The sequence below is a fragment of the Artemia franciscana genome, unplaced genomic scaffold (assembly GCF_032884065.1).
Source record: "Artemia franciscana unplaced genomic scaffold, ASM3288406v1 PGA_scaffold_52, whole genome shotgun sequence".
Classification (NCBI taxonomy): Eukaryota; Metazoa; Arthropoda; class Branchiopoda; order Anostraca; family Artemiidae; genus Artemia; species Artemia franciscana.
The window spans coordinates 136,252-424,609 of record NW_027062693.1 but is presented as its reverse complement, the minus strand read 5'-3'; the positions used below and the strand labels follow the sequence as shown (position 1 = coordinate 424,609).

The 288,358-nt window shown below is 35.1% G+C and overlaps 3 protein-coding genes and 2 long non-coding RNA genes across 7 annotated transcripts in view; 1 reads left to right on the top strand and 4 right to left on the bottom strand.

Moving 5' to 3' along the window:
• The window catches only part of LOC136041950 (uncharacterized), a 12,720-nt gene extending 1,050 nt beyond the window's left edge, over positions 1-11,670 (bottom strand). The window contains exons 1-2 of the long non-coding RNA XR_010621138.1: positions 11,624-11,670; positions 3,737-3,940 (exon numbers count right to left, since the gene is read on the bottom strand). This is a non-coding gene — a long non-coding RNA (uncharacterized LOC136041950). The remainder of the gene's footprint in view (positions 1-3,736; positions 3,941-11,623) is intronic.
• A 16,927-nt stretch (positions 11,671-28,597) lies between these two features.
• LOC136041947 (AMP deaminase 2-like) lies at positions 28,598-34,092 on the bottom strand. The gene has a single exon (XM_065726760.1). It carries the CDS (start codon positions 34,086-34,088, stop codon positions 31,836-31,838), a length of 2,253 nt encoding a protein of 750 aa, XP_065582832.1. The 5' UTR covers positions 34,089-34,092; the 3' UTR covers positions 28,598-31,835.
• Positions 34,093-37,252: 3,160 nt separating this feature from the next.
• LOC136041948 (putative phosphatidate phosphatase) lies at positions 37,253-38,584 on the bottom strand. Its single transcript, XM_065726761.1, is given in 2 exon segments — positions 37,253-38,366; positions 38,369-38,584. Coding segments are annotated over 2 exon segments (909 nt in total). The 5' UTR covers positions 38,569-38,584; the 3' UTR covers positions 37,253-37,657.
• Positions 38,585-49,920: 11,336 nt separating this feature from the next.
• On the top strand, positions 49,921-205,261 carry LOC136041949 (uncharacterized). Of its 3 annotated transcripts, XR_010621136.1 has the most exons (7): positions 49,921-52,366; positions 80,606-80,708; positions 88,748-88,837; positions 99,945-124,244; positions 146,730-147,980; positions 200,307-200,412; positions 204,682-205,261. It is a non-coding gene; the product is annotated as an uncharacterized LOC136041949 (long non-coding RNA). The 3 variants fall into 3 exon arrangements; XR_010621135.1 differs by lacking the exons at positions 200,307-200,412; positions 204,682-205,261 and having other exon boundaries at positions 146,730-161,663; XR_010621137.1 differs by lacking the exons at positions 80,606-80,708; positions 200,307-200,412; positions 204,682-205,261 and having other exon boundaries at positions 146,730-161,663.
• A 46,399-nt stretch (positions 205,262-251,660) lies between these two features.
• Positions 251,661-254,138, bottom strand: LOC136041959 (trichohyalin-like). Its single transcript, XM_065726770.1, has one exon. The coding sequence runs from the start codon at positions 253,034-253,036 to the stop codon at positions 251,819-251,821; it is 1,218 nt and encodes a 405-aa protein (XP_065582842.1). The 5' UTR covers positions 253,037-254,138; the 3' UTR covers positions 251,661-251,818.
• Between the last annotated feature and the right edge of the window lie 34,220 nt (positions 254,139-288,358).

The window sequence follows — 288,358 nt, the reverse complement described above, 5'->3', positions numbered from 1 at the left end:
TATGCAGGCTATGATTCGCCAGAAAAAAAAACTAAAAAAACAGAGGTACGGTATATCTTCGGCATCAACAATATTTTAGTTTATAGCTTTTTACACAAATAAATGAAAAACAGATTTAAAGTCAATGTAACATTATCAGACATGAAGCAAGGTTAATTTCATGGGAATATTTCTAACAGTTTACTGTGGTTATCTTATTTTATTACTCCTATTTACGCGTAAAAGGTAGGGTGGGTGGGGGTGATATCAAAAGATTTTTCTGAAGGAACGACTGTTTGAAAACTTAATAATTCTAGCTTCTAGCTACAATGTTTAATGCTAGTCTTCTTTTGTCTCACGCTTAGGATGCATTCTTAAATTTCCCAATGATTTATTTTCAGCAAATCATAATCTCTTGATTTTAGCGACAAAAAGTCCCACGTTTATTTATGACACTATTTTTTTATATATATATTTACATATGTTATTTATTTACTTACTTATAGATTTCATTTATGTTTTTAAGTACACTATTTATCTAATAATAAATACTAATATATCGTACAATTGTATATAAATGCTTACAAAAATTGTTTTTAGCTGGTTAAGTTGTTTTGTTTCTTTTTTGAGAGGGGGATTCCTGGCAGTGTCTTTGTTTTGAGGTTCATATACTTTTTGTAGTTTGGATGTCTGAGGCTGTATAAGTGTAGCTCCTTTCTTCTTTTTTTCTGTCGCCTTCGTCTTCTCTTCTTATTTGATTTTCGACCTTATTCTAAATTCTTTGTATTATTTCCTGCCATTTACAATTATGTACGACTGTTGTTTGGATTAATCTTGCAGTATTTTGTTTGTTTTTCTCATTTATTTCATTAATTTTTGTCCTTACTTCAGCCTTTTGTGCATTTGCAGGCGGGCAAAGGCTAGACTGACAAAATGTTTTCTTTCAACAATTTAAGTGCATACATGAGTGATCTATAGACTTACTTTTCATAGAAAAGGCAGTATATCATTGGCAAATTGTTTAAAATATCTAAAATATGAATATTTGCTGTGCCAAGTCGTCAAGAAGCATATTAAAAGAGGTACTTAGTTACCCCTCAAGTCTTATATTGAAAAGATTTCAACATGTTGAAAAAATATCTCAAAATTAGATTTCAAAAAGATAATTATAAGAAAACTAGAAAGTAATCTCAGCTCGAAAGTCGGAATAAAATACACAATTTAGTAAATTCGGTGTTATTAGATTAAAAGATTCTGTATTGTATTATATAGATGTCGTTTTGAACTTGAATATGAGATATCCTGAACAAGACACCCGGCATGTGTAATTGCAAAGATGTAACTAAATTATTCGCATCAGGATCGATAATTCAAAGTAACCTTGGCATGTTACTATGTGCAGGTTACCATATAGGCTATATGAACAATTCTCCTGAGCTGTCAGACACCTTGCTTTGGCTAGAAACAGGTTTAACGTTTTTATGTTTTCATTTATTTTTTTCTGAATGCTTCGAAATTGTCTTATTTAAAGTACCAAGAATATTAAATGAAGACATTTTTTTACCCAGGGTCCGATCTCAGGTCTATTCTACGAAAGATTTTGTTTCGGTTATTTGAAAATTATGGTGTTTTATGGCAGTGGCCAGTGGCACATTTTGGTCAGTGTTGGCACCAAAGAGTATGTACAACTTTTAAAAGTGGATGCTTGGTGCTAGTGTCGAAAACTAACCAATGCCATCTATCATTAGATGTTTATTGGTAGTTTTTCCAAACTTGGCAATTGTGTTTCTTCGAAAAGTCAAAGTCCTGAGGTGACGCAATGAGTTTGACCTCAGCTTGGTAATAAGGGACCCATAGATCAAACCTGGCTGTAGCAAGACACTGCACAGCTGACGCAAAGACATTAGTAGTCACGAAACTTCGTTAATCCGATTATTGTATTATTATAACCCAGATAAGACGCTTTTAATTACATTAATTTTGCCAATTACACTAATTACACTAATAAGAAAAAAGCTGCAAAAAACGCTAAATAGTTGATAAAGTTTGTTTTTTTCTTCGATACCAGTGCTAGTTTCTCCTCTCAATAGTTGCCTATAAGTTAAACCGCCGTATAAGAAAGGTGATAAGAGCGAGTCTAGTAATTTTTGAGGCATTAGTATGGTCTCTGCTGGTAGCAAATTACTTAGTAATATAATACTTTTTAAACTGAGAGATGTTGTAGACTAAGTTTCAAGAGAAGAACAGTGCGGTTTTAGAAAAGGTAGAGGATGGGCCGACCAAATTTTCACTCTTGGGTTAATAATTGAGAAGTGCCTGACTTGTCAAACACCTTTGGTTCTCAGTTTTATAGATTATGAGGAAGCGTTTGATTCTGTTGATAGAAGAGCCTTAGCAAATGTCTTATCCTTGTATGGTATACCTGAAAAATACGTTAAAGGGATTAGTGCTATGTACTACAATAACACCGCTGCGGTTAAGGTAGGAAACGAGGCTAGCAGCTGGTCTTGTATTAAAACAGGAGTTAAGAGAGTTTGTGTTCTATCCCCCTTTGTATGGATAATTTTGAAGGACTTTGTCTTAGGGAGCTCAGGAAAGGTAATGGGAGACCATAAAATCCAATGGGGAAGATAACTCTCCTGGACTTAGATTATGCTGATGATTTAAGTATCCTTGATGACAGTGTGAGCAAAATGATTGCGAGTTCAGGGTGCTAGAATAGGTTTAAAATTAAATTTTTAGAAGACTAACTCAACAAGGCTAGGAATAAGCGAAGATGAAAAGGTGACGTTGGGTAACGAAAAGATTGATCAGATGAGCAGCTTCACTTACCTTGGAGGTATTATTAGTAAAGACGGTTGAAGCGGTGAAGATGGTAAAAGTAAAATAGTAAAGGGTCAGGGTGTTTTTTCACAGTCAAAAAAAGTCTAGAAGAATAGGAAGATAAGTCTGCAAACCAAGATTAGAATATTACAAGCTACAGTAACGAAAGCGGTCAGATATGGTTTGGAAGTATGGGCGCTCCAAAAAGCTGATGAAGATTTACTAGATGTTTTCCAGAGAAATTGCCAACGGATCGTTCTGGGTACAAGACTGACTGGCCGTATTTCAAACAGTAGATTGTACGAAAAATGTTGTTCAATCCCCCTTTCTAGGGCTATAATGAAAGAAAGGTTCAAAAGGCTAGGTCCCGTTGTACGGATGAAGGATAACAGATTGCCGAAGATTGTCTTTTTCATCCAACCTTCTAGGGGTAAATGGAAAGCAGGTCGTCCGCATCTTATGTGGTAGGATTCATAAAGACAGATTTAAAAGAAATGGGAACTTCCTGGGAGGGTGTAAGAAGGGAGGCTTTGAATAGATTGGAATGGAGGAGGAGCGTGCATAGCTGTGTTGGCCTGGGGTGGCTTGGTGATACGGTGAGTTGTTAGCAGTAGTAGTAGAAGTTGCTTAGAGAAAGCAGATGTCCATTCAATTGTATGACAAGGATGGGAGATATTTATATTTTGGCGAAAAAAACGGAGAGATGAAAAAAAAACAAACAATGGAAAGATGAAAAGAAAATAGTGATTAAAGTTGAATTTAAAAATGGAAAGAAAAATGGAAAATGTGTTTATTGATTTTTTTTATGCATTTGTTTTATTTTGATTATTTTTGTTTTGCTGTATTTAATTTTGTAATTTTTAGATATTTACGGAAGCGTATTCTGATAAGTGAGGAAATGTTAGTACAGAAATAAAGCAGTCAAGAGACATACCTGTAAATTGTTAATGTTAAAGTGAAAGAAGACAATAGTGGAAAAAGTTGCCCATCCTCTGTACGAAATCTTCTGTCAAACCGTTTGAAGGAAAGCATAGTGTGAAGAAGGGAATATAGGCCGTATGTGCTTAGAGAGTGTTATATCGGTCGAATTCACCCTCGTATCAACAGCAACATTTGCCTATGCTCATTGCTTGTCACGCTGAACCATGAAAAGAAGAAAGCGAAACCAATTAGTTAAATTTGATAAAAGTATTTCATCCGAAAAAACCCAAACATTAACAATCTACTGATCCCCAAAGACAACTACACCTACAGAGGAAAGCCAGGCTTTCTTCAGCAGTTCGGTTCCATTTGTCTTTAGCCTGCTGGTTTTTCAGCCATATATTTTTTTTTCTTTAACTAGACACCGCCAAAAAACTGCATATGGAGTTTTTTTTTTCACTAAAAGTCAAATCCCCTATTTCCCCTCATTTTGACAGTGTATTTTCACTGTCATGCCTAAAGGTCGTATCTGAAATTTAAAATTTTTTCTAATGATTGCCGAAAAATGTAAAAATTGGCAAATAATGCGAAAAATTGCCAATAATTGCCAAAAAATCTATTTCTCCTTATTCTGAAGATGTGTTTTCACTGCCTGGTTTTATCTGGTTTTATGGTTTTTATCTGAAATTTTTAAATCTTTAAAATAACTGTCACAAAACATCAAAATTGCCAAAGTAATTTGCCAAATAATGGAGCTCAGTAAGCTTGTTTGAAGGATGTACACAGTGAAAATCGTTCAACTTTAATTATATTGATTTTCATTTTGTTTTGGATTTGAGCAAATCTGTGGATACCCATGGGGACTAGATTATACCTACTTATCAAGACATGCCCATAAATTCGACATTTGCTCGAAGGTATTTATAGGTTTAGCTAGTAAAAATTAACTAACAAAATCTTGAGACATGTGAAATCCTTTATCAAAGAAGCCCTAAAGGACGCTATCAATACTTGCAAAAGTTAATTTAACATTGACCTACTTTATGGTCGTAAGGGGCAGCCATCCACCAGCCTCATTTCTAGGTGATATGTATGATTGACTCTGTTCTCGTTTGAGTGATGATCGGTCTATTCCATGTTTTGTAATAATTGAACCCAAAGAAGTTACTGATTTATCTAATGACGTTAATAATGCTATTGTGTCTAGATTATATGACTGCAAAAGTTTATTGGATTTTTTAGTTGAAAAAAGTGAATCCAAAACTGTCCAGCTTAGTCTATTGGTTTGGCCTTCAAAGCTAGAGAGAGAAACAACAATTCCAGTTATCTTATCTAATACCCCTCCCTCGAACTAAAAAATGTCAATGTAGGTAAAGAGAGTGCGTTAATTAAAAACCTAAAAAATGATGGTGTAGAGAGAATTATCCACAAGAAAGATAAGACAATCCTCCACATGAAGGATGAGTGTTCTGTAACTGCAGCTTTTAGAGCCATGCGTGAGAAAAAAAAAAACAAAAAAAATAAAGTGATCAAAAAGAGTTTTTATGGATTGTTTATATTGATGATGATTTGATGTGGGAACTATTCCAGATATCTGTTGTGATATCATGAGTGCTAAGCGTTTCGGTATCTCTAAGACCTTTTCTTTGTCTTTTGGACGAAGTGGGGACTTCGATTGTGCATTGAAATATGGGATTAAAATCGACTATATACAATTCAAAGTTTATAAGCCAATAGAGAGACCCCTTCAGTGTTATAACTGTCAATCTGTCACACAGCCTCTAAGTGTACTAAAACAGCTAAATGCTCAAGATGTGCGGTAGACCATTGCTCTTCAAAAAGGGAGTCGTGCCATAGCGTTCAGGTGAAATGCATCATTTGTGGTGGCTATGACACTAGTTTCATTTTTTGTTGTACCGTACTAAAGAAAGCAGCAATACTACAAGAAAGCAGCAATACTAAAGAAAGCAGAAAACAGCATAATACTATAAATATAGATGGTACTGTAGTTCCTGAAGAAAAGTCTTTGGTATATCTTGGCCTTCCTTATGGCAAACCTCTTCGTGGTACAAAACACCTCACAATCCACAACCTCAAGGAAAAAATTAAAGGGAGTCGTGCCATAGCGTTCAGGTGAAATGCATCATTTGTGGTGGCTATGACACTAGTTTCATTTTTTGTTGTACCGTACTAAAGAAAGCCGCAATACTACAAGAAAGCAGCAATACTAAAGAAAGCAGAAAACAGCATAATACTATAAATATAGATGGTACTGTAGTTCCTGAAGAAAAGCCTTTGGTATATCTTGGCCTTCCTTATGGCAAACCTCTTCGTGGTACAAAACACCTCACAATCCACAACCTCAAGGAGAAAATTAGATAGTCATATGTAGCACTTGCCAGAGTCAGAGGTCTGTTCGACCAACGTACGCTAGGCCCTTTCATAACGTTTTCGTTGGCCCATATATTTTCTTTTTGGCCCCAGTGTGCCCTTTTTCTCCAGTAGAGAAAAAAGATCCATTAATTCAGTGTCTTTTAAATTTGTAAAGTTTTTTTTTTTTTTTTACGGTTACCTCCGTGGTATAGGAACAGCAGAATGGCATTAGTAATTAGTATTTTTAACATACTTTATAAAATGGAAGGTGTTCACAATCTTTTCCTTCGTGGGAACAGTAAGAGTCCTAACTTTCCAATAGTATCGTTAATTAACTAGATCCATGAATTGTCATGTCATTCTAATAAAGATGTTTCATAGCGTCGAGTTGTTAGTATTTCTTACACTTCTTTATTATTGTGTTTGTTCCAATTTTTATTTGTTCATATTTCGTATTTTTCCAGTTTTGTATTTTCAAGTCTATGTGTTCTTTCTGTGTTTATTCCTCTTTCCTCTTTCCCCACATACAATGTACAAAATGTTAAAAAGGTCTAAATTTGTGCAAATATGTTTTTGAAACAAGTTACTAAAATGATTAGGTCAATTTTAAAAATTACTGCTAATGAAATTGCCATCCTTGGTTTCGAAATTTACTAATGCTTTCAGAGATAAGGAGTTGTGAACTAAATACTCAGACATAAAAAAAAAAAAACTCGGGTCATAATTATAATGTTTTGTATTACTGAAAAAAGGATTATTTTTCTTAACAGCCAATTTTTTATTTTGATTTAAGGATTTGGTTCAGTAAATTTTTCAAGTGCTTTAAATATGCGCAATCAGCATTTAATCATAGGAAAAGGTGAGGAAAGGGATTTTGTTTGTATATCATTATCTTATATTGATAGTGTTGCAACTATAAGCATATTTATCTAGACTGATTTGTATTTATATTGCTTTGCATCTTTTTATTTTTTGTTATTTTTTGCATTCTCTCTATGCCTCTTTTCTATCTGTGCCTCATTTTCTCTCTTTACTTCTGTTGTTGACTTAAAATACGGGAAATATATACAGAGATGCTAGTATAAAGTGTAAATGGAAGAAATAGTGAAAAAAACCTGAAAAATATTTAAATTACCCTTATCTGAACTTACTGCGCCATGTTTTATCATCTATATTATTGTTTGGTATGTTTTTAGTTCATCTTCGGTTACATTCTGCTTTGTCTGTATCTAAGTTTCCTATCTCTCTCTCGTATTCTCTCTCTCTCATTTGGAATCTGGGGATTAACAGCACGAAAACTTCTGCAGACCTGACAATGGAAAGAAGGAATGAAAGAAATAATCGAAGAAGAAAATTTGTTGAAAAAAATGGATAAAGTAGATCTACACCGTTCTTTCATAACAACTACATGTTTTTTTTTCGAATCTGTCTTTTCTGTCCTTATTCTTTGCTTGTACAAAAATTACGATTTGGCAAAAAAACTACTAGCTGAAAATTATCTTCTTTTGGTTTTACATATTTCTTATCTTAATTTTTTGTCTTTCTTTTGTTTATTCGTACGTCATGTATAGCTGGCGGTCTCAAGAGCGCCTTTATTCTCCCCTCTTTTTGTAATTGTTAGTTCTGCATTTCTTATCACTCATCTTTCTTTTTTTTTCTTCGTCTGTATTTTGCAGTCTTGTTTGTCAATTTATCAAATATATCCAAAACAAGAAACAACTTGCGCACATGAAGTAAAAGTTTCTCCTTCAGTTCGATTTGAGTCCTCTTCTTTATTGTGCTAACCCCCCCCCCCCACCCGTATAAACCAGAATAATGTTTAAGCTAGGGAATAGACTTGGAAATTATCCATTATGACGAGGAGAACCCACAAAATTTAGCTTTTGTTTTTCGTGTGTCTTTCCACAATTGCTCTAAATAAGTCATGCCCTACCAAAAAAACTTAACAATAAGAACTTGCTATTCAATTGTATTAACTGTCCAATAGCCGAGCAAAGTAAAAAGTAATGCCGACACAATGTATTATTTATTTATATATTTTTTTCATCAAGGCACTTTGCACAGAAGGAGTTATCGGAATGGGCCCATTCTCTTTAAAGTTGAAAGTTCTAGTGCTCTTCTAAGAGTCAAAAGTGATTGGAGGGCAAGAAGCCCCCTTGCATGTCCCTTCATTCCGCAAGCTTATCCAATCAGAATTTTGAGATAGCCATTTTGTTCACCATAAATGAAAGGCATGCTCTGCGACAACTGGAGAGGAATTAGTTTACTCTCTATTCCGGGAAAACTTCTTGCCCTCACAATTCTGCACCGTATCCAGCCAATGATCGCAAGCATTTAAGGGACGAACAACACAGTTTCCGCCCAAACCGTCCCTGTGCAGATCGCATTTTTGCTTTACGAATGATGTTAGGAGAGACGAACCAGTGGAGACAGAAGCTATACCTAATTTTCATAGACTTCGAGAAAGTATTGGATTCCGTCCATCGAGATACACTCTGGAAAATCCTCAAGTACTATGGTATCCCTTAAAAACTCGTAAGGCTATTTATGGCCCTATACGAGAGCATGGAGTGTTGCGTACAGATGAGTAAAGCCTAAAAGTATGGCTGTCACGAGATCCCCCCCTCAACATTAAGTGTGACAACGAGGATGTAGAACAGGCTCTTCTGTTTAAGTTTTCGGTAAAGAAGTTAGTGGCTTGTTCACCAGGCTTAAACAGATTTGGCACTCATAAAAGTTCTCAAACAAGCTAAAATCTCGAGTCTAACAGTAATATCCTCTCAGTTATGCTGTTTGGAAGCGAATGCTGAAAATTAAATCAGCAGCAAGAGAAAAGACTTCCAGCCTTTGAGAGGGATTGTCTGCGAAAAATCCTCAACATAAACTGGTCACAACATGTCTCAAACTAGACAATACGCCAAATTACTGGGCAACCTCTAGTCATCGACATGATCATGACCCGAAGATAGAAATGCTTGGGACAGGTTGTAAGAATGAAAGACGACAGAACACCAAAGTCCATCCTCCAATGGGAACCAACAAGAACGCGGCGAAGGGGAAAACCAAAGAACACACTACGCCAAACATACCAGAGGGACCTTCTCAACACGAATACATCCGTACAACCCTATTGGGTATACGTTATGGCAGCAGCCCATTTGAGGAATGACTGGCGTGTCTTTGTCGATACCCTGGGTGCCTCCGGAGGCAAAGGCGGATCTAAGTTCTATGGTAAGGTAACCTTAGTTTTGACAAAATTTTTGAAGAAACTAAATTTCAGCTTAGAGGGGCAAACTGGAATCTGGGAAGGAGACGGCGTTGCCCCTTCCCCTCCCCCATAGAAAACTACACTCCTGGATTGAGATATAAATTGTCTAATATCTAGGAGGGTAATCCAGAAGGACACCTCCCTCAAGTTTACCCAACTTATCTTAAAATCTCCTGTGTTGCCCAGTAGTCTTTCGAACTTCTAATATTTCTATCAGCATGTGGGAATAGTAACGTAAGCAGGATATTTCATAGGGGCAACAAATTTAGGATATCGGGCATAATTTTGTAAAACTAAATTAATTACGTCTAAGATCTTATAAGGAAAAATGTGTTGGGTGGGGATGAGAGGGAAAACCTAATCCCTTCCCTCATTGATTGCATAATAAAATTAGCGTATTTAATAAAATTAGTAAAATTAGTGTATTACTATGTAATTAAATTAGTGTATTTAATTAAATTAGTCAAATTAGTGTATTACTATATAATTAAATTAGTGTATTTAATTAAATTAGTAAAATTTGTGTATTACTATATAATTAAATTAGTGTATTTAGTTAAATTAGTAAAATTAGTGTATTACTATACAATTAAATTAGTGTATGCAGACAACTTTATCCCATAGAACATTTCTAGATTGATTCCTAGACCCAAGGCCGTATCCTGGGTGGAAAGAGTTATCATGTTTAAGCCCCTCCCCCCTGTTCTTGCCCAACCGTAAAGACGTAACTAAAAGCATTTAAATAAATTTTTGATATGTTAAAAATATTTCCATATCCCCATAAAAAAATACCTTCCACCCCACCCCCAAACAAAAATCCTGAATATACCATTACATGGAGCACTCTAAGGTTAACCCCTCCCCTAAAAAAGATCCCCCTCCCCAAAGTATAGAGCATTTATGAGTTAACGCTCATCTCTTCAAGAAACGCTCGTCACCCTCACCCCCCCCCAAAAAAAAATACAGGATACACCCTTACATAGAACATTTCTAGGTTAACTTCTACCAGATATGCGCTCAGGAATTATTCCAAGGGGTCTGATTTTGTGTCCTTAAGTACATTGTGCCTATTGCGACCTAGTGCATATCCCGTTAACCGAATCAATCCTTGTCCCCCACAACGCTTCCGATGTTTCTATCTATTAAAATCGTCATAGTTTTGTTGGCACATAAAAAGTTTCTGGATTCTCAACGTGGTATTTCTGCGTTCTGGGCGCATATTTCTAAGCTATACTTTTTTATAATTTTGTTAATTAACTATTATATTTTCATCATATTTTGTTTCATTTCATCAGCATTAACCAAACTTATCTTCTCGATAGAACTTGAATTTGGTGGCTATAACACACAGGTGCCTTTTTTTAATTTATAGTATTTCTGCTCTTTTTAAATTCTGGTTTTGCTCTTTGAAATTCATACAGACATTTCGTTTTTAAATTTTAATTAAAAAGTAATTTATCAGAAAAATTGTTGCAAGTATACCGGATCAATTATTAAAATTTTAAAATAAGTTTTAAGTTATGTATTAACATTATAATACCATATAGCATTCGATTTTATCATAAAATTACTTACTTGAAAATCCTATTCACTTACGGAGTAATTTTGTTCAATCTAATATTGCTCTTTACTTTTATTTCAACTTAATTTTATTTCTAGAAACAAAGAAAACTATTAACTTTTTAACTCTGTCTTTCAGATAGACTCCTTTGTTTAAACTAGTTAAAAAAATGAGAGAAAAGTTCTGAGGGTTCTGAGGGCCCTAATCGAATTTATGTTAATTTCTGTTTGTTTTAAATTTGGCTTCATTATACGCTGAATTGTCTATTTGTTTTAGGTTTCATCTTTTCATTCGTAGTAATTTCTGCTGTTTTTAAACTCTAAATTCACTCTTTAAAATTCACAAAGACCCTTAGTTTTTTCTTTATTTCAATAAAGGAGCTGTTACCAAGTTCAGCTTGTCAAATTCTAAAGCAATTTTATTGTTGTATATTAAAATTGGATTTTTATCATACAATTATTTAGCATAAAGAAAAGGCTCCTCTCATATACGGAATAATATTTGTTTGTTTTATGTTTTAGCGCTATTTTTTGCTTTCGTTACTAAAAATAAAAAAATAATTGATTCTTTCACTCTATCTTTCAGATAGATTCCTTTGTTAATAAGATTGTTCTTGAAAAAGACAGATAAGTTTGAGGGGGTATTTGTCGTAATTTCTTTTTGCTTTAATGCCGCTCTTTACTCTCATTTCTACTTACTTTGATTTTTAAAAATAAAGAAAATAATTGACTTTTAACTCTTTTTTATAGATAGACTCCTTTGTTACTAAGACGGTTTCAAAAAAGAGAGAAAAAAGCGATTATTTTAGGCATGCGCTGTTGAAGCGTTTTCCCGTCATAACAGGCATAGGATGCCGACTCGATTTTTATTATAGCTCAGTTTCTTGTCTGAATTTCAGTCTATTGTCTCTTGTTTGATCAATAAGGTTAAATATTATTTAAAATAATTTATTAATTGTTTGGTTGATATTTAATTTAGTAGCATTAATGATTGGAGTGAAGGAATGTAAAAAAATGGATATTCTAAGTTTTTTCTTATGATAAATGCGAGGTGAGCTTATTTTGCTTATACTTGTTTGTAGCCTACTGAAAATAATTTTGAGTCCGGTGATATATTTTTAGGAATTGTTAAAATATTCCTAGAAAAAAAAACAGGCATCGTTGCTTAGAGAAAAATTCCCTAAATTAACCCGTCGGAAAGCGCTGAGATCTCAAAATTCAAAACAGAATACGAATAAAGACTAGAGCCATTCGATTCCTCATTTAGGATTGTCCAAAATATAAATGTCGTTATTGTGACAATTCCATTCCCCCTTATCGGCTAGATGTAGTTCTAAGCTATAGGAAATATTCTGCTGATCAGCGGCACCAGTTTATGCAGTTTTTGGCAGGGGGGGGGGACAGAATCTGTTTTCCAAAATATAGGTGGGAGGTTAGTTTTGTCGTTTCTAATTTTTGAGTGAAAATACCAAAAATTTTAAAATCTTTTTTAATTGAAAGTAAGGAGCGACATTAAAACTGAAAACGAACAGAAATTATTCTGTATATGAAAGGAGCTTTTCCTCCTCAACGCCCCGCTCTTTACGGTAAAGTTTGACTCTTTCCCTTAACTCTACTTTTTAAAACAGTAGTAAAAGACTATTATAACCAAAAATTCTAGTGTCCTTTTTATGAGTCAAAATGATTAGAGGGCAACTAGCCCCTCCCCTACCTGACACCCTCTTTTACCCAGACTCATCCGATCAAAATTTGTTATATGCATTTTGTTCACAATAGTCCAAAGAGAACATAATGATGGCTTTGGGGTGGACACAACCATACAGAGCCGAGGCGCAAGGATTGTAACTTGTGCCCCGGGCATATAAGGTTTTTATGGAGCTGACGCTAGTATAAACTTCAGATCGGATGAGGCTCATTCGATGGTGAATCGGAAGATCTAGTGCCTTTTTAAGAGTCAAAAGTGAGTGGAAAGCAACTAGCCCCCCTTCCACAAGCCTACCATTCCCCAAAACACATCCAATCAATATTTTAAAAGAACCGTTTTGTTCTTTATTTGTTCTTTACTTTTTCTTTATTTATTTTTTGTTCTTTATTTTTGTTATTTATTTTATTTTCATTATTGAAAGGTCCATGAGTTAGGCCTCTGGAAATTTAAACCTCCCCACAGTCCTCAAATTAAGGCGTGTAAGCAAGGGCACCGGAAGAAAATTTTCCAGGGGTGGAGGCAGACGCCAAAATAGCAGTGGTGGTTGGGTGACAGTTCGGGTGGTTTAGGGCACAAAATTACGACTTTACCCCGAAGAGGACGAATTTGCAGTCAATTCAAAACCCCGAGAAGCTAATTGATTTAAAAGCATCAATAACTATATTTTAGGCTCCCCAGTTACAAAAGAAGTAATGTCACGCGGTGGCGGTACTGGATTCAACCAAGTTGATTCGCTCTATTTGTAATGAAATAAGGCTACATTATGGGGGGTGGGGTGGGAGTGAATCATTGTTTAGGTGGGGGTAGGGTAGACTCCTACAAAACACATTTTAATGGAAAAACTGCTTACATTTCATGAGGCTTCAGATAAATGTGGAAAGAGGTTGGGGGGGGGGGGGTCGAAATTAATTAAAATGTTTTTCTATACAGCTAATATGTTACATCCCATATCTAGAAGCACAGAGGTGGGAAAGGTAAGGCAAGTCATCATTAGCCCCGCCATGAAATTTCTTTGGGGTGGCAAATACTGCTAGGAACTTAATTTTCAGGAATTTTAAAAGGTAATATTTTTCTTATTCTATTTGCTTGAAGTACTTCAGTGTATCTAAAAAATTTTATGTTTATATTTATCGATAAGAAAATCCTATTGTCTCGCAGAATTTCCATCCATGCAAACAATAATACTCCTTTTCATCCAACTGAAATTGTTTATTAGTAATATTAACAAGGACTTTTTACCAATATTACTATTCATCGCCAATTTTTAAAGCATGTTGAAATATTATTCAGAATTGAAATTGCAAATTTAAACGTAGGACGGTACTAATCAACCTATTGGTTTACACATTTTAAAAGCAACTAACCAGGGATTTAAGGGACCTGTACCTCAGATTTTATCTTGGTTAGGACTGGATATGATTTGGTAAAGGGCATTACTAGGTATGAGTAAAGTGCAAATTATCTTATTTTATAAGTGAATATTATACTTTTATAAGTGAATATTAATATTATACTGAATATTAATATTTTATACTTATTTTCACTTATTTTATGCTGATTATTTGTGGTAGTTTTGCACTTGTTAAATTATTTAACTTTACTTCTGTCCCTTTTTTTGTTCAATGGAATTTTTTACTTTTCTTTGAATAAGTTATTTTGATGGAAAAAAGTTTTTAAAATGTCGAATAATATTCTATTTTTTATTTCTCTCTTGCTTTGAAATCACTTATAATGCAGACCTATATAATGCTTTCAGTAAAGCGTATATTGCAATCGCGTTATTATTGGAGTGCAAGGTGGAATATTTCCCACTTCATATATCTAGTAGTTTCTGTTCGTTTTGAATTTGGTTAAAATATCGATTTTATTTTTGGTACATTCTAAGTTCAAAGTCTAATATCTGTTTCTTTTAACTTAAAAATCTGTCTTATATACCTGTTTTTTTTTTTATTATTATGGGGTACAAGACAGAAGACTTCCTCGTTCATTTATTTAGTAATTTCTGTTCGTTTTGAGTTTGAGTTGAATATTAGTTTTATATTTTGTAAATTATAAGTTCATTTTTGGTTTCATTTTTATTAAGTTGTTTCTTTCAACTTTTATTTGATTATTCGTTATAATGTCTGTACTTTTATTTTACTCTGCTGAAGAAATATTTCTTCTCTTTACTTTTGTTATAAGAACTTGTTTCTTTTATTTATTTTAGTAATCGATTAAAATCAAAGGTTAAGGCTACTTAAAGGGGAGAAATAAGACGAAAAAAACAAACGATTTGATTTCCCATTCACTGCTCTTTCCCAATATAATAATCACTGACGTCGCAATGTCGCCTCCCCCCTAATAGAGCCAAATATAACCCCAGGCCATATCAACAAAACTTTTTGATTTTGTAGATTTGCCGTTATTTTTTTGTTCATATCTTTTCAACAGTTGGTTCATAATGCTAAATGAAGCCAATTAAAAAAAGGAACATTTTTGTATAGATCCGAGGACCATAATCTCGTCCCATTTATGGGGGGGGGGTTCAATTGTAACGGCGTTTATTATTATATTTAGAAAGAACATTTAAGGGGGTTTCGAACTGTAATTTTTTCTATTCAGTGTCTGCCCTTTAGTCCTAGCCTCAACCAAAGCGTGCATGGGACTTGGATTGAATTAAGGCTCCTATGAAATGACATATCATATGCAGAACAGAAGTGCTATGAAAGCCTACACGATATAGGCTATCATAGCCTGTGAAATAACATATTAAAAACAGATATGTCAGTTTAGTACTTTCACTCTCCATAAGGAAACACAATAAAATTACGGAAAATTTAATTTCTTAATGTGGGCCATTTAACTTTACTCCACCTCCTCCTAATGGAAAAATATGTAGCAATTATTATATACAGTCAAAGAATTTTCAATAGCGCGATTAGCTTATTCATATTGACATAACGGCAAATGGTAAACAATTGACGAGAAGCAAAGAGTCGCGCTACTGAAAATCCATTGAGTGTATATAATTTGGGCTATATATTTGTCCATTAGGGTTGGGTGAGGGGGGGGGGGGTAAAGTGTAATGGCTCGCATTTAGGAAGTTATTTATTCTTTTTCAAAATTTGTTTCCAAAATTGTTTAGTATTTCCTTCTCGAAAGTGGAGCTACTAAAACGATCCATTCTTTGTTATTAATACAAAATCTATTCGAGAGTTATGACCCCCCCCCGGAAACAGCAAAAATAGTCTTTTTCCTAAAATTCCAATGAAATATAATAAAATTCCTGTATTGAAACTATTTAGATTGTTTTTCAGTTAAGTATGTGTGGAAGTATAAATAGTTAAATTTACAACAGTAAAAATGAATTTTAAATTATATTAATTTTTTAATTTTAATCAATTTAGTTTAATTTTTTAAAAATTAAATTTTAAATGAATATTTATTTTAAACACAAAAGATAATCAGACGAATTATTATTATATTGAGAAGTGAGATGCGTTTTTAGACTTTTCTTTTCTCTAATATGAAATATAAAATAAAAGAATTATTTATAAATAGTGATAGAGACCTGTTTACAAAAAAAAGTTATACCAACAGAATTAATTTAAATGTTTTCACTTTTTGAACTTAATTAAAGAGACAATTATTAACACTTTAGGGAATAAATATTAGTTTGTGTATTAAGCTGACAGTCCATGGTCATTTTTCCCAGTAAATTCAAGATTATGTTCTGGTCTTGTATAGACATGGGGGTTGTCAGCCCTACTCATGTTAATTTTTGGTCGTTTTGAGTTTGACTTGGTTATTTATTGTAATTTCTGTTTTTTTTGGGTTTTATTTATTTGATGGTGATTTGTGGTAGTTTTGCACTTGGAAGTTTATTTGACTTTATTTCTCTTCATTTTTGGTTTAATGGAGTTCTTTACTTTCCTTTGAAAAACTTATTTTGTGGAAAAAGTTTTTTTTTTAGTTAATTACTGTTCATTTTATATTGACAGTCTTTTCAGGGGAAAAGAAAGTAATAGTTTAAATCTTTTCGCTTTTTAAGACTTTATAGTTTGGCCTGCTATTTGTATGCTGGAGAAAATTTATAAGCAATTTTTAACAACATACACCCTTTTGAAAATCTTGACAAAAATAATATCGTTTAATTTAGTTTCTTACCTCCTCCAGTTGCTGAAATAGAAAACTTGATACCATTCGCAAAAAATTCTGTCTACGCTCTTTGATTTCTTTTGAAACACTTGTTTTGTAAAAAAAATTAAATTAATCTCAAATAAATGGTCTTACTGGTGCTTTACGTTAACCTTGAATTACCTTGATAACCTTAAATTTTGTTTCTGTTTATGACCCTGTTTTGATTTTTTTTTTGTCTGAAGTTAGTTTCCTTTGAAGTTTTAATGCTGCTCCTTAGATTCAGTTGATTTTTTTAAATTTTATTTCTGATCTTTTTCAGATAATGCTGGTAAATCAGGTCCCCCTTCGCGAAAAGTTCCTCTCACTAGAAACTCCCCCGTGAAGTTCCAGTGACGAACTTCATGAAACTCCTCCCACGTAAAATACCCCCCCCCCCATTAAAATTCCTTCTAGACAATTCTATCTGCGCCAAAAAGTTTATACGTAAAAATGGGTAAATTTTATAGCTTGCACTTTTCCCCAGGGGCTGTGGGGGATAATATTATTCTCAAAGGCATAGTTATTAAACCTTTCAATTTTGCCTAACCAAATGGATATCTAAAAACTTTGATCAGACTACTTTTGAGAAAAAAATGGGCTTGGGAAGGGGGCTAGCTGCCCTCCAATCCTTTGGTCACTTAAAAAGAGCACTAGGGCTTATGATTTCGATCATTTGAGCCTATGTCTGGTATATTGGTTCGATACAATCATCCCTGGGGAAAACATACAAAAAAGCCAAATAAACACACATCCGTAATCTTTCTTCTGGCAATAAATGCAAAATCCCTCTGTTTTGTATGTAGGAGCTTGAAACCTTTTCAATATGGTTCTTTAATACACTGAATCTAATGATGTGATTTAAAATATGACTACTTATGTTTTGGGAGTGTTTACCGCCTTTTTGAAAAATGAGCAAATTTTCCTATGCTTTTAGCTTTTGATGAGTAACACTAAAACTAATGATTGCTATATGTTTCGAATCAGCATCAAAATTCAACTCTGTTTCTAAGACTTTCGGTTACTATTGAGCTGCGTCGCTCCTTACTTACAGTTCATTACCACGAACTGTTTGATCGGACGAACTATCTACTTTTTTCATTTTCTTTTACTGGGTAGGGCTAAGAACCAGTGACATTTTCAAATTATTTATGGTCTAACTCCTGGGAAACATGCTTTGCCCAAACACGTTAACACATCCTGCAACATGAAAATATTGTTTAAGCACAAAAAGTGCCACACTGGCACAGTGGCAAAATGAATAGAAGAAGCGATTGGAAGTAGAGAGAATTTTGGACTACTCGTTGTTTTAATCTGGAGTAAGATATTTTCCCCTGTCGCTACTCCTAAACCAGTCTTTGTCCCCAAAGGAAATATATAAACTACGTTATATCAACCTCTCCCTGGAGCGTAATTTGCTATGGGGCAGGGGGCAACTACCCTACCCCGATATAAGCTTCCCCCAAACCCCCAGCTGAAATTTAATTTCTTCAAAAATCTTTTCAGAACTGAGATAAGCCTTAATAATTCAAGTTTTCTTTAGTATATTTTTGCCTCTGTGGTACTATATGGCTTATTTTTCAGTTTTTGCTTTCATTTTCCCTTGATTTGGGAAAATTGGCTCCAACTTTGCCCCCCCCCTTCCCCACCCCAGGGTTTTCACGAAATTAATTCAATGGCCTCTCCCCGAAGGAAAAACTATGGAAGTGTTTTTGCTTAAAAATGTCATTTTTTGGTAGAATATATGTCAAAATTAAATTAAAATGCTTTTTAGGTACGAAAAGCGTCACGACGACGCCCCTGTTTTTACATAGTCTACAATTAAATAAATAGAATAAGAAGTAACAAAGGTGTGCTTTTTACTCCTTACTCCTATTTTTACGTTTGTAAATTATCTAATTCCTTTGCTTCTTGCCCTTACAATCCCGTGTCCGAATGGACAGGGGTTCGAGGAGTGTGGGGAATGGGAGTCCCTCGTGTGACTCACCCAGCTCTAAATGGTAACTTGGAGAAAACTACAGTGAAAACACGGGAGGCGCCCGATGTCCCCCCCCCCACACCACGTGTTGCACTGTCGGCCGATGGCAGAGAACCGGGAGATCGGTAGCTAGGCAATGCAGATTTGCATTTCCTGACTACCCAGGCCCACAAAGGTAATCTAATTTTTAAAAGAGGTATATTTGGGTATAATTTGGGCATAATAGGATGGAGCTTTATGACTGACAGTGTGTCACTTCTTGACATAGCGAAATTATACTTTTAAGAATCATATACTTGTGATGAGGGGGAATCAGCCAAAGGTTGTTTTTGCCATTGTCTAGGTAAAAAGCCCACATTACAAACTGATAACATATAGTATAAGTAACTATGTAAACGTCATTTATTTTAAACTAAAATTTTGCCGTTATAAAACAGAATCCTGTCCTATCTGAGAAAGTAGACGTGAATACTATGCAGAATCATCGATTATTTGGATTGATTAGACTCGTCTGCAAGATCCTTGGGCCAGGCACCTATACAAGAATTTATTTTGGGGGGCGGGACATAATAATAAAAGAAATCAGAAAAAATAGATTACAGTGCCTCGCCCTCCGCCAAGGCTGTATTCAAGGGGTTTAGGGGGCTTGACCCCCTTTCCGGAATGTTTGTCTGACTGGTAAAAACGTAACAAAAGCAAATATAAATCAATTTTTGATGGGTTTTTTAAAGTTCTTTTTTAAACTAAAAAAAACCCTCCCCTCGAAAAAATTCTTTTGTCAAGTCTGAAGAATGTTCGTCTAAATGCTAAGAATTTGGCGTGTATCTTTGTTTTAAGTTGGAGGTATTTTAACATTTATATTTACATTTCAAGTTTATTTCCAAGTGCATTCTAATTTGACTAAATATTACTCAGCTCAACGCCTCTGCCCTTCCTACACAATTTACGCCATTTGAACAACTCTAATCAGAATTCTGAGAAAAATATACAAATGAAAAACCATTTAGGTTAGCTGACCTTTTAGGAAGACCTGGGGGATTTCATTTGGGCATTCATTGGCCAATTTTATCGCAAGGCGTATACTATTAATCACGTATTTGCCATTTAGGGAAGGCGTCTCTGTCAACCAAGGTGATCGATTAATGAAAACCTGACAATGCTTAGGCCTGTATTATTAGGCCTTAGGCCTATAATTAGGCAGGGAAACCGAAGCATTATAAATCGAAGGGCCTGCTGTTAAAACAAAGTTAAAAAGAGGAAGACTTAGGCGCGTATGCTGAGCGGGTCTTTGGGTTCGGCCCTTTCAAAAATGTTAACTTTCGGAATTTAATGACAATTTCCTAAGATGCTTATGCCTACATGCCTGTAAATTTTAGGGATAGGGGTGTAAATTTCCTCCCTATTGGGTGCCTGAGAACTCCCCTGGGATTTTTTTTTATAATAAGATATACCTACAGTCCACAAAATATGGATATTTGATGCTAAATAAGCCCCTACTAAGGACAGGACTAGTCTTTCCCTCAAAATACGAATATTCTGGCCGGTTCCCGCAAAGTTTTCCCCATGCACATCTGCATACCTGATGTATGTGGCAGGATGCAAAGGGTATTTTCCCATGCCACTGGCCAAAAGGACCCACCCAAAGTAAATTTTGAAGAAAAACCGGTTACGAAAATGTGTGACAATCAGGATGTTTTTGCTCGAAAGTCTTTTTTTTTAAAGAATAAGAACCCCGTATAAGGAAAAACTTTCCTGATGCTTCCTTATCCATCGAAGATGCTCTTATAAGCCTACATATTATAGGCGTACACAGGAATAAAGCGTATTGAGCATCGGATGATTTTTTTTTTTCAAGGAGAGGAAGCTTAAGAAAAGGATAAAAAATTAGTTTTCCCAATTTTCCCCAAGGAAATTTCCCATTTTGTCTACCTTTGTGCATGTATCCATCTATGCATATGTAGCCACCGTAGTGTTACAATTGAAGGAGTAGGCCTGTGAAGGAACCTTCATTGATGTTTGTAGAAGATGATAACCAAAAAGGGATTTTTTCAGAAATTTGGGCTGCATGAAATATTAGATGGCTGATTGCGACATCCGGCAGACGAGAGGGTGCCCACTTTCCGTCACCTGATGTACATCTTAGAACGCCATTTGTGCCGTCCAGTTCCACAACGCTTGGCACTGCTTCCTTCGTGCTTTGCGCTGTTTCTGAAGTGCCACGCTTGACGCGCAACACCTGATGTATATGGTTTTCGAAAGCGGGTGCCCTCTTGGTGGTAGAGCAAGCTATCTTAGAAACCGTGTAGTGCCAGACGAAAAGCAAACATTAAAAAAAGCTTATTCTTAACGTCGATTCGTTAATGTCGCTATATTTCTATTTCCAAATATAATAAAATCTTTTAGTTTAATAATAAAAAAGTATACATCACAAAAAAATATCAGTTTTTTCCTCTTATTTTTTTAGTGTTAATCTGAATGTTTACGATAAATTGCTAGTCTGGTTCGGTCTATGTTCTTCTCATTTATGATTTTGACATAAATAATATTCGAAAGAATTTTTATGTTTAAAGTACTTAACGGAGGATCGTAATTAATGTATCTGGACAAGAAAGCATTAATTAAAATCTTTCTAGAAGACATTTGGCAGACCGTAAAAATGAAGTTCTATTGGTGTTCATCGAAAGGGAAAGCACAAAAAAGTAGAATGTGAAGAGGATATATAGGGGTTGCCCACTTTACGCCACCTTGTGTATATATTTGAGTGTTTTGATTGCCAGAGAGTTTCCCCACACTTAGTGCAGTCTCTGAACACTTCACTCCGTTTGCCACTCTTGGCAAGTCCGTCCAGGTGTACATGATTTCTGAAAGTTGGTGCACCCTCAGAGGATGCTGAAATCAGGCTGTTATAAAAAGCAAGAGTGAACGTTCCTGAACACAGAGGAGATAGGGGGGATTCCCAAACCCGTGACTACTTTTCTTAGGAATACTCAGACAATTTGAGGGTTGTACAACCCTTTTTTATGTTTTGATTTTCGTTTTTTTTTTCAGTTGATCAGTTTTTGTTGTTGTGTTTCGTTGTTTTTTAATTTTGAATTCATTCATCCGACATTGTCATAGCCAATATTTTGAAATAAATATCTTAACTTATCAAAGACTAGTCACCCCAAGGAAAATTTTAAAAGTGTGAGGATTTGTACAGGGGACGCCAATCTCGAAAAAGAGGGGGGAAAGGGTTAAAAGAAACAACATTTTTGAAACCTAAGGAGACAGGGGGAAATTCAGTGTTTACGATTTTTTTTCAGTCAAATACTAAAAAGCATTTCTCAATGTCTAGGATGGCAAATACCCTTCTATCCTTCCCATCAATTGGTGCCGTTTTGCTTATACTCTTTTGGAACATCCAACCCTTCCAAGAAAAAATAAAAAAACGTCATCCGTCCTCAAAAACTAAGTCTGTGTGGACGTTTGGGTGGTGAAGTTAAAATATAATTTTCAGTTTTATAGTTGCAATAATCAGTGGCGCCAGTTAACAAAAACTAGGGGGGGTGTATTTTTCAAAATATAGGTACCTAATTTTGTTTTTTTTAAATGTGGGTGGGGGATCTAGAGGAGACAAATGCGACCCCTCCCCGGTTGGTGCTACTGTTAATAGTTTTCAAATATTTCTTAAAATTTTTCTTAGGGCTGAGTTTTCGGGATTTCTAACAAGAAAAGCCTTTGCGATAAAAGTGCATGTAGTGAAAAAATTAAGATATCACTTTCGAATTAACATGGAAGTTTAATTAACATTAGTTACTTTAATTAACTAGTAGTTTAATTAATATTGTCAGGCTTATGAGATAATTCCCAAAAACCGTTTACTAAGCTTTTCTAAAAAATAGGATCAACAGGGTAATGTATGTTCAATCACGCCTTGATCCCCCTTATCTAGATGTCTCTGCTGATTTTCCCGTTGAAAACAGCTTGTCAAACTATATTTAGTGATTTTCTCAGAAATCTGAAATTGTTGGATATGACCTATGGGCCTTCCGGTGACGAATGTTTTGATGTTCTTGGGCAGCTTCCCCATGGATTATCCTTTATGTGCCCATGAATGTGTTGGCAACACTAAGGGGGGACAACTTTGTCCCCTGAAGATTTTTTCCCCTTAGATTAAAAAAACACCTTTTTAGTTGTTTTTACTGAAAAATGGTTTAATTTGGGGTGTTCTCATTAAAAAGAAAAACTTGTAAATGTTGTAAAATAGTTTTTAAAGTTTTTTGAAAAATGACCTTTATTGAAATATTCATTGAAATAAATTGTAAAAAATACAAAAAACGACAAGCAACAAACAGGTTCCCCCAGAATTATCCTAAGGGTGCCGTCAGAAATGTTGGCAACACTAAGGGGAGGGTAAATCTATTCTCTGAAGATTTTTGCCCCTCCTCTCTAGATCTCAAAGTTTTTTCGGATTTTCATTGGAAAATGGCTTCTTTTTAATATTTCCATTATAAAAGTTGAAAAACAACAACATTGTCTCCCCCTACCTATAGATTTTGAAATATACATTTTTTGTAAGCTTCGAAAAATGGCTTTATTTATATTTTAGTTTTTTACTGTTTTAAAAAGTAGAGTTGAGAGAAAGAGTCAAACTTTAGCGTAAAGAGCGGGGTGTTGAGGAGGCAACAGCCCCTTTCATATACGGAGTAATTTCTGTTCGTTTTAAGTTTTAATGTCGCTCCTTACAATCAGTTAAAAAAAAACACGTTTTTTATTTAATTGTTTTCAAAATTCTGTTTTTTAGAGTTTAGGTTAGTATTGAGCCGGATCGCTCCTTACTACAGTTCGTTACGATGAACTGTTTGATGACTTGAAGTTTTTTTTTTATTTTTTTTTTATTCTAATTGGTCTAGCTATATATGACACTTTTACAACCCTGTTTTGTTTCCCAGCAACAAAGCGGGAAAATAAGAATGGAACTTGAAAGCAGAAGGATAATAAATCTTTGAAAAATGGGGCAATGAAAAATAGATAAGAGGAACACTGCCAATTTCGTGTTGCCAAATAATTTACTGCCAACATAACTTGTAAAAGAAAAAAAAACCGCATAAAATTAAGATTAAGGGAAAAGGCAATATTTCATGGGTTACTTCGGAAAATAATTGATATTCAAGGTCTGTTCTGCAAAAATTTTCGCTGCAAAAGGAATTGATTTTGTATTTTAGCTTTTCATTTGGGAAATAGAAAACATAAGAATGTATAGTTTGGGGAGACTAGGTAATTCATAGATGGGGCCCCAGTTTCCATCAAATTCATTTTTCCTTAGAACACAGGGATTAACGAACTATGAAGTCCATTGAAGATTAACACCGGTTTTGAGGAAATACAAAGCATATGAAATTTTTTGTAAAAGTAAATATAAATGTTCAATGTGCCTCCGTTATCAACTAAGGAAAAAAAACTATAAAAATCCCCCTGAAGAGAGACGTTATTCTGGGCAGTGTAGGTACAACGAGGCTGCAATTTGACTTTATTTAATGTTGGTTAGGCAGAACTCCGGCCCTCAAGGGGATAAGGTAGTGTGTTTCTCCTATGGAGAAGGAATGATCGGAAAAACTGTATTTTTATTCCACTCCTTTTCAAATTTTTCAGTAGGTCTTCGGTCCAATTTTAAAGGGGAATCTCCTCCCATTCAATATCCTCCATATATTCAATTATTGTAATTTTTGAATACCTTACCCTAACATTTTCAGGCAGAGGAAATATTTTAACTTTTCTTGGGGGAAGGGGACTGTCGGAATCCAGTTCTGAAAAATAATAAAAAGTCTCCCTATTTTGTAATGTTAGTTGAAATTCACTGACCCTATTCGATATGGTATCCCTGGCTCCATAGGCCAGATCCTGACTCATAGGGCAGGATCTAATTTCAAGGGGCCTCTCCTCCCACTCAATATCACCATATGAATAGTGATATTGAAGCATCACGACATAATTATCGTGATGCTTGAAGGACTTACCCTAACATTGTAGGCAAAGGAATTATTCTAGTATTTCTTGGGGAGAAGGGGCGACAGGATTGACAGGAGAGATAGGTATTCTACTAAGAAGGGACTATTGAACCTCAAATTCTAGACAATAATAAGGGTTCTTAATTTTTTGAAAAGTTAGTTTAAAATTCACTAGCCTATTTCATATGGCATATTTCATCCAGGCTTCTAAGTCTGGCTTCTGGCTCCTAGGGCAGGATCACATTTAAGAGAGAATCACCTCCCCCTAAATATTACTTTTACATTCAATGATTGTAATCCTTTGAAAAACCTACCCTGGCTTTTTTTAGGGAGAAAAAACAGTCCAGTTTTCTTGGCAGAAAAAGGGCCAGAGTTAAGGCCTCTTCAAAAAGGGGAACTGTTGAAACCACCACTTTAGAAAATTGTGGGAGTTTTCCCTTTTTTGCCCACTTTGTTTAAAATTCTCTCTTGCCCTCTTCCGTATGACATATCCCTGGTTCCAGAGCCTGGTTCCTAGCTCTTAAGGTAGGATTCAATTTCAAGGGAGAAATCTCACTCACCCTCAATATTCCAGTATATTCAATGATTATAATTTTTCGAATGCCATGCCCTAAGATCTTTCAGGCAGATAAAATGTCAGTCTTTCTTGGCGGAGAGGGGCCTGAGACTAAGATTCTTCTAAGAGGGGAAATCCAAAATTCCCAAAATGTTCCTTCTCTATCCCTGGATTCCTTCTCTGCGAAGTTTTTCCACACTCTCATCTAGTTAGCATACCCAAAATGTTGAAACCCAAATTCTAGAAAATAATGGTAATTCTCCCTTTTTTGTTCATTTAGTTTATAATTCTCTGGCTGTTTTCCATGTGACATCCCTGGCTCTAGAGGCTTGCTCCTGGCTCCTAGGGTGAGATTTTCGAGGGGGCATCTCCTCCCCCATCAATATGTCACATAGCCCTACATTCAATGATTGTCATACTTTGAAAACGCCACCACAATTGGAGTAGGTTATAGGGCTGGAGTGAGGAGAGGGTTTAAGGGGTTGGGGTGGAGGGAGTTGTATTTGGATGAGGGTTGTTACCCTGGGAGTGTTTCAGAGAAGGTGATTGTCTTTATTCTTTTTTTCTTTTTCATCATTATTTTAATTAGTTTAGGATGCCTTTAGGAATGTTTATGTAGTTAATCGCTACGTGTTAGCAAAATTTTAATTTTTCCCTAGCTTAGTGATTTATATCTGTAATAGTTTATATTTTTCTTTATTATGTAAAAAAAAAGTCAAAAGATTATTGGAAAAGGGGACTCTTAAAACCCAATTTTAGGAAATAATGTGAGTTCTCTCTTTTTTACACATTTAGTTTAAAATTTTCTGGCCTTCTAGGGTGCTCCTGGCTCCTAGCCTTAGCCTGGCTCTTAGCCAGCCTTAGCCTGGCTCCTAGCCAGCCTTAGCCTGGCTCCTAGCCAGCCTTAGCCTGGCTCCTAGGAAATCTGATTCACCATAGCGCTCTAATGAACATAATTTGTTTTAATGACAAAGTTTGTAATCTAAATAGCCAAAATTGCAAGCCTCCTGCTAAAGCTGTGGGTCGTCTCTTTATGGCTTACGTTGATGGAGGAAATGTAACAGGCCATATGTTAAAAATTAAATCGATGGACAAATGGATAGGTTTTTGCTATGAAATAAAGTACGGGTTTTAATACCGGTAAAAAAAATTGATTCAAATTTGAATTGCAAATAATTTTTTTCTTTATCCATGAAATTTTTCCGAGAATAAACATAACAGCATTTGTCCCCTTAAGATGCAACACTGTATGTCTCTCATCATTTTTTTTTTTGTCAAATTTACATAGCTCTGAAAGGGCGCAGGCATGTCCCTGGATTCCTTCTCTACTCAGTTTTTCCACACTCTCATCTAGTTAGCATATCCACCCTTTTTTCAATTTCGACGAATCCCTCCCCCCCTCTTCTTTAAAAAGCATGATGCCTGCGTAGAGCCACTGGAAGCAAAATAATTGTATTATAAATTGGACAATTAGCTGAAATATATTTATCTGTACATACGGATATATGACCTATAAAAGTGGAGAGAAAGAAGCCCGTTAGTTCTTGCTACTAGAGGTGAATCGTACATTAATCTCTCTTATTATTTTTTGTCAAATTTAGAAGTAAAAACCTTAAAACCTTAAATAAACAATTTTGGCTTTAAATGGACTGGAGATGTCCTCAGGATTGGAGGTTCTCAAGCCTTTCTCTCTGTACACAAAGTGCATTGTATGCCCTTTTTTATTCTTCATGGGAGGCCTGGAAGATCCGTCCTGGAGATGGTCTCTGTGTGTGTCTTAAATATGGCGTATTTGTCTTCTTGCTAAAGTTTGACAAGTGCTTTTTTGAGAGCTTTTGACAATTAACAAATATAGACAGTTGTCAGTTTTATTTATCAGTTAGTCTTTGAAAATATGTAACCAAAACAATCTTAAAGTAAATACAACTAAATGATTTTTTTTTTCATTCCTTAAGCTGAAATAATGAATTCAAGCTTGTTGTTACATTGCTCTTATGTCAAAGCATTCATTACTAACGCATTCAAATGAACATAAGCTATTTTTTTTTTTTAGTTTTTTTAAAAACGTGGGTGTCCGTGGTCATAAAAAGTTGGAACGTAACTCTTAACTTTAATTTGCAAAATAACCTTTTTAGATTTGGTTTTTGTTCATGTTGAAGTAAAAATATCTAGAGTTACGTTAAATATGTAGAGAGCTTTTGCGTGCCTCAAGCCTGAGAGCATTTGAAAATCTAACGAATTAAGCCTTTGCCTCCCTTCCCAGATGTTTCGGATGATCCATCTAGATTTCGAAAATTGCTTCTTTTTTTTTCATTGATAAGTATCCCTTACATGTCATTTTCATTGACAAAATACATTGTCTGTTAATAACGTCATTTATAGTTGTGATGAGATAATGACAAAATACATTGTCTGTTAATAACGTCATTTATAGTCATAGTCTGCCATATATGGCGTCATTTAAAGAACGTACTTGACGACATTTCAGCAAATCAAGTAAAAGATCCAAATCAAAATCAAGATATGTATTCCTTACATGTCATTTTCATTGACAGAATACATAATAAAATTATCCCGCCTCATATTTTCAAAATGCATTTTGCCCTCTCCATATTTTCGTAGATTGGGACCATTTGATTCCATCTCGGCGAATCCAGTGGTGTAGTCAGAGTGTTTGTATTAATGATTTACCACATCCGAATCAATATGATACCACATCCAAATCATTAATGATTTACCACATCCAAAACTTGGTTCAGACAAGTCTAGAATGACGAAAGTGGAATTTTCACTGGAGAGAACTGTAGTTCCTTTTCTGGCAAAATTGTAATTTGTCCCATTTTGCCTTGGTATGATCTCCCTTGCTACTTAAAAATACTATAGTTCTATAATTTATGTTCTCGGAACGACCCTTCTATCTATATTTCATGACTAGCGTGGCTGGTTGGCCACACCATGACTGGTGGGGCAACCACTGGTTAGCAAAATTATTTGGGACTATTTCACCTTTTTTTCAAAATTACGCAAATTTCTTTTATAGAATAGATCTCAATAGGTAGCCTAAGTTAGAATGAATTTTGTTGTTCTCAAATTTGGGATCAGCATTAAAAGCAAATAATTTTTTTATAATGCTATCTAACTTCCACTCTTTAGAGTTCCATTTTCTATTGATAAGGGTAACTCTTTACTTACTGTTGGGTTGGATTATTATTTTGAAATCTAATCGAACAGTGTTTCAAATTTTTACTCAGGATTATGATACTTACTCAGGAGATTTAGGAACTAACTGGTGGAGTAAAGAGAATATGAAATCTGTGAGTTTCTAGTGACTTCATTAAGAAATCTAGTATTGTCTGTTAATAACGTCATTTATAGTCGTAATCTGCCATATATGACGTCATTTAAAGAGCATACGTGACGACATTTCAGCAAATCAAGTAAAAGAATCAATTATACTATGGTATTATACCCCTTCTTAAAAAAATACAGGTGCTTTATCATCTTGCTTATGAAGATGCAGTTTTTGTCAAATTTGCATTTTATTACAATATTGTCTTAAAAGACACTAGATACTTGAATTTCCTTTCAAATGAGCTCTTAAGCATCTCTCTATTTTGTTTCACTGACCCACTAGCCGTGAAAAAAAAAGAAAAGAAAGAGGGCACAAGAGGGCTACCACGCCAAAAAACTACATCATGAAAATGATTTCCCCTGATGTCCAAGCCATGAGACTGGAAGTCTCATTTACTGGGTATTTGACAATGGCGATTCCCGTGGTTCAGTTTCCATTTCGATCCGACACAACTTTTTAGGGTTTTCAGGCTATCCTTTGAAATTCCCATAAATTTGTAAGCTTGTACTACGAAGATTAATCGTAAAACTAGTCCCTCACTTGACTGTTGTTTTCAAAAAGTCTTAGTCACTATGGGCAGTGGTTCGTTCTTTACTAGGTTGCAGCTATTGCTGCAACAATGATAGAAAATGGATATTTGATATGACAGATGTACATAGCAAGAGGATTAAACCTGAAACTTCCTTGTAAGTCAAATTACGGATGATGTTACTCGTCGTTTTTTGTTTTCAGCATGTTTTTTCGTGTGTTATTTTAAAGTCTAAATCCAGTCTGCATAAATTAGGCCTACTTAGCTCAGTAAAGCCTTGACAGGTTAAGTTAATTTAAGCTGGCAGTTTTAATCAACTTAATTAAGGTGGTGATTTAAGTAATGGGCATAAAATTCAGCTTACCTGGTCCTCCCTGCATTCTAAAGTACCTATAAAGATAAATATGCAGCAGTTCTAGGTAAAAAAAAAAGTTGCCAAACACTAGATGACTTTGGTGGTTTAAAGGTTTGTCTCTATCTTTAAGTTGATTTTTAAGTTTATTCAGTTTCATCTGGTCCAATTTTTAAGCTTGTTGGTGTGGGCTGGTTAGATTTTCAAGCGCTGCTGAGTTTCAGCTATTTTAAGTTGACTTAAACTGGTAGGATTACCGAGGACAAGATTCAGATTTCTTTACTATCCCTGCATTTTAAAGTACCTATAAAGACAAGTATGCAGCGGTTCTGGGTCAAAGTCGCCATACACTAGATGGCATTGGTGTTATTTCGATACTAGTGCCAGTTTCTACTCTTATAAGTTTCCTATACTCTTTGAAAAAAAAGAGAAAGAGAGAAGAAGGAAGATGCGAAATCACCCACTCACAACAAAAGTCACGTAATTAAACGGGTCATTACTAAAGAATTTTCCAGATGTTTATTTCCATCTTCAAGTTTCTTACCTGTTTTTGCGGGCAATTTGCCGGATTTAGCAACTTCGAACATCTGATTTGGCAAAGTACCAATGTATCTCAGACATAAAGGCGTAAGCACCTACCTTTTTTCTGGCAAAAAGAAGACATCATTTAATGGAGATTTAGAACAGTAGACTGTGTCATCTGGCACATTTATGATAAACATTGTCTATGACTTAGAAAATAATCATCGGCAAAATTAGGAGCTTGGTTTCACCTTTGCGGCAGAGAAACTAGACACAGAGCGTCAAATAATCATTATAAATGGTTAGTGATATTTTGGTCTAACCGAGGGAGGGCCAACTTTCCATCACCTCTCGTACATCTCAGAACGCCACGTGTGGCACACAGTTCCGCCATGCTGGGTACACTTTCCGCAACGCTTGGTGTATGTGACGTTTGAAAGTCGGTATCCCCATCGGATCCGAAAAGTTTTCCGTCTTTTACGCAAAATCCTGAAATGGGAAATGATTTTTTTTTTTTTTTTTTTTTTTTTTTTGTCTCTCACCAATGGATAATAAGAATTATTAACCTATTCCTAACTATGAGTTATTAGCGAAATATGCGGGATTATTTTTGATGGGGGAGGGTTTTCAGTGGGCAAAGGAGATTTTTCGGGGGGTGAATTTTCCTTGGGAAGAATAATTTCCTTGGGAAATTTTGCAGGGGAAGAGATAATAGGATTTCCTGGGATGAGTTAAAAACGGTCAGAAATAATAAAAAAAGGTTTTTCCGTTTTAAAGTAAGGAGCAACATTAAATCTTAAAACGAACAAAAAAGTTCTGTGTATGAGAGTGGCTGCCCCTTCCTCAACCCCCGCTCTTTACGCTTAAGACTTCCAATTTTGTTCTTTAAAAATATTTCTCATTCGAATTCAGCGGCCTTAGTTTTGAGCAGTCTTTCTTCAAGAATTGTCACAAGAAGTCAAACTTTCCCGTAAAAAGTCAGGGTTGAGGAAGAGGTAGCCCCCCACAAATACGGGGTAATTTCTTTTTGTTTTAAGTATAAATCTTTCTTTTTACTTTCAGTTGAAAAAAACTTATTTGAAAAAGTTTATATAGCAGAGAGGACGCTTTTTTTCATATTTATGGCAAAGTGACGAACTAATTTTATAGTATTTGTTTTTACATGTAGGCTACAACCAATACAATTAGAACATTTCCTTTGGTAATAGAGAGGGGCGTTATTTTAGTAAGATACAGGGGTTGTGAACAGTGATGTGCGCTGGTGGTGATCTCGGGCCTCGCCCTCCCCCTAAAACCTTAAATTTCTCTGAATTTTGAACTTCTTATTCAAATTGTCAAATATTGTTCACTACCATTCTCCTTTCGAAACATTTTTGCGTACGTGCCTAGCTGTGGCAGCTCTTAAGGTCCAAAAATTCTCGAAAATGTGCCATAAACGGAATTTTTCTGGAAGATTGGAGTACAAATGTGTTCTCAACATTGTTGGTTTTATAGAAAAACTATTGACTTCTGAACCCTCTCTTCCCCCCTCTTTGAGATTAGTTGATCGCTTGCTTTGTAAGCAGACAGTCTAGAGGGGGCTTAAGCCTTCCCCCTAAGGGCTTTAATAGTTGGCTAATCCTCATATCTGTCTCCTGTTGGTAGGCATTCGTTCAAATATTTATTCTATACCTCATTGGCGTAGTTTTCCTAAATATTTCTTGGAAAATTACGGGATAATTATGATGCGATAATTTCCTCATGCACTCTTTGCGTGTAGACAAGACTTACATTAATCAAAATAAAGTTTCTTCGCCAATAAAAGCTATAAAGATATTAGTGAGTTCTTCAAACAACGTCTCATAACGATATGCAATACGGATATTCGGGACATTGGTTTTAGTTACGTCGTTCCCTTGGACCCCTTCTTCCCTATAATTAAACCCAAGCCAGTCTTTTTTTATTTGATGCGAGAAACCGCTCATCAAAACTGAATTTCTGGCGAGTTCTGCCAAGTCTGGCCCATTGAGTTGCCACATTTGAGTGGCAATTGAGTATTCTTCCATTAAAGGTTCATTCGTCAGATGAAATAGCAGGGGATCATCAGTAGAGAGACTTATCTTCAAACCTCTATTTAAAAACTCCTTTAGTGGATTTCTGGAATAGTTCAAAAAAAGTAGGTTGTTTGATATAGGCGACATAGCAATCCCAATTTCACTAAGATAATATAAATACGCAAGAATGGGGGCCTTTCTGAGCATAATGCCGTGGGAGATATTCTCTGCTAAAAGAAAACCGACCGCCAAGTGTTCAACTGGGCCAGCTTCTCCGCAATGAGGACGGAACGTAAAAGTATTAAGGCCACGGTCTTTCCTGGATTGATTTAGCGCACATAAGTTTGCATAAGTATAGTATGTGTAGTACCAGTAAGGTGGGTTTTCTGTTGAAGTCCACTCTTCTGGAATGATGATTTCACAGCCAAAACTATCTTGTTCTGGTTTCGATTCGTCGTCAACAGAATCGAAACCAACAACATGCTGTAAGAAATGATGTAGCTCTGGATGAGTTGAGGGATTGTTGGTGACTTCAAACAATGGTCTAAAAATATTATCAATAACTGATTGGAAGTTAGCAACATTCTCATATGATCTAAGAATATCATACACTCTTGGTATTTGCATCAACCAAATTACATTCTTTGAATAGACATCCCATTTGATCACCCAACGAGCAACCTTGTCCCATTCTTCGATTGATTTTCCAGCTATGGATATCCGCATCTCAGTGCTCTGATATTGAGATTCTTCTAAGTCATTCATCACTTCCTTTATAATGCTACCAAAATATTCGCCTTCTATGTAGTTGTCTACTTTTAAAAAAATTTCTCGTAGCCTGCTATTACCAGCCGGGTTATACTTTTTATTGAATATGTCAAAACGGTGGAAAGTATATTTATCACAGTGCATATCCAACGAATCGACAGTCAAATCTGAGTGAGTTATCTTCATCTCGTCAAACACTTCTTTCAGTGTTTTAGGATTGCCATCTTCTTCAACCTCCACCACCCGATCGCCTTCGTCATGTAATTTCTTTTGCATAAAACTAAGCAAATGCTTGTGATTCATGCATGCAGCTGCGTGAATATGTGTATCAACTTTTTGTATGTTATAGAAGTCTCTGTATGGGATAGATTTCTGCTCAGAAACTTCTTGCTGCTCGTTCAGCAATTCATGCATGTGATACTTGTGATTCAAGAATGCTAAACGGCGATAGCTGAAGGTCTTCAGAGGTCCATTAACAATCATGGCGCAAAGAAGCTGCAGATCCTTCCTAAATGTTTCAACGTCAACATAGTCATATTTTACTGCTTTGTTGCTAGTTACGTCATTTTCACCAGCGTAAACATGGAAAACACCATTTGAACATTTGTAATGTTCTCTAAAGTTTGAAGGGCCATGGGTAGGATAGTCCGTTTCTCCCGTGGGTTTTTGACGAGCTGCATCTTTTAATAAGTCAAGTTTTCTGGCCTTTTGTGGAGTTTCACTTATCTTCTTGACGAGTTTTTTGTCTTTAGTACAATCTAAGAACCTTCCAGCAAGTTTGGGAAAAGATTGATTTGCAATGTGCATGTAGCGACGCCGCAAGCCTAGTGCTTGCACCAAGAGACATGAAGATGCTCTGAACTCTTCGCCAAAAATTGATGTCTTGTCGTTAGGAACAATTTTAATTTTCCGAAATTCAATACTCTCTTCAAATGACTTATCTCCTTCGCCTTTTTTGGCACCAGGATGCTCAAAATCGATATTCTGATTATTGGTACAGTTTTTCCCTTTTTGTTTTGCTGATACTCTAAAAGATTCATTAGATTTGAGGGTGGTTGTTTCATTACGACTGATATGCTCGTCAATAGGATCATCAAATTCACGTTTGCACAAACATTCTTTAAGAATCTTGATAGAGGATGTAGATGTTGCTGGAAAATTCTGGAAAAAATTAAAGACATTGCTGGTGGTACCTACTGAATTTTCTTTCTCTGGGCCAATTTTCATCTTAGGTACAATAGATCAGAATAAGTTCTGATCTAATATGACAACCGGAGCCGGGTTTTGATCCTTCCCCCAAGAAACAGTCAATGGAGCTATATGTGAATATTAATGGTGACTTGGGAAAAATTACGAAACAATTATTTTTGCAATTAAGAAAAACCATGTTTTGTTCCAAACCAGGTTTAAAAAGGTCTTTCAACTCGTAAGAAAATAGCGTGATTGAGCTCTTAAATCTTTTGATTCTGATTTGTTTTTATTTAATTTACTTAATTTAATTTGATTTTGAACAAAATATCTGTTTAATCTGTTGAATTTGTTCGATTTAATTTGATTTTAATTGTTTTGTTTTTTCTTTCTTTTGAATTAGTAAAGAAAACAGTGTAATATCACTTTTTATTTCCTAAAATCGCTTTATGCCTAAAAATTTCAATTTTTCGAAGGGGCGTACTTCTGATCACTCGGACAAAAGCTATTTAACATCTTATGCAAAATTCTTCATATGTACGTAGGTGAAAACGGCCCAATTTTATAAAAATTTCAACCCGAAAAATCCTTACTAGGCTAGTCCTGTCGTGGCGCAGTGGATTTGACCTTAGCTTGGTAATACGGGACCCAGAGATCGAATCACGCTGCAGGAATGCAGTGCAGGGCCGACACAGGGACCATAGCAGTCAAGAAGCGTCGTTAATTCTTAAATAATAATAATAATTACTAGGCTATATATAGTGTATGGAAAACCCCATAATTTCTCATTCTTAGAACTGCTCGTTCCTTATGTTTCCTTGGAGTCTTTTGATCTGATTTGCCGTTCCACCAAATCCCTTTTTGGAAAAAGTATGTATCTTATCATATACGAACAGTAATACTATATATGTATTAAATAACAAAAAACAAGTTTTTTTTTAACTGAAAGTAAGGAGCGACATTAAAACTTAAAACGAACAGAAATTACTCCGTGTGTGAAAGGGGCTGCTCCCTCCTCAACGCCCCGCTCTTCCCGCTAAACTTTGACTTTTTCTCTCAACTCTACTTTTTAAAACAGCTAAAAGATTTAGCGTAAAGAGCGGGGCGTTGAGGAGGGAACAGCCTCTTTCATATACGGAGTAATTTCTGTTTGTTTTAAGTTTTAATGTCGCTCCTTGCTTCCAGTAAAAAAAAACTTGTTTTTTTTATTTAATTTCTGAACGCTTGAGAATTATTGCATGTTTTGGTTTTTGGGTTTCCGCACACGAATAATTATAACGACATTTGCATATTCAGTTTTTTTCATATTTATTTTTTCATTGTTTTTTGTTTTAAATATTGCTAGAAATTCCTGCGCCCCCTTCATGGAAATTCTCTTCCCCCATGACAAATTCCTCAATGAAAAGATCCTCCCAAGTGACCCTTTCCCCTCAACCCCCCTCCCAATCAAAAAATCTCCCTGAAAACGCCTGTACGCTTCCCAATGACCATTACTATATTATGATGAAAAGAGAAATCATCAATGTAACAGCACAAACACACAAAAAAAAGAAAAAAAGAAAAAAAAGAAAAAAAAGAAAAAAAAAGAAAAAAAAAGAAAAAAAAGAAAAAAAAAAGAAAAAAAAAAGAAAAAAAAAGAAAAAAAAAAAGAAAAAAAAAAAGAAAAAAAAAAGAAAAAAAAAGAAAAAAAAAAGAAAAAAGAAGAAAGAAAGTAGAAGGAGATACATGATGCATCAAACAATATCCCTTCAAAAACCCTACTGAAAAATATGATAAAAAGAGAAAAAATATTCGAATGAGCTTAGTTTATCATGTTTATATATATATGTATATCTATATATATAAAAATAAGTTGTCTGTGGGTCTGTCGAGTGACGTCATGTTTGTGTGTTGACTGACGTCATGTTTGTCAACTGATGAAATTACAGACCGGGACACCGGGACACAAATGACGACTGGGACACCGGGACACAGGGAATATAAATGACGACCGGGACACTCAAAGAGAAATTACAGACTGGGACACCGGGACACAAATCACAACCGGGACACAGGGAATATAAATGACGACCGGGACACAGGGACACAACTACAACGGGGACGCCGGGGGCACAGGGGGGATATATAAATGACGACCGGGACACAGGGATTGTTCGAAGAGAAATTACAGACCGGGACACCGGGACACAAATGACGACCGGGACACAGAGAATATAAATGACGACCGCGACACTCAAAGAGAAATTACAAACTGGGACACCGGGACACAAATGACGACCGGGACACAGGGAACATAAATGACGACCGGGACACAGGGACACAACTACAACGGGGACGCTGGAGGGCACAGGGGAATATATAAATGACGACGGGGACACAGGGAATGTTCGATTAGCAATCACCGTCAACAAAGCTCAAGGGCAATCATTAGAATAATGAGGTATAGATCTGAATACGGATTGTTTTTCCCATGGACAATTATATGTTGCATGTTCAAGAGTCAGTAAACCTGACAATCTATTTATATGCACAGACAATGGGACAGCTAAGAACGTTGTATATTCGCAAGTTTTACGTAGTTAAAAACATATATATATATATATATATATATATATATATATATATATATATATATATATATATATATATCTCTATTCACAGGTGGGACACAGGGACACAACTACAATGGCGCGTAACTAATATGGCGCATAACGACTTACGCGCGCGGGGGGGCTTTGGGGGGGGGGCGGGAAGCTCCCCCACCAACTAGGTGCTGGGGTGGAATATATATATACATATATATATATATATTTTGCTTTACTTTCTTTAAGAACTAGCTAAAAATCATCCTTGTTTGTTAGGTTTTTTGTTTTTTCTTAATTTGGATTTTTCTTGCGTCATGGATTGGCAGTGGTGTTACAAAAATTATTGAAAAGAATTTGAGGATAGCAAAACAACATATGTTTGTATGTTAACTGTAACTCTTTTAAATTTATCTGCTAATGGGCGGCCTTGTTTGCCTAACCTTGTCTACTGGTTTATCAATTAGTTCTGAAGAGCAACGCCAGATTACACGACATATTATTTTAGTACCATCGACATAATAATTACCAACTCATTAATTATGCTCTAATAAGAATATGTAAATTTCTAATTTAGAAAAAATAAGAAAAAAGAAGGATGGACTAAAAAATTACTTATTCTTTCCAAAAAAAAAAAAAAAAAATAACAAAGAAGAAAGCTTATACGTGGTAGTTACACAAAAATTCAAATAGATAATAAGGCACTTTCCTTTTTTGACCAGAAAAAATAAATTGTACGTTTATTTACCCACTGATGTTGACAAAAAAAGGAACAGATATATTTACCTACATTTCCAGCACAAATTATTTTTATAAGGAATCTATTCTAAAAGTACATTTTGCGACTGTATACGTTGAATTTCCCATCCATCCTTACCAAAACAAAACTTAAAAAGAAGCCCTGTTAAACTTCACGGATGGGCTAGTAAAGACAATAAAATACATATTATAATCAACAATAATCATTCCTCAGAACATAACTGGGCCATTCACCGGTTTTCTTGGGCGTACAATGAACGGCTGAAGTCACAAAATATTGTCTACAATCACTGACTTCACAGGGGAAAATTCGGAACTGGTGGCTGCTGACCTCATTCCGTTAAGCTGGTCTATTTTTGTGTCACCAGTTAATAGTCTATCTTCAGGCACGAATTTGAAAAGGTGAGATACGTATAAAGCAGTTAAAGTGGCAATGGTAATTCCCAGTGCAGCACCAGCCAAAACATCACTCCAATGGTGCTTATAATCTGACACTCTGGATAAAGCAGTGAACCAAAATAGAAACAAACCTGCAGCTTGAAATACAGGTCGCAGAAATTTTGAGCCCTTCCAAGTCATTCGAGCTTGCAAATAAATCGCTAAATACATCATTGTGTAGGCACTAAACGACGCATGACCCGATGGAAATGACAGCCTTGAGTTTTTGAGAAGGTATGCATCTCCCTCGACACATGTGAAATCTTCAATATATTTTGTTGGGGAAACACCTGGAGGACACAGCAATTCTAGGCTAAGTTTACAAACATCCATAAAATGCGGCCTGAGACGACCAATTGAATACTTCCCTATGTCTGTTGCCAACTGACTACAACCAGCGCCAAAAAGAAAAGCTCCTATAAGATGTCCAAGCTCAATCACAAGTGGGTGCATCGTAAATTTACCAATTTTCAACTTTTGAGGTAGATACCGGCCTCTTCTACCTTGTGAATATTTGATCCATTCAACAGTAATTATCGATAAAACAGGCAGGAAACACCAACCAAAAATAGGACAAGACTGGATATTGTTGAGTCTTTGAAGGGATAGTTAAGACTTTCATCAAAGCAGTAGAAACCACGCTTGTACGGATCTCCGATTAGGAAGAAAAGAAGAACCGGGAGCCACACAATGGCAAGCGCAACAAAATCCAAGATAAACTGTATTATTGGAGAGGCCATGTCAAAAGTTCGCAGCAGCTTTCTCCTCAAAGACATTGTCATTAGGTTTTTCGACTATTTTGAACAAAATGGCTATCTCAAAATTTTTATCCATTGACTTTGGTAAAATAATGAGCGTCGGAGGGGGCCTAGGTGCCCTCCAATTTTTTCGGTCACTTAAAAAGGGCACTAGAACTTTTAATATCCGTTATAATGAGCCCTCTCATAACATTCTAGGACCACTAGGTCGATACGATCACCCTGGGAAAAAATAATAAATAAATAAACACGCACCCGTGATCGGTCTTCTGGCAAAAAATACGAAATTCCACATTTTTGTAGATTGGAGCTTGGAACTTCTACAGCATGGTTATCTGATACGCTGAATGCGATGGTGTGATTTTCGTTAAGATTCTATGACTTTTAGGGGATGTTTCCTCCTATTTTCCAAAATAAGGCAAATTTTCTCGGGCTCGTAACTCTTGATGGGTAAGACTAAATTTGATGTAACTTATAAATTTAAAATCAGCATAAAAATTCAATTCTTTCGATGTGACTATTGGTATCAAAATTCCGTTTTCTAGAGTTTCGTTTTTTATTGAGCCGGGTCGCTCCTTACTACAGTTCGTTACCATGAACTGTTTGATATATTTATTTATCTATCTGCAAATTTCTTCTTGAAAATGGTAATATTTTTTTCTGAAAATTGGCATACTACCATTTTCCAGTGTTAAAAAACCACTAGATAGGTCACAACTTGGGGAAAATTCTTTAGGGTCTAAATCTTGTAAAGGAAAATATTTACATATTAATGACGTCACAAATATTTGGAATAGTTATAATAAGTTGCTGAACATGAGTTTCTGTGATAAATATTTCAAAAGAACATAACAATTTAATTTGATCGTTGACAGTGCAGAATAATTTATCGATATAAATATGTTAAAGGTAAAAAAAAGGGTAAATAATACGGCATAGTACTTTACAGTCCCAACCGGCGTTGCTGATTTCTGTTTCATCGCCTTTCAACCAGGAAGTGCAACGGGGGCTGGGGGTAGCCATCCTGTGGTTTTGCCCGCCTTTCCCGGTTTGCCTTCCCCAGATTTCTCCAAGCTGAGCTTACAGTCACGCCACTGATCCCCTTTCCAACCAAATAACCAGCAACACCAGGACCTGAACCCCTGTCCTCGCGGACAAAGGATTTCCAATCTAGCACGCCAACCACTTGGAATGTGTGCAAAAGGATTAGAGAGTTTTGCGAAAGAGAGTCTTTTTTTTTCACAGAGTGAAGCTCGTTCCCCTGGTACTTTAATTTAATTAAGGAATATGCTTACATCTGAGATATATGGAGTGCTTCAGACAAGAGTCGGTACCAGTGATAATTTCAGTGACATTCTTCTGTCAATATGACGACATTGACGTCACATAAGGAAATAAGGGCGTTATTCCCAAAATTGAACCCAAAGACAAGTTTCTTCTATATACGGTGAACATGGGTCTAGGCCTTGGGGGGGGGGGTTGAGGACTTCTCTTGAAGGGATTGGAAACGCGAGAAAAAATTATTCTTGGATACAAATTTGTGATCTTTATGGAAGGGAGAAAATTCCCTAAAGTCCATGTTGGAGGAGGAAAATTATTGGGGTGGACCTCACCTTTATAATCCAAGAAATGGGCTGGAATTAGTATACTTCCTTGAGGCACCCAAACAATCATTGAATACTCCTTTGATGTAACATTATAAGGGACGCCAATCAGGGGGATTTGGAAGGGCGAAAATTCCCTAAAATCCATGTTGGAAGAGGAAAATTATTGGAGTGGATCTCACCTTTATAATCCAAAAAATGGGCTGGGATTAGTATACTCCCTTGAGGCACCCAAGCAATCATTGAATACTCCTTTGATGTAACATTATAAGGGGTACCAATTAGGGGGATTTGGAAATGTATCTTTTTGATACTTTCATTGAAGAAACCAATTAATTGATCACCCCTCCAAGATTAGGAAAAGTATTTTCGTTAATTGGGGTCCTTGAGTACCATCAAGCACAACTTTTAGCGAACAACTACATACCGAGGTTTCAAATTGATATTATACAAGTGGTATAACTTTTCGCTTGCATAGAAGGCTCTTCAAAGGCTTTATAAACTTATAGACTGAGCCTCTCATCTCTCAGGGAAGTACTGCAGCCCTTCCTGGTATTGTACTATATGATAAATCCTACGTTAAGCGACTTTTTTACGCCATACGGTCTACCTTAAGGGAAATACTCCCAGAGCCTAAAGCTCAAGGGCCCTAAATTAACAATTTGCCTATTCCTCACAGATGCTTGTATGGGATTATTTATTGGATTAATCACACTTCTTGTGTGGGTTAATCCTTGCGTTGGTCCTGCAGTTTGTTGCTGCAGATGAGTTTGAACCCTGGGTCCCATGTTACCAAGCTGAGGTCAACCCACTGCACCATCACAGGACCTCGTAGACACATAGTAACAGGAAAATAGGACATAAATATTTCACTGAATTTAATTATGTATGATTGAAGGTAAACATTAGAGCTGCGACACCTCCTACAATCCTGTCTCACAACCGCCCACTTTTTTGCCGATAGATGGGCGTGTGTCACCTTATTCAAACTGGAATCATGCAAAGATTCTCAGTCTTAATGCAAGTAATTAATTTTTTCCACAAAATAAGTTTTTCAAAGAAAAGTAAAGAACTCCATTAAAACAAAAATGAGCAAAAATAAAATAATCTACCAAGCGTAAAACTACCACAAGTCAGCATCAATAAATAGATGAAACCCAAAACGAAAAGAAATTCCAATAAATAACGGAGTCAAACTCAAAACGAGCAGAGGTTAACTTAAGGAGGGCTCAAAATCTTTGAAGAGGGAACTTGGGAATGCATCGGAGTTTTGAGTCCTTCTCATGTTAATTTCTGCTCCGTAGAAGTGTCTTCGCAGAAGTGTCTGGTCATAGTGTCTTCTGGCTAGTTCGAAATATGTCACAACTTACCCTGAAATGTCTAGCTTAATAATGTAAACTGTTATTGTGATATTGCTTTGCAACCCTATCGACAATCTACATGATCACAGTTTTGATTCGTATCCACCTAAATATTCCTTGAAAGCTTCACCTTAATACCCTTAGCTTGTGCAGTAGGTTGTTGACAACCTATGTGGGCACAGTGTGTTTCGATTTATTTCAATATAGTTACAATATTGTCCAACATTTTCGCCATAATACCCTTAGATTTTTTAGTAGTATCAGTAGCACCAGTAGTTATAGTAGTAGGAGTAGAATTAATAGTAGTAGTCTTAGCTTTAGTAGTAGTAGTAGTAGTAGTAGTAGTAGTAGTAGTAGCAGTAATAATAATAATAGTAGTAGTAGTAGTAATAATAATAGTAGCAGTAGTAGTAGTTGTAGGAGTAGAAGCAGTAGTATTATGATGCAAATATTGTCTTTTGGTTTGTTCTACATCCCCCACAACAAGCGTTGTAAGGTTTAATTTCGCATACGAAACTGTTCCTAAGATATTGCTGATATGCTCTTTTGACAACCTGCTTACGGATGGCAGGTTGTCATCCGTACAAAAAAAAAATCCAGAAATATTCTCTGAAAATTCCACCTTCATACTCATTGGCATAGTTATAATAGTAGTTACAGCAGTAGTATAACTACTCAACTTAATACAATTAGCCATTGCTATGATTTGTCGATTAGCTACCTGTATAGTCGTATACTTTTTGAAATTTTCATCCTAATGCCCTTACCCTTACAAGCAGTTGCGATAGAAGAAGTAGTTGGAGCAATAGTAATAGCAGTAGCATAAATAGTAAATGGTGCAGTAGCAGTAGTATTAGTAGTAGTGTGCACAAATTGCCTTTTGGTCAATTCATCATCCTTTTTAAGTATTTTCGGAGAGTTCCAACTTAATACACAAACCAATTCTTAAGATACGCTATTTTGTAAATCTAAATGCACATAGTCTCTTTTGTTAGTTTGACTTTGCCATCAATATTCTCTCAAATTTTACCTTCATAGACTTAGCCTTAATAGTAATATTATCACAGTTGTTTCGGTGGTAGTAAAAGTAGTTACAGTGTTAGTGTTGTATTACGAAAAAAAAAAATGTATAATTGAAGAAAAACGGGTTTAATTTCTTATAAAGCAGTGACAACAAAATAAAATAAAAACTACACTTTAGCTAACCAAAAAATAAAAATACTCCTAATATTTCGGACCCACGTCCGGGAGCCTTTCTCAACGGAAAAAAAAAACAACAAAAAAGGAGAAAATTACAACAATTTAAGACTATTTTTAAGACATTATAAAAATTTATAACTTACAAATTTACAAATTAATTTATAGTAAATTTACCTTTCTCGTGTGATTAATCTCATTAAATGTATTTAAATGATACTTAAAACGAAATGATTTTGTTTATTTTGCACTTTTCTAAAAACTTTTGTTGTGTAATTATATTTGCATGTTTTTTTGCTAAATTCAAAAATACTAAAACTGAATTGGTCTTTTGCCACCCGTAGGCTTGACGTAAATAATTTCTTAGACCACACTGCTTTTCCATTTATGAAAAAAAAAAAAAAAAAAAAAAAAAAAAATGGAAATTTTTTTCGTAAATGGAAAAGCAGTGTGGTCTAAGAAATTATTTAGTGTTGTATTAGCAGTAGTAGCAGTAGCAGCAGTATTATTAATGATAGTAGCATGTGCATACTGCCTTTTGGTCAGTTGAACATCACTTTCATGATGCCCCAGAATTTTTACCTAGACACGTTAATCCTTTCCAAAAATATTGCTGATTTGGATGCGCTTTGGACACCCTTTTGACACCCTTTTCACCTTAATACTCTAAAATTTACAAGTTGTTGCAATTGAAGCAGTAGTTGGAGTAGTTTAGTAGCAGTTGTTGCATAAGGAAAAGTAGCAGTGACATTAATGTTAATAGTGACAAGCATATATTACCTTTTTGTCAATTGATCTTCCCCCTTAAGCATTCTCCAAAAGATTCAACTTAATACCCAAATCAATTCTTGGGATACACCCTTTTGACAATCTACATGCCTATAATGTGTTTTGATTTAGTTCAATTTCCCTCTCAATGTTCTGCCAATTTTTTACCTTCATACGTGTAGCCTTAATTGTACTAGTATCATAGTAGTAGTGGCATTAGTAGTAACAGCTGAAACAGCAGTAATAAACAGTAGTAACTGTTATATTTCGCCTTTTGGTCAACTGAGCATCCCACTCATGATGCCCCTGAAGTTTCCTCTTGGTATGATAAGCCGTTCCAAAAATATTGCTGATACGCCCGTATCAGCAATCTTTATAGGCTACAGATAGGAAGCAATCTGTATACACATAGTATGCTTTGATTAAGTTCAAATTTACCCTCAACGTTTCCTTAGATATTGTTTTCAATATCCTCAGCCTTAGTAGTACTCGCTACAGAATTATTAGTTTTAGTGATAGTAGTGGTAGTAGTAATAGTACTTTGGTAGCAGTTGAAGCAACAGCAGTTGTAGCAGTAGTAACTTTAGTAGCCTTAGTAAGTCAAACATGTATACCTCTTCTGAATAACATATACTATATGTAAACAATGAACAGGTTGCATAACTTGCCACTCCTGCCCTGAGGCCTCAAAGGGGGGTTTACATCCCCAATCACATAATTACTAAGCTCTTCAACAATGCTGAAAAAATGTTTGTCTCTTTGTTTGGATGTTTGATATGGAAAATGACGGGTGTGGGGGGGGGGGGTCTTAAATCACTTTGAATCTAAAAAGGACATTATAACTTCCCAATTTAAAATCCATATGAACTTAAAGCGACCACCCATTCCATAAGAACCTTATATGCCCCCAGGGCATAACTTAAAGCCCTTGTCCCAGGACTCCGGAGGATATTCCAATCTTGGAGGCATTGTTATATGTTCTTTGGACTATTTTAAACAAAATTATTATAGCACAATTTCAATCATGTACATTTGATGAAAAGAGGGGCAGTTGGGGGGGGGAGTTGACTTCCATCACTATTGACCCTTAAAAGGGAAGTAGAACTTCTAATTGTAGCCAAATGAGCCGCCTCAAAAGTTTATACAACTATTCTCTCTATAAGAACTTCAAATGCCCCAGGGGCATAACTTAAAACCCTTGCCCTTAGGCCCTGGTGGTTTATATTAACCTTAAAAGCCTTCTTATTTGATCTTTGGACTATTTTGAAGAAACGGCCTGTCTCAAAATATCTATTGGATGCATCTTGGGAAGAGACGACGTGCTTGTGTGTGTATGTGGGGGGGGGGAGGTTAGCTGCAGTCTGATAACTTTGATTCTTAAAAAAGCACTAGAACTTCTGATTAGTAATTCAAAGAGTCTCCTCGCGAGCATATACGACCACCCTTTCTATAAGAACTTTATATGCCTTTAGGGCATAACTTACAACCCTTGCCCTGAGAGCTGTAGCGGGGGGGGGTCTGCTTCACAGATATCATTTTCGGACCCTTCAACTACGATGAACAAAATTGTTACCTCCACATTTTGATTGGAAGTGTTAAGAGAAATGGTGAGCTGGGGGGGGACTAGTTGCTCTCAAATCACTTTGACTCATAATAAGGGTGCTATCACTTCCAATTTCAATCAAACGAGCCCCACCTGAAGCTTGTACGACCCCCCATTCCATAAAACCTTTATATGCAATCATGGTATAACTTACATACCATGATTGTTCTTTGGTATGTAATACGTTCTTTGGGCTAATTTGAACAAAATTGCTATGTCATAATTTCAATCAGACTTGTTTAGTGAAAAGAGGGGTTGTTAGAGGGGGAGCTAAATGCCCTCCGTCACTTTTTACGCTTAAAAAAGAACTAAAAGTTCAAACTTTCAACCAAATGAGCCTCTTCTAAAGTTAAAGAACCATCCCTTCCATAAAATCCTTAAATGCCCCGTGGCATAGCTTACAGCCCTCGCCCCCAGGCTTTGGTGGTTAGTATCAACCCCAAAAGCCTTGCTATATGATCTTTAGATCATATAGCATTTTATTCACATTTTGAATAAAATGGCTATCTCAAAACTTCTGTTAGATGCATTTCGGGACAATACAACGTTTGTGTGTGTTTCTACGACAACGCTTTCTATAAAAACCTTACATGCCCCAAAGGCATAACTTATAATCCTTGTCTTGAGGACTGTGGGGGTTTTCATTTTCAAAGACATAATTTCAAGATTTTTCAACCACGTTGAACAAAATGGATGTATCAAAATTTTGATCGAAAGTGATTGGAGAAAGTAAGGGTGTTGGGGGGGGGGTCACTCACCCTCCGATTACTTTCAAATATCAAAAGGGGCACTTGATCTCTCAATTTCCAATCGAATGAGCCTTTTTTGAAGTTTCTACGACAACGCTTTCTATAAAAACCTTATATGCCCCCAGGGTATACCTTACAACCTTCGCCCTGAGGACTGTGGGAGGATTGTCATCCTCAAAGACATAATTTTCGAACCTTTCAACTACTTAGAACAAAATAGCTATCTCAGAATTTCGATTGGATGTGTTTGGGGAAAGGGTTTAAGTGGGAGGGGGTTTAGTTGTCCTCCAATCACTTTCGACTAGCCTATTAAAAAGCTCACTAGCTGTTTTAAGATCCGATCGAATGAGCACTTTTTGACGTTTCTACGACATCGCTTTCTATAAAAACCTTATACGCCCCCAGGGCATAACTTACAACCCTTGCCCTGAGGGCTGGGAGATTTGTCATCCTCAAAGATATAATTTCCGGATCTTCTAACTGCGTCCCACAAAATGGCTATCTTAAAATTTTGATTGCATGTGTTTGAGGAAAGGGTGGGCGTGGGGGGTAGTCGCCTTCCAATCACTTTCGACTATTTAAAAGAAACTAGCCATTTCAGTTTCCAATCGAATGAGCCCTTTTTGAAGTCTCTACAACAACTCCATTGATACGAAGTACCCTGGTCTAAGACAATGTTCTTTACTTAGGTCTAAGACAAAATCACGGATTGTCCTGATACGAAAGTCCTGTATTACTACGCCGTGATTACTAAGATTTGATTTATTTGCTGGGTATTGTTTAGTTAGCTTTAGTTCCTGGATGAGGTAGGGAAAACTATTGTATGATTTTGATTGCGGGGTTCTCGTGACATGCCATGCGATCGTAATATTTGTTGGAACATTCAGTTGATTTTTGTTCCTCATTCATTTATTTTCAGGTGTAGTTTAGTATGGGTGTGTTTAGAATTATTTTTTATAAGCTAGTATAAGTTGCTCCCAAATAACGGGCAATCCAGCCTTTAGGAATCTTTTACTTGTGATTAAATAAAAAAACAAACAAGTTTTTCAACTGAAAGTAAGGAGCCACATTAAAACTTAAAACGAACAGAAATTACTCCGTGTATGAAAGGGGCTGTTTCCTCCTCAAGGTCCCGCTCTTTGCGCTTAAGTTTGACTTTTTCTCTCAATTCTACTTTATAAAACAGTAAATAACTCTAGCGTAAAGAGCGGGACGTTGAGGAGGGAACCCCTTTCATACACGGCGTAATTTCTGTTCGTTTTAAGTTTTAATGTCGCTCCTTACTTTCAACTAAAAAACTTGCTTTTTTATTTAATAACAGTAATGCTTCGTAAGAATATGAACTCAAAGGGGGCAAAAATTTTGATGCAAAAAAAATTTTGCATGTTTTATTTTGGCTCTCTGCAAATGAATAATTAAAACGGAATTTGCGTATTAATTTTTTTTTGCCAAATGGCTTTCTCTTAGTTTTGATCAGACGATTTTGAGAAAAAGGGTGGGGGAGGAGGCCTAGTTGACCTCCAATTTTTCGGTTACTTAAGAAGGCAACTAGAATTTTTAATTTTTAACGAAAATTTTTATTAGTAAAAAATATACGTAACTTACAAATTAACTAATAACGAGGGGGTTTGCCCCCTCGTTAATACATCGCTCTTTACACTAAAGCTTTAATTTTGTCCTAATTCCTTTGAGATTGACCCTGAATCACAAAGGCTGTAGAATAAATAGTTGAAATTACTAAAAATACTATAGCGTAAAGAGCGAGGTATTTAGGAAGAGATGAACCCCCCATATGCGTAATAATCTCTGTTCGTTTTAAGTTTTAATGCTGGTCCTTACTTTCAGTGAAAAATACTTTTTCATATTTATTTTTTCATTGTTTTTTTTTTAATAGTGCTAGAAAATCCTGCGCCCCATTCATGGAATTTTTCTTGTAGCATGGCAAACTCCTCCAAGGGAAGATCTTCCTACGTAGCCCCTCCCCTCAACCCCCTTTCCCAACCAAAAAATCCCCCTGAAAAGGTCTGTACACTTCCAAATAACCATTAGTGTATGTAAACACTGGTCAAAGTTTGTAACTTGCAGCCCCTCCCCCGGGGACTGTGGGGGAGTAAGTCAACCCCAAAGACATAATTATTATGTTTTTTCGACTATGCTGAACAAAATGGCTATCTCAAAATTTTGATCCGTTGACTTTGGGGAAAAATGAGCGTGGGAGGGGGCCTAGGTGCCCTCCACTTTTTGGTCATCTAAAAAGAGCATTATAACTTTTAATTTTCGTTAGAATGAGGCCTCCCGCGAAATTTTAGGATCACTTGGTCGATACGATCACCCCTGGAAAAAAAAACAACAAAAAAACAAACAAATAAACACGCACCCGTGATCAGTTTTCAGGCAAAAAATACTAAGTTCCACATTTTTGTAGATACGAGCTTGAAACTTCTACAGTAAGGTTCTCTGATATGCTCAATGCGTTGGTGTGATTTTCGTTAATCTATATATATAAAAATAAGTTGTCTGTGGATCTGTGGATCGTGGATCAGGTGACGTCATGTTTGTCCGCATATGACGTCTGAATTATTTCACACTAATACAAAAGAAGAAAAAAACCAAAAAAGGTAAAAACTACAAAAAAAAACTAAAAAGAAAAAAAACTAAAAAAGCTAAAAAACTAAAAAAAACTAAAAAAAGGTAAAAATCTAATAACTAAAAAAAAACTGAAAAAAATAAAAAAAGGCAAAAACTACAAAAAAATAAAAACTAATAAAAAAACTAAAAAAGCTAAAAAACTAAAAAAACTAAAAAAAAACTAAAAAAAGGTAAAAAACTAAAAAAAACTAAAAACTAAAAAAGAAAAAAACTAAAAAAAAGGAAAAAACTGAAAAATAAAAGAGAAAAAGAAAACTAAAAAAATATGAATAAATATATATAAAAATAAGTTGTTTGTGGGTTATGTCTGTCTGTCTGTCTGTCGAGTGACGTTGTGTTTGTCCGCATATGACGTCTGAATTATTTCACACTAATACAAAAGAAGAAAAAAAACTAAAAAAGGTAAAAACTACAAAAAAAACTAAAAAGAAAAAAACTAAAAAAGCTAAAAAACTAAAAAAAAACTAAAAAAAGGTAAAAAACTAAAAACTAAAAAAAACTGAAAAAACTAAAAAAAGGCAAAAACTAAAAAAAAAAACTAAAAACTAATAAAAAAAACTAAATAAGCTAAAAAACTAAAAAAACTAAAAAAACTAAAAAAAGGTAAAAAACAAAAAAAAACTAAAAACTAAAAAAGAAAAAACTAAAAAAAGGAAAAAACTGAAAAATAAGAGAAAAAGAAAACTAAAAAAATATTAATAAATATAAAAAATATAAATATAAATATAATATAAATTAGCAATCAACAAAGCACCGAGACACAAATGACGACCGGGACACAGGGAGTATAAATGACGACCAGGACATAAGTAAAAAAAAAAACTAAAAAAACTAAAAAAAGACCGGGACACCGGGACACAAGGAATATAAATGACGCCCGGGACACTCAAAGAGAAATCACAGACTGGAACACCGGGACACAAATGACCACCGGGACACAGGGAATATAAATGACGACCGGGACACAGGGACATAACTACAAAGGGGACGCCGGGGTGCACAGGGGGATATATAAATGACGATGGCGACTCAGGGAATGGTCGATTAGCAATCACCATCAACAAAGCTCAAGGGCAATCATTAGAATCATGAGGTATAGATCTGAATACGGATTGTTTTCCCATGGACCATTATATGTTGCATGTTCAAGAGTCGGTAAACCTGAAAATCTATTTATATGCACAGACAATGGGACAGCAAAGAATGTTGTATATTCGCAAGTTTTACGTAGTTAAAAACATATATATATATATATATATATATATATATATATATATATATATATATATATATATATATATATATATATATATATATATATATATATATATATATATATATATATATATATATATATATATATATATATATATATATATATATATTCACAGGTGGGACATAGGGACACAACTACAATGGCGCGTAACTAATATGGCGCGTAACGACTTACGCGCGCGGGGGGGCTTGGGGGGGGGGGGGCGCGAAGCGCCACCCCAACAGCTAGTATCTTATAACTTTAGGGAGTGTTTCACCCTATTTTCCAAAACAAGGCACATTTTCTCAGGCTCTTAACTTTTGATAAGTAAGACTAAATTTAATGAAATTTATATGCTTAAAATCAGCAGAAAAATCTGATTTTTTTTTATGTATCTATCAGTATCAAAATTCCGTCTTTTAGAGTTTCGTTTACTATTGAGCCGGGTCGCTCCTTACTACAGTTCGTTACCACGAACTGTTTGATTGTTTATTGATTGTAATAAATGGAACTTGAACTTAGACTGACTCGTTGCAAAAACGATTGAATTTTCATCTCTTCCAAAATTATGGAAAATATGGGATACGCCCTTTCGTTTTGAGCACGACTATATAATTTAAAGAGGTATATACTTGCATTTCCAAGTACTGTTGCTAATTACTAACTCATTCATGTTGTGGCTATTATTTTGTTGAATCCCATTTTTCTCGGATTTAATAAGATATTTCTTAGTCATTTACTGTATCAGAGGGATTGCCCACTTTAAAACCTTGTATACCAAGTAGAGCGTGACCTACGTGGTTTGAGGTGTGCTACATCTGTGCTAAAAACACGACATGGTTGAAGTGTGGAAATTGTGGAAGAAAAAAAAAATCTCATGATAGACAGGCACTTACACAGGTTTTTTATGGGGGGGGATAAAACGTGAAAATTGGAGGGAAGAGAATAATAAAAGAAAAATGAATATTATTTGATAATTTAGAGTGGAAGTTCTCAGAGTTTCAAGAATATCTAGGATTGTGGAGGCCAGACACCCTCCCTGTGTATATCTCTGCTCTGAAATGTCAAAGGGGGGGGGGGAGATTGAGCTTGTTTTCATCTTAATTACCCGAGGAGATGCTGACTTTCAATGTACACCAGGTGGACCTGCCAAGCATGGTGGAAACTGTGCTAAGCGTGGCAAGACTATGCGGCACAGGTGACGTTCTGAGGTATACATCAGATGACAGAAAGTGTGCGCTCCCTCGAAATGAGGGAGGTAATATTGGACTTGTTTATTGGTACCATATCAAATTGAAATTGCTTGAAAAGGTTAACGTTACCTCAACAAAAGCTCATTTGCTTGAAAAATGCGTTTTTACCATACACGGCTTATACACCATTTTTCGTATTTCAAATCTGAATAGACAGATATTCGTGACCATGAAAGTGATTAAGATTTCTTTATTTCATAGAAACATTAGAGCACTAATATAAATATGCACTTAAATTACATAATTACATAATATTTGAATACATAATTACATAATATAATTACATAATTACATATTATAATTATTATTACATAATTACATAATATTTTAAACATAATTATGTTATCCTGGAATTTGGTGACCCTATACTGGAAATTATCAAGGCAAGTTGTACAAAAATAGCTGTAAAACATTAAAAACTTGCCGTTTATGACATCTCTCTTTAGGTTTTCACATCCATTAATTGTATTTAGTAATTATTGAACTTCTATAATTTTGAAACTTGAATTTGAAATTTTTGAGTTTGTTTTACCAGGGGACTGAGCTTGGCTCACTAAAAAGAAAAATAGTTGTTTTTAATTCCTTCCGCAAAACAAATTTAATCTCGATTTGTTTTATTTGGCAAATCTTTTTACATGTTTATACCGACAAATTGTTCTGCAATATCAAAGATCAAATTAAATTATAATGTGTCTTTTAAAATACTTAGCACAAATATTCATCTTCAGTAACATATGTTTTAACTATTCTAAGCATTAGTGATTTCATTTTATATGAATCTTTTTTTTCGAAATTGAGGCCTGAAAGATTTTTGCCGAAGTCTTGACCTATCTAGATGGTTTTTTTTTTTTACACTGGAAAATGGCAGTATGCCAGTTTTCAGGAAAAGGTGTTGTGCCCTTTTTGAGAAAAATTTACAGATAAATGAACAAATATAGCCTGCAGATATACAATTAGTGTCCGGTGAGTAAAATTAGGTTTCGAAAGGACGTACTTTATTTTACCGAATTTTATTGAATAATCATCGATAAACTATTACCTATCCGAAGGTTCATATGCAGGGAATGGGAGAGGGGTCAAACCCTGAACCTGTAATGTTGACATTTATCAGTTTGTACCTATTGTTTTTTTAATCTTTCTATAAATTGCCAATTTCTCGCCAATTTTTGTGCTATTATTTTCTTATTATTGAAATGTATGGTGACAAAATTTCTAGGCATAACGAGATTCCAACGGCAAACACTAAGGAAACGGGTCAAAGACCATTAGAAATGAAGGAAAACATAGGTCGGATACCTCGTCAGTTTTATCAGTGAGGTAACAGACGAAGAAATAATGAAGGTAAAATACATAAAAAAAAAAATGTTCAAATTCTGTTTACTTCTTCTGTAAGGTCAGACTTCAATCCGGTAACGGCAGCGAACCATATTGTATGGAATATGATGCAAATTAGCTGTCATGTTCATGACAGCAAAAGTGTCAGGAACACTTTTATTTCTTGTTTGGTCGTGTCTATTCAATGGAGTCTATTTAATCTATTTAATTTATCTAATTTTTGTAATCTATTTGATTTCAACTCTTGTGTTCAATGTTATTTCTCTTTAAGTAAGTGACTCGTGTGTCACTTCACGTGAGGCTTTACAGGAGGTTGGGAATATAAACCCCCTAACCCCTCCCTTGAATACGGCCTTGAACAAAATATGTACTTTTTACCTCAATGCACAAGAAAAAGTGCAAAGAAATTTTCAGTTTCTCGAAAATGGGACCCATAAAAGAGCCGAAGATCTTCTTTTTATAAAGTTGGGGCTAGGGCTTCCCAAACATATAGCCCGAAGATGGTCTATAATCCCTTTTCTCTTATTAGCTTGGAACTTTCAAGAATTGTTGCCTGGGCTTAGCGGATCAGCCATTTTGTGGGGGGAGGAAGAAGGATTTGTGTGGGCCTAGAAATGGTCCAGAGAGTTTGTTGACCTTGAACCTGATTAGATTGAAACTTGTAGCCGTAAGTTTTTGAGCTAAGGGGAACTTAGTGAAAAAAAACTTTGGGCTACGCCACCCCCTTCAAAAAAGGGGGGTTGTCCAAAAAGGGCATTTTTTATCGGTTCAAAACATATCTTTTAAGTCCTTGATACAAATATATATATATATACTAGCTGTTGGGGTGGCGCTTCGCGCCACCCCAACAGACAACTTATTTATTTACACACACACACACACAGACAACTTATATATATATATATATATATATATATATATATATATATATATATATATATATATATATATATATATATATATATATATATTTATATTTATATATATTTATATGTATTGGCTTTCCAGAAAAATGGTCCAAAAGACTATTTTCGCAAGGCAGCTTTAAACTTACACCTGTAAGTTCTTTGACCAAGTGATCCTTAGACAAGAAGAAAACTTAGTTTAGGGGCATGGGCTCCCAAAAAGTGGGGCCGGATAATGTTGTTTTGATTGGCATAAAAACTTGTATATCAAAGTCATTGGGTCAAGGGGACCCCAATTCCTTTAAAAAAAATTGTTACTTTGTCTTAAACGCGGGTTTGAAAAGGGCCAATAAGCATTTATTTTTTCTTGAGCGGTTTATTGGCACTTAAAACTGTAAGTCTCTGGTCAAGCGGACCCTAATGTTCAAGACAAATTTTAATTTGAACGGGCGGGCCCCTTCAAATTTGCAGCCTTAAAAAAGGGCCAAATATAAATTGTTTTTTTTTTTTTGATTGGCTTGAAGCTTACAAGGATCATTGCCAGGGTTAAGGGGACTAAGTATTTTTGTTTGTAGGCGAGTGCGTGTTAACAGAACTGGGAATGTTTCATGAACCTTGTTTTCCCTTATCAGTTTGAAAAAGGGGAAGTACCTAACGATGTATGCTGTGGATAGATTTTTAAGAGAAGGGCAGTGTGGTTTTAGGAAGGGTAGAGGCTGTATCGACCTAAGTTTCACTTTTAGATTAATAATTGAGAAGTACCTGAGTCATTAAACGCCTTCGGTCCTCGCTTTTATAGATTATGAACAAGCGTTTGATTCAGCTGATAGAAGAGCCTTAGCGAAGGTCCTATCTTTGTATGGTATTAATTTAAAACTTTTTCCACAAGACAATTTTTTTAAAGAAAAGTAAAGAGCTCTACTAAGCCAAGAATGAGCAAAAATAAAGTCAAATAATCTTCCAAGCATAAAACTACCCCAAATCACTATCAATAAATAAAATAAACTCAAAACGAACAGAAATTACAATAAATAGCCTAGTCAAACTCAAAACGAGCAAAAATTAACACGAGAAGGGCTGATAACCCCTATGCCTTCTCAAGACTAGAACTCAATTTTTGCTTCACCGAAAAAAAAAAAAAATGACCTTGTATTGTCAGTTAAATTGAAATTTCTTCACTGAGGTTTTGATAATTTTATTTATGAAAGTAAGAAAGGTGAAAACATTTCAAACTTATTTTGTTTTCAGTTTCGGTTACACACTTACAGTTCGTTACCACGAACTGCTTGATTTAAGCAGTTTTTTTTTTCTGGAGCTCTCTCGACCTCCATGGCTTGAGTGATGGAGTCTTCGGGAATTCAAAAACATGATATGTCTCTCGGTTAAAGTAGCCTATCAGAAGTTACTAGCATAGGTAAATTTGCGCAATTTTAGAACGGGGATCATAGCCCTCCTTGATGCGCCATCAAACTAACCAAAGCAAATATCTCTGAAGAAGGCTTCAGTCGTTTTTCTGCATAAAATGTAAATTTTTCCATCTGGGTAACTCTCATTGTTATTACCACAGTCTTATCAAAGACGTGCAGTTACAAGTCCTGGAATATTTTAATGCCAAGTGGGATTTTCTGATCAGAGTAAAAAAAAGAAGAAACCAGAGAAAATAAGAAGACAATACGAGGAAAAAAGGAAGATAAAAAATAGACGAAAAAACGAAGAAAGATGACGCATCAGAGATACCCGAGCAAAAAGTGATTTTTCTTTTTGTTCAAGGTTAAGGGGCTTTATGTTTCCTGTGTGAGGTTTTTGACAATGGCGATCCCAACGATGTACTTTTAGTCTCGGTCCGGCATTATTTTCGAGTGGTTTCACCTTTTTTTTATGAATTTAAATTTGTTTTCACAATGATTTTTTTTTCAATCGCATTTTTAAATTCTTGGTTACTATGAGCTAAAGTTCTTTCCATACTAGGTTACAACTATAACTGCACCATGATTAACATAACAACATTGATATAATGTCTTTAAGGTGTTCTATTGATATAATGATATAAAATGATATAATACATTATTAAAATTATAATATTATTATATATAAATATTATATTTATTTATACATTATAATAAATTATATAAAATGATATAATATATAATACATTGATATAATGTCTTTAAGGCGTTCTATTGATATAATGATATAAAACGATATAATACATTATTAAATTATAATATTATTATATATAAATATTTTATTTATTTATACATTATAATAAATTATATAAAATGAAATAATATATAATACATTGATATAATGTCTTTATGGCGTTTTATTGATATAATGATATAAAATGATATCATATAATGGCTATAGTAACTATTGAAGTAGCTCAAACACACTAAAGCTCAAGCAGCGAAATCTGACAGGGCTACCATCTGGTCTTTGGGGCTACCTTCTGGTCTTTAGCTCTACCGTCGGCTCCAGAAAATTATCTATAATTAACAAAAAAATCGTAATGCCCTTGTCTACCCCCCTCCCCTTCCCCTTTGAATTTCGAATGATTATAAACAGAGGCATAAGTTTGGGAAAATGTGAAGGAGGAGTGGTAAATGTATTTTTCAAAATCTAGGCGAAAAATTTTGATAGTTTTAATTTTGTTCAATGATAAATACCAAACAAAAAGATATTCTTCAATTGTAAATTACTTGATCAAACAGTTTGTAATAGCGAACTGTGAATAAGGGGCACTGCAGCTCAATAGTAACCGAAACTCGAAATTAGTAGCCAAAGATAGATACACCAAAAGAAACGAATTTTGATGCTTATTCAAAATGTGCAAAATTAAAGAAGTTTATTGTTACCCATCAAAAAATTCGAGGGTGAAAAAATTTGCCCAGTTTTGGAAAAAGGAGACCCCCAATACATCAGGTGATCTTAATGGAAATCACACCATCAGCTTCGGCATTTAAGAGACCACTAATGTAGAGGTTTCTAGCTCTTATATACAAATATATGGAATTCTGTATTTTTTTTACCAGCACAAATGCGCGTTTATTTATTTCTTTATTTACTTTTCTCCCAGGGGTGATCGTATAGAACCAGCGATCCTAGAAGATCGGGAGAGAGCTCAGTTGACCGAAAATAAGAAGCTTTAATGCCCTTTATAAGTAACTAAAAATTTTGGAGGGCAGATACCCCCCTCCTGTGCCTAAATATATAAATGATCCCTTATAAATATATAAGGGAGCATTTACCCTCCTCAATTAATGCCGCTGAATATATTGCAATTTTTGATCATCAACAAAAAACGATTTAAACCAAATTAGGTTCAAATTCCTCTTGAAAGCTGAAATATTACATAAGGTATTTACTTAATGATTATAAAATGGGTGAAAACAACTCCCCGATAAAATTTAAATGACTTTAAATGAGCATGACTTGTCCCAAAATGAAATTCTATAAAGTTTTCTTTTCACCTCGCGGTAGCATAATTTTGGGAATAGCTCGGCCCTGGATTCCCCTGAAATTACCCCTCATGCCTTGTAATCACTCTAGAGGGTTCTTCTGAAGGTTTCAGATAAGCTTATCTGAACTATAGCTGTGGCTTTCTTTGGGTGATTAAGTTGGATCAGCTCACACCAAAACCCAAGTATTTCAAGCTTCATACAATTACATTTTGCCCCAAATTGGTATAAAGGAGGCTGGGTGCCTACCAATGCCATATCAAGGGGAGGCTACTGGGTTTGACCCCCACTCTAAAAAAAATATTCCGACTCGTAAAGCAGTTATAAAAATACATTTAAACACATTTTTGATACGTTTTGTAAATGTGGGCTAACACTCGAAAAATTATGTTTCTTTGCACAAATATCTTTAATCTTATAATATTCTTATGTTTTTTTTTTATTTACTAATTGTCTAAAATGCTCTCAGACGATTCCTAGCGGCGAATGCCCCTCTCGTGTTCGGAATTTTTAGGATGATATCAACTGTTTTGGAACTTTATTTCAAAAAGTTGAATATTTATTTACTAATTCTCTGAAATTCGCTCAGACGATTCCTAGCGACGAATGTCCCTCCCGTGTTCAGAATTTTTAGGGATGATATGAACCCTTTTTGAATCCCATCTAGGGTCTGCCACATGGATTAGAAAATTATCTGTGGGCTGACACTCGGTAAAATTATGTCTAGGCATAAATATCTGTCATTACATATTGTGCTAGTGTTTGATCCTTTAATACTTACTAAATTCTGTAACATACAACGTTTTGAAACCCCATACACTCATTCTGGGTCTGTCGCTTGTATCAGAAGTGGGATATCCGATTACTTCAATAGCAACAGGTTTCTAGACATGAATAACCGTAATTTTATCTTATTCTGGTGTTTGTTTTTTCTAATATATACTAGATTCTCTAAAATATTCTTAGATGATTCCTAGCAGTGGTTTTTCCCTCGTGTTTAGAACCCCATCCCATAATTAAAATTTGCAGTGGCATTAGGCTACTTTCAAACAAACTAGCATCAAATAATAAACTCACCGACTCCGTCACTTTTATCAAAAATAAAATTATTATTATTAAAAATGAATATGTTATTAGGCTATTATTAAAATATTAGGTTTAAAAAAATGATTATTAGTTACCAAAGTAATTAAAATAATAGTTATTATTAAGAATAATAAACCAAACAATAAAACAGATTAAAAACGTCATAAATTTGCTGTCTAGAGGAGAGATGGTTGTGACAGGTAGCCTAGTGATATTCTTGACTATATTCTGCAATTATTAACAATTTCAAAAAAAAAAAAATTCTGGGATTATCATCCCAGAAGCTTTAAGTTCTCACACCCTCTTCCAGGGTCCGTCACTTGTAACAGATGATTACCTAGAGTAGGGGTCTGACATTCGATAAAATCATGTTTGTAGGAACAAACATCTGTAATTTTGTATTATTCTGGTGTTTATTTTGTAATATTTTCGAAATTTTCTAAAAATCTCTCAAATAATTCATAGCAGAAAATTTCTCCTCGTGTTTAGTCTCCCTCTTAATGAAAATTTGTAATGGTATTACTTTCAAATAGCCTACGGCCGTATCCAGGATTTTTGCTCAGGAGGAGGACAAAAAAAAACAACAAAAAAAAACAGAGTACAAAAAAAATTAGGAAGCTACAAAAATTATTGCTTGTCTAAGTTTCTGTGTTCAAAAATTTGTTAACATGTATTTTTACACATTGTACAATATAGCCTAAGTTGTCATTTAAATAATAATAAATGTAATTTAAATGATGAATTGCAAATATTTTAACGTCTTAAATCCGCTGTCTGGAAGAGATAGTCGTTACTAGATTTTTCTCAAGACCCATTTTCTTTATATGGTTCGACTTGTCCGTTAGATATAAAAACAGTACAATTCTTTAGTGATGAATATATACATACTTTGCAAATTGTTTCTAGACTAATTATGCAGAACAAAATCAATGACGTCACAAAACGAGCCAATCATAATCTAGATTGAAAATTTGACTCCGCCCAATTGGCAAATTTTGGGGATTTGCAAGTCCCTTAGATCTAAGTCCACCAGTGTTTGTTGCTAAGAGGTGAATAGATGGATTAAAAGTTCTTGCATATTAGTATATGCCCGAGGTTGATTGTGCCTCTAAGGGTTTTACTAGATTATACCCTTAAGTTCAAGTGTCCTCGCTCTAGTTGTACTTACGTGTTACCGGCGCTAGTGTCTTACTTCTATTAATTTTGGGGCTGATTACTGCCCTGTTTTTTTTTCATATCTTGTTCTTGGAGGTTTATGGTGAGAATTTTACTTATCAATGATAGAAGGAGTGGATACAGAATTAATATTGGGGGAGGGTGCTAATAGAAATTTGGCTCCCGCATGGGTGTCTTCGCCCCTCTACCCTGTTGGGGGAGCCTACAGGGGATGGGGCTCGTGTTCCTAAAACCGCCCCATGGGTGATTGTCCCACTTTTGGAGGCATGATACAACTATAATCAGTTGAATCGTGGGGGGGGGGGGGGTGCGTGCACAAAATTGGAATTTGACACAAATTTATAAATATCAGTAAATTTTTGATCTACAGATTATTGAGATTGCTAGAAAATAGACTTCATTTTTGAATCAGAAATTCATCCTACTTCCAAATATAACGTTCATTTCCGTCGCAAATTATTTTTGCTACTCCCCCTCCCACTATAGTCGAGCGATAATTAGCGTATTCATTGTATATTTACAGTTTAGGGCATGTATTTGACCCTTGTTTTGGAGGGGTGCTTTAAAAAGAATTTGTGACAAAAATCAATGTTAAATTTGGATTCAGGATGAAATTTTGATAGGTAAGTCTATTTCTTAGCTATCTCAGTCAGAGCCGTATCCAGGATTTCTTTTTCGGGGGGTGTATTACAAAAGGACTTTTTTTTGGGGGGGGGGGCTACACAAAAAACGCATAAAACTTTGTTTATATCCATTTTCGTTACGTTTTCACGAGTCAGACAAACATTTCGTGTGGGGAGATTCAAACCTCCTAACCCTCCTGGATACGGCCTTGATCACAATAATCTGCAGAGAAAAAACCCTTGTAAGCTGGAAAATATACGCCTGTAAAAATATACGCGTGTAAATTTAAAAGTGGAAGGATGATAATTAGGTAATCTTTAATTTTTTCCTCTTTCCATAAGGAATTCCTATGAAATTTTGAAAACTGCTTTAAATCAATTCAAAAAATTTATGTATGCTTCACCTTCCCCCTCCTCCGTCTAACAGAGTAATATGTAGACCAGGCTGTATACAAATCTTTATTTTTAAAATTCACCATTTAGCTATAGCGTGTCTTTTGTCATTATTAAATAAGAAAACAAGTTCTTTTTTTAACTGAAAGTAAGGAGCGACATTAAAACTTAAATGAACAGAAACTATTCTGTATATGAAAGGGACTGTCCCCTCCTCAACGCCCTGCTCTTTACACTAAAGTTTTTTATGTTTTAAAAAGTGGAGTTGTGAGAAAGAGTCAAACATTAGCGTAAAGAGCGGGGCGTTGAGGAGGGGATGGCTCCTTTCATGTACAGAATAATTTCTGTTCGTTTTAAGTTTTAATGTCGTTCCTTACTTTCAGTTTAAAAAACTTGTTTTTTTTATTTAGCTTCTGAACGTTTTTGAATTAATGCAGGTTTTGATTTCAATTACATGAATAATTAAAGCGAAATTTGGATATTAATATTACTTTTTTTTGGCTAAATGGCTTTTTCAAAGTATTGATCCGACAATTTCGAGAAAAAAGAAAAGGGTCTGTTTGCCCTCCAATTATTTTGGTTACTTAAAACGGCCACTAGAACTTTTAATTTTATTTACGAACGTTTTTATTAGTAAGAAATACACATAACTTACAAAATAACTTATTTAACAAAATTCTAAATTCGTATATTTTTATTACGTAAATCAGGGGGTTCGCCCCCTCGTCAATACCTCGCTTTTTGCAATTAAAAATACTTTGGCGTAAAGAGATTGGTATTGAGGAGGGGACGTACCCCCCTCATATCCGTAATAATTTCTGTTCACTTTAAGTTTTAATGTTGTTCCTTAATTTCAGTTAGAAAAACTGTTTTTTATTTAATTTCTGAACGTTTTTGAATTAACACAAGTTTTGACTTTGGCTCACCGTACATGAATAATTTAAACGAAAATTGCATATTAATGTTTTTTTTTTTTTTTTGCTGAATAGTTTTCTCAAAGTTTTGATCGGATAATTTTGACAAAAAAGGGGTGGAGAGGGGGCATAGTTGCGCTCCAATATTTCTGTCAAACAGTTAGTAGTAACGAACTGTAGTAAGGAGCGACCCGGCTCAATAGTAACTAAAACTCTAAAAAACGGAATTTTTATAACAATAGTCATATCAAAAGAATTGCATTTTAATGTTGATTTTAAATGTAAAAGTTTCATTAAGTTTAGACTTACCCATCACAAGTTACGAGCCTGAGAAAATTTGTCTTATTGTACAAAATAGGGGCAAACACCCCTTTAAAGTCATAGAATCTTAAGGAAACTCACACCATCAGATTCAGCGTATCAGGAAACCTTACAGTAGAAGTTCAAATTCCTATCTACAAAAATGTAGAACTTCGTATTTTTTGCCACAAGACAGATCACGGATGCGTGTTTATTCGTTTTTTTTTGTTTTTTTTTTCAGGGGTGATCGCATTGACCCAGTGGTCCTAGAATGTCGTAATAGGGCTCATTTTAATGAAAATTCAAAGTTCTAGTGCCCTTTTTAAGTGACAAAAAAATTGGAGGGCACCTAGGCCCCCTCCCACGCCCATTTCTTCCCAAAGTCACCGGATCAAAATTCTGAAATAGCCATTTTATTCAACATAGTCGAAAAACCTAACAACTATTTCTTTGGGGACGATTCCGTGGGAGTGGCTGCAAGTTACAAACCTTGACCAGTGTTTACATATAGTAATGGTTATTGGGAAGTGTACAGACGCTTTCAGGGGGATTTTTTCGGCTGGGGAGGGGGTTATGTGGGAGGGGAACTTTCCATGGAGGAATTTTTCATGGGGAAAGAAAATTTCCATGAAGGGGCGCAGGATTCTTTAGCTTTTTTTAAAGAACAACCAAAAAATAAATGTGAAAAAGTTTTTTCAACTGAAATTAAGGAACAGCATTAAAACCTAAAACGAACATAAATTATTACGCATATGAGGGGTTCACCTCCTCCTAATACCTCGCTGTTTACGCTAAAGTGATTTTATTAATTTCAACTTTTTATTCTACGGCCTTTGTGATTCAGGGGTCATTCTTAAGGAATTGGGACAAAATTTAATCTTTTGTGTAAAGAGCGAGGTATTGACGAGGGGGAGGAACCCCCTCATAAACGTGATAAAAACATACGAATATAGAAGTTCGTTACGTAAGTTAATTCGTAAGTTACGTATATTTTTACTGATAAAACGTTCGTAAAAAATTAAAAGTTCTAGTTGCCTTTTAAATAACCAAAAATAGAATCGTCCGATCAAAACTATGTGAAAGCCATTTAGCCATAAAAATAAATTAATATGCAAATTTCGTTTTAATTATTCATGTGCAGAGCCAAAATCAAAACGTTTATTAATTCAAAAACGTTCAGAAATTAAATAAAAAAGCAAGTTTTTTTTAACTGAAAGTAAGGAGTGGTATTAAAACTTTAAACGAACAGAAATTACTCCGTATACGAAAGGGGCTGTTCCCTCCTCAACGCCCCGCTCTTTACGCTAAAGTTTTTTACTATTTTAAAAAGTAGAGTTGGGAGAAAGAGTCAAACTTTATCGTAAAGAGCGAGGCGTTGAGGAGGGAACAGCCCCTTTCATATACGGAGTAATTTCTGTTCTTTTTAAGTTTTAATATTGCTCCTTACTTTCAGTTAATAAAAAAACTTGTTTTTTTTTTAATTTAATTACTTAAAAAGGCCACTAGAACTATTATACATAACAAACTTCTAAATTTATATATTTTTATTACGTAAATGATGGGGTTCGCCCCCTCGTCAATACATCGGTCTTTACATTAAAAATCGAATTTTTTTTCCAATTCTTTAAGAATGATCTCTGAATCGCAATGGCCGTTTAATTGGAATAAATAGCTCTTTTGAACTTACAAAAATCACTTTAGCTTAAAGAGCGACATATTGAGGAGGGCACGGACCCCCTCATATGCGTAATAATTTCTGTTAGTGTTAAGTTTTAATGTTGCTCCTTATTTTTCGGATGAAGAAACTTGTTTTTTATTTAATTTCTTATTATTCTTTAAATAACGCTGGAAAATCCAGTGCCCTCTTCATGAAAATTCTGTTTTCCCACGATAAATTCCTCCATGGAAAGATCTTCTTACGTGACCCCCTTCCCCCACCACCAGAAAAATCCCCCCTGATAACGTTAGCGTGTTTCCCAATAACGAATACTATATGTCAACAATACAAAATTACACATTTTTGCAGATAGGAGCTTGAAACTTTTACAGTTGGGTTCTCTGGTATGCTGAATATGACGGTGTGATTTTCATTAAGATTCTATGACTTTAGAGGGTGTTTCCCCCTTTTTTCAAAAATAAGGCAAGTTTTGTTAGGCTCGTGAACTTGATGAAAGTTATATATTTAAAATCAGCATGAAAACCCGATTGTTTTGATGTATATATTGGTATCAAAATTCTGTTTTTTAGAGTTTCGGTTACTATTGTGCCAGGTCGCTTCTTACTACAGTTCGTTACCACGAATTGTTTGATAAAAGAAAATAACCTTATTGTGCAATGGAAAAATGTACTAAAAAATTATTATTTGTGGACAAACTCCAGGAAAAGTTCAATTTAAGAAGAGACACAATTTACGAGTGAAATAAGTAGGTTAAGTATTTTAGATTTTAAAGTAGTTTCCAGGGTTTTTAGGGTTTCTGTATGAAGAGGTGACACTTAAATATTCTCGATAATAAATTTAGCTTTCCAGTCCCCATTTATTTTATTTTGAATAAAAAGAAACAGCTTAGTTGGGATAGATATTACAAGTTATTAAAGAGCTCAATTCAATATTAGGGGGGGGGGAGGCAAGTTGCGCCGCCTAATATTGAAAACATAACATACATTGCACAAATCAAGTCTAAGAATACAAAAAATGTACTCTTTTCCTTTGCACGTTTTTGTAGAGGTTTGTTAACACTCCCTCCGCTGGAGGTGGAGAGTAGTTCGTTTTGATGTTACAGCTGCATTCCTACTCTCCAGAAAAAACAAGAGCTCATATGGCACTTGTGACGAGAGATCGGATCTGATCCGGTTATGTTAATCACGTATCTAGAACTTGTGCTCATTCTCAAACTCGCCAAAACACTAGAAATCCCCCCAACTCCCCCAAAGAGGTAGGATCTGGTCCGGTTATATCAATAATGTATCTATAACTTGTGCTTATGTTTTCCATCGAGTTTCATCCCGATCTCTCCACTCTTAGCGTTTTCCAAGATTTCCGGTTTCCAAGATTTCTGTTTCCCCCCTCCACCCTCCAATGTCCCCGGATCCGATGCAGTTTCAAATGGAGCATCTGAGGCATGACCTCTTTCTATATATCAAGTTTCATTAAGATCCGATCACCCATTCGTGATATAAACATACCTCATTTTTCACTATTCCCCCTCCCCAGATGGTCGAATCGGGGAAACGACTATTATCGTGTCATTTTGTGCTGGTCCCTGTCACATCTACCAATTTTCATCGTCCTAGCACTTCCAGAAGCACTGAACTCGCTAAAGCACTGGAAGTCCCCCCCCCCAAGTCCCCCAAAAAGAGTGTATATGATCCGGTTATGTCAATCACGTATCTAGTGCGTATTCTTCCCACCAAGTTTCATCCCGATCTCTCCACTCTAAGCGTTTTCCAAGATTTCTGGTTTTCCTCTTCAACTCCCCCCAATGTCACCGGATCCGGTTGGGATTTAAAAAATAAGAGCTCTGACACACGTGATCCTTCTAAATATTAAATTTAATTAAGATCCGATTACTTGTTCCTAAGTTAAAATACCTTATTTTTTCTAATTTTTACGAATTAACCGTCCTTCCACTCCCCCCCAGACGGTCGAATCGGGGAAGCGACTATTTCTAATTTAGTCTGGTCAGATCCCTGATGCTGCCAACTTTCAGCGATCGCTATATTGATCACGTATCTAGTTTCGAATCTTCTTCATGTGAAAACTAGGGTGGTCTAGGTTTTGTACCTGAGACCTCTCACACCCTAAGCGAGAATCATACCCGTACACCAGCAAGCCACACTTAACAAGAACAATCATTTGTTTTATCGGCAAATAAAATTCTTCTCAACTATCTCGTTCGCTTGCTCCCCCTTCCCCCATGTGGTTGAATCGGCAAAGAGAATATATTTCTAATTTAATTTGATCTGATCCTTGATGAGCCAGCTTTCATCGTCTTAGCTTATCTGGAAGTGTCCGAACTAGCAAAACCGGGACCGAAAGACAGACAGATAGACCGACGGACAGAAATTGCGATCGCTATATGTAAAAAACAAAAAAATCCTGAAAACTACTTTAGACATTCTAAAATACTTACTAATAGCATTTTTATAAGGCATGCCAATAAATGTTACCCCCCCCCCAATGGTCAAACACATACTTCGTAGTGTATACACGCTGCGAAATTTCCATACAATGAATTTGCCGTTGTATTGCTTGTTAATCGTTAAATCAATCTGAAGAAAAGAGTCACATATAATAAATGCATTGTGTATATGCAATTAGGGTATATATTTAACCATTAGGAGATAGGCTGGGGTTCAAAAGTTTATTGGTAAACCTTAAAATATTATCTTATTATGCATTTTTGAATTTTTTACAGCAGCAGTTTTCAGAAATTCACAATATTCCCATCTGGAGAGTGGGAATGTTCAAATAATATCACAGGAAAATTAAAATATCACGAAAAATAAAAATACCGCGGAAAATAAATTTTTCGATTCGTGACTTTTCTTAAAATTGATTTAACAGCAAAGAAGCCATTCAACGGCAAATTGAGCATATGGAAATTTCAATGCACACATACAATTAGTGGTAGGCCTATATATTTTACCACAAGGGTTGGGGGTGTTGAAGTTTATTGATATGCCTTAACGAACGATATAAGTAAGTGTTTTGTAAAGTTTTTTTTTTTTTTAAATCAACATTTTGTAGTGTTTTCTTCTAAAGAGTGGAAAAGCAGCACCAACACCTTCTGTTTCAACAATTTTTAGAAATAAGCATTTTCAAAAGTAGATAATTCAAAAAGTTTGTTTCTGTTTAAGATTTTACTTGGCTTTGCTAAATTTTAAAGCGCTTTGCGCACCCTAAATCCACTTTTTGGGATACTGAGAAACAGGACCGTATCCAGGATTTTTTTGCAGAGGTTTTACAAAAGATTTTTTGGGGTTGAGGGGGGGGGGTGTACAAAAGAATAAAAAACGCATAAATTTTTTATATTCATTTTGTTACGTTTTTTACGAGCCGGAAAAATCTTTTGTTTTGGGGAGGGGGCACCCCTCCTCCTGAATACGGCCTTGCTGAGAATTAGGCAGAAGAGACAATACTTGTTTGAGGGCTTATGAGTATTATCAGTTTTAAACTTAACAGATATAAAGGTTTATGAGAGGTCTAAAGGTTTGGGATATTCCCGGCTTTTTTTCTTTTTCTTGGAAATCAGAAATTAAAAAAAGCCAAAAGAAGTCATTATTAAGTATACAGGTGCAACTAGAATCTTATTTGAGGGTGGACCAAATCCTGCAACAAATTTCTTTATAAAGTCTTTATTTATATAGTTATATAGGGTAATCACCGGGGGTCTAGCTTGGGGGTGGATCAAGGGGTTTAATTTGCCACCTGACGCAACAACTGTTTGGGTGCTATTTTGATTACCCTGTATATTTTCCTAATCCTAAAGGTATATTTGGGTCAAAAGGACCGGGGAAAACTGGTATTGACCGTGGGTGTTGAATCTAAAAGTGACTAGAATTGAAATAAAAAAAAATCGGAACATGGGGTAGGGTGGAGGGACTATTATTGCCCCAGGCTCTGAAAATCAAAGTTTACTTTAATTTCTTATAGTTTCCATATATTTTGTATATTTTTGAACCTGTCCTTCCCTCTTAAATTGTTGACCCCCCCTCCGAAATATTTTACAAAGTCTGTGTTTGTTAACCACCGAATATAAGACATTTTACTAGAACCAATAGCTCCATTAAACCCATTTTTCTTCGACTAGTTTGCTTCAAGGTCTCTATTTTTTCCCTCACCGCACAGGAACCTCAGTTTAATGCATTCACATTTTATCCATATTACATTAGTATTTAATTTGAGTGTTTGATCAAATTTTATCTTTCAAATTTGTGTTGTATTTTTTGGCTTATCGTCCCCTCTAATTTACATTTAGCCTTATCTTCTTCCCCTTATTGTTCTAGCTTTTGACCGTTGCCTGCTCCTGATTTATGTTTATCGGTTTCACCTCGTTTTGTATTTGTTACATATTAATTTCGCCAAACTTTATTTTCTTCTTTTTATTTTTTTGCTTTTATTTTTCCCTGTTATTTTCCCCTGGGCATTCATTTCATATTCAGTTGTAGTATTTTTGACTCTGCATGTTATTATTCTTTTAAACTAGTTTCATTGATATATCCAATTTATTATTGATTGTCTTTTCTCTTATCTGAATTGATAAGGGGTTTGTTTACCTCGACATGTTTTTGCCTAGTTTGGGGGGCACGGGCACAAGCCAGAAGATCGCCTGGTTAAATGTTTTATAAATAAAAATCATTATATTTTTTACTTATTTTGTACTGTTTATGAACGTGAAATGAAAGCTTAGCAGCTTTGTTTGAGAACTGTTTTAAAAATAAAACAGTCTAATCTTATCTATTCCTCGCTACACTCACTGTAATAAATATTGTTTTGTTGAAATTTAATACTTTTGTTTCTCTTCAAGGCTGAATTAGTTTCTGATCTTGGCGCAACTGTTGTATCAGCTGTAACAGGGCTAGTTTTGACATGTTCCCTCTAGGCCAATTCACCTTTACAGGCACGTACAAAAGTATCCATTTTGATGGGATTGCTCATTAAAAAAGAATCAGAAATACGCGAATTACATAGAAAATATAAGAAATTATTAGAAAAAATTCAATTTTGTGTCTGTGTGTGTGGGGATGGGGGCACACGGGTCGGAATACTCCCACAATGAACATCCTATCCGGTTAAGTGGGATATGAATGAAAATTATTAATTTATGTCATTATTGCTGCTACAAACTCACCTTAACGATGATCCATCCGCGGTTATTTTGAAAAGTTGTAAACAGGGGCGTTATTTGACGCAAATGTATGGGAAATGGATTTTATATACATATATATATATATATATATATATATATATATATATATATATATATATATATATATATATATATATATATATATATATATATAATGTATATATATATATCTATGATGTATGTATATCATAGATATGTATCTATGATGATGTATATATATACATCATCCCGTATATATATATATATATATATATATATATCCCGTATATATATAAATATAAATATATATATATATATATATATATATATATATATATATATATATATATATATATATATATATATATATATATATATATATATATATATATATATATATATATATATCTATATATATAAAAATAAGTTGTCTGTCTGTGGATGTGTGGATGGATGTGTGGATGGATGTGTCAGGTGACGTCACCTGAAAAAACTGGATTAGGTGACGTCAAAACTGAAAAAACTAAAAAAAGGCAAAAACTACAAAAAAAACTAAAAACTAATAAAAAAAATAAAAAAGCTAAAAAACTAAAAAAACTATAAAGGTAAAAACCAATAAAAAACTAAAAAAAAAACTGAAAAAACTAAAAAAAGGCAAAAACTACAAAAAAAAACTAAAAACTAATAAAAAAAGTAAAAAAGCTAAAAAACTAAAAAAACTAAAAAAACTAAAAAAAGGTAAAAAACTAAAAAAAATAAAAAATAAAAAAAAACTAAAAAAAAGGAAAAAACTGAAAAATAAACTAAAATAAAGGTAAAAACCAATAAAAAACTAAAAAAAAAAAGGAAAAAACTAATAAATGACGACACTCAAAGAGAAAGCGACCAGGACAAAAAACTAAAAAAAAAGGCAAAAACTACAAAAAAACTAAAAACTAATAAAAAAAATAAAAAAGCTAAAAAACTAAAAAAACTAAAAAAAGGTAAAAAACTAAAAAAACTAAAAACTAAAAAAAAACTAAAAAAGGTAAAAACTAAAAGAACTAAAAAAGAAAAAAATAAATGACGACACTCAAAGAGAAAGCGACCAGGACAAAAGGAATGTTCGATTAGCAATCAACAAAGCACCGGGACACAGGGAGTATAAATGACGACCAGGACACAAGTAAAAAAAAAAATTAAAAAAACTAAAAAGAAGGTAAAAACTACAAAAAAACTAAAAAGAAAAAAAAACTAAAAACTAATAAAAAAACTAAAAAATCTAAAAATCTAAATAAACTAAAAAAGAAAAAAAAAGGAAAAAAATAAAGGAGAAAAACAAAACTAAAAAACGAATGTATATACAGACCGGTACACCGGGATACAAATGACGACCGGGACACAGGGAATATAAATAACGACCGGGACACAGGGACACAACTACAACGGGGACACCGGGGGAAACAGGGGGATATAAATGACGACCGGGACAAAAAAACTAAAAAGAAATAAAAACTAAAAACTAATAAAAAAAACTAAAAAATCTAAAAATCTAAATAAGCTAAAAAAGAAAAAAAAGGAAAAAAATAAAGGAGAAAAACAAAACTAAAAAACGAATGTATATACAGACCGGGACACCGGGATACAAATGATGACCGGGACCCGGGACACAGGGAATATAAATGACGACCGGGACACAGGGACACAACTACAACGGGGACACCGGGGGAAACAGGGGGATAACCTGACAATCTATTTATATGCAAAGACAATGGGACAGCAAAGAATGTTGTATATTCGCAAGTTTTACGTAGTTAAAACCATATATATATATATATATCTATATTCACAGGTGGGACATAGGGACACAACTACAATGGCGCGTAACTATTATGGCGCGTAACGACTTACGCGCGCGGGGGGGCTTGGGGGGGGCGCGAAGCGCCCCCACCAACTAGGTGTTGGGGTGGCGCGAAGCGCCACCCCAACAGCTAGTATATATTTATATATTGACGATATTGAAAAGACATCTTAAAAACTAAGAGAGGGACATTTTGTTTATTTATTTTTCAAATGAAAATACCAAAAGAAGGGATCTTTTTCAAAATCTATGGGGGAGGTTCTACTGGCAGAAAGATGAAGTAAAACTAGCTAAATTTGTTTAAAAAGGAAACGGGAATCCCATCCTATTAAAATTGGCAGATTATGGTGTTATGAACTTTTTTGTCATGTAGATGACACGAAAAAAACGGCATTTCTTAGTTTCTGAAAAGTTTTGAAGCGCAGGAGGGGGTTTCGTCTCAGATAGGGTTGGCTCTTGTTTTGTCTCCTCCCTAAGAGAGGAATAACATGCTTTCAGTATATGGCATTTTTTTCGGCCCGAACAATTTTGTTAGGCGTTAGGGTTAGGGTTTGATGGTTAGGTGTTTGAGATGAGGCGTTTGATAGGGTTTGAGGTTGGGCGTTAGGGTTTAGGGTCTAAGCGTTAGGGTTTTGTCCTGGCGTTAGGGTCTGAAACGCCAGAAAATTAAATTTTAGCTAATAATATTTTGAAGGGACTGAAGAGACAGTCCCTTGGGGTAGGGCTGCAAGTTACAAGCTTTGAAGATTGCTTACATATAGTAACGGTTACTGGGAAGTGTACATACGTTTCTAGGGGGACTTTTCACGTTGGGGGGTGGTGGTGGTGGTGGTGGAATTTGTCATAAGAGGGAGGATTTCCATGAAGGGGGTGCAGGATTTTCTAGTATTATTTAAAAAACATGTTAAAATAAATAAAAAAGCTTTTTTTTTAACTGGAAGTAAGGAGCAGCATTAAAACATAAAACGAACAGAAAATATTACGTATATAAGGGGGTTCGTCTCCTCCACATTACCTTGCTCTTTACGCTGAAGTATTTTTAGTAATTTCAACTATTTATTCTACGGCCTTCGTGATTCAGGGGTCTTTCTTAAAGAATTGGGACGAAAATTCAAGCTGTAGTGTAAAGAGCGAGATATTGACGTGGGGACGAACCCCCTCATATACGTAATAAAAATGTACAAATATAGAAGTTTGTTACATAAGTTAACTTGTTAGTTATGTGTATTTATTACTAGTAAAAAGGTTCGTAAAAAAAGTTCTAGTTGCATTTTTAAGTAACCTAAAATGGAAGGTCAACTAGGCCTCCTCCCCCACCTTTCTTTTTACCAAAACTACCCGATCAAAACCTTGAGAAAACCATTTAGCCAAAAAGAATTATTTGACAAATTTCGTTTTAATTATTCATGTGCGGTGAGCCAAAATCAAAACAAGCATTAATACAAAAACGTTCAGAAAAAAAAAACAGTTTTTTTCAACTGCAATTAAGGAGCGACATTAAAACTTAAAACGAACAGAAATTATTCCGTATATGAAAGTGGTTGCACCCTTCTCGACGCCTCGCTCTTTACGCTAAAGTTTTTTATTGTTTTAAAAACTGTGAAAAAGAGTCAAACTTCGGCGTAAAGAGCGAGGCGTTGAGGAGAGGACAACTGCTTTCATATACGGAATAATTTATGTTCGTTTTAAGTTTTAATGTCGCTCCTTACTTGCAGTTAAAGAAAACTTTTTTTTTTATTTAATGCCGAGAAAAATCGTTCGTTGCTGGTAGTGGTCACAGGCAAAGTAGTAGCTAGCTTCATCAGTTTTAGCACTGCAGAATAGACAGTTGGGAGGTCTGATAAAATAGCTAGAATAGAAAATAGCTAGGAAATAGAAACCAGAAGTTATTTTTCGAAGTCTAAGGGGAAATCGCCCCCTGTCCTCCTAATTGGGGTGCCCTGGATCAGCATATCTCTTTGTTTTTAAAAACAAATCAAAAAGTATTCTGGAACTTTGAATTAAACATCTGAAACTAACTTCTGAGAGGTTTATAATATTTGCTACGTTTGTTACATTTGGACCGTCATCTTTTAATATGGAGGTCAAATTCAAATGATATTCTATACTAAAATAAAATACAGAAAATATGTTGAAAGGGTTGTTACCCACGGGCCCCACTTTTTTATGTGTAGTGGTATCTTTTTTCATATGTTTTATGTGGTATTTTTTCCTTGCTGATTTCTCAAGATTTTATTTCTACTCAAAGACGAGACACTTTTAAATCGACTTGATACTTGATAACCAACTCAGCAAATAATTACTTGTGCTTGCTACCAAGAAAAAGAGCTGGATAGGTCTTTCTCATAGGTAATATTTCATAAGAGGTTTTAAAAGGGGAATAACGAAAATAGCGACGACATCTACAGAAATAATTTCCACTGTCTTGAAATTTTCCCTATTGTCTCTACGTTGTATTTGTTTGTTAAGGGGAATAATCGCCTATTATAGGGGAACTACTTGCGCTTTTTCTTCTGTGTAACCGACAGTTGGTTCCCTAAGCTGTTTGAAGCAGACAAAACCGTTTATTTAGGACTGCTTCTCTGCTACTTGGCTGATTGCCACCATTCCTCTTAGCTGCCTTGTGCCTATTCACCTACCCGCTTTATTGCAATCTTTTTCTTCTTTTTACGTTATCTGGTACTTATTCAGGTAAACCTTAAATATTTTATTTGGGTATTTATAAATGTTCATTTAAGTCAGGGTAACTTTTCGTCCCTAAATGAAAGGTATGGGTGTTTGAGGCCTTTCCTATCTGGGTAATTGAAAATGGATATAATTTGTCTATTATAATCTGTTTATATATTTAATTTGAATATGGCAATTATTAAAATAAATACATTGAGTTAACAAACCCTATTTTTATGGTTCTTTTGGGGACCCACGAATCAATAAAAAGGTCTGGAAAGGCGATTGCGATAAGTTCGTTTTGCTTGTTTGTCTTTTGTTGTTTCTATTTTTCCCTTTTTTGTCACTTTAGGCCTACTATTTTTACATTTTAAATAGTGGGTAATAGATAATTGTTGCTATTATTATTTTAATAGAAATTGCACTTGTTATTTTGCTTTCTTGTCAGCCAAGCAAGGCCTCATCTAGGGAGAGGAGGTTGGCCACCCGATTTGTCTGGCTTGTAAGAGCCGGACAAATAAAAATCATTTTTTTGTTTATAATTTTTTTTGTAAAATTTCTTGAACGAAAATACCCCTACCCTAAACAAAAATCCTGGATACGACCGTGAGCCAAGGGCCGAAAAATCGCCCCCGAGAAGATGTATTTTGACAAGTTGAAGGGTGTGGAACTTTCCGTCTGGTGTTTTATCTCACTTCTAGGCTAAGCTTGATATATTTGGGCTTGATGTACTTTAAGCATGAAATTCGTTTACGTATAAGAAAGCTTGCATCATCTTCGCTTCATGCCAACTCACAACAAGTCACCCATCTTCTGAGTTTATACTTGCTTATCCTCCCCTTTGTCCCAGTATATTCCTATGACAACCCCTGGGGATATAAAAGGTAAAAGGTAAAGAATACGGCATTAGACTTTACAGTCCCTACCGGCGGTGCTGATCTCCGTTTCTTGGCCCTTCAGCCAGGAAGTGCAATGGGGGGTTGGAAGCCAACCATCCTGTGCATTCGCACACCTTTCCTATTTACCTTCCCCAGATTTCTCCAGGTACCCATTTAGAGCTGAGTCGACTCTGACAAAATCACGCCACTGGCCCCGTTCCAAGCTAAACAATTGGGTACACTGGGATTCAAACCCGTGCCCTTTCAGACAGAGGATCCTGAATCCAGCGCACCGATCCACTCGGCGAGGACGGCAGCCTGGGCATATATTGTATTTAAATAATAGTTGTTATAAAAGGACAATTTTTATTTTGATGAAAAGTAGACATCCTAGATTTACCAGGAGAAAGCTGTCCAGACCCGGTCACTTGTACAGGTTATTGAACCCTATGTACAACAAATAGGAAAAAAGTTCATTAGACTAAAGAACTTTCTCCTTGCAAAAGTGAATGTCTGTAAATTTTGCGAGCAATTGCAACCCGTTCAATTCGATTAGTTGGCAACAAAATGATAGCTGGAGGCATGCCATGTCTCAAATCAATTATTTTTTTTTTATAGATTTTGTAATTGCCGTATGTAATTTGTTTACAAAAAGGCCTAATGCATTTTTTGTCTGGTTTTATAAACCTTCTCAATGTATGTTTTGATTACACGAGTCATTTAAACCGTTTCTGTCGACTAAGGCTGGGAAACGAGTACGGAGAATTAAAATTAGAAGAATTCTTTTTTAGTGAGTCAAAAGGTTTTTTTTTATTCCTTTCTAAGTGATTTTCTTTGATATGAATTACACTGTTTCCTTAATTTCTTATCAAAAAACACCATTTAAAATTGAAACACTAAAAAACCCCTTCCTTTAAGACAAGGCTGCGCCCAGACGAACCACCGTTTTTGAACTTTCAACGAACAAGGAGTTGCCCACTCCCAACCGTCTGGTGTACATATCAGGACGCCACGTATGATCCACAGTTTCACCACGCTTGGTGCAGTTCCGTTACTTTTGGCATGTGCCACCTGGTGTACATGACTTATGAGAGTGGACAACTCCTCATAACCGAAATGTTGAAAATGAGACATTAGCACATTTATGTGTGTGCTGGACAATGGCTTAAAACCCCTTTTTCGAAACCCCTTTTAGTTCAAGCCCCCTGCAGCTTAATGCAAGTTTTTGGGCAGGGTCTTTCTCCAAAAAATACCATGGTATTTTTTTAAACTTAAACATTAAAAAAGGCCAATTTAATGATTTGTTTAATGTCTTTTAATAGTGTCCCCCTTCTTGTGCTTCCAAGCTTGCCTTAATTCTTACATATCTCTTTATTATTTGCCTTCATTTGTACGCCTCTATGTCATATAAAATAAAGTTATTCACTTTATAATCTTTGCGTCCAGGTCTGCCCCCTAGAGCAGAACCATGGATAGGATTTTGTGAATGATGATTCGTTGCATTCAATTCAGGTCAATAATTTTTTTTTTCGAGTTTAACCTCATTTCTACGCCTTTACATTATACAAAATAACGTTGTTCACTAAATAGTCCTGGTACAGCTCTACCTCCTGGAGCAGAACCAGGGATAGGATTTGTTGAATGTTAATTCATTGATTTGTGTGATGTCTGCCAGTAGTCTACACAATTCTGTATTTTCGAGTTTGCCTTGATTTCTACGTCTCAACGTCATAAGACATAACGTTGTTAACTTTGCGACCTAGGTTGCAGGTTGCTCTTGGAGCAAAACCATGGATAGGATTCCTGTGAATGCTGATTTATTGATTTGTGCAATTTATGCCAATAATACTTTGTTTTCGAGTTTCACTTCATTTCTACGTCTCTACGTTATATAAAATAATGTTGTTCACTTTATAGTCATGCGTACAGATCTAACTTCTGGAGCAGAACTATGGATAAGACTTGTTGAATGCTGATTCCTTGATTTGTGCAATGTCTGCCAGTAGTGTACACAATTCTGTATTTTCGAGTTTGCCGTGATTTCTACGTCTCTATGTCATAAAAGATGACGTCGTTCACTTTCCAACTTAGATTGCAGGTCTATCTCTTGGAGGAAAACCATGGATATGATTATGTGAATGCTGATTTATTAATTTGTGCAATTTATGCTAATAATTTTTGTTTTCTATTTTAAGTTCATTTCTCTGTCTCTACGTTATATAAAATAACGTTCTTCGTTATTTTAACGAGGACTTTATAGTCTTCGGTACAGGTCCACCTCCTGGAGCAGAACCACTGATATAATTTGCTGCACGCTGATTCATTTGTTCGTGCAATGTCTGCAACTAATCTTGTGTTTTCGAGTCTGCCTCATCTCTACGTCTCTACGCTATAAAAATAATGTTGTCCACTTTATAATTCTGGATACACATTTACTTCCTGGAGCAGCAATATGGATGTAATTTTGTGAATGCTGGATTCATGTATTCGTTCAATATTGATTTGAGGCAAAACCATGGGTATGCTTCTATGAATGCTGGCTTATTGATCTGTGCAATGTCTGCCAATGATTTTGTGTTTTCGAGTTTGCCTTCATTTCTGTCTCTACATCATATAAATTAAGGTTGTTCACTTTATAGTCCTGGGTACAAGTCTGCCTTCTGGAGCAGCACAATGGATGTAATTTAGCGAAAGCTGATTTAATGATTTGTTCAATATCTGTCAATGGTGTACACAGTTTTGTGTTTCCGAATTTGCCTTCATTTCTACGTCTGTGCGTCGTAAAAGATAACGTTCCTGATGGTTTTGTTAATGCTGGTTGATCTTTGCAATGTCTGCCAATGATTTTGTGTTTTCGAGTTTGCCTTTATTTTTTTCGATTCTATGTCATAAAAATAACGTTATTCACTTTACAACCGAGGGTACAGGCCTGTGCCCTCGTCTCCTGGAGCGGAACCATGGATAAGGATTTGTCAATGCTTATGTTATGTGTTTTTGGTAATGCTAATTCACTCATTTTTGCAATGTCTGCGAATAGTTAAACAATTTTGATGTTTTCGACTTTGCCTTTATTCTTTTTTTTTATTCTATGTCATAAAAACAACGTGATTCACTTTATTATCTACGGTAGTTTGTCTGTCTCCTGAAACAGAACCATGGATACGATTCTGTGAGTGTTGATCAATTGATTTGTGTGTTGTCTGCCAATGCGTGTTTCCGAATGTGCCTTCATTTTAAAGTCTCTAAGTTATATAATATAAAACAGTTCGCTTTATAATCCTGAGTACAGATCCGCAGCCTAAAGCAGATCCGATTTTGAGATAGATTAAATAAAAAAGCTAGTTTTTTTAACTGAAAGTAAGGAGCGACATTAAAACTTAAAACGAACAGAAATTACTCCGTATATGAAATGGGCTGTCCCCTCCGCAATCCCTCGCTCTTTACGCTAAAGCTTTTAATTGTTTTAAAAAGTAGAATTGTGGCAAAGAGCAAACTTTAGCGTAAAGAGTGAGGGATTGCGGAGGGGACAACCCATTTCATATACGGAGTAATCTCTGTTCGTTTTAAACTTTAATGTCGCTCCTTGCTTTCAGTTAAAAAAACTATTTTTTTTATTTAATTTCTGAACGTTTTTGAATTAATGCATGTTTGATTTTGGCTCTCTACACATAAATTATTGAAATGAAATTTGTATATTATTTTTTTTTTTTTGGCTAAATGGCTTTCTCTTAGTTTTGATCAGACGATTTTGAGAAATAAGGGGTGGGGAAGGAGGCCTAGCTGCCCTCCAATTATTCGGTTACTTAAAAAGGCTACTATAACTTTTAATTTTTAACGAAAGTTTTTATTAGTAAAAAATATGCGTAACTTAAGAATTCACTTACGTAACAAACTTTTATATTCTTATATTTTTATTATGTGTACGAGGGGGTTTGTACCCTCGTTAATACCTTGCTCTTTACACTAAATCGTAAGTTTTGTCCTAATTCTTTAAGAATGACCCCTGAATCAAAAAGGCCGTAGAATAAATAGTTGAAATTACTAAAAATACTTTACCACAAAGAGCGAGGTATTTATCTCCTCCTAAATACCTCGCTCTTTATGCTAAAGTATTTTAGAACCCCTCATATGCGTAATAATAGCCCCCTCCCATCAACCCCACCCCCGCAAACTAAAAAAATCCCCCTGAAAACGACTGAACACTTCCCAATAACCATTACTATATGTAAACACTGGTCAAAGTTTGTAAATTGCAGCCCCTCCCCCAGGGATTGTGGGGGAGTAAGTCATTCCCAAAGACATAGTTATTATGGTTTTCGACTATGTGGAACAAAATGGCTATCTCGAAATTTTAATCCGTTGACTTTTGGAAAAAAATGAGCATGGGAGGGGGCCTAGGTGCCCTCCAATTTTTTTGATCACTTAAAAAAGACACTAGAACTTTTCATTTCCGTAAGAATGAGCCCTCGTGCGACACTCTAGGACGACTTGGTCGATACGATGACCCCTGGAAAAAAACAAATAAACACGCACCCGTGATTTGTCTTCTGGCAAAAAATACGAAATTCCACATTTTTTACATATGAGCTTGAAATTTTTTCTCTATGGTTCTCTGATACGCCGAATGCGATGGTGTGATTTTCGTTAAGATTCTATGACTTTTAGGGGATGTTTCTCCCTATTTTCCAAAATAAGGCAAATTTTCTCAGGCTCGTAACTTTTGATGACAAAGACTAAATATATATTTAATATATGAAACTAAATATAATTGAAACTTATATATTTAGAATCAGCGTGAAAATTCGATTCTTTTGATGTATCTTTCAGCATCAAAATTTCGTTTTTTAGAGTTTCGTTTACTATTGAGCCGGGTCGCTCCTTACTACAGTTCGTTACCACGAACTGGTTGATGATTCATTAACGTGTTCAATGTCAGCCAATGAATTACACGATTTTGAGTTTTTGTGTTTGCCTTCGTTTCTGCGTATTTCTTCATTCTCTGTCTGCATATCTACGTATTTTTTTAACTTCTGCGCCTCTATTCTCGCCTCCTATTGTACACAGAGTATTACATAAATCGCACGTTGAGCCAACTATTATTAAAGAATGCGCTTACTTTGTGGTTGTTTATTTGTCTTTTGCTTTAATAATAATAATAATAATAATAATAATAATAATAATAATAACAATTTATTTATACCCTCTTTACATACAAAAGATGTACACAGAGGAGTATGGAAAGAAAACTGAAAAATATAAAAATTACACTTCTAATGAAAATCAGTAAATCATCGCTGTTTTTTTTTTGCACATAACTAAAAAAAAACTCACAAAACATGACCTAAATAATAACATAATTCATAAGCATAACTTATAAAATAGCACCCATAAACATAGCGCAAAAATATCTATTTTATTACAGAAATAACAACAACTTTGTGACAACTTCTTGTCATGTGACTGGTTTAAAAGTTCTGAATTTCAGTATGTCGATTGACAATTATATTAGTGATTTATTTAATCAACAAGATTTTTTTTTTATTTGAAACCACGCTATCCAACTTTTTTCTTTCTTTTTTCTTCTTCTTGTTTTTCTTGTAGCCTTCTAGCCTTTCTAATCCCAGAGAATAAGGCAGAAGAGTTACTCAAATATTACATCGTACCCCCATATAAGCAACTTTTTGATGAATGCTGGATTCATGTATTCGTTCAATATTGATTTGAGGCAAAACCATGGGTATGCTTCTATGAATGCTGGCTTATTGATCTGTGCAATGTCTGCCAATGATTTTGTGTTTTCGAGTTTGCCTTCATTTCTGTCTCTACATCATATAAATTAAGGTTGTTCACTTTATAGTCCTGGGTACAAGTCTGCCTTCTGGAGCAGCACAATGGATGTGCTGCTCCATAACATATATAACATATATACGTGCATATAACATGCACGTATGTTATATTATCTTGCCATAAGATTCGTGCATTATATTATCTTGTTTATGCCGATACAGTTCTGTCAAAAATTTCATTTCATTTTGATATGATGTTTTGTTAATTACAAAAACACGTAGATGTAAAAATAAGCTTTCAAAGGACTCCTTAAACATCACTGTCTGATGTTGAAGTGCCCCACTAGCAGTGACGAAAAAAGAAGACAAAAAGTGATTTTTCTTGTTGCTAAAGACGAAGAAATTTAATTCTCTTAAACGAGGTTTTTGGCTATGGTGATTCTTATGGTGTAGCTTTAATTTCGATCCAACACCTTTATGTAGTTTTTAGGCTGTTTGTGAAATTCCCACAAGCTTCTTTCTGGAACTGACTTATATTCTTAACAACAATCGAAATAATAGTTACCATAGTTAACAATAGTTGATGGTTACTTTGGACTACGGTCCGTTCTTGTCTAGATTGCCTCTAAGGGGACGACCATTAACGGAACGACGATGAGATAGTTCCTAAGGGGGGCAACCATGAAATTAAGTTTTTGCGAAAGTAATAGGTTTTTGCAGAGGGTTGCTGAAAGGTTTACAAATAGTTACAAGTTTTCTCACACTTAGAAAAGACTTAATGCTTTTTCGGTATAAAAAGCTCTTTCAGTTCTCAGCCCTCTCCCATCCCCTGGGAACATTTTATTTGCTCACCCTTGGAAAATTTTCAGATCTCTACTTTATTTTGTCTTACGTATGCGGCCATATCCAATCGATATCAGGAGACCTTAGCAGTTTTCCTTTTATGTGTTTTTCTTAGAATTATGTTGAAAGTTTGTCAAATGCTCGTGCGAGCTCGACAGCAATATCGATGTAGAAATCGAACATATATTTCTAAGAATTTCTAAGAATAATTTCTAAGAATAATTAATAATTAAAAGAATAAATAATAATTAAATAAAATTAAAATAAAAATTAAATCAAAATTAAAATTAAATTAAATTAAATTAAAATTAAATAATTAAAATAAAATAATAATAATAAATAATAATAATAATAATTAAAAGAATAAATAATAATTAAAAGAATAATTTCTAAGAATAATAAGAATAATTTCTAATAATTTCTAAGAATAATATTTCTAAGAATTATGCTTGAAATACAACAAAATAGTTCTTAGTAGTTAAAAAAAAAGCTTCTTATTGTTCTAATTAAACGAACCTTGTGTTTCAGGAGTCGTTCTTAAAGAATTGGGACACTATTCAAACTTTAGCGTAAAGAGCGAGGTATTGAGGAGGTGGTAATCCCTTCATATGCGCAATGATTTCTGTTTGTTGTAAGTTTTAATGTTGCTTCTTACTTTCAGTGGAAATAACTTGTTTTTTATATTAAATTTCTGATCGTTTTTTAAATAATGCCAGGAAACCTAGGTCCACCTCCACGGAAAAATCCCCTCCCCCGCGGAAATATCCTCTGGAACAGTGGTTCTCAAACTGTATAAGCGTGCCCCTTGGGGGCACGTAACAATTTTTGGGGGTAAGCGGCCGGCTAACAGAAAATAAAACAGGCTTTTAACTCTAGAACTGGTAATTTTCTTTATATATTTAGCTACAATTTACTTAGTACCGGTAACTAAGAAAAGGTACCTGGAATGCATTGCGGGTAAAAAGGGTACAGTGTATAAATAAGTTTGAGAACCACTGCTCTCCACTAATCAATTCTGGTGAAAATTTACCCTGGACAATTACCCTTAAGAACACCACGCGTAAAATTGAGACGGAAAAGAGAAAGCAAGACATATAAAAAGTATTTTGTATAGAAATTCTGGCAAATTTCCCCATTGTATAATTTCCCCTGACAATTTTTCTCCCTGGAAACCTCTCTCCCCATGGAAAAATCCCTCGTGGAAAAACATCTATAAGAAAATTTGCCCCCCCCACCCTCCCTAAAATGTATATATACTTCCCAATAGCAACTACTTTGCCTAAGCAATGGACAAATTTTATATTTCAAAGACCTTTCCCCTGGGGCTGTGAAGGGTCATGTTCTATCCAAAGGCATAGTTATTGGGTCTTACAACAATGATGAACAAGATAACCGTCGGAAAATTTTGATAAGATGATTGTTGGAAAAAAGGGACAGGGAGGGGGCCTAGTTCTTTTAAGGGTCGTGTTGTTCTCTTTCTAGAATTATATTTTTGAAATTACCAAGGACATTAAACGAAAACATTTTTCACTTGAACTTTTAATCTCCGTTCGAATGAGCCCTTTTTGCGATATTCTAGGACTATTGGTTCGATACGATCATCCCTGGGGAAAGTAAACCGACACACAAATAAACACACATCCGTCATCTTTCTTCTGGCTAAAAATACAAAATTCCAGATTTTGGCAGATGGGAGCTTGAAACTTGTACAATAAGATTCTCGGGTACGTTGAATCCAGGCACGTACGCAGGAATTTATTTCGGGGGGGGGGCCAAAACCTTCGAAACAGCAGGTATAAAGTAGCACTTTTTATAGTAACTAAATAAATGCAAAAAGCACGTATATCGGAAAATACAGATTAACATTAATCAGTTGTATTGTAGCGGATGAGGGAAGGGGACTGAGGCCTCAAAAGTACGTTTTAGACTCAGGTTATGTTCATAGTGATTTAGAACCAGTGATTAATCTATTATATCCCACTGAAAGGGAAATTTTAGGGTTAATAGTGCAATGTGGGTGCTGTGGGGGTAGTTCTTCTATTGTAAAAACGTCGATTTTAATGAAAAATGATAGTTTCCAAAATTGATCCATTAAAAGCTGTACTTTATCCTGAAAACGTCATAATATCAAGGATAACTCTATTTTGCTGTGGAAAGCAAACTCTTTTTACAAAACAAAATAACAGTACAATCGCTAATTACTTCAAAGAGGGTAAAAAGTTAGACAGAAAATGGGTTAATAATTGGGCAGAGACTTGATCAGATAATTGCATGCTGTAAAATCACCCCCAAAAAAGCTTGATACATGTATCTAGATTCTTAAAAAATGTTCTACTTTTGCCAGAAAGCCCAAGAAACCATGGGGAAATTAAACATTTTGAAAAATTTCGGGTGGCCCCCCCCTGTATACGTGCCAGGTTGTATCTTACGGTGTGATTTTCATTCAGGTTCCTTGACTTTTAGGGAGTGTTTTTCCCCTATTTCAAAAATCAGGAAATTTTGTCAAACTAGTAGCTTTTGATGGGTAGCACTAAACTTAAAGAATCTTATATATTTGGAATGAGCATGATAATTCGATACTTCTGATACATCTATTGATATTAGAACTCTGTTTTTAGAGTTTCGGTTGCTATTGAGCCGCGTCGCTCCTTATGTACAGTTCGGACAGTTCAGTACCACACGCACTGTTTGAGATTTGACGCCCGCTAAGTATTAAAATTACATACCTGCATTAAACATCTTCTGCAGTAAAAATTGAGTCCCTGGGTTTTCTTAATTTTTTAAGACGTCTATGGTTGTCTAAATTCCCACCTAACCAGCTTATGAATATACATTACAGATATTAGCCAATGAAAATAAGGCACAGTTTTCACCCCATAATTACTGGATAGTAATCTTTCTTGCTCTCTTTTGCGTCACTTTATCCCGTGGATGGAGAACTTCGTGATTTTTACCCTTTTCGAAGGACTAGTCACAGTTATTCAAGTTGTCACTACTATTTTAAATTAATTATACATTAGGGCTGACCCGCAAAATTGGATCGAGGCTGAAGGCCTTGAAGGCCGTTGCCTCCCCACCTTAAAATTATTAGGTTTAATTTGCGGTTTAGGATTCGTTGATAGATTTGGCTCCCCACTGTTGTCATATATCTCCCCAGTTACCCAACATATCCTTCCCCTGATATCAAGTTCGTATCCAGGAAGCGTGAAAAGGGGGTTTGAGTCCCCTCCCCTCCGAAATTTCTATCTGACTCGTAAAAATGCAACAAAAATACATATGAACACAAACATAAAAAAATACATATAAACAAATTTTTAATGCTTTTGTGTAAATCTTCCTCCCCACCCAAAAAACAAACACGCAACCTTGTATATGGGCTTTCTTAATATACCCTCAGCTTGAAATTAATATTGAGAACTATCTCAAGCCGGTGTCTATTCCTGGCTGGACGTTCTATCAAATGTCTTCTCGTTTCCACGGCGGCTATCTCACACTTTGGCAAATTTGAGACTGTCGTTCCCATGATAGCATCTCTGTATTTTTGTTTAAGTGACGGATTTCATATACAGGTTCCATCGAAAAAATCGAGGGAGTATTCTCAAGTCAGTTTTTAAAGAAAGGGTTATGGGCGAAACACACAATCTCAAGATATGTCATTTAAATAATAAAATATCGTGCAAGATTTAAGAATAAAGGCTAACCAGATGTTCGGTTACTAGTTGAAGCTATTATACGAGCTGAATTCTTGCAGTTTTTGCATATCAGGGGTTTGTTAAATGGGTTTATAACTATGATACCCGTTTGCCTTATGCACGTCGATATCGTTGACAGTTTGAGAAAAGGGCTTATTGAGTTTGCATATGGCGGAAGTAATTTGAATATACCGCCTGGTTATGTTTAACTGAATTAGAATCCTTTAAAATAGGTTCTTATCGGGAGGGTAGTTATTTAAGAATAAATGCTGCAGACTATACATTTAATTTCGCTTTTCGTATTCATATACTTCTTTTTTTGACTGCTGTTTTTGTGTCGTCACATTTATTCTGTAAAATACTAATATTAATTATGTAATAAAAACTCGTAGCCCCTTTGGAGCTCGTAGCCCCTGAAGACAAGCGATGCCTCCCTGATCATTATGATAGCCCCTTCATTTTTCGAGGACCCTACCCTGACCCTGCTTCCTTTCACTCCTCTGCTGGATTTAGCTATTATACAATTTTTATTTGGCTTCTCGATCAAAAAGAAAATAAAAGCTAAAAATATTACTGGCTAATTCATGTCTACGCTTCTATTATTTTAGCCAAGTTTTTTTTTTTTCAAAATTTGGCAGCAAAATAGGAATCTAATTCGTCCTGTTGATGGAAATTGGTTTTGCACAAATTCATATCTAGAGGGTACTACGTTTGAACTCCCCTCCTCCTAAATTTGGTCTGAAACTTTGGCTACGTAAAAACGTAACCAAAAGTACGTAGGCTATAATCAAATTTTGGGTGTGTTTTTAAAGTTTTTCTGTTACCTCCCCCCCCCCCGAACAAAAAGCCTTGATACGCCATTGGTTCGGCAATAACGATTCGTTATGCAGCTTTACTTCCATCCTTTCTGTCTTCTGTTCACCCCCTGATAAGGTGACTCGAAATGGACTTATATAATACATATTAATTAGTGCAGCTAGGGGCAGGGTAGAAGGTGAGGGGGTATAGACATCCCCTTGAAACGGGAAAAGGTTGTATTTTTCTTTAATTTAGTGGCTATTAAAACATATTTCATACTTGAACCCTTCCCTTGAAACAAGTTAGATTTCCCCTCAAATAGAATCCGTGTTATGGTGCTGACTAGATTCTGTGATTCTGAACACAAGGCCTGAGCATCCAAGTTATTTGACTATTGTATTTAGACCTCATTTTTGTTAAGCATTATTATACGGGTTTATTCGAGATCTCGTCTTTCCTAGGTACTCTTCAGAGTATTCTTGAAGTAGTTTCAACGGAGAAAATGAGATCTCTTATCAAACAGTTCGTGGTAACGAACTGCAGTAAGGAGCGACACGGCTCAATAGTAACCGAAACTCTAAAAAACGGAATTTCTATGCCAATAGTTACATCAAAAGAATCGCATTTTAATGCTGATTTTAAATATATAAGTTTCATCAAGTTTAGACCCATCAAAAGTTACGAGTCTGAGAAAATTTGCCTTATTTTCGAAAATAGGGGGAAATACCCTCTAAAAGTCATTGCATCTTAACGAAAATCACACCATCAGATTCAGCGTATCAGAGAACCCCTCTGTAGAAATTTGTTAGAGAACCCCACTGTAATCCCTGTTCTTTACCTTAAAGTTTTTTTACTGTTTTAAAAAGTAGAGTTGAGAGAAAGAGTCAAACTTTAGAGTATTAAATAAAAAAAACAAGTTTTTTCAACTGAAAGTAAGGAGTGACATCAAAACTTAAAATGCACAGAAATTACTTCGTATATGAAAGAGGCTGCTTCCTCATCAACGCCCCGCTCTTTACGCTAAAGTTTGATCTTTCTCTCAATTCTTCTTTCTAAAACAGTAAAAAACTTTAGCGTAAAGAGCGGGGCGTTGATGAGGAAGCAGCCTCTTTCATATACGAAGTAATTTCTGTGCGTTTTAAGTTTTGATGTCACTCCTTACTTTCAGTTGAAAAAACTTGTTTTTTTTTATTTAATTTCTGAACGTTTTTGAATCAATGCATGTTTTGATTTTGGCTCTCCGCAGAGGAATAATCAAAACGAAATTTGCATATTTTTTTTTTTTTGGCTAAATTGCTTTCTCATAATTTTGATCGAATGATTTTGAGAAAAAAAGAGCGGGGGACGAAGCCTAGTTGCCCCCCGATTTTTTGGTTAATTAAAAAGGCAACTAGAACTTTTAATTTTTTACGAATCTTTTTATTGGTAAAAGATTTACGTAACTTATAAATTAGCTTACGTAAAGAACTTTTGTATTCTCATGTTTTTATTACATATATGAGGGGATTCGCCCCATCGTCAGTACCTCGCTCTTTACACTAAAGCTTAAATTTTATCCCAGTTCATTAAGAATGACCCCCTGAATCACAAAAGCCGTAGAATAAGTAGTTGAAATTACCGAAAATACTTTAGCGTAAAGAGCGAGGTATTAGAAGGAGGTGAGCCCCTCATATGGGTAATAATTTCTGTTTGTTTTAAGTTTTATTGCTGTTCCTTACTTCCAGCTGAAAAAGCTTTTTCACTTTTATTTTTTAATTGTTTTTTTTTTAAGTAATGCTAGTAAATCCTGCTCTCCCTTCAGGGAAATTTTCTTCTCCCATTACAAATTCTCGAAGGAAAGTTCCCCCTGCATATCCCCCTCTTCTCAACCCCTCCCCCAAACCAAAAAAATCCTCCTGAAAACGCCTGTATACTTCCCAATAACCATTACTATATGTAAGCACAGGTCAAAGTTTGTAACTTGTTGCCCCTCTCACGGGGACTGCGGAGGAGTAAGTCGTCCCCAAAGACATAGTTATAAGGTTTTTCGACTACGCTGAATAAAATGGCTATCTCAGAATTTTGATCCGTTGACTTTGGGAAAATAATTAGCGTGGGAGGGGGCCTAGGTGCCCTCCAATTTTTTTGGTCACTTAAAAAGGGCACTAGAACTTTTCATTTCCGTTAGAATGAGTCCTCTTGCAACATTCTAGGACAACTGGGTCGATACGATCACCCCTGGGAAAAAAAAACAACAAAAAAACAAAAAAACAAAAAAACAAATAAACACGCATCCGTGATCTGCCTTCTGGCAAAAAATGTAAAATTCCACATTTTTGTAGATAGGAGCTCGAAACTTCTACAGTAGGGTTCTCTGATACGCTGAATCTGATGGTGTGATTTTCGTTAAGATTCTATGACTTTTAGGGGGCGTTTCCCCCTATTTTCTAAAATAAAGCAAATTTTCTCAGGCTCGTAACTTTTGATGGGTAAGACTAAACTTGATGAAACTTATATATTTAAAACCAGCATTAAAATGCGATTCTTTTGATGTAGCTATTGGTATCAAAATTCCATTTTTTAGAGTTTTGGTTACTGTTGAGCCGGGTCGCTCCTTACTACAGTTCGTTACCACGAACTGTTTGAAAGAATATGGCGCTGAGGATAGAACAGCCCCTTTCATATGCGGAGTAATTTCTGTTAAGTTTTAATGTCACTCCTTACTTTCAGTTAAAAAATCTTGTTTTTTATATTTATTTCTCCATTCTTAAGAGGAAACTATGCCAATTAGGTTCGGGGGAGAGGAGGTAGTCACCTCCTAAATTTTGAAAAAAAACACTTTTCTAGAATTTTTCGTTAAAAGAAATCGAAAGTTCTCCCCCTAGATTTAGAAAAAATTCGTTTTTTTATCTTCATAAAAATAAAAGAGTATTTGACCCTCCCCCTGCATTTTAGTGAACTGGCACAACTGTTAAGAGGCCGTGTCTTGGCAACCATATTTTGCAACATTACCCGTGCGATTTGAAGATTCTTTTGTCTGTGTATTTTTGTTGGAATTTTTCTCTAAGGCAGAGAAAAGGGGGTAAATTTCATAGACCAGTGTAAACAGATCTATTGTATGATAATCATATGGAAATATAGAAAATTCATTGATTCCATGAGACTTCGTGGGTTCAAAGCCACCCTCTTTCCATATAGTGGTTCGGTTTAGGTTTTAGTTGCTTGGATGGGTGCAAAGCAAACAATTTTAGATGAGGGAGAAATTAAGAGTTTTTATTTGGGGGAGTGGTGCGGGGAGAGGCTTTGAAGATTAAACCTCCTCGTCTAAATGTGGAGAAAATGGATATTGAGCTATAAAAAAGATAAGAAATTTGGAATATGAGAGTAGAACTGGAGTAGGCTAACACTTATATTGATGAGTGTGCGCTGAAGCTGGTAAATGCAAAATAATTTCAAGTCCGGCTATTTTTCAAATGTATTATCTGATACCTACGTAAAAAGGTGTGTTTACTCAAATTTGTAAAATATGCGAATTTTTTCATAGCATTGTGTAACAACAACCTGTTGTAGCACAGTCGATTGATGCTCTGCTTGGCAATACGGGGCCCAGGGTTCGTTCCCCCCGCAGCAAGGTTGGGCGAAAAGCTTGCTACTTGTCCCTTAAAAAAACACCCAGCAACTGAAACGTCGATTTGACGCCCTATGGGCCAGCAATGGCTCTGGAGGATCTTTATCCTTTTTTTATTGTGTAACATCAAGGCGTTGATAAATAGCTCATTCATTTATATGTATCATGGTTTTAATTAACCCTGTAAGTTTTATACCCTGTTAGTAATTGTACCCTTCAAAGGCGGATCTAGAGAAAAATCTTGGGGGAGGGGCCAATGCGACAAGAGTGCTAATAATTGATCAGTTTACAAGTTTATTTTAAAAAAGGAATAATGGCTCCAGAAAATTGTGACGAGTGGGGTTCCCCCCGGCTCCCACGGATCCTCCCCTGGTATTCTCTACCCTGTGGGAACAAGTTTTAATAAAAAATCACAAACCTTCTCTCTTTATTTAGACCGGTGGGGCCAGAAATTGTTTCTTCTTACATTCTGCTTCACCTTCTTTTCTTCCGAAATTCTTGTTTCAAAAATTCTGGTTATAGTTTCAGGCACAGCTTCGAAGAAATATTAACAGTTTTGTTTTACTTTTCTAGGATCAAGATTATCTAGTTGGAGAATACCTTCTAAGTGAAACTATGAAGACAGTTCTTAAGATTAATCAGTTGCTACGTCAGAGTATTTTGGTAAGTTATCACCAATTTATGCATTAGAAACTTACTCAAACTTTCGGTCTTCTGCCGCATTTGTAATGGCATGGCTAGAAGAGGTAAGGGGCACACTTGCCCCAGATTACAGCACCTGTTCGAATGCCATTTATGTAATTATTATACTATGTAATTCAGGAAAATAAGCCCCGTTATGTTGCTAGGGGCAAGGGGGCACAAAACTAACAGAGCCCCTGGGGTTCGGAGAACCTATTTACGTCTCTACACATTTCCCCTGGAATCATACGGTATTGTTTGTACGACTTTTTGCACTGTTTTTCACAATATAAGCATAAATTGATAATTTACCAAACAGATTCATAAAATAATAAATTTTAAAAAATTACATATTGCTTGCATATTGCCAATTTGAATCTATAACTTTACACACTGCTATATATACAGAATATAATTTGTGTTTTAACAGATGTAGATACATTTTTGCCTTCCTTTTTATTTATTTTTTCTTACGTATTCCCCCAAATTTGTTTTTTTTTTTTTTTGTTTTGTGTTCTAACTTTAGTAGTCAAATATAAGCTTTTTTCTGACGAGGTTTTGTTTAGACAGATCAAAGTATTTAGCATTTAGAAGTGCTGCCTCATTATAGGGTGTCTTAACCAGGATCCCCAGGAACCAAAGGGTGGAGTGGCGCCCATATACGAAAATGTAGGGAGGGGCAAAATTTTTAATGAAGAAAAATTAAGAGTATTTTCAAAATCTAAGTGGATATTTTTTTTTATGTTATCATGCCATAGCGTTGCCTATAGTAAAGGCAATACGGCTCCAATGTTCTATTATTTATAAATTATTTATTTATTTTTTCCCAGAGGCACTTCATATGGAAGGAATCGTCGTATAAACTTCAAAGGGAGCTCTTTCGATTAGAAATCGAGAGTTCTAGGGCTCTTTTTAGAGTCAAAAGTGATCGGAGGGCAACTAGCCCCCCCCCCCACAGCCTACGACCTTTTTCGCCAAATACATCCGATAAAAATTTTGAGGTAGCCATTTTGTTAAAAATTGTTCAAAAATCCTGTAACAGAAACTCCAAGGTTGACATAACCCCCCAGGGCACGGGGGCAGGCGTTGTAAATTTCGCCCTGGGGACAAATATTGTTTTAATAGAAGGGATACTTGTATAAACTTCAGAGACGGCTTATTTGATTAGAAATTAAATGTTCTAATTCACTTCTTCAGTATTCAAGAGATTGGAGGGCAACTAGCCCCCCCCCCCTACACTCTTTTTTCCCCAAATGCGTCAGATAAACATTTTCAGATAGCCATTTTGTTAAAAATAGTTCAAGTCAGATAACAAAAACTCTGGTGTCGACACAGCCCCCAGGGCCCGAAGGCAGCCGTTGTTAGATACGCCCTCGGGACATATAAGGTTCTTATGGAAGGGATGCTGGTATAAACTTCGGAGAGGGCTCATTTAATAGAAAATTGAAAGTTCTAGATCACTTTTTAAGATTCAAAAGTTATTGGAAGGCAGCTAGCCTCCCCCTTCGCCCTTTTCCCCCAAATACATCCGATACAATTTTGAGGTAGTCATTTTGTTAAAAATAGTTCAAAAATCATAAAACAAAACTCCGAGGTCGACACAACCCCCTAAGGTCTGGGGATAGGCGTTGTAAGTTATATCCTGGGGGCAAATGTGGTTCTTATAGATGGGATGTTCATATAAACTTCAGAGAGGGCTGACATTTGATTAGAAATTAAAAGTTCTAGTTCACTCTTTCAGAGTCGAAAGAGATCGAAGGGTAACTGCCCTTCCCGTGCCATTTCTGTCCCAAACGCATGAGGCTTATTCTACTGGAAATTGAAAATTGTAGTTGACTTTTTAAGAGTCAAAAGTGATCGGAAGTCGGCTAGCCTCCCACACGCCCTTTTCCCTCCAAATGGAGTAGATAATTCTTTTTTAGAAAGCCATTTTACTGAAAATAGTTTAAGGGTCAGATAATATAATTTCCTGTGTCGACAAAACCCCTCGGGGGCCAGGGGCAGGCGTTCTAAGTTATGCCCTGGCGGTATATATGGTTCTTATGGAAGGGATGCTCCAATAAACTTCAGAGATGGCTCATTTGTTTGGAAAATGAAAGGTCTAGTTAACTTTTTAAGAGTCAAAGGAAATCGGAGGACAACTCGCCCCCCTCTATGCCCTTTCCCCCCCAAATGCATCAGATAAAAATTCTAAATAGCCATTTTGTTAAAAATATTTAAACTGTTAGAGAACAAAAATCTTGGTGTCGACACAACCCCCCCCCCAGGACCCGGGAGTATAGGCGTTGTAAGTCATGTCCTGGGGTATATATGGTTCTTACGGAAAGGATGCTCGTATATAGGCTACTTCAGAGAGGGCTAATTTGTTTGGAAAGTGAAAGCTCTTGTTCACTTTTTAAGAGCCAAAAGAGATTGGAGGGCAACTAGCTCACTTTTAAAGAGTCAAAAGAGATATAAGGGGAATTACCCCCCCCCCCCCTACGCCCTTTTCCCCCAAATCCATCCGATAAAATTTTGAGATAGCCATTAAAAAAAATAGTTCAGACATCAGATAACAAAAACTCCGGTGTTGACACAACCCCCCAGGGCCCGGGGGCAGGTGTTTTAAGTTATATCCTGGGGACATTTATGGTTCTTATGGAAAGGATCCTCTTACAAACTTTAGAGAGGGCTCATTTGATTGGAAATTGAAAGTTCTAGCTCACTTTTCAAGAGTCAAAAGTAATCAGAGGGCAATTATCTTCCTCCATCCACGCCCTTTTTCCCCGGACTGCACAAGAAAAAAATTTTGAGATAGCCATTTTGTCAAAAATAGTTCAAAGGTCAGATAACAAAAAATCCGCTGTCGACACAAACCCCCAGGGCCCGGGAGGCAGGCGTTGTAAGTTATGCCCTGGGGGCAAATGTGGTTCTTATAGAAGGGATGCGCGTATAAAATTCAGTAATTTAATTGGAAATTTAAAGTTCTAGTTCACGTTTTCAGAGTCAAAAGAGATAAGAGGCCAGCTAGCCCATTCCCCCTCCATGCCTCTTTTCCCCAGACCCATCGAATAAACATTTTGTGATGACTATTTTGTTAAAAATTTTATTAGAAAAAATATTAGAATTCCGGGGTCGACAGAACCCCCCACGCCCGCGGACAGGTGTTGTAAGTTATGCCCTGGGGGTGTATATGGTTTTTTTAGAAGGGATACTTGCATAAACTTCAGGGAGGGTTCGTATCAACTTTTAGAAACTAAAAGTTCTAGTTCACTTTTAAAGAGTCAAAAGATGGAAGGGTGATTAGACCCTCTCACGCCCTTTTCCCCCTAACCCATCCGATAAAGGTTTTGAGATAGCCATTTTGTTAAAAAAAATTCAAAAATCAGACAATAAGAACTCTGAGGTTGACAGAAACACCCAGCGCCTGGGGGTATGTGTTTTAGGTTATGCCCCGGGGCATATAAGGTTTTTATGGAAGTGGTCGTATAAACTTCAGAAGTGGCTGATTTGATTGGAAATTGAAAGTTCTAGTTACCTTTGAATGAGTCAAAAGGTATCGGAGGTTATCCAACACCCCCCACCACACACATACACCTTTTTTCCCAAATGCATCCGATAAAAATTTTGATATGGCTAGTTTGTTTGAAGAGTTCCAACGATCAGATAATAAAAACTTCGGGGTCAACATACACCCCCCCCAATAGTCTGGGGAAGGGCTTTAGCTTATGCTGTGGGGCATATAAGGTTTTTATGAGAGAGGTGGTCGTATAAATTTTGGAGGGTACTCAAATGACACACCCCCTAGCATTACATCCGAGCCCCTGGTATCCTCGCATTTGCAGCACAAACGGGAGGATAGCTCCTACTACTTGTGAGTGGTTATCTTTTATGTAAAGTTATTTATTTTTTTTTAAATAAATTTTTTTCTGTTAAAGCGCAAATGGAGGGATAGCTTTATGTACTGTTTGTGAATGGTTATGTCTTGTGTAAAGTTATTTTAGTTTTTAAATTAATTTTTTTTCTGTTACTGAGTTTTAGACGATAGAAAACTGAAGGTCATAAAGGTTGTAAGGTTTCGATGTTTTATTGTTTTTTTAGTTGTGCACTAGGATTAATGAAAACAGAATTACCACGGGAAGGTTGTCCCATTTGCAGTGCAAATGGAAGGATAGCTCTACATACTGTTTGTGAATGGCTAACTCTTGTGTAAAGTTATCTTAGTTTTTAAAATTAATTTTTTTCTGTTTCTAAGTTTTAGACAGTAGAAAACTAAAGGTAACAAATGCAATAACGTTTCGATGTTTTATTTGTTTTTTTTAGTTGTGCACTAAAACTAGTGAAAACAGGGTCACCACGGGAATGTTGTGCACAGCCAACCCCGTCCAACCCCTAGCATTAATCCAAACTCCCTAATATCTTCCCATTTGCAGCGCCAATGGGAGGATAGCTCTATATACTGCTTGTGAATGGTTATCTCTTATGTAAAATTATTTTGGTTTTTTTAATTAATTTTCTTCTGTTACTAAGTTTTAGACCAGAGAAAAATAAAGGTCATGAACACCATAAGGCTTTGATGTTAATCGGGTCTTTTTCTAAAAACAGCTCATTTGACTAGTAATCTCGTTCCCTTTTAAGAGTCAAAAGTTACGAGAGGGCAACCCAACCCCCTCCCTTACACCTTTTTTCTTCCAATGGACCTGACCAAATCTATCCGTCATGGTTGAACTTCACTGAAGTAAGGACACCGGGACTGTTTAAAAAAAATCGTTTTAGTTTTATTGGTGGTATATTGTTGTAAGTCTTTTTTCTTCTATATATTTATGTTTTGCTGAGGACTACAGATGTCCAAGGGCTAAAATACTCATTCAAATTAGAATTCCACTGTCTTACGAAAAGAATCCCCTGTTCTTGTTGTTTTTTGTTTTGTTTTTTATTTGATGAATGAAAGTTTGTAGTATTTTTTTTTTTTTTTGATAAAGTTACCTACCTAAAAAAAGAGTGTGGTCTTCGTCGCTATTAACTTAAAGACCTATCCCCAGGGGCTGTGAGAGGGTTAGGATACCCCCAAAGGCATAGTTCTTTGGCCTTTCAACTATGTTGAATAAAATACTACTACTACTACAAATAATAATAACTCACTGCAGCATCAAGCCGCCTGAGGCCAACACAGCTACGCACGCTCCTCCTCCAACCTAATATATTCAAGGCCCCCTCTTTACACCCTCCCAGGAATTTCCCATTTCCTTTAAATCTTTATTTATGACATCCTCCCAACCCAGACAAGGACGACCTGCTTTCCGTGTAGCCCCAGACGGTTGGCCAAAAAGGACAATCTTTGGCAATCTGTCATCCTTCATCCGCAGAACGTGGCCTAGCCATCTCAACCTTTCTTTCATTATAGCCCTAGAAAACAGGATTGAACCACATTTTTCGTGCAACCTACTGTTTGAAATACGGTCGGTCAGCCGGGTACCCAGAACAATCCGTAGGCAATTTCTCTGGAAAACATCTAGTAAATTTTCATCTGCTTTTGGAGCGCCCATGCTTCAGAGTCATATTTGACCACACTATCTCAAAATTTTGATTGGGTGACTTTGAGAAAAAGGGGCGTGGGAAGGGGTCCTGGGATTACCCCTGAGAGAAAAAAAATAAACACGTATCCGTGATCTTTCTTCTGGCAGAAAATTAAAAATTTTATAGTTTTTCAGATAGGCGCTTGAAACTTCTACAATAGGATTATCTGATACGCTGTATCTAATGGTGTGATTTTCATTGAGATTCTATTTTTTTATGGGGTGTTTCCCCCTTTTTCAAAAATCAGATAAATTTTCTCAGGTTCGTAACATTTGATGGGTACGATTAAACTTGTCGGAACCTATATATCTGAAACCAGCCTAAAATCCCAATTCTTTTTATATGTCAAGTGGTATCAAAATTCGTTTTTAGAGTTTCGGTTACTATTGAGTTACTTACTACAGTTCATTACCACGAAGTGTTTGATGAAACTACGGGAATCGCTGAAGAAATGAGAAACAAAAATTATGGTAGGCTACCTGTTGTGCAAGATTTCTTTTATATTTATTTTTATTTATGCATGATTACATTCGAAATCAGCATTGTACCATACATGTCAATGTTTATTGTCGTTAATTTGTTGAGTTGAAGGGTTTTCGAGTGACACTCACTAAAGTGACTTGAACATCCCTCGGTGGGTACCCTTCTGTAGTACCGATGCCAATTAGGTGAGGGGGATTTTAGATTTCGGAAACAAAATTTTGTACCTTAATTATAAACTTGGACGAAAAATCTTCGCCCCTTTCCCCGTGTTTTGGCACCCCCGTACTGATTCTTCGTTGGGGCAGTAAAACATTTCTTTCAGAATTGTGGTTATATAGAACGCATGGGTCCGTTAGAACTGATATAACTAACAAACCCTTAGAAAAAAGAAAAGCGGGACAAAATCGACTATTGGTTAATTCGTTGTATTGAGTGACCCGCTTAACAGCCAATAGAATGTTAGACCCCGCAACTGATTGTATTATTTCAACAATCTTGAAGCTAGGGCTTGAGAGGAGTCAAATTTATCGCTAATTTTTGAATTTGTACCAGATTTTGGATTTGGATCTGGTTATCACTTTTTTTGAATGAAAATGATGTTTCATTTTGGATTTGCTTCTATGTTGGGTCAAAAAAAGAATTCGCTTCTCCGGCTAACCCTTACTCACTACTCCTTAAGCTGCAGGTTAATTAGTACTTTTACCTAAAAAAAAAATATTGTTTTTGGATTTGATTAAAGAGTTAAACCTTAAACGTCTTCCGATATAGGGGGGGGGGGGCAGTCCCCTCTCTAAGAGCTCGCTGTTGAAGCTAAAGTTTAACTTGTTTTCTATCAAGAGTGTAAAAAATATACATAATAGTTTCATGTGTCAAAAATGGCGGGAATTGGCACATAGCTGCGCAATCTCTGTTGCTGCCTAAAAGAGAATTAGAACCTCAGTTTCTCTTATTAATGGCCCCCTATTTCTATATCTCACTTCATCTGGTTACATCCGATCAAGCCTGAGTAAACACAATATAAAGCCTAAAACGAGCTAACCCCCTCCCCCCTTTATAAGCACCATGGGCCCACTCCGTGCCTCTAATCATTCAGATGGAAAATCGTTGCACTATTCCAGTTTAAACAAGATGGAAAACATCTACTTTGCTGATAAAACTTTCGGTGCGGAGGGCAATTTTGGAGGGGGCAAGGGCTTAGTTTTCGTTGCCGTTCATAAGAATCAAATCTCCTGCATGATTCTAGTTTTAATAAGATAGCTCACAACATTCCTACTTTTTCTACTAAACTGTATCTATGAAGAAAGGGCCATTTGTAGAATCTGAGGTCCTTGTCTCTGGTGATAGTTGGGTTAGGTTCCCGTGGAGACATAATTGTTTACCTTTAAAATGTTTCGAGTAAAATAGCTATGTTGAAATTGTGATACGATGGCATTTGGGGACCTCGGTTATGAAAGGCAAAAAGGAATATGGGGGGTGGTGGTCTGGTTTCCCTCAAAACTTTCTTGACCCTCAGAAACAGCACTAGTACTTTAAATTGCTGACTTAATAATCACGGACTGCGGAGACGGAGTCAGAGTTTTAGTGAATTTTCCGAATAAAGTCGGAGATAGAGTCGATATATTAAAAATGTCTGAAGTCGGCGCTAGAGTCTGAATCAGTTATAACTTATTAAATTTATTTAAATGAAGCTTTAAAACAGGGCTATGAAGTCGAGCTTGTAGATTCGGAGTCGCAGTAGGTATATTGAAAAAGCCTATATTATCTTTAGATAATCTGTATTAAATATTATCTTTAGTGGCCCATTATTCCTACAACCAGAAACTGCTTTGAGCTCGTTTTAAGGCTTTCCGCCATTTTGAGCCGTGAAGATCTAGTATACGTTTTTTACATTTTTGAATAAAAAAGTCGGTTGTAAAATTTTCTATAAAAATTATAATAAAAAAGCTAAAATAATTTTATAGTTTGTTTTTTATTCGCCCTGACTTGCACGTTTTATTGTGTACGTAAGTAAAACTTTTGAATAAAAACTTTTATGCTCTTATATATACATAAAAAAATTTATTAATAACAGTCATAAAGAGATATAGGACACTAGTCTTATAGTTCGTTTTTAATAAGTCCCGAGTTGGATATTGCATTGTGTACTTGAAAAAAAAGAATCTGGAAAATAGGGACTCTAGGATTGCTCAGCCCGCAGGCCCGTGACCTCTCTTGTCGTCCCTGCTCTTGATGTAAAAAAGTTTAATTTCAGAAAGAAGAGCCGGTGCTTAATGGAATGGTAGTCCCCCCTCATATATAGGATGATCATTTTCGTTTTCAAATGATTAATATTTGGTCATTTAGAATCAAATTTCTGAATGGTTCCTAAATTACCGGGAGTCGAAAAAGATACAGCATGCCTATATGTGTGAATGAGGCAGTGTAAGATTGACCACGGATCATAAGCGAGTCTCCAAACAGAGAGATTGAATATCTCGTTGTATGGCCCAGATTTCATTAATGTGATTTATGTCCGCCTTTTTCGAGATTGAATTTTCTTATTGTGTTATGATTATAGCCCAAGGCTTCTCGCACTGCAACTCCTAAAACTGCTTTAAAAATTTTGAACAAGAGCTACTCCTGGATTACTGGAAAGTTAAGGCTGAACGCAAGAACTACCAGAGTATATCTCGCTCATATGAGTTGCTGCAAAGATGTTCGCCATGGTTCTCCTGAACCATTTCAGCTAAATCGGGGACACCACCACACACCCAAACCATTTGGGCTTTCCACCTGGAATGGGCTGCGTCGAACAACTCTTCTTGTTCCGATGGACTCTAGAGCTTAACCAGATCACAGTAGCCATCTGTATCGATTTTATAGTGGAATTTGACTCAATTGTTCGTGATGGCATGTGGGTTATGATGGAGAAAAGAGGTCTTACAAATAACAGTTCAATTAGGGATAAATCTTCCTATTAGACAGTGAAAAACAATGATAACAATTCTGGATATTTCGATCATATATACAGCGACCGTCACCAGCAGGTAAAGTTATCATCAGCAGTTTATCTGCTAACGACGGTCACTGTATATTTGATCGAAATATCCAGAATTTTCATCATTGTTTTCACTGTCTAATAAACGGATTTATCCCTAGTCGAACCGTCCTTCGCACGTCATGGAAAGGCAGTGTGGTCTTCTAAAATACCTGCAGAAAGATGCAGTCCCTCATAATATGACACGTCTGATTCAGGCATACTATCACCGTGCTACTGTCTGTGTACAAGTAGACGGAGAATTATCCGTACTCTTCGACATCGATTCTGGGTTGAAGCAGGGCTGTGTTCTGTTTCTTATGCTTTTTAAATTCGCCACTGATTGGGTAATAAAGCGTGCCATGCATTGTATTACTGACATCTAAGTAAGCCCTAGCTTCTATATCAGTGACTTTGATTATGCAGACGACATCCTCTTGCTAGAGAACCTTATAGACCGAGAACAAATCTTGTAATACAATCTTGCTGTCTATGTGGAACCGGTTGGTTTGAAGACAGATTGTTTTATTTTTGTTTTTAATTCGCGAAGTCATTAAATACGTTTTTGAACAATTTATGAATCCGTGTTTCGGAACTCGCGATCTATAAATGGTTGTCTATTGTATCAATGCTAAAAACTTGAACAAAGTGAGCAGATGTAGCGCGGTTGCTGTTGATAACAGAACTCTTGAAGAAGTTTTTTCCAAATCCAATACAGGTTTAGCGTTGTATTCAGATAAATGCATCCGTACCGACAGTAGCCTAGATCTCAGTCTGTCAGCTTTTTCTATGCCTCCCTAATTTTCTGTGGCATCTTGAAATTATCTCATTTTTGCTTTTGTTTGTCTATGGTAATATCCCTTTTTAAAATAATAACAATTATTTCGCTTAGATAACTGCATAATGATTATTTATCTGCATTATTTTACGGACTTGAAGCTGCAAAAGTCGAGCTTAAAGTAAATTTGCAAAAAAACCCTTAATGACAGTCGAACCTCCAGGCCTGGTTAGGCCACGCAAAATTCATGGCTCCATGACTATGAACGATGGTTCGGTGGACGTGAAACTGGGTGGTCGGGTCACGAAAGCTTCCTCTGTCGACAGGAGACTTAATGCCATTTGGAGATCGCTCCATATTTCTAGGCGCACGAAGATGTGCATATATAACTCATCCGTGAGCTCAGTCCTGCTCTACGCGGCTGAGACATGGCCCCTCAAATCCACCATCTTGAGCAAGATAGACACCTACCAGACGAAGCAACTCTATTTATTTGAAGGGCTCCAATCGGACGGTTTGGTGAGTGACGAAAGTGCCACTCTCAACTCAAATTGCACAGTGAACCCTTCGATGGTTTGGGTATCTCCTTCGATTGCCACCGCAACCTCTGCTAGAATTATATACGACTTCGACTCCACATCCCATGTCTGGTTGCGCCCGAAGTGCAGGCCTCGGACCAGGTTGAAGGACGGCTTACAGAGTTTTTCAACATGGCCGACATTGCTACTGAGAGAACCTCTTATAGCATCAGATCAGTCCAACTGGAGGAGCAAAGCTGCTACACTCTCTGCCTCACATATCATACGGCAGGAGCCTTGAGTCAAGATAGTTAAGTATTACTGTACCACTATGTTTTTGCTACAGAACAAAATCAGCAGCTGAGCGAAGGACACACGCCGCGCGCCAAATAATGATAGAATTTGGCTTGTTGTCGTTAACGTAGCCTTTCATCGAACTAAAACGTTGTTGTTAGTATCTGCTTTCAGTTTTTTCCCATCCGGATATTTGTTTCATGTTTATGTTTTATAATTCATTTTATGTATTATGCTTTTTTTTAACTAAAGTGAGTCATTTGAAATGAGTAAGTGAAAATCACCCGGTGACCTGCAGGCCATATGTTGCTGACTTTTTGTGCATACGATAATGCATAGATTACACAATAAGTGCTGGGGGGGGGCTTAGAGGTTCTTGTTTGACGTGAGAGGAGTACTTATAGCCCCACAAAGTACGACCTTTGACCCAAATTTAATTTTCAGATGACTGTCTGTAGGTCATAGTAGGGGTGAAAATGCAATTCATCTCTTAACTTCCCCTCATCAATGTCGTCCTAGCCGAGAGGTCGGTGTGCTGGATATGGAACGAAGAGTCCAAAGAGCGGTGGTTTGATTCCTGGTGTGGTCGCTTATTAGGCTTGGGACGGGGTCAATGGCGTGACTCTGTAAGCTCAGCTAGAGTCGAGACACCTCTAAATTGGTACTTGGAGAAATCTGAAGAAGGTAAGCAGGAAGGGTGCGCGATAGAACAGGATGGCTGGTCCCTAACACCCCGTTATACTTAGTGACTGTAGGGCCTTGAAATGGGGATCAGCATCGCCGGTTTGGATTTAATGGTCTAGTGCTGTATCCTTTACCTTTTAACTTTTATTTCCCTTCAGTTGGAGAAATATTTATTTATTATATGAGTGCTGAGCGAGTAACAACTAATAGGCTACAAAGGATTCGGTTGTTTTTGACCAAAAATGCTGGCTTAAATATTGAAGGCTCGTGATAGAAAATTAAACTTTAGTATAAAGAGTGGGAGCTCTATGGGTTTAGCTACCACCCTCATATTCTAAAAAAACATCTTAAAGGAAATACATCTAAATGTGTATTTTCTTTCTTGGGATTGTTGCAGAAAGGTTAAACTTCAGGGTTTAAAGTTTACTTTTAAACATCCCCATTCGAGGAGTTGAGCTTATGGCGCATATCACATACAATCCCTTTCTCTTTATGTCACAGTTTAAACTCTAACCTCAAAGCTTTAAGAATGAACGTCCTACACAAGAGCAGTGATACAATGTTACACATTTTTTTTTTTTACTACTTATTTAAATGCTTTTTAAATGTATATAAGGCGCATTGTTTTCATTAATTATATCTTTTTTAATCGTAGCCTATATGTTTGTTTTGATATTGTTTTCTTTCTATTGCAAAAAATGTGGAAATGCATATAAGAAAAATAATTTTTGAAAAAAAAAGAAAAAAATAAATCGGCGAGGGGTTACAAAAGAGATTAGTGAATATCTAGGTTTCTTTGTTCAAAAATTTGTTTAAGAATTGGATACCTCCCCCCTCCTGGATGCGGCCATACTTTTGAGCCGTTTTGATGAGCCACAAAGGAATCAATTTTTCTTTTACTTTAAACTATACATTTCTCATTTCATTTGTGTTGAAAGGCGATCGGTAAATCGAGCGCCTGCAATCATCAGATGAATATATTTGTTGCATTTTAATACTATTACCATTTTAAAAACTTTAGTTAAATTTCAGTGAAAAGAGCGGGGTCTGAGGGTGCCGCAGCCAGACTTATGCATAGAATATTTTTTCTATGTTTTTCGGTTTAACTTTGCTATTAAGTTTCATTAAAAAGAAAAAGAAACGTTAATATTTTATTCTTTAAGCATTGAGATAAGAACAAAAAAAAAAAAAAAAAAAAAAAAAAAAAAAAAAAAAAAAAAAAAAAAAAAAATTGTGCCGTAAAGGTGGATGGAGAGAAGGTGGGCAGGGTGGTAGCTTCCTTCGTATATGGAATAATTACCATCCTCTTTAATTATCAACTGAACATATGTGTTGCATTCTAAAAGATATTACCATTTTAAAAACTTTAGTTAAATTTTATTGAAAAGAGTGGGGTTCGAGGCTGCCACAGCCAGACTTATACACAGGATAATTTTTCTCCGTTTTCTGGTTTAATTTTGCTATTTAGTTTCATTAAAAGAAAAAGAAATGTTAATGTTCTATTCTTGAAGCACTGAGGTAGAAAAAAATAATCAAACTTTGCCGTAAGGGTGGATGAAGAGGAGGTGGACAGGGTGGTAGCTTCCTTTATATATGGAATGATTTCCATCCTTTTTAAAGTCAATCTTCATTTTGACATAAAAAACAGTGTTTTGTATGTTATATTTATGCATGTTTTTAGTACCATGTTTAAGGCTGTCATACGTGGAAGCTACTGCCCCCTTCAACCTTCCAATCTTTGCGGTAAAGTTTACCCCTCGTGTAACACTACTCTCATAATAAAATGGCTCATCGTGTATTTATTTGACCTAAATTGCAAACTTATTCCAAATAAATTCCTCTATATGAAAGGAGGCTGAATTTAATCCCCCTCCCTATTGATCTGAAAGCCTTCCATAGAATGAGAATGAAGGCCTTAAACCTTTTTTGAAGATTTCAGAATAGCATAAAATATGAATTCGTTTGATGTATATATCGTTGTCAAAATTCCCGTTTTTAGTTTCCGTTTCTATCCCTACTTACAATACATTAAAAAACTAAAAAAAAACTCGGTTTCTATAAACTGAGTATATATAAAAATCGCTCCTTGTCATGAATGATTTGTTTTCTGCTCCTATAAAGATTATTTCCATTATTTACGGATAGGTTTTTTTTGCGTCTACGATTTTTTTAAACTATGCGATATATACGAATATATACGATATACCCGGGTATATATATACGATTTTTAGATCGCTTCTACGATTTTTTTTTTAACTTGAGAACGTGCCCCAGTCCCTTCCGCGTTCTCAATATTCTATTGTTTTTGCCATTTTTTATATGTTCTTCGTACAAATTTCTGTAAAAACAAAAAGAAAAGTCGAATAAACCCTTTTCGCCCAAAATAAGGTCTTGCGTTGTACATAAGTCAATTCTGCAATAAATCAATTTTTTTCGTGACGCCTCTTTCTGGTTGTCGGATTTTGTCGTTACACTTTTTTTGTGAACTCAAGATTGAACTTGGTGTAATCTTACTTTTACTTTAATTTCTCCAGGCCACTGATGACACCTTCTGGATTTTGTGCTTGCGAAACACCGTAAGCACAAAATCCCCCCTCCAAAAAATGTCAATTTACTTCCCAATAACAACTACTATGTATAAACAATGGGCATATTTTGTAACTTAAAAACCTATCCTCAATAGCTGGGAGGGTCATATTATCTTCATAGGCATAGTTTTGAAAACTTTCAACTCAGCTGAACAAAATGGCTCAACAGAAATGGCTGAACAAATGGCTCGGCTCAACAGAATCTCAAAATTTTGATCGAACGCTTTTTGGCAAAAAGATCTGGCAAAGAAGGTGTGATAGGGGGACTAGCTGCCCTCCAATCTTTTTGATCACTTGAAAAGGGCACTAGAACTTTTAATTCTCTTCAAAATAAGCACTCACCTGATGTTCTAAGACAATTGGTTTGATACGATCACCCCTGGAAAAAAAGTAAATACGCATCCGTGATCTTTCTTCTTGCAAACAATATAAAATTCCAGTTTTTTTTTTTAGATAGGAGCTTGAAACCTTAACAGCAGGGCTCTCTGATACAGTGAATGTGATGGTGCGGTTTTCATGAAAATTCTTGATTTTTAGGGGTGGTTCCCCCTTTTCGAAAATCAGTTAAATTATCTCATGTTCGTAGCCTTTTTATGGGTAACACTAAGTTTAATGAATTTTATATATTTGGTATCAGCATAATAAACTGATTCCTTTTATATATCCATTGATTTAGAAATTCCTTTTTTTGAGTTTGGTTACTATTGAACCGTGTCGCTCCTTACTTACAGTACATGACCATGAACTGTTTAATAAGTATAACTTTCAAAGCCACTTTTACTACCTGCTGATGAAAATACTAAGCACCTTTTACAATATAATATTACAGCTAATAATAATAATAATAATAACTCACTGCAGCACCAAACTGGGTGAGGCCAACACAGCTACACACACTCCTCCCCGTTTTCCATCCATTTAAGGCCTTCCTCTTTACACTCTCCCAAAAAGTTCTTTTTTCCCTTAAATTCTTCCCTACGCCCTCAATTCACCTCATTCGGAGAGGACCTGCTTTTTGTTTGGCCCTAGATGGTCAATCAGTTCGTGGTAACGAACTGTAGTAAGGAGCGACCCCGCTCAATAGTAAACGAAACTCTAAAAAACGGAATTTTGATACTAATAGATACATCAAAAGAATCAGATTTTTCATGCTGATTTTAAATATATAAGTTTCATTAAATTTAACCTTACTGATCAAAAGTTACGAGCCTGAGAAAATTTGCCTTGTTTTCGAAAATAGGGGAACACACCCCCTAAAAGTTATAGGATCTTAACGAAAATCAAACCATCGCATTCGGCATATTAAAGAATCCTATTGTAGAAGTTTCAAGCTCCTATCTACAAAAATGTGGAACTTCAACATGCGTGTTTATTTGTTTATTTGTTTTTTTTTGTTTTTTGTTTCCAGGGGTGATTCTATCGATCAAGTGGCCCTAGAATGTCACGGGAGGGTTCATTCTAACGAAAATTAAAAGTTCTAGTGCCCTTTTTAAGTGACTAAAAAATTCGAGGGCACCTAGGCCCCCTACCACGCTCATTTTTTCCCAAGTCCCAGCGTTTACATACAGTAATGGTTATTTGGAAGTGTACAGACCTTTTCAGGGGGATTTTTTGGTTGGGGAAAGGGTTTTAGGGGAGGGGGCTACGTAGAAGGATCTTTCCGTTGAGGAATTTGTCATGGGAGAAAAAAAATTCCATAAAGGGGCCGCAGGATTTTCTAGCACTATTTAAAAAAAAAAATGGAAAAATAAATATGAAAAGGTTTTTTCCACTGAAAGTAAGGACTAGCATTAAAGCTTAAAACGAACAGAGATTATTACGCATATGGGGGGTTTATCTCTTCCTAAACACCTCGCTCTTTATGCTAAAGTATTTTTAGTAATTTCAACTATTTATTCTTCAGCCTGTGTGATTCATGGGTCAATCCTAAAGAATTGGGACAAAATTAAAGCTTTAGTGTAAAGATCGAGGTATTAACGAGGGGGCAAACCCCCTCATATACATAATAAAAATATACGAATATAGAAGTTCGTTACGTAAGTTAATTTGTAAGTTGCGTATAGTTTTTACTAATAAAAACGTTCGTTAAAAATTAAAAATTCTAGTTGTCTTTTTAAGTAACTGAAAAATTGTAGGGCATCTAGGCCTCCTCCCCACCCTTTTTCTCAAAATCGTCTGATCAAAACTAAGAGAAAGCCATTTAGCAAAAGCAAAAAATTAATACGCAAATTCCGTTTTAATTATTTATTTGCGGAGAGCCAAAATCAAACATGCATTAATTCAAAAACGTTCAGAAATTAAATAAAAAAAACAAGTTTTTAACTGAAAGTAAGGAGCGACATTAAAACTTAAAACGAACAGAAATTACTCCGTGCATTAAAGGGGCTGTTCCCCCGTCAACGTCCCGCTCTTTACGTTAAAGTTATTTACTGTTTTATAAAGTAGAATTGAGAGAAAGAGTCAAACTTTACCGTAAAGAGCGGGAAGTTTAGGAGAGAACAGCCCCTTTAATGCACGGAGTAATTTCTGTTCGATTTAAGTTTTAATGTCGCTCCTTACTTTCAGTTAAAAAACTTGTTTTTTTATATATTAATTCGCGGAAAAAAACGATCTTTCGAAACCAACCGACAGTACTGTCTGTATTTTTTGTTTGTTTCTTTTCTTGTTTGGTTGTTTGTTTTCGCTCTTTCTTTAAGCGGTTAGCTTTTTTTGTAAACTTTCAATAGCTGTTGCTAGAAATTTCAATACCTGATTATCCATTTGTAGCTCGAGTTTATAAGAAGGGGTTTTTTTGAGGGTTGTTTGAGTAGGAAAACAAAAGTGAATGCTTCGACCACTCTATTGTGTGTATTTTTTAAATAGAACAATGCTATCCGATAGCTTCAACCCTTTCTTGATGAATAGGGATTTCTAATTCGACTTCTGGGAGTATTGGTGTAGTAGATTCCTTTTTTTTAAGATTTGCAAATATTTGAGGATGCGATTTCATCCTAGTGCTGCATATTCAAGGGATTGCGGAGTGTTTCGCCCCCTTTCCGCCACCTGGTGTACATCTCGGTGCGCCACGTTTTTTGCAAAGTTCGGCCACCAGTGGCACAGTCCCAATAACACTTATACTGAACTATAAGAACAATACTGCCACTCGTGGCAAACTTTCGCCACACTCGGTAAGCGCCACCTGGTGTGCTGGAATTTATAGAAGTCGCCGTCCCCTTGAGAACTGCACGGTAAAAATCGTCTACTCCAGATGGCACATGCCACACATGGCAGGAGCATACCATGAATGGTGTAAATCGAGCCTTGTTCTTAATTTTCAAATTAAGCACCTTGCATCCTTAGCTCACAATGCCTCTTAAAATTTATTCACTTTGCTAATATTTTCATTTAGGATGCTTCAATCATCATCATAATTTAACTGTAGGAGTGTTTTGCGCCATTTGATTCTGTGTTCTCCCATTGAATTTACTTCAAAAACACCTCTTCACGCGAGGCGTGAAGAGGTGTGATAGAAATGTGCCACGCATCGTGGAACGCATTGTGGTCCTAGCTATATGCTAGGTAACAGAGAGTGGGCAGCCCTCTATCCTTTCTTCGCCTATTTAGTATTGTGACCCCACTCCCCAAAAAAGGGTAAAAGAAAATTAAGTCAGAGACTCACAACCCCCATATAATAACTTGCAGTTTGAGTTTAAGCCTAATTATCTAATTAATTAGCTAATTAGGCAATTGGTTACTGCTACTGCGACTACTTACAACTCATTGCAGCATCAAGCCTCCCGAGGCCAACACAGCTATGCATGATCCTCCTCCGTCCCAATCTATTTAAAACCTCTTTATAAAACACAAAATCGCAATGAAAAGAAGAACGAGGACAATAAACAGCCAGTTTTCACTGGCTGTTTATTGTCTCGTTCTTCTTTTCTTCGCGATTTTGTGTTTTGCCATGATTAGCCAATGTGGTCTCAGAAATTATTTAAACCTCTTTGCACTTTCCTTATAAGTTCAAATTTCCCTGAAATCCTTCCTTACGACCTCCCTCCACCCCATTCGGGTCTGATTGATTGAAAAATCCTTATAGTTTTTTTTTTAAGTTTTTTTTTTGCATTGATATGTACAGTGGGTGGAAATATCTTAACTAATACACAAATGTTTCTTATGCACATAAACTTTAAAATTTTCCACCAACCTTTCTCGAATAACCACTCCCCTTATTCAGAAGTGTCAACTCATGGAAAGGTTGGGAGGGGGGTATTTTTGTTGTCTTTTTCTCAGTGAAAATACCGCAAAAAGGTATTTTCAATGAAAATACTAAATAAATAGGTGTTTTCAAAATCAATCCTTGATTGACGCCCTTGGCCATTTGAGAAACAATGTCCTAGATGTTGCTTGTCTTGTTTAGTCTTGTCTTGACTTAAGGGAAGGCAAGCATTTCCAAGTTCCATGCTTTATTTTGCTTACTTTACATACAAGTAAATAGCTTGTGATATTTTTTTGTTCTGTAGAACAAACTAAAAAAGAAAAAAAACTTATCAGTATAAAATGATGCATAATCTCATCAGACTTGAGATACAAAAAAAAAAAAACAAAACAAATTATCTTGCATAAGTCATGTATATTTGGTACTGACAAAAAAAAATCTTGATTCTTTTATATAAGAATGAGCAGTTTATATTAATTATTTCAGGTTTAATTGATGGATCTGTATTATATTACGGACATTCTATTGACCAGACGTAAGCCTATAATATATACTAATGTAAACATAGGGAACTGGTGATTGTCAGCAAATAGCTTGTGATATTTTCTTATTTATTTATTTATTAAGAGCTAGGCTACTCATTTAAAAGATTGAAAAAAAAAATACCAAACGTTTTTGCCACCTCCTTCCATGCATTTGTTTGATTCATGTGTCCTAGTATTCTTTGATGCGCATGTCATACAATACATGATATAATCTAATGCTTCATTTTAATTTTTCAACATCCATTCTCTTTTATTTTAAATATCAGCTTGCCAAACGATTTTTTTCATACTTCAAGTGGAAGCGTGGCGCGATGCCCTTTTTATGGCCCGACGAAGCAATTTTCGTTAGGCGAAGCAATATTTGTGCTCTGTCGAACTAAGCCTTACGTTGATAAAAAAAAAAAAAAAACAACGGTATTTTGAAGCACAAAGTTCTCAATCTCTCGTCACCGTATACAATAATGAGATTTTTTCTTCGTCTTCAGCATACACAACAGGTTTATAGGGGGTACTGGGTTTGAACCTCTCCTCCTGTTGAAATTTTGTCCGACTCATAAAAAAGTAACAAAAATGCATATAAATGAATTTTTGATGTGTTTGTTAGTATTTTTGTAAACCAACCCACTCCCCCTGAAAAAATACCCTCCCTTCCTCTCTGAACAGAAATCCTGGATACACTTTGTTCATCAATGCTTCAAAATTGTATATGCACTCTCAAGCAGAAACTTCCAGGTGCATATCACCCTTCTTGGGGGAATTTTGTCGTCTATTTATTTATAATGCTTTAGGCCTCATTCTATTTACGAACTTGGTTCTTATGAAAAAAAAGAAGTTAAATTGGAGTTCCTTCAGCAGTTGGCGTAGTTGAATTTGACTGCCCTCTATGTCGACCAAATTCCCACAAGAGAGTATTTTGTACAACCTGAAACGTAAAAATTAAAAGTTTTCTGGTGGAATTGCCAAGCACAAGTGCCTCTGGCGTGGCCATTCAATACAATGATTGTTATCGTGACTTTTGGAATTGCCGAGCCTAAATATGTCCTATCTACCCACACGAAGTCACAAGTGGCTATATGATGCCAGGATGGTTATCATTTGTGTTGTAATTGGAAAGCTCAAATATGCCCCATCTGCCCGCACTGAGTCACGAGTTGCTACGCAATACCAAAGTAAAACAGTTCAAAATAGGGATGATACCTTTTTATTGACAGTGAAATATAAAAAAAATGGGTGTTAATATATTTAGACACCTCCTTGGTCACATTATCCCCATATACTCGACGTAGGTAACTTCAAAGACCACACTGCCTTTCCATGACGAAAGTAAAACAGTTCAAAATAGGGATGATACCTTTTTATTGACAGTGAAATTTCACTAAATTAATTATCATGACTATTGGAATTGCAAAGCCCAAATGCGCCCCATCTGGCCACACTAAGTAAACGAGTGGCCACACTACTAGAATGGTTACCGTATCTGTTAGAATTGCCAAGCCCAAATGCATCTTGCCACACTGAATCACAAGTAACTGCACAGTAAGAGAATGGTTATCATATCTGTTGGAATTGCTGAGCTGATTTCATGTCTCAAAGCAAATTTAAATATTTAAATGAAAAAAAAAGAACATGAAAAGGTAGATTTTTTCGACTAAAATCTTAAGAAAGTAATATACTTCCCGTTTAATGGTCGCCCTGTACGGCCTACACACTTCTGGATACACCACTACCAACCTAATTAATTTAATAATTTTAACTGAAGTCATTTTTCTGTCCTTGCTTGTGTTTGTCAGTGCAATATATATATATATATATATATATATATATATATATATATATATATATATATATATATATATATATATATATATATGAGAAAATTTAGAATATTGGCATTGGTTCAAATTCTTGGGGTAGATTACCCCAGATACCGTTACAGAAGTGGCATTAAGACCATAAATATAAAAAAGTTAAAATAGTATCAGGCCCCTACATTTTTAATGTATTATGGCGAACGGCTGGTGGGTGTAAATTTGAAAAAAAAAACAACACAAGAACAAACAACTTATGTGACAAATAAAATCAGGCTATGGAAAATATTACCAGAATTCCGAATTAGGGTTGTTTTACCTTCGTGCAAGCTGAACACCAAGACGTTGAAACACTTATTATATCCAGCTCAGGGAGTACGTAGGGGGTTTCAAGTCTCCTCCGCATAAATCCTAAAATTTCTTGAATTTCTGGGTATTTCTTGCTGAAAATACCCAATAAAGTGTGACTTCATGGGGACTTTTTTATTCCCCCCCAAGAAAATATCTTGTGTACTTGCCTGATCTAGCTTCGTTGTGTCTTCGCTAAATGATATCACATCAAATGATAGAATGTTGTAAAATTATAATGGAATTTTATGAACAATTATTTCGTTGTATTAGTCTCTGATCGCCGATTTTCTTAAACCTGGAGGCTATCCCGCAACATTGTATAAAACATGCATTTGTTATGAGTGTCTGATATTAGCCTGGCATTAATTTATTCTACTTTTGTTTTTATGCAGAGTATACACCTGCTGCAGCAGAAGGGAAATTGGGGATTAGCGGGCCCGCCCGGAATTCCAAGTATTCAATTCCACTTGAAGATCAAATTTGTTTTTTCTCTCTGATTCAGTATGCATTATGAGCCGTACCTTCGACATGTCTGGGAAAAGCTTTTTTTATTGTTATAGATGGATATCGGGCCGTCTATGGGGGCGGAGATACGAACCGCGAGCCTCGGCGACTACGAAGGGGGGAGGGGATGTAATTGCAGGATCGTGTGCAGATTTTGACAACGAGAGGTAAGTGGGGAGGGAACACGTCTTTTTAACCCCATGTTAATCAAATCCAGCACTTGTCGATGGCTCTCCTGTATATGAAAGTACCAAGGACAGTGCAAATGCAGTCCAACTGTTTGAACTGGTTCAGTAGAAACTTACAGTACTATATATTTATGAAGTTTCAGGAATTCAATTTTAACGATTTTTTAACGTATAAGACCTTTATTTACTCAGTTTTGGTAGTAGCAAGCGTTGAATTATAGAAAAAGAAGAACTATGGGCAAAACAAAAAATAAGTAAAAATACTGCAAAAACATTTGGCACGAAATAGCTTAATAAAGTATAGCTCTCCTTTGAATCTGTAGCGGACTTTGGTAATCAACAGATTGTTAATGCTTCAATTCATAATGAGGAAAAGCACTGTCAAAATTTACTAATCAGTTTTGCTGATTATTTTACATCCTTTAATGTGACAATTCTGACGACAATGTGATACTGTCCTAAAAACTTCATAATTTTGTAATAACGAAAAAAAATCTCAGCGTATCATGGTTTGCAGGTATAAATATACCTAAGATGGCCTAAGAGGCAAACACTTTTCAGTTTGATGTCCTTGGTAGTTACAGGGTTAACTGTGCCAATCAGGAGCCAAGCCAAAGAACTCTATCAATTCGACTTGGACATTTTAGGGTACTTATGTGTTATAGTGCTCACACTCTTGAAGTGAAGTTAGGTTAACCCTAATGAAATATGATGGAAATGTTATACTTTAGTAACAAAATTCTGGGAACTACAACAGAGAAATATGAAAAGCAGGCCGGCCAGAACGCATTATATTAAATACCTAACATGGACAAAGAAACCGATTTTAACCGATTTAATACCGATTTTACTCATATCATGAACAACAGTGTGTTCGCTATAACACAATGCTCATTTTAGTGTCAATACAGTCCAAGTTTTGGGCCATGTGCCAATGTTAACCCTTAATATATTACATCCATATATGTACGTAAACATGGGAAACGCCTTTTTGTTAGAGCTCCCCCAAAAGCGGTGTTTCATTATTTTCTTACAATCTCTAATAATTTGCATACGATTTGCCCATTTTCTAATTTTTTTAGTTGTTGCCTCCTTCCCCCAAAAAGTAAAAAGTTATATATCAGGCACATATGCAGGGAGTTAGCCGGGAGAAGGGGTAAGGGATCGAGAATATATTTAATATAACCCAGACTAATATAAATAGTGCAATAAATTTTAGGAAAATTTTAAACGCCTCATAATTTCATGAGGAGAGGCTCACAGAAACCTATCGTTCTTATCTTCTAAGAAATTTTTCCTAACATAAATTTCAATGCTTAAAGTAACAAAAAGATTTGGCAATTGTTTTTCTTTGAAATCTGTTTTCAAACAGTTCCTGGTAAAGAACTGTAGTAAGGAGTGACCCGGCTCAATAGTAGTCAAAACTCTAAAAATTGGAACCACAGCAATAACATTCTCGTACAAGGCACTAATTCCTTTAATATATTTATTTGGCATCAAACAGTACGTGGTAACGAACTTCAGGTAAGGAGCGACCCCGGTCATTAATGACCGAAACTCTTAAAAATTGAATTTTGATACCAATAGATACATCAAAAGAATTGGATTTTTATGCTGATTTTAAATATATAAGTTTAGTCTTAAGTCATCAAGTTTAGTCTTACCCATCAAAAGTTACGAGCCTGAGAAAATTTTCGATATTTTAGAAAATAGGGGGAAACACCCCCTAATAGTCATAGAATCTTAACGAAAATCACATCATCAGATTCAGCGTATCAGAGAAACGCTAAGTTTCAAGCTCTTATCTACAAAAATATGGAATTTTGTATTTTTGCCAGAAGGCAGATCACGGATGCGTGTTTATTTGTTTGTTTGTTTTTTTGTTGTTTTTTTTTCCAGAGGTTATCGTATCGACCCAGTTATCCTAGAATGTTGCGAGAGGGCTCATTCTAACGGAAATGAAAAGTACTGGTGCCCTCTTTAAGTGACCTAAAAATTGGAGGGCACCTAGACCCCTCCCACGCTAATTATTTTCCCAAAGTCACCAGATTAAAATTTTGAGATAGCCATTTTATTCAGCCTAGTCGAAAAACCTTGTAACTATGTCTTTGTGGACGACTTACTCCCCCACAGTCCCCGTTGGAGGGGCTACAAGTTACAAACTTTGACCAGCGCTTACATATAGTAATGGTTATTGGGAAGTGTACAGGCGTTTTCAGGAGGATTTTTTGGTTGGGGGGAGGGGTTTGAGAAGAGGAGGATATGCTGTGGGAACTTTCCATCGAGGAATTTATCATGGGGGAAGAAAATTTTCATGAAGGGAGCGCAGGATTTACTAGCATTATTAAAAAAAAATGAAAAAATAAATATGAAAAAGTTTTTTTTTCAGCTGGAAGTAAGGAGCAGCATTAAAACTTAAAACGAACAGAAATTATTACCCATATGAGGGGCTCACCTCCTCCTAATACCTTGATCTTTACGCTAAAGTAGTTTTAGTAATTTCAACTATTTATTCTACGGCTTTTGTGATTCAGGGTTTATTCTTAATGAATTGGGAAACGATTTAAGCTTTAGTGTAAAGAGCGAGGTACTGACGAGGGGACGAACCCCCTCATATATGTAATAAAAACATGAGAATACAAAAGTTCTTTGCGTAAGCTAATTTATAAGTTACGTATATCTTTTACTAATAAAAAGATTCGTAAAAAATTAAAAGTTCTAGTTGCCTTTTTAATTAACCAAAAAATCGGAGGGAAACTAGGCATCCTCCCCCGCTCTTTTTTTCTCAAAATCATTCCATCAAAATTATGAGAAAGCCATTTAGCAAAAAAAAAGAAAAAAAAAATGCAAATTTCGTTTTAATTATTCCTTTGCGGAGAGCAAGTTTTTTTTAACTGAAAGTAAGGAGCGACATTAAAACTGAAAATGAACAGAAATTACTTCGTATATGAAAGGGGCTGCTTCCTCATCAACGCCCCGCTCTTTACGCTAAAGTTTTTTTTACTGATTTAAAAAGAAGATTTGAGAGAAAGAGTCAAATTTTAGCGTAAAGAGCGGGGCGTTGATGAGGAAGCAGCTCTTTTCATATACGAAGTAATTTCTGTTCGTTTTAAGTTTTAATGTCGCTCCTTACTTTCAGTTAAAAAAAACTTTTTTATTTATTTAATGATTGTAAATAGCTGTGTGCCTTCTTTGTAACTTTTCTCCTGTCTTACTGACTCAATCGATTTGGCAACATTAACATAGTCAAATTGCAAATTATAAGGATCACCATGTATATTTTTAAAAGTATTTTACAAGTCCACCATTGGAATTATCCTATTCCACAGCACACGAATTTACACCTCATCTTCTTCTATAATAAGAGTTTTTTTTGCCTGTTTTCACCCAATTGACATTCTGGAATTTTCCATACCTATCAAAAGGAGATTCGCCTTTTTCGCTTTTAATCTTTTCCTTGTTTAATACTTTTGTGCTTTCGATTAAATCAATAGAAAGAACATTAACTTCTTTCTTTGCAATCTCACTTTTTATGTTTGTCAAGATCAATATTTTGCATTATGTTCAACTACAGACTTTTATTTCTTCCTCGTCGAAGTTAGAAACAATAATAAAATATATAAATCAGAGTTTTGTTTTGATCGAGAAAATTAATATTTTATGTTTTTGTACTTCCAAGGTTATTGGTTAAAAAGGTTAACAGCAAGACTTGAAAAAAAAATTAAACCTGCAAGACTCCAAGTGGTGCATCCTTAGTGGACCTGATGTATATCTCTTAGTGTCACCAAAGTCACCTTAGTGGTGAGCTTAGTGGTCACCAAAGGTGACCTTAGTGTCACCAGTGCTCTACCAAAAGTGGTACTCTTAAATCACATCGTGTCTTATCGTCCCACGCATTAGCGCAACCTGGCATTTATAATTTTCGAAATTAAATCTTTTTAACAGTAAAAAATAAACCAAAATAAATATTTGGATGTTTTCACTTTGAATATATCTGCGTATATCAGCTTGTTTGGGATCCACATTTACAAGTCTAGTTCACAGAACAAATATTGATCGAAATTTGGAAATGGGACAATATGCAGAGGTGTAGCTAGGGAAGATGTTGGTTTTGCCCCCCTCCCACTATCAATATCTTAATATAAGTAAAAAAAAAATAAATCAGTTTGTCACCCTGTTACAGACTGTGCGTGAGGACAGCCATCCTCTCTTGCCCCCCCCCCACCTGCTACAGCCCTGACAATATGCTAATCCAATAGTGACAAATACTTTAAAGCTATGGCAATCTCACAGAAATAGTCCCTCGTAAACTAGCTACAACGCCAACAAGATTATTACCCTATATTGTTAATAAAGTATTAATACTATATATTTTCTTATCTTGTAATACGTATTGCACATTCATAAAAATGAATTGAAATTATTATTTATATGTTTCCAGTTTGAAAATTTCTACCTTAAAAAGGGATAGCGTTTTATTCCAATGCTAAAAACTAATTAAAATTCATAAAATCTCCTGGAAATACTTCCTTTGAAACTCGCTTCGTTAACAACAAAATTTGTATCTTTTGAATGGCGATATAGGTCTATAGCCGCTAAAAAAAAAAAAAAAAAAAAAAAAAAAAAAAAAAAAAAAAAAAAAAAAAAAAAAAAAAAAAAAAAAAAAAAAAGTCAATGATAAAATTTTCGTTGAGAGTGGACCAATTACCAAGTGCTAGGTGGTTTAAGGCGGTGTATAAATGAATATGTTCGCAAGGACAAAAAATGACCATTTAAAATAAAAGTAAATGACATTTTATATAAAACGTTTTTTTTTTTGGAATGAAGGTAGAGGACCAATAGATATACATGTAAATTGGAGAAATGAGATTAAAATCGTGCTAGAAAAATCAAATGGTCTAGAAATGGAGAGAGGAGGTAAAGAACTCGGAAACATTAAAATTTAATAAGGATGCTAAGATGGGTTGTGGGCAAGGGATTCTACTTTAAACTGAATTTATTAGCTAGATGTCTCACTTATTGGATGCTTTTTTTTTGGGGGGGGGGGTAATTTGTTGTGGAGCAGCGTTAATGCTTTTATGTTTGTGTTTTTCTTCTTTTTATTATCGTCATCAGCTGTGAGTTTAGCTCTATAAGAATAGGAGATGGAAATTCGGAAACAAGACACGGTACGGATAACAATAATGAAACAGAGAAGAAATTTTTTTCTGAAGTGTTAAAATTTCCAGCAATTTTTCAGAAAACTAAAATAATATTTTTCTATAATAGAAAGAAAAATAAACAAAAACTCTCTTACTAAAATTAAACTTCTTGAAGAACATTTAACGTCGAATTTTGAGATCTGAGAGAGAAAATTGTGTCTTTATTCTAGATTTCTAGGGAATAATTTTGGAAAGGTAAATTTGACAATCACAAAGTTTATTTTTATTTTTTTTTTTAATGGAGTTTCTGTTTTTTTATCAAATCTTCTGAAATTCCGCATGTATAGATCTATAAGGTTTGGAACCAGAAATAGACTAAAAATAAGTCTGGCTGTGATCCAACTCATAGATATGGGAGAGGGAGGGGTCGGGTTTGTAAATTCTTGTCATTCCCATATCGGCCAAAAGCGTTTTTCATATCTCAGCCAAACTCAATTTGAAACTAAGCTAGTTTTCTACCTCTGCCTTTGGGCTGTCCAGAGAGAATCCAACTTCTTCTTGCCACGTTAGGGGAAGGGGTCCCTAGATTCTTGTAATTGGGCAACAATAGATTGTTGGAGTTAGACCAATATTTGCCAGAAGTGAACCTAGTGTCCTGTTATGCCTATTGGGGATCTTGAATAATGATGGAGATCTTTTGGAGATCTCGAATGGAGATCAGCACCTTATCTCAACTTTATGGGGGATAGAAAGAGAGGATCCCTGAATTCTTTTCATCAGACATTCAGAATTCAGAACATCTGCCACAAGAAATTGCTGTATTTCAGCTAAACATGGTAAAAAAGTAAGGACGAGCGCTCTGGTTGCACTTCTTGGATATTCGTATATGATCCGACCATTGAGGAAGGGTAGTTCCTTTTGTTTTTATGAAGGTATCTAAGAAAAGAGGTCGTCAGTTTTGAATAAAACTTTGTAGGAAGCAAAACTAAGCGTCCCAGTTGGGCTTATAGGCATCCACATACAATCCATCTACTTCGGAGGAGCTCTCTAAATTCATGTCACTAGGACATGTACAAGAATAGGTGGTAGAATTTCAACCAATATCTTTGGGAAGTAAAATTAATTGTTCTTTACGGGATTGTCATTCTGGGATTCTGACCAGATGTGAACGTCGTGAGAAAGGAAAAGGGAGGGATCATTAAATTTTTGCCATCAGGACGTCTAGCAGAAGGGATTATCGGATCTCAACCAAACTGGGTCAGAAGCAAAGCATATGTTCCCCACCCTTTTGTACCAGTTGGTGACTTTCGTATCTCTCTAGATGAGTTCTTATCGGCATTCATAATACACTATGCGTCACTTCGATTTTTTCGCGAGTTTTTTTTCGAATGAGTTTTTTTCGAAAATTTCCCATTTTACGAATAATGGGAAATTTTTCGTTTGCGCCGTTTCGCAACACTGTCTCTGTAACAGCGTCCAACATATTTTTTAAAAAGCAAATTAAATAAGGCTATTTGAGCTGGCTTTGACTTGACTTTATTCGCCAAAAACGCTATACATAAATTTATACAAGTGAAAAAAAAGTGAAAAATAGCAAAAGTGAAAAATTTTTTATTGTGGAACCTTTTATGACAATATTTTTAACTTAAAGATGTTTAACTTTTTAATTTGTTTAGCTTTTTTACAACATACTGCGAATTTATGAGCTCGATTAATTTTTTGGCTCCCATTATTTGATAATTCTTAGAGAAGAATTCCAGACAATTGTTTATTTCCCTTTTTTAATTTGTTGCTTCAGATTTATTCCTCTCTGGTTATTGTACTTCAAGAAAACTTGCATTCATAGATGACGGGTCTTGGTGACAGTCTTGAATACGCTGACTGATAATCTAAATAGTGAAGTGGAAAAATGGGTTGAATCTCGAAAAAATTGCAATTAAAAATTTTTGAAAATAAGTATATTTTAGAAGTGTTTAAGTCTTCCCCCTCTAGTAGAGGGAATTCCTTCAAAGTGATTATTCTCTCATAGGTATGGAAGTGATGTACTCCATTACGAAGCTATGCGTTCTTTACTCCTCATCGTCTGAAGAAGTTGACCGTGTCGCTCCATTATGCACTTTGAAAGATAAAAACGCACCTCGACTGAGTGGAATAGCTATAGACTTCATCCTTGCTTATCTTACAAGCCACCTATGGCCGTTCTAATCACTTCCCCACTTCGCCTTCTTTAAAACTTAACCCAACTTAAGGCAAACTCAGTTGAACCGCTCTAAGATATTTGATCATCTTTGATATTTTGCCCCAGAGTAGCCAAATGACTAAATGTTCTCATTCCAGGAATCATTGAATTTTTACCCACTACTTAAAGGGGCTAATCCCTCTATAGCCATTTTATAAGAGTTTAACCTGCGCTTTGCTCTTCTCTTTCCTGCCTTTTTGTTCTTAGTTTATCATAATAAACAGTTCGTAGTAACGAACTGTAGGTAAGGAGCAATGTGGCTCAATAGTAATCGAAATTCTAAGAAACAGAGTCTTGATAATCATTGATACATCAAAAGAATCGAATTTTAACACTTATTCAACAGTTGTAAAATTCATCAAATTTAATGATACCCATCTAGAGTTACGAGCCTGAAAAAAAATTACATATTTTTTGAAAAAAGGAGGGAAACACCTCCAAAAAATCAAGTGCTCTCAATTACAATCACTCTATCAGATTCAACATACCAGAAAACCCTAATTTAGAGGTTTCAAGCTCCTATGTACAAAAATGCGGAATTATGCATTTTTTTTTTGCCAGAAGAAAGATCACGGATGCGTGTATATTTGTTGTTTTTTTTTTTGTTTTTTTTTTTCAGGGTAATTATATCGAACCAGTGATCGTAAGACCGTGAGAGGGCTCATTTGATCGAACAAAATTCCTGTTCTTTTTAAGTTTGAATGTTGCTCCTTACTCTTAGTTGAAAACGTCATAGTTTCCATGATGTTGCTTCTAAAGGATTATATTACCGTCATATTCTGGTATTTTTCATTAGGATTAACCTAACTTCACTTCTTGGGTGTGTTCCATATAATTAACAAGTGTCGAAGGAAATAGCCTGATATCCCTTTACCCTTTGAGATTTTGACTCGGTTCATTAATGATTGTAAACAGGTGTGAATTCATTTGAGCTTCAGGAGGATATCAGAGGATATTCTTCAGCTGAAACAGAAGGGTGGGGGGGGGTGAAAATACCAGAAAAATGATTCATCATTTTTAAAGAAAATTATAGGGAACTATAGGGTCAATGATAGATAACTCGGTACTTATCCGTTATATAGTAAACACTCGGGAAGTGAAGTTCGATTAATGCTAATGAAATCAAACAAAATATGATGAAAATATAATAGTTTAGAAACAAATTTGGGCTATATATTTGAACATTAGGGGGGGTTAAACATAGCATATATTATTCTAAACTAACATAACCATACCAAAATACCAACTAAATACTTAAATAAGATATAGCTACAATTTATTTTCCAACGAAGCCAAAGCTAATTGGACGGTATAAATAAGTTGCTTGACCAGTTTCTTCTATCATGTTCGCATCATCCGCGATCGAAACTCTATGGTGTTTATTATATAACCGATAAGTACCGATAATTCTACCTACGCCCCCCCCCCCTTTGGTCAGCTTAGATAATAGATTTTAACAGCACATTTGTGATTCGCGATATTAATAAAAGATAAACTAATTAGGCGTAGAATAAACAAGAAATTAGTGTTAATAGATGTTTTCAGAGATGTAAGTTACGGAATATCTTCCCCACCCCATGTGGTCGGTTAAGATAAAACTTCTTAATGACCATTTTACTTACAAAATTAATCCGAAACTGACCAATCGGATATTGAACAGCTATTGTAAACAATAACCGCTTAAAAAATCGTCAATTTTATCGGATTTTATGCTTCAGCTTTTCTAATTGTTTTATTTGGCTCAATTTTCTTATTATGTTTTACTTGTTCAATAAATAAATTCCAAGACCACACTGGCTAGATAGGACCAATTTTTTTTTTAAATGTGAAGAAAAAATAAGGATAATTCCAGCCACAAAAGTAATTCTAAATAGGCAGATATTTTGGTGGAAATATGTTCGAAAATGAAAATTGTTTTTATTTATATATAAATAAAACTAACTGTATTATAAAATGACAAAATTAGTTTAACGAATCATTTAACTAGTAGCTATTAATTTAACTTGAATTCTGGGTGGAGGCTCCTCATTTTATTTATTTTTTATTTAATTATTTGGAATTTATTGGGCGTTTTGCTTTTGTTGCCATGTGGAGAGTTGAAGGGCCATCTTTTTTATTCTGGTTTTTCGAGATATTATTATTGAGTATACAACCCACACTAGTTAACCTCACTATGGATCGTTAATTTGATAGTTTTGTGAATTTCTTTTATTGATTATTAAAGAACTTGAACCGGCCTCAGTGCAAAAACAAGTAAGTTTAGAGTAAAAAATATACGGATAAAAGTCTTAGGAACAAAATATACTTAAAAAACCAATTGATTGTTTATTTTAATTTGTTGTTGGTTTCGAGGGTTATTTTGGTTTTATTCTCTCCTTGGGAGCTTTATCCGTAAATTTTTTACTTTTTATTTACTTTTCTGCACTGAGGAGGGTCAAACGGATGTCTCGACCAAAATATCTGCATATAGGCTGCATTTTTCCTTTTTCCACTGGCTGGAATTATCCTCGTTTTTTCTTCTTCACAATTTGTTTTCATTTGACTTGGTTAATTAGACCCAGACGATTGAATTCCTGGGTCATTTAGATATGATCTACTAATTAATGACGTTAACCCTTCTAAAAGCAATATGCAAATGTTTACGTTTCACAATTTTCTTTTTCCGACTTTTTTTTTTAGCTCTTGATTATCCGGTTTCCGCGGTCTCCAGTTTTATTTCCGAGATTCTTTAGCCGTTCGAATTGAATGTCTAGACGTGATGTCATCTCGAGTGGGAGGAAAAGGTGGACTAGCAGGCGGCCATCATTATCGCGTGTCCGCCCAACCACCAGGAAAAATCTATTTAATAGTGGCCAACACAGAACAATGTATTGTAGATGTATATCAGTTCCCCCAAGAACAAAACACTTTATGAACACTACTAAAATTTCGATTTAGATAGGTTGTACATTATCATCTGCAAAGCCCGGTTGCCTATAATCAAATCGCAACATGTAGATTTTTGAAAGTTTGAGGGATTTTTTTTTTTTTATTGACACAGCTTAATCAATTGGTAAATTCTGTAAATTGTCTTAATATTTTCGGTACATCCGTATATCCAGAACACACTCGAGAAGTTTACTATTTGTGTTCTTCTGAGGACGGCCCTTGGACATAGGTTCGAAATATTCATTCAAATGTAGAATTCCACTGTCTTGCGAAAAGATTTTCCTACTGTTCTTCTTGTTGTTGGTGTTTATTGGAGTTTGCTATGTTGAATGTGCGATAACCGGTTTTTCTCTCGTATTCGGTTACATTTGCCAAGTCTGGGTGAAACAAACTACCATTTAGGTATATTTTAATTAAATATTTATTAAATAGAGGATCTAGGTTAGCTATTCAATATATTGTGTTCTGGGCGACCTACTTCCCAAAATTCTTTGCTATAGTTTCCATAATTTTGTTATTGAAGCATTATATTCTTATTACATTTTGATGTATTTCATTATGATTAACCTAACTTCAATTCTTGAATGTGTTCTGGATAATGCGGAAGTACCATATTTTTTATTAGATTTTTACCGATCCAAGGGGGAAAAGTGTTTTTTTTTGCAATTTTCTACTACATATTTTTTTTCATCATGCCTGAGCTGAAATCCAAACCCATTGCTATAAATCCAAAGAGACTGTTCCAATCCTTTGGGGTCCTAAAAGCCAAGAGACCAAGAACATTTTGGGTTCTACTAGGGACCCCAAGAACATAATAAACTAATTTTACAGGCTCTTAAAGAATATTATCCTTTTGACACAGCTCTTTATGAATCAATGTTGAACAAGCTGGAGTATGAACAGCAGCAACTTAAATTATCTGATGAGAATTCCACCTCCAAATTCATTAAGAGGGAGAAAAAATATGGTTGGAATTTTTCATTTTCCAGGGGATTTTGGGCCTGATGTTTGGAGGAAAGGCTTCATATTCATCATAAGTTAAAGCAACATGCAATCTAAATTTCTATGGGGCTGCAGTGGTTTAACCCCAGTCAGGGGAAATTTTCCAGCATTTTTATTGGGGGGAATAGGGGTGCATATCTGAATAGTCAAGGGGCATGGGATATATAATATTTGTCTCCTACATTATTGGGGGTAACTGCCTCCTTGTCCTACCCCCAAACGACGCCCCCGACCCCAGCTTGGTAATACGGGACCGAAAGTTTGAACCCAGTTGCATCAACAAACTACAGGGCCGACGCAAGGCCTCTAGTATATGCATTCATACATATGTAAGCTAAAACAATATAATAAATCAAAGAAAATAGATTTTTAAAATAAAACCGTCTAGAAGCAGTGGGATTCAGAGTTTGGTTGCTTCATACAGTGTGGTTGAGTTTAGGCTACCCCCTCCCCTATACAAAACTCTTTGTGCACATGCTTTTTATAAATGCTGTTATTTGGAAAGATACAAAACCATTTTGAAATTGTCACAACCCAACATCCACTCAGTCATGTTAGGAATAAACAATTCGAATAAACAAATTAGTTATGTTTATGCGAAAAAATGTTAATCTACATCTTTAGACGATAGAGAAAGCACCTTTTGATATTATTGGTCAGCTTACTTGTCTCAAGGGTTCATTCGAGGGTTCGAATATTTTGGTTGGCTATTATTGAAATCTAATTATAATTTTTTGTTCCTGTAATTCCGCTACCTGTTCGCTGTATCTTACTTTGAATGACATCTGCAAAAACTGCCAAAAATTAAGTTTTACCGGATATCATTGATTTGTCTCAGCCAAAGCGGTGACGTAGTTAAGGGCGGGCTGATGATTTTGAGCCTCCCTACCCAGAACTGAGATATATAACATGAAAGTATGTATTTTTATGTTATAGCTTAAAATGGCTATTTTCACACACCCCCCCTCCCACACCACCATGACTACCTTCAATAATCAGATGTAACCCTGCCATGGCTGGAGAGCAATCGTTAGCATCTTGCGGGAAATTATGACCCAAAATTGTCAAGATTTTTCCTGGTGGAAAGACTTACCAAGCTTTTATTTGTTGGGGGGGGGTCAGCACCTTGTTAGTTATAACAACAGATAAAATAGATAATATATTGTACCTTGTTAGTTAAAACAGCAGATAAAATACATAATACATTGTTAGTATTGGGAGGAAATATTGAAACGGTGTAAGATTCTAGGAAACGGTTTAAGACTTCTCAGGAAAACGTCTGGGGAGGGGGGTGTAACTTCAAAATATACTTAACCTAATTTTTTAAATTCTACTTTAGCTGACCTCGTTCGTCTAGATAGGGGCAAGCAACGTTTCCTGCAGGGCTGATGGGCTAGAGGTGTCACAAAATACCAGTTTCAGAATCTTTCAAGGGTTACTGCTACCTTGGCTCAGGGCTGTTTTTTTTTTTTTTTTACTAGTTCACGAATCTGTGTTGTTTCCATGGAATTATCATTTGTTGTATTGGACATCTTATGGAAACTGGGAATTATCTAATTTCTTAGGCTAATGAAGTAATTGGTTCCGCCTGTTGTTGCGATGGGTTGCGTCAACTCTCATAGTATTTAATCGACAAGGGCCCCCTAAGTCCAAGCGAGTTACTAATCTTCAGCTATGAAGACAATTTTGTGACGCCACGAATTGAGGGCATAAAGATTGAAGTCAAGCGAATATTTCTTGTTATGTAAACACTTAGCAGGTTTAATTAAAATAGTGACTAATTTTATGAGTAGTTTAGTACTTCTACCCTGTGTTTTCTCACTGCTGGTTTATGGGGTTGAAACTTTCGGGAAATGTTCCTGGGGAGCGGGAGGTGTTTACGACTTCAAATTTTGTGGTGGATAATAGAAAAAAATGAAATATGTTCTTCCTTCTTTTTTATGCATTTCATCTGGCAGGTCTACTGCTAATCATAATATATCTAAGATTATTAAATTACAATTATTAAAAACTTTTGGATTAAATAACAAGAATTATAAATAATAGCAGACGGTTAATAGATTACAATAATAAAAAAACACATGCATATATCATGAATAATATTATTTCTCGCCATTTTGGGTGAAATTAAAAATAAGGAATAATAATAAATAATTGAAATGAATTTATTTATAACCCGTTATAATACATATGAAAAACGGAGTATAATGTGAATAAAAGAAAAGAAGAAAAAGAAAATGACCTAAAAAACTAAACAACACTTCATCTTACTTAAAAATAATTAAAACATACAAAGGCAAAAGCAAAAAATTCATTGTATCAAAATAGCGCTCCATGGGTGCTGACCAATTCTACTATTATAAGCTTCTATGCTTTGAATAATAAATAATATATTAGTAATGACTACTGAATGATAATTAATGTAATGAATAAGTGTAACATACTTTTTTTCAGTAAATTGATGAAAAGTGATGCGTCTCTTGAACTATAGCAGAAAGACCTCTGTGACTTTTGGAAGATGCTATGTTGTTATCCTATGCACAAACCATACAAGATAAAACTCTTGAGGTATGTAAAATTTCAAGTATTGCTCTTACGCTTTATTCTTATACAATCCAGAATTCGCCTTCGTGTATGAGTCTCCCTTTGAAATCCCATAATGTCACCAATATGGCCAAAATTTACCTTATACATTCCAAACTTTGGCATGTGATATTGCTCCCTCCTCCCTCCATTATTTAACTACAATCGGTTGGCGAAGCTGATATCTCTTTGTTCGACAAATATAGAACGTGCAACCGTTTTGCAAGCACAGATATGTTTTATTAGCATAGAAAATTATAAACTCACTAGCTCAGGAACATACACTGGATTTAATTAATTTTTTTTTGGGTGGCATTTTTCACAGGAGATTAGAGAGGATATTGGAAAAAAGAAAATAGGTGAATCATATGGAAATTTTAAAATGTTATAAAACGAACTCGTACATACCTCAAGATATGGAGCAGGGCTGCTCAGCGGACCTTTCCTTGTTCCTTAAGATTGGGGAGGGGCTTTAATTCTTTAAAGGGGTTTTTGGCTATAAAGCTTCCGATGGTGTAGTTTTCATCTCGATTCTACACCATTTTCAAGGGCTTTCAGATCGTTCTTATAACAGCCATAGGCTTGTTTTCGCAATAGACGTTTACCATCAAGACTAATCGAAATTGTATTTACCATTTCCAGGGTTGCCGCCCCCTAGTGATTTATCACTATTTCTACTGATTTTTTATATTGTCGTGAAGTAGAAAAAATCACTAAATCAACCAAAAAATCACTAGAATGTAGTTATTTTTTTTCCTTGCCGGATGGTAAACCTCACCATTCCTAAATAAACTTCAAATGGCAACTCTTATCCACGTGTCATTTTTTTTTAGTGCGTTTTTAGATTTTAGGTTTTTGTTCTTTACGAGGTTAAGGCTGATGCCATAACAATGACTACAATTTTTTCATTGTAGGACCCCCCCCCCAAAAAAAAAAAAACATGTGCACATGCCTGCACACTGGTCCAAAGCCCCGTCCCTGCTTGCACAGGCTTAAAGTTTTGTTTATAAATTCAAAATTATGGGTTTTAGCTTCAGCAAAATTTTGGGATGGGCTTTGTGGGTACATAAGTCACAATATATTGGGACATTTGTGGGTTCCCAGATCGGTTATACTAATCGTCACCTTTTCCAGCTTTTACCGCATTTAATGACAGCAAACATGGGTATAATAGACTCTTTTGGGCTCTAGGCTACCTGTGTTTCACCGGCGGGTACCTGTCGCAGTTTCTGCAGTCGTAACAAAAATTATGAGGCCCAAGAGGTGATGTAATTAGAACAGGCTCGGCTTTAGGAGTTATCCACTCAAATAAGACTGGAGAAAAAAGAAACTAGGAACATGTGAAACGAGGCTTTGTACAGGGGTTCTTTTCAAGTCTTAAGGCCGTTATTAAGTGAACTTGAAAACATCAAGGTTTAAAATTGAAGTTAGGGTAGCCTTCTGTCTCTCAATTCTCTAGAGACTGTCAATTGTCAAAAACCCTTCAAATGGCACTTATTCATTGGCGGAAATAGCAGGTTAATTTTACCAGCTTGTCAATTTGCCCTCTAGGGCGATCTGAAACGATTCTTTCTAGCAAAAAACTTACAAAAATTTCAGGTAGCCGAAAATATTCTATGGGACGAAAACATTAAAATACATCGAAAAATGGTTGCAATCATCTTATAGGTTATTGTCTTCTGCTCATGATAGTACCGATTTTGTTCTAAAAGTAATATCCTTCATTGAGTACACTTGTGTAAAAGAGCTAGACATTTTCTAAGATTTCTAAGCAATCAGAGAAAATAGAGCAAAATCTAGCAAACATTTTGTAGCATCTTCAAGAAGCTACGGCCTTATATTAAAAGCGGTATCTTCAGCCAATGAATACTTGAGTACTTTTTAAATATAAATTTTCAATTTTAACATGGGCTTTTCGAGTTCCATCGGTTCACTTAATCACGGCCTTAAGGCTTCACTGAATTCTGGTATGTATTAGTACAGATTAAGCGAGGTTGGGCTTTGCGAACCTCTGTTAAAGAAAACCATGGTCCATATTTTAGTTTATATTAAAGATCAAAAGGAGTATGAAGCAAGGCTGTTTTTATCAAGAGGAAGTACTATTCAAGTGTTTAATAGAACACTTTCAGAGGTGTTTGTTGGAGGGGGGATGAGGAGTAATTGCTAAATCTTAAAAAAATTCTTTTTTTGTGTTTTTGTTTTAAAAAGTCGAAAAAGAAAACAAAGACACCTTTCGTGTACCTTCATTACAACAAATGAAAAAAAAATCCTCCTCCCCCCAGGCACGTACGCATTTTTTTTTTGGGGGGGGGAGGCTATTAATAATTTTTTTTCTCTACCGGGGAAGAAAAATAATAAAAAATAGAGTTAATTTGGTAATTTCAAAAAAAGTATCCATAAATTTTTAAGGAGATTTAGATTGCGCGGGAAAGGAGTTGTTGCAATTGGTGCAACTGGTGCAATTGGTGCAACAACAAAAAGTCTATCTCAGGTCAAAGCTGTACTCAGGGGTGGGCTCTGTTTCGTCCCCCATCTAAAAAATTGTAAAAGGTGATCTTGAAAATATTTATTTTTCGTTGGTGGATTTCCCGTAAAGTCATATTTTCTAGAGTTGAGCCTCTGCTTCCCTCAGAGTTTGGCCTTCCCTCTACCACTGCTTTAGAAAGAAAAAATGAAAGTGTCGTTAATTTGTCTTTTAGTTTGAAACCTTAAGAATCATAGTTAGGAAAAAAATCTCATTAAATATTTGGAGTAGCCTAGAATATAGGATTATCTAAACTTGAGTGTATGAGTCAGTAAACTGAGTAGACATTACTTGGTAAAAAATAAACCTTAAACTGACTTGGACATACTTGAACGGAGAGAAGATATGGATGGAGTCGTCTCCTTAATATTTTTTTTTAACTCGCTTTTGAGTTTTTTTCTTTTTTTTTTGCTTTTATATGCGGTATGTTGCCTCTTATTATTGTACATTTTCTTTTTGTCGACGTGCTGACGCAAGCTTTGTAATATTTAGTGCTTAAAGCATAGACATATTACTCTTTAAAAAAGAGAGGGAGATGACAAAGGGAGGGGGGATCACTCTAAGTTGCCTCCCTTATCTCGCAAAATTTTTTTTCCAAAGCATATGGTTAAAGAGCCAAAACCCAGATATTTGTAAGAATGCGCTTTTATTAAAGTATTATGCTACCCGTCCACATTAGACTCTTACGAAGGGACTTGTTTGGGTCGGTATTATGGATACCTACTGCGGACAATCTCCTGGGAAAGAAGAGGATATTTAAGAAATTTACACAAATAAGGAAATGAGAAATGTTCCCATTTAAATCTCAGTAAAAACGAAATTTCTGGTAGCCCTTGGTCACTGGGGAATTTTCTGGTGGTAACCATGGCTGAAGAAACATTCGCAAAAAATGGAGTTAGATCAGAAATAATCATTTGTAAGTCTTGGCAAAAATGGAGGGTACTTGTCCATTATTCAGAAAACACCAAGAATTTGGATCTGCAATATAGAGCAATAACCGGTATATTTCCGTCTCTACTCGGAGAGAACTGGCTTCGGCTCTGTAGAAAACTGCATTGTAGCTATATTTTAATTAGATATTTAATCGGTATTGCAAACTTTTGAATGTAAGTCTTAGAGCGGAAAACATGCCACCTAATTTTAATACAATGTGGGTCAGTTTTATCTTGCAATCTATATGGGTTCTAGAAGCCTAAGTGGGACACGGGATTATGAAAATTATTATGCCTTGTCTTGTGTAAATTGGAATCAGAAAAGCTAGGTTTGTAACACTAGATAGTAGAACATGTTTCTAAGAACTTTGGAAACCATAGTGGAACTTGGACAATTTTAATAAAGTAGAACGTGTTTCTAAGAACCTTGGAAATCATATTATATACGAGTTTCTAAAGTGCTAAAAGTTAGTTCCTCTCATACAGTACTTCTGTAAAGTTCTTCTCCTGTGTGTGTTTCAAACCATGTATAAATGTAAAGAGACTATGTAGTAAAGAGACTCTTCTTCTATCTCCTCCCACGCGAACCCTTAGCTCTGAAAGATTCGGCTACACGCTTACCATTACACGCATACTAATATCAGATGTTTATCAATGTAATCTCAGACATCACCAGAAAGGAGTGGTAGAAGGTTTACACTATTTTGATTAGGTCAGGTTGCATTTTGCATGCAGGCCCGCTATACTTATCCCCCACCCCGCCCCTAATGTGTAAATATAGCCTACAGCACAAGTTATATACATCCTATCTATTTCCCAAGCGTCTCATTTGTTTCAACCTGTGTACCTGTTAATGGGATCAACTTGAGTGTTTTCTGAAATATGGGCCAGTACCTAACGGAGCTTGGGTAGCCCTTGCTCACTGGGAAATTTTCTTGCGGAGCTCACGGGAGGGAGTATAATTGCAAAAATGCAATATTCAGTTGAACAAAAGGAACATCATATTTGAGTCACTAAAAGCATGATTTTTTTTTTGGGGGGGGGGCTCCAGACTCTAAGCCTCGGTTTTTGCATACGTGACTATCCCATATTCTCAGACAAATACGTGAATACAATCGGATGTATGTGGTTTTATTCCGGCACATTTTCTTGAGTCTGAAATGGAGGGTTAAAATTTAGTAGATATGGAATTCAACATGTTTTCATAGCATTCTGGGGAATTCACGGAAGCGGAGGGTTATCCTCACTCCTTTGATCTTGTACTACGATTTCATTGATTTTAATGACTGCTGTACAGTTTGCTGTCTGTTACGGTTCAATTTGATCCAGGAAATTTTCGAAGGTCACCGGTGTCTACCTGTGACTAAATGGTGTTTCTTAAAATATGGTGTTCCTTAATGGTGTTTCTACTGGTGTTTCTTAACTTAAAGTTTGGGGCTCTTCTACACCTGCAAATCTCTATTATGTGGTATATACCCCCATAAATTCCCCCCTTTACTAAGAGAACCAGGTTTTTCGTGTGATTTTTACTCATTTATATTTTTTCGGTGGTGTCAAATTGTGATATGTTTGTATTTTGTGATATGTTGTGATATGTAGCTCTTTGGGTTTCCTTAACTTAATTTTTGTTATCAGATGTAGTTTGCAAAACTATGATTAATCTTATTAATACTTTCTTTTACCAATTTAGCAATGTCTTTTAATTATTTTTTTCATTTTTTTTTCAATTCCACGTGCTTATTCTAGCTTTTTGAAAATTCAGTTGATAAAGCAAATTCTTTTTTAAATTCTTTAAAAAAAAAAAGACTTTATTTAGCAATGTCTTTTAATTATTTTTTTCATTTTTTTTTTCAATTCGACGTGCTTATTCTAGCTTTTTAAAAATTCAGTTGATAAAGCAAATTTTTTTTAAAATTCTTTAAAAAAGGCAAAAAAGCCCAATATGTCAAACACTAAGTAAGGAGCGACTCTGCCCAATAGTTATCGAAATTCTAAAAAACGGAATTTTGACACATCAAGAGAATAGGTTTTGTATACTGAGTCCAAATGTATAAAATTAGTTAAGTTTAATGTTACTTGTCAAAAGTTACGAGCCAGGGAAAATTTGAATGATTTTTAAAAAGGGGGAAGCACCCCCACAAATTCACGTGATCTCAATTAAAATCGTATCCTCAGATCCATTATATCAGAGAACCCTAATGTAGAGGTTTCAAGCTCCTTTCTAAAAAAATGTGAAATTTTATATTTTTAATCCAGACGACAGACCTTTGATGTCTTTTCAGTCTTTTTTTTATCCTAGGGTTGATCTTATTCGATTCAATGGCCCTATAACATTGAAATAAGGGCGCATTAAAATGGAAGTGCAATGCTCTACTGTCCTCTTAAGTAACCAAAAATATTTTGAGGTAGCAATCCCCCCTCCCACGTTCCTTTTTTCTCCAAAGATACCTGGTCAAAATTTTTGAGGTAGCCAATAGATTAAGTATAGTTGAAAGGTGCAATAACTGTTCTTTCGAGGATGACCTGACCTCCCATAGTCCCTGGGAGAGGGCTACAATTGACGCAATTTGGCCATTGTTTCATATATAGTACTTACTATTACGAAATATACGAGTTTTTCGGGATGGGGTGGATATTCCATTGGGAGGAAATTTTATAGGAAAATGTTAAGAGAGAGGGGACTTCCCGGCATGGTTTGAGAAACGCTCAAAAATTTGCTGAAAAAAAAAGGTTCTTTTCAACTGAAAGTAAGGAGCTACATTGAAATTTTAAAAACTCACCTGTATATGAGGGGAGGCTTCCCCTTCCTCTACTTCTCGCTCTGTACACAATCTAGTGTCATCGTTTTGTCATAGAAGAATCCTTTGGATGGTTTCACACCCGCCCCCTACGTTATTCTATGAAAGTTTTCCCTTCGGTGTCCTTGACTCCTGCTATCATGAGTTAGGTGTTCTTTACTTTAGTTCAGGCCCTCCCCAGCTTGTGTCAGTAATACCCCCCTCTCCATTCCAAGCCGGGGATATGGATGTTCTATTCTAACTTTCGATTATTTTATAATGAAACTATTACTTCTTCCTGTCCCTTTAGGCTATAAAAAAATCACATTTTTCTCGCCTCACTTACCTCTCTTATATTGTTTTATTGTGTTGTGTAAGGTTTATGCTCTTTGTCTGTGTTTTCTTTGCCTAATCATCTTCTAGAAATGCGGCTTTATAAATTGTGATGCAATTTAGTAATGATTTTCCTGCCATTTGAATTCCCCTATCTTCTATGTCCTCCAATGTTCTTTTCCTATCCTTTCTGATTACCACTAAAGGCTCTTATGCCATAACAATAATTCACCTTCCGAATCTGCACTGTCGGTTATTTTCTTCACAGAAAAGCCTAAATTTTCTATTGATCTGTTGAACTTTCTCCGTCTGCATGTCTGATAAAACAGTTCGCCTTTTTTTTCTCTCTCTCTTGGCCTATCCGAAGACGGGGAAATATGTCTCGAACAAGTCTAGCCATTCTTTTTTTTAACACAATAAATAAAATCAATGGCGTAATTTTGTTAAAATCCTGGGGGGAGAGGCAAAGTTGGAGCCAACTTCCCCAAATCAAGCGAAAATGACAGTGAAAACTGAAAAATGAGCCATATAGTACCATGAAGGTTAATGTATACTAAAGAAAACTAACCCTTTTCTGTGCATGCTTGAATTATGCAGGCTTATCTTAGCCTGCATAATTTGACAGAGGTCTGAGAGGCTAAACTGCCCCCTGCCCCATAGCAAATTACGCCCCTGAATAAAATACTGTATAAAAGGAGTAGGCCTATGAAATAAAAAAAAGCATAACTTATAATATCAAAAAAATTAATGTGAAAGAAGAGAAGTTGGCTCACACTAATCTGCACAATTATTAAATCCAGGATTTTTCCGCAGATCTGTTCAACCCTCACCCTCTGCACATCTCATAGCAGTTTTATCTTTCAGCCCATCTAAAAACGTGGGAAGTATGTCTGGAACATGTCTAGCCATTTTAAAACTAAATAGATAAAGAACACAATAATATAATATGATTTGCAAAATAAAACACACAATAAATATGAAAGAAGACGAGTCGGTTCATACCAGTGTTGTCAGTTGCTTGGTCTAAAGTTGCGCGGCCTAAAAGTGAAAATGCGCCGAAAACTCAATTTTCTAGTAAAAATGCACCAGATAAACGTTTTTCCCCTTCAAAAAATGCGGCGATTGGAAAAATTCAATACGTAACGGCGTAATAAAAGCGCCAAAATGGCGCAAATGCGTTCCATCAGGCGACTCTGGTTCCTACTAATCTACGTTAATACAAAATCCAGGATTTTTTCGTCAGATCTGTTTAACTCTCTCCGTCTGCATGTCTCATAAACGGTTAATTTTTTCTCTCTCAGCCTATCTGAAGACGGGGGAAGCATGTCTCGAACATGTCTAGCCATTTTTTTCGACGACTAATATAATCACATGATTCGTGTGTGGTTGTTATTTTACATGGGACTTGGTTTATACCTTCAGGTGATTTTTGAACGGGTTAAAAATGAAGCCAAAAAATGGTGTTGGTTCTTTTGAGATCTTTGTTGTCTGAAGGACAGCAGGTTTTAATGCATTTTGAATACTTCCTTGTTGTTTCTGTTGTAAATTGCAGTTGCAATTCTTTGCCAAATTTTTGTCTCCTATTTTCTGCTAGAGTGCTTTGGGCGAAGTGAATCAGCTTCGTAACAGATGAAAACGTTTTATGATGATTAATTAAAAGACAATTAACTCAGTTTGGTTCAGTTGCTTAGCTAGGAGGAGGGTATGGGTGGTCTAGACCCCTACCCACAAAGCGTGTACAATTGCATAGAACATGATTGTTTACTGTATTTTAAATAACTTTGAAACTGTAATTTAGAGGATTTAACCATTAATTTGATAATTCGAAGACAATTGCAAGATTTGGCTCGCTATCCCTGAGATGGGCTTGATTATGGGTTCCCTTAAGAATCTTCCGATTACGGGGAAGGATCCCGCAAACATTTTCCTTGGGAGGGCGGGGGGCAAGTGTTTTAAGTTTTGTACTTCCTGCATATTTCGGTTTTCAAGGGTGAGGGGAGAATGGTATGTCCAGTCTGCGCAGATACTCATAGCTTCGCCCCCATAATAATTAAGTACATTGTATGTCACTTCTCGTAATCATCTGAGTAAGCAGTATCGTTCTTAATGCAAGTAGTCAAATATCTGTCTAAACTGTATCGACTTATCTTGTTAAAAAAAAAAAAAAAGGTAAAGGGTACGGCATTAGACTTTGCAGTCCCTACTGGCGGTGCTGATCTCCGTTTCTTGGCCCTTCAGCCAGGAAGTGCAATGGGGGGGTTGGGGGCCAACCATCCTGTGCTTTCGCACACCCTTCCTGTTTACCTTCCCCAGATTTCTCCAGGTACCCATTTAGAGCTGGGTCAACTCTGACTAAGCTTACAGAATCACGCCACTGACCCCCGTCCCAAACTGAACAATTGGATACACTGGGATTCGAACCCGCGTCCTCTCAGACACAAGATCCTGAACCCAGCGCACCAATCTACTCATACCAAATGATGCTCATAACCAAATGACGCATCAGATACTTTTTGTCTACTATCCTCCTATAATAGCCCTTTAACCACTTTCACCCACACGGTGCAATTCGGTCGTCAAAAATCTAAATACGCTCTGTTCAAAGTAGGTTTTAAGTTAAATATACCATGCATGATTATCTGGACTGTTCTACTAAAGGTGGCGCCAATAAAAATTGCTGCTCGTCTTCTTTTTTCATTTATTGTCATTCAAAACGCAATACTTACAGTGATATTCCATGCAACCTAGCAACTTGAATCCATTCACTAATTATTAATTGATTGGCCAAGGCACGTATGAATAAGTTTTTTTCAGGGAAGGGGGAATAAATTTTTGATGATTGATACCCTTTGATTGTGTTCATGACACTATTGATTTCATACGTGTTTTAGTATGTTGTTCTGTTTACAAAACATAGCCGATGCGCAAGGCATATCCAGGGGGGGGGGACTACCGGGCTTGACCTCCCCTCCCCGAAATTTTTGTCAAATTTGTAAAAAAGGTAACAACAATGTATACAAAAAATTGATGATTTTTTTTGTATTTTTTGTACATTCTTTCCAAATAATAATTTTGAACACGGCCTTGCTGATGCGGCTATAGTATCGGAATATGCGAAATCATTCAAGTTACATGTAACTTAGATTATCACTCATTATTGTCGAATTATTGACATTTTAGAATATCCATTGGCATGAGCACCAATGGGGGGGACTAGGAGACAATTGCTCTTTGCTTTTATCAAATGTCTATTTTTGATATTTTCATTGAAGAAAAAAACAAAAACAAAATGAGCCCCCCTCCTCGATTTGGAAAAATACTTTTTTGTGTGTCTTCGTTCAAAAGACAAAAAAAATCTGTAACATTCTAGTCGACTGCTCCTTTATTTTTGTGAATTGTCACCCCTGTATATCAGTTATGCAAAGTTATGGCAAGAAGTGATAAAGTACACGAGACATTCAAACACAAAAATTTTGTTTCCTGCAAAATCAAATTCCTATAAAAATTAATTTTTATAGAAAAAAACTTAAAAAACGAAAAAATTGATTTTTTATAAATTACGAAATTTTACAAAAGTTTTTGTGTAAATTAAACAGGAACTTCCCAGAAATTCGGAAAAAAAATAGGAACTGGGGATGCCCATGGGCTTGAATTTTTGTGCTTTTCTTATGAACGAAAACCTTTCCATTTGTTAGACAGTGAAAACAGATAAAAAAGCCTGGATATTTCGACCAGAGTTTATCTGCTGATACTATCGCTGTATATGTGGTCGAAATAACCAGACTTTTGTATTTGTTTTCACTGTCTAATAAATGGACTTATCCCCATTTGAACATTTATATGTTCGTCATAGAAATGCAGTGTGGTCTTGGACAAAAATATACCTAATTTAAGGTACTAACGTCGAAAAAGGCTGTTCTTATTTAGTTAAGGATTTTTTTAATTGGCCTAAAAAATGTAGGCGTAAATGCATTAATATCTCTTATTGTATCCCAATTAACCCAAGTTCTTCGACGATGATTGTTGGATTATTGACATATTAAATTTCTACCATTGATGCAAAGTTGTGACAAGGGACAATAAATTAATCGGTTAAATCGAATGACAGAGGGGGCACACCTTTTGTGTCGAAGGGTCTCCAATTAAGTCTTGGGATTGTGCCGCCTATTTATGGGTACAATAATCCATTCTCTTGTATCAGTAGCTGAAATGTATTATACCCCTTGGGTTGTTCTTTTCTTTTTTATAGCTTTCTCCCCATATGGGCTCGTGTAATTTACAATGATCTCATAAATATCTATTATAGAGGTTTAGTTTGAAATTGTTTGACTTGATTAGTGTTTCAGGTAGTCTTGTCGGGGTCGTGCCAAGAATATTTGATTCAGGGAAAGGTTTTGGCGTTGGGGGAGGAGAAGGTATCTAGCTATGGAAAAGTTCGTTATATTGGTTTTTTATAACTACAAGTGGAGTTACTATTCAATTCTCCAGTTTTCAGGAGGGGGGGGGGCTTAAAACCTTGAAACTCACTTTCATTATAGCCTTGAAATCTCTAGCGTAATGGTGAATTAAAAAAAAAATGAATAAAAAATAAACTAGGTCACAAATTGGGCAGGATGGGAAATGTTTATTATGGAATTAGAATCATTCCGGTTATCGCTGCAAAGATGTAGTAATAATAGCCGCCCTGCATTCAAAATGTAATATAAACTGTTTGGCCAGGGCCGTATCCAGGGGGGACTGGGTCTGTGTCCCTCCCTTCAAAACTTTGTCCGACTCGTAAAAAAGTAACAAAAATGCATAAAAAAAAAATTTTGCGATCCGTATTTTTAAGCTTTTTTTTGTAATCCCCCCTCAAACAAAATCCTGTGTACGGCCTTGTGTGTGGTTACAATGTTTATTTTACTGTAATATACCTGGATTAATTTTTAATCTTTGTCTGGTTTAAGAAAACCACATATTCTGGTCCGTAGCTGTTTTCTTAATTCGTTAGATGATTTTAATGTAATAGATCAAACATGATAGTGAACTATAAGTAAGGAGCGACCTGGCTAAGTAGCAGCTGAAACTCTAAAAAACCGAATTATGATACCAATAGATATACCAAAAGAATTGGATTCTTATACTGATTTCAAATATATAAGTTTCATTGCGTTTTCTCTTACCCATCAAAGTTTGCGAGCCTGAGAAGATTTGCCTAATTTATGAGAAAAGGAGGAAACATCCATTAAAAGTCATAGACTCTTAATGAAAATCACACCATCAAATTCAGCATATCAGAGAACCATATTGTACATGTTTCAAGCTCCTATCTGCAAAAATGTGGGATTTTGTATCTTTTGCCAGAAGAAAGATCACGCATGCGTGTTGGTTTGTTCTTTTTCCCAAGGGGATATCGTATCGTAATACTAGAATATCGCGAGAGGGCTCATTCGAACAGAGATTAAATGTTCTAGTGTCTTTTTTAAGTAACCAAAAAGATTGTAGGGTAACTGGCCCCCTCCGACGCCCATTTTTCCCCGAAACGATCTGATCAAAATTTTTCAGATAGCTATTTTATTCAGTATAGTTTAAAGATCAAAGAATCATGTGTGAAACGACCCCCAAAGTCCGTGGGGAGAGGCCTATAAGTTTTGACATTTGCCCATTGTTTACGTATAGTATTTGTTATTTGGAAGTATAAAGCCATTTTTTGTGGGGGGAGGTGTGCTTGGGTGAATTTCTACGGGGAGAATTTTCCCTGTGCAGGGAAGTTTCTTGGGATTGAATATCCCAGGAGAAATGTTACATTGCGGAGTTTTGAAAGAATTACTACACAAAATTCTTTTTAATATTCTTACATTTTTAATTTTCTTTCCCAAATTTTTTATGTGGAGACGTTACGGGGGAACTATCCAGGGGTATTTTCCGTGTGTTTGTTTTCTGGGAAATAATATCTACGGAAGGGGATATTTCTGGATTGATCAAGAAACCGATTAGAAATTAAAGCCTTATTCAAATGAAAGAATGCCAAGGAGAATTTTCAGGATGGATCGTCTGCAAGCAAATTTACAGGGAGGGGGATTCTCAGCTAGGATGGAACTGTCTGGAGGGAATTTGAGCGGGGTGGGCACTTTATATTGGATGGAACTTACACGGAGGAGTTTCTCGTGAGGGAGAGGGGTATGCTTCATAGAGAGTGAGTCAGATTTACCGGCATTTTTTGAAAAATGAACAGAAATTATTCCATATATGAAGGGTTGACCCCACCTCAATACCTTACTCTTTATGCTAAATTTTGATTGTTTACTAAAATTGAAACACGGGGGGACATTAGTCAGAATAGGAAGCTTTTTCAAAAGTGCTAACAGCTTTAGCGTAAAGAGAAAGGTATTGAGGAGGGGGCAACCCTTCATATCCGGAACAAATCAGAAAAAATTAATATGCAAATCTTGTTTTAATTTTTCATAGACGCTGAGCCAAATTTGAACTTGCATTAGTTAAAAAAAGGTTCAGAAGTTAAATAAAAAAAACAGTTTTTTTTTTACTTAAAGTAAAGAGCGACATTAAAACTTAAAACAAACAGAAATTATGCCGTAAATGAAAGATGCTGTCTCCGCCTCAACACCTCGCTCTTTATTGTGTTCGTTTTAAGTTTTAATGTCTCTCCTTACTTTCAGTTATATAAACTTGTTTTTTTTTATTATTTAATATCATATTAGAGCCTTTATTAAAATTGACACTAGTATACCTATATATTAAGGAGAATAGGGTGAAACTAGCCAAGTACACAAGAATTCATTTTGAGAAAGGACAGAATTTCTTGGAGTTCAAATTCCGAAAAGGCAAAATTTCCAAAACAGAAGAATGAACCAAAAAATAATGGGAAGCACAATGAAAAGTCCGAAGATTTCTTTGAGGAAGGGGCGCATGGGATCATGACCGGATTAGGGTGATACTAGTCACATACACAAGAATACATTTTGAGAAAGGACAGAATTTCTTGGGGTTCAAATTCCGAAAAAGCAAAATCTCCAAAACAGAAGAATGAACGAAAAAAATAATGGGAAGCACAATGAAAAGTCCTAAGGTTTCTTTGAGGAAGAGGCGCATGGGACTGAAGGCCTTCTACATAGATGCCCGGATTAGATCATCGGAGACTGGTCTAAACACCTTGGGATACAGTTAAAAATCGGTTATCTCATGGGAGAGCTTTCTATCCCCTTCCATACGGAGACTAATGCCCTCTCCTTCCATAAAAGAGTTTTGAAAATAATTTTTAATACCTTAAGAGACGTTTTAGTTGATCTTTTTTAGTAAAAAAGCAATGAACTTATGCGTCTTAAAATTTAAGACATAGACCAAATCTCTAGTGGAGGGGTCCGAGGAATTTTTTTGACGGATTAGGGGGTTTAGAGTATGCCTACGGAAAGTTAATGGTTGGGTCACGACATTTACAGCAATCAGAGTCTTCATTTTAATCTTGAGGGATTCCCTGACCCCTCCCCTCTGTTAACAGATATATAAATAAACTAAAAGGCGTTTAAGTCTTATTTTTACTCTCCGATAAAATTACAAAAGATGTTAGATCTGACCTTTTAGTTTTTGCACAAAAATATATTTATCGATCTATATGACCCCATCTATCTCTTTCCCTATCTTCATCCCCACCATTCTTCTCCCTCTAACTCTCTCCTCTCTGTTTCATTCGATCTCTTCCTTTCTTTCCCCCGCTCTTCCTACCTATCCATCTGTCCCTTTCTCCCTCCCCTTTTTCTATATTTCTGCTACTCATTTTTGCCACCTTAATGAGAATGAAATGTTTTGAGTACGAACATAAGAGTAAGCGGGAAATATTTACGGGCCCTCGAAGTTTAACATGGACCTTCTTTTAAGAAGGCTGTACGTAATTTTGTTTAAATATAAAGTTTTATTTACGGATAGGGGTCCAACGTAGGCTCTTATCACTTCCAAACCCGAAAAAGTAACATAAGTCTCTGGTGTCTAAGCCAACTCTTTCGGTAGCCTTTCCAACGTAACAAAAATATATTTTTCATTAACATTTCGGAGAGAGAGGCTGCTTTCTGAAATCCAGAATTTTTTTGAATTTCTCGACACTTCTTATTCAAATTATCAAAAATATGTTTTTCCATTATTGCCCCCTCCCACCCCCAGAAAAAATTTCTGTATATGTAGCTGAATTTGATAGCTTTTATAATCTAAGATTTTAGTTTTTACATACCCTGCACTCTCGATATTTTGAAGTTTTGCAAATTAAAGTTGATTTTGTCCTTAATTTCTATGAGGTTTTATTTTTGTTTATATTCTCCATCTTCTTTTTGTAGCATGCCCCATTATATTTTTTACTGTATCTTTACGAAGGTGGGTACAAACTCCCCAAGATCCCATACCCGGTGAAAACTTAGAAAGGACATGTTAATGTTCATCAAAATCCCGACATTTTGACTCAAGACAGTCGAAAAATGCATCCTAATTAACATGGAAAACATCTCCATCAGCATCAGTGCAATCACTAAAAAAAAACGAAAGAAAAAAAGAGCCACCTAGAACAGCCTGAGGAGTATACTTTGGCGGGTTTATAACTAGGTGTCTCTTATAATGGCTATCTGGGTTTGCCATTGGCAAGTTCAGGCTATAATGATTTCGCTAGGGTGTGTTCAATTTTCTGCCGTCTCTCTGTCTTCGAGTGCTCAAAGGGTTTCACAAAGCTAACTCAGTTGAAGTGAATGACTGGTGTATGCAAAACAGGATTAGAATTATTCAAATTTCGCACGGATGAGGTATAGGGAGGATAACTCCTTTGTGTAGATTTTTTGTAATTGTTGAATATTCAAAAGAAGAAGAAGACTTTTATTCTGCTATGGCAAGCTATTCTTAGAGGTTATGTGAAAACAACATAGGAATTATTCAAACATTACTGAGGTAAGACATAGGCCGGGGCGCCATTTCAATGTTATTTGGAGAGTGGGGAATACGATCCTTGGATTTTTCCTGGTATTTAAGCCTGATAAAATGTTTTCCTGAGGCTAGTATATTTGTTGGTTGTCCTAGAAGGCTATCTTGAGGGTGGCATGTTTTATGCTTTTTTAAAGCTAAGGGGGGTTTATTCCTTTATCAGCTCTACTACAAGTATTGTTCCTGAATATAGGATAAAACTGCTTTGTTTTTAAAAATAGAGGAGCATTCCAAAAAATGCTGACTTTTATGTAATATCGCAAAATTTTTCTGAATCGATTTTGAAAACGTATCAGGAATGCCTCAAAATTTGCTGAAATGGATCAGAGTTCTCATTTTGATTTTACTGGATGGGGAGGGGACGGATTAAGAGCCAATAAATTTTCTCCGGGATCAAGTCTGTGAGCAAGATTCCCTTCATACTGGGAGCTTGTTTCTCAAAAGCTAAGAGCTGTAAAGACATCACTAGTTGATCCATGGGGTGGGGGGGGACCCCGCTCCCAATTCCTAAGACTTTTTTCTTGCGCACCCATTCCCTTTTTTTCACTTTTAAAAAAACCTGACACTTTATTGGCCCCCTTGTCTCATTGCCCCCTCCACTAAAGATTTTGTTTATTGGCGCCCTTGTCACATTATCCCCACATACATTTTGCTCTAGATCCGACCCTGACAGACATAGGGTTTGTTTTCGGCGTTTGAAGAGTGGACAGACACGAACGACAGCAGGTTCTGTCATAAAATGTTTTCTTGGAAAATATTTTAGATTTGTAAAACATTGACGGTCGAAAAAGAAGATCTGCCCGGCCAAGCCATAAGACTGAATCCTTTAGTGAATCTAACTCACACTATGTGACCTTAATCCTTTAGAATTGGTAGGCCTATATTCCACAGTGAATAAATGTAATGTATTTAATTTTGTTTAGTCAAACTCACAAACGGGTAAAAAAACGCCCAGAGTGAGCGTTAGTATAAACTGACGCAACATACGCCCGTATTGAGCAAGTAGGCCTACATCAGTTTTTAGGTTGGCAAACACTAAGTTTGGCCAGCTTTTCTTTTCTGATAGTACAGTTTAACATAACTTCTTTTGGTTTATATTATTCCTAATCCAAACTCAATAAGGCTTGGCGCTGTGGCATAAGTACAATAGCAACGAAATTCAACTAATGTCCAGGAGCGTCAATTTTACGAAGATACAGCGTCTTTTAATTAAAGATTCCAAAAAAGTTATTTTTCAAAATCGGGTGTGGGGTATTTTTTTTTCAATGAAAATACAAGGAAGGGCGTTTTTCAAAATCGAATTTTTTTTCGGTTTCCCATACTAATTGGCATACTTCAAACCAACACAGTTAAGTCTTGACTGCAGGGCCATATCCAAAGAAAGGGAGGGGTATTAACCGGTTTGAACCTCATCCCTTGTAATGTTTCTCTGACAATATTTTCCCTAAAAAAAAGTGCTCTTAAAATGCAGGTAAAAAAATCTTATTGAGACCGTTAGACAAAGTCCTAGGGAGGTAAACCCCTTGCTATTGATTCTTTTTTTAATATAGGCGAAAATTCGATTCACTTATGTTTCGGTTCAGAGTTTTTTTTTGTTTACTGTTGCAAACCTGTACTTACAGTAAATTTTGTTTAAATTAGCACCAATTTCACTCAAATAAGTTCAAAATAATAAAAAATTAATGTAGACTTTTATTTAAAATTGATTAAAATAGCTTCTTGTTTGAAAGGTGTACAACTGGATGTGCGATATAAATATAAAATGTGAATGACCTTATTTCTTTGATAGGTATTCAATTTGTTTTTTCTTGAGAAGCCTTCTACGGATATTTTAGAGAGTTTTTTCTTTAATCGCAAACCCCCCACCCGGTGGCGTCGCTTGCTGGTTTTTGCTTGTGAAAATTCGCCATCTTCTGTTAGATCTAGAATCAGCGGCTGTGCTAGTGACACAAAATTGGCTCTAATTTCAGCTAGGCCCCACCGTTTGGATAAATTACTTTTATCTTATTCCAAGGTTGTTGTTTGTTGTTTTTTTTTTTTTTTGGGGGGGGGGCTAATTAAAAAAAAATGAGCTATCCGTTTGAACTTGGTGAATTTAGAAGAATTGTGTGGGTTGATTATCGAACCCGAGATGGAAGGTAATTACGGTAACACCCGTAAGTCCCCATCGTCAGGGGTGATATAACTTCTATATAAATGTAAGCAACCAGACCACTAATTTCTGACGATTCGATTCAGAAAAATAAAGGTATTCCTTACCGAAGGATTGCTCACTTTCAGAAATAATGTACACCATGGGCTGCGTGACCAAATTATGACAAGTGTCGTGGGACTGAGTCACGCGTGGCGGAAACGTGCTACGCAGGGTGGAACTGTGTGGCATACATGGCCCTCCGAGTCGTACACCAGATGGTGGAAACTGGACGACCCCTTGCTAATTGCATAACCATGTGTCGCCTTCAGCCATTGCCATGTCAGCCATGTCGCCTTCAGCCATTGCCATGAATAGTAAAATTTAATTTACAAAGTTTGTAATGGATGATGATGTTGAAGAAACGTGGGAGGAGAGGCTATTCTGTAAATTGTGATGATTGCCTCTGCGGGCTCAGTTATTTGCTGTATTGCTTTTTTTTTCTTTTTTTTTGGCCGTATGATGATTAACCCTTGTATCAGATATATCAATGATCCCTTTTCTGGACTTGTCTCTAATTTCACGGAGCATATTAACAGTTAAAAATAACCGCACAGGAAGTCTATTTTTCTTTTTCTAGCCATGGTCGCATGATTTAAACTGTGCTTTTTTTTATGTCGTAAACTCCACGTCTAAAATAGTAGTTGATAAAATACACGGATTGGTTTTGGCTTTGACAAATTAACTTCAGAACGTCAAAAAATTCCATTTTTCATACGTTTCTAATTCCTTATTTACTTTTCTTACTATACAATTTTCTTATTTTTTCCCAACCAAAATCATGGTTTTTTGCAGAGGCATCGGTACTATTTTTGGCAACCATCCCAATGCCAGTTTTATCACCCCCTAGCAAATACTTCCAGGATATTTTTTTTTAACTAAATGACTATCAATATATGCTATCCCTGGGGATCAGTGTATCTCTTCGTTCCCCGTAGAAAGGCCGCGGTTTTGATGATAATGCTATGTGCTTTCTTCAATGCTAGAAAAGTAGCTGTAGCCGTAATTAGCCTATAGTGTTTCTAGTGCATAGGTTTTGACACCTTTTAGACAGAAAGTTGACAATTGTACTTTTTTAATCCCTTAAATAAACCTATTCTTGTCTTAAATTCATCGTGCCATGCAACTTGTTAGAGCATTAAAAACTAGATTTCAAAATTTGTTACAAAGTGTTTGGATATTTTCTAATACGTTTTTTGGATCAGTTTTTGTTTTATAAAATTTGGTAAACCTGATTCACAAAATAGAGAGAAAAAGAGTAGCTGAAAGAATTAATTACTATAATTCCCAATGTTCAGGTGACTCATTCTTGGAAAAAAAGATAAAAAGTCTTCTGACGGGTTATTGTTGTTCTGACTTTCATCTCGGTGAAAAAACTTTAAGTAATGTTTATGCAAAATGAATACTCTATATTTTTTGCCTTTACTGGGAAAAAAGTTTGACTTTATATTTTTGCCTATAGATGGGTATAAATTATACCCATAATTTATACCCATCTAATTGTCTATTCATTGGCACCTGATATTGCCAAAAACTGCCTTACCAGATCCGATGATCTTTTTCATTTAGAATTGAATTCTGGACTTTATCTTTTTTTTAGATATTTATGGCCGTGTAAGTGTCCGCTTAACTAATGCCAGCCCTCAGTTTGTATTTTCCCTGCTTTTGGTACTTTTAAATTTCATCTTTCTTATTTGAAAGTGAAATTCTTTTTTTATGCCAACCGTCCGGTTGGCATAAAAAGGTTGGCAACCCTCTGGTTGGATATATATATATATATATATATATATATATATATATATATATATATATATATATATATCTTTGATGATAAGCAAGCTATCGATAAGAATAAGCAGTCATAACAGAAACTCGGGAATCTTTATTTTTCACTATTTTTATCGACGTCATTTTATCGACCCCACAAGGATCACCTGATCTTAGTTTTATTTCTGTCGATTATAAAACCCCGCGATATGTCGCACCAACCCATAAAATTATTTTATCACCCTAAAATTCTTCATTTTCTTCTTCCCTGTATATCAAACTAATGCCAGACATACGCGGGGGAGCTTTTTGTGAATAGGTTCTGATTCTCTGACCTGTTTTGTAGGTTATCCTCATTGCCCTTACAAAAAAAAACTTGTCTGTTTGGCTATAAACTACCCTTTCCATGGTAAGAACCTATCAATGAATCCAATTTTTGTTGAATACCATATGATATTCTTTTATAATACTGATTAATTAAATAAATCACTGGATTTCAAATACATTTAGACCTAACAGAAAAAAAGCCTGAAACAATGAAAACCAGATTGAACAAAGGGCTCTTGATCTTGAAGCAATTGACAATTGAACCTGAAGCTTTTTGTAGCCCTGTGTTTGTAACAGCAATAGAGTCAGAAAGAAACGGAGACAAGAAACTGATTTGAAAAAAAATAAATTATGAGATATGACTGAATTCCTTACGTTAGAAGGGATTGAACCTGAACACCTTGTATCCACTATGCTATCGTAAATCAACTGAAAGCAGCAACATTAAAAGTTAAAAAGTTTAACCATCAGCAGACTTAAGGTTTTATTTATACCGTTTGGTATTTCAAAACATGAAAAGTCAATAGTTAATTGTCTGTTATCCCGACTACATTCAAGGAGTGAAATTCCAACTTTAGCTTAAAAAGCGAAATGTAGAGAAGGGGGTAATCTCCTTCATATACCTAATAATTTCTCTACGTTTTAACTTTTAATGTTGCTGCTTTCAGTTGATTTTATTTGCTGAATTTCTGGTGGTTTTTTAAATAGTGCCGAGAAATCCGGCTCCACCTACGCGGAAAAATGGTTATAACCATTCATAACTCTCATAGAGCATATCGACAATTGAGAATAACAGAACAGGAAGTCTATTTTTTCCAGCCAAGGTCACATGATTTAAGTCGTGCTCTTTTTAATATCTCAAACTCCTTTCTTGAATAGTAGTTTGTTAAATACACGGATTGGTTTCGACTTTGACGAATTCACGATAGAAAGTCGACAAATTCCACTTTTCATATGTTTCCAATTTCTTATTCACTTTTCTTACTATATATTTTTTTATCCCAACCAAAATCAATGTATTTTACAGAGGCATCGTCACTATTTTTAGCAACCAGGCCAATGTCAGTTTTATCCCCCCCCCCTTGGAACGTGCGGCGTGCTTTCTTGAAGGCTAGAAAAGTCACTAGAGCCGTAATTATAGTTTATCCAATGCGTAGGTTTTGGCACCTTTTAGACAGAAAGTTAACATTTCCACTTTTTTAATCCTCTTAATATGTTTTTGTCTCTAATTAATTTGTGTCGTGCAACTTTTTAGAGTATTAAAATCCAGATTTCAAAATTTCTTATAAAATGTGTGGATATTTTCTAATACATTTTTGGATGTAGCTGAGAGAATTAGTCCAAATGTTCAGGCGCGTCATTCTTGGAAAAAAAGTCTTCGTAGAGCTATTGCTCTTCTGACTTTGATCCCGTAGACTAAGTTAAAAAAAGTACCGATTATACAAAATAAGTAGCCTATTTATACCCATCTAACGTCTATTCATATAACGTCCATCTAACGGCATCTGATATTACCAAAAACTGTATAACTAGATCTGATGATCTTTTTCATTTAGAATTGAATTCTGGACTCTTTTTTTTTAAAGATATTTATGGCCGCGTAAGTTTCCACTTTACCAATACCAGCCGTCAGGTTGTATTTTCCGTGCTTTTGGTACTTTAAATTTCATCTTTCTTATTTTAGAATGGAATTCTTTTTTTTATGTCAATCCTTAGGTTGTATTTTCCCTGCTTTTGGTACTTTAAAATTTCATCTTTCTTATTTGAGAATGAAATTATTTTCTACTGCCAACCCTCAGGTTGTATTTTCCCTGCTTTTGGTATTTTAGAATTTCGTCTTCTTTATTTGACACTTTGGAAAATTTTTACTCACCAATTTCTTCTTTTTGAACCAGGGGCGTGTCCAGGATTTTTTTTTTGGGGGGGTCAAAAACTTCAAAACGGATAAAAATGGTTATGTTAATTTCTATTATGTTTTTACGAGTCGGATAGACATATCGAGGGGAGGGTTTCAAACCCCCATCCCCCTCTGGGTACGGCCTTGGTGTGAAGCCTTCCGACTATGTCCCTAGATCTTTCTCTTCTTCTCCAAGACAAAAAGACTTGGCTACGGAAGCGATACCACTTACATCAAGAAAATGTTATAAATGGTGACTAGCTGGTTTGTTAAATGTACCCCAGTTCTTTGGTCGTAACTAAAATTCCGCAGTAGTGTAGGCCTACTCTACAGCTTTTTAAAGTTTCTTGGCGATCGTATAAATAGTTTTTTAATACATACAGGGCAGACAGACATACACAAACGTCTGAATTTTATATATTTATGAGTTCCCTGCTTTTGGTACTTTAAATTTCCTTTTTTTTTTTATTTGAACCTAAAAAATTTTTTATGCCAGCCCTCATGTTGTATTTGCCTGCTTTTGGTATTTCAAAATTTAATCTTCTTAATACTTCTTAAAAATCTTAAACTTCTTAAAATCTGCTTTAATACTTTAAATTTGCTTTTTTTTTATTTGAACCTAAAAAAAATTTTATGCCAGCATTTTATCTGATTTTGGTACTTCAAAATTTAATCTTCTTTTTTTGATACTTTTGAAACTCTTTGAAACTTCAATTTCTTCTGTGTGAGCCTTTTCGACTGATTACTTAGATCTTTCTCTTCTTTTCCAGGACAGAAGAACTCGATTACGGAAGTCACACTACTTACATCAAAAAAATGCTATAAATAGTGAGCGGCTGGTTTGTAAAACGTACCTTAGTTCTTTGGTCGTTCTAACCCGTAGATCCGAACTTGTGTTCCAAAAAAAGTCCCAAGTTCTGTTCTAAGGGTCTGGATTGCCTTCGATGGACGACAGTGAAGTTGTGTCCCCCTCCCATTTACCTATCCGGGCGGTAATCCAAACTCACAAGGTGTTGACTCCAATTTATATTGCAGGTTTATAGGAATTATCTAAACTCACTTCTTTTTTTTTCTGATAATCTATAGTAAAGGGAAACATTAATTTTTTCAAATTTTTATTAACTTCTTCTACCAACTCATGAAAGTGTTTCCAATGAGAGAAGGATAGTCCATTCTCCCACACTTTCATATTGAAAAGTGCGCTTTTATTCCATTGGTTCATTTTTGTGACGTATTTCTGGTAGCCAATTATATTGTTACTTGTTTCAGGAGAGAAAAGTAGCACTACCTTTTTAAAATCAGCTTAATAAATGCTTCGACGAACAAGGAACTGCAATTTCTGGAGAGATAATTGCCTTTTAAAGACCTGGTTGAGTCTTTTCTTTTGCAAAGTGTCAAGTAAGTGTAAGAAAACGAAAAGTTTTTCGAGTTACGCATTTTGTTATAAATAAACTTTCTAGTTTTAGCTATAAGCCGTTTGAAAAATCTAACTATTAAATTTTAAAATATCAATTACAAGATGTAACGCCGCTACGTTAACAATTAGATAATTATTTTGGTCGATTAGTCCTGACTAAAGAGAACCAAAAAATATTCTCCATATACAGCACTGTGTCTTAAAATAAGGATCAGTCAATGATCCTATACTCGTCTTCAACAAAGATGGCGATAAGGATGGGGATTTTCAGAAAAAAGAAAATGAACTGGGAGCTTGCGGCACTTAGGCACAAGATGTCCCAGTAGAATTGCCAACCTCTATGTATATGACTAGTTCCGACTTCAGTAGCCCAAAAACTAGGATAGGGAGTTAATGTCATTTGATTTGGACATCCGCGGGTTTTGGGTTTGTCGCCGTGAGGTAGTAGGTTGTATGGTTCATTACATCAAAAAACAGGAGAAACTGTACAGCCTGCTTCCTTCCATTGATAGCCCAAAGCGCAACTTTATGTTATTCGTGATTCCTCCCTATAACCTCTGAATTTGGTTTTGTGCCTTTGAAAATGTGGATGTGCTGCCTAATGGTAAGTCTTTTTTGCATTTTTTTTTTAAATTTTATTAGTGAAAGTATTATTGGCAAGGATACACAAAGTCATTTTTTCAATGAGGGTTGATCTTGCAAAACGCTTTGGCAGCTGTTCAGAGGAATCACCGTTCTGAAGGAAACATCTTACTAAAATAAAATTAGCACAAATAAAATTCTTATTTATACGCCTTTCAAATACAATGTTCTTTATCCTATGTTCTTTATACCCCCCCCCCTGACGGCTCTATATAAAGAAATAAGAAAAGTAAAGGATACGGCATTAGACTTTACAGTCCCTACCGGCGGTGCTGATCTCCGTTTCTTGGCCCTTCAGCCAGGAAGTGCAATGGGGGGTTGGGGGCCAACCATCCTGTGCTTTCGCACACCCTTCCTGTTTACCTTCCCCAGATTCCTCCAGGTACCCATTTAGAGCTGGGTCGACTCTGGCTAAGATTACAGAGTCACACCACTGACCCCCGTCCCAAACTGAAGAATTGGGTACACTGGGATTCGAACCCGCGTCCTCTCAGACGAAGGATCCCGAATCCAGCGCACCAACCCACTCGGCCAGGCCGGCTCCATATATATATCCCTAATAATAAATTCCTCCATTAACTGAATCTTTTCATAAGTCAAATGACTTCTGTGAAAATGCGTTTTTCCGCCGTGTGGAATTGGTCAGTGATTGACTGGAAAATTCACAAAAACATTATGTAAAATGCTCGATTATTCCACTCTACAACTAGCATAAGACCCACAGTGACCGGCGTTTACCCCCCGGAAAGAACCCCCTCGGAAAATATCCCCTTAGAAAATACCCCTCCCCCCTTGGAAAATAAGGCTTTCCGAATTTGACAATTTTATTTTGAGTTTTGTCTTTTTATTTTCTGTAGGGGGAAGAAATTTTGGTAATTGTGTTTTGTACGCCACTCACTCAAGTTTACACTGTGTAAAACTAGAGAACAAACCGGTTTCTTCGTTAGTGTCTTTCAGCCTAGCGTGAGACAAGCCAAAGACAAGTGGTAGAATCGATGGGAAATATATAATTTGGGCTATATATTTGCACTCAAGGGGAGGAGGTCAAGTATTTTGACAGTTTTAAGTCAAACAAAAATTCTTTACTTCGTAATATGCAGAACAATTGTACCTAACACATTTTACATGCGGACCCACTATGCTTTATCCGCTAATGTGCAAATATATAGCCCGAATTTGTTTCTCAAGTAACGAAGAAACTAACAAAGAAACTGAATTGTTCTTGAGTTCTACAAATCGCAAGCTTGAGTGAGTGGCGTATAATACCCAGGTACTGGAATTTTTCATGGAGAGAGAGCCGGATTTGCGGTATTATTTAAAAACGATCAGAAATTAAAGTTAAAAAACAAGTTTTTTTCAACTGAAAGTCAGGAGTAATATCAAAACTTAACACGAACAGAAGTTATTATGTATATGAAAGGAGATGAAAGGAGCTCTTTGCGCTAATTTTTTTTATTTTTTGTCCTAATTCTTGTAGAACGATTTCCGGAAACGATACCCGTGTAATTAGAATAATAAACTTTGCTTTAAAATTTTCAAAAAAACCTTTAGTTTAAAGAGTGAGGTCTTGAGGAGGAGGCAATCCCTTTCATAAGTTTTGACGTTACTCCTTACTTTCAGTTGAAAAAACTTGCTTTTTTTATACAAACAAGTACCAAAAGTCCTTTCCTCTACAGAAAATAAAAACAAAGCTCAAATAAAATACTCAAATTAGGAAAGCCTTACTTTCCACTGGAGGTATTTCCCAGGGAGTATTTTCCGAGCAGGGGTATTTTTGGGAGGTATTTTCCACGGGAGCTATTTTCTGAGAGGTAGACGCCGCAGGAAGGAAACACCTAGAACCAATACCCACAGCTGAATATGGATGCTCGCTATATGCTGGTGCTCCGAAAGTGCTGTTGGCACCCCTCCAGAAAATCCAGAATAGGGCGGGCTGTGCCTCCACACATGACTCGCTCCAGCCTCTAAATGAGAGTTTTGATATAGCGTCGATGGCTCTTTTCTGCTAGTACATGAATTCGTTTCCCTTAGATGAGCTATTTCGCATTGTGTCCCCCCCGCCTTTGTCCAGCAGTCAAGGCTGACAAGAAGGAACCCAGGTCGGTCTAGATATCTAAATGAGGACACGCCAAGAACCAAGTACTTGAGAAACATCTTCATCCGGCGTTGCATTTCTTTCTGGAACGATCTTCATGGGGATATCGTTGGGGAGATCGTTTCTGGAACGATCTTCCTGGGGATTCCTGCAAATCCCTCTGTTGGCTCCTTCAAAGGAAGGCTCAACAGACATTTAAAACCTTGAGGTTTCAAAACGAAATAATTGAATAGCGGCGTATCAGACCTTTAAGTACCTGGCACTGTGAATTTAGGAATAAAAAATACATTCAAAAGTAAGAATGCCATTATTTGAGCGTTTATTTCAGTTTTTATCCATCCTTGGACTATATATGAAATTACTAGGGAGTAGAAAGTGGAGTGCATTACCAGAAATGCAACCATGGTATTTGGAAAGAGTATACACTAAGAAATCTAATGGTATTACTTTTTTTTTTATTAAGATTTTTCCTTCAAAAGAGTGGAACTTCTACACTGTTAGCGGAATTTATCTGGGAAGAGAGGGCCGAGGATAGACAAAAGCTTTCTTTGTCAAAATCGGATGATATTTTTTGCCACATGTCTCAAAACATTGCGCTTTTTGTGTTTTTTTCTCAGTTGAGGACTGAATCCCACTCCTGCCCCCCCCCGCTGGGTGCCTTTGTTCATTTGCATATTATCAATCGGAGAGGGTGGGTATTTTTGGAGGATCAGGACCTAAATGAATTATATGTGTTCTGAACTTCTTTGAAAAATCGATGCTTTAATATAAACGCTTGCGAAGGAATTAATTTTGGGGTAGGCAAAAACGGGCGAATTATGTAAAAACTGTAACAATCATGAGATAAATCATACAAGGCTTGTAATTTTTGAGTGAAGCTTGGGCCTAAAGACTCCTACGCACGAGCATGCCCCCTGTTCTAGCTGAATCTACAGGTTTATTGGGACAGTCCAGAGTTAAGTTCGAAAGGGGCTATTGCCGTAACTAATTTTTGTCAAATATGCAGTAATTCTGCTTAATTTTGCGTAACCTCTTGTGAAATATATTTAGCATGCTGTAGAAGTTCATTAAAATAAATACCTGCCGTGAGGGAAGCTAGGGCCTGGATTTCAGCTAATCTGAAATTTTTGGTAGTTCTGGGCAAATTTGAATCAGATTACCAAACAAGAACTGTGTATTATTATTAACCCCTTCCCCTCCCAAAAAGAAACGTGAATGCGATGCCTCATGTCTAAGATATTTAGGATTCTATGTTAAGACCTCCTCAGAAGGAAATATCGTAATGAAATACAAATAGTACCACTAGGACCCTTATTTTATGTTCTTTCCAAATATCATATTCGCGTTTCTGACAATGCACCTCCTTCTCCCTGATGTTCTTATATAGCCATAAGAATATTTTTTTTGTGGTTTTTCATCTCGTGATGAGTCGTATAAATGGTTGCACCATTCTTGACGAAATCCATTTTCACCTGAGTGATTACAATACAAATGCGAATAAAATGTTATTTGATAAGATTTTAAACTGTGGATGAAAATGAAAGACATCTCATTAATAGGAAAATGCAGCATATTATAAAGTAGTGATTTTATTTTTGCTATTTTCTTTTAGTTTTATATATCTTAGAGCTATAAATGGGACCAGCAAGGGCGAGAAGTATTGTCAAATACATGAATATGATAAGGAGAATAAAATAAGAAATCTAAGGATGCAATGCAACTTTTATTTTATTAAGATGTTCTTTTCCTGAGGACAGCCTAATCTAAAATCTTACCCTCTGGCATATTAGCAGATGCTGAAGTGATCTAAAGATATCTGACTTCCCTTTACAGCAATAGCCAGCATAATCCGTCTTACCTTTGTCTTTGTTTATTACTTGTAGCTTTTACCTGAAGATCATCACGCTTATCAGACGGGAAGTCGCAAAAAATTGCTTAATTGCCTTGTTATAATGACCAAAATTAAGGGATCCAATTAAATTAAATTAGATTAATGGATCCAACTTCAGTTTCCTGAAATAGGGACATATATTCTGACAGGTCCAGCTCTGGGGGAAGGGAACAGATGCTTTTTCCTTGGGGAGAGTCAAAATTGGGAAGCATGCCTTTTTAATTACTATTTTCCCTGGGGGTTCTTCTGGGCACGTGAGCAGGCACTTTCCAAATATATTTGATTTCCTGACCATGTACCCTTCCTCCTCCCCTTTCTGGTTGTCCCATATATGCTCGTCGGATATTTATAAAACTACAGAAATGCTCAAGTAATGAAAATATTATTTTATAATATGCAGGATGTTTCTATTAATCAGATTATCATGTTTAATTTCATTATTATCGACATTTTAAAACCATATTAAATAATGCTTTTATCGGCAATTCAATTGTAATCACCCAGACGAAAATGGATTCCATCGAGTCAAGACTAGAGCTACCCGTTACACGATGCCGCATCACGAGATAAATAAAAAGAACAACAAGTTTTTTTTAAATGAAAGTAAGGAGCAACATTAAAACTTAAAACGAACAGAAATTACTCCGTATATGAAAGGGGATTTTCGTCCTCAACGGCCCACTCTTTACGCTAAAGTTTGACTCTTTGTCTTAACTCTATTCTTAAAACAGTAAGAAATTTTAGCGTAAAGAGCGGGGTGTTGAGGAGGAAAAGTCCCTTTCATATATGGAGTAATTTCTGTTCGTTTTAAGTTTTAATGTTTCTCCTTACTTTCATTTTTTAAAAACTTGTTTTTTTTTATATTTAATTTCTGGAAGTTTTTGAATTAATGCATATTTTGATCTTGGCTCTACGCACATAAATAGTTAAAACGAAATTTACATATTAATTAATTGCAGTTTTGAAAATTTTAGGAAGATTTTGAGAAAAAGGAGCGAGGGAGGAGGCCTAGTTGCCCTCCAATTTTTTGATTACTTAAAAAAGCAACTAGAACTTTTAATTTTTTACAAACGTTTTCATTGGTAAAAAATATGCGTAACTTACGAATTAACTTACGTAACTAACTTCTATATTCGTATGTTTTTATTGCGCATATGAGGGGGTTCAACCCTCGTCGATACCTCGCTCTTTACACTAAAGCTTAAATTTTGTCCCAATTCCTTAAGAATGACATCTGAATCACAAAGACCGTGGAATAAATAGTTGAAATTACTAAAGATACTTTAGCGTAAAGAATTAGATATAACGAGGAGGTAAAACCCTCATATGCGTAATAATTTTTGTTCGTTTTAAGTTTTAATGCTGCTCCTTACTTTCAGTAGAAAAAACTTTTCATATTTATTTTTTCATTGTTTTTTCAACTAATGCTAGAAAATCCTTTGCCCCCTTCATTGAAATTATCTTCCCCCATGAGCAGTTTTTCCGTGGAGATATCCTCCCACGTAACTCCCCCTCAACTCTCCCCCTAAACCAAAAAAATCCCCCTGAAAACGTCTGTACACTTCCCAGTAACCAATACTATATGTAAACATAGGTCAAAGTTTGTAACTTCCAGCCCCTCCCACGCGAACTGTGGGGGAGTAAGTCGTCCCTAAAGACATAGTTATTAGGTTTTTTGACTATGGTGAATAAAATGGCTATCTCAGAATTTTCATCCGGTGACTTTTGGGAAAAGATGAGCATGGGAGGGGGCCTAGGTGCCCTCCAATTTTTTTGTAACTTAAAAAGGGCACTAGAACTTTTAGTTTCCGTTAGAATGAGCCCTCTCGCGACATTCTAGGACCACTCAGTCGATACGATCACCCCTGGGAAAAAGAAAAAAAAAAAAAAAAAAAAAAAAAAAAAAAAAAAAAAAAAAAAAAAAAAAAAAAAACACGCATCCGTGATCTGTCTTCTGGCAAAAAATGCGAAATTCCACATTTTTATAGATAGGAGCTTGAAACCTCTACAATAAGGTTCTGTGATACGCTGAATCTGATGGTGTGATTTTGGTTAAGATTGTATGACTTTTAGGGGGTGTTTCCCCCTATTTTCCAAAATGGGGCAAATTTTCTCAGGCTCGTAACTTTTGATGGGTATAACTGATCTTGATGAAACTTATATATTTAAAATCAGCATTACAATGCGATTCTTTTGATGTAACTATTGGTATCAAAATTCCATTTTTTAGAGTTTCGGTTACTATTGAGCCGAGTCGCTCCTTACTACAATTCGTTACCACAAAATGTTTGATGAAAAACAGCAAATAATCATATTATTAGTGCTATATAGGACCATTAGGGGGGGGGAGGGTTCATTGTCAGAAACACGAACATGATATTTGGGAAGAACTTACAATGGTACTTACGTGTTGTTCCAAATTCATTCAAGAAGTGAAGAAATATACCTACTAAGTAGTTTATCTAAGTCAGGCAAAGCTGAATAAGCATGCAGAGATCAACTTTAAAACAGATTAAATATGTATTTTTGAGGAGCCGCCAAACAAGAATGGTACTCAATTTTATTTAATAGTTTGAATAAGAAGTGCCTAGCAATGTAAGAAAATTTAGGTTTAAGGAAGGAAATTGGCCTTGAGACCTCCCTGCGTACGTCCGTGGGTCCTTTAGATGAATCTCGGAAAAAATTCCTCTTCATGCCGGTATCCTTTGGGTAGGGCCGTACCCAGGATTTTTTTCGGAGAGGGGTTGTACAAAAAACTTCAAAAACGCACCAACAATTTGTTTATAGTCTATTCATTTTTGTTACGTTTTTACGAGTTGGACAGTCATTTCGAAGGGTTGGGTGGGGTACGAACACCCCCCTTCTCTCCGCTGGATACGGCCTTGGCTTTGGGATTTATGATTAATTTTACGTAGGATTTAATTCACTTTAATGGTATGCAGTGCCGACACTTTAAACAGTGATCGCAATAAATTTTTACTCGTTATTACGTTTTTTTTTGTCAGTTGAAAATTGTGTGTTATTCACTAAAACTTGGCATTAATTCTCACTTCGATTTAGGCGTCGTGACGTGACAAAATGTTTAAATTCAAGAAAGGAGGTGGGAAAAAATATTATATATAGCAAGCTCGATCCTATTTGTCAAAATCAAATGAAAATTTGAAATCGGTGAGATTTTGTTATGCCCCATATAAAAGTCATTAAAATGAGATACGACCTTATGACGGCTATCTATCATTATGTAAATATTATTTGTAAATTATTCGATATCTAATTTATCTCTGGCGAATTGTAAATAGTAGTTTCAATTATGAATGGTTACTATAGTTTTGGCCCCACCTTCTTTGTCAAACCAGTTCAGAACATGCCAAACCTCCATTGTCATTAATTCAGCCTAGGAACTGTTGTCCATCCAGCGGTATTGTCAGTATTAAGTTAAGAATATAGTGTCTGAGTAACTAACCCATTTTTTACACTTATTGACAAGAAAAAATCTCCATCAGAGCCATGCGTGGGATTTTGATCTGGGAGGGATGGTACTTCAAATATGTGAAAGAGCTTTTTAGCCTGTATACAACAGAGAACTGCAGATTTTTTTGCAGTTTTTTATTTTGTGATGAGGGGGTCAAACTCAGAATTAGTACTTGTATGATATACCCCCTACCTAATACTCTCCTAATATGTTTTTCTGTCCCTCAATCCTAATGAAATATACCAAAGTAAGATAAAAAAATATAAAACGGCACCCATGTTTTATAGCCACCGCACTTATGTTTTGTTGAGAAGTGAAGTTTGTTGAATGCTAATGAAAGAAAAAACGATGAAAATATAATACTTTATCAACAAAATTATGAAAACCATAACAAAGAATAACGGAAGAGGGGGCCGCTCGGACCGCATTATGTTAAATACGTAACATAAATTAACCTAACCAAAATACCAACTAAATATTTAATGAAAATATAGCTACAATATAGTTCCCCACCGAGCCGAAGCTAATATTGTCTGGTATAAAGACCATAAAAACAAGCTATTGTCTCATGTTCACGATACATGATCTTGAGTGTGGTGGCTATAAGACAAAAGTTACCTATTACACTTTAGAAACAAATTTGGGATATATATATATATATATATATATATATATATATATATATATATCTATCTATATATATAAAAATAAGTTGTCTGTCTGTGGATGGATGGATGGATGTGTCAGGTGACGTCACCTGAAAAAACTGGATTAGGTGACGTCAAAACTGAAAAAACTAAAAAAAGGCAAAAACTACAAAAAAAACTAAAAACTAATAAAAAAAATAAAAAAGCTAAAAAACTAAAAAAACTATAAAGGTAAAAACCAATAAAAAACTAAAAAAAAAACTGAAAAAACTAAAAAAAGGCAAAAACTACAAAAAAAAACTAAAAACTAATAAAAAAAGTAAAAAAGCTAAAAAACTAAAAAAACTAAAAAAACTAAAAAAAGGTAAAAAACTAAAAAAAATAAAAAATAAAAAAAAACTAAAAAAAAGGAAAAAACTGAAAAATAAGCTAAAATAAAGGTAAAAACCAATAAAAAACTAAAAAAAAAGGAAAAAACTAATAAATGACGACACTCAAAGAGAAAGCGACCAGGACAAAAGGAATGTTCGATTAGCAATCAACAAAGCACCGGGACACAGGGAGTATAAATGACGACCAGGACATAAGTAAAAAAAAAAAAACTATCTATATATATAAAAATAAGTTGTCTGTGGATCTGTGGATCGTGGATCAGGTGACGTCACCTGAAAAAACTGGATCAGGTGACGTCAAAACTGAAAAAACTAAAAAAAGGCAAAAACTACAAAAAAAACTAAAAACTAATAAAAAAGCTAAAAAACTAAAAAAACTAAAAAAAAGGCAAAAACTACAAAAAAACTAAAAACTAATAAAAAAAATAAAAAAGCTAAAAAACTAAAAAAACTAAAAAAAGGTAAAAAACTAAAAAAACTAAAAACTAAAAAAAAACTAAAAAAGGTAAAAACTAAAAGAACTAAAAAAGAAAAAAATAAATGACGACACTCAAAGAGAAAGCGACCAGGACAAAAGGAATGTTCGATTAGCAATCAACAAAGCACCGGGACACAGGGAGTATAAATGACGACCAGGACACAAGTAAAAAAAAAAATTAACAAAACTAAAAAGAAGGTAAAAACTACAAAAAAACTAAAAAGAAAAAAAAACTAAAAACTAATAAAAAAACTAAAAAATCTAAAAATCTAAATAAACTAAAAAAGAAAAAAAAAGGAAAAAAATAAAGGAGAAAAACAAAACTAAAAAACGAATGTATATACAGACCGGTACACCGGGATACAAATGACGACCGGGACACAGGGAATATAAATAACGACCGGGACACAGGGACACAACTACAACGAGGACACCGGGGGAAACAGGGGGATATAAATGACGACCGGGACAAAAAAACTAAAAAGAAATAAAAACTAAAAACTAATAAAAAAAACTAAAAAATCTAAAAATCTAAATAAGCTAAAAAAGAAAAAAAAAGGAAAAAAATAAAGGAGAAAAACAAAACTAAAAAACGAATGTATATACAGACCGGGACACCGGGATACAAATGATGACCGGGACCCGGGACACAGGGAATATAAATGACGACCGGGACACAGGGACACAACTACAACGGGGACACCGGGGGAAACAGGGGGATAACCTGACAATCTATTTATATGCAAAGACAATGGGACAGCAAAGAATGTTGTATATTCGCAAGTTTTACGTAGTTAAAACCATATATATATATATATCTATATTCACAGGTGGGACATAGGGACACAACTACAATGGCGCGTAACTATTATGGCGCGTAACGACTTACGCGCGCGGGGGGGCGCGAAGCGCCCCCACCAACTAGGTGTTGGGGTGGCGCGAAGCGCCACCCCAACAGCTAGTATATATATATATATATATATATATATATATATATTCACATATATATTTACATATTTACATATTGGGGGGTGCAGGTGGGGGTAAAGTATAGCGGTTCTGCATGCCTAGTGTGTTAGGTGCAATTATTCAGCATATTATGTAGTAGGATTGTTTTCTAACTTCACACTGTCCAAATACTTTACCCCCACCCTATTGTGCAAATATATAGCCCAAATTATATATTATTCATCTATTCTTTCACTTCTCTTTGTGTTTTCTCACGCTAAGCTGAAAGAAAATTACGAAAAAACCGGTTCTATAATGCGTCAATAAATGAGCAACTTGAGTGGTAGGGGGTTTATCTTACAACTACGTTGGAATTTCTCATCTGTGGGTACATAATCTTGTACATTTATCTTGTACTATCTTTTTTGGGCTGATATTTTGATAGGATTATGACGGGAAATGGAGGGCAACTGTTTTCGTGTTCCCTTCTTTTTTTCGGTCCTCCTTTGACCACTTCCCCTGGCTGTGGATCGAACTATTGAGATAAGCATTTTGACCGAATTGTTAACTTTAAATAATGCAAAAGTCATTGTCCATTTAATTGCATGGTAATTGCATGGTAATTTAATAATGCATGGTAATTGTCCATTTGCAATTGAAGATATATAGAACGAGTCCATGATTGGTCATCTGTCTGCACATGTTTCTCCAATAAAAGATGGATTAATTCAAGTCTTGAAGTAGTTATAATCTTAATTGATGTTATCTTACGTTTGATATATTTGTAGGCAAATTGGAATCCAATGAGTCCTTTTATTCGTCAAATTCATAGCTTTGCATCTGTGTTTTTTTTTCTATTTCCCATTTTAAAACATTAAATAAATCAATAAAAAGTTGTTCCAACCTCTGTAAAAAAACACACAAATTATTCCAGCTGAAAATAAGTAGCAACATTGAAACTTAAAACGAATAGAAATTATTCCGTACATTAGGGGGGCCTCCCCCTCTTCAACTCCTCGCTGTTTACGCTAATTTCTTAAAAACAAATGATGAAACGGTAGGTCAATTGAACCCGAAATTGAAATTTTTTTTTAAGCACTAATGAACTTTAGCATAACGAGAGAGGGACTGAGGAGGGGGCAGAATAATGTAAAGAATAGGCCTAATTTCTGTTCGTTATTTACAGAAAGTATGGTAGCGGTTCTCGGTGGCAGAGTCGCTACCTTACTTACCACGAATTGTGGTAAGTATACCAAGTCTTTCCATGTCGGGCCTTCCACCAATGCTTCTGAATCTGCATCTACTGGTACTTTTGAGCTTCTGGTCCTGACTCCACCGAAGACTCCATAGGGGCTGTTCCCTTCTCAACGCCCCGCTCTTTACGCTATTTTTTTCTGTTTAATAAAGTAGAATTGAGAGAAAGAGTCAAACTTTAGCGTAAAGAGCGGGGCTTTGAGAAGGGAACAGCCCCTTTCATACACGGAGTAATTTCTGTTCGTTTTAAGTTTTAATGTCGCTCCTTACTTTCAGTGAAAAAAACTAGTTTTTTTTTATTTAATTGGCTTGAAAAAACGAATTGTTTTGTTCAGTGTCCACGTTTTATAGATTTCGAAGGTTTGCCAAGAATAGTGTGCTTTTTCTGTGAAAAGTCACCTTGTTGTTTGTACGCATGCGCTTTTGTAATGTCGGAAGCAATTGCTACATCTATCCACATCTTCAGCTATTATGTGAGGCAACAAGCAAGAACGTATCCAAGATTTTTTTTTTTTTTGGGGGGGGGAGGGTCTTTAAAAACCCATATAAAATCTTTTTATATTCATATTTTTACGAGTCTGGCAAACATTTCAGGGGAGAGGGGTTCAAACCCCCTAACCCCTTGGATACGCCCTTGGTAGCAAGGGACGTTTCTAGTTTTTTAAACCCTTGTTAATTGTCATTTTGTTCTTTTGTTTAATACAATGGATTTTGCCCTTTTAAGGTTCAAATTTTTGTATTAACTAAGAACTCCGTTGCGTTTTGATGCCATGCTCCCTTCATTTTCTATTCGTAAAATGAGGGGCAGTTAAAATAATTTAAGCTTGATCAAACACGTGACTGGAGTGACTTCAGTGAATGGTCCATTTTTAACCAGGTGTAAAAAATATCATCATTCCTTGTGCTTGCTGAACTTAGAGATGGACTCTAACTTAGAAATAGATTGTAGTATGCACACTCTTTTGAAAGTTCCTAGGAGCTTCTTCAGTAGACAAGGGTATGTACCACCTCATCTTGTTTTAACCCCTCGGTGCATGGAATGATCTTCATGCGAATTATGACTCGATCTTGCTACTAGAAAGGGTCTGTTCTTGCTTGCTAAGTAATCTAATTTTGATGGGCTTCATGGTTTAAGTTGATTATCCAAGGGCCGATCTATGCTGGGCGCAAAGAAAGTTTTTATTATCTGTTTCGCAAAATAACTTTTATTTTATTCGACAAACGTTCTTGCATATTAGTCTGACAAATTATTCTATACTATATTATCGAACATCAAATTAAATTGTGATGTTCTTTGGAAAATATTTAATATTTAATATTTTTTAAATATTTAATTTTAAAAAATTGGTACTGATCTTCAGCAACAGACATTCCAATATTTGTGACGTCATTCATATGAAAAAAGTTGAAAGAAATTGAAGCCATAAACGAGTTTCCCATAGTCGTGACCTATCTAGATCGTTTTTCCATTTAAAAAGGTTGTAGCATGCCAATTTTCATAAGAAAATATATTATTCTTTTCGAGAAAAGATTTATAGATAAAAAAATAAATATACAATATAACGATTATTGTTCTTTTAATAATCTAAGATTTAAGTTCAAGTTCTTTATTATTCTTTAACTTTACATATTCAAACTATTCACATAACATCCCCGGCAGGGAGACTGGCTCGAAAGCCGGGCGACAATACCAACAGTAAAAACAAACAAACCCAGAAGGAACGGATGTCATCACCCTTCTCACTCTATCCCACGCCAAAAAATAAATGCAGAAAAAACATTTATCAAAAATATTTTCAATATTTATCCGATAGCTGAAGGGCCGGGAGCTACTCACAAATTAATATTTACTAATTAGCAGAGCTTTGATTTTAGTTTTTAATGTTAACAGCGATAGACTCAGATCAAAAAAAGATGCATATGTGTTCCAATAATTTGTAATAACATTTAGAGGTTGTATCTTAACTATCAGCCAAAATAATGTTGAAGATACAACCGCACGATACGAAAAACCGCACGGAAAAGCCATGAAAACCATACCAACGAGACAAGGCCGTATCCAGAGGGGTTAGAGGGCTTGAAACACCTCTCTTGAAATGATTGTCCAACAAACATAAAAACGTAACAAAAATATATAAACAAAACTTGATGTGTTTTTTAAAGTCTTTTCGTGTAACCCCCCCCTCCCCGAAAAAATACTGGATACGACCCTGTAATGATGTCTCCGCAGGTGTTTTTTTTTAATGATCACGTGATTTTAATCCTTTTAAAATTAAAATGTCGAGATGTTTGTCAGATCTTTACAATAAGAAAATCATCTCCGCAGGAAAACTGCACAATAATTTTCATCGTGTAATTTTACATTAACATATTCTCTATTACATTAATAGTGTCGTAGATTAATATAGTCAGGCACTAATGTCTAGAGAAGGACCTTATCAAGGATTTTTGTTCGGGAGGGGGGGGGGGGGTAAAAAAGCTTTACAAGGCGTAACAAATACACTTTTACATGTATTTTTGCTAATTTTGCATGAGTCGGAAAAAAGAATTCTGTTTATGGAGGCGAGGCTCAAAGTGGGTACCCCTCAGATACGGCACTGGGGTAGAACTTCACTAGGGATCAATTTTTTCGCTACAATTTGTAATAAAATTATTGAGAGTAGAGGTAATAGATTTGTCTTTTGTCACAATAAATTTTATCTATGGTTTAATTGATTTTATGAATAAGTTAATCTTCGAATGAATAACGAGCCATTCTTTGCAATCCAGTCTGTTTTGGCAGTTTCTAGTTGGAAAAAAAAATCTTCGGGAATTATTTTGAATTTTTCCTGCGGATTAAAAGAAATCCTTCACTTCAAATTCCTTTTGCTTATCACTTTCATGATGCGATTTCACGATGTGTAAAACTACGTGAATTCTCAAGAGCTATGCGGTTTAGCCAAAGGATCTAAGCTAAAAAAAAATCATAAAAACGCTGAAAACACAGTGTTTTCCGAAAATTTATTTGAACACGGACTTTTAAACGGAACACACCTAAAAAGTGAAGTTAGGATAATCCCAATGAAATAGACCAAAACATGATGATAATACAGTACTGTATAAACAAAATCATGGGAACTACGACAAAGAATTATGGAAAACAGGCCGTGCAGAACAGATTTTATTAAATACCAAACCTTACCCCTAACCACCTTTTTATATTAAATATTTAATTAAAATATAGCTACATCGTAGTCTTTATTGCTCAAAATTCAATAAAAAAAACAAGTTTTTTTAACTGAAAGTAAGGAGCGACATTAAAACTTAAAACGCACAGAAATTACTTCGTATATGAAAGAGGCTGCTTCCTCATCAACGCCCCGCTCTTTACGCTAAAGTTTGACTCTTTCTCTCAATTCTTCTTTTTAAAACAGTAAAAAACTTTAGCGTAAAGAGCGGGGCGTTGATGAGGAAGCAGCCTCTTTCATATACGAAGTGATTTCTGTGCGTTTTAAGTTTTAATGTCGCTCCTTACTTTCAGTTAAAAAAACTTGTTTTTTTTATTTAATTTCTGAACGTTTTTGAATCAATGCATGTTTTGATTTTGGCTCTCCGCAGAGGAATAATCAAAACGAAATTTGCACATTTTTTTCTTTGGCTCAATGGCTTTCTCATAATTTTGATCGAATGATTTTGAGAAAAAAAGAGCGGGGGACGAAGCCTAGTTGCCCCCCGATTTTTTGGTTAATTAAAAAGGCAACTAGAACTTTTAATTTTTTACGAATCTTTTTATTGGTAAAAGATTTACGAAACTTATAAATTAGCTTACGTAAACAACTTTTGTATTCTCATGTTTTTATTACATATATGAGGGGATTCGCCCAATTGTCAGTACCTCGCTCTTTACACTAAAGCTTGAATTTTATCCCAATTCATTAAGAATGACCCCCTGAATCACAAAAGCCGTAGAATAAGTAGTTGAAATTACTGAAAATACTTTAGCGTAAAGAGTGAGGTATTAGAAGGAGGTGAGCCCCTCATATGGGTAATAATTTATGTTTGTTTTAAGTTTTATTGCTGTTCCTTACTTCCAGCTGAAAAAGCTTTTTCACTTTTATTTTTTAATTGTTTTTTTTTTTTAATAATGCTAGTAAATCCTGCTCTCCCTTCATGGAAATTTTCTTCTCCCATTACAAATTCTCGAAGGAAAGTTCACCCAACATATCCCCCTCTTCTCAACCCCTCCCCCAAACCAAAAAAATCCTCCTGAAAACGCCTGTATACTTCCCAATAACCATTACTATATGTAAGCACAGGTCAACGTTTGTAACTTGTTGCCCCTCCCACGGGGACTGTGGGGGAGTAAGTCATGTGGGGGATAAGCCAAAGACATAGTTATAAGGTTTTTCGACTACGCTGAATAAAATGGCTATCTCAGAATTTTGATCCGTTGACTTTGGGAAAATAATTAGCGTGGGAGGGGGCCTAGGTGCCCTCCAATTTTTTTGGTCACTTAAAAAGGGCACTAGAACTTTTCATTTCCGTTAGAATGAGCCCTCTTGCAACATTCTAGGACAACTGGGTCGATACGATCACCCCTGGGAAAAAAAAAAAAAAACAAATAAACACGCATCCGTGATCTGCCTTCTGGCAAAAAATGCAAAATTCCACATTTTTGTAGATAGGAGCTCAAAACTTTTACAGTAGGGTTCTCTGATACGCTGAATCTGATGGTGTGATTTTCGTTAAGATTCTATGACTATTAGGGGGTGTTTCCCCCTATTTTCTAAAATAACGCAAATTTTCTCAGGCTCGTAACTTTTGATGGGTAAGACTAAACTTGATGAAACTTATATATTTAAAACCAGCATTAAAATGCGATTCTTTTGATGTAGCTATTGGTATCAAAATTCCATTTTTTAGAGTTTTGGTTACTATTGAGCCGGGTCGCTCCTTACTACAGTTCGTTACCACGAACTGTTTGATAAGCAAATCAACCGATTCCAGAGAGACCGGTTTCTGTCAGATCTTACACAGCGTAATTCTTGAGTGAGTTTAGTTTAACTGAAAAGTTACAAAAAAATACCTTACTGCTTCCAGTTGTAGAGAATAAGGTAAAGGCTCTGATAATATATGTTCAAAATGATTATAGGATTTATGCAGCTTTAATTCAGGTTCCTTTTACCCCTTCGGTAAGGCCAGACTTCAATGCTGAAACAACGAGTCATATTATATGGAATAGGTTGCTTGAATCTGTTCGAAGGTGCCACTCTTTTACCTTGTTCAAAAAAAAAACAGTTGACTATTTTTTGGCTTTTTAGGAGTTATTTTTTCCTATTTTCCTTTTTTTGAGCAAAATTCATTGGGGTTTATTCATTTTAATTATTCATTTTCTTTCTTTGTAAGCAAGTGACTTTTTTCTCTGAGTAAGTGACTCGTATGCCTTCCCCATACTTTAAAGACTAGCGAGCCTTTGGAGGGATTAATGTAGTGTATTATTGTATGTGAATTTCACTTTGAATTGATCTTATCTTAAACTGAAAATAACATGAGTACCGTTGAATCCACGTGAAAAAGTATGTAATTCCTTCCGCTAGGAAAATTGCATGAATGTGTACACTGTGCGATCGAAACATGGGTGGTTAAAACCGTGAGCGGCCAGCTCTTTGAGCCATCAAATTTCTGGGGGGCATTAGAGATGTCTCGTTTTTTTCTCATTTTACCGTTTGGTTCCAAAAAGTTTTGTTAATTCCAGAGATAACCCCTTGGGTGGACCAAGCATTATTAACTTACCGATACCTTGATTGCCCTACTAAATCACATATTGCTAATAACATTGGTTAATTTTGTTTTTGGCTTAAAAAGTTTTGCAGTGCTTAATGCGAGTTACAGTGAACTTTTAAATACAAAAACTATGCTACCTCAAACTTGAAGAAAGAATTGTATACAAGAACAAAATAATATTATTAAGTAACCGGGAAAACAAAGGCAACATAAGCCAGTGGATAAAAAAGATATGAAATGGACAAAATATGCGAAAAGGACAAAGTTAGATATTTCGGCAAGGACCTCCACCAAGCCGTCTTCAGTGTCCCCCCCAGAAAGAGAATTTCTTAATTAGCCTTTTGAAGTATTTTAGCTTGGTTTTTAATCTGTTTAGCTCAGTGTTTTTCTATGTTAACTCAAGGTAATAAAAATGTCGACTAACCGTAGCTATTTTTGGCTGGCTGTCTGAACTTAAGCTATTGCTTCATGGATGGGCTGAACGTCAATTGTACTATATAAGGATTCATGGTCTGATGAGTAAAAAGAAAAAAAAATCTAGCATAGACTAGACTTTAAACGAGACAAATGAAGAAGGAGGAAATGTGAAACTGCCCTAGTTATTCTTAAAACTCCCATTCTCCTAGAAACATAATTACCCATCTGGTGATGTGTAAGCCCATGTTTAGAATCACGGTTTTAAACAAAATTCAAATGTTCATTATTCTTCAATAAGTATGTGGAACTGTAATTAATGCTCTTTTACTTCTCACCTTATAGGCTATGATTTATATCTGATAACCCGTACCGGCAGATGTCGTAATGACAGAAAAAAAGTTACTTCCTCCTCCTCTCCCTCATAGAGCAAGTAGACTACTACCAAATTGGAAGACAGGATAGGATACTTGCTCTGATTTTGGACTAAAAAAAGGTCTGACAACGACTCCTTCGGATAGATGTCCATCTGAGGCAAGGGTCTAGGAAGCGGTTCCCTTCGCTGTAGTCGGATTACGCCTGGAAACCCAAAAGGAATAATTAGGACGTTCTTCTTCACCACTAATTTTGGCTAAGACCAGACCATCTCATTCGGCAGATATCTTGGCGACAAGAATTTAACTGTTTCTCATTCCTGACAGAGGTTGGATCTGTCCATGACTCCAATACAGCAGAGTTAGCACATTATACATTATTTATGACTAAGTTTGTTTGAGATCTGACAACCTCTTCTGGTAGATGTCCCTGTGGCAAGGGATAGAGGTCGAATTGTGCCGGATCCACAAAAGACGCAACTGGAACCCTAGTTCTTACTTCCTACCAATTTTAACATGATCCATCGTCTTCTTAATGTAGGTGTGATCATGACGATTACTTTTGGGGCCCTAATCCCCTGCTTTCACAGAGATTGATCCGGGCTTAAACTACTGAAACACACAATTAGCATATGAGCTTTTACTTCCCATCAATTTTTAGATCTGATGACACAATCCATAGTAAAGATATCGTGATGACAAAAATTCACTCCCCCTTTCCTTTCTTCTACCCCAAGGAAGGTTGTATCGGGGACATATGTTCCCAAACAATATACAACTTGAACACGTCCTTGCTTTTCAGCAATTTTAAGCGCGATCTACCAACCCTTTCTGATATAAATCCTGATAACAAGAATTTCTGTAGCCTCCCCGCCTGCCCCTTAAGAAGTGAGAATTCTTAATACCCGACAGATTCAACTTGCAGATTGACTTTTACTTTGCACCAAGTTTGGCTAGGATCCAGCGTCTCCTACTTGCAAAATTACATAAAAAAAACTAGTTTTTCTAACTGAAAGTAAGGAGCGACATTAAAACTTAAAACGAACAGAAATTACTCCGTATATGAAATGGGTTGTCCCCTCCGCAATCCCTCGCTCTTTACGCTAAAGTTTGACTCTTTGCCACAATTCTACTTTTTAAAACAATTAAAAGCTTTAGCGTAAAGAGCGAGGGATTGCGGAGGGGACAACCCATTTCATATACGGAGTAATTTCTGTTCGTTTTAAGTTTTAATGTCGCTCCTTACTTTCAGTTAGAAAAACTAGTTTTTTTTATGTAATTTCTGAACGTTTTTGAATTAATGCATGTTTGATTTTGGCTCTCCACACATAAATTATTAAAATGAAATTTACATTTTAATTCCTTTTTTGGCTAAATGGCTTTCCTTTAGTTCTGATCAGACGATTTTGAGAAATAAGGGAAGGGGAAGGAGGCCTAGTTGCCATGCAATTTTTCGGTTACACAAAAAGGCAACTATAAATTTTAATTTTTAACGAATTTTTTTATTAGTAAAAAATATACGTAACTTAAGAATTAACTTACGTAACAAACTTTTATATTCTTAAATTTTTATTATGTATGTGAGGGGGTTTGTACCCTCGTTAATACCTCGCTCTTTACACTAAATCGTAAGTTTTGTGCCGATTCTTTAAGAATGACCCCTGAATCAGAAAGGTCGTAGAATAAATAGTTGAAATTACTAAAAATACTATAGCATAAAGAGCGAGGTATTTATCTCCTCCTAAATACCTCGCTCTTTATGCTAAAGTATTTTTAGAACCCGTCATACGCGTAATAATCTCTGTTCGTTTTAAGTTTCAATGCTACTCATTGCTTTCAATTGAAAAAACTTTTCCATGTTTATTTTTTCATTGTTTTTTTTATAGTAATTTTAGAAAATCCTGCGCCCTTTTCATTGAATTTCTGTTTCCCCATGACATATTTATACAGGGAAAGATCCTCCCACATAGCCCCCTCTCCTTAAACCCACCCCCAAAACCAAAAAAAATCCCCTGAAAACGACTGTACACCTCCCAATAACCATTATTATATGTAAACACTGGTCGAAGTTTGTAACTTGCAGTCCCTCCCCCAGGGACTGTGGGGGAGTAAGTCATTCCCAAAGACATAGTTATTATGGTTTTTGACTATGCGGAACAAAATGGCTATCTCAAAATTTTGATCTGTTGACTTTGGAGAAAAAATGAGCGTGGGAGGGGGCCTAGGTGCCCTCCAATTTTTTTGGTCACTTAAAAAGGGCACTAGAACTTTTCATTTCCGTTAGAATGAGCCCTCTTGCAACATTCTAGGACCACTTGGTCGACACGATGACCCCTGGGAAAAAAAAACAAACAAATAAACACGCACCCGTGATTTGTCTTCTGGCAAAAAATACGAAATTCCACATTTTTGTAGATAGGAGTTTGAAAATTTTGCTATAGGGTTCTCTGATACGCCGAATGCGATGGTGTGATTTTCGTTAAGATTGTATGACTTTTAGGGGGTGTTTTCCCCTATTTTATAAAATAAGACAAATTTTCTCAGGCTCGTAACTTTTGATGACAAGGACAAAAATTGATGAAACTTATATATTTAAAATCAGCATGAAAATCCGATTCTTTTGATGTATATTTTAGCATTCTATTTTTTAGAGTTTCGTTTACTATTGAGCCGGGTCGCTCCTTACTACAGTTCGTTACCACGAACTGTTTGAAAGAAAATAATTCGGTATTTCGGGGCTTCTGACATTATTACTCCTTTGCGGAAGTTAGGCTCAAAATTAGAAAAGGATTATATTTTTTCTCTGGGCCCCTTCCACCTCTTAGTTCGCTTATTTTCCCGTTAGTTTTCACCTGTTTTCGCTTTATAGTTGTGTTATCTCTTAGCAGTTCTTTCGCTAGTTGAGTTATGGTTGTGGTATATATATTTTATCGCTCGTATAGTTGTGTTATTTTCAAATTATACTCCATAATAGAGAGGCTCCGAATACCCAGCATTGTATATTAAGCTCTGAATTTGAGGTTTTTTTCTAACGTGACCAGATTCGTCCTGCGCCTTGCGCCCTTTTCATTGAATTTTTCTTCCCCCATGACATATTTCTCAAAGGAAAGATCCCCCCTCATAGCCCCCTCCCCTCAACCCTACCCCAAAACCAAAAAAATCCCCCTGAAAACGTCTGCACACTTCCCAATAACCATTATTTTATGTAAACACTGGTCGAAGTTTGTAACTTGCAGCCCCTCCCCCAGGGACTGTGGGGGAGTAAGTCATCCCCAAAGACATAGTTATTATGGTTTTCGACTATGCGAAACAAAATGGTTATCTCAAAATTTTGATCCGTTGACTTTGGGAAAAAATGAGCGTGGGAGGGGGCCTAGATGCCCTCCAATTTTTTTGGTCACTTAAAAAGGGCACTAGAACTTTTTATTTCCTTTAGAATGAGCCCTCTTGCAACATTCTAGGACCACTTGGTCGACACGATGACCCCTGGGAAAAAAAAACAAACAAATAAACACGCACCCGTGATTTGTCTTCTGGCAAAAAATACAACATTCCACATTTTAATAGATAGGAGCTTGAAACTTCTACACTAGGGTTCTCTGATACGCTGAATCTGACGGTGTCATTTTCGTTAAGATCCTACGACCTTTTAGGGGATGTTTCCCCCTATTTTCCTAAATAAGGCAAATTTTCTCAAGCTCGTAACTTTTGAACTTTTGATTTAACTAAACTTGATGAAACTTATATATTTAAAATCAGCATTAAAGTGCGATTCTTTTGATGTAGCTATTGATATCAAAATTCAATTTTTTAGAGTTTTGGTTACTATTGAGCCGGATCGCTCCTTACAACAGTTCGTTACCACGAACTGTTTGATTGTAATCATAACAATTATTTAGATACCTTATTTTTTTTTCAACAAGGATACTAGTGCAATTAGAATAGTTTTATCTTACACTAATTTTTTATATATCCTAGAACACATTCTTGAAGGAAGACATCTTAGTGACAATAATTTACGGCCTCTTATCTTTTTTCCTGAAGAGTTAGGATTAGCTCACCCCTAAAAAATGCAAAAAACGAGGAAACATATTTTTGAATCCTAGCAATATCAATTGAGATCGGACAAGTCCCTTTTCTTAGATGTTGAGATTGTAAGGATTTAGGGGTCTGAAAAGCAAGAATTTCTCTCCATAGGATTGGACCCGGTCCCAACCCCAAAATGCCAGAATTAAGACACTACTCTTACTGCTCAAATAGTTTTATCAAGATCAGACAACATCTTCTGCTCGACGTGCAAGTGATACCCCCCTTGATACCCATACCCCCCTTGAAAGAGACTGCAGCTAGATTGTTTCCAGTCGACTTTTATTTCGATGCTTTATATTTATTTAGAATTTCTAAAAATTTGATCAAGCTAAAAAATCTCACAAAAACAAAATTCAGAATTTTGTATTTAGAGATTAGGTTTTCCTGAGAAATATTTCATAAAACTCTAGTAGAGATACAGAATCCCTATTTTAGGTTTCGGAGATCATATTCTTCAGTTGTCCAATGTTGCACGGTTCCTTAACAATTTGCCCCTCTTATCCAGTTTTTTTACTCTTTTTTTTTAGAATAAATTTGTCAATCTGGTCATTTATTAGCACCTTTGTCACATTGAAACCCCTCAAGATTTTGCTCTAGATCCGCCCCTGCAATTTGCTTTACTAGTTCAGAAGTTAGTTACTGAAGATTATGAATATGAAAGGGGAACTACCTAGCGATTTTTATAATACTCTGATTAAACACCTCCATAAGAAAGGTGATAAGAGCGAGTGGAGTAATTGTTGAGACATTAAATGGGTTTCTGTAGGAAGCAAGTTACTTAGTATGATGATACTTTTTAGACTTAGAGCTGCCGTAGATAAAGTTTTAAGAGAAGAATAGTGTGGTTTGGGAAGGGTAGAAGATGCGTCGATCAAAATTTGACCGTTATATCAATAATTGAGAAGTGCCCGAGTCATTAAACACCTTTCGTCCTCAGTTTTATGGATTATGAGCTAGTATTTGATTCAGCTCATCGAAGAACTTTAACGAAGGTCCTGTCCTTGTATGGCATTAAAAAAAAAAACAAAAAAACAAAAAAAAAAATAACAAAAAAAACAAAAAAAAACAAAAAAACTATTTTTTCAACTGAAAAGAAGGAGCAACATTACAAATTAAAACGAACAGAAATTATTACGCATAGGGAGGAGGGTGTGCCCCCTCGTCAATACCTCGCTCTTTACGCTAAAGTTCGAATTTTGTTCCCATTCTTTAAAATTGACCCCTGAATCACGAAGGCCGTTTAATTAGAATAAATATATTTTTTTTTAAAGTAGGCTACTAAAAAAAACTTATGCTTGAAGAGTGAGGTATTGACGAGGGAAAGCATCCCTTCATATATGTAATAATTTCTGTTCGTTTTGAGTTTTAATATTGCTCCTTACCTTCAGTTGAAAAAACTTGTCTTTTGTTTTATTTCTGATCGTTTTTAAATAATGCTGGGAAATCCGGTGCCCCCTCCATGAAAAATTCCTCCTTGGGAAGATCCTCCCACGTAATGCCCTCCCCAATACCCCCATCCCTCCAGAAAAAACCCCCTGAAAACGTCTATATGCTTCCCAATAACCAATACTATATATAAACAATGGGCAAAGTTCATAACTTGCAGCCCTTCCCGCGGGGACTGTGGGGGATAAATTCGCCCTTAAAGACATAGTTACTAGATTTTTCGACTGTGCTGAACAAAATGGCTATATCAAAGTTTTTATCTGGTGACTTTGGGGAAAAATGAGAGTTTGAGGGGGCTTAGTTGCCCTCCAATTTTTTGGCCACTTAAAAGGGCACTAGAACTTTTAATTTCCGTTTGAATGGGCCCTCTCGTAACATTTTAGGACCACTGAATCGATACGGTCACCCCTGGGAAAAAACAACAAAAACAAATAAACACGCATGCGTGATCTTTCTTCTGACAAAAAATTCAAAATTCCACATTTTTGCAAATAGGAGCTTGAAACCTCTGCAGTCGGGTTCTCTGATACGTTTAATCTGAAGGGGTGGTTTACATTAAGATTCTATGACTTTTAGGGGTGTTTCCCCCTTTTTTTGAAAATAGGCAAATTTTCTCAGGCTCGTAACTTTTGATGAGTAGCCTATGACTAAACTTGATGAAACTTACATATTTAAAATCAGCATAAAAATCCAATTCTTTTGATGTATCTATTGGTATCAAAATTCAATTTTTAAGAGTTTCGGTCATTAATGACCGGGGTCGCTCCTTACCTAAAGTTCGTTACCACATACTATATGATGCCAAATAACTATATATAAAAGGAATTAGCGCCTTGTGCGAAATCAGGAGTTAATCAGGGTTGCGTTCTATCCCCACTTACATGGATCATTTTGATCGACTTTATCCTAAGGAGCACAGCAAATGCAGTGGAAGAACATGGAATAAAATGGGGAAGTAACCCCCCCCCCTAGACTTAGGTTATGCTGGTGATTTTAAGCATCTGAGAAAAAAACTATATTAAAAAAGTAAGTAAATGAACTTCTAGAAATTTTGCGAGTCCAGGGTGCAAGAAAAGGTTTGAAAATTAATGTCAAGAAGACTAAGACTAGTCGCTAGGACTAGGAATAAGTGAAGGTGAAAAACTGATGTTGGGTAACGAGACGATCGATCAAATGGTCACATGCTTCACATGCCTATTAGTGGACAGCTTCACATGCCTAGGTAGCATTATTAGTAAAGGCAGTGGGTACAGTGAAAATGCTAAAAGTAGAAAAGCGAAGGCCTATGGTGTTTTTATCACAGTTGAAAAAAAGTTCGGAAGAAAGGGAAGATAAGTTCGCCAACCAAGATAAGGATTCTGGAAGCTACATTGATGACCGTTGTTAAGTGCGATTATAAAGCGAAGGCGCTCCCAAAAACAAAGAAGGATTTGCTAGATATTTTCCAGAGAAATTGCCTACCTACGAAAAACATGGTTCAATCCCGCTGCTTGGTGCTATAATGCCAAAGAGGATGTGATGGCTAGGGCACGTTCTGCGGATGAATGATGACATATTGCCAAAGATTGTCCTTCTTGGTTAACCGTCTAGGGTCAAATGAAAACTAGGTCATTCCCGAATAGAGTGGGAGAATGTCGTAAGGAAAGGTTTAAGGGAAATTGGAAGTTCTTGAGAGGGTGTCAAGAGGGAGGCTTTGAATAGAATAGTAGGGAGAAGGAGCGTCTGCTGCTCTATTGGCCTCAGACAGCTTGGCGCTGCAATGAGCTAGTAGTAGCAGTAGTATTTGAAATACTAAAAAGGAATTTTACCGAAAGGAAGAGGGTGAGTACTAAGTTTTGGGTTTATTTCTAAGGAACCCAATTGACTAAAGTGGCAGAATAGAGGGAATGCAGTTGGGAATTTTTACAGAAGAGTGTTACCTACCCTTATTCACCCCAGGGATGTCAATTGAAGGAGGGAAGGACAGGGGGTGTTTTTCCTCTGATTTTCTTCTTCAGGTTTGAAGAATACTTTTTTTTTTACTGAAAAATGGCTGTTTTGGTATTTCCATTGTAAAATCGAAAAAATCAAGTCAAATGGAAAATTTTGCTAAATTTTATCTCTTACTTACCGTTTGAGGTTCTTGTTTCGTAATACGATTTGCATTATCAAACAGTTCGTGGTAACGAACTGTAGTAAGGAGTGACCCGGTTCAATAGTAGAGGAAACTCTAAAAAATTAGATTTTGATATTAATAGATATATCAAAAGAATCGAGTTTTTATGCTGATCTTAAATATATAAGTTTCATCAAATTTAGTCTTACTTATCAAAAGTAACGAGCATGAGAATATTTGCCTTACTTTGGAAAATAGGAAGAAACACCACCTAAGAGTCATAGAATCTTAACGAAAATCACACCATCGCATTTAGCGTATCAGAGAACCCTACAAATTTTCGAGCTCCTATCTACAAAAATGTGGAATTTCGTATTATTTGCCAGAAGACCGATCACGGGTGCGTGTTTTTTTTCCAAAGGTGATCGTTGTGACCCAGTAGTCCTAGAATGTTGTGAGACGGCTCATTCCAACGGAAATTGAAAGTTCTAATGCCCTTTTCAAGTGACCAAAAAACTGGAGGGCACCTAGACACCCTCCCAAGCTCATTTTTTCCCAAAGTCAACGGATCAAAATTTTGAGATATCCATTTGTTCAGCATAGTCGAAAAACCTAATAACTATGTCTTTGGGGACGGCTTACTCCCTCACAGTCCGCGGGCGAAGGGCTGCAAGTTACAAACTTTGACCTGTGTTTACATATAGTAATGGTTATTGGGAAGTGTACAGACGTTTTCAGGGGAATTTTTTTCTTGGTTAGGGAGGGGGTTACGTGGGAGGGTCTTTCCATAGAGGAATTCGTCATGGGAGGGGAGAATTTCCATGAAGGGGGGGGAGCAGGATTTTCTAGCATTATTTAAAACAAAAACAGTGAAAAAATAAATATGAAAAAGTTTTTTCAACTGAAACTAAGGACCAGCATTAAAACAAAACGAACAGAAATTATTATGCATATGAGGGTTTCATCTCCTCCTAAATACCTGCTTGTTACGCTAAAGTATTTTTTAGTAATTTCAACTATTTATTCTACGGCCTTTGTGATTCAGGGGTCATTCTTAATGAATTGGGACAAAATTTAAGCTTTAGTGTAAAGAGCAAGGTATTAAAGAGGGGGCAAGCCTCCTCATAAACCTAATAAAAATAAACGAATATAGAAGTTCGTTACGTAAGTTGATTCGTAAGTTACGTATATTTTTACTAATAAAAACGTTCGTAAAAAATTAGAAGTTCTAGTTGCCTTTTCAAGTAATCAAAAATCACCCCATTTTCTACCAAAATCGTCCGACCAAAACTAAGAAAAGGCCATTTAGCCAAAAAAAAAAAAAAAAAAAAAAAAAAAAAAAAAAAAAAAAAAAAAAAAAAAAAAAAAAAAAAAAAAAAAAAAAAAAAAAAAAAAAAAAATGCAAATTTCATTTTAAGTATTCATGTGCGGTGAGCCAAAATCAAAACTTGCATTAATTCAAAAACATTCACTAATTAAATAAAAAAACAGGTTTTTTTTTAATCGCAAGTAAGGAGTGACATTCAAAATTAAAAAGAACAGAAATTAATCTGTATATGAAAGGGGCTGTTCCCTCCTCAACGCCCCGCTCTTTACGCTAAAGTGTTTCACTGTTTTAAAAAGTAGATTTAAGAGAAAGAGTCAAAGCTTAGCGTAAAGAGTGGGGCGTTGAGGAGGGAACAGCCCCTTTCGTATACGGAGTAATCTCTGTTCGTTTTAAGTTTTAATGTCGCTTCTTACTTTCAGTTAAAAAAACTTGTTTTTTTTATATTTGATATTGTTTTTATGGGCATCCCTGATTAAATTGCATTATAAGCTGCATATAATTGCATTAGCATTGCAAGTACTAATAATACACCAAAGATATGGAATAATATTCTATTGCTGGAACTGATTATACCTTGCAAAACCTAGGAAAACCTAGAAAAACAAATGAAAAAGCCCAGAAAAGTGGTAGCCTTGACCAGCGCGCAGGAATGGATACTTTAAGATTGTAATGACTTCAAAAGATGCTAAAAACTGGCTATATATATATATATATCTATATATATAAAAATAAGTTGTCTGTCTGTGGATGTGTGGATGGATGTGTCAGGTGACGTCACCTGAAAAAACTGGATCAGGTGACGTCAAAACTGAAAAAACTAAAAAAAGGCAAAAACTACAAAAAAAACTAAAAACTAATAAAAAAAATAAAAAAGCTAAAAAACTAAAAAAACTATAAAGGTAAAAACCAATAAAAAACTAAAAAAAAAAACTGAAAAAACTAAAAAAAGGCAAAAACTACAAAAAAAAACTAAAAACTAATAAAAAAAGTAAAAAAGCTAAAAAACTAAAAAAACTAAAAAAACTAAAAAAAGGTAAAAAACTAAAAAAAATAAAAAATAAAAAAAAAACTAAAAAAAAGGAAAAAACTGAAAAATAAGCTAAAATAAAGGTAAAAACCAATAAAAAACTAAAAAAAAAAGGGAAAAATCTAATAAATGACGACACTCAAAGAGAAAGCGACCAGGACAAAAGGAATGTTCGATTAGCAATCAACAAAGCACCGGGACACAGGGAGTATAAATGACGACCAGGACATAAGTAAAAAAAAAAAAACTATCTATATATATAAAAATAAGTTGTCTGTGGATCTGTGGATCGTGGATCAGGTGACGTCACCTGAAAAAACTGGATCAGGTGACGTCAAAACTGAAAAAACTAAAAAAAAGGCAAAAACTACAAAAAAAACTAAAAACTAATAAAAAAAATAAAAAAGCTAAAAAACTAAAAAAACTAAAAAAAGGCAAAAACTACAAAAAAAACTAAAAACTAATAAAAAAGCTAAAAAACTAAAAAAACTAAAAAAAAGGCAAAAACTACAAAAAAACTAAAAACTAATAAAAAAAATAAAAAAGCTAAAAAACTAAAAAAACTAAAAAAACTAAAAAAAGGTAAAAAACTAAAAAAACTAAAAACTAAAAAAAACTAAAAAAGGTAAAAACTAAAAGAACTAAAAAAGAAAAAAATAAATGACGACACTCAAAGAGAAAGCGACCAGGACAAAAGGAATGTTCGATTAGCAATCAACAAAGCACCGGGACACAGGGAGTATAAATGACGACCAGGACACAAGTAAAAAAAAAAATTAACAAAACTAAAAAGAAGGTAAAAACTACAAAAAAACTAAAAAGAAAAAAAAACTAAAAACTAATAAAAAAACTAAAAAATCTAAAAATCTAAATAAACTAAAAAAGAAAAAAAAAGGAAAAAAATAAAGGAGAAAAACAAAACTAAAAAACGAATGTATATACAGACCGGTACACCGGGATACAAATGACGACCGGGACACAGGGAATATAAATGACGACCGGGACACAGGGACACAACTACAACGGGGACACCGGGGGAAACAGGGGGATATAAATGACGACCGGGACAAAAAAACTAAAAAGAAAAAAAAACTAAACACCGGGACAAAAAAACTAAAAAGAAAAAAAAACTAAAAACTAATAAAAAAACTAAAAAATCTAAAAATCTAAATAAGCTAAAAAAGAAAAAAAAAGGAAAAAAATAAAGGAGAAAAAATAAACTAAAAAACGAATGTATATACAGACCGAGACACCGAGATACAAATGACGACCGGGACCCGGGACACAGGGAATATAAATGACGACCGGGACACAGGGACACAACTACAACGGGGACACCGGGGGAAACAGGAAGATGTAAATGACGACCGGGACACCGGGACAGGGAATGGTCGATTAGCAATCACCATCAACAAAGCTCAAGGGCAATCATTAGAATCATGAGGTATAGATCTGAATACAGATTGTTTTCCCATGGACCATTATATGTTGCATGTTCAAGAGTCGGTAAACCTGACAATCTATTTATATGCAAAGACAATGGGACAGCAAAGAATGTTGTATATTCGCAAGTTTTACGTAGTTAAAACCATATATATATATCTATCTATATTCACAGGTGGGACATAGGGACACAACTACAATGGCGCGTAACTATTATGGCGCGTAACGACTTACGCGCGCGGGGGGGCTTGGGGGGGGCGCGAAGCGCCCCCACCAACTAGGTGTTGGGGTGGCGCGAAGCGCCACCCCAACAGCTAGTATATATATATATATATATATATATATATATATATATATATATATATATAGAAATTATATTATCCGTTGATTTTTGGATTAAAGTGGAATAGTTGTGGGCATCAAGTCATGGCTAATTGTAGAAAAAGCCAAGACAGATAGTTCAATTGAGTGAGAAGCGAACTTGTCATTAATTCCCCCCTTATTGGTCAAGTGGTAGCCTTGACCAGCGCGCAGGAATGGATACTTTAAGATTGTAATGACTTCAAAAGATGCTAAAAACTGGCTATATATATATATATATATATATATATATATATATATATATATATATATATATATATATATATATATATATATATATATATATATATATATATATATATATATATATATATATATATATATATATATATATATATATATATATATATATATATATATATATATATATATATATAGAAATTATATTATCCGTTGATTTTTGGATTAAAGTGGAATAGTTGTGGGCATCAAGTCATGGCTAATCAAACAGTTCGTGGTAACGAACTGTAGTAAGGAGCGATCCGGCTCAATAGTAACCAAAACTCTAAAAAATTGAATTTTGATATCAATAGCTACATCAAAAGAATCGCATTTAAATGCTGATTTTAAATATATAAGTTTCATCAAGTTTAGTCTTACCCATCAAAAGTTACGAGCCTGAGATAATTTGCCTTATTTAGGAAAATAGGGGGAAACATCCCCTAAAAGTCGTAGGATCTTAACGAAAATGACACCATCAGATTCAGCGTATCAGAGAACCCTAGTGTAGAAGTTTCAAGCTCTTAGCCATCAAAAGTTACGAGCCTGAGAATATTTGCCTTATTTAGGAAAATAGGGGGAAACACCCCCTGAAAGTCGTAGGATCTTAACGAAAATGACACCATCAGATTCAGCGTATCAGAGAACCCTACTGTAGAAGTTTCAAGCTCCTATCTACAAAAATGTGGAATTTTGCATTTTTTGCCAGAAGGCAGATCACGGATGCGTGTTTATTTGTTTTTTGTTTTTTTTTCCCCAGGGGTCATCGTATCGACCAAGTGGTCCTAGAATGTCGCAAGAGGGCTCATTCTAACGGAAATGAAAAGTTCTAGTGCCCTTTTTAAGTGACCAAAAAAATTGGAGGGCATCTAGGCCCCCTCTCACGCTCATTTTTTTCCCAAAGTCAACGGATCAAAATTTTGAGATAGCCATTTTGTTTAGCATAGTCGAAAATCATAATAACTATGTTTTTGGGGATGACTTACTCCCCCACAGTCCCTGGGGGAGGGGTTGCAAGTTACAAACTTCAACCAGTGTTTACATATAATAATGGTTATTGGGAAGTGTACAGACGTTTTCAGGGGGATTTTTTTGGTTTTGGGGGTAGGGTTGAGGGAGGGGGCTATGTGGAAGGATCTTTCCTTGGAGAAATATGCCATGGGGGAACAAATTCAATGAAAAGGGCGCAGGACGAATCTGGTCACGTTAGAAAAAAAACGTCAAATTAAGAGCTTAATATACAATGCTGGGTGTTCGGAGCCTCTCTATTATGGAGTATAATTTGAAAATAACACAACTATACGAGCGATAAAACATATATACCACAACCATAACTCAACTAACGAAAGAACTGAAAGAAAGAACGAAAGTAAAAATATAATCCTTTTTCAATTTTGAGCCTAACTTCCGCAAAGGAGTAATAATGTCAGAAGCCCCGAAATACCGAATTATTTTCTTTTCAAACAGTTCTTGGTAAGGAACTGTAGTAAGGGGCGACCCGGCTCAATAGTTAACGAAACTCTAAAAAACGGAATTTTGATGCTAAAAGATACATCAAAAGAATCGAATTTTTACGCTGATTCTAAATATATAAGTTTCAATTAATTTAGTCTTTGTCATCAAAAGTTATTTGCCCTGAGAAAATTTGCCCTATTTTGGAAAAAAGGGGGAAACATCCCCTAAAAGTCATAGAATCTTAACGAAAATCACACTATCGCATTCGGTATATCAGAGAACTCTATAGCAAAAATTTCAAGCTCCTATCTAAAAAATGTGGAATTTTGTATTTTTTGCCAGAAGGACAAATCACGGGTGCGTGTTTATTTGTTTGTTTGTTTTTTTTTGGTTTTTTTTTCCAAGGGGTCATCTTATCGACCAAGTGGTCCTAGATTGTCGCGAGAGGGCTCATTCTAACGGAAATGAAAAGTTCTAGTGGCCTTTTTAAGTGACCAAAAAAATTGGAGGGCAAATAGGTGCCCTCCCATGCTCATTGTTTTCCAAAAGTCAACAGATTAAAATTTTAAGATAGCCATTTTGTTCAGCATAGTCGAAAACCATAATAACTATGTCTTTGGGAATGACTTACTCCCCCACAATCCCTGAGGGAGGGGCTGCAAGTTACAAACTTTGACCAGTGTTTACATATAGTAATGGTTATTGGGAAGTGTACAGACGTTTTCATGGGGATTTTTTGGTTTGGGGGGTGGCTGTGATGGGAGAGGGCTTTGTGGGAGGATCTTTCCTTTGAGGAATATGTCACGGGGGAAGAAAAATTCAATGAAGAGGGTGCAGGATTTTCTAGCATTACTATAAAAAAACAATGAAAAAATGAACATGAAAACTTTTTTCAATTGAAAGTAAGGAATAGCATTGAAACTTAAAACGAACAGTAGCCTTCTAGTAGCCTTTTTAAGTAACCGAAAAATTGGAGGGCAGCTAGGCCTCCTTCCCCACCCCTTATTTCTCAAAATCGTCTGACCAAAACAAAGAGAAAGCCATTTAGCCAAAAAAAAAAAAATTTAATATACTAATTTCATTTCAATAATTTATGTGCGGAGAGCCAAAATCAAACATGCATTAATTCAAAAACGCTCAGAAATTAAATAAAAAAAACTAGTTTTTTTAACTGAAAGTAAGGAGCGACATTAAAACTTAAAACGAACAGAAATTACTCCGTATATGAAATGGGTTGTCCCCTCCGCAGTCCCACGCTCTTTACGCTAAAGTTTTTAATTGTTTTAAAAAGTAGAATTGTGGCAAAGAGTCAAACTTTAGCATAAAGAGCGAGGGACTGCGGAGAGGACGACCCATTTCATATACGGAGTAATTTCTGTTCGTTTTAAGTTTTAATGTCGCTCCTTACTTTCAGTTAAAAAAAACTAGTTTTTTTATTTAATTGTAGAAAAAGCCAAGACAGATAGTCCAATTGAGTGAGAAGCAAACTTGGCATTAATTCCCCCCTTATTAGGATTATATAAAAAGGAGGTTAGTTCATTTGTTAATAGATAATAGAACCAAGGTAGATAATCATAGAGATAAGACAGTGATAGAGTCTATATTTTTCCAAGTGTTTGGTTAATTTTGACTGGGTAAACGGCGGGAGAATGTGGGTGCTTCTCTTATTGGGCCAATACACGGTTGGTTATCTTTTAGCAAGTCACGCATGCCTAGAGTCCTGGCACGTACGTAGGGGGGGCCTTCGGGCCCACCGAAGGCCCCCGAAGGCCACACGCTAATGTGCGTGTTTTATTTTTTTATTCATTTTTCTTGTATAGAAAAATCCTGTATTCTCTAAATCTCAATTTAATTTTCTTTACAGACAATAAAAGTAATAAGAGAAATAACAAAATAAATCTAATAACATTTTTGCCCATATTTTTCTGACCAAAATTTCCCCTACAAAAGTTTAATTTCGTTGAATAGAAACCATTGTTCGTGTTCCGCGGAAAGAAGCAATTAAAAGCACGGAATCATGAAATTTGGCTACGAACAATGGCAAATTTAAATAGTACCTCTATCGCCATCTTTAAAACATGCAAAAGCGCCCCTGCATTGATTTCTTTCTAAACATTCGTTTAGAGTTTTGTGTCTAGATCTGTGATACCCTAACGTGGAGCCCAGGCCCCATTGGTTGGGGATGGCAATGCATGATGGGTCACGAGTAGAACGTGCACCCTTGGCTGACTATACTTTAGAGCATTAATTTTGAAAATATTTTTTGTGCAAATGACGTCACATTCATATGCATTAAAGAGCAAAAAAGACACATGGTAGCATAGCAATAACGTCATCCATTATAAAAGTTATTTCGTACAGACAATATTATATCATTAGCGTAAAATACGCCTCGAGGAGGACTTGGAAAAAAAACCCAACAAAGTTAATGGCCTTTTAAGCTTCCTCCAGGTGAGTGCATGTAAAATTTCGAATAACGAAATTTAAATATAGCAAGGGGTGGGTATCAGGATTTTAGAAATGCCTATGTAGGGCACGGCTCGAAACCGGTTGGGAATTGCTGGTCTAGATTCTTGCCACTGGTCAGTGGCGGATCCAGGAAGTAGTTTTATGGGTAATTGCCCCCCATAAAGGTCGAAAGCTGCACGAATTATAAGGTCGGAGGGGCGATAAATACTGATGAGAAGCCAAATTTGTATCGGTAACCCTCCCCCAACATTAAATATGTATCGGCTCCTGTCTCTGGTTCTTACAGTTTGAAAATGACTAACATATCAGATGTTAAAATCAAAAAGGAAATTACTTCAAGATTAAAAGAATAAAACAAGCTAACTTTTTTGTTACATTGTCTTTGTCAGTCTTAAACTTAAATACAGTTCAACCTTTCTTTCTAGTAGGTGTATGCTTTAATAGCGCTGACTCAATTTCTTGCTACTAATAACAGTGACCAAAAAGGCCCCTTTCAATGTATTCAGTCTTTTTGCCTTGTTTTAGAATTGAATAAGATTTTATTTATAAGTAGTTATGTTATTTAGATTATCCTAATACACTATAGGATCTTGCATGAAAAAGAGAGTGTATTTTTCGTTACTCCTTTTTCACTTTTTTCTTTCTTTTCTTTTTCACCATATAGCTAGAGGGAAGCTTTAAATAGATTAGGTTGGAGGAGAAGCGTGCGTAGCTGTGTTGGCCTCAGGAGGCTTGGTGCTGCAGTGAGTTATTAGTAGTAGTAGTTGTACTATTGGTTAACTCAAATTTTGCTATTGCACACCTGTTTATTTTTTGAACTGCCTCGCTTCTACATCAAGTGATTGCAATTTTGGTCCAAGTCCAGGCGTAAAAAGAGTAGAGGGAAATATTTATATTTCCCTTTATATTTAATTTTATATCTAATATTTAAATATTAATTTATATTAATTAATCGTGAAATCATATTGCAAAGATGTAAAATCGTAAAATCATTGAGTCACTAAAAAAATAATAAAACTAGGAAACAATTAAGGAATTTAGAAAAATTTAAGGTTAGAAAAAACGCCAAAATCATGGCATGGGAATTGGGAGTTACTTAAAATGAGGTTTTGAGACGACCTCCAAGGGTCATTTTTGGTCAGTCCCATAGAGGGTATAAGTTGCATTCTCTGTCTTGCTGAATTGCAGCCCCATTGTAGCTTGATCGACGTTCTGACGGAAGCCGAATTTCGCTTAAGTTGCCAACTTCCATTGAAAAAATGAGCAACGAGAATGATAAAGATTCGTTTTTTCTTAGAATTCTTAAGACTCAGTCGGAGAACTCAGGAATTCTAACAGCCCCCCAGAACATAGCATGACCCATGAAAACTAGTAAGATATATGTTTATAATTTCTCAGACCAGGCACATTAAAATTCAGATTATATATCCCACCATGAAGAAAAAATTGTTGGCGGTTTTTATTTCCACTAATATTTGCTTATAACTATATAAGCTGATTACTGGCTTTAGGTATTACGTTTGAAAAAATTCGCTTTTTATATATAACGCACTGCCATCTAGTTTTGAAGCATGCTTTAATTTATCCTTTTTTTTTTCTTTGTAGAAGGAGTTTTTTATTCCTAGACGATGGGTCTAATTTTTAGATATGGTAAAATATTAATTTAAAGAGGTTGTAAGCACTTTGAGAGATTAAAAAGAGGTTCAGAGTAGAAACTAGAGGTTAAAGCTCACTCCAAAAATCCTGTTCGGAGGTACTTCCGAGTAGCGGATCTAATCCGTCACAATGCTAATAGATTACTTTAAAGAGGCTAAAAATACGTTGAGAGGTAGAAAAGAGGTTTAGTCTAGTAACTAGAAGTAAAATTGAATAACAAAAAGTACGTTTCATAAATACACCTGGATGAGGCGTTTAACTTGTGGACGTGGGAGAAGATTACTTTAAAGAAGCTAAAGATATGTTGAGAGTTTACAAAAGAGGTTTTGTCTAGAAATTAGAATTAAAAGTGAGTAACAAAAAGTACTTTTCATAAATACACCTGGATGAGGGATTTAACATGTGGCAATGGAAGTAGTTTACTTTAAAGAGGCTAAAAATACGTTGAGAGGTTAACAAAGTGATTTAATCTAGAAATTAGAAGTAAAAGTAAATAACAAAAAATTATGTTTCATAAATACACCTGGACGAGGGATTTGCCTTGTGGAAATGAAAGTAGATTACTGTAAAGAGGCTAGAAATACGTTGAGAGGTAAGAAAAGAGGTTTACTCTAGAAACTTGAAGTAAAAATGAATTTCAAAAAGGACTGTTCATAAATACACCTGGATGAGGCATTTAGCTTGTGGCAATGGGAGTAGATTACTTTAAATAGGCTAAAGATATGTTGAGTGTTTACAAAAGAGGTTTAGTCTAGAAACTAGAATTAAAAATGAATAACAAAAAGTACTTTTCATAAATACACCTGGATGAGGGATTTAACTTTGGCAATGGAAATAGATTACCTTAAAGAGTAAAAAAATAAGTTGAGAGGTCAAAAACTATTGTTTTTTATAGAGCAAAAGCATCATGCCCCGATGATGGGAACTGTCGACGGGAACTGGAACTGTCGTCTCTCGTTGTTTTTTTGCCGTAAAATTATAATTTCTAAAATCTGGTCAAAACTTTATGATTTCAGAGCTCATGAGAACCATTCAGTCTAAGGCATTAAAAACAGGGACGCAATTTGCTATGGGGCAGGAGGAAAATATCCCTCACAGACCCTGTTTACCCCCCCCACGCTGAAATTTATTTATCCAAAAATCCTGTCAAAACTAAGATAAGCCTGTATGATCCAAGCACCCACAGAAGCGGGTTAGTTTTGTTAAGTATGTCTTCATCTTTTTTGTTACTATATGGCACATTTTTCAGTTTTTACAGTCATCTTCATTCAATGTGGAAAAATTGGCTCCAAATCCCCTCTCCCGCAGAATATTGACGAAATAATTTTATAAAGGAAACTGTTTCCAGTCACATATACCCATCAGATATGTACTCATTGGATAGTGAGTTTACATTCACGAGTTGTTTGAGACTCTTTGCAAAGATCAAACGGACTAAAAATGAATTTGAGAAGAAAAGATTTTTTTCATGAATGTAAAAAGTGAAGAATTTAAGCTGCTACCCTCCTAAATACTCCATCTCAGTACCCCTCAAGTCGAACTTACTCATTACTGAGTGTAACAAATAAATCATGTTAAAACAATATTTGATGCAATTGTTGTTTTAAAAATTATTTCAATTTCTAGTGAAACTGACTTTATAGCTCCGATTTGGCGTTTGTAAAGGCATTGCAAGGGTATCATGCCTTAAAGGCTCTTCAAGGCCCATCAGTCATATTCAGAGAGTTTGAGAGGGTAGCCGTGTTTACTCTCCGAGTTTGGCCATTACCAGAATAGAATAGACAGGTTAGGTTAGTCTATGTCTATGTCTAAGTCTAGTATGTTTTCGTCTATATCTGTGTCTATGTATATTTCTATGTGTATGTCTATGTCTGTTCTTATGTCTATGTCTATGTCTATTCTGACCTACCTGAATTAAAAGGTAGCGGAAAACCGAGGTGGCGTTAAAACACTGCTACCAAAATTTTGAATGACACAATTTAAATATTACGAGGGTGGTATTAGTATTTTAAAAACTTTAGGGGGATATCGAGATTTTAGAAATTCCTAGGGGGAATGGCCCAAAATCGGCTGGGAATCAATGCTCTAGAAGATCAAAAATATTAAGAAAAGAGCACGATTTTAGAAATTTTGTAATGGTATGACTCTCTTCCATCGAAAAACTTTCTATTTTAGGCTTTATTCCTCCACTCTCTTCTTATGGTTTCCGTTTTATTTAGTAAATTTTTGTTAACATATTATTCTAATTTTTCAATTTTTTGTATCATTAATTTGGGTGCTTTTTTTTATTACGACACTTGTTTTCAGTTGGAAAGAACTTGTTTCTGGACATTTGCCAAAAATCCAGGGCATTCCACTGGAAAATTGATATGATTCATTAGTGTCAATTCACGAAAAGGTACTTCTCTGTTAAACAGAACACACTCAAGAATTATGCTGTGTACCATCTGACAGAAACCAGTTTCCCTCCCCGGTTCGGTTTTAATTTGCTTATTTTGAAGAAGGAAACTGCGAAGATATATATATTATTTTTATATTAAATATTTAATATATAGAATTTGTTAGGCGAACACTCAAGAAGTGAAGTTAGGTTAATCCTAATAAAAACTAACAAAACATGATGAAAATATAAAACTTTAGGAACAAATTTGGGCTATATATTTGCACATTAGGGGATGGGAAGAATTGTTAGAAAACAATTTTTACTTCATTATATGCAGAATAATTGTAGCTAGCTCATTCTGCATGCAGACCCGTTATAATTTACCCCCCCCCCAATGCGCAAACATATAGCCCAAATCCGTTTCTAAAGTATTATATTTTCATCATATTTTGGTCTATTTTTATCATGTTTAGTCTATTAGGATTAACCTAACTTCACTTCTTGAGTGGGGTCCCTGTAACAGAAAAGTACCAATTTCTTTTTTCCTGGTACACTTTATAATTTCAAAAAGGCGATTTAAAAAATTTTGCGTTTTATCTTGATGGTATTTCTACCATTTGTATTTTTGATTCGACAAGTTAATAATAATATGAGTCGTACAAACCATGGTTTTGGGCCCACCAAGGAAAGACTGGGTATTATACCCTCGTTTCCCAAGGACAACAAAGATTTTCATGAAGAACACGAGCCTTTAAAGTTTGGAATAGCATGAAACTTTTCTTGTAAAACAACCCTTTTTTCTAATATATATTTTTTTATTAATATAATTTTCTAATATAATAAAACTAATATAATTTTCTAATATATTTTTTCTAATAATTTTTTCCTCCTGGAAATTGCTTAAAGGTTTTCTAATGTCTGTGGTTGCTCCCTTTTTTGGTTCATTATTTAAAGCCAAAACGTTCATTTAAAGCTCTTTCGTCTTATCTTGATGGCGTTTTTGTTATACGTATTTTCGATTGGATAATTTGATACTGATATGAATCATGCTTACAAATATCAGCCAATAGTTTCCACGAATTGCTTCCCAAATCTCTTTATAATCTAAACTTTTGACTTGGTTCCAACATAATGAGCAAAAATAAGTTGGCACAAATTTTGCAAACTTGTTACTAAGCAACTTTTGCAACTTTGGAAAAACCATATCTTGGCGTTCACCTTGACTGTGTTTCAATGTTTTTCATCCAGGCTACCGCCTTTTTTTAAAAAAAAAAGGTAACAGGAAACTCCTAAAGATTTAGGTAATTAAATTTAGGAGCGAAAGACTTAGATTCTGGATGTTGATGGAGACAAATTGTGGACCCCTGTTGACTTCGTGGTCATTCAGGTTCCCTCTATATCACTTGCTAAGGTGGGAAATAAAGAAGATTTTGGAATTGTTCTAGATTTACTATTTTAAAGTACGGATTACCGACATTGACAATGCTTTGGGATAAATTGTACGTTTTTTTTTTACCAAACTGCGCCACAAATTTTTCTGTAGCATAAATACAGTGTTTTATATCAGTTTTCATTTCGCTGACAAAAATACTGAAAGGGAAGCCATTTTTTCGCTAATATCTTCAGCCTCTCTCACAAACCAATTTTGAGCACTGTCTCGTGTGGGGATTAGTTTAAAATTCATGATGTTCATGGATCATGGATTCATGGATCTTCATCAATCTGGCCTTTAAACGTATTAATTATAATAACAATTTTTATTACCATACTTCATTTTTACCTATTAGTGACACTAACTCTTAGAGAGACTCTTAGCCCTTTTTACTTTTTTCATTTTTAGCTTGACCTTTTTTTAATATTTTCAAAGGCTCGAATGTTCCATTTTTTTTTTATTTTATTTATATTTTTTTCTGAATATCCTTGTATTTACGTTTTCCATTCAAAGGAAAAGATGAATTCACATTAGAAACTATGCAGAAAAATAGTCTGTGCTCCAAAGCCAACTTTGTTCGTCTGTATTCCTTAAGAAGTAGCCTCTCGTGAGACGCCTCATTATTTTAGCGATTTTTTTCTCTAGTATTGTGATTTTGGAAGGATTAGTTAAAAAACAGAATAACATTGAACAACATACCTAAAAGAGGGGGTAGGCCCAACCATAGATCTTAAGTATCTTTATTAGTAGCTACGGCTGTAACAACGATTGTAATTATTTCTAAAGATTAATTTTGTTAATTTCTAAAGGCACTATATGTAACAATTCCATTTCAAACGAGCCATTAAACAACTCTCTATGATGTTTCAGTGCCTCCAGCGGAGGAAAAAAAAAAACAAAAGAAAAAAAAATGCTTTCGATGCAGAATATCAAAGGTGCCGCCGTTTTTTCAAGCCGTTGGATTTTCCTTATTTTGTCAAGACAAGGGACTGTAAGTTTCGTTTAAAGGGTTTTCAGACAAGGTGGCTCTAATGGTGTACTTTGCACCAATTTGGACGATATGAGCCCGTTCTAGCGGCAATGTACACTCAGGGTTGCCACCTGTAACACGTAAGTGCTATTCTAGCACTATTTTATTATTTGTAGCACGGTAGCACGTGTTTAGGGTTACTAAAAGAGAGCGAAAGGAAAATTTAAGCACTAGTGTAGGACGTAAATTTGGGCAAGTGTAGGACTTGGGAACTGACCGTAGTAGCAACCGTGTTTACACTTGAAAAATCAGAATGTATGCGCATCTATTGCTCTACTAAAGTTTCGCTTGTTGCCTTTGACGAGACTCACTTGAATTTCTTTTTATGATCCAAGCTTACATGTTAGAGAGAGGGAGATAATCTATTGAAAATAATAATACAAACGAACAATCGCCAATATGCCTTATGGCTTTTAGCCTTCGGTCTTCTCCAAACTGTAGTTACAAGCACTTAAAAATATATTTAAAATTAAAATAAAAAAAAATAAACAAAAATCTCCCCTGGGGACCCTGTTCTATACAACAATTAAATAAAAAAAAACTAGTTTTTTTAACTGAAAGTAAGGAGCGACATTAAAACTTAAAACGAACAGAAATTACTCCGTATATGAAATGGGTTGTCCCCTCCGCAGTCCCTCGCTCTTTACGCTAAAGTTTGACTCTTTGCCACAATTCTACTTTTTAAAACAACTAAAAACTTTAGCGTAAAGAGCGTGGGACTGCGGAGGGGACAACCCATTTCATATACGGAGTAATTTCTGTTCGTTTTAAGTTTTAATGTCGCTCCTTACTTTCAGTTAAAAAAACTAGTTTTTTTTTATTTAATTTCTGAACGTTTTTGAATTAATGCATGTTTGATTTTGGCTCTCGGCACATAAATTATTGAAATGAAATTAGTATATTAATTTTTTTTTTGGCTAAATGGCTTTCTCTTAGTTTTGATCAGACGATTTTGAGAAATAAGGGGTGGGGAAGGAGGCCTAGCTGCCCTCCAATTTTTCGGTTACTTAAAAAGGCTACTAGAACTTTTAATATTCAACGAACGTTTTTATTAGTAAAAAATATACGTAACTTAAGAATTAACTTACGTAACAAACTTTTATATTCTTATATTTTTATTATGTATACGAGGGGGTTTGTACCCTCGTTAATACCTCGCTCTTTACACTAAATCGTAAGTTTTGTTCCAATTCTTTAAGAATGACCCCTGAATCAAATAGGCCGTAGAATAAATAGTTGAAATCACTAAAAATATTTTAGCATAAAGAGCGAGGTATTTATCTCCTCCTAAATACCTCGCTCTTTATGCTAAAGTATTTTTAGAACCCTTCATATGCGTAATAATCTCTGTTTGTTTTAAATTTCAATGCTATTCCTTACTTTCATTTGAAAAAACGTTTTCATGTTTATTTTTTCATTGTTTTTTTTCTATAGTAATGCTAGAAAATCCTGCGCCCTTTTCATTGAATTTTTTTCCCCCATGGCATATTTCTCCAAGGAAAGATCCTCCCACATAGCCCCCTCCCTCAACCCTACCCCAAAACCAAAAAAATCCCCCTGAAAACGTCTGTACACTTCCCAATAACCATTATTATATGTAAACACTGGTTGAAGTTTGTAACTTGCAACCCCTCCCCCAGGGACTGTGGGGGAGTAAGTCATCCCCAAAAACATAGTTATTAAGATTTTCGACTATGCCAAACAAAATGGCTATCTCAAAATTTTGATCCGTTGACTTTGGGAAAAAAATGAGCGTGGGAGGGGGCCTAGATGCCCTCCAATTTTTTTGGTCAATTAAAAAGGGCACTAGAACTTTTCATTTCCGTTAGAATGAGCCCTCTTGCGACATTCTAGGACCACTTGGTCGATACGATGACCCCTGGGAAAAAAAAAAAAAAAACAAAAAAACAAACAAATAAACACGCACCCGTGATTTGTCTTCTGGCAAAAAATGCAAAATTCCACATTTTTGTAGATAGGAGCTTGAAACTTCTACAGTAGGGTTCTCTGATACGCTGAATCTGATGGTGTCATTTTCGTTAAGATCTTGCGACTTTTAACGGGTGTTTCCCCCTATTTTCCTAAATAAGGCAAATTTTCTCAGGCTCGTAACTTTTGATGGGTAAAACTAAACTTGATGAAACTTATATATTTAAAATCAGCATTAAAATGCGATTCTTTTGATGTAGCTATTTATATCAAAATTCAATTTTTTAGAGTTTTGGTTACTATTGAGCCGAATCGCTCCTTACTACAGTTCGTTACCACGAACTGTTTGATTAGAAAAAAATGTTACACCAAAAAATGATAACACGGTTAATAAATATTTCATAGATGTTAGGGAGTTTCCACCGAGGTATGTTGTTAAGAGTTTTTGAAAATGTGATAACGAGGAAGTAACATTTGCTACTAATCTTTAAAGCTTTTTTGTATGACACACTTAGTAATTTATTGATAATGTTCAATTTATACAAAATAATCGGTTTTCCAACCAGGACCGTTCTTGTGGTTGGTAGCGCCCAGGGCAAAATTCTTTACCTCGCCCCTCCTGGCTCAAACTCAAATAAAAAAGCCCCAGATGCGGCCTCCAGCCACGGCGCCCGGGGCAGTTTGCCCCAGTTCCACGGCCCTGCTCCCAATCGAACTAAATTGGCTCCAAGTTCATTTCCCAGAAAAGGAATTGCATTTGAATCAGCGGTAGTTAAAATACACCAAACACCAATACACCAAAAATCAAAATTCATAAAGTTTTGTTCCTTATTGATGCACATTAGCACAAATATAACTATCACGTGTCAGTAGTTTCGTTAGTGTACATAGTATGTGTTTACTTATGGTTATGTTCGTAGTGTGATTTTTTTTCTTTTTCCATTCGTACTCCGATGTAATTCCAGTGAATTTTCGGGTAATAGAAGTACTTACTTACTTACTTACTATAATCGATTGTTTTTTAACTGGTCAGATTTTCATAGTGTTAAATTCCAAAATATAGTTAATACATATTTAAATAACATTTCTACAAATTAGTTTTCCAATAAATAAAAAAAAAACAGTTTCTTGCAAATTTTTCGTGTCTCTCATTTTGTTTCAAAGTTGATTGCACAGCAAAGGAAACTCAAGTATGGTTTATTTGCCCTTGCACCATTACCATGGTCTTATCCAATTTTTTAAGTAGATTGTTTGTTTTTCTGTTGTGTTTTTCTAGTTACTCCAACTTTATGGATTCTAAATATATAAAAAAACATTCATAAATGCTAATAGATTCCTACAGGAGCGGGCCCAAGGGTGGTTTTTAGGGGCACGTGCCCCCCACCCCCCTTCAGAAGGTCGAAAGTTGCATCAATTACATGGGCTAAGGGAGAAATTCCAATAGGGGAGTCCAGGTTTCATCGACACCTACTCAAATATGAATTCTGTATCCACCTCTGGATATCCACGAAACAAGGCCAAATCCAGGGGGATGGGTTACGCGGTTTGAACCGTCCACCCCTCAAAATTTTGTGCGACTCGTAAAAACAGATCAATAATGCTTATAAAAAAAAATTAGTGATTTTAAATTTCCCCCCTCTAAACAAAATCCAGGATGTGCCCCAGTCATTAATATTGTTTTAAAGAGTTTTTGAATCTCTTATCACTAAGTAATGGTATTCGCTATTGAAATTTACACTTTTTAATTTTAAAATAATTAATTTTTTATGGACTTAATACTTGATTGATAGTTTTTGAATTATAAGAAGTTAGCATAATATTTAGAAAGCAGAGAAAAAAAAAATATTTTCAAAGTTTCAAAGTTTGGTCGTAGTTTCAAAGAGTTTGACAATATTTGAAGAGTTCTTTCTTGATAGTTCTTGCAGTTCTTTCGTGTCCTTTCTTGCAGTACAGTTTGATGGCCTTCTTGGCTAGTAAAGTCATCGATCCTCCCATCCTCTCCTTTAGTTTTGTACTCTTCACGACTTAAAATATATTTGTCATAGAAATGGCTTGCTTTGGCAGAAAATTTTTGACAATTTTTTTTTTCAAAACTTAGAAAATTGTGGTAAATTAAGAATATAGGCAGTATTTGCGTTTAGGTGTATTATGTATGCTTGGCTTTATGAGTTTTCTTGGTTATATTTGGAAACATAAGTAATTTTTTCTCAGAGATTAACTACTTATACCCTGTATCCACGGACCAAAGTTCAATTCCGCTTGTTGCAAGGGATTTACGACTTGAAAATTTTATTTTAGCAAAATATTAAAATTTGCGGTAAATAAAAAAAAAAAATAACTATATTATCAAGGTAACATTGCGAAATTCTGAAATTTGCGGCAACAAAAAAATTATAAAACCATTTATCAAAGAGTTCGTTGTAAGGAATTGTAAGTAAGGATTGATTCGGACTAACAGTAACCGGAGCTAACAAAATCTAAAAATAGGATTTTGAAAAAAACTAATACATAATTGGAATTTTATGTTGATTCCAAATATGCACAACTTCACCAAGTTTTGAAGTTACTCGTCAAAAGCTGCGCCGTCGGAAAATCTGCCGTATTTTCAAAAAAGGCAGAATTACCCCCAAAAAGGCAAGTGATTTTGATGGAAATCACTCGATCAAATTCAGCATACCAGTGAACCATTGTAGAGGCTTCAAGCTCATATATACTTTTTTTTAGATGATAGATCACGCATGCGTGTTTATTTGTTTGTTTTACTTTTATGATTACCACAGGGGTGATCGTATCGAACCAATGGTCCTAGAAAATCAGGAGAGTGCACATTTGAACATAAATTAAAAGCTCCAAAATAATTAACATCCCAAATAATAAAATAATTGCGGAAATAAAGTAACTGTGCATTTTTCATTATGAAGAAAGAACAGTGGATCTTGGTATAAGCGGAGGAAGTGGACCTAAAGCCCATAAAATTGGGCTTTCCTTACCTAACGTCCTAACTCTCAGTGAGTCTTTGGAAAAATTAAATAAAAAAAAAGTTTTTTAACTGAAAGTAAGGAGCGAAGTTAAAACTTAAAATGAAAAGAAATTACTTTGTATATGAAAGGGGCTGCTCCCTCATCAACGCCCCGCTCTTTACGCTAAAGTTTGACTCTTTCTCTCAACTCTACTTTTTAAAATAGTAAAAAACTTTAGCGTAAAGAGCGGGGCGTTGATGAGGGAGCAGCCCCTTTCATATACGAAGTAATTTCTTTTCGTTTTAAATTTAATATCGCTCCTTACTTTCAGTTAAAAAACTTTTTTTTTTATTTAAATCTCTGAACGTTTTTTAATTTATGCATTTTTTTTATTTTGGCTCTCCGCAGATGAATAATTAAAACGAAATTTGCATATTTATTTTTTGGCTAAATGGCTTTCTCATAGTTTTGATCAAATAATATTGAAAAAATAAGGAGCGGGGGAGGAGGCCTAGTTGCCCTCCAATTTTTTGGTTACTTAAACAGGCAACTAGAACTTTTAATTTTTTACGAACGTTTTTATTAGTAAAAGATATACGTAACTTACAAATTAGCTTACGTAACGAATTTCTGCATTCGCATGTTTTTGTTACATATGTGAGGGGGTTCACCCCCTCGTCAGTACTTCTCTCTTTACACTAAAGCTTAAATTTTGTCCCAATTCCTTAAGAATGACCCCTGAGTCACAAAGGCCGTAGAATAAATAGTTGAAATTACTAAAAATACTTTATCGCAAAGAGTGAGGCATTAGGAAGAGGTGAACCCCTCATATGCGTAATAATTTCTGTTCGTTTTAAGTTTTAATGCTACTCCTTACTTTCAGTTGAAAAAACTTTTTCTTATTTATTTTTTCATTCTTTTCTTAAATAATACGGAAATTGCATTATTGTGTTCATGGAAATTTTCTTCCCCCATGACAAATTCCTCCATGGAAAGTTCCCCAAACATATCCCCCTCTTCTCAACCCCTCCCCCCAAACCAAAAAGTCCCCTGAAAACGTCTGTACACTTCCCATTAACCATTACTATGAATGAATGAATGAACTTTATTACCCGTAAAAGTATAAAAAACACTAAGTACGGAGTATTATAAATAAACAAAAACAAAAACGATAAACAGCGAAGAAAACAAAAACAAATTCAAACTAACAAAAGACAACATGGACTAATTAACCAGTATCAATATGGAAAAAAGGCTGCTTCCCCCATGACAATTTCCTCCATGGAAAGTTCCCCCAACATATCTCCCTCTTCTCAACCCCTCCCCCCAAACCAAAAAGCCCCCTGAAAACGTCTGTACACTTCCCAATAACCATTACTATGAATGAATGAATGAACTTTATTACCCGTAAAAGTATAAAAAACACAAAGTACGGAGTATTATAAATAAACAAAAACAAAAACGATAAACAGCGAAGAAAAAAAAAACAAATTCAAACTAACAAAAGACAACATGGACTAATTAACCAGTATCAATATGGAAAAAAGGCTGCAGAGGGTCATAAACGTGAATGAAGTTGATAGTCTTTTTACATAAATCATCACTGGAAGACCGAATCCGAGAAGGCACATCAATTAAACCAAATCGAGTAATTATTTTTTTGTTTCGGTGCCATCTAGGAAGCCGGAAGAGGAATTTGCAATATCTGAAATAAGCCGTACGTAGAGTATGTCGATCTTTCTTACGAAACAGATAAGCCATGCCTGATAAAAACAAAAGCACAGGGGCGCAATAAGCGTTATAAATCATGCACAAACCGTTGCGGTTGTAACGGCCTTTGTTTAGGGATATTTTTCCGTAAGCGACGCGTAGGTTTTTCACGGCTTGATTCACTAGGGATGAACAGGTAGTGGAAAGTGTTGGGCCGAAACACAGACCAAGCCAACTAACTAAAGAAGAACATGGTAGAACTGCAGTCCCAGTAACGAATGGAGCGACCGCATAAGGGCTATTAAACAAATAAACTCGTATTTAGACGCATTAACTGACAGTCCAATCTTAGATAGTTCATTGGTTAATATAGTAAAATTAGAAAGCAATCCACGGCGAGTCCGGGCAACAAGAAGAAGGTCGTCTACAAATGCAACAGAAGACAAACCAAAATTACCGTAGAAACAGAACTTTTAAGGGGACGCATGCACGATGCAAGCACGCATTTAAATATACTAGGAGACAATACGGCACCTTGCCGAACTCCCTTACTAATTTTTACCAAGTCAGATATTTGGCCATTCCTGGTAACTTGAATTTTAGACTTTGAATACCAAGAAGACAATAAACTTAGTACGGAAGGATTAACACCTGAAGACGCAAGGGAAAATAGAGCCTGAGAGTGCACAGTATTGTCGAAAGATCTAGAAATATCAACAGTAAGACAGTATAAAGACATTTTAGTTTTTACGGCATCTTTCATGAGTCGGCTTAAAACATGATGTGCATGGGAGCAACAGAAACTTTTCCGAAAACCAAATTGAAAAGGCGTAAAATCACAATTCGACTCAATTTCTGGTAGCAACAAATGTTCAAGCAACTTACTTAAGAAACACGATAATAGGACGATAATTCACACATGACGTGGGGTACCTGCCTCGCTTTTGAATAGACGTTACACGGCCACAAAGGAAACTATCAGGAACAAGCGACTGTGCTAGGCAAGACTGGAAAAATATTTGTAGATGGTTAAGTAGAGCAGGACAATCATAAGCAAAAAATCGGTAAGAAAGGCCGTCACCATCAAGGCTATTTGAACGCTTAATTTTTCTTAAAGCCCGGCGAATTTCAGATATAGCTACAGGCTGGACATGAGCCTGCATGAGACGGTATGGTAAAAGCGGTTTAAGCAACTTATAATAAAAAGACTGAAGAAAACTATTAAATACACTGAACACACGCTTATAATGATCAACAAAATTAGCTAGCTGGAGACAAGATAGGGTAGATGGGGAACATCTCTCACTATTAATAACCTTATTCCAGGAGGTCTTATCGGTGGGGCCTGGCCATGCATTCAAGCGTACTCTCTTTAAACTGGCCTTATTCAAGTTTACACTTTTGTTTTACAGAGAAAACAGCTCCGGACGATGGTCGGTCACATGATATCCACATACGTAGCCAAAATTTGGCTTTTTGCTTAGCACGTTTTACATCACGATCAACGTTCCAATTAGGCTTTCTTGCTAACCATCCTAACTTTATCCACAGACACTGCAGCTTTGGAAGCTGATTTAAGGCAATGGACAATTTGATAATAATAGCAATTTAGGTCAACTCTACTTGAAGGCGATGAAACTGACGTTTGCAGCAGGTAATATGGCACTTTTATGGTCGACAGTAAAGCAGTTAGCGTAGCAAGGTATAGTGGGACATTAACACGATCCCAGTTCAACTTCGTATGCCACTTCGGCTGAGCCGAAAGTGTTTTGCCAGATAGCTCACAGGACAAATTACAGCTAAGAATAAGGTGGTCGTCATCAATCTTCGTCCACCCTGAGAATCGATGATATTAAGCTGGAACTGGAAGAGATCACGTGATCGAGGTTCGATTTTGAACAGCCTCTGTTATGAATATACGTGAATGGGAGGCTCTTAACTGTGACGTGATATATGCTAGGAAGTGATTCTAGCAAGAGGATTGATCTATCGGAGGTGCCAAGAATGTCGCAGTTAAGGTCACCAGCTAAAACCCAATTTAGGTCTCTTAAACGTAGACTTTCGAGTAAAGACTTTAAACTGGAGCAACATTTAGCGAAAGATGTGAACGATGCTATAGAACATCGATCGCAAGGTAAGTAAACATTTATAAAGGCGGTACTGTCACATTGAATCGCTAAGATGGTATCATCACAATGAATCACAGAGGGCTTTGATGGGGAACGGAAAAAAACTGCTAGGCCATCAGAAGGGTGGCCTCTAGTTTTCTTGGCCTCTTGCGAAAAAAAAATGGTGGACAGAAGATCGCTTCAGGCTAGAAACGTTTGATTTGGTCAAAAGACGTTCTTGCAAAAACACTATGTCATGGACTAATAATTCATTAATTAACAAGTCTTTGTCTTTTGTGCCGTTAATATTGAGAGAAGCAAAACTTAAAATAGTGGCTTGGTTCATTTTGGAGCAGAGTTCAGAGCGCGTTTGATCAGTGGGCAACTCATACTATAGGAAACATGAGCTTCGCCGCAGTTGGCACATTTCGGAGCCTCTAAGCAAGGATTGTCTTTAGTATTGGAATGGCATCTAGAACATCTAGAGCTCTTCATCTCATTCGGGGCACATGGGCAGTGAGCTAACGAATGATGGATACTTTGGCATCTAAGACACCGTCTGGACAATTATTTGTATTCCGATATTTTAAAAGACTCGTATCCCAAGCGCAGACCTGTAGCGATGGCAGATTTTAGTGCATCGGAATCAAGGTACTCTAAACGGAATGTATGAGAAGAGCCGATCTGGCTGGCCTCAACAAGACCAGGAATAACGAATATGAGTATACTGCTAGGGACACTATCAGGAAGTCCCCTAATTACTCCAAGAGGTTTGCGATCAATCACTTTAGCAAGAATATTTGGATAGCTCGCAACAGCAGATGCGGCAAGAGAATTTGCGGAAACTTTATCCCGCGTAACAACAGCCCATCTTTTCCTTACCGGATCGAACTTTCCCGACACAATTCCGTCATGTCCGGCGAAAGAATCAAGCTTTTCCTTGCGAGAAACGGGGTCTCTTAGTTCTGGAGGCGGATATTTAAGAACGACGGCGTACGACGGTTTGCGATTGGTACCCTTACTATCTGAGACCAAAGAACTATTTATAGACGTTGTTGGACTATTGAGGTGAGCAAGCGATTTTAACTGATCAATGCACTGGTTGACTTTGGCGGTAAGGATAGAATAAGCTGACGCCGGAATGCTAGGGATTTCGGAGGGGGATTTGATCACGAACTCTGGAATATCAATATTTTCTGCAGAGAAGCGAGAAAGAGTAGCGATAATGTCCGACAATGAGCTATTCTTAGCACTGGGTCCAGAAAAATGAGGTATAAGCTCATCTTGGAAGCAATTGCTATATAAAAGTTTCTTAGCGCCAAGAACATCTTCATACGGGAAAAAATCACTAGCGTATTTCACAATAGACTGATGGTCCAACCCCTCATCGAGATTGTGCTGAGCAAAATTCAAAACTGGGCAATAATAAAGCATACTGGTATTCCAATTGTCCATGATAAGCAAATTTCACTCACGACTCGGCATCAGTCCAAAAACAATTAAGCGAAAAAGGTATATCCACAGAGAAGTTCTCTATAAGCACAATTATGAAATGATCCACACTGGCTAAATGAATGCAATGAGAATAAATAATAACTTATCTTTGAGGGGGGCAAGTAATCCAGTGATTTGCAAGTAATCCGAACATTTCAATGCACGACTCAGATGATAGTAGTGCTGAATACTAACTCACAGCCACAATCCATAAATAATCCTTAAGCCGTAATCATATACAAGTTTTTAAATTTATCTAACAAGTTTCAATTACGACTTCAAAAGTATTTCACTCGTTATTTATTCCAAACAGGTACAGAGTTAATCCGGCTTAAATTCAATTAGTTGTTGACTGGTCAAATACCAAAAGAGAACTGGCACTGGCACTATATGTAAGCACTGGTCAAAGTTTGTAACTTGTAGCCCCTCCCACGGGGACTGTGGGGGAGTAAGTCGTCCCCAAAGACATAATTATAAGGTTTTTCGACTATGCTGAATAAAATGGCTATCTCAGAATTTTGATCCTGTGACTTCGGGAAAATAATTATCGTGGGAGTGGGCCTAGGTACCCTCCAATTTTTTCGGTCACTTAAAAAGGGCACTTGAGGGAGATTTCGGGAGGCAATGAAATTCTGTTTTTGAGAGCATTTTAAGAATAAACAATTGTTTAGTGGAATTACTGGGGGCTTGGATATTTTTCTTGTGGGGAAAACCAAACAATTTTGTTAATTCCCTTTAAATTAGGGGATAGTGTAAGTACTGCTACTGCTTGTAGGTTTGCATAAATAATTTGTAAACCAGCTATACATAACAAAATGAAAAAAAGTATGAAGAAGAAAAAACGAGAATATATCCAGCCAGTAACACAATTAAGGATAAATATGTAGATATTTGGGTTGAGGCATCTGCTAGACGTTTTAATTTCCATACCATTTAATCCCATCACTTAATACTCCATTTCCACTCCTAGGCGAGTTAAAAAAGGGTAAAAATACCACTTGTGGTATTATAATAATATAATACATGACTGAAAGGTCGTTTCCTATTAATTCAAGTCCGGGGAGACCAAAAATTCCAACACTTAGTATATCCTATTTCCCCAGTACCCTTAGTATCCCAGTATCCCTTTTTCAGTACATTCACACCAGACTCGCAATAAAACTAACAAAATAGAAAAACATTCCCTCTAAGCCATTAGCGTTCACAAAAATTTACTCAAAATGACTTCCCAAGTTTGAATGGCCATTCAGTGTTCATTGTTTAGTTACGCTTTTACCGTTGCTTGGGGAGGGCCTATTCAATTTCTTGCTGTGTTTCTTGAGATTAGTTTTGTTTTTATTTTGTTCTTAAGACCTTTATCAGTATATTTTTTCTCTTCATTTGCTTTTGTGCACTGACTTACTCGTGTTTGCTCATTTTGCTTCATTTACTCTTGTTTATCAATTTACTTCACTTACTTTTGTTTTTTCTTCTTCTGAATTTTTGTTTTTTGGTTTTTAACTTCATTCATTTTTTTGATTTTGTAGTTTTGCAATGCTAAGAAGTATAAGAAATTTCCAATCCTAGAAGAGGCCTATTGTATTGGTTTTTTTTTATGGAACTTCACATTATAAATGTATTTTTATTTATTTAATGTATTATCAAAATAATTTTGTGTTACAATTTTTATGTTTTGTTTGATGAACTGGTGGCCATTGCTGCATTTAGTTATCTCGTAGCCATAAGGTGAAGTATACCGAATCTTTAAGCCTTAAAGGGGCTACATTAAGAATTTTTTTTGTAAAAACGTATTGTAAATGCAATTGCTTCTGTGCTTAATTTATTATCGAATAATTTTTATTTCATGAGTTTTATAGTCCCTTTTTTCACTGAATAGAAAGTGGAATATAAAAAGGCTCTCCTTTCAGACTTTCTTCTGAGTTCTTCGCTTCCAATACACAGATCCACTGCTATAATCTGCATTCATCCATTTACTCACTATTCCTGGTAACAATCAAATTCTATGTCTATTAGGTAAGCTACCAAATTAGGTAAACTGAGCATTAATTAATGGATTTTTTGTAGTGACCCACCTTTTGGAAGAGGGTGTATTAAAATATTTGTATTAAATAACCAAGAGTCTTGACTGAACTATTCGTTAAGAAGTAATGATGCCTAGGCTATTTAAAAAAAAATGCATTTTTAACCAAGAACTTTTATTGTAAGTGTGTTATTGTTTACTATTTTCTTTTCTGAAGACGGAACTTAGATATGGGGCCCAAATATTCAAGTAGGTTTTGTTCATTCACTGTCTTGGGAAAAAACGTCCTCATTATTCTCTCTTCTGTATTTGTATTATGGAAAGGCAGTGTGGTCTTCGTCAAAATATAAATAATGGTAAGAAGTCAACTAAACCTCCGTAGTGAACCGGACAATTGTTTTTTTTTTTTTTTTTTTTTTTTTTTTATATTCCCAATCTTTCTGAAATTCACCTCGTTTTAAGACGGTCCATTTTCTTTTTTTTTTGTTGTTACCAAGATCTATGGTCGGTTAACTCCTTAGTCTTTTGTACAGCGGTAATGAGAGGCGGAGCTGTTAAACTACGGATTCAGATTTACTGATTTTCTGTTTAAAAAAGTAGTTAAAGTGGTTGAAAAATCAACCAAGAAAAAGTTGAAAAAAATATGGCACCAAATAGCTTGAAAAAGTATAGGTCACCGTGTAGCTTGACATGTAGTAGATGTATAGAAACCTGGAGAGTATATAGCAGATAGCACTGAAGAGTAGTTCCCTTTTTTTCCTCTTTTCCAGTTTTTGGGCCATGGATCCCACTTGGGAGAATTTCTAAAATTTTTTCTCGTTACTGTATTTGAATTTTTCAACCTGTAATATAAAACCTTAATACTAGCGTGTCAATAAGAAACTGTTTAAATTTACACATTCTAAAGTATTTAAACACTTTTCAAAGCATTTATTCTTAAACTGCACTTAAAGCTAGCTTACCGAAATCCTTAAGTTATAAAACTGGAAAAAATCTCTACTGATTCTCTGTTTTCAGCTTATATTTAAGATTCTCCTTAGGCTCATATTTTTGGATGCAAGAATTATTTTTTCAAGATGTTGGTGCATTTATCAGCACTCACTAGCCTATGGTGAGCACAATGCTTCTGAAGAGACGTAGCTTAAGTCACTGAGAACATTTGTTGCTCCTCCAAACAGGCTTTAATCAATTAAAAACCACGGTTGACTGACCAATTTTGCATTTAACCTCGGTCATTATTTCGTCATCACAATGGCTCTCCAGGTAGTTGAACTCCTTAACTCCGTCTATATTCTTATTCTTACAATGTCTATCAATGGTGAGCTTGGGATGGGAATACTCTTCGATTTGTCAACAATGATGGTTTGCCTGACATTTTCTGCATTTTGTATAATTGCGTCAAGTAGCTGCTGCCACCTCTGTTTAGCATCTTCTAGCAAGACTAAGTCATCAGTGGAATCTAAATCATATAGTTAATTACTGCTTACTTTGTGCCATATCCAGAGTTTTGTCTTAATCTGTAGTCCGTTGTGAGTACAATTAGAAATGGGAGAGTACTCATCCATGGTGGACACCAGACAGGACCTGAAAAACATGGCTTTGCCATTTTTGGTTATGATGCCATAAACACTCAAATATTCAGTGTATTCATTTTCTAGTCTCAAAATATTTCCGCTCGAAGTCGTTATTCCTGAGAAAGAGCTACTTAATATTCAAGTTCTAGAAAATAATAAAACATGTGATTTCAGTGATAAAAAGATACAAATTTGTTCCTAATTTCAAATATCCCTAATTGAAATATGTCCGTGTCAGATTTAATTAGTTAATTTTGCTTACTTATTTTCACTTTTTTTTTTGTTAAAATGTTTCAATGTTAAATTGTAACCAGGTAATATTGATGAAAATATGTACTGGTAAAATTTGTTCCTAATTTCAAATGTCACTAATTTAAGTTGGTCCCTGTCAGATTTAATTAACTAATTTTGCTTATTTATTTTCACTGCTATTTTGGTAAAATGTTTCACTATTAAATTGTAACCAGGTAATATAGATGAAAATGTGCACTGGTCTAAAAACTTTCATAATTTAAGAGAAATAACAAAAGAAAAATTTGACAATTTTGCTCTTTTAACCGTATGCTTTGCTTTTAATTGGGTCGTTTACAGTCTCTTTGTATTATAGAGTTCGAAAGTTTTACTCTAATTTTATGCAAAGCTTCCTAGTATAGGCCTTTCTTCTTAAAAGAAGTAGATCATCAAATGGAGGGTACGGATGGTACATTCTATTCTTTGCTTTCTGTAAGACTTGTCCATTGCAACTACAAAAAGAAATGAAAGGAATACTAATATTTGCCTTAACAAAATTAGTAGTAAAATGTACGATAAATCATATAAAACACTGTCTTTGAACTACTTTTATTGTTACGAAAATTTGAAAGGCTTTTTGAAATTAATCACAAAAAGTTTTGAAACATATCTGTCTGCTCACATTTCTTTGCTCCTTTTTCAGTGTTTCCTTTATATTTTTTTATTTATTTTTTTCTGCTTTGCTTTTAATTGAATCGTTTTTGTCTCTTTAAGCGGCCTGGAATACTAAGAATTCCAGCTTACCTCCAGGGAAATTTACCTCCCCCACAGAAAATTTCTCAGACTACAGTTTCTCCCACATAAAATGCAATCCCCCTCCCCCAGAAGAATTCCCGTGGATAATTTTATCCTTGCTGAAAATTACCCAGGGAAATTTCTTGTGGACGATTCTACCTGAAACATTTTCATTGACACACAGGACTTGTGTTTATGTGTGTGTGGGGGGGGGGGGGGGCTATGTTATCCCTAAAGCCATATTTGCGGAACCTTTCAACTTGGCCGAACAAGGTGCCTATCTAAAATTTTTGATTGGACGAATTAGGGAGGGAATGGGCGTTGGAGGGAGCTAGCTGCCTCCAGTCTTTTTGGTGACTTAAAGAACTTTCAATTTCCGATCAATTGAGCCTTCTCCCAAACATTTAGGATTACTAGTTTGATGCGATCACCCCTCGTAAAAACAAACAAACGAAAGAATAAAAACAAAAGTAAACACGTATCCGTGATTTTCTTCTGGCAGAAAAAAGCAAAATTGTATATTTTGTAGATAGCAGCTTGAAACCTCTACATTATGGTTTTCTGATATTCTGAATCTGACCGTGGGATTTTAATTTAGATCGCTTGACGTTTTTGGGATATATCCTTCCCGTTTCCAATATTGGACAAATTTTTCTCAGGCCCCTAACTTTTGGTGCGTAGCATTAAACCTAATGCACTTTATATATTTTCAATCAGCAAAAAAATTCAATCTTTTTTATGTATTTACTGTTGTCAAAACTCCTGTTTTTAGTTTCGGTTATAATTGAGCCGTGTCGCTCATTACTTACAGTTCATAAGTATGAATTGTTTGAAAAAAGAATACCAAAAAGAAGGAGGCCCATCACTGCTTCCGATGCAAAAAAGTCATTTCCTTTGTTTCTCAACATGGGGGACTATAATTCTCTTATGACAGGTTTTCAGGTTTCAGGCATTTTTGAAATTCCCATAAATGTGTGTCCACAGTAGACTTTTACTATTAACATTGGCCGAAATAACATTTGCCATCACTGAATCGCCTCCAAATGTTAATTCTCCTCATGCAACAGTTATATGTTTTTGCATTTTATGTTACTATAGACTAGTTCTCGTTCTTTCCTAGGTTCCATGGGTTCTAGGTTCTAGATTTCCATGATGTAGTTGTGCAAAAAGACCCCTCAAAACAAGCCTCTTGTCTTAATGCACAGCTCCTCAAAAAATACCATATCTCTTTCATCTATTTCCTCTTAATTCGTGCTATTATATCATCGTAGTTTATCTCATGCCCATCTTTCCGGCGAAGCTTCTAGGGTCTTTTGTCAATTTAACTAGGCCTTTCAACTATTCTGAACAAAATAGTTTTCTCAAGATTTTGGTCGGACGATTTTGAGAAAAAAAGTGGCTTGGGGGGTTACATTTTTTTTTACGCATCAAAGATTTGTTTACATTCATTTCTGTTACGTTTTTACGAGTTGGACCAACATTTCGGGTAGGTATGGTTTAAATCCCCTAACCTTCCCTGGATACGGCCTTGAAATCGTTTATTCTCTCCCCTTATGGGAATTACTTGATCTTTTCTTGCTAGAGAAAAATAGAATCACGACTTTCAAAAAATTGTCTTAAAACCTTTTTATATTTTCCTCTCTGTTTGTTTCTTTTTTTTAGCGTTATCTTTGAAGCTGTGTCTAATAAAGAATTGCTATGCACGTTCATGCTGACGCTAGAAGGAAAAATGCTTGAGGTTGTTATAAAAAATGGCACACCTGTAATTTTTTTCTGCCAGGACATAGCAAAAACGTTTGCAAAGATTTTCTTTCATCTATTCCTTGCAAATTAGTTAATATTTTTTTTTATATTTGCTAATATTCGTTTCTATGAATCTTACAATTTTTTATATTTTTCACCAATTTTGTACTTTTTTTTGTATTGTTTTTGGGACTATGCCCTGCAAAAAAAAATCTCTGTGTGTGTTCCTGTTGCCGTTGCACACCTGTTACATGGCACACCTGTACATGTTGTTTTTAATACCAGAACGTGATAAAAGGGATTGCAGAAGTTTTTTTTTTATCGGTTGCGCACAAATTAGGCAACAATTACACTCATATATCCAACAATTTCTCATATATCCCGTAAATTTTGTCTTTTCTGTGTTATTTTTAAGACTATGATTGCTTACTTTTTTTGCATGCAGAGAATGCTGAAAGCACACTCATGCAAATGTATATATATATATATATATATATATATATATATATATATATATATATATATATATATATATATATATATATATATATATACCTTAGACCTTAGTTCCTCCAGTGCCTCCGGAGGCACACAGGGCGTCGGTGAGTAGCCTCCAATCTTCCCTCATGTGAACCGCTGCGGATATGTCTTCCCACTCTGGAATGAGAATCGTCTGGAAGGCTCTTCAGTCACGTTCATATTTCCTACGGAGCGTGTTCTTTGGTCTTCCTCGGTGACGGGTGCCTTTCGGTTGCCAGTGGAGGAGCATTTTTGGAAGTCTGTGATCGGGCATGCGGAGGATATGTGCAAGGTATCACCATCTGCGTTGTCGCACAACGGTTGCGATATCTGGAAAAAAGAAAAACAGTCAAACCATCATATATGGTTCATAATCTGGGGCCTTATGTTTCGAATAATCTACCGTCTAGCATCAGGGATTCTGTCCCTTTATACCGGTTTAAAAATAAATTGAAAACATTTTGTTTAACTAATAGATTTAAAGGGCGGGAGGTTTTTGATGTTGTTTTTTCTTAGATATTTGGTGGTGGGGTGGGGGCTGAAACTGAAGTTTTGTCCTGGGCCATTAAATCTTGAGCATACAAACTTTTGTAGATACAAATTTTATTAATAAAAAAAAAATTACAAAGCATTATTAAAATTCAGGAAAATCTGTTAAAACTCGACAACGGAAAAACAAAACGCTAAAGAAAATCTTATATAGGCTAAAATGTATGCAAAAAAACAATGAATTAAAGAACGGTGGGGGTCCTAGCAAGCAATTCTTGAGGGGGGAGGTTGTTATTAGATATAAATTTAATCCAAATTAAGAGCTATTTCTGAGAACTTTTAATGAAAATTCCGTGTTTCATTGTGCCAAGGCTATGCATATTCACACCACAGTGACAACATCCGGCTGGTCCACCCTAGCAAGCAATTCCAGAGTGGGGGGGGGGATTGCTATTAGAGATAAATTTAAGCAATAATAAGAGGAATTTCTGAGAGGTCTTTATGAAAATCCCTCATTTCTTTTAACCAAGTGTTAGATTTAAGTCTCCCCCTCCCCACTGCCGATAAATTTATTCAACACATCCCACCCAACTTTAAGGTGTAGACCATGCTAGTCCAAGCAATTCACGCCACCATGGCAACATTTGGCTACCCCATGCCCCCTCCCCCAGTGATAGATTTTATCATTCCTAAGACATTTTCCATATATTTTCTTCTTTAAAATGCGATATAAACCCAATGGTTCATGTTTTCGCAAGCCAACCCTCCGTGATACACCATCTCAATTCCAGCCACCTTGTCACGTACGACTGATCATCTGGCACCCTCTGACACCCCCTCATCATTCCTAAGACACTTTCCATATATTTTCTTGTTAAAAATATGATTTAAATCCACTGGTTCATGTTTTTGCAACCCAACCCTCCGTGATACACCATCTCAGTTCACGCCACTCTGACACATTATTACTAGCCTTTCTGACACCTTCTAGCACCCCTCATCATTCCTAAGATATTTTCCAGATATTTTCTTGTTAAAAATCACGTATTAAATCCTATGATTCATGTTTTAGCATTCCATCCCCAAACATGATGCCCAATCAAAACATTGATGAAATGTCATCTTTTAAATGTCAATTGCCCTGACAATAAGAATGAGATGGTGTATCACGGAGGGTTGGTTTTTATTTGAACAGCGAAAATTGTTTTTATTTGAACAGCGGAAACTTGCCATTTCATTACTAGATTGCGTAGATAGTGAAACTGTACTCGACCTATTGCAACCACATTCTGTTTGTTTCAAATTTTCCTCAAAAAAGATATCCGAGCTCTCTGCTCAGTGGGTTTTCGGTATTTAGGATTTTTACTTTATTTGTCACCATGGTATAAGAATAGCAAAATTGTACAGAACTTTAATACTCATGATATGACGGTTATACTAGCCCCGTTCCGAGAAGAGTATGAGTCTGCTATTTCAAAGCTTCAGCTATTTCATGATCTTACCCTATGTTTTTGTTCTAGTTGATTGTTTTGTTACATTATTAGGTCTCCTTTTTTTCTTTTTAATTCCTTAGTACACTTTTGTCTTGTTCTTTATAGTGGTTTGAAAATTAATTATTATTATTATTATATTAGTTTCAAGAACCCAAAGTATCGAGTAATCAGATGCTAGGATTCTGTAAATGTTGGGAAAATGGATTTATGCCTGTTTTATATTGGCCGTAAATAAAAAGGAATTGAAAACTTATTATAGAGAAATCGTAACATGATTTCGATACGAGTGGTGCAATACGAGTGGTGCAATACGAGCGGTGCAATACGAGCGGTGCCGTAAAAACTTAATGCACCACTGACAGTACAGTGGCACACCAAAACTAGAAACTATCATAACAGGCTTAATGTTACAAAATACAAGATTATCGAGAGAACCCCTCATACAGGGGCAGATCCAGGGGGTGATTTTAGGGACACGTAAACTCTCCCCACCAGAAGGCTGAAAATACACTGATTACCGGGTCGGTTACAGGGTCGATGAGAGAATCAAATTTTTATCGACCCCCCCCCCCCCCGAGAATTAATTTTTTGTCCTTTCCTGCCCTCATTGGACATTCGAAGATAAGGGTCTCGAGCCTTGCTTCATAAGATGATCAAATCCAGATCACCCATTACTTTTCCTCAGCAAAAGGGGTGGTAACGTTCAAACAGCCCTGGAGCTTGTACCTTGTGGTATTCTGTTGCACTTTAGCTTTACAGATACAGTTTTCGCTCCCTTTAGCACGGTTTGTGCAACTTATAGTCCAGCGCCACCCAGCAGAATTAGAAAACATGAAAACAAGCTCAATGTTATTGTATTAAAATTTAGATTCCAACTAAAGATCTAACTTTATTTGGATCAAATTATGTTTATTTTTAAGTCGGCAGATTTTTTAGTTTCTGAACTATATTTTATTGTTTTTAAAATAGTTTAGACTAAGTTAGAATAGATAGCAGAGGCTGACTAAACTTTTTTTTTGCAATATTGGTTGCTCTTTTGTACAGTAAGATGCGGATCAAACCATTTAACTTTTCTTTAATTGTAACCCTAGAAATTGAAACCAAACAAAGATTTTCCTTACAAATAATTTTTTTTATTTTTGCGTTCATTTGAATCCCCCTCCCTCCCAGAAATAATCTTACCTGCAGCAGTGGTGTAATGCAGAAAAGCCATTACTAATCATTTTACCTTTCTTTCATTACATCCCTAAAAAATGGTATCGAACCGCATTTTTGAACAGCTTATTCTTTCTTCTGTTTGTTTTAATTTAAATCCCCCTCCCATCTTTTCCAAAATAATCATATCTGCAGGAGTGGAGGAAAGGATAGAAGACATTCCTAACCAGTTGAACTCTTTTTTTCATTATGTCAATAGAAATGGGATCGAGCCAAATTTTTCAAACAGCATACTCTTTGTTCTTTTTAGTTTTATTTGAATCCCCTCGCCCCCCCCCCCCGAATCATAGCTGCAGTAGTGGGGGGAAACGAGAACAGCCATTTGAATTTTCTTTGATTACAGCCCTAGAAAATGACTAAAATGGCTCCTTTATCTTCGGTTCAGCAGAAATTCCGCCCGGGGGGGGCGATCCCCGGGAACTTCCTCCCTACAGAAAATTCGCCTCTGAAGAGTCCCCCGTGGGAATTTTCCTCCAGTGAGAAATTTCCCTTATATGCAAAATTGAGCAGCCAAAGAAAAAGTATGGCAAATAAAAACAGTTAAGGAAAGAAGAAATTTGGGAATGTTCTACCTACGCTCAAAAGTCTAGGCAGAATTTATGTGTAGAATATCCTATAGTATTTATTATTGCATTCTTATTTATTTTAATAATATTTTTCCTTTTTCTGGCGCTTGAGGGGGATCACAGCAGATTAAGATAAAGGTCAAAGAAAATAACTTGAAAAAAAGAAACTAATGGTAACTATAGAAGAGTTGCCTGATGATTGTAGGGCTCTGAGATAGTAGGCTGAGACTGAGAAGTACGAGTAATTACTTCCAATGGACTTGGTCTGGTACCGACCAGAGGCGTTGCTATCCAAAATGTTCAGGGGGGAGTGAATGAACTTTACCGGATGGCTGGTCATTTTTACCAACTAAATTGGACAATATTAAAGCTAATATTACTTCATTTTTGTTATTTGCTAACTGAGAATGACCTTCTTCCATTGATTTTATGTCATATATTTACATCACCTCCTTCGTCGTAAAAAAATAAGAAAAGAAAATATTGAGCTAGTAAAAGAAGGTGCTTCGTGCCTTATTTTAGTCGGTAAAAACGCGGCACATCGCGTCCGTATTTTACCGACTCAAATTTTTATCTGTCTGGCCCAAAACATTATTAGAGGGGTGTACCCTCCCCTCATGTGTGACATCCCTGCCTAGAGCTATAATACAAGATGCCCTTTCACCCCTTGCGATCGAGAACGCGTCCACTAGGCGTACCTCACGAAGTTTTCCCGTCTGAAGTACCTTTACTTGTGTGGAATACATGACTTTCCAGCAACAAATGCACAACCGTACCATAGACCTACTACTTCCTCTGTAACGGGAAGCTAAAAATACATTGTTTTATAATTTTAAATTGATTGGCTATCTCAGAATGTTTAATCGATGGCAAATAGGTCCTTCATGAGGCAAAATCGTAGTTTGGTACCACAAAATGGTAGAATACGCCAATTTCTTGCGGTTGAGTCCTTTTGGGTACTTTAAAGGGCTCTAGAACTTCCAATTTTCGTTCAAAATAAGCCCTCTCCCGATCTTCTAGGGCCATCGGTCTGATACGATCATACCTGAAAAAAATAACAACAACAACAAAACATGCATCCATGATCTTTCTTTCTGGAAAAAAAAGTGCAAAGTTCCATTTTTTGTAGGTAGGAGTAAGGTTTTCTTATTCAAGAATCTGTGAACACTCTCTTATACGACCGTGGAAAACCTCTACAGTAAGGCTTCCTCTATTATCTGAATTTTATTGGGTGATTTTCATTAGGACCACTGGTTTTTTTTAGGGCATTTTCCCTATCTTTTGAAAATCTGGCAAATTTTCTCAGGCTGGTAGCGTTTGATGTTGTATATTAAGCTTACTGAACTTAATAAATTTGGAATCAGCATAAAAATTAAATTCTTTTGACGCATTAGTTGCTATCAATTTTTTCTTTTCTTTTTTTACAGCTTTGGTTACTATTGGCTCAAATCGCTCCTTACGGACGATTTGCTGCTACACCATATGTTCTACATGTATTTTGGAATGTAGGTAGATTATTCCAGAATCCCTTGTTTTTTTCATTTTTTTATTTATTTTAATCTCCCTTTGGCTATTCTATTTTACATGTGGGGAGAATTTCTGAGGGGTGAGTTTTCCTCATAGGGGAGATATTCGGCAGATCCGATAAAACACAAAAAAGCCCAAATAAGTACAACTAATGTTCAATTAATATCTGGGTTACGTTAGATGGGGTTGTGTTTTGTTTTTTTTTCAAGACGAATCAGAGTTTCCTCTTTTATCAGTTTTCAGTCTCTTTACTACATTTATAGATCGTCATTTCCTCTTCGACATCTGAAGTGACAGAAAAAGAACTAAAGTGCTGAATCATTTAGTAGCTAGACTTGAGTTGAGTCTGTCTCGCCTGATACATGCTGAAAAAAAAAACTGCTTGCTCATTAATCTAAGCACGAATTTGACTCAGCATCTAAAAGAAACGTTGACTGCTCAACTACGCCTTGAAATCATATGATTAATGACACTTTCTAGTAAGAACAAGGTTGAAGTTAGAAATTTAGAAAGTCATCAAATGCTCTTTCTCAAAGGGTTAATCTGCTATATTGCAATAAATTTTACTTGTCACTCCAATAATATATGCATCATTTTCTCAGTTAACATTGAACCTATTTTGGTATCCCGTCAGGCTGGACCAGTTTTCGAACGTTATGTTATTGTTATTGTAATTTTGTTGCTATTGTAATTAGCGTTATTTTTTTTTTTAATGTTCTTGTTATTATTTTTGTACCAACGGTAATATATCATACCTGCGCCCAGCAGGAGAATAGTTGAATCCCCCTTCTTTAAATTGGCCCGAACCAATTCATGAAAACATAAAAAGAAATAGAGCGTAAAGTTGCAGTTTCTTCATGTTGTTTTGATCCCCCAGTACAAACCTATAAAAAAAAAAAAAAAAAAAAAAAAAAAAAAAAAAAAAAAAAAAAAAAAAAGTTGTAGTTTCTTTATGTTTTGATCCCCACTAAAAAATCCTCTGATTAACAACGTAATAATTAATCTGAATTAATATAATTTATATCATAGTATACTAATAACCAAAATAGAATATGTCATATATATGGTATAATTGTGTTATTGTAATGTTTTAGTTTCCGTGTGATTATTTTTTACACAACAGTATTATATCATGACTGCGCATAGCAGGAGAATAGTTGAACCCCCCCCCCCTTCGTTTTTAAAATAGGCCCGAAGCACCTCCTGGACACATACACGAATTAGAGCAAAAAGTTGTAGTCTCTGTATGTTTTGATCCCCCCCCCCGGACAACTCTTGTAATTAATAACATAATCATCAATCTTAATTAATATAATTAATCTTATAATTAAAACATAAAATACAAAATCCCTAATGGCTGCGCTTTTGTGCATTTATGATACTATATGCATATTTACAGAAACATACGAAAGCATTTACTTTGAAGGGCTGAGATCTTGTAGGGGGGGGGGAGAGGGCTTTGAAGAAAACTCAGAACTACATAAATTCTGACATTTTGGAAGTATCAAGGGTCCAAAGACACCCCACTCGTATTCATTCGTACTTAACGAATACCGTCAAGCCGTTTAAAATTGCATAATAAAGACTGTGATACTAATTAATGTGATACTAATGTTTAAATCAATCCACAAAAATTGGGCCTAGTTCTTGATCAGCCACTTTTTTGTAATGTTTCTTACTAACCTCAGAGATGGCTAACATGATCTGCAATCTTCTATTTTTGAATTACTGGTGTGTATCTAAACCAAATTGGTAAATATATTAAATGTTTTCCAAAACGGAAAAAGAACGAAGGGATTTTTTATCTGCCTGATTTTGTATAGAATTTCCAAAATGGGGCAATATATAAGATTTCAGGGTGGGCTACTACATTTTAAGGGGGCTACTACGTAGTAAACGATGGTTAAAATGAATTGGTCATGTGGCGGTAAAGGGGTAAATGCCAGAACTTGACAGTTAAGATGATCAACGAGAAGTCTTTGAGGGTCGGATAAGGAGCATAAAAATGCTAAGAAATCAGAAGGCGGAGCTAATGAGCTTTTGAGTTCTACTATGTATATACATTTATTATAAAATAATAATATAAAATTATTATAAAATATTTTATATTTTATAGGTATTTTATAAGTATACAAATTAATAGCCACATTCTAGCTGCTAAGTGATCTTAATAATTTCTGTTTCCCCAAAGTCAATGTTAAAATTTCCATATCTTTCATAAAACTTGCCTTTTCTATGTGTTTATTACCCCCCCCCCCCGTTGAGACAAATAAACTCTTGTTGCCAAGTAGGAAAAGAACACTGTTTGTAATCCAAACTTTTTTTTTTATTTCTGCTCCTTCAAATTTTTAATAGTTTCATTTGTTTTTCACACAATTTGCACTTTTTTAACTTGAAATCCGCTATCATAAAAAACTGTGTAGGTGCATATGTAAGTTTTTAATAATGATTTAATATTAATTTATAATTAATGAAGCACAATGAAAGAAACATACAAAGTATATACTGTATGAATCCCCACAGAGGCTCATAGGCTTGTAAAAGAGGGAGGAGGACTTATGAGTCAGCGAAGCATTAGCAAATAAAGTCTTGATTTTTACTAATTTTTGTTTTAATAATAACCGATTCAAACGATTAGATTTCATCTTCGCTGTCATTCTTACTCGAAGAATAAAGGACTCCTCACGAAAATACCCAAGGGGCACCACTTTGCGCCACCTGGTGTACAACAACCCCATGTCTGTCGAAAAGTCCTGCCACGCCTTGCAAAATTTACGCAAAGCTTGGCATAGTTTCGGCCACGCTTGGCGTGCGCCACCTGGCGTACAAGTTGTCTGAAAGGGCATTCCCCTAAACCCCCATCTTTGCAATTCGAAGAACCAAGATCTTAGTGAATAATTGGTTTAAATAAACCGTTGGAAAGATAAGTAGTGTGTAATATAACAATTCGCAGATGTATTCTCATAGAAATCACATTCTTTTCCCACGTTAGTACGCACTTTTTACAACGCAAATTTACATTCGCTAATTGCGCTGTGTGCGCTTTTTTGCTCATTTTTATTCTACACTGTGCGCATTATCTGCTTTTTTGTATATTCTTTGCTGCCTTGAATTCTAAACATCGCTCAGCAAAACTTTCGCATGAGAAAAATCACAGATCAATAGTTTACTGATTGACAACGAAAATATTAAAGTAGTGTCCCAAGGACAATTAAAATGAAATCGGAATGTTTGAAGTGGTGAAGCACTAAAAGAACGATATGTATCTTTGCAAATTCTGAAAAAATGGTATTCAATTTTTGATAAAAAATATCAATATGTAGTCGTACAGTTTTTAATAGTAGCGGGTGCAAAATTGAAAAAAAAATGAATAAAATTAGCAAAAAAAAAATATCTAAAATCATCAGGCCCCCAGCAGCCTAAGAAGGCGTTGCTTTTCTTTGAAGGTGTGGTTGTCTTTTGGGTACTTGCCTGATAGACGCCCTACCGCTCAAGTTGTTCATTCATTGACGCATTATAGAACCGGTTTGATTTTCGTTAGTTTCTTTCAGCTTAGCTTGAGACAACCCAAAGAAGTGACAGAATAGATGGAAAATATGTAATTTCGGCTATATATTTGCACATCAGGTGTTGAAGGGTGGTGGTAAAGCATTTTGACTATGTGAAGTAAGAAAACAATTGTCACTGCATAATATGCATAATAATTGTACCTAACATATTAGACATGCAGACCCACTGTACTTTACCCCCCCCCCCTAATGTGTAAATATATAGCCCAAATTTGTTTCTGAAGTATTATATTTTTATCTTTTTTTGGTATATTTCATTAGCATTGAGCGTCAGACAGACATATTAGAAGAACATTTGGTAGGGTGTCTATCATACAAGTACCGTCCTTAGAATCAACATACTGTTTATGTCTGAATTTTTACGGACGAAATATTGCTAAATTTTAATTTTGCTTATTTATTTTTACGGTTCAACGTGGCAACACTGCCGAAAATAATGATACTATTTTACAAATTTGGCATAATTATACCTAAGGTGAGTGAGGAGGCATTTTTTTTTTTTTTCATTGATATCCTTGGCACTTCAAATTTTCTGCCAATTTGCAAATTTACTTTTGTGTATCAAAAATATATCTTCACTCTTGCTTTGACGCTTAAAAAATTATTACATGTGTTGTTTCAGTATAGAATAAACAGTCCAACCTAACAATGATTTTGGCGTCATTATTTTCGATTCTAAATTAATCTAGGGCAAATAATTGCTTCTTGGGACGATCTTTAATCCAGGCAAGTGTCGACCATTTCGTACTGTGATTAAATTTAGTTTTAAATGGTATTAGAGTTTATTTATAGAGCTTTGTAGACTTTTTCCCTCATTTTTTGCATATTTTGTTTATTATCTATTTTCGGATTTTCTTTGCTGTCTTGAATTCTAAAATTTCTCTGCAAAATTTTAACATGACCAAAATTACAAAGCAATGTTGATTTAAGATCAACGACAAACGCTGTCTTGTTTATATATATATATATATATATATATATATATATATATATATATATATATATATATATATATATATATATATATATATATATATATATATATATATATATATATATATGCAAACCTTTCACACGAGGTAAATCACAAATCAATGCTGAATGACTTTCTGAGTTGGGAAGTTTCTACTCAAGTAACGATTTCTAAATTAAGTACAAATTTGATGTGAAAGTGAATATTAGCAAATCTTTGCAAATGAATTAATTTTTATAAAGGAAAAATAATAAACCAAAATGAATATGTAATTGGAGAGAATACATAAGGACTCCATCCTAACCTTAGGAACCAAAAAGACCACAGGGCACTACAAATATAAAAAAAAAAGTATGTCAAAAATAACATTCTTTTCCTTGTTTAGTCCATGCTTTTTACTCCACTGAATTACATTCGCTGCTTGTCCTTTTTGTCAATTTTTCCTGTTCTTATTTCTCAATATGTGCTTTATTTGCTTCTTTTAATGTATATTTATTGATTGTTGAATTATAAGTACCGTTCCAAAAAACCTTAGTATGATGAGAGAGTGTCTTAAAACGATAGTGAATAACTTTCCAAATTTGGCTAATACTTTGTCAACTGAGTGCCAATAAATAAGAAAGTGAATGGAACTAATCTTGGTGCTAAATTATGGCCATCAATATAATTTTTTTTGTCATCGTATTGTCTTTCATTTTGATGTCTTCCCCTTTTTTATATTATATAAATTTATTATTTCTCTTTTTGCCATTCTAATTCAAATAAATTTAATTTAACTTAAAAAAAAGTAATGGGCAAATAGTTCTTGAGCCGCTAGGAAGTCCGGTATTACAGACCCTAACACTGCCAGCGGCAGATGCACTGAAGTATATGATGAACGAATCAATGGATATCCATGGTGTTTTATTTTAAAACAGTAAATGTATCACGTTTTTATTTGTGTAATTAATGTCCTTGTATTGTTATTAATTTCAATTTTGTTTTGTGTGTCATTTTCTATGTTTTTCTTCTTTATATTATACTTCTTTTGTTATTGTACTTACAACGGATAATAAACATTCAGTTCAGTAATGAAATAAAATTGATGGAATAATTAATACAGAGCTAGTTATCAAATTCTGGAACTGGAAAGCCAAAACCTTAGTGACTTGACCAAACGTGACTAAACAAAAAATGCCACAAAATACCGAAAAATACTAAGAGATATAAATAAAAACACAAAGGTCAACAATCATATTCTTGTTAGATGTTAATAAAAAAATCACTTTGCAAATCTGTATTCACCTTTTGGGTTTTGTGTAATTTTTAGATATTTGACCCGCCTTTGCCTCCAGAGTCACCCAGGGTATCTAAAAGGAGCCTCTAATCTTCCCGCAAGTTTGCTGCTGCCAGTACACCCTATTGAGGTTCGATTGAGGTGTTTAGGTTTCGTAGATCTGGCTGATAAGTTCTGTGCATGGTGTTTCTGGGTCTACCTCTGCGGTGTGTACCCGATAAAGCGGTAGATCCAGTAGCCAGGGACTGTCCATACGTTGTCCGTGGTTAAGGTATCTCCATCGATGAATTCTTATTCGTATGTCGAAAGAGGCTAACCCGTTTTATCAAGGACGGATTGGTTGGTTATCTTCTGCTGCCAGTGGATGTAAAGAATTCTTCCGAGACATGTTTTCGAAAGCAAGAATTCTCTCTTGTTTCTGGTTTGTGTATTTTTTGCTAATTTTTATTGCGAATGTGCGTCTGCTTTTTTGTATATTCTTTTCTGTCTTGAATTCTAAATACCGTTCGAAAAAATTTCCGCGTGAGAAAAATTATAAATTGATAGCCTTCTGATTGATACCAAAAATGCTAAGTTTTCAAATCTACTGTCGTCTGTTAAAACATATCTTCGCACCCATTTTTTGGGAGGAGGGGGTCGTCAATGCAAGTAAAAAATATTACGTTTTATTTATGACTATTTATTATATAGTATAAAATCATTTTTTATTCTATGGAGCGAAAGGGGAAACGATTTAAGAAAAATAGTGACTTGTATTCGTATCCAGAATAAAAACAGAAGTATTTTCAGGGGGGGAGTATTTTTCGTTTGGAAGGCGTCAAAAAAACTTGAAAAAGCTTAAAAAGGCATCAACAATTTGGGTAGATGGGGATGTTCAAACCTGGTAAGCCCTTCCCTGAACACGGCCTTGCTTGTAATGTCTCAGTTATACAACAAACAAGCCAAATATAATATGAATTTTAACCTTGTGGAGTTTTGAACATTAATTGAAGCCTGATCAATAATTGTTTTTAGGACGCGAGCTCGCTCCAGACACGAGTGCAACCACTTCATATTATGGTTAAAACTGGTCTTAAACATTCTGGTCGGTTACATTAAAACTGGTTACATTAAACTGGTTACAAATAAACATTAAAACTGGTTACAAGTAAAACTGGTCGGTTACATTGCGCTTCATGTACTGTTTTGCTCATTGTTGTTGCACACTTTGCGTATTATCCTTTTTTTGCATTTTTCTTTTCTATCTTGAATTCTAAGCACCGTCTCGCAAAACTTTCGTATGAGAAAGATCACAGATCAATACGGATGGACGAGACTCTTGGTTGGAAACACCTTATATTTTACTAAAGTTTCCAGAATAGACTTTCTAAAAAGTTATCTTAAAAGATAGATCAGCACTTTTTGCATTAGCTGCAAATAAAATTGGATGTTGGACAGAAGTGAATCTTTAGCACTAAAGTATAATTTTAAATATAATAAGAAATCAAAATTGTAAGAATAACACACTTATAACACTAAAACGTAAGTGGATACAATCCTAATAAGGGGGAGGGGATTAATGCCAGGTTTGCTTCTCACTCAATTGGACTATCTGTCTTGGCTTTTTCTACAATTAGCCATGACCTGATGCCCACAACTATTCCATTTTAATTCAAGGTACCAAGTAGTTGGCGGTTAGAGGCTTTGAAAAACGACACTTAGAACGTAACAAAAATGAAAATCAGGAGCAAAGACACACGTCGTTAGAAGACATGCGACAACGAGCATGTAAGCGAGTCAAGAATGAAAATGAAGAGCAAAGAAATTGGGTAGAAGAAAATCGGCGGCGTGTCAAAAATAAAAATGAAGAGCAAAGACCCACGCGGTTAGAAGACATGCGACACTGAGCATGTGAGCGGGTCAGAAATGAAAATGAAGAGCAAATACACACGCGGTTAGGAGAACGTCGACGGCATGCTGAAAATGAAAGAAGAGCAAAGACACACGCGGTTAGAACACATGCGATACTGAGCATGTGAGCAAGTCAAAAACGAAAATGAAGAGCAAAGATGCACCTGATTGTAGCACATGCAATACCGATTGTGTGAGCGAGTCAAGAATTAAAATGAAAAACAAAGACAAACGCGGGTAAAAAAATTCGGTGGTGTGCCAAAAATGAAAATGAAGGGCAAACAGACACGCAGTTAGAAGACATGAGACACCAAGGCTGTGAGTGAGTCAGAAATGAAAATGAAGAGCAAGTACACATGCGGTTAGAAGAACATTGGTAGCGTGTCAAAAATGAAAATGAAGAGCAAAGACACACGTGGTTAGAAGACATTCGGCACTGAGCATGTGAAGGAGTCAAATGAAAATGAAGAGGAAAGACAATAGCGGGTAGAAGAAAATTGGCAACGTGTCAAAAACGAAAATAATGAGCAAAGACACACACGGTTAGAAGACATGCGACACTGAGCACGTGATCGAGTCAGAAATGAAAATGAAGAGCAAAGATACACGTGGTCAGAGCACATGCGACACCGAGCATGTGAGCGGGTCAATGAAAATCAACCTGGACAGCGATAATCAAAACGTAACAAAATGGAAATGACAACCATGATGATTGAGTTTTGGATTTTGATTAAAAAATTAGTTTTGGATTAAGGTATCAAAGATTCCTCTATTATCAATTCCCTCCTGCTATTCGTATTAGTCCTGTTCTGATTGTATGGTAACCAATGATGAGAACTCAAATGCCTTGGTTCTAAATAGTCGAAGTTCGATACTTTGATAGTTGAAGTTTGATTCCAAATATTTGAAATTTGATACTTGCAGCCGTTCCAATGCCTTGTGCCATGTTTCAACAGAATTGAAATGAACAACATGTGTGCCAGTTCTTATTCTTTTTATTGAAAACCTTTGCAGTGAATATCTTTTTAAGTGCGCAACGCTTGTGCCACCTCTAGTCTCTTGTGCTTCGTCTTTGCAAGCCAGATGGGTTTACGTAAATATGACCAAATAACAAAACGACCTAATTAAATGACATAACTTTCGTCATCATTTGTTGAGTTTATTCGGATTTTAAACTACCGAATGCATATGCTCCTGAGACCCTATTGACATTTTCTGCTTGAAAATGTTTAGAAGTGAAGATACAGTCCTGTGTCAAATGTAGCATTATCTGCCGATTCGGTTATATTGATATGACATCTGCAACTTTTCTCAAGAGCCTATGATTCAAGGACTTGAAGTCTTAGATGGTCAAAAATTGATGAAAATCAGCGCTTGAGAGGGAAGAAGAGATGAAAGGTAAGAAATTAAAAAAAATATATAAATTTGAGAACTAGAACACTGGAGAAATTCAGGATATAAGAATACACTTTTGTATTTTGATCTAAGAAACAAATTGGGAAATTCCCTCCACGGTCTCGAATCCGCTTTCTGAAACTCATGTCCACCTGGGTGGACAACCGGTACCTGTCAAGAAAAACTGGGCGAGCTAAAATATTGAAACCTTTATGCTATTTATGGGACCAAAGATATGTTTGTGTTAAAACTATGGGCTTTCCCACAAACTAAGTACTTCTTTGTACAATCACCATCTAAGAACTGGAGCAGATTTGCTTATTTCCAATTGTAAACGGGTAGATAAGGAACAACTGAAAGATGCTGTGACAAAACCTAAGGACTTTTTGAGAAATCTAGAGATGTATTCAACTTCAATAACTTCAAGGGCGGATTTATATCAGTAATCGAACGATCTCGTATTACATGTTTACACCCAGGACAAAGAAATATTAAGTGCGTTTAGTTCATTATTTTATCGAGAATGGTCTTTCTAATGGTTTTCTTCGAGGTTGGGCCCACAAAAACAACTATTTTACTCTAGAGACGATCAGATTATTGACTTACGACTCATATACGAGGATAGACTTAATGACGAACAACTGAGGACTAGTTTCAGCCGAAGAGGTTTCGAGCTCTATCTCGTGAAGTTCCTTGAGCAGGCATTCACTCGCCTGACTATGAAATCTGAAGTATGATTCTAGATGTCAAAATTTTGACTGCAACAAGAAGGTCTGGTGATATTGCGTACAATGTAAAAATTTGTCAATGTCTAGCTGTTGATAGGAACTGCTTCAACTGGTTTCTTTTTAAATTAAGCTTAAACCATTGCTTCTGTACTTATTGGCAGTAAATGGAATAAAATTCCTTTATATTAAAGCTTGTTTTTTCCAAGGATTGAGACCAGATGTCCACCCTTATGGACAATCGATACGGGTGAGTGGGAGGATTAGAATTTTTTTTGAGACAGTATTCGAAATTTTATTTTTTCTGGCGATATTCATATGCTTCAAATGCTCTAAGTCATCTGGTCAAATCTTGGGTCTTATAGGGATATACTGGAAAAAAAAATTCTGATCCTCCTCGTCTTGAAAGCTTAAGCTGAATGCACTGTGTGGACTTGTGACTCTTCGTAGAGACGCTAACCATCGAAAATATAGGGGGGCAGTAAGAATTTTTTATGATGATATTAAAAAGTTTTTTGCAAAATCTAGGGGGTCAAGTACCCCCCCTGGGACCCCAATTGGAGCCCCTACATCTTTGCAAAAAGCTTAGAAAAGCTGAGACCTTTTCAAGATGAATATTAACCTGATAAATTTTTGTTCAGTATCTCTTATATAAATACTACCCAAAAAATAGAAAGAAAAATGTTGTCGAGATTCGACCAAAATTTAACAAGAAGGAAAAACAAAGAAAAGCAACATCTAGTAGTAAAATAGACTATTTTTGACCATAAATTAAGAATTTAACAACACTAAAAGCATCCACTGGAGATCAGGCTTGCCCATACATTGTCCCTGTGTGACGCCTAAAGGTCGTGCCATACATTTTCACTTTTATTGTGAGAATTGCTGAAAACCGTTTGGTTAGAAGTTCACAAAGTGAGAATCAAACACACAGTTTATATTCCATCCATATACGAATCTAGTATCTAAATTGGTGTATGGATAACTGTCATCCAGCTAATCATCAACTCTGAAAACGCTTATGTGACATTATACAACGGTTACTTGAAGCTAATATTTTTCAGTGCACACTACCTTTCTAGAGTCAAAGTTAGCAGGTGCTCAACCACCACAAGACAGTATATTTACGATTTTTTTTCTTTTTCATGTCTGTGCTTGGAGAGGTTTTGCTGCTATTTGAGCACCAGAATAAAGACGCATGGAATTTTCCCAGCTCCTCGCACTTACCCTGGAACAGATTACCCTGGAACAAAATCAGTTTTTGTCTGATTATTCCCTAAGCTGAATTATTCCCACTAGGCTGCAAAGCTATTTTGTACTCACGCTTTGATCCTCCTGATGATGCTGTGATTACTGAAAACTGTGAAAACTGAACAATAGAAGAAGGACTGAAATCAGCCTTTGATTGTCATTGGTGTTTAATTTGAATTTGCCGATTACATTCAAAGTGCAGTTTGAAGTCATGAAAGTCTATCTAGTGAATTTGTTTTTCCCTTTATTCTTGAGATGCCTGCCTCCCTTTCCCTGAGACCCTAACTTGTGACGATTTGTTATACTCACAAGATGGCTCTCGGGAACGGGGGTTGGGATGATTCGTCGTAGATTCCCTCGCCCAGCGTTGTATGTTTTTAAAGGTATTTGGAATTATAGAAGAAATATATTTTACTCTTTGGAGGAAATTGGTTTCAATTGGGCTTCAGTTTCGTTCCTTTTTTAATTTTTGGTTCTTCTTTTTTTTCACTTCAAATGGCCTAAATTTAAATACAATAACTGCAAAAAATTGATGCACTAGAAAAAAATTTATCGAGTTTTTCGACTGAAAAACCCACCTAAGTAATTAAAGCTGTTATTTTTTTTCTTTTCAAAACTTGAATTACCCGAAAAAAAAAGTCTCCCAAAAAATTGAAGCTGTGAAAACATTGTGACTGCCTTTTAAAATCCAAATATTTAGTTACGCATTTTGGTTCTGAGCAAAGATAATTTTATTTTTGTTCTTTTTTTTGCAACATAAGGATTTTGCAGCTACGTGGGAGTAGAATCTTGAAAAGGAAAAGAAGAAAATGGTACATAAAAACCTGATGAGATAGTTTAAACTCGAAAACTTGGCTTTTGTTTGAAAGACATCTTTTGATAAGCAAATGATTAGGCACTTACTGAAACAAATCGTGGAGATATGGCCTAAGAAAAAAAGTATTTATTTGATAAGATGAACAAGAAATGCTTGGAAAAATCTTGTTTTTTGGGGCGGGGATGGCTTCCCCCCGGGTATTTGCATCCATATGTTTCCAAAGCTGCTGATGACTGAGGGCTACCAAAAAAGGTAAATTTTTGTTTTAGTTCTATGAAAGAGATTTAATGTTGCTTATTCGGTCACCTAAAGGGAGCTTCAGCCCCATCCACTAAAAAGACCTAAATATAGCTGTAACATTTTGCATCATTCGCGAAAATTCTGACGCTTTTTGGCATAAAGAAAACTCGTTTTTCATACATTACCCCCTCTATCTAATAAAACTTTACCGTTGAACCCCCCCCCCCTCTGGGTATTTGTATTACTAAAACTCGGGGTTGTGTGTGAAAACTGGCATTTGCTTTATCTTTGTCCTAGGGAGAAATGTGTACCCCAACTAGTCTAGGAAATTCTTCCGAGTAGCTTGTAATCTGAAACCTTTTCCTTGTAGGGTTTGTCATATATAGTAAACGGCAGCTAATAGCTTTTAAAGCCTAAAATTTCGACATTAAAGGTGGATTGTCAGCCAAATAGATGTTTTAAGCAGAAAAAATTAACTAACCATAAGCGAGTGTGGATACCAAAAGTTAATTAATTATGTTTGAGTTACAAATCAATAGCTGAAAAAACGACTTCGTCAGGTTGCAATAATCTTTAAAGTAACCAACTGTTTTTTGGAAAATAATGAATGTTTTTGGAAAATAATCGGAAAATGATAATGGGATAATTTGGAAAATAATGAGAGTTGACTCAAAGAAGGCGTAATAAAAAAAAACGCCAAAGGTAAAATATATAGGAACAGCGTTTAAATCTGATATCCTTGGGGGAGGGGTGTGCAGGAAAGAATACCATGCGCAAATTTCTTAAAAGGCCATATTTTATCTAAGTTCACTTTCTTGACATATTTGAGCCATGTCAATTATTTTTGCATCCAATTTCATGTCTTAAATAATTAAATACAAAAAAAAGAAATAATCAACCTTGGGAGTAAAGCATGTGTTAATAAACAAAAAGTGATTACAAAGAGAAAGAATCGAGGTAAGAAATAGAATAAAGGCTTGACAGAAAAACTAGCAAAAAGAAAAAGGAACTATCAAACAGTCCGTGAAAACGAACTGTAAATGAAGAATGACTCGGCTCAATAGTAGTCGAAACTCTAAAAAATGGAACTTTGATAGTAATTGATACAAAAAAATGGATTGGTTTATTATACTGACTTCAAATATATTAAAGTTCATTAAGTATAGTGCTACCGATCGAAAGCTGCGATCCTGAGAAAATTTTTGCCAGAAGAAAGATCACGGAGGCGTGTTTATTTTTTTTTCTTTTCCCCCTGGCACGATCGTGTCGAGCCAATTGTCCTGGAAGATCGGAAGAGGGCTCTTTCAAACAGAATACAAAGTTTCTAGTGCCCGCTTCAGTTACCAGAAATATTGTAAAACAGCTACCCCCCTGCCACACTCCTTTTTTCCCGAAAGACAGCTGATCAAAATTTCGAGACAGCCATTTGATTCAGCACAGATAAAAGGTCCAGTAGTTATGTCTCTGGGAATGACTTGACCCCCCATAGCCCTTGGGGAAAAGACTTAAGCTATACCAATTGCCTATTGTTTACACGTAGCATTTGTTATTGTAAAATCCATGAATATTTTTTTTGGAAGGGGGGGGAGATGAATTTTCTGCAGGGTTGGGATTTTTCAAGGGAAAGAAGTTTCTGGGGGAAATTTTACACTGAGGGAAGGGATTTTCTGTTATTGTTTAGAAAATGATCAGAAATTAAAAAAGTTTTTTCAACTGAAAAAAAAAATAACATTAAACCTTGAAACGAACATAAATTATCCCGTGTATGAGGCGGGCAGACCTTTCCTCAATTTTCGTCCTTTACGCTAAAATTTGAATTTGTCACAATTCTTTAAGAAGAACTGCTCAAACACAGGGACCGAATTTGAATGACAAGGAGCTTTAAAGATATTTAAGAATTTAACGCAAAGAGCAAAGATTGAGGAAGCGGATGCCCACCTCATATAGGGAATATTTTCTGTTAGTTTTAAGTTTTAATGTTGCGCTTTACTTTCAGTTGAAAAAACTAATTTCTTTATTCAATAATACAAAAAAGGTACGAAGACTGTGATTGAAAATAGGGAAGGCAATAATGTACACACCTGAATTAAGTGGGCAATGGACTTAATACAACCTTCACTGCTGTGGTTAGCGGAAAAGAAAGAGATAAATTATTAGAATTTTTAGTTCTTTTGCATTATAAATACACTATTTAAATAATTTAAATATAGCCTATTTAAATATATATATATATATATATATATATATTATATATATATATATATATATATATATATATATATATATATATATATATATATATATATATATATATATATATATATATATATATATATATATATATATATATATATTATCATATAATTATATATTTATGTTTATATAGATAAATATATAAATTATATATTATATATTAGAACTGTGCGGTCTTAGAAATGGTAGAGAATGTATCGACCGCATTCTCACTCTTAGGCTAATAGTTGAGAAGTGCCTGAGTTATCAAACAACTTTGGTCCTCAGTCTTATAGATTATGAGCAAGAATAACACTGTACGAGAATAACACTGCCGCGGTTAAGGTAGGAAATAAGGTTAGCAGCTGGTTTCGTATTAAATCAGGAGTTAAGCAGGGTTATTTTCCATCCCCGTTTATATGGATCATTTTGATGGATTTTGTCTTAAGGAGCACATGAAAGGCAATGGGAGACCACGGAATCAAACGGGGATGAAAAACTCTCCTGGACGTAGATTATGCTGAGGATTTAAGCATCCTAGATGAAAATGTGAGCAAAATGAATGAACTTTCATGTTCAGGGTGCCAGAATTGACCTGAAAATTAATGTTAAGAAGACTAGGTCATTAAGGCTAGGAATAAGTGAAGATGAAAATTTGACGTTGGGTTGCGGAAAGATTGATTAAGTGGACAGCTTCACTTACCTTGGTAGTAATATTAGTAAAAACGGTTGGAGGAGTGAATATGTTAAAAATTGAATAGCCAGGGCTCAGGTTTTTTATCACAGTTAAATAAGTTTGGGAGAATAGGAAGATAAGTCAATAAACTGAGACTATATTTTTGGAAGCTATAGTGATGACATTGGTCAAATATGGCTCTGAAGCATCAGCCCTCCAAAAAGTGGATGAAGGTTTACTAGAAATTGCCTACCGACTGTTCTGGGTACCCGGCTGACAGACCGTATTTCAAACACCAGGCTCTATGAAAAGTGTGATCTAATCTCGCTTTCTGGGGCTAAAATAAGAGAAAGGTTGCGATGGCTTGGGTATGTTTTGTGGATGAAGGATAACAGATTGCCGAAGATTGTCCTTTTCGCCCAACCGTCTAGGGCTAACCGGAAAGCAGCTTGTCTGCGGTTAGGATGAGAGGATGTCATAAAGAAAGATTTAAAGGAAATGGGAACAACCTGGGAGGGTGTAAAGAGTGAGGCTTTGAATAGATTGGGATGGAGGAGGAGCGTGTACAACTGTGTTGACCTCAGGCGTCCGTTTGAACTCTATCTGCGGAGAGTTGTTAGTAGTAGTAATATATAGCAGTAATAAATAAATATTTTAAATATATATATATATATATATATATATATATATATATATATATATATATATATATTTCTTGTAAAACCCTGCTCCTTATGTTCTTATGATAATTAGATAATTCTTATCCAGTAGGGTACATTAGGGTGGGCAGTAGGGGTGATCACCCTGAAATCTTGTAAAACCCTACTCCTTATGTTCTTATGATTATTTGAAATACAAGATAGGAATGAATTAAGCTTATCATTTGATTTGCTCTTAAATCCCTAATTAAGCACGACAAATATTTACATAGCAAGTTCTTTGGACAAAGTCAGCGAAACTCTTCAGACTTCATATATCCCTTGGATTTTTTCAATCAAGCTCTAAAGGGAGCAGAAAGGATTGGAGGATAGGCTTTTCGGTTGTGGGGGCGACAGGCTAGACCCAAAATCCCAACCTAGCTAAAACTTAAACTGAAGCTAAGTTTTCTGAATCCTAAAATATGTTTTAAAGATATATTTTTGGGGGGTCATCAAAACAGCAGTTCTAGATGGAAAAGATCGAAATTTGAAGAATTTTACTCACTTTTTCAAAGGAACTTCTTAGAGACTTTTAACGAAAAAGAATATACACATTTTTAAAAATGCCGATCTTAGGGCGGATTTTCATCAAATGCTAAACAACTCCCAAGCTGGTGGAGAACAGAAGGCAAAAATCAAGAGACAATGCTACAATTTTGTCAAGACACTCTATGAGGAGGTTAAAAAGTGGGTTCCGTCCCATTTTATTCTACTTTCATCATCCATCTCCTTTCCCTAGAAAACTGTCTCAGCCAAAAATGGATGTGACTTGTACCAACTGCCTAGACCTTTATCTTTACGTTTGTTAATCTTAACGTAGTAAATAAAGGCATTTTTTGCTTCTGATATTTAGATTAACTTTTTTCTTCGAAAAATTGTTACAGCGTAATTAATTATCCACTTACTAAGTAAAGGGGCAGTATTTTGATGACTTTTTTTCTTTGTTTTTTTTTTTCTCGGCAGATTTGCATAGACACAATTGAAACTGCACTCAAACAAGGGAGGGGGTTCCGCCCTCTGGATTCGTCACCGGCCACTCCTCACTGGGAAGCGGTCCACAATTACTAACCAAATAAGACGCATCCAAATGAAACGCATCCCTTACTAAACAATTAAATGAAAAAACAAGTTTTTCAACTGAAAGTAAGGAGCAACATTAAAACTTAGACGAACAGAAATTATTACGTAGATGAGTGGTTCAACCCTCGTCAACACCTCGCTCTTTACGCTAAAGTTCTATTTTATTCCAGTTTTTTTTAAGAATGAACCCTGAATCACAATGACCTTTTAATTAGAATACATAGCTCTTTTGAAAGTACTAAAAAAAACTTTAACGGAAAGAGTGAGGTATTGACGAGAGGGTGAACCTCGTCAAATACGTAATAATTCATGTTCGTTTTAAGATTTAATGTTGCTCCTTAATATCAATTGAAAAAACTTGTTTTTTATTTAATTTTTGGTCGTTTTTTAGATAATGCTGGGAAATCCGGCACCCTCTCAATGGGAAATTCTCTTCCCCCATGAAAAATTCCTCCAACTTTGGGTGTGGTTACGATCCACTCCCATGTTACTCTGATTTTTTGGACAAGATATGTCTAAGATTTTTTTTTTTCGGTGTATTCAAATAAATGTAAGTGAAAACACTTCTGAGATAATAAGAAATTTCACTTTATTCTCAAGAACTCTAGTACCGTATCAAACAGAGAATTTTGTGTCGAAGCAGTTCCAAATAAATAAACGTTTTTTCTCAGATTTTTAACTAACTTTTTATTTTTTTAATTTTGTTATTGGCTCAAAAAATTAGCAGGGCGTATCTTATTATCCACTGTATTAGACAAGGGGCAGTATTTAATGATTTTTTTTCTCAACATGTTGTAAACTGCGAGGGATAAGTACATTAAAACAAAGGATGGGGCAATATCCCTGCCCCCTGGCTTCGCCACAAGCCACAATTCAGTAGGAAACGATCCAAAGTTACAAACCGAATAAAATACTTCTTTTCTAGCTAAGAATTGTCCTTGTCACATTCATATATCTTTTACTAGGTCACAGCTACAGCTGTAACCATAAGACGTGAGTGATACTGACCACCTGGCACGTACGCAGGGGGGCCTTCGGGCCTGCCCCCCCCCCCCCGAAATTTTGTGAAATGTTTAATTTCCCCATGGTGTCTTGGAATTTCTGGCAAAAGTAGGGCATTTATTAAGAATCTAGATACATGTGTGAAGCCTTTTTTAGGGTATTTACCAGCATACATGCAATTATCTGGCCAAGTCACTGCCCAATTATTAACCCATTTTCTGTCTAAATTTTTACCCTCTTTGAAGTACTTAGCAATTGTACTGTTATTTTATTTTTTGGTAAAGAGAGTTTGCTTTCCACAGCAAAATAGAATTATCCTTGATATTAGAGCGTTTATCTCCCCCCCCCCTTTTCAGGATAAAGTACAGCTTTTAATGGATAAATTTTGGAAGCTATCATTTTTCATTAAAATCTATGTTTTTGCAAAAGAAGAACTACCCCCACAGCACCCATATTGCACTGTTAACCCTAAAATTTCGCTTTCAGTGGGATATAATAGATTAATCACTGGTTCTAAATCGCTATGAACATAACTTGAGCCTAAAACGTACTTTTGAGGCTTCAGTCTTCTTCCCCCCATCCGCTTCAATACTACAGATTAAAGTTAATCTGTTTTTTCCGATATACATGCTTTTTGCATTACTTTATAAAAAAAAGTGCTACTTTATATCTGCTGTTTCGAGGTTTTTGCCCCCCCCCCCCCCGAAAAAAATTCCTGCGTACGTGCCTGTTAACCACTTGCTTCTAAGTAACGATCTAAAGTTTCTTTTTTTTACCGAAAAAGCTATAGTTTACTAACCAAGCTACTTAATAACAACAATAACCACATATATTTTATTTAATAACCATAGAAAATAAATAGCCCCTCCTTTTTTAAAACTTGATTGGTGCTTCTGTGAGAAATTTTAATCTATTAAAAGGAACAAAAATTTTATTAGCGACAAGATCTTCACATGTAGTTCCTCCGTTTCTTTGTGTTAGCAGTATTTGACCGGTAATTGTAAGTATCTCATGTTGTCAATCCTTCTGGGCTTTTCAACTGCTGCGTTTTCACAAAAATGATTAGTATATTCAATTATTCCCGGTATTAAACTTAGCTATTTGCAAAATAGATACTTAGCTACAAACAAAAAAGTAAATTAAGCATAAAAGGCATGAAATATATGGGAAGAAAAATTACTCCTTCTGGCCACTGTTTTGTTATTAAATTTAAATTTTCTTTTTTGTTATTAAATTAAATAAATAACAAAATTAAAATTTTGATATTTATTTATGGTGTCATTTCTCAAATCTTATATTTCACACTTCTGTTAAATTTTTATATTATTAGTTTCTTCTTTCTTTCCTAATCTATAACGAGAACAGCCTATGGCTTACTCAGTTTTTGTTTAATAGAATATCTGGATGATTATTACACTGTAAATTAATTCCATTGACACATAGCCATCTATTTAAATAGTTTTTAGCTATATTCCCTAGATGCCTCGTGAAACAAGTATTCATAGTAAAATGCTCTTAATTGCTCTAAAATTTTCTAAATTAAATTTTATGTGTAAACTTAAACAGACAAGGGTAGAATCCATGATAAGTTTAGTGGCTGAAAGGAGTAATTGACCATCATCATCCAGATTGGCAGATTTCATGAAGTTATATTTAAAAATAATGCCAAATTGTGAGAAGAAAGATAATTTGGTTAAAGAAGAATTGACAAAAAAGTTCTTACCCAAAGACTACCCTTGGTATCGTGGAGATTAAAAATGTCTACTAACACTTTAATCCTTATGATGACACTAAAAAAATTATCATTTAATATAACACTAATGTTAAAATAAGACTTTAATGCATATAGTTTGACACTTAGCATTACTTTATATTTAAGCAGTGTGTGTCTTACCCATGTGAGTGTAAATAATAAATAGTGTGCATATAATCATATTTTGCAACCAAAATGGTTCAAGAGCCTCCTCTGTCGTCTTGAAGGGCACCAGAGAGGAGGTCAGGTGGGATTTCAGTGAACTTTCACAGTAGAAGACAAAAATACGCAATAAGTGCGGGACTTCGTAGCATTCGGAAAAATGTGGAAAACAATCAAACTAAAAAAAAAATACAGGTATGCAAACTCCTCCTCCGTCTCAATCTATTCAAACATCACTCTTTACACCCTCCTAAAACGTCACAATTTCTATTAAATCCCACCTTATGAACTTCTCCTGCCCATTCATGGACGACCTGCTTTTTGTTTGCACCTAGATCGTTGACTGAAAAGGAAAATCTTTGGCAACGCGTCCGTAGAACGTGTCCTAGCCATCTCAACTCTCACAAAAAGTTGAAATTTCTACCACTTCGGAAACTTCTTTCAATCCATTCGGGGACAACCTACTTTTTGGTCTTTTATAGTCGACCGAAAAGGACAAGTTTTTATCCTATTTTTTCTTTTTTTTATGTCCTTAACAAGTTAGCTATAGTCCCAATAACGACAAATTGCGCTGGAATTCTAGGTGTTGGAGGAGGCACATATAGCGCTGTCTGAGCTTTACAGGTAATTTGATAAGGTATTTGAAATTAGTTCCCAAGCATTGTACTATAATAAGCCTGTACTAAGGGTATCAAAGGTTAAATAATTTTTAGAATACAACTTTGAAATAAAAGTAAGAAACTGTTAGCCCCACTCCGTAAAATAAAAAACATGTCCTAGCTATCCCAAACTTTCTTTCATTATTGACCTAGAAAGCGGGATAGAACCACTTTTACTGTCCATTATCATGATTAACTTCAATTTTGTCCCACTCTAGCCAAGACATTAGTGTAAAGTTTTTACGGCTAGCAGTTTTTAGCGTTGAATTGAAATTGCTACCATCATGGTCTTTAACAAGCTATGAATCTTAATACTTTTCTTAGTCTCGTTAGTCAATAGCTTCACAGTTCGTACTCGTTAAATCTCTTCACAATCATAGTCCAGAAACAATTCATAATTCTAATCTGTTGAACTGAGTTGATTATAAAAATGCCTGATTAAACTAATCTTACAGTTCGCAGTAACGTTCGTGGTAACACAAAATATCCAAGCTATCTAAATAAAATTCGCAAAATCAGATTAAGCAGATCAGAGAATCTAACTGTAGAGTTTCAAGCTCCAATGTACAAAAACTTGAACTTTTGCATTTAAGCCAGAAGAAAGATCACGGATGCATATTTTTTTTCAGATGTGGTCATATCCAACGAGGGATCCTAAAAGATTGACAGAGTGATCTAGTTCCCCTTTTAAGTGACCAAAAATGTTGAAGGGTAAAGTCATCCCATCAAAACTTTGATATAAGCATTGATTTTCCATTAACCATGCCTTTGGGGATGACATGACCCCCCCCCCCTATAGTCCCTGGGAAGAGGGCTTCAAGTTACGCAATTTGCTCAGTTGTTCACATATGGTATTCGGTATTGGGAAAAATACGTTTTTTTTCGAAGGGAGTATTTTCTGTAGGGGGTATTTTACCCAGGAAGAATTTTTCGTGGGAGGAAAGCTTTCGGGAAGAATTTTCCAGGGTAAATTTTACACAGGGGATGGGGATTTCTTGGCATGATTTAAAACCAGTCAGAAATTAAATAAATAAAAAATTATTCAATAGAAAATAAGTAGTAACATTAAAACTTAAAAAAAAACATAAATTATTTCATACATAAGGGGGGCTGTCCCTTCCTAAGCCCTCGCTCTTTACGCTAAAGTTGATTATTTTCACAATTCCTTAAGGAAGACTACTCGAACACAAGGGCCGTTGAATTAGAATGATGTAGTTACTGAGAAGAGCGTCACTTTAGCGTGAAAAATGAAGGTTGAGGTTAGGGTAGTCCCCTCATATGCAGAATATTTTCTATAAGTCATAATGTTGCTCGTCACTTTCAGTTAAAAAAAAGACTTTTTTTCATTTAATTAAAGCAAAGAATCGAGGATTGTTTTATCTGTTAATATTTTTTTTTAATAAAATTAATATAATTTTTACTATAAAACTTCTGATAGAAGGATAAAGGGGAGCACTATTCACATAAACGAATCGAAAGTCTGCAGATTGTTTAGCCTTTTGCATTGCGGAGTGAACCCCATCGTGTTACTTCCTTGAAAAGACACAAACATTTACCGACGATTTCATCATAAGTATATTATTGCTATTTATTTTATCTTCTTGTTTCTTTAAATAAATGTTTGAGCTCATTTGTCAAAAAGAGTTATGATATTATTAATATTCTGATTTTATTATGTTCTGATATTAACAAGATTTAAAATAGCTCTGATAATAATAGTTCTATTAAAAGTAGTTTGTCGTCTTAAAAATAAAATTAAAACAGGACAAACAGATTTGTTGCTGTTGAAATTTTCTTGGTTCTGAAGCTCTAATTGAGGTGTTCAAAAAAGAATATTCCGGAATTTTCAAAAATGGTGTTAAAAAAGAATATTCCGGAGAATATTCCCCTCGGTTTTCAGAAGGCAATATTTAAAATTTACTTGGTCCAACGCTCCCTCAAAGTTTCAGCTGGATCCCTTAAGCTGTTTTCCATGCCCTTAATATCGGTACACCGTAAAACAACTAACACCCCCTTCCCTCCCTGAGGGTTCTACCAGCAAAAACTTCCAGGTTGTTTGTACACAAACGTCTTGAGTTTTAAACCTTTTTCCTAACATATTAAACGTTGGTTTTTAGCACATTTTTTTTGTTTTTAGACTACGACTCTTCCAAATTCCTTTTTTGTCACGGTTACAATTTTAACCGTTTTACAAATGCAAGTCTATCAGACGTTCGCAGCCAAGACCTGTCGTCAGCAAAATATCTCAAAGCCATGGAACAGTTTTCTGGTCACCATTCTCTTTCTTTCAAAGTGTCCTATTTGGCCATGCAATAAAACTTTAAGTTTTCCTGTTGCAAATTCGGTCGTTTCATTTGAAGGGTGTAGGTGTTCTTTTTTTTCATTTTAATTTTCAGAGAACAAGTTTTCCCTTCTTTTTGTCTTGTATTCTAGTTGCTAAGTCAAAACTGCAAATATTTTCGCGACTGTAATTTCGCAAATATGTTGCTTGTCTCGAGACGAACGAATAATAGCACTCAGGAATTGTATCTAATAAGAAGTTTACTGATTATCCTATGCTTTTTACTGATAAAAATCGTGATTATAGTTATAATGACGGTTAACCACATAAATTATGTTTAGGGGGTAGTGACTTCCATTTCAGTATTCTTAAGTTGTTACTTGGTCCAAAGTGCTTTTCTATCATTTAAAAAATAAAACATCCTTTGACATCCCCTGAATCCATCCCTGTTACTATCCTCGAATGTCTCGGGATTCCTTGACTTGGGAGTTTCACTAATCATGACTCAAGACTGTCCTATTATCCTCGAGTTTTTCAATAATTTTGCACGTCTTTTGAAATTGTCGGTGATTCCCCAATCTGGATTCGGAAATTTCCCCGATCGGGACTCGAGACTTCCCACTATCCTCGAATGTGTCGGGATCTCCCCCGATCTAGGACTTTCAAGAATTTTCCCAATCCAAACTCGGGACTTTCACATTATCATTGAATGCTTCGGGACTTTCGAGACTTTTCTCAATCCGGACTTCCCCAATCGGGACTCGGAACTTTCTCACTATCCTCAAGTTTCTCAGGGTTTCTCAAAATGTCCTCGAAAGATCATTGAGTTCTCCGAAATCTCCCCGATAATTAACGTTAACGAAAATTAAAGGTTTGCACGATTTGCACGATCACTTGTCGCTTCTTGGAAGCCCGTTTCACGGTAAAGGACTCTCCCTAACTTAAATCAGAAGGATAAATGTAATTTTATTTTTAGAGGCTTTCAATTTTTCTCTAGGAGGGGTGGGAATAACAATGAAAAATCTACTTTTAGAGCCATCTTGTAATCAAAAGCCAATTTTCAATTCAGGCTCATGCACAATGAGATTTAGTTAATGCAGAAATTTAACTAGTGCCTGACTTATTCATGATTAAATTTTAGGCCTAGCTAAAACCTAGACACGTGTGCAGAAAAATTTTTCGAGGGGGGACCATAGGAAAAAATTCATAATCTGAATAAGGAATGTCCGAATATTCGGAATAACTTAGGATTTTCCTGGAGTACCGACAAAGAGGTTCCACCCTACTTAAATCCCTTTACAGCTGCCGCCAAATTTTAGTTGAATATAACTGGACAAGCCAATCGGTGACCTTCATCACAAGTTCCAAGGTTCATAAGACAAAAAAAAACACAAAAAAAAACTTTACAGACATTTAGTCAATATCTATCGCGGAATAGTTGTTTCTGAAAGACATAGAGTGGAAATTTTCTATCTAAGCTAGCCAGAATCTGCCAGTTAGATAGATCTTATTATGAATTAATCCGACATTAGCTAAAACCCATTGTGAATAAGGCTTTTGGTAACGATCAGTCATAGTTGAGGCCATGGAACTTTAGACAACATTTAGTACAGACTAAAGAATGTTAGAAATGGGGACTTGTTAGTAAATGTTCCTGCTCGAATTTGCAAGGAATTCTTAAGCAAAAAAGCTCAATAACGTCCGGGAAAAGTTTTCACCATTTTCCATTTATTTCAACTTTAGTTTTTTTTTAGTTTAATTTTAGTTTTTCTTAATCTAGTGAACGTCTTTCTGGTCTCTGTATAATGGGAGCCTGTAACTACAGAAATTTTTCCTGAGATCAAAGTGAATTTTTTTTTTTTGCTTAAAAATTCCTTGAAAATTCCCAATAGAACTTTTTGCTGTGGGGTTACTAAAGGCTCATTAGCAGTGCCATTTACTATGTGCTATGCACTATACATATGCATATGTATTGTCTTGGGATCTTTTCATTGAAAACTTTCTTTTTTTAGTATTTTCGTTAAAAAAATATATGAATTTGTGAGAAATCCGTCAAAATAAATTGAAATCACCTAAAAAGTGGTCTCCATAAATAAAAAATCGGGAAAAAAGTTCATTTAGGTCCACTTTTGTGTTTCATTTAATTTTTTTGGTGGTTTGTGGCATTTTTACGCATGGAATATAATTTGACTTTATTTCCACTCGTTTTTGGTTTAATTAAGCTCTTTACTTTTCTTTGAAAAACTTATTTGGGGAAAAAAGTTTTTTTAATTAATTTTTAAAGCAAGGATGGTCACGTAAATGACAGATCATAGTCTATTGTTCAAGATTACCCAAACAAGTTTCATTCGAATGGATATCGGTAGATCTATGACCTCGTTTAAACAAGTAATATCAAATCTAAAATACATTGAAATTAATCTAAAATACTATAAAATTAATCTCATCAGATGACCAAACGCAGCTCGTACTACCTAGGATGAATGAAACAAATGTAGCCTTTAGTGATATCGATTATGGTGGAGGTAGGGTATATCTGCCCCTCTATTTAAAGAAATAGCTTTTAAAATATAATTTTGACATAATTTAACAATTCGATATAATTCAACAGTTTCAGCGCGAATTTAGTTTTCAAATTATAAATCCGGGAAAATTAACTAAACAGGCTAAAAAAATGATCTAATTTATCTTCCTAATTTTCACTTAAAATTTGACGAACTTATCTAGTTATTAAATAATTTATCATTAAATCTTTTAGAACATGTCCTGTATTTAGATGAATATTTCATGAACAAACCAAATGTTAAATATACAAAATTTGATAAATTTTGCAAAAAATTTATTTTGTTTGTAAGATTTATTTGTTCGGCACATTTTTTTTAATGAAAACAGAATAAACTGAGGAGAATATAACTTCCGATCTTAACAAAGTTTTGTGTTACACAGTTTTCGCACAATGTCTGAACAGCCCTTAAAATTTTAAAATTTTTGTAAAAAAAAAATTATTTTGTTTGTGAGATTTATTTGTTCGGTATATTTGCAATGAAAACAGAATATATTGAAGAAAATATGACTTCTGAAAAGGAAATGGTTTTCAATTCCTCAAGTTAGTACAAATTTCGAAGAGCCCTTTATTATAGATCAGGTTAATGCCGATCTTTAAATTGTGGCCCTGAACAGAGTATATTCAGTGTACTCAGAACGGACGGGAAGGATTATTTTTCTTGATCAGAAAATTATCCATTTTAGGTGGATGTATGCAACGACTGAGTTTTTTCTCCGTTGGTCGACGAAGAAGGTAATTGCTTAAAACAAGAGGATAAATACCCCATAAAATAAATAATAAGGTCTACTTTATGTCTATGGAAAAGATCTTGGTTAACAATTTGTTATTCGTTGTTGAAACTTCATTTCGCTGCAAGCTAGAAAGGTACTTAAATTTCCATAATGGTGTACTCTGATTGTTTTACAGTTTGGGATGGAGGGAGATACCTCAAAGAGTGCAGTTTAATGTTAAAAGATCTCAACTCTTGTTGAGCCATCCAATTAAAACAGAATTAGTTCTAAGGGAGAGACAAGGGGGTGATGGAGACAAAAATCTACCTATAAGCTCCAGGGCCATAATCAGTATTTTGTTGGAGGGAAGGGATACAAAAGAAACTTTAAAAAATGCATTAGAAAATTGTAAAATTTATATCTACTCTCTTATTATTTCTGGTCTACGCTATTATTATGGAAGTAACGAGTAACATTAAACACCAAATTAGGCATAATTTAATCCTTATAGAAAGGTTGCCCCTGCCCCATCCAGACCTCCACCTAATAATCGCAAAACTTTGGAGGCTGCTCATTAGATCAAAAATTGAGAGTTCAAGTTGCCTGACATAGTTAAACTTGAAATTGAATTTAAAGCAAAACGTAAGAAATCTCCTCTGCTCTCAGATAAACCTTGGCACATCTATTTTTCTCTGTCTTGCCTTTGTGAGGCAGATTTTCTTCAATAGCCTAAATGCGAAGTGGACGGCTGAAATACTGTACATTGCTGACTTAGCTTTTGGATTGAAATTAACTTTAGCTTAATTTAATAGGGTAAAATACAAGCTATTATACAAAGACAAACTAATTATTCGGGCATCTTTTGTGATTTGCCATTATGGTCTCCATGTTTGGAATATTTTGCCCGAGGGTGTGAAAAATATGCTTAGTCTTCCGGCTTTCAAGTCACGGGTAAAGAAGTTTCTTTTATCTTGTGAGTAATTTTGATGTAAGGCCCGTTCCAGGTTGTCATTCTATTCAAGGCATTTCCCTGATTTATTTGCTGTTGTTTTTTCTGTTAATTTTTTTCTATCTTCTTCTTGTCTTTTTCCTCTTTCTCATTTTTTCCTTTCTTCCTTCATCATTTGAGTTTCTTTTGTATTGAGTAGCGTGATATGAACGTGGTTTTAATTAGATGAGGGTGATAACCTCGCTTGCCCTTACAAGCTTATTGCCTTCCTTGGCAGGCGAATGGTGAATAGAGTTTGTTTTCTTTTCTTAATAAATATATATCTCATCTCTATTAGAAATAATTCATTTCCATAATATGCTTTGCCTGGTAACCAATATTTTGAAATTACATTCTAATATATTTTATCCCACCCTTGATGACTCTACTGCTGTTCTTGATAACTTGCAAAGCTTACTTACAGGCTAGACAAGCAAAAAGTTTCAAAATGAACAGGAAAAAATTTCTACATCACATGCTTCATTTTTGGATATAGCAAAGTAGAAGCTTGATTATCATCTATATTAACATTCAATATCAATGCTTTACATTTCTTGACAGCTCAACTGATTACATTTAATTTGATCAGAACATTCGAAAAACTATCTCCGGTGTTCCTTTGATGTGACGTTATTTTGGATGTGACGTTATTATGAGTGTTTCTACATTGCCTGAGATGATGCTACAGTTATGCTGTCTTACCCCTGGTTCCCACTGCTAAGTCAATCCCGACAAGTTTTTTTTCTTGCGGAACAGACGTACGACAGAATTTGGAAGGAGGTTCACAAAGAAACGCTGACTTTTGCGTCGCTGCCACAAACTCTTGAAGAATTCAAACAGCCAAAATTAGCTTTTCAATCAGCTCCGTGACTTTGGTTATGACTTTTTTTTTAATCAGAACAACGCATGCAATTTACCGTATGAGTTGAAATTATTCAATGCATCCGACATTGCAGCAAAACGGATGGTTTCGCGTCGTTTGTCGCACGATTTTTGTCATTTGTCGTATGTAGCAGGATTTTGTGCAAAATCGCAGCAGTGGGATCCAGGGGTTAGCAAGTACTATGCTTGGATGATCTTAGTTACTAATTATGCTACGTTCAGCATAATCATGCTACGTTTGGCAGCGTTGGGCACAGTTCAGGTAATATAAGGTAGCGAAAGATCTATAATCGCCATCGAAGATTTTTGACACACAGGCTTCATGATACAAACCACACAAGCTTCTTGACCTTCACGCACATGCAATGACCGCAATATTATCACTACTGCGGAACAGGGCTGCTAAGGCTAGGCACCTTAATCTGTCCCATAGAAATTCAAAAGAGTTATTTTACAATAATCATGTATGTATAATTAATTCTGTTAAACGGGGTCGTTTTTGTGTATTAACAGTAGGAAAAATGAATCCAAAATACTTTTTAATCAGGGATGCCAACCGTGGTTGCCAGCTTGTTGGTTGAAAGGATAAACTAAACCGGCGCAATCACTAGCTTATCAGTAGTGAATGTTACTATAGCCCTGTTTTGGAAAAAGTTATTAATTCAAATATTTATTGCCTGACTTCGTCCCTCACTGCTGGTTTTAGGTCCCCCATCTTAAAAAACCAAATCGTATTATAGCATGGCTGTTACTGATGTTCCTATCTTTTTTTTCCAAGCCCTAGCTGACTACTGGATGTTTTTAGAGATATGGTTAGGGGCTCGTCCAAAAGTAAATACTTACATCAAATGCTTTTTGGCAAATTAAGCCGAATAGAAGTGCCATATGGCACCCAAATGGCACTTTTTAATGCCATCTCTGGAATCGATGGAAGCACAGTGGAACGTCTTTGAGGGGGGGGGGGGTTGGCCCCTCCTCTCCAGTAATTTAGAGGAAGAATTATTATTTAGCCCATGCACCTTGACTATCCAAATATGACCCCTGTTATCCCACAATAGAAAATGCTAGAGCTACGGCCCCTGGATGGGAGTAAGAGGGTTGCTAGACCTTTTCGATGTCTTGTCAACAGGACTCTATGTTATGAATACGAGCTTGGTTTGCAGCTTACAAAAAGTGCTAGTTAAGACACTGAACCTAAATACCTCATTAGCAAACTCTGATTTATATCTTTCAGACCCATTCTGTTCCTCTCTTATCTTTGTGCTAAATCTAACACCAGCAATTTGTAATTTTTGATGCCATCTCTGGGGTGGATTGAGCTAGGAGACTGGTTAAAAAATTTTTGAAGAGGTCTTGTTAACGGAACTCTACCACAGACCGAAGCCTTCGTCACTGATCTTAGAGAATTTCCACTTTTCTTCTGGATGATTCTCAATAGGTTTAGTGACCAAGAAAAAGATAGGCAGTTGGTATAAGTCATATCCATTTTGGCTGAGACAGTTTTCTAGGGAAAGGAGATGCATAGATGAAAGTAGAGTAAAATGGAATCGAACCTACTTTTTAACCTCCTCATAGAGTGTCTTGACGAAATCGTAGCATTGTCTCTTGATTTTTGCCTTCTGTTCTCCACCAGCTTGGGAGCTGCTTAGCATTTGGTGAAAATCTGCCCCAAGATCAGCATTTTTAAAATGTGTATATTCTTTTTTGTTAAAAGTCTCTATGAAGTTCCTTTGAAAAACTGAGTAAAATTCTTCAAATATTGATCTTTTCCATCTAGAACTGCTGATTTGATGACCCCCCCCCAAAAAAAAAAAAATATCTCTTTACAAAAATATTTTGGGATTCAGAAAACCTAGCTTCAGTTTAATTTTTAGCTAGCTTGGGATTTTGGGTGTAGCCTGTCACCCCCACAACCGGAAAGCCTATCCTCCAATCCTTTCTGCTCCCTTTAGAGCTTGATTGAAAAAATCCAAGGGATATATGAAGTCTGATGAGTTTCGCTAACTTTGTCCAAAGAACTTACTATGTAAATATTTGTAGTACTTAATTAGGGATTTAACAGCAATTCAATTGATATGCTTAATTCATTTCTATCTTGTATTTCAACTGTTCATAAACACATAAGGAATAGGGTTTTACAAGATTTCAGTGGGGATCACCCCTACTGTCCTCCCTAATGTACGCTACTGTATAAGAATTATCTACATTTTTTCTATTGATGGCAGTGCTGTCTCCAAACATGCCTCCAATAGGCTATATGAGATGCCCTTAGAATTCAGTAAGCCTGACTGCATTCATCTTATATTCATTGATTCACAGGTATAACTACACCCTGACTATAGTCTGATCATTATTATCTAATTATTAGTCTTGTATGATCTATGCTTGGGAGCGTTAATCCTAGGTATTTCTGTTTAGGTATTAATTCAGGTGAAGGTGCACATTCGGGACCCCTGATGAAAACAAGTAATTTCTGACTAAATATAATTTATTGGGTTTTAAAGGTAAAGAGGCAATACCCCGTAGAAGTAATACATAAGTAATTTATTGTTTACTCTAGGGCCTGGTTTCCTTGGACAGTACCTGTGCAACCTAATCTTTATTTTAAATCTTTTACAAGGACCAAAATAAAAAGTGTTAGGAGTGTTAGTTCCTACCTAGTCCTTAAAAAGTCTGATATTGAAGACGGATTTATCGAAATCACAAGCACTAAATATTAGTGCTGCATCTAGTGGCCAGGTTCTCAAATGAGAAGGGGGCACCCAAATTCCTAGTCACATTATAAACATATTGTGATTAAAGCAAATTCAAGCCCAAAAGCAGCGAAAGTTGAAGCATCTTCGCCCAAAAGGCTGCTATGTGGGTTTATAGTCACTTGTCCCGCGAAACTGAAAATCTAGTATCCCAATTGGCAGAAAATAGCCCAACCTGGCAACACATATTAGTAAATGCCTAAAAAACAACTGAAACACAAAAAACAATTTTATATTTTCTTCCCATATCCCTTTCTAATTTCAGTGTATTCAACAGCTAATTGTTAAATTATAAGTTAGGTATCCATTTATAATCTCATATTATGCTGAATTTTTAGGACATCTAACCGCTTGGACAGCTAGGAATTTAGACGGCTAACAATTTAGCTATCCGTTTGGAGTTTGAGTCTTAGAATATCAGAAAAAGGCTCATTCAAACATAGATTAAAAGTTATAGCGGCCTTTTTAAGTGACTGAAAAGATTGGAGGCAACTAGCCCCTCTCCCACGCCCTTTTATCTTGTCGCAATTTTAAGATAGCCGTTTTGTTCAGCATTGTTGAATAGCCCAGTAATTATACCTTTGGGGATAACAAAATACCCCATAGCCCCTTGGGAAATATCTGTAAGTCATGAAGTCTACTCTTTGTTTACGTATAGTTGTTATTACTGGCAAGTATATATATTGACATTTTTTTTTTTGGGGGGGGGGGGGTGAATTTTCCAAACTTAAATTCAACTAGTAAAACATTACGAGAGAGAAATTTATTACTAGTAACAAACAACAAATGCAGTTTAATAATCACCCCAAATTGTAAAAACTTGTCGGGGGGGGGGAATCAGAAAGATGAATAAATCAAACAATGAAGAGTATGATTGTAAAATACCATGTCAAGTAAAAATGAAAAGAACTTTTAGTATTAGAACAAAAACCAGTGAACGTGAGAAGAGGCAACCCCCGCTCTAACAGGATGGGCTAAAGGCGAGGGAGATGGGGATAATCTTTTTTTAGCGATTTCGTATTCTTTGCTTATTTACTTTAGCAATTTCTTCTAATTTCGCTCACTAATTTATTTACTCTTTACTAATTTATTATGTCTTTGCACTTTTCTTATTTCTTCCACAAAAGTGAAGAAGTTCGTTTGAATCTTTCAATGAGGGTGTTAATCGGTGTAACTATTAGGAAATTAAAGAAAATAAACGAGAAAGAATTTAAAGGACCGTAAAGATCTGTAGAAATTACCTAGGATAGGCTCAGGTGCAGGTAAGCCTGGTAAATGACGTCTCTTCCAAAAAATAGTGTGGTAGGGCCTTCAGATCTAAGGAGGAAAGATTAAGAGTTCTAGAAGGTCCTTTTCTAAGTTATACCCTCGCAAAATTACAGCGTTTTCGCAGAACTCGTCATGGTAAACTTATCATCACGTTTTAGAGTTGTCCTTGCTCTAATTTCAAATAGTTTTACTTCAACTCTTGACTTGGACTTGTCAATTACAAATTTTATAGTTTAAGTTGAACAATGTTCAACTAAAGAAATGAGAAACGGCTTACTTCGTCATGCGTAATTTTGCTTTTATGGGTATGTGTGACTATAATTTATCCCGGGTATAGCACTGATACGGCCATCATATATTTGTCAAACTTCCCTTTGTATATGCAAAAAATGTGTAAAATTTGGAGTTTAGCTACAAAATCTTTCAGAACCAACAGAAGGCATTATCTTTTTTGGCGAGGAACTGGCGTTCCTCTTGACGAAGCCATGATCAATTTGTTCAGGTATAATGTATAACCAATATAATGTATTTCCCGGCGAACTAGGACCAGCTTTTAGAAACTTAGCCCCCCAACCCCACCCTGGCTTGTATATTTTTCTTGGGCTTCACTTCCTCTGGATGACTCTCTTATGCAAGAACATTAGAACGAAAAACAAAATGATATATAATATTGTATTTTTTTTCTGTGTCCCACTAGGGCATAATCTTTTGTTTTGTTCATTTTCCATTGAGCTCTTCCCCAAATTTCATTGATTTACCCAGTGGTGAGAAATAAAAACATAAACGATTGTAATTGCACACTTTGAGGAGTTTTGTCTAAATGTTAATATAAGAAATTACAAGATTTCTATAGTTCCGTGTTAAATACAGTGCTTCTGATCCGCTGGCAGAATCATTACTAGCCCAAAAATTTGGGGGGGGGGGCAATGGATTTTATCGACTAGCTGTTCATTTTACCGATTGATTGGGTGATGATGCTATTAAAAATGCTTCACGCCTCTACTAACTCAATTCTTTATACAGACTGACTGAAAACAAGGTGATCTCCTCCCATACATATGATACTTTGAAATAGAAGAAATAAATACTTTGCAAGAGACAAAATATTAAGTTAAATATGAAAGGCTTGAAGTAATAAAGAAGAAAAATTACTTGATCTGGCAACTATATCTAGAAGTTCTTCTTTCTTTCTTGATATGTAACGAGACATGCCTGTGGCTGCTCCGTTTTTGTTAATATATATATATATATATATATATATATATATATATATATATATATATATATATATATATATACATATTTATATATATATATATATATATATATATATATATATATATATATATAGGCGATTATTATATATATATAGACATATATATAGACATAATATATAGACAGGGCCATCTATTCTGACACATCTTAGCCAAATTTCCTAGATGCCCCTGAAATATGAAAAGAATATTCATGTTAAACTCATAAAATTTACAAATTAAAATTTTGCTTGTAAACTTAAAGAAACAAGGGAGGTATCCAATATGAGTATGGTGGTTGAAATAAGTAGTTGACCATCATCATCCAGAATTGCAGAATTTCGTGAAATTAAATTTGAAAACTCAGTCAAATTGCGAGAAGACTGATAATTTTTATTAAAGAAATATGAGACAAAAAAATTTTACATAAAAAAATTACCCTTATATACCCTCTATTGCTTTGATGCACAGTAGACTTTCTACGACTTTAAATTTTGAAGAAGATTTTCTAAACACCGAGTGAAAAATGCTTCCGCATGTTGATATGTGAATAAAAAAAAAAAAAAGCTAGAACCTGCGCGGTTTTGGTTCTTTCTATGGGTTTTAAAGATGGCAGTAAAAGTTTTTTGTTCTTGAAACCGCCCAGATCATGGAATTATTGATGTCCCCGCCTCACTTGAGTGCCTCAGAAGAGAGATAGTTCTCTCTGCTGAAGCTTATTAAGAGCCCCTGCGAAACTGGCTGGACCCCAGTGCTATTTTGTTGCTCATGCATGTGAATAAATTTGTCCCGGATGCATTGCAGGACAACCTGATCAACCTATGTTAGAGATAAAAAAAAAAAATAGAAGAAAATGAAAGTCCAAGAAGATTAATAATCAAAACTCACTTAATCCAAGTATTTGCTTATATAATTAAACGAAGTCATTATGTTTTATTGTCAGTTGAAAAATTGTATTTGCCATTTTTCAAGAGGGTATATTTACCCTCTTCCCAAGTTTTCGTGAGTTGACATCTCTGCAAAAGGTCATGGAACATCATAAGTGCATACAGTTTAATCTTTTAAGGGGAGAGGAAACAATATTTTTCTAAAACATTCTTCTGAGACCCAAGGTTTACCCTGATGACTTAGAATTACCAAAACATACGGTTTCGGTCAGAAAATTCTTATAACTTGAATGTGGTCTCAAAGAAAATTCTTATTCTCCCCACCCCCCCTGACAAATGTCCATGGAGGTAGACATTTGGTCTAAATCCTTGAAAAATTATATCTTTTATTAAAAGGATTTTTCTTTTATACTTTGAAAGTATAAATCAATGGTTTTAGCTAAATTTAAAAATAAACGACTTGAAACATGAAGTACACAAGGTAGGGTAGATTCTCCTAAACCTCAAAACAGGTAAAAATCGTTATAATATAAGGAGTCAATTCTGAAATATTTCAAGAATTGCTTGCGCACACGGGGGAGGGGGTGTCAATCTTTTGTGTAGAGTTTTCACAAAATGATTAGTATATTCAAGTAGTCCCGGTATTAAACTTAGCTATTTGAAAAATAGATACTTAGCAACAGACAAAACACTTAGTTAAGCCTAAACGGCTTGAAAGATATGAGAAGAAAAATTACCCCATCTGGCCGCTTATAAAATTTTGATATTTATTTATGGCATTATTTCTCAAATCTTATATTTCTCACTTCTGTTGTACTTTTAGAGGTTCTTTTATCTTTCCTGATATATTACGAGATCAGCATATGGCTTATTCAGTTTTTGTTTAAAATAAAAATAGAGTATCTGGACGATTATTAGACCATAAATTAATTCCTACGACAATGCCATCTGTTTTAATAGTTTTAGACAAATTTTCTAGATGCCTCTGAAATACGAAAAAATATTCGTACTAAGCTCGTAAAATTTCAAAATAAAATTTTATGTGTAAACTTAAACAGACAAGGGAGGAATCCATGATAAATTTAGTGGCCGAAAAGAGTAATTGACCATCATCATCTAGAATGCATATTTCATGAATTTAAATTTAAAAACAATACCAAATTGCGAGAAGAAAGATAATTTGGTTAAAGAAAAATTGACTAAAAAGTTCTTACCTAAAAAAAACTACCCTTAGTATCGTGGAGATTAAAAGTGTCTACTAAAACTAAAATCCTTATGATGACATTAAAGAGAAAAAAATTATCATTGAATATAACACTAATGTTAAAATAAGGCATTAGTGCATATATTTTGATATTTAACATTACTATATATTTAAGCAGTATGCGTCTTACCCATGTGAGTGTAAATAAAAAATAAAAGTAAAAATATGTGCATATAATTATGCTTCACAGTCAAAATGGGTCAAAAGCTTACTCTGGCATTTTGAAAGGCACCAGACAGGAGGTCAGGGGGGATTTTAGAAAGTTTTCCCTGTAGAAGACTAAAAATACGCAACAAGTACGGGACTTCGTAGCATTCGGAAAAATGTGGAAAACAATCAAACTCAATCAACACAGATGCACAAACAATTAACACAGGTACGCAAGCTCCTCTTCCATCACAATTTATTCCAACATCACTCTTTATACCCTACTAAAAAGTTACAATTTCTCTCACTTTGGGAACTTCTCCCAAGCCTTTCGGGGACAACCCACCTTTTGGCCCTATATTGTCGACCGAAAAGGACAAGTTTTTATCCTGTATTTTTTCTAGTTTTTTATGTCCTTAACAAGTTAGCTATAGCCCCAATAGCGACAAATTAAGCTGGAATATTAGGTGTTGGAGGAGGAGCATATAGCGCTGGTAGATAAATCAGCTAGAAAGAACGTCGTATACAGAGTTGACTTTTGGAGTCAGGATCCTAAAACCTGCTATAGTTATAGACTTAAGCAAAAGTCATTTTTTTATATCAATTAAAAAAAACTTTCCAAAAAGGAACTTTTTCAAAGAAAAGTAAACGCCATATTAAACTCTAGATCATAAGATACAAGTATATGTTAAAATCAAACAGTTAGTGATAACGAATTGTAAGTAAGGAAAGACCCGGTTCAATAGTAACTGAAACTAAAAAAAAGGGAACTTTGATTCCAATAGATACATCAAAGGAATAGAATGTTTATGCTGATTTTAAATATATAAGTTTCATCAAGTTTAATCTTACCCATCAAAAGTTACAAGCATGATAAAGTTTAACTTGTTTTTGAAAAAAAGGAAAACATCCCTTAAAAGTCTTAAAATCTTAATGAAAACCACACTCTCAGATTCAGCGTATCAGAAAACCCTACAGTAGGGGCTTCAAGCTCCTATCTGCAAAAATGTGGAATTTTGTATTTTTTGCCAGAAGAAAGATCACGGATGCATGTTATTTGTTTTTTTCCAGGGGTGATCGTATCGAGCCAGTGGTCCTAGAATATTGCAAGAGGGCTCATTCGAACGGGAATTAAAAGTTATAATGTCCTTATTAAGTAACAAAAAAATTGGAGGAAAACTAGGCCCCCTCCCACGCTCATTCTTTTCCCAGTCACCGGATCAAAATTTTAAGATAGCCATTTTGTTCAGATGGTCGAAAAATCTAATGACTATGTCCTTTAGGACGACTATATCCCCCACAGTCCCCAAGGGAAGGGCTGCAAGTTATGAACTTTGCTCATTGTTTAAATAAAGTATTGGTTATTGAGAAGTATACATACGTTTTCAGGGAGATTTTTTCTGGTGAGGGGTTAGGGTCGGGGGTTACGTGGGAGGATCTTTTCATGAGGGAAGAGAAATTCCCATGAAGGGGGCACTGGATTTTCCAGCATGATTTAAAAAAAAAAACAATGAGAAATAAAATATAAAAAAAGTTTTTTTTTTCAACTGAAAGTAAGGAGCGGCATTCAAACTTAAAACGAAGAAAAATTATTACGTATATGAGGGGGTTTTTACCCTTCTCAATACCTTGCTTTTTACGATAAAGTGTTTTAGTAATTTCAAAGGAGCTATTTATACTAATTAAACTGTCTTTGTGGTTCTGGGGTCATTTTTGAAGAGCTGGAACAAAATTCGAACTTTAGCGTAAAGAGCGAGATATTGACGAGGGGGCGAGCCCCCTCATGTAAGTAATAAAACATACGAATATAGAAGTTTGTTACGTAAGTTAATGCGTAGGTTACCTATATTTATCACTAACAAAAAGGTTCATAAATAAGATTGAAAGTTCTAGCGGCCTTTTTAAGTAATCAAAAAATTGGGGGGGGGGCAGCTAGGCCCCCTCCCCAACCTCTTTTTTTCAAAATCGTCCAATAAAATTTTGAAAAAGCCATTTAGCCAAAAAAGTACCCTTAATATGCAAATTTCGTTTTAATTATTCATGCACGGTGAGCCAAAATCAAAACCTGCATTAATCCAAAACCGTTCAGAAATTAAAGAAAAAACGAGTTTTTTTTAACTGAAAGTAAGGAGCAACATTAAAACTTAAACGAACAGAAGTTATACCCGATATGAAAGGGGCTGTCCCCCCTCAACGCCCCGCGTTGACCATTGGACTGACCTTCCTTTTTTTAGCGAGCCTCCCCTTTTTACCCCCCCCCCCTCCCCCTCCCTCCCTCTGGGAAAGTAAGCACTTGAATTTAATTTTTCAAACAACATCTAAAATCATGCATCTAAAAGGCATGAGCACCGGCGAGGGGGACCTTGCCCCCATCCTGGAAATTTAGGACTATAAAGTTTATATAAGGAAACCAAAGGAAAAAGAGCTGAATAGGGGAAAGCAACGGAAAATATGTGTGTTGCCCCATTGTTGGCTGCCTGCCAATAGATTTTGACCATTAATAAGGAAAATTTAAGCTTTGATTTGTGACCGAGTGACCCCTTTCCAGTTTTCCACAAACACGTCTTCTATGTGATTTGATTGTAAAAAAAAAACCAAAAAAAAAAAACCAACAATTTCTTCATTGTAATAAATGGTAAGTAAATAACGATCCTTGTCAATAACAAAAGTGTAAGAGCCTAACTATTGATAACATTAAATCAAAGAACCAGCTTATTATAGTGATCCTAAATACGTATTTGTTTATAAGTAATTAGCGCAGTTATTAGTACACAAAAAATTTCGTATAATTATAAAAAACACAAGGAAAACAACTAATAAGAAGCAATTTTGGCAAAAATTACTCCGTATATGAAATGAGTTGTCCCCTCCGCAATCCCTCGCTCTTTACGCTAAAGCTTTTAATTGTTTTAAAAAGTAGAATTGTGGCAAAGAGTCAAACTTTAGCGTAAAGAGCGAGGGATTGCGGAGGGGACAACTCATTTCATATACGAAGTAATTTCTGTTCGTTTTAAGTTTAAATGTCAATCCTTACTTTCAGCTAAAAAAATTAGTTTTTTTTTATTTAATTTCTTAACGTTTTTGAATTAATGCATGTTTGGTTTTGGCTCTCCGCACATAAATTATTAAAATGAAATTTGTATATTAATTGTTTAATTGGCTAAATGGCTTTCTCTTACTTTTGATCAGACGATTTTGAGAAATAAGGAGCGGAGAAGGAGGCCTAGTTGCCCTCCAATTTTTCGGTTACTTAAAAAGGCAACTAGAACTTTTAATTTTTAACGAACGTTTTTATTAGTAAAAAATATACATAACTTAAGAATTAACTTACGTAACAAACTTTCATAACCTTATATTTTTATTATGTATACGAGGGGTTTGTACCCTCTTTAATACCTCGCTCTTTACACTAAATCGTAAGTTTTGTCCCAATTCTTTAAGAATGACCCCTGAATCAGAAAGGCCGTAGAATAAATAGTTGAAATTATTAAAAATACTTTAGCATAAAGAGCAAGGTATTTATCTCCTCCTAAATACCTCGCTCTTTATGCTAAAGTATTTTTAGAACCCCTCATATGCGTAATAATCTCTGTTCGTTTTAAGTTTCAATGCTACTTCTTCCTTTCATTTGAAAAAACGTTTTCATGTTTATTTTTCATTGTTTTCTTATAGTAATGCTAGAGAATCCTGCGCCCTTGTCATTGAATTTTTCTTCCCCCATGACAGATTCTTCCAAGGAAAGATCCTCCAACATAGCCTCCTTTCCTCAGCCCCACCCCAGAACAAAATGAAATCCCCCTGAAAACGTCTGTACACTTCCCAATAACCATTACTATATGTAAAAACTGGTCAAAGTTTGTAACTTGCAGTCCCTCCCCCAGGGATTATGGGGGAGTAAGTCATCCCCAAAGACATAGTTATTATGGTTTTCGACTATGCTGAACAAAATGGCTATCTCAAAATTTTGATCCGTTGACGTTGGGGAAAAAATGAGCGTGGGAGGGGGCCTAGATGCCCTCCAATTTTTTTGGTCACTTGAAAAGGGCATTAGAACTTTCAATTTCCTTTTCATTTCCGTTAGAATGAGCCCTCTTGCGACATTCTAGGACTACTTGGTCAATACGATGACCCCTGGGAAAAAAAACACAAAAAAACAAACAAATAAACACGCACCCGTGATTTGTCTTCTGGTAAAAAATACAAAATTCTACATTTTTGTAGATAGGAGCTTGAAACTTCTACAGTAGGGTTTTCTGATACGCTGAATCTGATGGTGTGATTTTCGTTAAGATCCTATGACTTTTATGGGGTGTTTCCCCCATAAAATTACCCCCATGGGGTAATTTCCTAAATAAGGCAAATTATCTCAGGCTCGTAAGTTTTGATGGGTAAGACTAAACTTGATGAAACTTATGTATTTAAAATCAGCATTAAATGCGATTCTTTTGATGTAGCTATTGATATCAAAATTCAATTTTCTAGAGTTTTGGTTACTACTGAGCCGGGTCGCTCCTTAGTACAGTTCGTTACCACGAACTGTTTGAAAGGAAGAGTACCCATGAGCTGATGTATGAAGCAACTATAATCAGAAACATTTCTTCTGAACGGAATGCTGGGAATTTTTGTATATTCCCTGTGAACAAAAACCTTTTTTCCTTTTTTATTATCGATTATTTTTTTCCATGGGGGATTGTATTTATCTAGTTGTCACTTTGAAAAAAAATTTATTTTTTACAGTTACGAAGTATAAAGGTGTGGAATATATTGGTTTTTGGTATTCAAAATTAGATTAAAATATTGAATTAAACGCAACTTTTAATGGTTAACGATAAACTTAAAGGTTTGTATATATTTGAAATTAACATAATAAGCAAATTCGTTTGAAATACCTATTGATATAAAAATTCCGTTTTTTTTAGATTTTTGGTTACTATTGAGCTACATCGCTCCTTACTTGCACTTCGTTACCACGAACTGTTTGGTCAGCTAACTTTTGTTGAAATCTTTGGTTGATGAAAGTTCTTTTTTCAAGAGTGAATAGACTGAACGAAAGTCTAGACCATAGCATAATTGACGCTACTCATTCTGCTCAAGGGAAAAAAAAATCCAAGGCTTTAAGATATACAAAAGAAATACTATGCCGTTTGATATTTGATATTCAAAAGCCTCATAAAGAATGAGGCCTTTTTTGATATTATAAGATTATTGGTTCGGTGCCATCACGCCTGTGAATTAATAATAAATAAACATCCACCCGTGATCTTTCTTCTGGAAAAATATACAAAATTCAACATCTATGCGGATAGGAACTTGAAACTTCTATAATAGACTTCTCCGATACACTGAATCTAAGGATGTGAATTTCATTAAGATTTCCTGACTTTTAGGGGGTGTTGCCCCTCTTTTTCGAAAATTAGGTAAATATTTTCAGGCTCGTACCTTTTGATGAATGACGCTAAACCTAAACGTTTGTATCTATTTGAAATCAACATAATGAGCCGATTCGTTTGAAATACCTATTGATATCAAAATGCTGTGTTTTAGAGTTTTGGTTACTATTGAGCCGCATCGCTCCTTACAGCAGTTCGTTACCACGAAATCTTTAATGAGCTAACTATTGTTGAAGTTCCAAGTTGAGGAAAGTTTTTTTTTTTTTTTTTTTTTAGATTGAATAGACAGAACGAAATTACAGCTTAATTGACGCTACTTACCCTGCTCAAGAAAAGAAATCCAAGGCTTTAAGATGGATAAAGTATGACCCATTTAATAATACAGTAAAATCTATTCCTATAAAAACTAGAGAATTAACAAAGTACTCTTGGGATCCTTTTGAAGTTGGATCCTTAAGATTAAGGGTAGTAAGGCTTTCCTTCAGAAATGCTAGAATTACTAAGAAGATTGGCATCCAATTTTTCATGTTGACGATGTCCTCCACCTCTATTTCTATTTCTCCCTCTACCCGTGTTAAAGTTGTAACTATTTCTGCTCATGTTGCACATGTTTCCTCTTTGTTTATATTCGTTATCGCCGCTTCTTGTTGGTGTATGCTCCAAACTATGCTTATCTTTGTTTAACTCGTTATTTGCTGGGATTTTCTGCTTCTCCTTCTCAAATTTTATTCCTAGATCTTTCCTGTGACTACTTGCTCTGCTTGTATTAAAATACGGCTTACTCCTGTTAAAACGGGATATTTCCTCAACATTGTCGTTCAAAACTTGAATTTCATTTTTAAGCTGAAAAACTACATCCGAGTGGCGTTTAGCAGAATTTCTTAGCTCTTCGTTGAGCCTATCATAAGACTCTTTAAATCTTTTCTCCCTTTCTGAAGCCTCTTTTTTCTCTTCCAGTAGTTGAAATGATAGAAGAAATTTTTCATCAATTATTTTCCTCAGCTCTTCTGTGAGGCTATCAAATGACTCTTTGAATCTTTTCTCCTTTTCTTCAGCCTCTGTTTTTTCTTCCAGAATTTGAAATGAGAATTGTTCTTTTTCCTCAATAGTATTTCTTAACGCTTCTTTGAGCCTATCAAACGACTCTTTGGATCTTTTCTCTTTTTCTGCCGCCTCTTTTTTCTCTTCCAGTAGTTGCACTGCTAGTTGCTCTTTTTCATCAACTGATTTCCTTAGCTCTTCTTTGAGCCTATCAAATGACTCTTTGAATCTTTTCTCCTTTTCTGCAGCCTCTGTTTTTTCTTCCAGAATTTGAAATGAGAATTGTTCTTTTTCCTCAATAGCATTTCTTAGCTCTTCTTTGAGCCTATCAAACGACTCTTTGGATCTTTTCTCTTTTTCTGTAGCCTCTTTTTTCTCTTCCAGTAGTTGCACTGCTAGTTGCTCTTTTTCATCAACTGATTTCCTTAGCTCTTCTTTGAGCCTATCAAACGACTCTTTGAATCTTTTCTCCTTTTCTGCAGCCTCTTTTTTCTCTTCAAGTAGTTGAAACGAGGACTGTTCTTTTTCCTCAACTGTGTTTCTTACCTGTTCTTTGGGTTCACTATACTTTCTGATGGCCCACCACACTGCTATGCCAACACATGAGACTGGAATACTGATTGACAATGTTTTCATATCTTTCACTTTCAAATGTTTTTTTTTAACTAATTTCTATTGCATGTGACGTTTCGTATATATAATAGGTATGACGTCATTTTGTCGAACTACAATGATGCTTATACGAGGAGTGACGTCATACTTTTTGCACCCGTGTAATGCTTGCTTAATTTGAAATGACGTCATCGCATTAGATAAAAGTATCGAGGGCATCAATGTTAGCAATCTTTTTTCACTCCTGTATCATCTTATGTCTATTCACACCCGGAAGGCAGTGACTTTCTAAGATTGTTCTCCTGTTGCTTCAGGGTTGTGAAGGTTTCAGGGTAGTTTCACTGTTTTTTAAGTGTTACAAAAGTGAAAGTAAATAATTAAAACAATTTTACCGTCAAACAAAACTTACAACTTCTTTAGGTTTTTTTGCTAAATCTTTTTCCATTCATTTCGCTGATTTTCACTCCCATTGTAATCAGAAGTCCTAGTACCCTTTTAAAGATTCAAATTGATCGGAGAGTGGATACCCCCCGACAGCACATATTTTCCCAAAATACATCTGATAGAAATCTTGAGATCGTTATTTTTTGTCGTAGAAACTTCAAAAAAGGTTTATTTAACTGGAAATTGAATGAACCTTTTTTAATAGTCAAAAATGATTGCAGGGCAACGAGCCTCCCTCATTCTTATCAATTCCCAAAACACATCTAATCAAAATTCTGAGATGGCCATTTCGTTCACCGTAGTTGAAAGATCTGGAAATTATGTCTTTGAGGATAACATCGCCACCCCCCTCAGAGGCCTCAGCACAAGGGTTATAAGCTATGCCCCGAGGACATATAATATTTTTATGGAAAGATCGGTCGTATAAATCCTGGAGGGGGTTTATTTGACTGGAAATCAGATGTTCTAGTTCCCTTTTTAAGAGTCAAAGTGATCGTGGGCAGCCATCCCCGCCCCCTCCCTCTACGCTTTATTTTCCACAAATACATCTAATAAAAATTTTATTTAGCCATTCGTTCAAAAATAGTCCAAAGATCTTATAATAAGCCCTTAGAGGTGGACAGAATCCCCTAGAGTCTGGGGGTAAGGGTTGTAAGTTATGCCTCATGGGTATATTAGGTTTTTATGGAAGGAGTGGTCGTGTTAACTTTAAAAGAGGGTCATTTGATTTGAGATGTATAGTTCCCTTTTAAAAGTCAAACATGATGAAGAGCAACTAGCCCCTCTCCCTGACATCTTCTTTTCCCAAAACTCATTCAATTGAAATTTTGATACAGCCATTTTGTTATCAATAATCCAAAAATCCTATAACAATGTCTTTAGAGTGAACAAAATCCCCCAGAGCCCATGGACAGGGGTCGTAATTTATGTCCAGGGCATACAAGGATTTTATGAAACAGGAAGTTGTATAAACTTTGGATTGGATGGAGCTCATTTGATTGTAAGTTGGAAGTTTTAGTGCCCTTTTTAAGTCACAGTGTTAAGGTGAAATTTAAACTAAATTAAGACACTATGTGAATGCTCATTGTCAAAATAGCGCATCTCAAGAATTATTTTGGGTATTAAGTTGAAACTTTCAGAGAATACTTAAAGGGAATGATGATGCCACCAAAAGACAATATGTCACTACTGCTAATACTAGTGTTACTTCTCCATTTACTATTACTACAAGAACTAATTCTATTGCAACTACTTGTAGGGCTAAGAGCCTTGAGATAAAAACTTCAAGAAGTATATAAATATATAAGTTAAGGTTTAAGGGTAAGTTGTGCGAATGTCGAACTAGCCAGAGGGCAATGTAACTAATGACGCTAAAAGTATTAAGATGAAACTTTTAAGGAACGTTTAGAAGTTACAATTAAAGAAAAAGACTGTAAATAAGCAGGTTTTCAAAAGGGCATATAAGCAATTTCATAGGCAGCACCGTTCTATAAAAGCTAAAAATATCATTGAAACTTTTAAAGGAGCTAATTCAACTCAAAATTAAAAGTTCTTGTGCCTTTTTTAAGAGTAGCCAAAGATTGGAGGGCAAGCAGCCCTTTTCTCAAGTCCCTTCATTTTCCAACCGCATCCAGTCAAAATTTTGAGGCAGTCATTTTGTTCAGCATAGAAGAACGGTCAGGAAACTATTTCTTTACGGATATTAAGCATGTCCCCCCCCCCACGGCCGTTACGCATGGGGGGAGGTGTGAGAAGCCTTCGCCAAGGTTTTTAGTCACTCGGTAAGAAAGAGTAGTCGGTAAAATCGTGTCGATTTTTCTGATGGCCCTAAAGTTCTTTGTTCGGTTCAATAAAGACCAGGAAAACAGTGACATGTCATCTACATAAAATTCGAACTTGGTCGGTAAACGGAGCAGTTTTACCGACTCCTGCCGTTGTTTTACATATGGTACCACGATTTTGTACCAAAATCTGAATTTCGGTTGGTAAATGCAACGGTTTTACCGACTCGTTTAGTTATTTTATGTTTTGTATTTGAAACGGACACTATGCTAAGTTTCGAAATTAACAGTCGGTAGAAATGACCAGCCAGTCGGAAAATTCTCTTACTCCCCCCTCCTCAAACATTTTGCAGAATAAAGACCCTGACCCCCACAATTATGGAATTGGCTCATTATGCTTTAAAACTAAATGTTACTTTAAAATAAATCAAAAGGCATTGTATTTATGTTTGCCATTAAGACACCTTAGCAATATATTAAGAAGGATTGGGGATAATAAGTTGAAACTTTTGGAGATACTACTTGTACTACCTCTGCTCTTACAATCTAAATAAATGAAAAGAGTGAAAGTGTATACAGGTTGTCAAAAAGCATAGGTAGAACCTTTTGAGAGTGATATTAAGTTTCATTTTTTAGGTCAATTTCGGAATCTATAAGATTAAAATAGAAAAATGCTATTTGTGCCAGGATTAAAAATTGTTGAAAAAGTTTCTCCAATATAGAAATAGCAACCCATACTATGGATTCTTACAGGAAAAAATTAAAAAGATATAAAATGTAAATTTTTTCATGAAAAAGACTATGTCAATAAAAAACGAAGAGAAAGTAATTTGAAAACTTTTTCCACAAAAAAAAATTCCAAAGAAAAGTAAAAAGCTCCATTAGGCCAAGAATGAGCAAAAATAAATTCAAAAATCTTCCAGTGAATGAGCAAAATCACTATCAACAAATAAAGGAAACTCAAAACCCACAGAAATTACAATAAATAGCCAAGTGAAACTCGAAACAAGGAAAAATTAACATGAGTAGGGCTGATTACCCCCATGGCCTCTCAAGACCAGAACACAATTCGCACTTTTGCAGGTTGAACAGTGAGAGGGGGAGGTAAGGCCCAAACTCTTGTTTGCGGTGGTTTTTGTGTGTATCGGGTTTGACTTGCATATTCAACTGCCTATTCAACTTAAGTTCAACTCGTTTTGAGACTCATTTATTCATTTTTCTTAGTACCTGCTGTATGTTTCTTTCCTATGAATGTTTGTTTAGTTTCTGTTCGTTTTGGGTTTCATTTATTCTTTAATGGTTGTTTTTTTTAGTTTGTTCCTTTATATTAGTACTTGTTGTATGTTTTTGCTACGATTGTTTATTTAATTTCTGCTCGTTTTGGGTTTCATTTATTCTTGACATTATTTATTATGTTGCCTCTTATTAATCTTTCAGTAAAATACTCAGATTGATTTTTGCGAAATGTTTTTTTTCTTTACTAAAAGTTCTTGATCGAAAAAATTGTATTTCATTTTGCTATGGAAACGGAAATGTGATTCTTATAAAATGATTGTCATGATCTTGAGAATAAAAAGTGCAGTAGATGCTATGGAAATATGCCTCTTTGATCTTTCGTGATTAAAGAAAAGGGAGATGTTAGCAAAAGCCATAGTGAAATAGAAAAAAAAAAGAAAATAATAAACATAAAGACAAAAAGCTAAAAATAATTTTAACGATGTTTTTGTAATTTTCTCTATTAAATAAAATAAAAAAATGAGTCTGCCCCAGGCCATTCAGCATGTGCCAAGGTGACAATATGGGAACACCCTACAAGGGGGAAACTTGTCCCTGGGAAACTGAGGTACCCTCACCCAGCGTGTCTACACTCCCTGTGAGGTACAAACCTTCTCCCAGTAATGGGTTAAATTATATGGTGATGCAGAACACCATCGTGGGAAGATCCTCTATAGGAGGACAACAGCGGCAGGGCGTAATATGAAGATCTATGGACAACGATCTCTTCAAAGGACTGTCGCGACCCTTTTGGGGTACTTGCAAGACTGGGGACCTTGCGGTCAACTCTATTCCCACTGGAGGAGTGGCGCCCCTCAGGGAAATAATAGCCTAGTAACCGACACAGCATTCCCACAGAATTCTGATTAATAGATAACTCTTCTGGACTTGGTCTGTTTTGACGGGTGTTTTCGGACTTACGATCGTTTATTTTAATTTTTGTTCGTTTTGGGTTTCATCGTTTTGAGTTGGGATTATTATAGGAAATGGTCTTAAGTTTAATATGGCTCTTTATTTTTCTTTGAAAAACTTCTTTTTCGGAAAGTTTTTTTTTTTAATTAATGACACATAGAGCCCATTTCACTCTTTACTCTTTCCGTTGCCTAGACTATGGAGAGTAAAGGAGTTATTTATTTGTGGAATCTTGCATTTTCAAATAAAACATGCAAAATGCACAATTATTAGACTTCGATTTTTTGGTATAATAACTTAGACATACCGCAGCACCCTACTTTAACGCAGTAAGAGAACACTTTTTAAGCGTTTTTTAAGTTACTGGCTTAAATTGGAAATAAAACAAAAACATTATGACACTTTCAGCCTTTTCCCTTAAGGTTCGACAGTATCTTCAATATCATACAGAACAGTAAACTTTCCCATCAAGTCGGAGTAAAGTTGCTTTCGAATTGCACTTCATGTAAACTAAATCAAAAAGCGATCGATCTGACAAGTTGTTTGTCAGTCGATTAAAAAATCATCAGTTCTAGTCTATCAAACCGAACACACCCAATAAGTAAAGTCAGGTTAATTATAATGAAATATACCAAAACATGATGATAATATAATACTTTAGAAACAAAATTATGGAAAATACAACAGAGAATCATGGAAAGCAGCATGCGTAGAACGCATTATATTAAACATCTAACCTAACCCCTAACCACCTCCATACACTAAATATTTAATAAAAAATATACATACATCGTAGTTTTTCTCACTCAAAATAAGGTGACCATTCCCAGAGAGGAAAACCGGTTTCTGTCAGATCCTACACAGTGTAATTCTTGAGTGTGTTTAACAGACAAGTACCAAATCCTCTTTTGAATTTCTGGAAAAAAATTATACTTCCGTCCTAAGTTAACAGAGAATTTCCAGCAGAAGGCTCAAAATATCTGGTCATGCATGCTTACAAAAATCAAATGGCTCTAAGAAATGAGGACTCCTGGCTGGATAGTCTCAGGCTCAGTATGATTGACTTCTTTGTTTCTTCTTAAAAAAGATGGAGGAAAATAGACATACTTTAAAGGTCTTTTGTTCCATAGCCTAATGACTTTCATGAAAAATCAATTGCTCCATTGGCTTTTGTGCAAATTGAAAGACTTTTCTTTTTTAGATTTTTTTTTAATATTGCATTTTGAATTCTCTACCATTTTATCCATTCGTCTGCCATTCTCCATTAATTTAAGTTCTAACACTAGCGTGTTAGAACTAATAAATTCACCAAATTCGTTCTATAGAAGCCAAAGGGAACCAAATGACCACTTTCAATCACCAAATTTACAAATAAGTGGAACTAGTGAGATAGAGCTGCCGAATCCACCGAAATCGGTAACGTATGGAAGCCAAATGAACTTGTCAAATTACCAAATTTGCAAATGAGTGAAACTACTACGATATAATTACCAAAATCACCAAATTCATTGACGAATGGGGACCAAATCAACACTTCGAATCACCAAATTTTCAATTAGGCTGAACTAGTGCGATAAAACTACCGAATCCATATAAATTGGGTAGCTAATGGGAATCAAATAAATGCTTTAGATCATGCAATATCAAAATTTTCGCCCCCAACAATTTTGTTTTTCGAAAACCAGTTGGGGGGGATTCCCCTTTCTTGGGACAATTCTAGTCAAGTCATCAAATACCATATTAAGCGAGTTAACATGCACTTCTACAGATCTTAAATTGAAAATGTTCCATCATACTGAGGATATCTTCCAAACTTGAGTATCGAAAAAAAAAAACTCAAATTGTCCGCTAACCTACACAAAAATTCTAGTTCCATTGCTAATATAAAATACACCCGTAATAATTAAACACCAAGGTATTTAGCTTGAAAAATTGTGCATGTTTCCAGCCCCTTCAAGAATTCTTAAAAATGTTTTTTTTTTTATTCGAGGAACTTTCTAGGAAAATACAATAATCTAGCTCATAATCAGGTAGATATTTCGGCTGAAATTCTACAATTCTAGAAGATGATGGTCAATTACTCCTTTCGGCCACTAAACTTATGATGGACACCTCCCTTGTCTGTTTAAGTTTACGAATATGTAGATTTAACAGCTTACTATTAATATTCTTTACATATTTAGAGACAATTATAAAACCTGCTTTCTAGAACCGTACCTGACTGTTTTCATTATGATCGTTTCAAATATCCTAATCTTGGTTCACACTCTTCACAGAGTGTTTCTATTCTTACAAACTTTTTTCAACTGTGAAAAAAAACAGAAAAGAATATTGGATGGAGTGTGTTTCAGTCAATTATGGAATTCGACGTTCAAATGGGAGCGGATTTGGCACTAACAAGCACCTAGGCCTGGATAGATATCAAGACTTGAACTAAAACACTACTGTAGTATCGAGAAAAATTTATTCTTGGTCAGTTGGTACCAAATGAAATTATTAAATACTAGCTGTTGGGGTGGTGCTTTGCGCCACCCCAACACCTAGTTGGTGAGGGCGCTTCGCAACCCCCCAAGCCCCCCCGCGCGCGTAAGTCGTTACGTGCCATATTAGTTACGCGCCATTGTAGTTGTGTCCCTATGTCCCACCTGTGAATATAGAATATATATATATATATATATATATATATATATATATATATATATATATATATATATATATATATATATATACTAGCTGTTGGGGTGGCGCTTCGCGCCACCCCAACACCTAGTTGGTGGGGGCGCTTCGCGCCCCCCCCAAGCCCCCCCGCGCGCGTAAGTCGTTACGCGCCATAATAGTTACGCGCCATTGTAGTTGTGTCCCTATGTCCCACCTGTGAATATAGATAGATATATATATATGGTTTTAACTACGTAAAACTTGCGAATATACAACATTCTTTGCTGTCCCATTGTCTTTGCATATAAATAGATTGTCAGGTTTACCGACTCTTGAACATGCAACATATAATGGTCCATGGGAAAACAATCTGTATTCAGATCTATACCTCATGATTCTAATGATTGCCCTTGAGCTTTGTTGATGGTGATTGCTAATCGACCATTCCCTGTCCCGGTGTCCCGGTCGTCATTTACATCCCCCTGTTTCCCCCGGTGTCCCCGTTGTAGTTGTGTCCCTGTGTCCCGGTCGTCATTTATATTCCCTGTGTCCCGGGTCCCGGTCGTCATTTGTATCCCGGTGTCCCGGTCTGTATATACATTCGTTTTTTAGTTTATTTTTTCTCCTTTATTTTTTTCCTTTTTTTTTCTTTTTTAGCTTATTTAGATTTTTAGATTTTTTAGTTTTTTTATTAGTTTTTAGTTTTTTTTTTCTTTTTAGTTTTTTTGTCCCGGTCGTCATTTATATCCCCCTGTTTCCCCCGGTGTCCCCGTTGTAGTTGTGTCCCTGTGTCCCGGTCGTCATTTATATTCCCTGTGTCCCGGTCGTCATTTGTATCCCGGTGTACCGGTCTGTATATACATTCGTTTTTTAGTTTTGTTTTTCTCCTTTATTTTTTTCCTTTTTTTTTCTTTTTTAGTTTATTTAGATTTTTAGATTTTTTAGTTTTTTTATTAGTTTTTAGTTTTTTTTTCTTTTTAGTTTTTTTGTAGTTTTTACCTTCTTTTTAGTTTTGTTAATTTTTTTTTTTACTTGTGTCCTGGTCGTCATTTATACTCCCTGTGTCCCGGTGCTTTGTTGATTGCTAATCGAACATTCCTTTTGTCCTGGTCGCTTTCTCTTTGAGTGTCGTCATTTATTTTTTTCTTTTTTAGTTCTTTTAGTTTTTACCTTTTTTAGTTTTTTTTAGTTTTTAGTTTTTTTAGTTTTTTACCTTTTTTTAGTTTTTTTAGTTTTTTTAGTTTTTTAGCTTTTTTATTTTTTTTATTAGTTTTTAGTTTTTTTGTAGTTTTTGCCTTTTTTTAGTTTTTTTAGTTTTTTAGCTTTTTTATTTTTTTTATTAGTTTTTAGTTTTTTTTTGTAGTTTTTGCCTTTTTTTAGTTTTTTCAGTTTTGACGTCACCTGATCCAGTTTTTTCAGGTGACGTCACCTGATCCACGATCCACAGATCCACAGACAACTTATTTTTATATATATAGATAGTTTTTTTTTTTTTACTTATGTCCTGGTCGTCATTTATACTCCCTGTGTTCCGGTGCTTTGTTGATTGCTAATCGAACATTCCTTTTGTCCTGGTCGCTTTCTCTTTGAGTGTCGTCATTTATTAGTTTTTTCCTTTTTTTTTTTAGTTTTTTATTGGTTTTTACCTTTATTTTAGCTTATTTTTCAGTTTTTTCCTTTTTTTTAGTTTTTTTTTATTTTTTATTTTTTTTAGTTTTTTACCTTTTTTTAGTTTTTTTAGTTTTTTTAGTTTTTTAGCTTTTTTACTTTTTTTATTAGTTTTTAGTTTTTTTTGTAGTTTTTGCCTTTTTTTAGTTTTTTCAGTTTTTTTTTTAGTTTTTTATTGGTTTTTACCTTTATAGTTTTTTTAGTTTTTTAGCTTTTTTATTTTTTTTATTAGTTTTTAGTTTTTTTTGTAGTTTTTGCCTTTTTTTAGTTTTTTCAGTTTTGACGTCACCTGATCCAGTTTTTTCAGGTGACGTCACCTGATCCATCCATCCATCCACAGACAGACAACTTATTTTTATATATATAGATATATATATATATATGTTTTTAACTACGTAAAACTTGCGAATATACAACATTCTTCGCTGTCCCATTGTCTGTGCATATAAATAGATTGTCAGTTTTACCGACACTTGAACATGCAACATATAATGGTCCATGGGAAAATAATCCGTATTCAGATCTATACCTCATGATTCTAATGATTGCCCTTGAGCTTTGTTGATGGTGATTGCTAATTGACCATTCCCTGTGTCGCCGTCGTCATTTATATATCCCCCTGTGCCCCCCGGCGTACCCGTTGTAGTTGTGTCCCTGTGTCCCGGTCGTCATTTATATTCCCTGTGTCCCAGTCGTCATTTGTGTCCCGGTGTCCCAGTCTGTGATTTCTCTTTGAGTGTCCCGGGTGTCATTTATATTCCTTGTGTCCCGGTCGTCATTTGTGTCCCGGTGTCCCGGTTTGTATATACAATCGTTTTTGAATTGGTCTTTTTTTTAGTTTTTAGTTTTTTACCTTTATTTTACGTTTTTTAGTTATACCTCATGATTCTAATGATTGCCCTTGAGCTTTGTTGATGGTGATTGCTAATTGAACATTCCCTGTGTCCCCGTCTCATTGATATATCCTCCTTTGCCCCCGGCGTCCCCGTTGTAGTTGTGCCCCTGTGTCCCGGTCGTCATTTATATTCCCTGTGTCCCGGTCGTCATTTGTATCCCGGTGTCCCGGTCTGTATATACATTCGTTTTTGAAATGGTATATGACGAAATAAATTTTTGTATTTTTCCCCTTTTTTTTTAGTTTTTTTTGGTTTTACTTTTTTTAGTTTTTTTTCTTTTTTCTTTTTAGTTTTTTTTCTTTTTATTTTTTTTAGTTTTGTTTTTCTCCTTTATTTTTCATTTTTTTTCTTTTTTTCTTTTTTTTTTCTTTTTTAGTTTTTTTAGTTTTTTAGCTTTTTTAGTTTTTTTTATAAGTTTTTAGTTTTTTTTTATCTTTTAGTTTTTTTGTAGTTTTTACCTTTTTTTTAGTTTTTTTTTAGTTTTTTTTACTTATGTCCTGGTCGTCATTTATACTCCCTGGGTCCCGGTCGTCATTTGTGTCCCGGTGCTTTGTTGATGGTGATTGCTAATCGAACATTCCTTGTGTCCCGGTCGCTTTCTCTTTGAGTGTCCCGGTCGTCATTTATATTCCCTATTACAGACCCGAATCAATTTACATCTTAATGACGAATCATCAGAGTATATACTAACGAAAACAAAAAAGGCTAAAGGCTCTGCTTCTGAAGAAAAGTATGATGAAGCAAATGCAGAAGAAGAGCAATTAGAATCACCGGATAGCAGTTAATATGTGTAACGTTTTTCTAATTAATTATTTGAAAAGTTGTAAAACCAGACAGGTTACAATAGATCTCTGGCCCAAAATTGCACGATAGAAATAGAGCGATAAAGGGGGTGAGAGGAATCATCCCCAGAGTAAAAATAAAGTAGCAAGATTAATCTCATTTCCTTTTAAGAAGTAAAGAGCACTCAATTGTTCACAAATTAGACTAATGTTAGGCTGCTATAGCTAGAGCATTGTCATTACTATGGTACTACCATCTTTTGTCATCTTACCATCTTACCATCTTTTGTAATAAAAATTGCCCTGTGGGCAATAAAGCAGAATTAGGTGCGCACGTAAAAACCGAATAACGACAATATCCCCAAAAAGATCCTGTTCGGGACTCTCTGCTTCTTCAATGAGGAGAACTATTAGTACCAAGGTTGTATCCTGGCCAATGTAAATTGTTCTAACTATGAGTAATCCACTCTGATTTATTGATCCTCCAATGACAAGGGATCCTATAATAAAAACTAGCCAAAAAGCAAATCGTGAATAATATTAAAAGATACGGGAGAACTTCTAAAAAGGGGTACATATCGGGTGCACTAAGTCTGAGAGACCTATTTATTTGTGAACTATAGCGTAAGGTGTCTTCTTGCTAAAGATGGCTATACATGATCTAGTCAGTCAAAATATACCTTATTAATGCCTGTAGATAAGTTCTTCTACTTATCTTTCTTAAGGTTATTGTAGTTATAAACCTTCTCTGTCGCAGTAATGGCAATAATAATGTATAGCAACAACATCAAAGGTAACTTCGGTGCTTTCACCATCCCAGAAGTTTTTGAGGTTTCCTCCAATTTCGCAAAAATAAAATTAATTTCTTTGAAATTTCCCCATAAGTAATTTGGTTCTTTGAAATATACCCAAAAATTGGCATCCAGAAAATTACAATTGTATTTCGTATTAGCAAAATACTCTTGAAATTTAATTTTTGAGACGAATTCGGAGTACCCAGTTTAATTTTATCTCGAGGAATGTCGAGGAAATCGTCCAAATTTGGAGATATACACTGCCTGATAGACCACCAATATGGCCAATCAACATGACTGAAACTAAGTTTAAAAGAGTTAATGACTTACAGTAGATTAATTTTACTTGCAGCTTTTACCTTAAAATCATAATCACATGTAGTTCCTTAATAAAAATCCTTTCTAGAACTATCAAACAGTTTGTAGTAACGAACTGTAAGTAAAGAGCGACTCGCCCAACAGTAATCAAAACTCTAAAAAATGAATTTTAATAATAATTAATACATGAAAATGGGCTTTTTTAGCTGAATCCATTAGGATTCAGCTGAATCAATATGTAATCAAACTCACAGTAATACTGGTTCACTTTAAGCTGAATCAATTGTAATCAAAACTAAAAAAAGGAATTTTAATATAAATTAATACATCAAAATTGGCCTTTTATGCTGAATACAATAGGTAAAATTCAATGAGTTAAATGTTGCCCATAAAAAGTTAAAAGCCTGGGAAATATTACCAGATTCCAGAAAAATTGGGAGGGAAAGGACCACACCGGTCTTAACAAACACCATTCAAAAAACCACACAATTGTCATAAGGAAATTTATACCATCAGATTCAGCATAACAGATTACCCTGTTGTAGAGGTTTCAAATTTCTATGACCAAAATGTTGGGTTTCCTAAAAAAAAAAAATTATCAGAAGAAAATTCAGCGATGCGTGTTTATTTTTCTTTGGAGGAGGGTTTTTTTTCATTTTGGGTGATCTTACCGAATCAGTTGTCCTAGAAGATGGAGAATGGGGTCATTAGAACGGAAACTCAAATTGTTGTGCTCGTTTTAAGTGGCAAATAGAGTAGAGGACAGCTAGTCACTTCTTACACCCCTTTTGTCAATTAAGACATCCAATAGAAATTTCGAGGTAGCCATTTGGTTCAACATGGATGACATAACCCACTCCCCATAGTGCCGGGGAAAGGGCTGTAAGCAATGCAATTTGCCCATCGTTTACAAATAGTATTCATTATTGGAAAATATTGGGTTTTTCATGGGAGGGGGGGATGTATTTACTATGGGAGAATTTTCCTCGGGGATAATTTTTGGTTGGTAGGAATTCTTCCAGGGGAATTTTATAATGGAAATTTACCCGGGGGAGGGAGGTATTTCCCAAACATGATGTGATAAACGGTCAGAAGAAAATTTAATTTGACAAAATGTTGGAACAACATTAAAAATCAAAATGAACAGAAATTGTTCTTTATATGAAAGGACCTAGCGTTTCCCCATGCCTCGCTCTTTACACTACAGTTTGAATTTTGTCCCAATTCTTTAAGAACAACTCTTGGAACTTAAGGGATGTTGAATTTGAATGAGAAGGTTTTTCTTTTTTTGTAACTTTAAGACTTTAGCATAAAGAGAAGGATTGAGGAAGGGATAGTCCCTCTTAAAAACAGTATAATATCTTATCTTTCTTGATTTTAATGTTTCTCTTTACTTTCAGTTAATAAGCCTCAACATAAACAGCCTCAACATAAAATCCAGACCGAAAATTATGCGACTAATTTGTCATCTTAATTTTTATTCCTTTCTTATTTTTCGCTGACTATACAGTGGAAGCAATTTTTCTATTGGGTACCTTGAGTGATTAGTTTCTGGAATAAAACTGCTGGCTCAACTTAGTTTAAACAATATAATTTAATATTGATCATTAATTAAAGTTTTTAGTACTTTCAATTTTGCAAAAACACGCCATCCAAAATACTTTGAATTCGTCCTCTATTTCTCCCGAACTGATTCAGTCACGGATGAGGCAAAAGTTTATTTACCGTTCTTGGAGTTTAAATATACCATTATGATGATGGGTGGTGAGAATATTCGTCATTTTAGCACCCAAGCATAACTAAACGCCAAGCAAACACAGGAACAGTCTATTCTTGGTTACTGAGAACCTGGTGAAACGGCAGTGATGAGGTGGACCTCTTCCAGAATCAGGTGGAAAACCTTCTGCTGTTCATTTCTATCTTTAAAATTTTTAATTACCATACTCACGCGTCGTGCAGAAGACAATGGCAAAGCCGCAGAAATTTCATGACAATTTCAACTTCAATTTCATAACAATCGAATAATCAGATATGGAACAGAAAGTAATTGGTTTTTATAAAAATTCCTTAAAATTGTAGCATTTTTTTAAAAATACTCTAATATTCCACGGATTCTTCACTTTAATTGGAATACATACAGTTTTAAAAGCTGTTTACTCCATGCCTTGTAAGGTGTGTAGTAAGCGAGAGCCGATAATAGTGTAGACAGAGATGGCTGGATAACTGAAAAAAGGTTTTTGAATAAAAGCTGGATTACTGAAAAAAGGTTTGATAATTGAAAAATATGCAACAAACTGAAAGTATGGATGAATGAGAAGAGGTTGGATGATTGAAAGATTTGATGATAGAAAGTTAGCTTGATGATTGAAAGTAGGTTGTGCGTTTGAAGGAAATTTGGATGATTGAAAAAAGGTTTGATGATTGAAAAATTTGATGATTGAAAGTAGGTTGTTTGGTTTAAAGAAAGTTGGAAAATTGAAGAAAGGTGGGATGATTGAGGAAAGTCGGATGATTGAAAGAAGGTTGGATAACTGAAAGAAGTTTGGATAAGTGAAAGAAAGGTTGCATGATTAAAAGAAGGTTGTATGATTGAAAAAAGATTTTGAAAGATGGTTGGATGACTGAAAGGTTAGACGATTAAAAGATTTTATAATTGAAAGAAGGTTTGATAATTGCAAAATGGCTGGATGAATGAAAAAAGGTTGGATGATTGAAAAAAGGTTGGATGATTGAAAGAAAGTTAGGTGATTGAAAGATGGTTGCATAATTGAAAGGAGGTTGGATAATTGAAAGGAGGTTGGATAATGGAAATAAGGTTGGATAATAGGAAGAAGGTTGGATGCTTGAAAGAAGGTTGGATGATAAAAAAATGATCAGATGACAGAAAAAATGGTGGATGAATGAAAGAAGGTTAGATGATTGAAAGAAGGTTGGAGGAATGAAAAGACGTTGGATGATTGAATGATTTGATGATAGAAAGTTAGCTTGATGATTGAAAGTAGATTGTTTGTTTGAAAGAAAGTTGTATGATTGAAAAAAGGTTTGATGATTAAAAAATATGCAACATACTGAAAGTATGTTGGACGATTGAAAGAAGGTTGGATAATTGGAAGAAGGTTGAATAATTGAAAGAAGGTTGGAAGAATGAAAAGAGGTTGGATTATTGAAAGATTTGATGATAGAAAGTAAGCTTGAAGATTGAAAGTAGGCTGTGTGTTTTTGTGTTTCAAATCATTTTTCAATCATCCATCTTTCTTTCAAACACACAAATTTCTTTCAATCATCAAGCTTACTTTCAATTGTCAAATTTTTGAATTGAATCATCTAATCTTTTAAACATCTAACCTTCTTTCAATCATCCAACCTACTTTCAAAACATTCTTTCAATCATCCAACCTTTCTTTCAATCATCTAACCTTCTTTTAATCATCCAACTATCTTTCAGCCACTCAACCTTTCAATCATCTAAGTAGGTTGGATGATTGAAAGAAGGTTGGATGATTGAAAGAAGGTTAGATGATTAAAAGATTAGATGATTCAAAGGAGGTTAGATGATAAAAAAAGGTTGTGTAACTAAAAGAAAGGTTGAAAGAAAGGACTAAAAGGCTGGTCGGTAGATACTGATTGTTTTTTTGTTTGAGGAAGGCGTCCATGTCGCATCCTCGAGCAACACAGCCCAAGTAAAGTGCTCCAAACAGTGATACATAATTTCTAGTGGCACTGAGCTGAATTTTCGCTGCTGTTGGTCTTTTCTTCTTAGACCCCCCCAATTATGGCAACGCAATTCTTGACCAACGGAGCTGTTATTGGTTTGGAACATTCAACGAGGTGTTCCTTCACAAACTGTTCGTATTGCTGTTTGCCCAGGGTTTTGAGTATTTTCGTCTGGCATTTTGAATTTGAGGCACCAAGCAGCACTACGGTACAACTTAGGTTATTTTTGGTAATCATATATTTTGCTTTGCGGGATAATGCATATACTATTAAATTAATATCATTTAAAGTGGTATGTTCCTGAAAGTACATAATAAACATTGGGCACTCTTGCCCTGGGGTCATAAATACAGGTAATGGAGGAAGGAAACCCCTTAGGAGTATTTAATAAATTATTGAAACTACTTATATTTATATGCTATTCACCAAAAAAAATTAGTTCTCAACGTAATTAGGGCTTATTAATCAACATGGTTTGAATTTTGACAGAAGGATGAAATTTCTCATATAGAACTTACTTATTTATATCTATATGCATTAAAAAGCGGGGGAAGGTGTTTAAATGAGGGGGCAAACAAAACATTTTTAAACAGTTAATGTGATTGTCGTCCAATCCAAATTGAAAATGTCCATTAAGGACACGAGATCTTTCTATATATCAAGTTTCATTTAGATCCGATCAACCATTCGTAAGATAAAAAACTCAATTTTCACTATTTCCTCTCCCTCCAGCCTCCCAGATGGTCGAATCGGGCAAACGACTGTTCTCAAGTCAATTTATGCAGGTTCCTAACACGCCTGTCAATTTTCATCGTCCTAGCACGTCAAGAAGCAACGAATTCACCAAAGCACTAGAAATCCCCCCAACCCACCCATAGAGATTGGATCCAGTCCAACTATATCAATCACGTATCTAGAACCCATCAAGTTTCATCCCGATCTTTCCACTCTAAGTGTTTTCCAAGATTTTCGCTTTCCAAGGTTTATGTTTCCCCTCTCCATCCTCCAATGTCCCCAGATCCGATCAGAATTCATCACGGAGCATCTGAGAAATGAGATCTTTCTATGCATCAAGTTCAATTAAAATCCAATTACCGATTCGTAAGATAAAGATATCTCAATTTTCATGATTTTTCCTCCCTCCAGCCCCGTCCCATATTTTCAAACCCTGTAAATGACTGTTATCAAGTCAATTTGTGCAGGTCCCTGACACGCCCACCAATTTCCATCGTCCTAGCACTTCCAGAAGCACTGAACTCCCCAAAGCACTGGGCCCACACCCAGCTCCCCCAAAGTTAGCGAATTCGGTTCGGTTATGTTAGGTTCTTTTCAATATAATATTTGATTAAGATCTGATCTCCCGTTCGTAAGGTATAAACACCTCATTGTTTCTATTTTTTCCGAATTAACCGTCCCTCCACTCCCCCCCCCAGATGGTCAAATCAGTGAGTTGACGATTTATAATTTAATGATGTCTGGTCCCTGGATCTGCCTGCCAACTTCAATCGTCCTAGCTCATCTAAAAGTGCCCAAACTAGCAAAACCGGGACCGACCAACCGGCTAACGGACAGACTGACAGAAATTGTGATCACTATATAGCACTTGGCCGATGGGCAGGTGCCATAAAAAAGTATTTTTTAGTATTATATCATAGTGTACAAAACACCAGACAATAGCTAAAGAGCCATCAATCTCCCACAAAGCTTGGGTGTCATTATGTCCTGGGTATCAAATGTGCTATGCTTGAAACTACATACTGTATTTTAACATTGAGGATATTTCGTTATGGAAGAATTAAACTAGGATAAATCGGTAAGTTAGTTTTGCAAGCAATATTTTAATGGAAGTAGGACGGGGTAGGGGCACAGCTAAGGGGTGGGTCTTCCCCCCGAAATGAAAAATTCCTTAGAACTCCATATTTAATTAAATCTGGTGGAGTTTTGAAGTTCGAGCCACAATTAGAGTGCCAAGGGGTACCAGGATGTCCAAATTTCCATTGATATTATTGAATTTAGCTTGTGTTTTTAGTTTGATTTAGCTTATGTGTCCACGTTTGTCGACACACTGGAGAATTTGCTGGAAAATTCTTTACATCCCCTCTCAGAGCTCAAAACTATAGCTACACCGCAGATGAGGGAGTAGGGATTTTGTAATTTTATTCGTTTTTTATATTCCTTATTTAGGCCCGTGATATCAGATGGAAATATCGACAGACGTCAAGATGACCAGGAGGAGCTACACATTAAATTTTACCTTCTCTTTCTGTGTCAACTTTCTAAATTTTGCCTTTTCTATTCAACAAAAGTGACCATACGCATCGGAAAATACAATAAAATTATGCAAACTGATAATAACACATATTTAGAGCTGTATTATCAGAAAAAAAATGTCTAAACTGTTATAAAATAAAAATAGAACATCGCGCTAAAGATTCAAAGGGAAGAAGTTAGGAAACCTTGACCTGACACAAATGCAAAGACATTTCAGTTTCATAAAGGAGACTGTTTTGAAACTTAAATCAAATAGATTGCTAATAAATAAGTTATACATAAGAGATATTTAACTGATCCAATATGCAAATACAAAATATTTGACGTTTTTTTCAACCGAAGAAATAAAAACGTAAGTAAAAACAATGTTAACCAGAGCTTCCTGACTTCAGCTGATTAGAAGTGATCAGAAATTATAGATAAAAAGAAACATCAACTATATTTGCGTTAAGGCCACTGAATAGCCATAACTCCCAATGCTATATTGTAGGAACTAGCTTGTCTGTATTTACGTTAAAAGTTGTTCAAATCCTAAGCTGATAATCCTTTGTGTTATAGACACGCCATCAACCTTCGCTGGGTCCACGGCTGTTTTTTCATTAAAAGTGCCTTGAACATCTTTCACACCATAGACATCAGGTACGCTATCTTCAATCTTCTTATCACATTTATTACAATTCAAACCAATAACATAAAGAGTTACTTCTTGTGTTGAAATATTTACTTCAAAGCCCATATCATCAATCATTTCACAAATTGTTTCATTTGTTATCAAATTAGGGTCATACTGAAATTTACCTCTTCCTTCTTTCAGGTCTACACTCAAATTGACTACTCCTTTTTTGTACCTAAATTACTTTCAATATTCCTAACAAAGGACAGACAAGTTATTCTATTTATAGTTACAAACACTTCCCCAATATAATTACTAGGAATAAAGCCAGCATCTTCAACAGAATTAGAGATCTCTTGATGAGTGATCAACTCGGGTTTGAACTTGAAAATCCCACGGGATTTGCTTAAATCCTCACTAGCTGAGATAATTCCCAGGGTGTCACCAAGTTTGGATTCTATATTCTGGACACAGGGTTGGCAGGTCATACCCTCAATCCGGAAGATGGCAATTGCGTCTCATATCATCTTTTTTTGTTTTATTCTTAAAGTGTCATCAAATTTTGTGTCTTCACAGCTGAGAAAAAATACAATATTATCAACGATAAAAAATATATAATAAAGAATATTTTTCCAAATTCAGTGATATATGTGACATTTTATTTCCCCTGGAATGAATGACATTACCCCTTTGGATTCTTCGAAATGGAACGTTTAATTTAGATTTTGGGTGTCTACAGATTTCTTGATCCACTTTCTATAAAATTTAAAATATAATACTTTCGCTCAATGAGGATGGCCACAGTGCTATTTATTCCCCCTTTTTTCTATCTTTTTTTTTTCTCAGAAGTGATCGTATCGACCCATTTGTCATAAGAAATTTAGAAGGAGATCATCCAAAAGGAATTTCAAAATTAAAAATGACCTTTTTAAGCAGCAAAAGAGACTGTTTCACATCAAAATGCTAAATTCTGCTAGTCTGTGCTAAAAAGTCAATATTTAGGACCAAATAATGCCAAAATAATATAAAAAAAAGTGAACAAATAATATTAATTGGACTCCAAATGTAAGTGCGTAAGATGGACAATCATCTCAGAACCATCAATTAGCTATTTATATGGGTTCTAGGCATTTACCCCCAGAAAATACCCCCGCAGAAAAGATCCTCCCAGAAACTACCCTCTACGGAAAATGTCCCCGTGGAAAATACCCCCTCGTGGATCTTTTCTTGGAGGAGGAGAGTGGCTGAAACCTCAGATTTAAAAAATTCAGTTACATGTCCCTCATATTACGGAGGATCAATCGCCTCTTCGACTCGCTTCACTTAGAGGAATATATTTAGATATCTGAAATAAAGGTCAGTTTCTCGTAAAGAGTAGTGTATTAAGGAGGGGTCTGCTTAAACTTAACTCGTGCTCTGCACAATATTAGATATGGTATTGGAAACACAAAGAAATGAAGTTATTTTTTTCTAAACTTACGCGACAGATTAATGCTTAAGGGAGCAGACATTATACTAAATAGAGGAGAGTTACCATACTCCCTCCTCTCAAGCCGCTACTCTTTCCAATAAGGTTTGAATGTTATATACAATCCTATAAGAATTAATACTCTAAGATAAGAGCAATGTAACTGAAATTTAACTTTTTTTAATGCTTCAAGAACGACAGTACCTAATTAGTTGCGTTTGCTTGAAACAATAAAATTGTCAGTTAAATTATTTAAAAGCGAATTAGTAAAAATAATTTTAAAACGAAGGGGAGACAGCTCCTTCAAATATAGAACAGTTCATGCTAGTTCGATTCTTTAAGTAGCTTTTTACTTTACTAAAAAAAAATTATGTGTTTTATTTGTTTTCATTTAATTTACGCAATGATTCCAAAATAGATTCTGAGTGATGAATAATATTGTCAGAGCCAGTATAGTATTAAGCAATTATTAACACACACAAAAAAACAAAATCTAATTGAAGGTTCGATTGGAAAAATAGTCCAGACAATAAATATTTTTAATCAAGCACCCTCTAATGGTGTCAATTGGGGGAACGGGATTCCTCTTTCTACCTGGATTTTGAAAAACACCCTTTGGGGCACAGGGGGAGGGAATATTTCATGGAATTATCTTTTTTTGGCGTTTTCATTGAAAAAATGACATACTTGTCCCTCTCTAGATACGTGACCCCAATGGTAGTGAAAAAAGGAATATTGTTTGAAACAAAAATGTCAATTTACAAAAATGAAGGGGGGATGTATTTTTCACAATTGAGTGGGAGAACTTTACTGTATTAACTATTTTTTCACTAAAATACCGAAAAACGTATTTATCAATGAAATTAGGAGGAAAGGGTATTTAAGAAATTCAGAAGGAAAAAACCTAAAAAAGGAGTGGCAATTTCCCTCTGTACCCCTTTTAATGTGCCTGTTCGAAACTTTCTATCTTTTCTCAAATTCGCATATTTTGTACCATTTGTTTGTCAAACAGTAAATAACACAATTAAATTTAGCAAAATAGTAAAAAATACCAAGCTTTTCTTTTGAATGTAGCACACTATCCTGAATCAAAAAAGTCTTCTGGGAACTTTTTTGAAACACAAACATCCCCAGGGGGTTTATTGGAGCTAACCCCAGTCTTATGTTATCAAATCATGTGTGTAGCATTTTCTCCTTCAAAAAAAAAAATATTTACAGTTAGTAAGAAAACTGTCCATTTATTCTTATGCAAAAGAATAAATTAGAAGCAGAGCAACATATGGTAATATCCAAGTAACAATTGGGGTGCCAAAAATGTGCAATATCATCCATAAATAGCCCAGAACTACGAAAAAACTTGAAGGAAAATGTGATCTGTCGTTTAATTTCCATAGAAACAAAATAGACTTATCAGCCATGCATTTGTCTAAGATCTAATCTAAATTGTCTCAAATATGTTTTTTCTTTTCTTTTTTAACAAGATTGCTGCGTTAGAGAAAATAAATATAATGTCCTATTTGGCAAACTTAATACTTTCTCTATTCATGATCCTTGCTGATTTATCATCGAAATTTTAACTAGAAATTTTCTAGAACTAGACCCTTCTTTCAATCATCCAACCTACTTTCAATCATCGAATCTTGCAATCATCAGACCTATTTTCAATCATCCCACTTTCTTTCAAACACACAGCCTACTTTCAATCATCAAGCTTACTTTCTATCATCAAATCTTTCAATCATCCAACTTCTTTTCATTCCTCCAACCTTCTTTCAATTATTCAACCTTATTCCAATTATCCAACCTTCTTTTGATCGTCCAACATACTTTCAGTATGTTGCATATTTTTCAATCATCAAACCTTTTTCAATCATCCAACTTTCTTTCAAACACACAAACTACTTTCAACCATCAAGCTTACTTTCTATCATCAAATCTTTCAATAGTCCAACCTCTTTTCACTCTTCCAACCTTCTTTCAATTATTCAACCTTCTGCCAATTATCCGACCTTCTTTTAATCGTCCAACATTCTTTCAGTATGTTGCATATTTTTTAATCATCAAACCTTTTTCAATCATCAAACTTTCTTTCAAACACACAATCTACTTTCAATCATCAAGCTCACTTTCTATCATCAAATCTTTCAATAATCCAACCTCTTTTCATTCCTCCAACCTTCTTTCAATCATCTAACCTTCTTTCATTCATCCACCATTTTTCCTATCATCTGATCAATTTTTTATCATCCAACCGTCTTTCAAGCATCCAACCTTCTTTCAAGCATCCAACCTTCTTTCAAGCATTCAACCTTCTTTCAAGCATCCAACCTTCTTTCTATTATCCAACCTTATTTCCATTATCCAACCTCCTTTCAATTGTCCAACCTCCTTTCAATTATGCAACCTTCTTTCAATCATCCAACCTTTTTTCAATCATCCAACCTTTTTTCAATAATCCAACCTTTTTTCATTCATCCAGCCATGTTGCAATTATGAAACCTTCTTTCAATTATAAAATCTTTTAATTGTCCAGCCTTCCAGTCATCCAACCATCTTTCAAAATCTTTTTTCAATCATACAACCTTCTTTTAATCAAGTAACCTTTCTTTCAGTTATCCAACCTTCTTTCAATCATCCAACTTTCCTCAATCATCCCACCTTTCTACAGTCATTTCTTTTAACCAAACAACCTACTTTCTATCATCAAATCTTTCAATCATCCAACCTCTTCTCATTCTCATTCAGTAAAGTATACTGATACTTTCAGTATGTTGCATATTTTTCAATTATAAAACCTTCTTTAAAAAGTGAAGAATCCGTGGAATATTAGAGTATTTTTAAAAAAATGCTACAATTTCAAGGAATTTTTATAAAAACCAATTACTTTCTGTTCCATATCTGATTATTCGATTGTTATGAAATTGAAGTTGAAATTGTCATGAAATTTCTGCGGCTTTGCCATTGTCTTCTGCACGACGCGTGAGTGTGGTAATAAAAAATTTTAAAGATAGAAATGAACAGCAGAAGGTTTTCCACCTGATTCTGGAAGAGGTCCACCTCATCACTGCCGTTTCAGCAGGTTCTCAGTAACCAAAAATAGACTGTTCCTGTGTTTGCTTGGCGTTTAGTTATGCTTGGGTGCTAAAATGACGAATATTCTCACCCATCATCATAATGGTATATTTAAACTCCAAGAACGGTAAATAAACTTTTGCCTCATCCCTGACTGAATCAATTCGGAAGAAATAGAGGACGACTTCAAAGTATTTTGGATGGCGTGTTTTTGCCAAATTGAAAGTACTAAAAACTTTAATTAATGATCAATATTAAATTATATTGTTTAAACTAAGTTGAGCCAGCAGTTTTATTCCAGAAACTAATCACTCAAGGTACCCGATAGAAAAATTGCTTCCACTGTATAGTCAGCAAAAAATAAGAAAGGAATAAAAATTAAGATGACAAATTAGTCGCATAATTTTCGGTCTGGATTTTATGTTGAGGCTGTTGTTATAACTCTGGGGCAGAGCTATGTAGTTAAACGCTTTTGGATGTTTATTAAGGAAACAGGACGTCCAAGTTCGATTTAGTCAAAGTATATTAGTAACAAAGCTGTAAATTTTGGTACCTTTTTTCCAAAAGACGCCTGAAAATGAGTTTACTGTTCTCATAGGATTTTAGGGTCCCAAAAGACTGAAAAAGTGTCCATTAGGCAATCCAGCAGTGACAAAACCGCAGCTTTAGGGCTATTAAAGTTCAAGTTAGGTTTCAGCAGCTGTTTATTTTTGAATACAATATTTCACCGTTTACATAAAAAAATGTTCGGCAGAAAAAAAAACGAGTCTTTATTAACTGAAAGTAAAGAAAAACATTAAAATTTAGAAAGATAAGATATTATACTGTTTTTAAGAGGGGCTATCCCTTTCTCAATCCTTCTCTTTATGCTAAAGTCTTAAAGTTAAAAAAAGAAAAACCTTCTCATTCAAATTCAACACCCCTTAAGTTCCAAGAGTTGTTCTTAAAGAATTGGGACAAAATTCAAACTTTAGTGTAAAGAGTGAGGCATGGGGAAACGCTAGGTTCTTTCATATAAAGAACAATTTCTGTTCGTTTTGATTTTTAATGTTGTTCCAACATTTTGTCAAATTAAATTTTCTTCTGACCGTTTATCACATCGTGTTTGGGAAATACCTCCCTCTCCCGGGTAAATTTCCACTATAAAATTCCCCTGGAATCATTCCTACCAACCAAAAATTATCCCCGAGGAAAATCCTCCCATAGTAAATATATCCCCCCTCCCATGAAAAACTTCCAATATTTTCCAATAATGAATACTATTTTTAATCGATGGGCAAATTGCATTGCTTACAGCCCTTTTCCTGGTGCTATGGGGAGTGGCCTACGTCATCCTCAGAGGCTTAGTTATTGGAGCTTTCAACCATGTTGAACCAAATGGCTATCTCGAAATTTCTATTGGATGTCTTATTTGACAAAAGGGGTGTAAGAATTGACTAGCTGTCCTCTACTCTATTTGCCACTTAAAACGAGCACAACAATTTGCCCATTCCCCAATCTTCTAGTACTAATGAGCCTATTCCCCATCTTCTAGGACAACTGATTTGGTAAGATCACCGAAAATGAAAAAAAAACCTCCTCCAAAGAAAAATAAACACGTATCGCTGAACTTTCTTCAGATAATTTTTTTTATTTATTTAGGAAACCCAACATTTTTTGTCATAGAAATTTGAAACCTCTACAGCAGGGTAATCTGTTATGCTGAATCTGATGGTATAAATTTCCTTATGACAATAGTATGGTTTTTTGAATGGTGTTTGTTAAGACCGGTGTGGTCCTTTCCCTCCCAATTTTTCTGGAATCTGGTAAAATTTCCCAGGATTTTAACTTTTTATGGGTAACATTTAACTCATTGAATTTTACCTATTGCATTATTCATAAAAGGCCAATTTTGATGTAGTAATTTATATTAAATTTCTTTTTTTTAATTTTGATTACAATTGATTCAGCTTAAAGTAAACCAGTATTACTGTGAGTTCGAATACATATTGATTCAGCTGAATCCTAATGGATTTAGCTATAGAAGCCCATTTTCATGTATTAATTATTATTAAAATTCATTTTTTAGAGTTTTGATTACTGTTGAGCGGGTCGCTCTTTACTTACAGTTCGCTACTACAAACTGTTTGATAGTTCTAGGAAGGATTTTTATTAAGGAACTACATGTGATTATGATTTAAGACAAGGTAAAGCTGCAAGTAAAATTAATCTACTGTAAGTCATTAACTCTTTTAAACTTAGTTTCAGTCATGTTGATTGGCCATATTGGTGGTCTATCAGGCAGTGTATATCTCCATATTTTGACGATTTCCTCGACATTGCCCGAGATAAAATTAAACTGGGTACTCCGAATTCGTCTCAAAAATTAAATTTCAAGAGTATTTCGCTAATAGGAAATACAGTTGTAATTTTCTGGATGCCAATTTTTGGGTATATTTCAAAGAACCAAATTTCTTATGGGGAAATTTCAAAGAAATTAATTTTATTTTTGCGAAATTGGGATAGTGGAAGCACCGATGTTACCTTTGATGTTGTTGCTGTACATCATTATTGTCATCACTGCGACAGAGAAGGTTTATAACTACAATAACCTTAAGAAAAATAAGTAGAAGAACCTACAGACTGTTCGTCGCTAGTAAACGAACACTTATCTAGATAGAACTTCAAATTCTAAAAAAAAGACTTTTTTGTACATCTTATTCGGTTGTCTTTTCAATAATCAATCTCACTTAAGAATGGTAAGTAGGTAGATTTAAGACAAGCCATAAAAACATTTTTTACGGCACTCTCGGTCCAAACTAAAAAATACCCGAATGAAATTTTTTGGACAAGTAAAAAGTAAAAGTGTGCACTTCTACCTTTGGGTAGAAGGTGTTTACAGGGTGTTTCTTTAGAATATTTATTAAAAGCAAGGATAATCACAAAAAAACAGACTCGCATTTACAACAGAATGAAATAAAATTTGAGAAGCTAACTTAATTTTAATTAGTTGAAATTTGAATTTCAATTAAAGGTTTAAGATTATTTAGTGCTCTAGAACAGGCACATCCTTAATTTTCATAGTGTTTGTTAATTATAAGACAGTGCTTGTTTTGCATGCTGAACATTATTTTAGAAATTAGGCTAAATGTAGAAAAAAACTCTTTTAGTAAAAGTGGTTCTTTTATCTTCGGCCCAAGGTAAAGCAAAAAAGGATACAAATAAAGTATAATTTAAATTCAACCATAAGTATAATGTGTCAGTTAGATCATGGTCTCACCTCTCGATAAAAATTGATTTGTGAAGGATATGTGCTCCTGCTTAATTAGTGGATATTTCACCTGTATCTAAACTAGGCGTCCTCAGCACAAGATAAAAAGAAAAAAAACCCTAAACTAAAACAAATAAAACAACCACCAATAATAATAAATACAATCATCGCTACTGATCCACGTAAAGAAAAGAAGCTAGTACAGTTTCAATCGCTGTAGTTGTTCATGTTTAGGTATTATCTGCTGTCATGTAATTTGAGCATAACGTAAAAATCAGATAATGTCAATTTATCCTTGCTACAGGCATTAATAAGCCATCTTTGTATAGCCATCTTTAGCAAACAGACACCTTACGCTATAGTTCACAAGTAAATAGGTCCCTCAGATTTAGTGCACCCGATATGTACCCCTTTTTAGAAGTTCTCCCGTATCTTTGAATGTTTTTCACGATTTGCTTTTTGGCTAGTTTTATTATAGGATCACTTGTTATTGGAGGATCAATAAATCAGAGTGGATTACTCATAGTTAGAACAATTTACATTTGCCAGGATACAACCTTGGTACTAATAGTTCTCCTCGTTGAAGAAGCACAGAATCCCGAACAGGATCTTTTTGGGGATTCGCTAATTTAGCCATATATTGTCGTTATTCGGTTTCTACGTGCGCACCTAATTCTGCTTTATTGCCCACAGGGCAATTTTTATTACAAAAGATGGTAAGATGGTAAGATGACAAAAGATGGTAGTACCATAGTAATGGCAATGCTCTAGCTATAGCAGCCTAACATTAGTCTAATTTGTGAACAATTGAGTGCTCTTTACCTCTTAAAAGGAAATGAAATTAAGCTTGCTACTTTATTTTTACTCTGGGGATGATTCCTCTCACCCCCTTTATCGCTCTATTTCTATCGTGCAATTTTGGGCCAGGGATCTATTGTGACCTGTCTGGTTTTACAACTTTTCAAATAATTAATTAGAAAAACTTTACACATATTAACTGCTATCCGGTAATTCTAATTGCTCTTCTTCCGCATTTGCTTCATAATACTTTTCTTCAGAAGCAGAGCATTTAGCCTTTTTTTGTTTTCGTTAGTATATACTCTGATGATTCGTCATTAAGATGTAAATTGATTCGGGCCTTACGATTCTTGCCAGATAAATGTGTCAGTGACAATGTTGATTCTTTGTGTAAGTGTGAACTTGTCTATGTGGGCGCTTTCATTTTTTTGACCGTGAACGAAAATGCACGCTGGTCCGTTTCAAAATCGTTTGTGTTTGTGTTTCAAGAGAATGGAACAGAGTTTGAACGAAGATACAGCTAGTTTTTTTTTTATTAATTAAAGGGCATAAAATGGAGCAATGGAGACAAAAAAATAAAATATTTACAATTTTAAATCGTGTTTACATTATTCTAAGTGGTAATGTGGCATTTTTTCTGGATTAAAAGGTTATACGTTCTGAAGGGCAGACAAAGTCTCCACCTTAAGGATTTATTGTTGTTTTAATACTTATTTCTTTCTCTTTGGTAATATTTTTGCACAATAAGTACCTCCCTACTTTTGTTGTTTGTTCAGTTTGATTATTTTGTGGATAGTGTTTAATTGAACTTTTTCGGTTTAAAAGTTATATTTGAAACGACTCTTAAGAATCACCTCTTTCCAACTGAAGCCTCTAGAAAAACCGTGTGTTTCAATAATACTAAAGAAATTAGCCATATAAAAGACTTGGCTTTCGTTGGTTTTTGTTTTAATGAAATTTTCTCTGTTCTAGTGATTGTAGTCATTTGATTAGTGTTTTTTTCTCCGGTCAGTGATAACTCTGCTAATAGAAATTTCCGCTTACTATTTACTGTGATTTCACAATAAAGTACTGAAAAGTTTCGCATAAATCTCAGGGTTTTTTTTGTTCTTTTTAGTGACAGTTTAAAAATTCTGGAGTTTGGCAGAATGCTAACTATTTACTAGTTACATTTTTGTTCGTTAGCTGTAAATATTATGGTTTACTTTGAAGAGCTAAATCACCCCAGCAGCCCATACTACAGCCTAGTTGTATCGGTCTATAGTTACAAATTTAGTAAGCCAATAAGGATGTTTTGGTCTTTTATTTGTTGGCTTTAGTTTTCAGCAAGCTCTTTCCAAATGCATGCACTCCACACTGCCCTGGCATTCGCCGCAGGAGCACGATTATCTCCCATAAGCCTTTTAATTGGTGTTCCTAGTACCTCTACCTGGAATTCCGTACCAAGAGACCAATGTGCTTTCAGATACCTTCCTAGGTATGGTTAGACAATATGCGTATACACACTACTCTAAGTACCTGTGGTAAAAGTTCTACTATTGAAGCCTTTTGGTTGCTTCAACTTACAATCCCTCCTCCAGAATTAGATTTTATTTCTGCTACTACTGACAGTCACTGCAGAATCAAGCCACCAAAGACTAAAAAAGCTGTGCACGCTCAACCTCCACTCTCATTCATTCAGATATTCACTCTCTATCCCTTCTTGTAATTCCAGTTTACTTTAAATTTTTCCTTTATGATCTTTTACTCTTTGAAGACGACCTGCTTTTCGTTTGGCCCCAGATGAATGGGTAAAAAGGACAATCTTTGGCATTTGTTTCTTGAGATACGCCGATTACACTTGGGAGGAGCGCATTTAATATTTGAGAGTAAATAAAAGAGTGTGTACTTGTATGAAAAAAAAATTTGGCTCATCATTTATATCAATTGATGAACATTCAAAGAGGAAGAATAAAATATGATGAGCAGTTGGCATACGATCTTACTGAGTGCAGCTCCTGCACAGCATATTTATCAAGAGCCAAGAGTAATAGAGACATCCATAAACATGAAAGGTTATATGTTTTTCCGAAATTTAGATTTTTTTATGTAGTAGGAATTAACTTTAAGTTTTTTCTTAATTTATTTTTTCATGAATTTTCACTGTTCTTTCATTTTTTTTTCATATTCATTTTGGAATGGTCTTAGTTCAAAATCCAATTGTATATCACGTTGCATCTGTTTACAGATTTTGGAACAGGTGTCATGACAAGTTTATAGACGATAACCTACACTGCCTTAAAAAAAAAGAAAAAGAAAACACCTGACTTTAGTCGCATTTACCTTTAAAGTTACTACCTGAAATTTAACAACTTTTTGCTTTCTATTCTGAACCAAGAGCTAAAAGTGTATAGACCTGTACACGATTCCTTAGGTCTGAGAAAATTGGAAATCAAAGTTTTCAAGACTCTTTGATTCAAAGAATCTTCAAGAAGGCTAAACAGTTTCGACATGAAATGGACACGTATTCAGACACTTTTTAAAGTTCCCAGCTTGGCGAAAAGACTCTACTACCAACTTGAAACCTTTTTTATTATGTAATTAGTTTAAATAACTGGTCAAAGAGCTGAAGCAAATAACCGAAGAATCTTGATAGTGATAAGAACCTCGAGCACGGAAACTTCCTAGGTCAGTTAACTGTTCCCAATGAGAAGCAATATGGAGTAACTGTATTTTTTTGGAGTAGGAATGTTGAAAGCACAATTAGTGAAATTTAGTTAATATATATTTTATTGTATATTATAATAATATATTAATTTAATATTAACTTATAATATTAATTTTGAAAAACAGACGTAACCTCGAGCACGAAACTTCCTAGGTCAGTTAACTGTTCACAATGAGAAGCAATATGGAGTAACTACATTCTTTTAGAGTAGGAATGTTGAAAGCCACAATTTGGTGAAATGTAGTTAATATATATTTTATTGTATATTATAATAATATGTTAATTTATTATTATCTTATAATATTAATTTTGAAAATCAGACGTAACCTCGAGCACGGAAACTTCCTAGGTCAGTTAACTGTTCCCATTGAGAAGCAAAATGGAGTAACTGTTTTTTTTTGGAGTAGGAATGTTGAAAGTCACAATTTAGTGAAATTTAGTTAATATATATTTATAATATGTTATAGTAATATATTAATTTAATATTAACTTATAATATTAATTTTAAAAAACAGACGTAACCTCGAACAAGGAAACTTCCTAGGTCATTTAACTGTTCCACATGAGAAGCAATATGGAGTAACTGTATTTTTTTGGAGTAGGAATGTTGAAAGCCACAATTTAGTGAAATTTAGTTCATATACATTTATTACATATTATGATAATAAATTAATTTAATATTAACTTGTAATATTAATTTTGAAAAACAGACGTAACCCAGAGCACGGGAACTTCCTAGGTCAATTAACTGTTCCCAATGAGAAGCAATATGGAGTAACTGTATTTATTTGGAGTAGGAATGTTGAAAGCCACAATTTGGTGAAATGTAGTTAATATATATTTTATTGTATATTATAATAATATATGAATTTAATATTAACTTATAATATTAATTTTGAAAAGCAGGCGTAACCCCGAGCACGGGAACTTCCTAGGTCAGTTAACTGTTCCCAATGAGAAATAAAATGGAGTAACTGTATTCTTTTGGAGTAGGAATGTTGAAAGCCACTATTTAGAGAAATTTAGTTAATATATTTTTATTACGTATTATAATAATATATTAATTTAATATTAAATTATAATATTAATTTTGAAAAACAGACGTAATCTCGAGCACGCAAACTTCCTAGATCATTTAACTGTTTCCAATGAGAAGCAATATTGAGTAACTGTATTTTTTTTTAGTAGGAATGTTGAAAGCCACAATTTAGTGAAATTTAGTTAATATATTTTTATTTTATATTATAAAAATATATTAATTTAATATTAACTTATAATATTAATTTTGAAAAGTAGGCGTAACCCCGAGCACGGGAACTTCCTAGGTCAGTTAACTGTTCCCAATGAGAAATAAAATGGAGTAACTGTATTTTTTTGGAGTAGGAATGTTGAAAGCCACAATTTAGTGAAATGTAGTTAATACGTATTTTATTGTATATTATAATAATATATTAATTTAATATTAACTTATAGTATTAATTTTGAAAAGCAGACGTAACCTCGAGCACGGAAACTTCCTAGGTCAGAAAAGTGTTCCCAATGAGAAGCAATATGGAGTAACTGTATTTTTTTGGAGTAGGAATATTGAAAGCCACAATTTAGTGAAATTTAGTTAATATATTTTTATTATATATTAAAATAATATATTAATTTAATATTAACTTATAATATTAATTTTGAAAAACAGACGTAACCTCGAGCACGGAAACTTCCTAGGTCAGTTAACTGTTCCCAATGAGAAGCAATATGGAGTAACTGTATTTTTTTTGGAGTAGAAATGTTGAAAGTTACAATTTAGTGAAATTTAGTTGATATATATTTTGTTGTATATTATAATAATATATTAATTTATTATTAACTTATAATATTAATATTGAAAAACAGACGTAACCCTGAGCACAGGAACTTCCTAGGTAAGTTAACTTATGCACTTATGCACTTAACTAATGCACTTAGGGCATTTTCATTACTACAACACAATTTTCGACTGGCCTTGAAAGTCCCAACCTAACACTCTAACCCGTTCCTCATATACTGCTTGTACAGCATTTGGTCAGCCTGCACACACATAGCCTGTTTCAAATAAATTTTCAATTAAAATTTTCTGAAATCCTGTCTTTAATACCCGTAGCTTTATAGAAGTATTAGTAGTACGGTTATAGTATGTTTTGGTTTTAACTTAATACTCTAAGCTGTTTCTGAGATATAGATGCTCCACCCTTTTATTAGCTGCGTCCAAACAGCGTATTTCAATTCAGCATAGTTCACAATCATCTACAACATTTACTCAAGTTTCTCGGTAATACCTTTTTTCCCTACTACTAATTGACAGTCGTCGTAATAGCAGCTTTAGTAGCAGTTGTAGTAGAAACTCTAGTAACTGTAGTCAGTCATAATAGTAGTAGTCTAAAATACAGAAAGAAAGCGATCAAAAATGAATTTTTATTTCCAAACGAAAATACTGAAGAAACATAAAAAAAGAGAATATTTTGAGACAACAACCGCTTCTCTTCTTCAGCGCGAACAAAACAATATAGCCAAGGAAAATGCCGAAGAATTATGTTTTGTTCGCGCTGAAGAAGAGAGGCCGTCGTTTATCGTAATCTATTCTCAAACAAATTTGATATATTAGATATCTTTTTCATCGATACATTAGCTACGATGATATTCTTTCATTTTTTCGCTGCTTATGATGAGCTGGATTATGATGACCTCGACAGTTTGAGAATCCATTGGTTCTTAATTGATTTGACATTGAAGAAGAAAAATTAAACGACAGAATTCTAATTTCTTGAGCCAACGTAAGTACTTTTAAGGACTAATGTTTCAATAATACAAAAAAAATGCTGTACAAGCAGTATATGAAGAACGGGTTAGAGTGTTAGGTTGGGATTTTCAAGGCCAGTCGAAAATTGTGTTGTAGTAATGAAAATGCCCTAAGTGCATTAGTTAAGTGCATAAGTGCATAAGTTAACTTACCTAAGAAGTTCCTGTGCTCAGGGTTACGTCTGTTTTTCAATATTAATATTATAAGTTAATAATAAATTAATATATTATTATAATATACAATAAAATATATATCAACTAAATTTCACTAAATTGTAACTTTCAACATTTCTACTCCAAAAAAATACAGTTACTCCATATTGCTTCTCATTGGGAACAGGTAACTGACCTAGGAAGTTTCCGTGCTCGAGGTTACGTCTGTTTTTCAAAATTAATATTATAAGTTAATATTAAATTAATATATTATTTTGATATATAATAAAAATATATTAACTAAATTTCACTAAATTGTGGCTTTCAATATTCCTACTCCAAAAAAATACAGTTACTCCATATTGCTTCTCATTGGGAACAGTTTTCTGACCTAGGAAGTTTCCGTGCTCGAGATTACGTCTGCTTTTCAAAATTAATACTATAAGTTAATATTAAATTAATATATTATTATAATATACAGTAAAATACACATTAACTACATTTCACTAAATTGTGGCTTTCAACATTCCTACTCCAAAAAAATACAGTTACTCCATTTTACTTCTCATTGGGAACAGTTAACTGACCTAAGAAGCTCCCGTGCTCGGGGTTACGCCTGCTTTTCAAAATTAATATTATAAGTTAATATTAAATTAATATATTATTATCATATATTATAAAAATATATTAACTAAATTTCACTAAATTGTGGCTTTCAACATTCCTACTCCAAAAAAATACAGTTACTCCATATTGCTTCTCATTGGGAACAGTTAACTGACCTAAGAAGTTTCCGTGCTCGAGGTTACGTCTGTGTTTCAAAATTAATATTATAAGTTAATATTAAATTAATATATTTTTATAATATATAATAAAAATATATTAACTAAATTTCACTAAATTGTGGCTTTCAACATTCCTACTCCAAAAAAATACAGTTACTCCATATTCCTTCTCATTGGAAACAGTTAACTGACCTAGGAAGTTTGCGTGCTCGAGATTACCTCTTTTTTTCAAAATTAATATTATAATTTAATATTAAATTAATATATTATTATGATACGTAATAAAAATATATTCACTAAATTTCTCTAAATAGTGGCTTTCAACATTCCTACTCCAAAAAAATACAGTTACTCCATTTTACTTCTCATTGGGAACAGTTAAGTGACCTAGGAAGTTCCCGTGCTCGGGGTTACGCCTTCTTTTCAAAATTAATATTATAAGTTAATATTAAATTAATATATTATTATAATATATTATAAAAATATATTAACTAAATTTCACTAAATTGTGGCTTTCAACATTCCTACTCCAAATAAACACAGTTACTCCATATTTTTTCGAATTGGGAACAGTTAACTGACCTAGGAAGTTCCCGTGCTCTTGGTTACGTCTGTTTTTCAAAATTAATATTATAAGTTAATATCAAATTAATTTATTATTATAACATGTAATAAATGTATATTAACTAAATTTCACTAAATTGTGGCTTTCAACATTCCTACTCCAAAAAAATACAGTTACTCCATATTGCTTCTCATTGGGAACAGTTAAATGACCTAGGAAGTTTCCCTGCTCGAGGTTACGTCTGCTTTTTAAAATTAATATTATAAGTTAATATTAAATTAATATATTATTATAACATATTATAAATATATATTAACTAAATTTCACTAAATTGTGACTTTCAACATTCCTACTCCAAAAAAATACAGTTACTCCATTTTGCCTCTCAATGGGAACAGTTAACTGACCTAGGAAATTTCCGTGCTCGAGGTTACGTCTGATTTTCAAAATTAATATTATAAGTTAATAATAAATTAACATATTATTATAATATACAATAAAATATATATTAACTACATTTCACCAAATTGTGGCTTTCAACATTCCTACTCCAAAAAAATGGTTACTCCATATTGCTTCTGATTGGGAACAGTTAACTGACCTAGGAAGTTTCTTTAATCGAGTTTACGTCTGTTTTTCAAAATTAATATTATAAGTTAATGTTAAATTAATATATTATTATAATATACAACAAAATATATATTAACTAAATTTCACTAAATTGTGGCTTTCAACCTTCCTACTCCAAAAAAATACTGTTACTCCATATTGCTTCTCATTGGAAACAGTCACCTAGGAAGTTTCAGTGCTCGAGGTTACGTCTGTTTTTCAAAATTAATATTATAAGTTAATATTAAATTAATATATTATTATAATATACAATAAAATATATATTAACTAAATTTCACTAAATTGTGGCTTTCAACCTTCCTACTCCAAAAAAATACAGTTACTCCATATTGCTTCTCATTGGGAAAAGTTAACTGTCGTAGGAAGTTTCCTTTTTCGAGGTTACGTCTGTTTTTCAAAATTAATACTAAAATAACATACTAAAAAAATATATTTTTTACAAATATATATTAACTAAATTTCACTAAATTGTGGCTTTCAACATTCCTACTTCTAAAAAATACAGTTAATCCATATTGCTTCTCACTGGGAACAGTTAACTGACCTAGGAAGTTCCCGTGCTCGAAGTTACATCTGTTTTTCAAAATTAATATTAAAGGAACAAAAAAGGACCAATCCCCTGTGCTTCAGCCCAGCTTAGAGAGTATTTGGCACAAAGACCTGTTTTTATCTGTTACCAGTATATTGTATCAGACTAACAACGCTTCTTAACTACTATGGTTCTTGCATAAGCCCTTCAGTCTGATGCTACAGCCAAGTTCCAACTCTGGGTCCTATACTACCAAGCTGAAATCCTCCCCACTGTGCTACCATGGGGATAGGCCAGAAGTGATCTTGTACAATGAATGTCAGCAAGATATTTACCTCATGACCGATCTTCGGCAACGCTATAGATCAGGCTTCAATATTTTATAATTGTTATTCATTTATTTTTCCCCTGGGTTACTTCATATGGAACGGGTGATC

What these genes read in the sequence shown, in the direction of transcription:
- LOC136041947 (XM_065726760.1), bottom strand. Translation starts at nt 34,088, where the DNA reads ATGAAAATTGGCCCAGAGAAAGAAAATTCAGTAGGTACCACCAGCAAT.
- LOC136041959 (XM_065726770.1), bottom strand. Translation starts at nt 253,036, where the DNA reads ATGAAAACATTGTCAATCAGTATTCCAGTCTCATGTGTTGGCATAGCA.